Source organism: Manis pentadactyla, chromosome 8 (genome assembly GCF_030020395.1).
Source record: "Manis pentadactyla isolate mManPen7 chromosome 8, mManPen7.hap1, whole genome shotgun sequence".
Taxonomy (NCBI): domain Eukaryota; kingdom Metazoa; phylum Chordata; class Mammalia; order Pholidota; family Manidae; genus Manis; species Manis pentadactyla.
The window spans coordinates 47,632,478-47,888,160 of NC_080026.1; the positions used below are offsets into that span (position 1 = coordinate 47,632,478).

At 42.3% G+C, this 255,683-nt stretch overlaps 3 protein-coding genes and 1 pseudogene across 11 annotated transcripts; 2 read left to right on the top strand and 2 right to left on the bottom strand.

Annotated features, from left to right (window-relative positions):
* Positions 1-79,277: 79,277 nt before the first annotated feature.
* LOC118924542 (ribonucleoside-diphosphate reductase subunit M2-like) lies at positions 79,278-80,434 on the bottom strand (annotated as a pseudogene).
* An 11,487-nt stretch (positions 80,435-91,921) lies between these two features.
* Positions 91,922-149,254, top strand: TRIM67 (tripartite motif containing 67). 2 transcript variants are annotated; one of them, XM_036909416.2, is made up of 10 exons: positions 91,922-92,985; positions 136,427-136,522; positions 137,823-137,945; positions 138,496-138,606; positions 139,746-139,905; positions 141,892-142,037; positions 144,232-144,370; positions 145,680-145,983; positions 147,746-147,908; positions 149,046-149,254. In XM_036909416.2, exons 1-10 carry the CDS (start codon positions 91,936-91,938, stop codon positions 149,109-149,111), a joined length of 2,358 nt encoding a protein of 785 aa, XP_036765311.1. In that variant the 5' UTR covers positions 91,922-91,935; the 3' UTR covers positions 149,112-149,254. The 2 variants fall into 2 exon arrangements, with proteins under 2 accessions (XP_036765311.1, XP_036765312.1); XM_036909417.2 differs by having other exon boundaries at positions 139,746-139,899.
* Positions 149,255-149,378: 124 nt separating this feature from the next.
* On the bottom strand, positions 149,379-186,193 carry C8H1orf131 (chromosome 8 C1orf131 homolog). Of its 4 annotated transcripts, XR_008998847.1 has the most exons (8): positions 185,777-186,192; positions 183,597-183,943; positions 167,500-167,556; positions 160,110-160,205; positions 159,895-159,981; positions 159,262-159,314; positions 156,343-156,515; positions 149,379-149,634 (listed from the first exon to the last, which is right to left on the bottom strand). XR_008998847.1 is itself a non-coding variant. In XM_057505724.1 (7 exons), the coding sequence occupies exons 1-7, from the start codon at positions 186,060-186,062 to the stop codon at positions 156,413-156,415; spliced, it is 1,029 nt and encodes a 342-aa protein (XP_057361707.1). In that variant the 5' UTR covers positions 186,063-186,192; the 3' UTR covers positions 155,536-156,412. The 4 variants fall into 4 exon arrangements, 3 of the variants coding, with proteins under 3 accessions (XP_057361707.1, XP_057361706.1, XP_057361708.1); XM_057505724.1 differs by lacking the exon at positions 149,379-149,634 and having other exon boundaries at positions 155,536-156,515; XM_057505723.1 differs by lacking the exon at positions 149,379-149,634 and having other exon boundaries at positions 155,536-158,178; positions 185,777-186,190.
* Positions 185,967-238,035, top strand: GNPAT (glyceronephosphate O-acyltransferase). Of its 5 annotated transcripts, none has more exons than XM_036909420.2 (17): positions 186,053-186,197; positions 189,577-189,714; positions 193,799-193,981; positions 207,943-208,119; positions 210,146-210,275; positions 226,152-226,279; positions 226,578-226,653; positions 226,888-227,039; positions 227,158-227,288; positions 228,653-228,876; positions 231,559-231,801; positions 233,182-233,261; positions 234,113-234,253; positions 235,324-235,420; positions 235,504-235,597; positions 236,237-236,298; positions 237,743-238,035. In XM_036909420.2, exons 3-17 carry the CDS (start codon positions 193,874-193,876, stop codon positions 237,784-237,786), a joined length of 1,887 nt encoding a protein of 628 aa, XP_036765315.2. In that variant the 5' UTR covers positions 186,053-186,197; positions 189,577-189,714; positions 193,799-193,873; the 3' UTR covers positions 237,787-238,035. The 5 variants fall into 5 exon arrangements, with proteins under 5 accessions (XP_036765313.2, XP_036765314.2, XP_036765315.2 ...); XM_036909421.2 differs by lacking the exon at positions 189,577-189,714 and adding an exon at positions 191,098-191,189 and having other exon boundaries at positions 186,054-186,197; XM_036909418.2 differs by lacking the exon at positions 189,577-189,714 and having other exon boundaries at positions 185,967-186,197.
* Positions 238,036-255,683: the final 17,648 nt, after the last annotated feature.

Here is a 255,683-nt window from a genome sequence, read left to right on the forward strand (position 1 = left end):
CTTGGGAAGGAAACTGGAAGGGTAGGTCAGTAATTATACATGTGACCTTGAAGATGTTCATCCAGGTGATGGATCTGAGTTACAATGACAAGGATCTCTTGAGCTTCTGGGAGCAAAAGAGCACTTTACAAAGCACATCAGGTGCTCACAGATGCTGCGGGATGAACAGAGCATCAGCCAGAGGCTTGGCACCAGGCACAGCCCTTAAAGAGTCTACAGGCTCTTCTAGCAGTGCCCCTCTGCTGCACTTGTGAGCCTACAATCACAGGAAATGCAAAAATAAAAAAGGAATGTGTGATGAAGAGAAAAAACACATTGCAAACAGTGTCTAGAAAGAGTAATTTTCAACAGACCTCTGAGAATATCCTGCCAAGTGTTTCTATGCAATTTGAGACAGATTTTGCTTGAAATGTGGTTTGGACCACTTTGAACTGTGAAGTAAGGCAGTAAACCCAGGCAGGAAAACAAATCACTGCAAATGGTGTGTCTCCTACACATCAGGCCAAGGTATAGGGCCTTTACATCATTTCATCTCAACATGATTAATTTGACCTTACCACTTTCATACATGAGTAAAAAATTACTTCAGAATCACTCTACTAAACAGAAAGGTAAAGATGTTGCTATTCCTAGAATTCCTGCTACCATCACCCAACTCTTTTTGATCAGCACCTTTTTCATATGAATAGAAAAAACAGCTCTAAAAGCTACTATGTTATTTCAAATAGACCTACTCATATCCAAATACCAAAATGCACTGGAACTTCACCTCCACCTTGACAGCAGAGAGGGGAGCAGTTTCCCAGCAAGCCCAAAGACCACTGGCTCACTCCAGCCCTAGAGGTCCCCAAAAGGTGACTCCCTTGCCTGTGACTGCACATGATCTCTGGAGATCCAGCTGTTCCACCAAGGTGGCATGAGTGCATAGGTACAAAGACAAACTAGGCCTGCACCTGCATTGACTCTGGCAGACAAGCCTGGGCGCTCTCTGTGTGGGGCCTCGGATTGCCTGCATCACAGGCAGCTGCGCTAGGAGAGCAGCCCCAGGGCAGAGCACCCATGGTGCCCCAGCCTGCACCTGTTGGAGCTCCAGTCCACCATCCAAACCCACCCAGCACATGTGGTCTACCCAGGAGATATTCCCTCCCAAGACCACTCCTTCAAGACTAGGAGAAGCACCTAATTCACAGGAACAAACATAAGAAATCAAGAAAGAGGAGGAGACAGAGGAATATGCTCCTAATGACAAAACAAGACAAAATATCAGAAAAAGCCTAGATGAAATGGAGTTAAGCCATCTATCTGATACAGAGTCCAAGGTGGTGGTGACAAAGATACTCAAGAAACTTGAAGGAAGAGTGGATGAGCTTGGTGAGAACTTCAACAAAGAGAGAGAAACCAGGAGAAAGAACCAATCAAAACTGAAGAGCAAAGTAACTGAAAGGGAAACTACATCGGAGCGAATCAATGGCAGACTCGAGGGGACAGAGTGGTGCAGCAATCCGGGGGACATGGGTGGGGAGCATGCACACTAGCAGAAGACAGGGAAAGTTTTAAAGCATGAGGATAGTCTACATGACTTCTACCAGAACATCAAGCCCACCAACATTCACACGACAGGAGTTCCAGAAGGAGAAGAGACAGAATGTACTGGAAAACCATTTGAAGAAGAAATAGCTGAAAACTTCCTGACCTGGGAAAGGAAATGGACATGTAGGCCCAGGAACCACACAGAAGCCCAAACAAGAGGAACCCAAGGAGGCCACACCAAGACCCTGATAATGAAAATGTGTGAAAGTTTCAAGATAAAGAGAGAATCATAAAGGCAGCAAGAGAAAGGACGCTGGTGACACACAAGGGAAACCCCTTCATGCTATCAGATGGCTGTTCAGCAGCAAGATTGATGCACCAGAAAGGAGCAGCAGGATGTATTCAGTGTTGGGAGCAAAGAAGTTCCAATCAAGAACCCGCTACCCAGAAAGGTCATCCAGACTTGAAGAAGAGATCAAGAGTCTCCCAGAAAAACAAAAATTAAAGAAATTCTCCACCACTGAAATGAAACTTTAAATAAAGTTAAATGGACTTGTTTAAACACAAAAGGAAAAGCAGTGTTGTAGAAGATTATCAAAGGAAAATAATTTCACTCTCCAGGGCAATCAAAGTGCAAAGGTAGTAAAACAATATCTTGAAAGCCAGAATTAACATAAAAAGACAAAACCAGTAATATCCAATTTATCTAAACAATTTGTAAAGGGAGTCATCATGAATACGTGCAATCATATGCATGAAACATGGAGAAGGGAGTAAAAATTTAATAACATTAGAATGCATCTGAAATTAAGTGCCCATTAGTTTCATAGGCTGCTGTACACTTAGTATATTATAGGTGAACCTCATGGTATCCACAAGCTAAAAACCTAGAGTTGATACAGAAAAAATAAAGAGAAAAAAATCCAAGCACAGTACTAAAAATACTACACTCATAACCAAGAGAGTGACGAACAAAGAAAGACTACAAAAAAAGAAAATTCACAAAGTGAAAATAAGGATGGAACATCAATAATCACTGTAAATGTAAGAGTCTAAATGCTCCATTCGAAAGCACAGGGTGACTGGATGAAAAAGCAAGACCATCTGTATGCTTCCTTCAAGAGACTCACTTCATTGAAGGACACATATGGACTAAAAGTGAAGGGATGGGAAAAGATACCCTATGCAAGTGAAACTGAAAAAAATAAAATGATGGGAAGCAATGCTACTATGAGACATGGAAAGGCTTTAAGACAAAGAACATACAACAAACAGAGAAGACATTACATAATGATAAAGGCATCAGTGTAGCAAGAAGACATAGAAACTATAAATATCTATGCATCCAACAGAGGAATGCCTAAACCTATAAAACAAATATGAACAAACATAAAGGTAGAAAAACACAGTAATGCAATAATAACAAGGAATTTCTAACACCCTATGGATGGACATAAATGGGTTGACCATCTACACAGAAAACAGAAAAGGAAACAGGAGCTTTGATGGACTTAACCAATGTATACACAAGAACCCATCCCAAAACAAATAGAATATATATTTTTAAATGTGCACTTTCCAAGAGATAACACACAACAGGCATGAAACAAATCTCAGTAAACTTAAGAGTCAAATCCTATGAAGTATCTTTTCCAATCACAATGGAAGGGGAACTAGTAATCAGTTACAGGGAAAAACTGGAAAAAAAACACAAATACATCAAGGCTAAACAATAGGATACTAAACAACCAATGGGGCAACAGGTACATCAAAGAGGAAAACCAAAAATACTTGAAAACTGAATAAAGTTAGAAAAAAAAGAATAGATGAAAATCTTTAGGACACTGCAAAAGCATTTCTGAGAGATAAATTTCTAGCAATATAGGACTACCTCCTGAAACAAGAACAATTTCAAATACACATTCTAAAATTACCCCTAGAGGCATTAGAAAAAGAACAAAGCCCCAAGTGAGAAAGAAGAAAATAATAAAGCAGGGCCAGAATTAAATGCTGCATAGTATTACAAAAATATTAAAAAGTTGCTTCTCCAGAGAGACAAAAATGATAAACTTCTGGTGAGACTCATTAGAAAAAGATAAGTACAAAGGTTTAAAAGACATTACTAGGAAAAATTATATGCCAATAAATTGGACAACCTAAGGAAATGGATAGGTTCCTAGAAACCAACACTCTCCCAAGACTGAAGTAGGATGAAATAGAAAATATGAACAGATTGATTATTCATAACAAAAATTAATTGGTAATAAAAAAAATCTCCAAAGAAAAAAGTCCACCACCAAATGACTTCACAGCTCAATTCTATGAAACATGTATCAAAAAGGACTGATATGTATACTCAAAATATTCAAAATTAAAAGAGGAATAAAACACTTCCAAATTCATTCTAAAAGGCTAGCATTATACTGATATCAAAACCAAGAAAAAAAACACAAGAAAAATAGAAAAATTATAGCCCAATAGCCCTGCTCAACATAGATGCAACAATACTCAACAAAACATGAGCAGACTGAGTTCAAAAATGCATTGAAAGGATCACTGACCATGACCAAGTGGGATGTTTTCCAAGGAAACAATGATGGCTCAGCATTAACAAATCTTTCAATGAGATACACCACATTACAAAAGGATGAAAACAATGATCATCTTGAAACATGAACAAAAAGCATTTGGCAAAATTCAATGTCAATTCATGATAAATATCTCTAAAAACAAAGTGATTTGAGAGGGAACATGACTCAATATTTTAAGTAAATATAGGACTAACCCACAACCAAAATCATATTCAATGGTGAAAAGCAGAAAATGTTTCCTATAGGATCAAGAAAAAGACAAGGGTGTCCACTCTCAGCACTTCTTCAACACAGTACTACAAGTCCTAGCCACAGAAATCAAGAAAGAAAAATAGATCAGACAAGAAAAAGAAAAAAAGACCCCCAAACTGGTAAGGAGGAAATAAAATTGTAATTTGCAGATGGCATAACACTCTATCTAGAAAACACTATTGATTCCAATGAAAATGATTAAAACTAAGCAATGAATTCAGTAGAACTGCAGGATACAAGATGAATATAGAGAAATATATTTAAAAAACAGGTTTGCAGAAAGAGAATGTAAGAAAACAATCCCACTTGCAATTGTAGCAAAAGCAGTAAGATATCTGAAGGATGTTTCACCAAGTAGGTGAAAGACCTATACTCTGAAAATGCTAAGATATTGAGGAAAGAAACTGAAAATGACACAAGTTAATGGAAACTATCTCATGCTCATGGAATGGAAGAATTAAAATGGTTGATATTAACATAAAAATAAAAATAAGTAGTATTGTTAAAACTACCTGTAGTTCTGGGAGGAGGGGGCTCTGCACCCAGGACAAGTTCTTTCTCAATTAAGTCAGACTGAATAAGGCAAGGACAAGAATTTGGGGATTGAGGGGTTACCATATTTATTCCCATGGTGGTTACAAACAACTCAGTACACATGGCTGGCTCAAATGCAGCCTCCAGCCACAGGTCTGTGTCCCAGCACAGGCTTAATCCTCAGGGGGTGCCAGGATTCCACAGTGCTCTCTCTGCTGTCCCCTGACAGTGACTCTCCCTCTCCTTCACCACTGCTCTTAATGTGAGGAACTCTTTGGTGGGTCTCTGGTGACAAGAAGACACCTGACCAATTATGTACCAGAAACTGAGGGGAGGAGAGAATGGGTGTTTCCTCTCCACCCCTCCACAGTGCCAGCACTCCCATGACTGACAAGCTGTGCTGTCACTGGTGAGCATCCCTTAGATGTGCAAAACTAAACATACAAATGCTCTTCATAAACTAAACAGGCTCTTGTAGGTATATACAATGGGCACTGTTACGGCCAGGTGGAAATCCTGGCCAGAAAGTTCCGTTTTCCCCACACTACCCTAAGCAATCTACATGTTCAATCTCACCCCTATTAAAATACCCATGGAGCTTTCCACAGAACTAGAACAAATAATCCAAATATTTGTATGGAACCATGGAACCACAGATGGCCCAGAATGGGCAAAGCAATCTTGAACAAGAACAACAAAGTTGGACTCATCACACTCTTAGCTTTCAAATTATACCACAAGGCTACAGAAATCAAAACAGTATGGTCTCAGCACAAAAACAGAAAGACCACAGAAAAAAATCAGGCGGCCCAGAAACAAAACCACGTTTAAACAGTCCATTAGTCTATGACAAAGGAGGGAAGAATATATGATGGGGAGTAGACAATCCTTCAATTACTGTTGTTGGGTAAACTGGACAGCTATATGCAAAAAAAAAAGGAAACCGGACCACTCATACAATATAAAAAATAAATTCACAGTGGATTAAAGACCTAAATATAAGACCTAAAAATGGAAAACACCAAGAAGAATTCTTATCCATGGGGAATAAACTCATGGACTCAGTGAAGGAGACCATCAACAAAACAAAGAGTCAACCTACTGAATGGGACAGTATGTTTGCAAATGATATATCCAATGAGGGGTTAATTTCCAAACAATAGAAAGAGCTTATCAGCTCACCAACAACAACAAAACACATAAACCAATAACATGAGCAAGTGGCCTGAACAGATAATGTTTCAAGGAAGACACCCCGATGGCCAATGGACACGTGAAAATATGCTCAACATTGCTCATTATCAGGGAAACGCACATCAAAACCACAGTGAGATGTCACCTCATATAAGTCAAATGGCTTTTGTTCAAAACACAAGAAATACCAAGTGTTGACAAGGATGTGGAGAAAAGGGAAAATATGTGGTGCACTGCAAATGGGAATGGAAAATGGTCCAGCCAATTGTGGAAAACAGCACTGAAGTTCCTCACAGTGTTAGAAACAGAAAACCACATAACCCAGGAGATACAGAACAAATCTAACTGTCCATCAGCAGAGGAATGGATAAAGAATATGTGATATACATGCATATATATAAGTGTGTGTATGTGTGTATATTTGTGGGTAAAACTGTAACATTTCCAGAAGATCTTGCCTGGCTTTGGGACATCTGCAGATCAACAGGTGTTCAGCGGTGGAAAGAAGTATGGCTTTAGTACATTCGCATCTTTCCTCAGGGGTGGAGAGAAGTTCATCTCCATATCAGTGGGTAATTACCTGGGCAACAGAGGGCTTATCTGTATGTGAGAAGTGAGGGGGAAGGCTGGTTTGGCTTCTGCTAGAGCAGGAGAGAGAGAAGGGCCTGGACTGCAGTTTGTGAGCAATAAACAGATTTTAAACTTTATTTCCTCCTTTGACTGATTCATGTTTTTAGAGGTATTTTGCCCGGGGATTTCCTCTCCTCTTCCTGGACTAACAATATTATACACACACACACACAGAAACACACACACACACAAGTACATATGATAGGATATTACCCAGCCTTAAAATGAATGAAATCTTGCCATTTGTGACAACATGGACAGACCTAGAGTGTATGGTATTATACTATTTGAAATAAGTCAGTAAGACAAATTCCATATGATTTTTCTTTTTTTATTTGAAGCAGAGTAAAAGTTTTATTCAAAGTTGCTTAAAGAGAGAAAAAGTGCAGCAGGCAACACCTCAGCAAGGAGAGGCGCCCTGAAAGGTTGGAAAGAGAAAGTTTAAGATTAAAAGGTTACACACTTAGAAAGTGTGGGCAACCTCAGAGGGAAGGGTGCCCTGAAAGGTTGGGAGTTCCCCCTTTTAAGGATTCTTCAGGAAAGTATCTAAGGCTTGAGGGTGCAGACCTGTTAAGTGGTATTTGAAAACCTAGAATTAACTTAACACAAGGAACTTCCTGCTCTGATTTCTCTGGAGTCACTTCGTCTGGGAGCATATCAAACAAGGCTGCCTGCCCAGCCCCCAAGGTGGGCTAAGTTATTGTCTGTTTGCTAAAGAGTAAGTTAAGAATTTTACATTTTTAACTTCCTGGGTATTAAAATACAATCTTTAAGGTGGAATCCTTCCTGCCTTTTACTATGTTGTTTATGGCTGGGCCTGCATGTTAAATTAGTTGCCTAGGTTACAAACTACTTAATTAGGGCCAGAAGGAGAAAAAAAAGCCAGCATATAGGTAAAGGTAAAAAAAATTAGCTGGGCCTCTATGGTTAACATAATAAAGACATGGGCTATGTTGAGGTACTTTTCTGGGGAGTATTCAAACATTCCAGGCCATGTTGCTCGTGTCTTTTTGAGCTTTAATGAACTCTGGGCCTTTTTAGTGCACTTTCCTGGCCTTTCTCTTTCCACCCAACTCATATCTATTTTCCTGCCTAACATTCCTCCTCAAGCAGTTAGGACCCAATTCATTGGGGTAAAGGGCAATGACTGCTCTGGCTGCTTCCTGCTTGTGAGGGATGGTGTGGTAATTTGGGTCCCCCTGCTTGCTAACTGTTAGGGTGGTGAAGATTAGGATAGGAAGGGCACCCGGTTATGGGTTTTAGTTGCTTACTGTCTGTGCAGGCAAGGAGGACTCAGATTGGCTGTAGGGATGTCCATCAAGTAAGTGGTCCCATCCCATGAAGACGGAATTGTGGTCACTGATTTTCTTTTTATAAGAGGCATCTTGAAACATAAAACAAATGAACAAGTAAACAAAACAGAAGTAGATGTTGGATTTTTCCCAGAGGAGAGCGCCACCCTAAATCACTCACAGAAGGCGTCTCTTGATGCAATAAGCAAGAGGAATTTATTCAGGAACCAGCTAGCTGGGGTCCAAGTGTCAGCCCGACGCAGCGGGTCTCAACAAGGACCTCGAGCACTCAAAACCAAGGGTTTATATAGCATTTTCAAAACACTTAACTCTTAGTAATTTTCCACAGCTGCACATTATCTTTGCAAGACATACATCCTGGGGTTAAGCGAGAGCAAGGTAAGACCACTCCTCAATTGTTAGGGAGGTTCTGCACGATAAGCTTGGTATGTAGGATTAACTGACCAAGGTTAGCTGACCGAAGGCCACAGCTGCCCCCATCCCGGTGTTCATGATTAACTTGTTTTCCAAGGCCTTACCCAGTTCCAGTTTTTTTTTCTTTTAAGTCACAACTTCAGAAAACTGCTTCTAGGCCCTTAAGATGACTACTCTCGTGCTAACTTATTCTCATTCTTACATAGACTCATAAATAAAGAGTAGAAACTGGTGTTTGCCATTGGGGATGGGTTGGGGGATAGGTGAAATAGGTGAAAGGGATAAAGACGTGCACACCTAGAACTAGAAGATAAATGCCATGTAGATGAATGTACAGCAATAGGGAACAGAGTAAAAAATATTGTATCACATTGTAGGATGACAAATAGCCTATGCTTGCTGTGGGGAGCATTTTGTCATGTGTATAATTGCAAATCACTATGTTGAACTCTTACAGAAAATACTGAAAAAAAGCCTGGACTGGATCACCGATGGAAAAAACCAAGCAACACTCGGAGGTCTTGGAGTGTTGAGGCTTTATTTCACACCGGCGGGCTCAGAGGGGAGTAATCTCCCAAAAAGTCTGAGCCTGGAACAAAGGAAAAGGGAGCAATTTATACCCTTCTGCTTCCCTATCTGTAAAGTTCCTACATACACAGCAAGTGAGCAGGCAAGGGGGAGGGAGTTTAGGGAGCGAACCTTGGGACCCGGTGCTTGGCAGCACCGGGAAACCAAGGGAGTGTTTTTTTTTTTGTTTGGGTTGAGGAGTGGGGTGAGGGGGAGGGGAGCTACCTCTTAAATTACTGTCCTTGTAGTGCTGTTTATGTTGAGGACGGAGGGGTGCGAGATGGAGAGAAGCCACCTTCTAGGCTGCTGTCCTTGTAAATTTTCCCTATCATTCCCCCCTCTGATGCCCCTTCAAACACTTCATTTAGGGGGCATCATCTCCTTGGCTTATGACAGGGTCATAGTGGCTCTGCATATACATGAGCTGTATGGAGGAAATGCATTCCTCCATAAAGTTAATGAGCCAGTTAAATATACAGGGTTCCACTAATAGTTTAAGGAACAGCAGAATCGCTGGCCCAGGAAGGCCAGTTAGAAGAGTTGTTAGCCATGGATTCTATTCAAACCATCCCTGGAACTAAGACCTTTTATTTTCTAACATTTTATTCCTATGCTGGATGTTTTCTTTTGCTTTGGCTAGATAACTCTTAACTATGCCAGACTTATTTGCATAAAAACAACAATCTTCTTTAAGGGCTATACATAAGCTTCCCTGTGACATGAACAGGAGGTCCAGTCTTCTACAATTTTGCAGCACCACTTTAGCCAGGGAATCCATCTGATCTTGCAGCTGAATCATGGTGGTTTCAAGCTGCTTTAAATCTTGATCAGCTTCCTCTGTTAAGGCATCGAGCCCTAAGTCTCTTTATTAGAGCTGCTGTGTCTACTGTAGCTGATCCAGCTCTACTGAGCCCAACTAGAGCAGGGATTAGTAAAGGGGCAGCTTGTTCTGTCTAGGAAATCTCACAGGGAGAAAGGAGGTAGCTCCCTTTAGCCCACTATGCACTTTATAACTTTTGTACAATTAAACATTACAGAGAGGTACTTTGGAAATGCAGGCTGAGACTTGGGTCCAGCTAGGAGAGACAGGTAAGCACAGTAAAACAACTTAACAATTAACCAATAGACAATAGAAAGGGCAACTTTTTTGAGGAACAGTCCAGTCCAGGGGTGCAACAGCACAGAGTCCAATGCCCAGAATAAAAGACACTACTTTGACAAGAGGCAGGATCTATGGCGCGCAGGTGTCTACTAGTCAGAGGGCAATTGTCGGATGGGAGGTGAAGAGGATCTGGAGGTCTGGCTGGGCCTCCTGCTGATGTGCTTCCTTGTCAGGATGACAGGCTCTTTATACTCAGGAATGACGACTCTTGGAGTGATGCTTGCAACCTTGAGGGCAGTAGGAGTAGTTAGAACAATAATGTGGGGGCCAGTCTACTGAGGTTTGAGGGGGTCTTTTTTCCAATCTTTAACTCAGACTGAGTCCCTAGCCTGGAAGGAATGTACTGGGGCTCTTTTGAGGGTGCGGTTCATTTGCTCTACTTTCCCTGAACTCTGTGGCCTGTATGCAGTGTGAAGTTTCTAGGTAATATTGAGGAATTTAGTTAACATTTGCACTACATTTGCTACAAAGGCAGACTCATTGTCACTGTGGATTGTGGATGGTAGGCCAAACCAGGGCACAATTTCTCTCAGGAGGACTTTGATTACCTCCCGGCTCCATTCTATTCTGGTTGGGAAGGCTACGACCCAGTCAGAGTATGTACACACTATTACTAGCAGGTGTCTGAGTCCCTTGCTTGGCTGGACATCTGTGAAGTCTATCTCAAAGTCTTCAAAGGGGGCAACTCCCATTCTTTGGACACCAGGTGGGAGTCATGGTGCAGACTGAGTATTATTTCTGGCACAAGTTACACACTGTCTACTCACTGCTTGGCATAGCGCTGGCAACCGGCTGATGTAGTATTGCTTTTTGAGGAGGGCCTCTAGTGCAGTTTTTCCCAGGTGGGTGAGCTGGTGGTATTTGCTGACTAGTTGCTTCCCGGTTGGAGTCGGGACAAAGATACTTCTGTCTGGCAACATCCACCATCTGTTGTCAATTAAAGTGGCTCCAGTCTTTCTCCTTTTCAGTGTACCTGGGTGGAGGGGACTCTACCAGAGTGTTAGGGCCATAGTGAGGGAAGGAGCTCTCCCTGCATCCTTACTGGCTGCTGCTTTGGCAGCTTCATCTGCCATCCCATTTCCCTGTGCTGTAGGGTTGTTTTCTTTTTGATGTTCTTTGCAATGCAGAATTGCTACCTTTATTATGTAGCGAAGAGATTGAAGGGCCTTTTCATATCTGGCAGGCCTAGGGATGGTGCCTGTTCTGAAGAAGTTATTTCCAGGAAGGTGGCTCTTGCCTCTTTTTTCCAGACAGGGGCTTTCAGTCTGGCCCCCCAGGAGATTGCAGAGGGGCCTTGCCATTGCTGAGAATCCGGGAATCCAGATTTTTGCAGAAACTGGTGGCCCCTAGGATCTTTCACATGCCCCCTCTTGTCTTGGGCTGGGGCAAGGAGTTAATGACCTTTATCTTCTCTGGCCTTGGTGCCCTTTTTCCCTGGGTGAGGAGGAATCCTGAGTACAGGACTTGCTGGTGCAGGTTTGTGCCCTTTTTTTTATGAGGCTTGGTATCCTGAGTCTGACAGGAGTTGCAGGAGGGCCTTTGTGCCTTTTGCACAATTTTCCTGGGTGTCACTGGCAAGGAGGAGGTCATCTACCTACCGCAGGAGGGCTCAGCATGTGGGATCTCTTGGAAAGCTGGCAAGGTCTGTGGTCAATGCCTCTCTAAAGAGGGTGGGTGAGTTCTTGAACTCTTGTGGAAGCCGCATCTATGTTAACTGCATCTGCCACCCTGTATCCAGTTCAGTCCATTCAAAGGCAAATAAGAGCTGGCTTTGGGGGGCCAGCCAGAGATGGAGAAAGGCATCTTTATGTCTGTGCGAGTGAACTATTTGGCAGACTCTGGGATCTGGCTGAGGATGGTGTGCGGGTTTGGGACCACTGGATATAAAGAAATGGTCACTCTATTAATGGCTCACAGGTCTTGAACAGGCTGGTGCTCTCCTCCTGGCCTTTTGACTGGCAGAAGCAGGATGTTCCAGGGTGACTGACACTCAATTAGAATGCTGCCTCTCTGAGTCTGATCAGGCGTTCCTGGATGCCTGCTCTCGCCTCTTGTGAGAGGGGAGACTGCCTCTGTCTTTGTGGCTCCAAGTGTAAGAATATAGTAATTTATCCTCCATTTACTCCATGGTCTCAAGCACATAACCCGGTGAGTATCATGCCTGGGCCTGCCCCACCTTATCTCTAAACATCCCAACCCTCCTCAAGGCAACAGGCCCGGGGGATCTACCACAATAAAAGGCACAACTCTCTGCACCATGCTGCTGCTTGCTCTCTCTCTCCCTCTCTCTGTCCCTCTGTCCCACTGCCCTCTCTCTCTGTGTCCCACTGCTCTCTCTGCTCTCTCTCTCTGCCCTGCTTTTCTCTGTCTCCAGTCCCACTGCTGTCTCTGTCTCACTGCTCTCTGTTCCGCTGCTCTCTCTCTGTCCCTCTGTCCCACTGCTCTCTGTCTCTGTCCCTCTGTCCCATTGCTCTCTCTGTCCCTCTGTCCCTCTGTCCCACTGCTCTCTCTGTGTCCCTCTGTCCCACTGCTCGCTCGCTCTCTCTGTCTGCTCTCTCTGCTCTGTCTCTCTGTCCTGCTGCTTTCTCTGTCTCTGGTCCCACTGCTCTCAGCTCTCTCTGTCTCTGTCCTACTGCTCTCTCAGCTCTCTCTCTCTCTCTATTCTGTCTCTCTCTCTCTCTCTCTGGGTCAGCCACTTTCTCTTTCAGATAAAAAAATCTCTTGTGTGGGACCGTGTCTCCTGAGTCATCCTGGGTAAGGAGGGTTGCAGCGAGATACTCTTTCACCAAGAATAGTTGCAGTCTTTTTCACTGAAGAGGGCTGCAGGGAAGGTGACCACAGAGTGTTATTCCCCTGTGTTAACTATAAAAATCATGTTTTGGCCTTTCACTTTCATTCTGACCATGGGCTCACAGGGGCCGAGTGTAAGAGAGCCCAGTCCTTGTCAGTCTGAATCTGTTCCTGCCAGGCTAATGAGCCTTTCCTCACAGGGCTCTTCCCAGCAGCAACTGGGCTTTGGGGCTTTGCCTCGTTTGGGGCATTCATCTTTCTAATGCCTCCCGCACCCCCCCCTTTTTTTTTACAGTAAGCACACTGGTCTCTGGCTAGGCGGCTGGGCTTCCCCCCTCTAGGTGGCTGGCTTCTCTCTGCCTTCTGCCCATCCGTCTCTTTCAGGGCAGCTGCCAGGAGACTTGCCCTTTTATTTTTCTTTCAGCCTCGCTGTCGGCCTGAACTTCTCTCTTTAGATATTTTTTCTTGGCAATTTCAGTCATCTCAGTGAAGCACTCAAGCTTTTGGAGCTTTCATCTGATGTCTGGGGCAGCTTGGGCTACGAATGTGGTGTTTACTATCTGCTGGCTCCTTGGTGAATCAGAGTTGAAAGGGGTGTAGATGCAATAAGTTTCACACAGTCTCTCATAATAGCCTCTAGGAGACTCTTCTGGTTGTTGAGTGACTGAAAAAACTTTAGTCATGTTCATAGACTTTTTGGACCCAGCTTTTTTCTCCTGGAGGAGAGCGTCCTGATATCAGTGGATCTGGTGCTGTCCCTCAGGGGTGGTGAAGTCCCTCTTGGGGTGCTCCTCGGGGACAGCAATTTCAGCCTATGCACCCTGACCAAGGACCCCAGCTGCCTCTTCTATTGTGAACAGTATACTGAGATGCTGTTGACAGTTTTTTTAAGTTGGCTGATTGATTTGGAAGAGGGATTACATAAGATCAACCAGGGCTTATAGCTTTTCTAACAGGGTTTCAGTTGTGGAAGGGTTGATCGTAAAACATGGACTGGCTGACTGGCTGGGCTGTATGGTCTCATACTTATGTCTTTCAGGCCTTGCATCTCTTGCGCTGGCATCTTAAGGGCATCTGCTCCTAGCTGAGGGTGCAGTCAGGCTGCTGGTCCAGGGGGAAGTCTGTTCACTGGTTCTGGAGTTGGCAGGAAGGCTGACGGTGGCGGGGTAGCAGGGACCAGGGGCTGGGTACTGATGGCCTTGGAGGCACATAAGGTGGGGGCAATATTAGCTCTTCCTCTGGGTCACCAGTAAAAATGTGCGGAGGCTCAGGATTCTGTTGTTTCTTTACAGGCTTCTTTGTTGAGGCAACCAAGACCCTACTCTGTCTTTTCCTGTTGCAAGCGAATTGAACCCAAGGGGGAAGAGTCTGGGCAGTTTCTAACTGGGAGTTAAAGTATGGGAATTGATTAGGATGACCTGGATCTCTATAGAGATGACCCGCCAGGCTCAGCAGATTGTTAGGACATCTAGGGTTCCCACTGGAGGCCACCCTACACTAAAGGTTGGCAATGCAGATTCACACAGGGTTTTCAACTTGACAGGAGTTAATTTAACTGTTGTTTTTTGAAAACTTCTTTCTGAAATTCTTGATCATAGTGTCAGGGACTGTGGGTTTACTATGCCCTGACCCCATGATGTATCCGTGGATGGTGCTGCAACAACAGACAAGGGAGGGGTGCCTCCTCTAGAGAGGAGACCAGTCAGATGCCCGTCTGTTCACGCTCCTCGCAGTGACTTTGGCAAGCCTTGGCTAAAGTGCACCTGTATAAGTCCCAGGCCAGGTCAGCCAAAGCTGAATCACTGATATGCCCTGACGGCTGACCGCAAAAGCAGATGAGGGCCCATGCAGATTCTGTAGTGCAGGCCATGGAGTCACAGATTCAGTGCAGACTGAATGACTTCAGCTGCCCTGCACACTCACTCACACACACGCACGCACACCCAGGCAGACCAGAGTTTAAACACTCCCCCCCTGGGAATGTCTACCTGTGAGACTTCTAATAAACCTCCCGGGAGGTGATCAGGTTCCCCTTCCACCTGTGAGAAGCACACTCACTGATCCAAATTCAATAAGTGGACATGGAGACAAAGAGAAGAGCAGAGCGAGGCTTTAATGACACTCTTGCAAGATCAGGTGTCTGGTGGGCAGGCACACCCGGGGAGTTTGGTGCCAATAATTTATCTCCTAGTATGCGAGTCCCTCCCCTGGTTCCTCATTGGCTGAGTACTACAGGGTTCACATTCTTTCCCGGATGTCGTCTAAGCCGGTTATATCTTTCCTTTACATTTGTCTTAATATTATCGGTAGGTTTAAAAAACTCAAAACAGGTATTGCCAGGCCCTTATCAATTCCCCCACCCCCACCCTCAGCCCCAGCAGCTTCCACCACGTGGCCCTTTGTTAATACCTTACTGATAAAATGTTTAAACATCCTAGTGGGAATAAATCACATTTAGGTTTTATACTCTTTCCTAACAGTTTCCCCCTCTTTTTATTTAAGATTTTCTGATTTTATCCCCAGTAATGTATTTTAATTTATGCTTGGTCCTTTCTCAAATTTCTCTAATCTTGTTTATGGCTGCCCCTATAAGCTTTTGAGTCAAGCCTCTCACAGAAGGGATGATACAGCATCTACAGCAGTTAAAAAACCCTTGTAACTATAACAAGGAATGTTAAAACAGAAGCAACCATACCTTTCTACTTTTTTTAAACTATCTTTCCAACCAGTCTGTAAAAGGGTCATTGATGCCAGAGTTTTCAGCTAATTTATTAGCTAAAGTGGTGAGTCCCTGTAGGGCTTTAGTAATAGTACCATCAGGGGCGGTATTATTTGGGATAAAAGTACAATATTTTCCTCCTAACATAACACAGACTCCTTTTTCTGCTAACATATGCTATTCTGTTTCCTCAGGCCATCCTACTGGTAGCAACTAGTTGACTAGCTACTCCTTGTAGAACATCCCTGGTATAATTCATGATCTAATCTATGTTTTTGTTGATGGTGGACCACCAAAATAGTGCTGACTCAAATCTTGCAGCTATTTGATTTATACCTTTAAATTCATCATGGACTCCTATCGAGTCAATGTATACATTTGACTTCTATGAACATTTTTTTCATTGGGTGTGTAGAGAAATGCCAGGGTAAATGGAATGGCCAATTGGACTAAAGCACAAGTCCCAGTCCAGGTGGGTGGCAACAAGTAGCACAGGTTCCCCTTTCTACAGTATCACCAAACATCCACTTGGGGGATGTGTAATTTCGAGAAGTTGCCCTTTTTGAGACATTTAGGACATGGGTACAAGTTAGTAAGTTCTCTACAGGAGTTCTGAAACCTTCCCCTTGCCTAGAGAGGCATGAGGAGTGATTCATCTTCCCTACAGAAAAAGAGGGGATTGCCCTTGAGTCTGACTTCTTTAGTGCACGAAAGAGTAAAGACAAGCCCTTGCAAGTCTCATTTCCTCAAGCGTCCTTGTCCTGGTACAGGGCTAACATGCAGTTCGTCCCACTGGGGTCTGTGTCCTGTAAGAATGAGAATAAGTTAGCATAAGAGTAGCCATCTTAAGGGCCTAGAAGCAGTTTTCTGAAGTTGTGACTTAAAAGAAAAAAAAACTGGAACTGGGTAAGGCCTTGGAAAACAAGTTAATCATGAACACCGGGATGGGGGCAGCTGTGGCCTTCGGTCAGCTAACCCTGGTCAGTTAATCTTACATACCAAGCTTATCGTGCAGAACCTCCCTAACAATTGAGGAGTGGTCTTATCTTGCTCTCACTTAACCCCAGGATGTATGTCTTGCAAAGATAATGTGCAGCTGTGGAAAATTAGTAAGAGTTAAGTGTTTTGAAAATGCTCTATAAACCCTTGGTTTTGAGTGCTCGGGGTCCTTGTTGAAACCCGCTGTGTCGGGCAGACACTTAGACCCCAGCTAGCTGGAATAACAGTAAACCTCTTGCTTGTTGCATCGATCTGCCGTGGCCTTCGTCTCCTCACTGGAGGGGAAGCGCAGACCAGAATAAGGCCATTGGGTCTTACATTTGAGGGCTCGTCCAGGATCGCGTGCCCCACCCCCCGGGAGGAACGACAAGCCAAGGATCGGAGGCTTGCCCTGGCCAAGTATTACTGTGTTTGTGTCCGTGGTCTCTTGTCAAACCTGTAAGAATGTTCTGTGTTTAATCAGAAAGTGCCTTGCCGGCTGGTGAGCACACCCAGTGTTTTTGTTTGCGAACAAGCCTGAAACCTGTATAAAACCTGTGGGAGCTCCAATCTGTGTCTGGGTCAGCATAGACTTAGGCGGACGCGCTGGCGGGTCGCCGACCAGGGGTCTTGGGAGATGTCCCTTGCCCCGTCTGGAGGACGAAGTCCTCATCTGTGCAGGTTTGTCTCCGCGGCCGCGGCAGATTCTTCTCTGTAGGCGCCTGGTTGTTGTTTGTCATGTTTGTTTGTCTTAGTCTTTTTGACAGAAGAAATGGGACAGACGCAGATGACCCCCTTGTCTCTCATGACAGACTGTTTTTCTCAGACGTTAGGGAGAGAGCTCACAATTTGAGCACGGACATCAAGAAGAGAAAATTTCGTGTTTTCTGCACCTCAAATGGCCATCCTTTAACGTTGGCTGGCTGCCGGAGGGAACCTTATCATTATGTCTCAGTCTGTATGTTTGTGTGTCTAAGTGTGTAAATGAAAATATCTTTCTACCTCCGGATGGTATTCATGAAATTGATTTAAAGACAAGCACTTGTGAAAATTGGGCATTCTAAAACTTCCAGAAAATCTAATAAAAAATGTTAAGCATTAATGCTAATTTAGGTTTGCCTCAGGCGGGCATGTCCTTGTGGTTATCAGCTGCCAAAGTTTACTTAAAGTCATTTAAGTTGATGTTACCTGTTAAACATTTCAAGAAGATGCCTTGAAGAAAAGCTTGACTTTGTCTAATGTTTAGTAAAAGTTTTCTAAGTAATCTGGCATGGTTGCTAAAAATAAGTAAACAAGTGTAGCAAATAAACATCTTAATAATAATACTGTATTAATGTATAACAGTGTGTATGTATGCAAACAGCTTGAGAATTTTTGTGGTAACCAAAATTTTTTAAGTTTGCTAAATTATATAGACATATTTTGTGCCTAATGAGAAATTGTGTTGTAAAGCACATTTCCAAAAATGATAATATATGCTCATAGATGAAGAATGCTAGTGTAACAGTTTATGGTGGCCTGTTTTTCAGTGTTCACTGAAAGTTAAAATATCAAATGATTCTAAGTTCTAATGAAAACTACTTAAATAAGGAAAACATTTCTCTATGCTAAAAGATGTATGTTTTAATAAGAGAAGGTATAAAGAATGGAAACACGTCTGCCTGCTAAAGAATGTTTTTTAATAAAAGAAAATGGCTTTGTTCTAAAGTGCAGTTGTTTGTTAGAGAGGGACAGAGAGACAGAGACAAAGAGAGAGAGCAGTGTAGTGCAGCAGTGTGGTGCCTTTTGTTGTAGTGGATCCGCTCAGCCTGTTGCTTTGGGGGAGGGTCAGGATGTTTAGAGATAAGGCGAGATAAACCCAGTCAAGCCCCAGGAAAGCCCAGGCATAATTCTCACCGGCTTATGTGCTTGAGACCATGGGTCAAATGAAAAATAAATTACTATATTCTTACAGATATAGTCGTGCTATGTGAAATTAAAGCAAGTGAGTCTTGATATCAAGTGCACAGCAAAATTAGAATTTTGTTTCCAGTTAAAGAAAACTTTTTTTTGTTTTTTTTTTTAACTGTTAGTCTGCTCTTAATGTTGAAAGATTGCAAAAAGTTCTCTAATTGTTTTATCAAAGCAGTTTCTCATGCTTAAAGTCTCAGTGAGTTGCCAGAATATTTTTTTAAAATGAAATCTTAATATTAAAAAGACTAAAAGCTAAAGTTTGTTAACAACTGTGCAACCTTTATTTGCCTTTGAAATATTTTGTTATTGAAAACGATTGCATGGCATGAGAAATTGAATTATTTATTCCTTATATTTTTATAAGTAGAAAAATCTAACCAACAAATAATTAAAGTTGTTACTGATTATTTGTTTTCTTAATTTATCCTCCTAAGCAGAATAGTAACAAAGCTTTTTTTTTTTAGCTGATTAAATGCACTTAGTTAACAAACCAAAATTTATTCTTAAAAACTAAACTGTAGAATCTGGACAAGATTATGTTTCTCCCAGAAAAACAGGTTTCACTGTAAAAGTTTAGATAGACAAACGTGTGACCACTTTTGAAAGAAGTTGTAATAGATTTTTTTGAGAACCATCAGGTCTTCTTGTTTAATTTATATGCTGTAGATATGTTTGTATGTTTTAAAAAAACATAGAGGACTCTATATATTTTTTTTAATGCAAATGATCTTATAAACTGCTATGCAAATTCTATTAAAAGCTCTATCTACTATTAAAGAGTAAAACATTCTTGAAGCTTTCAGGGAAGACCTGTAGACTTAAGCACTTTCTCTGCTTTTTTGTATCTAGTCTTGGACACTTATGCTGAGTTATGTTCTTATTATTTTCACTGTTTGTAAGCTATTGATTGTATATAATCTTTAAACCATCCAAATATACAGCATACATTTCCATGTCACCACAACCCACTATTGATGCCATGAATGAAATGGCTGCTTAGAAAACCAAAGGTCATCATTTCTCAATCCCTAAATGAAGAAGTAAAATGCCTGATCTCTTTCATCTCAAAGCATATTTCTGGTCAAATCTGAATATCTGTGTGAAAAAAAGAGACATTTAAATTTGAGATTCTGCTTAAACTTTTAAGTTGAATTTGACTATAGCCATATTCATTCTTTGTATGTATCTCTAACAGGCCTTTTGTATGCCTAGTGATATTATACTCTGCCTTGAGTTTAGACAGTTCTTTCAGCTAAATGTGAATTCTTATTGTAGCTTTTTATCCCCTCCTGAAGATGAAAGCAGAAGAATCTACCATCTGCTGCCATTCTCTCAAGAATGCTTGGTAACCTAGATTATTTTGACTTTCTATATATTGTCTTTAAAAACTGACAGCAGCAGTCTCCCCTGCTGCCCCACCTTTTTAAGATATCTCGTTTACTGTGCTGGGTATATAGACAATAAATGTGTAAAGATAGACAGTTCTAAAAAAATTAAATGCAAAAAAGTGCTTTTACCTCTAGTTAATTCTGATACTTTCCAGAGGGCCCCTAGAACATGTCAGAAGAATTTTTTCTCATTAGAGAAAGTATTTGACTAATTTGGCTTATATATACTTACCTGCTTAATTACCTGGAAAGCACTGTCAAAGAGAATGATGCTAAACTTTGTTACTGAATGTTTTGTATTACAGAAATACCAGAATTTCCTTATGTCAACTGTCTTACAGTGGGCTCTCGTCGGATCTTTGACCATTGTCATTTGTAAGTTTTTTGTCATTTATAGTCACTGTTTTGTTGTTCCTAGACTGGTAAAGAACTGGATTTCAGCAGAACAGGTATTAGTTACATAAGATTACATAAACTAAAGAAAATAGTTTTGTGTCTTTTTGTTTTGAATGTTGCTGATAAAGTGTTTTAAGCTTTTCCTCTTAAGCTGACAACAGTTTAGTAGATGGCTGTCTTTATAAGCAGAATTGAGACATCCTTCTGTCTACCTGATCCCTACAGAGTTTTAAAACTTTCAGTGACTATTTTTGTATTCCATGGCAGTATGTTTATTTGCACGAGTTCAATAAAAATCTGCTTTCCTTGTGAAAAGACTAATTAAGAACACTGGTTATACTGCCAGAGCTTTGACTAGAATGTCATACCTGAGAGACATGTGCATGGACTCAGATGTGAACAACTTTAAGAAACTAAGATTGACTTTATAGGGCCAACAAAGCCCCTTGGAAAAACTAGCCTGGTACCTTGCTTGCAGAGTTCCCAGCAGCCTTACCAGGTGAGTAAAGAAAGTCACTTCCTGGCAGGTGCAGAGACCTCAAGAAGAGAAGAATTCATCCAAATCTACAGGTACTGCAGGCAAAGCCTGATGGCAGGTCTAGCTTGGCTGTCTGGCCTCAAGAGGCCTTTAAAAGTTCAATCTGAGGTTCCTTGCAAAAAGTTCCAGCAAAGCATATTTAAAAGAGCCTGTGTAATCAATTGCTCTTCTTGCTGCACTTGTGCAAATAATCAAGCCAGCTGTTAATTATTTTCTTAACCTCGTTACTTCTAATAAAAATGAAAGTGATTTTAAAGTATTGTTTGAATAACGCAGCCTCCTTCCAGAATAGAAAATCCAACTCCAGATGTTGCTACATAACCTAATAACACAATTTGTTTTATCTTGCCTAGAAGCCACAAAACTGCAAATAGTAATAGAAACGAAACCCAGAATAGAAGCGCCAGCCTTCTGAGGCCCTCTCAACTGACCAGTGAAAGAAACCTAGCTGCACCCTTTGCTGCGCCCCCTTCTCAGCATGAAGCAGCCAGAGCAGTCATCGCCCCTTTTCCCTAGTAGCAGCTAGAGTCTCTACCTGTAGAAGATAGAATGAGACAAGGACCATAGGCTTAGACAGAATAAAGTAAGAGCCTCTGGAAGAGGCGGGACGAGATATTTGCAATCAGAGCAATGTAACTACATGCTGGAACTCCCCCCTACTGGAACTATGTTGAACATGGAACTCTAGAATCATTCTTCAGTGAGATCAGTTAATGTTCCCCAGATAGAGAAAAATAGCACATGTTTTGTTATGCTAGTCATTTGTAATCGTGTATGAGATTCGCTTTAGCATACTGGAAAGCCTGGGCCTGTGTGCTGTCTTTCCTCCTTCAGATCTGACTAAGTAATTTTGCAAGCTGAGCAATTGACTTAGCATGCAGACCCAGCTGTAGACGGCATAGTAAAAAGCAAGATTCTTTAGCAAATAGACAATATCTCAGCCCACCTTAGAGGCTGGGCATGCAATCTTTTGATGTGCACCCGAACCAAAGCGCCAGTGTCCCAGAGAGAAATCAAAGAAAGAAATTATCTTTCTTTATTCCAATATTCAAAGACCCCTTCCCCGTTACCCAGACTGACAACTGCGATTTATATAATAAGTTAAAAGCTCTCCAGGCAGTCCAAAGAGAAGTGTAGACCCAACTAAAAGCAGTCTACGAGCCCGGCACTTCAGAAGCAGCCCGCCCATTCCAAGTTAAAGACTTTGTGTTTGTAAGGCGACACTGAGCGCAGACCCTTAAGCCACGGTAGAAAAGACCCTACTTAGTGTTACTGACCACCCCAACAACAGTCAAAGTTGACAGGATTGCCGCCTGGATCCACGCATCTCATGTGAAACCCGTTGTCTCAGCTGAGACAGCTGACGACCATCTCGCTTAGAGAGCCCAACCTACTGAGAATCCTCTCCAGCTTAAAAATCACCAGAAGACCCCTAAAGTGACCAAGTGTGCGTCCAGAGACACCAACACCGTTTAGCTGACCCACGCACCGTTCTCAAAAACTCTATTCAAAGATAACCACGTCAGCTGGACAAAGACAATCCTCAAAAGCTAAGACTTTGCAGTTCATATTGTGCCTTTCCCCTATTGCACTACCAAACAGATGACCTCTAATTTCATGATTGAAATAGTTACAAGAAGAAGAGGGGAATGTAAGAATGAGAATAAGTTAGCATAAGAGTAGCCATCTTAAGGGCCTAGAAGCAGTTTTCTGAAGTTGTGACTTAAAAGAAACAAAACTGGAACTGGGTAAGGCCTTGGAAAACAAGTTAATCATGAACACCGGGATGGGGGCAGCTGTGGCCTTCGGTCAGCTAACCCTGGTCAGTTAATCTTACCATCCTGGCAATTGTCAGGAGGAATTCCTTTAGCTAAGTGGAGCTTTCTTTTTAAAGATTTTTCTGCTGCATGAGGGGCCGTCCACCCTTGAAACTGGGTAGTCCACTAAACACTGCTCCACCTTGGACATGGGGCCTACTTGCCTTTTTTTATTCTATTAAGATTTGTCCATTCAGGACAGAGATACTTATTATCTCCAGAAAGCTATCTTTGGTCATTTAGGTCACCACAAGAGAGAACCTGACAAGCATCAAACCTAATGGTTTGGGGCTTGATGTTTTAGTAATATTGATTACCAGTTTGACAGGATAACCAGGAGTTCCTTCCCATTCCAGGGCTTCCTGCAACTTGCCTGTGAAATACAGAGTTAGAAGGATAAAAGTTAACATTTTTAGGGTTTTTTTTAGTTTCAGCCTTAAGGGTTGGTTAGCCACCTGGGACACCTGCCAATTCTGTTTTGTCCCCAGATCCCCCAGTCAGTTTCTTTACTCTGGTGTAATGAGTCCAACCCTTTTCAGCTGTCCTCACTGCAGTCTCCTTGATCAGGAGCACTTGGTAGGGGCCTTCCCAGCTGGGCTGCAGTCGATCTTCTTTCCAGGATTTTACTAACACCAGCTCTCTAGGCTGGAAGCAGTGATCAAGAACTCAAGCCGGGGAGTCTGGGTGAGGAGTCCTTTCAGCTTAAGAGAAAATAAGTTAGAAGACATGGCCAGCACATATTCCATCTTTTTCAAGTAAACTTGCTTCATATTTTAAAATTTGAGAATCTATTAGCCAGTGTCCAGCCCACTGATTAAGTAAGCATGACCTGAACCTGGTGAGTACTGACCATGAGGGTTCCTCAGAGTTAATTTCCAGCTCTCTTCTACCAGTAAGGCCATGGCTGCAATGGCCTGAACGCATTCAGTCCATCCTCGAGAGACAGGGTCCAATAGTTTAGACATAAATGCCACTGGTTGTTTCTTTCCTCCCCAGGCTTGGGTCAAAGCCCTACAGAGAACCTTGTTCAACAGTAACAAACTAGTGAAACGGCTTCTCTAATGATGGGAGTGCAAGGACTGGGGTGGTGACTAAGGATTGCTTTCAATCTCTCTAGAATTTGCAGTTCCTCTGGGGTCCATTGGAGAGGGCCTGGCTCTCCCTCTAACAATTTGAAATACAAGCTTCTAGCCTCTCTTCTAACAAACACTTTTGAGCTAAATTCTGTAATTTCTTAGCAATATCTGGCCAACTTCTGGTTACAAAATTGACTTTTAAAAGACCTTGTCCTACCTGAGCTTCTGGGTCAAGTCCTGAATAATTTCTCATCTGGTCCCTAAGTCTCTATGAAAATGCAGTTGGGGTTTCTTTCTTTTCCCATTGGACTTCAAACCTTAGAAACATTTTGAGATCTTGAGAATGATTCCCTAATTCCCTTTATAATTAGCCCTCGAAGATCTCGCATTTTAATTCTATCCCCTAGATTATTATCCCATCTAGGATCTACATTTGGGGACTTTTGTTCCACTGACTGGACACCATGGCCCGGTGGGTGTTTTTGTTCCCAAATGGACACAGCAGCTCTCCTGATCACCCCCCTCTCACCACCAGGGAATGGGATATTCATAATGGACATCAGTTCAACCTAAGTATATATATTAGGTCCCAGGAATTGATCTAGTTGGTCCACTAGGCTAAGGGGATCTTCTAGCAATGCTTAAAATTTCTCACCTCAGTACCCATGAGGGGCGAGCATTAACAAATTTCCCCTTTTCCTAGTGGGACCTCTCTCAATGGAAACACCTTAGGATTCCTGGTGGACTCTCCATGTTAGGGTCCAGTAATCCGGGGGCTTCCCAAAAGAACAAAACACATGGGCACGGAGATGTAAGTCCAAGCAAAGTCTTTATTCAGCCAGCTAGCTGGGGCCCACAGCACCTCCCCTGATACACAGGCCGGGTCAGAGCAGTCGACCCCCAGGCAACTTTAGGTAGGGATTATATAGGGTTTTCACAGCCATTGCACCGAAGCCCACGCATTTTTACAGCCAATAATTTTAAAACACATTCTATACTTTAACCAATGGATTTGAAACAATTTAACTTTTTATGGGCGTCACCATCTGGGTGGAAGGCGCCAGTTGCCTGACCGCCTCCTGTTATCTCTTGCTTACACAAGCATGTCTACGTGACTTATCACAGGTCACGTCCTGGGGCTGTTGCCCACTTCTTGTTATCTAACTTAGGGCAGGCACATTTCTTAACTTAGCCTCGGGTAGTTTTTACGAAAATTGGGTGGCTCTTGCTCTAGGGTCAAGTTAAGTTTTATTTCTTTCTCCTAACTCTTGATGCTCTCTGCACTCCTTTACATCTACATGGCAAGGGGAAACTCTAAGTCCTTCTTACATTGTTAAGTCTGGGGAGAGGAAATTCAGGGGTAAAATACCTCTAAAAACTGAAATCAAAGGAAGAAATAAAGTTTAAAATCTATTTACTACTCATAACTGCAGTCTGGGGCCATTTCTCTTTCAGGCTCTAGCATCAGCCAAAAACCAGCCTGCCCCCTCACCTCTCAGGTACAGATCAGCCCTGTTGCCCAGGAAATTACCTATTGATATGGAGAAGAATTTCTCTCCACCCCTGAGGAAAGATGCAAATGAACTAAAGCCATACTTCTTTCCACCTCTGAACGCCTGTTGATATGAGATATGAGTGGAGTGGAAAGAGAAAAAGGCCAGGAAAGTCTACTAAAAAGACCCAGAATTCGTTAATTAAAGCTCAAAAAGACAGGAGCAACTTGGCTTGGAATGTTTGAATATTCCTCAGATAAAGGAGAGGGTACCTCAGCATAGCCAGTCTTTATTATGTTAATCATACAGGCCCAGCCTCTTCTTTTTTTTTTAACTTTACCTATATGCTATTTTTTTTTCTTTCTGACCCCAAGTAGTCTGCAACCCAAGAAATCAATTTAGCATGCAGGCGCTGCCATAAACAACATAGCAAAAGGCAGGAAGGATTTCATTCCAAAAATTGCATTTTAATACCCAGGTGGTCAAGAAGCAAGATTCTCAATTTACTCATTAGCAAACAGACAATAACTCTGACCCCCTTGGAAGATGGACAGCCAGTCTTGATATGCTCCCAAACCAGGAAGCTGCCATCCTGGGAGGGGACTAAAAGCAGTAAATTTCTTGTGTTAAGCTAATTTTGCAGAATTACCCAGAGGATTGATAAGAGATATAATGTCTCATCAAAGATACTTGAGACCACCTAACAAGTCTACACCTCCAGGTGCTGGCCACACTCCTAAAGAATCCTTAAAGAGGGAACCCCTAACCCCTGGGGCGCTCCTCTCTCCAAGGCCGCCAGCACCCTCAAAGTGCACAACCTTTTAACTTAAAACTTTCTCTCTCCAACCTCCCAGGGTGCCCCTCCCTCCTGAGGCGGCCTCACTTTATCTCTCCTCAAGTAACTCCACACAAAACTTTCACCCTGCCTCACCGACGTATCCCTGCCTCTCAACTCTCGGCTGCGGTGGGGAAAGGGACCGAGGAAAACACAACACTCTCCCAACACCAGGACTTGTCCTGGGCAGTCTCTTGTAGTTCCTCCCTAGCTTTCCCTTCTCTGGTGTTAGGGGAAATAGGGGAAGCGCCCTTGGTAACCAACAGATTCCTCAGGTGAACTGGAGGCTTTATTACCATCAAAAAATAACTCAAACCTGGCAAAGCCAGTTTTCATCTGACCTAACTTTAATCCAGACAAAACAGCAAAATTTGATCATCTTCTGTTTGTCCTTATGGTACAGGAGGCGTCCCTCCAGTACTGTAACCTTCACCCCAGCAGGCTATCTGGGGGGAATTCCAAGGGAGCTCATCTGGTTCCCTTTCTCTGCTTCCCTAGGCCTAGAATTTATATTTCCCATCTTTCAAGAGGTCCCTGTGTCTGAGATCCCTGTGTACTCAACCCCTGATAATGGAAGTTTCTTGCACACACCCTAGATTACACATCTCAACCACACACACTCGACCTCTGAAAAATGCCCAACCACCAAGGCAGTACTAATAGCCCAATTTTCCCACCTTGGCTCATGCACGAGGTTGCCTGGTTGATACAGTGCCTGTGTTTTCTCCCCTAAGTCGGTCACGCTGTCTCCACACAAGTCTCGGGTCTCCCCTCAGCTTCCATGTGAAGGTGAGATGCCCAGACTGAGCGGGCCGCCCAAAGCCGGGCGGGACGTGTCTTTCTACCCCGCTTGGGACTCCACCTCGCACAGGCAAGAGGATCCCAGACAAGCCCCCAAATTGTGAGAAACACACTCACTGGTCCAAATTCAATAAGTGGACACAGAGACAAAGAGAACAGCAGAGCAAGGCTTTAATGACGGTCTTGCAAGATCGGGTGTCTGGTGGGCAGGCACACCTGGGGAGTTTGATGCCAATAATTCATCTCCTAGCACGTGAGTCCCTCCCCTGGTTCCTCATTGGCTGAGTACTATAGTGTTCACAGTCTTACCCGGAGGTCGCCTAAGCCTGTTATCTTTCCATTTGTCTTATTTTTATTGGTAGGTTTAAAAAACTCAAACAGGTATAGCCAGGCCCTTATCAATTCCCCCACCCCCACCCTCAGCCCCAGCAGCTTCCATCACGTGGCCCTTTGTTAATACCTTACTGTTAAAATGTTTAAACATCCTAGTGGGAATAAATCACATTTAGGTTTTATACTCTTTCCTAACAGTATGTAAGATTATATAGTGTTTAAGATACGTGTCTAAAATATGTGTCTAAGGCTATATTAAGTTTAAGCAGGTTACATAAATGCAAACTATATTAAGTGTAACTATATTATTAATTAAATCCTATCCTACACATGCGGGTCGAGGCTTACATCTAAAATCTAGGAATGGTACTCCTATCACCCATTCCTCAACATTCCTACAAATACAATAAAAACACCTTATTCTTTCATAATATTCATTCCACAATTTCAGATCTTTACATCTTTCCTCCTGCATCTACAGGCACTAGGGCCTTGCAGTCCTCTTTATCCTTTATACAATAACACTAAATCTGCTCTTACTACCTTACCATTAATATAGTAATATCTTATCAAAAATTTATTATAAACTTCTATATATGGGATAATTATAAATGTAAATCTTCCTATTTCCTCATAACTTCTTTCTTTAAGGGGGATACTCTTCTAATATTATAAGCAACATAAAGGGGGCTGTGGGCAGTGGGGACTATTAATCTCCTTTACTTTGCTGTTTCATATAAGTTTCTTTGGAGAATGGGTTTTTCTATGGCCCAGATTCCCATAATTCCTTCTCTGCCAATATTCTAAAGAAACCCTGGTTAGTCATGTTTGAATTGTTACAAAAGGGAGGACAAACTGCATCTAGTTTTAAGAAAGGCCTGGGTTGTTCTGCCTCACTTATTTATGGCAATATGCCTGGAACAGTTGGTCCCATAACACTGCTTTCATTTCTGGAATTGCTGCTTTGATCAATATTTTGGGTTATGTTATTTACTAAAGATTAATACATCTTAAATACATAAGAATTCCCATACATGAGCCCAATCACCAACATCAACATCATAACTGCAAAAATAAGTGCGGGAATTAGCAGGGGCCAGCTATGAGGTTTCCTGTTTTCAGGATTCCTCCTCGTGCCTGGACCTTGTCAAACAGCATGAACAGCATGGCCCATGCCAGTTGCCAAAACCTACTCTGATATATGGAATTCAGTATGGCAAGATGTGAAGAAAAGGACAGGTTTCCAATAATCCCCTTTCCTGCTATAGTCAGATGGATGCACAGTACTGTCAACTGAGAAAAGTGGGAGAACCAAAATAAAACACACACATATATTTAGAGCCTCAGATACACTTCGGGGAGCTCCTGACACTTGGTTCTGTGAAAGGCGCTATGAACAATGGAGTCACTGATGTCAAGGGTTTGTAAATGGAGCGGGAAGTCCTTAAGGAGTTAGACCTCATACACATCTTCACTGGGTGTAACCTTGGACTTTTGAAATGGGACAAACCCCACAGGTGCCGAGGACTCTGCCCCAACACCTGCACCCTGCTCCAGGAGGGGCTGAGTCAGGGCCTTAGAATCCAACTGTGTTCAGCCAAGAGAGTTTTCTGCCACCTAAGCAGTCTTTGTGAACCATGTATACCAGCATGGCCTTTCCATCTCTAAGAACCCCTGACATTTCCTCCCTATGTTACAGAAAAAGCCTGAAAAACTTGGACTGGATCACTGATGGAAGAACTAAACAGCACTCAGAGGTCTTGGAGTATTGAGGTTTTATTTTATACCAACGGGCTCAGAGGAGAGTAATCTCCCAAGGTCTGAGCCCTGAACAAAGGCAAGGGGAGCAATATATATCTTTCTGCTTCCATATCTGCAACATTTCTATGTGCACAGCAAACAAGGAAGCAAGGGGGAGTAAGTTTAGGGAGTGAGGTTAGAGAGTGAGTTTAGGGAGTAAGTGCCTGGCAGAGGAGGGAGGGGGAAAATGGGAATGTTGGCTGTCTTTGATAACTAGAGAAGAGAATGGAGCCACCTGGAATAAACTTCTGTCCTTGTAAATATTTCCCTATCACCTAGTGAACACTATTTGGGTTGCTATAGAAATCTATGGGCCATGAGTTGCATTTCTTGGTCCCTAATAAGTACTTTTATTATTTTACCCTCCTGACCATTGTAGGTTGACACTTTTCTCATCAGGAAAATAAGGATGAACAACTCTAGGTTAAGACCATTGTAAGGATTACAGATGATTACAGAATGCACCAACACCAAGCCTGGCTTTATGCAAAAGTGCAATAACTATGGCTAACCTCCTAAATACAGGAATTTACAAATGAACAACAAATGGAGAAGGAAAATCAAATTAGAAATAATTAGGAGCAGACCTGTGAAACTCAGGAAAGCTCTGAGAAGAAGTAGTGGACAGGAAGGAAAGAGTCAAGAAAACAACACACGACAATAAGACAACACAAAGAAATAAAAGGCATCTAGATCAGCAACGAATAACTTAAACTGTCCATTTGCAGATGACATGATACTGTACATAAAACACCCTAAAGAATCCACTCCAAAACCACTAAATCTAATATCTGAATTCAGCAAAGTTGCAGGATATAAAATACACAGAAATCTGTTGCAGTCCTATACACTAAAGATGAACTGGCAGAAAGAGAAATCAGGAAAACAATTCCATTCACAATTGCATCAAAAAGAATAAAATACCTAGCAGTAAACCTAACCAAGGAAGTGAAAGACCTATACTCTGAAAACCACAAGACACTCATGAGAGAAATTTAAGAAGATACCTATAAATGGAAACACATCCTGTGCTCATGGATAGGAAGAATTAATATTGTCTAAATGGACATCCTGCCTAAAGCAAACTACAGATTCAATGCAATCTCTGTCAAAATACCAACAGCATTCTTCAATGAACTAGAGAAAATTGTTCTAAAATTCATATGGAAACACAAAAGACCCCAAATAGCCAAAACAATCCTGAGAAGGAAGAATAAATGGAGGGGATTATGCTCCCCCATTTCAAACTCTACTACAAAGCCACAGCAATCAAGACAATTTGGTACTGACACGAGAACAGACCCATAGATGAATGGAACAGACTACAGAGTCCAGATATAAACCCAAGTATATACGGTCAATTAATATATGATAAAAAGGCCATGGATATACAATGGAGAAATGACAGCCTCTTCAACAGCTGGTGTTGGCAAAACTGGACAGCTACATGTAAGAGAATGAAACTTGATTACTGTCTAACTCCATACACAAAAGTAAAGTTGAAATGGATCAAAGACCTGAATATAAGTCATGAAACAATAAAACTCTTAGAAAAACACATAGACATATTCTCTTAGACATAAACATGAGTGACCTCTTCTTGAACATATCTCCCCGTGCAAGGGAAACAAAAGCAAAAATGAACAAGTGGAACTATATCAAACCAAAAAGCTTCTGTACAGCAAAGAACACCATCAGTAGAGCAAAAAGGTATCCTCCAGTATGTGAGAATATATTCATAAATGACACATCCAATAAAGGGTTGACATTCAAAATATACAAAGAGCTCATGCACCTTAATGAACAGAAAGCAAATAAACCAATTAAAAAATGGGCAGAGGAGCTAAACAGACACTTTTCCAAGGAAGAAATTCAGATGGCCAACAGGCACATTTAAAGATGCTCCACATTGCTAATCATCAGGGAAATGCAAATTAAAACCACAATGAGATATCATTTCACACCAGTTAGGATGGCCAACATCCAAAGACAAACAACAACAAATGTTGGCGAGGATTTGGAGAATGAGGAACCCTCCTAAACTGCTGGTAAGAATATAAACTAGTTCAACCATTGTGGAAAGCAGTATGGACATTCCTCAAAAAACTCAAAATAGAAATACCATTTGACCCAGGAATTCCACTTCTAGGAATTTACCCTAAGAATGCAGCACTCCAGTTTGAAAAAGATAGATGCACACCTATGTTTATTGCAGCACTAATTACAATAGCCAAGAAATGGAAGCAACCTAAGTGTCCATCAGTAGATGAATGGATAAAGAAGATGTGGTATATATACACAATGGAATAGTATTCAGCCATAAGAAGAAAACAAATCCTACCATTTGCAAGAACATGGATGGAGCTAGAGGATATTATGCTCAGTGAAATAAGCTAGGCAGAGAAAGACAAGTATCAAATGATTTCACTCATCTGTGGAGTATAAGAACAAAGCAAAAGCTGAAGGAACAAAATAGCAGCAGACTCACAGAACCCAAGAATGGACTAACAGTTACCAAAGGGAAGGGACTGGGGAGGATGGGTGGGAAGGGAGGGGTAAGGGGGAAAAAGGTGCATTACAATTAGCACACATCATGTAGCATGGGGGGATACAGGAAAGGCAGTATATACAGAGAAGACAAGTAATGATTCATGGCATCTTACTACACTGACGGACAGTGACTGTAATGGGGTATTTGGTGGGGACTTGATAATAGGGGGAGTCTAGTAACCACAATGTTCAAGTAATTGTACATTAATATCAAAATTTAAAAATAAAAATAAATAAATAAACAAACAAATATATTTTTAAAAATCTTTTAGTAAGGAAATTAGGCTTAAAGTCTTCTGGATAGAGGTCACACAAACACTTCTTAGATTTGACACCAAAGCACAATACATAAAATTAAAAATTAATGAAATGAATTTCATCCAAATAAAAACTTTTGTTCTGTGAAAGACCCTGTTAAGAGGATGAAAAGACAACCTACAGACTACAAGAAAGTATCTGCAAACCACATATCTGGAAAAGAAATTAAGAACTCTTAACACTCAGTAATAAAACCCAAAGAATCCCATTTAGAAAGTGAGCAAAAGACATATACTCACCAGAGGAAATACAGATGTGAAATGAGCACATGAAAAGATGATCAACAGCATTAGCCATTAAGGAAACTAAACCGTAATAAGAACACAACATACGTATCGGAATGGCTAAAATAAAAAATAGTAACACCAACAAAGCTGGGGGAAATGCAGAAAAACTGGGTCAGCTATAAATTGCTTATGGGAATGTAAAATGATACAGCCACTTTGGGAAACATTTTGACAGTTTCTTTAAAAATCAAACATACATCTACCATACAATCCAGCAATTTTACTTTTGGGCCTTTATCCTACAAATATGAAAAGCTGTCTATGTACAAAAACCTGTATGTGAATGTTTATAGAATTTTTTTTTAATCAAAGCCCCAAACTGGAAATTATCCAGATGTTCTTCAATGGGCATGTTGTTAAACAAACTGACACATCCATAGTATGGGATACTAGTCAACAATAAAAAGTACGAACTATTGAGACAGGCAACAACCTAAGTGAATCTCCAGAGAATTATGTTGAGTAACAAAAGCCAATCCAAAAAGATTACATACTATGTGATTGATATAACGTTCTTGAAATCATAGAAATGGAATATGCAGTAGTGGCTGCCAGGGGTAAGGAGGTGATGGGTGGGAGGGATAGGGTGTGACTTCCAAAGGGAAACATGAGGGACCCTTGTAGTGATGGAAGTGTTTTGTATCTTGACTGTGCCAATGTCATTATCTTGGTTGTGACCTAAACTTTTCCAAGATGTTATCATTGGGGAAATTGAGTAAAGCATTCATGGGATCTCTGCATTATCTTTTACAACGTTATGTGAATCTACAATTATCTTAAGACAGAAAGTTTAATTAAAAGTAACTTTCCCATGGTTGCTTCTGGTTTCACATGGTATAGTCTAGTGTGTCCTTCAGCTCCTAGCAAAATGGAAACAACCAAAAGGAACAGAGAGGAGGGGAAACAGACATGCCAACATCATCTTTAACAGAACTAGGAACCAATAGAAATGCCAAGTCAAAAGACACTAGGAAGGGTTGTGTATCAATGAAAGAAGTGCAAGAAAATGCAGAGTATGCTCAAACCTTATTATGATGATCATTTCATAATTTATGCAAATGTTATTCACTATGTGATATACCTGAAATTAATACAATATGTATGTCAGCTATACACCAATTTTTTAAAAAGAAGATGCAGATTTTTAAGAAGAGACTTGCAAAGTGCAAAATGAAATAATAAGCAAAAACTACTGGTAAGAACTCCTGTGGGTTCAGTTTGATTCCAAAGCAAAGCACAGGAAATGAAGGCTGACCAAGGAATCATAGAGACAAGACACTTCTATAGAGAGCATTTCATCAGTGTGGCAGCATAGAAGAGAAAGACTGCTTTGGGAACCACCCTCAGCCACCAATCTTGGTTGTTGATGGGGAAAGTAATTAAAGAAATCATTCATATACTCAGTCCTGCTGGATAAGTAAAATTACCCTAGCCCTTCCTGCTAGGAGCTTCCTGCAAGTAACTACTCCAAGAAGGACTTCATTCAAAGATAGGTATTCCAAAGGAAAAGATCACAAAATTAATATTAAGATACTACAGTTAAAAAGAAAAAAGAGGAAAAATTAAAAGCAAATAGCAAATTAAACAACACAAAAACTTCTTAGGTATTTCCAATAATGCCTGTGGCATGAAGTCTCCCAAAAAGCCCTCCATAAATATTTTTATAAAAACTGCAAAATAATTTGTTAACCATCTGGAGGTATTGGAGAGTGACTAAAACAGGTAGAGAATACAGGGGGATTTATTCTTGAAAAATGACTGTAAGAGTAAGAATTGCAAGTTTGTGGCTTATTTTGCTTGTGAGCACATTCTACCCCAACCCAAAATCCTGCTGCAGAACATCACAGCCTTACTGGCTAAAGGTGAAAGAAAACTGAGGTTAGGGTTGGCAGAGCAGAAGGCTATTTGGGGGAGATATCCAAAACTCAAGAAAGTTTAGGAAGGAATGAACCCCAAAATGTGAGTATAAACTTTGCCCAAATCCCTGGCTACCTGCTAATGTATGCAAGCATGGGGAAGTTTTCAGGGAGATCTAGTGAAATGGAAGTTAGAAACAAGAGACTCTTCTACATTTGAAAGACAAAACTGCCCTGGATTCTATTTGCATTTGCTATTCTTTTGACTCCATAATATTCTCCATCTTATGTTTAATTTAAACAGCAAAATGCTGAAGCCTTATTGGCCTAAGGAGTCAGAGGATAAAGCTGAGGATTTCAGAGCACCTGGAAATTTAGAAGGAAATACTGAAACCACAGAATGACAGAGAGGATAGATAGGTTACCAAATATGAGTATAAATTCTACCCCAATCATTGGTTGACTTCTAAACTATTCATACGTAAGAGAGACCACAAGGGGCTCCAAGAAATAGGCAGATGTGAGGGAGGAATGTTTTCTTGAAAGCCAGAACTCCACCAGATGCAACATATTAGTTTGCTGCTCTTTTAACTCCATGTATTTCCAACTCATGCACAGCTCATGTGGCATAAAGCTGAAGCCATAATGGCTTGTGGTGTCAGAGAACAGAGCTGTGACTGGCAGATCAGCTGGAAGCAAGGAAACATCAAAGAGAGCAAGACCCTAAATCTAAGAATAAACTCTTCTCAAACTTTCAACTGGCTTCTTAACTACACAGATGGAGAACACTCCCAGAGGCAAGGCTGTAAAAGCAGCACCTAGAAGCTGGAAAAAAAAACCGGATAGAGATATCAACTGCTACACCATACAAAGAAGACAAATTAAAATTCAGACAAACCAACTGCTTAATAGAACAAAATCCAGCAACTGTCAGAAGAATGTAACAGAATGCACAGTCTCTACAACATATTACCTATATTCACAGTTTTCAACCAAAAATTACCAGATATGTAAAAAAACAGGAAAGGATGGCCCAGATTCAGGATAAAAGATAGCTTATGGACCCATATGGAAATTGGGCCCAGATGTTAGATTTAGCAAAGATTTTAAAGTAGCTGTTATAACCATGGTCAAAGAATTAAAAGATATTAGTTCAGTGAGTGAACACTTTTGCAATCTCAACAGACAAATTGAAATTATAAATGAAAACCAATTAGAAATTCCAGAGCTGAAAATTACAATAAGGGAAACAAAAATCTACTAGATAGGCTAAATGGAAGATGGGAGATGGCAGAATGAATAATTAGTAAAGAAGGAAAACATCAAATCTACCCATCCCAAAGAGCACAAAGAAAAACAAAAATGAAGAAAAAAAGTAGAACTTCAGAGATCTGTAGAACAATACAAAGTGTTCCAACATAACATTTAATTTGAATCACAAAAGGAGGAGAGAAAGAATATGAAGATTAAAATTGAGACAGGGACTGTCGGGTGTAGTCAGAGTAGGGTGAGGGGGTGAGGGCCTCTGGAAAAAGCAAGGCAGGATATTTGCAGCTAGAGCAATGTAACTACATGCAAGGAAACCCCCTACTAAAACTCTGTGCTAAACATTAAGCTCTAGAGTCATTCTTCAGTGAGATCAGTTAATATTCCCCAGATAAAGAAGAGTAGCAAATGTTTTTATTATGCTAATCATTTGTAATCATGTGTAAGATTTACCTTAGCATGCTAAAGGCCCAGGCCTATGTGCTGTCTTTCCGCCTTCAGATCTGATGAAGTGATTTGCAAACTGGGCAACTAATTTAGCATGCACTCCCAGCTGTAAACAACATAGTAAAACGCAGGAAGGATTCCACCTTAAAGACAAGATTGCATTTTAACACCCAAGAAGTTTCAGAAGTAAGACTCTTAACTTACTCTTTAGCAAACAGACAATAACTCAGCTCACCTTGGAGGCTGGGCATGAGGCCTTGTTTGATATGCTCCCTGACCAAGATGCTGGTATCCCAGCGAGAAATCAAAGCAAGAAATTCCTTATGTTAAGTTCATTCTAAATATTCAGGAACCACTTAACAAGTCCACACCCCTAAGTCTTTTTTCACCCTCCTCCAAATCCTCAACTGCCTATAAAATCCCTAGACAATGCACCACCACGGGCTCTCTTGTCCCCTCCTGGCATGAGCCAGGAGCTCTGTCTGTCCTTTCACTGTCTCTCTCAATAAGAGTCTCTTCCTGGCTCTCCTACCTTGGATGTTTGCTAAGTTCATTCTTTGACTCTGCAAACAAGAAAGCTGGCATCAAAATGATATTCCCCATATCTGGTAAAATATAACTAATATATGATAAATCATCTGGTAAAGATAAAACTGCCAAACTGTATAAATACAAAGAAAACCACACTCTGAAGTAGATATTCATAGTGCATAAATCTGAATAATAAAGAGAAAATCATGAAAATGGCAAGAGAAAAATAGGTTATTACATATAAGGTAATTGACTTCCCATTGCAGCTCCAAGATACGAGGAGTTTGGAAGTCAGCACTTCCATCTTTACAATAATAAAAAGCTAAAAAAACTAAAAATTAATGTTTTTATTGGGCCTATCAGAGAATGGAGGTTGCAGAGCAAACTGCCACCCCAAAATCTGGAGACACAGGGAATCCAGAGAGTCACAGTAAGATCTGCTTATCTGGAGCTAAAGCCAATGAAGTCATAAATTACTATGAATACTTAAAGAATAATTTGGACAAATTGTGAGGTTGAGCATGGACTTGCATGAGAATGAAAAATTCCTGGAGGCATCAGTCTTAGGAGGGAGCCCATCCTGTCATGGTTTTGATCTCCAGAAACCCCACCAGGTTCTCATGGTGGAAAGCCAAGAAATATCACTTCATGGCTCTGGCAGAGGTCAAAGCTAATGACAAATGCCAAAATAGAGATCCAGGAATCTCATAAAATACTGAACAAGAATAAATGCTAACCCCCCTCCAAAAGTTTACACCTATGCATATCATATTCAAACAACAGAAAACCAAAGACAATGAGAGTCTTACAAGAAGCTGGAGAAAAGAACACCTGCTTCTACAGAAACAAGAATAAGAATTAGAGTGGACTTCTCATCAGAAACCGTGCCAGTAAGAAAACAAAATTTAATATTTAAAGTATTAAAAGAAATAACCCCACCAACATAGAAATCTATATCCAACAAAATTAACTCTAAAAAGTGAAGAAGAAATAAAAGTTTTCTCAGACAAAAAATTGAGGGAAATTTCACCAGCAGACACATTCTGTAAGAAATGATAAGAACTTCTTCAGGGAGAAGATAAATGGCATAACTCAGAAACTCAAATCTACACAAGTAAAATAAGAATGTTGGAAAAGAGGTAAATGAAAGTAAAACAGAATCTTATATTTTTCTTATTCATAATTTATCTAAAAGATAACTGTTAAAATATTAACAATAACCATATTTGGGGTGATTATAGCACACAGGTAAGTGAAATGAATGATAGGAATGTCACAAAAGCAAGAGGGAAGAATTGGAAATACTCTGTTATCAGGTAACTGCATTATATGTGAAGCAGTATAGTTTTCTTTAAAGGTGGATTTAGGTTTGTTAAAAATGCATATTGCAAACTGTAGGGCAGCCACTAAATTTTTTAAAAAGAAGTATAAATGATTTGCTAATAGAAAAGATATTTTGGAATCAAACAAAATGATCAATTAAAATTAGAGAAGGCAGAATAAGAGGGCAAAGGAAATAAACAAGAACAAGTGCAATGAATAGCCAAGAGTTGGAAACGATCTAAGTGTCCAACAAAAGATGACTGGCTAAAGAAGATGTGGTACATATACACGTGGAATATTATTCAACCATAAAAAATAAGAAATCCTGCCATTTGCAACAACATGGGTGGATCTAGAGGGTATTATGCTCAGTGAAATAAGCCAGGCAGAGAAAGACAAATACCATATAATTTCAATTATTTCTGGAATATAAAAACAAAGCAAAACAGCATTAGACTCATAGACACTGAAAAGTGACTAGTTGTTACCAAGGGGGAGGGGAGTGGGTGGAGGCAAGATGATAGGGAGGGGAACTGTTGGAACACTGTTATATACACTTAGTAAAATAAAGTAAGAAAAAAAATAAATAAGAGAACAAGTGCAATGAATAGAAAACAGTTACAAACATGGTAGATGTTAATTCAATTATGCAAATGATCTAAAATACTAATTAAAATACAGAGATTGTCAGAATGGATTCCAAAAATGATATAACTGTGTTTCCTATAAGAAGCCCATTTGAAATGTAAAGATTCAGATAGGTTAAAATAAAGAAATGGAGAAAGATATATCATACTAACACTAATCAAAAGAAAGCCAGAGTAGTTATAATTTCATTTAAAATAGCCCTCAGAACAAAGAAAATTATCAATGATAAAGAGCAGTATTACACAATAATAAAAGAGTCAATTCTCCAAGCAGACATAACAATCCTAAATGTGTATGCATCTAATAACACACAGCACCACATGTTTGGGACAAAAACTGATATAACTGACAGGAGAAATAGACAAGTCCATTATTATAGTTGGCGATTTCAACACTCCATTCTTTCAGTAGTTGACAGAGCAGGGAGAAACTCTGTGAGGACATGGGAATGAAAATAAGATTAACATCTTACTTCTCATCAGAACAATGGAGATCATAAGACATTACATGTAAAGTGTAATTCAAGACCTGTAAAGTGTTTAAAGGGAAAAAAATCTGTCAACCATAGATTCTATATTCTATTAAGAAATAAATGCAAAATAAAGCATTTTCAGGCAATCAAAAACTGAGAGAATTTATTACTAGTAGACCTGTACTACCAAAAAAAAATGCTAAAGGTTGTTCTTCATGAGGTAGGAAAGTGACAACATATGGTAATTTAGATCAGATCTACAGAAAGGAATAAAGAACACTGGAAATGATAAATACAATTATATATACAACTCTAATTTATCTAAAACATGACTGTTTAAATGAATTTTAACAGTATTTTTTATATTTGGGGGTTTATAACATAAATGTGTACATGCATTTTTATATATTTACATTTTGTGTGTGTAAAATAACAGCACAAAGGATTAGGGAGATAATTAGAACACTACAGTTTCAAGATTCCTGTATTTTACTTGAAGTAATTTCATATTAAATATACTGTTAGATACTCAGTATATGGACACTCCTTAAAGAGAAACTCCTTAAAAAATAATGCAAAGTAATATAGTTAATAAGTCATTGGGAAAATTAAAATTTGGACTTAGAAATATATGAATTAAATAAAAGAAGACACAAGGGAAGAAACTGAGGAGTAAAGCTCAGATGAAACAAATAGAAAACAAAATGCAAAATGGCAGATCAAATCCAACTGTATCAATAATTATATTAAATATAAATGGACTAAGCACTCCAATTAAGATAGAGATTATCAGATTGGATTTTAAAAATAATATACAACAAAACACCAATAAAAATCAAGACCCAAATGTATGCTATGTGTAAGTGACACACTTAAAAAATACAAGGACTCATATACAGTAAAGGTAAAATGATGGAAAAAGAAATTCCATGCAAATTCTAATCAAAAGGAAGCTGGAGTGGCTATATTAATATCAGACAAAAATGCTTTCAAGATACAGGAGTATTATCACAAAGAGAGACATTTCTATCTAGCATGTAGAAAGTAGAGCTTGTGTAAGTTAGATGATTTCTTAGGAGAGGATCAAAAGAAACAACGTAAAGCTGACACATCACATAACAGAAGAATAAATATATGAAATAATGCAAAAGTAAAAATATAAGACAAGTATAATCAAATAAAATTGGCTGATAGAATGGAAAGAGGAAATGAGGGCATATACTACTTTTATATGGGAATAAGAATGTATTGCCTAAGGACCTAGAGAGTTAAATATATTCTATAAAGTTATAATTATAAAAGAAACCACCAGAAAAAAATTTAAGTTTCTAAATTGTCAAAACTTCTACCTAAAAAAAGCAAAGAACAAGTCATTTGGTAGAAGATATTTTAAAGGCAATGAAGATAGAAAGTATGGCATTAATTGAGGTGCCAAGATTAGACCAAATTTACCTGTAATATCAATAAATGTAAATTGACTAAATTCACCTACTAAAGAAGACAATCATAAAGTATCACAAGGCAAAACTTAATATTTTTTGTATCAAAAAGATATACCCTAAACAAAGTGACTCAGTTTATTTTAAAGTGACTTTTAAAATAAGAGGTAAAAGAAAGGAATTAATAATCTAAATATCATAGAAGATTGTATTTAGAGCACAAAGAAAGAAGGATAAAAAAGAAGGCCTGTTTTTAACAAGAAGTGATGCAATCCACAGTCCACAGTAAAAAATGTAGTAATTTAAAATATCTACATAGCAACTAATTTTGTCAACATTCGTAAAGGAAGAACTACAGAAACTACAAAGAAAAATAGAAACACATTAGCAATGGGAGACTTTAATCCATGTTTCCTGACTCTAACAGATCAAGTGAGTTAAAAATAATATACAATAGAAATAAAATATACAAATAAAAATATATAAGCCCATCCTGAAAATAGTCAATTCACCTTCTTTTTCAAATGCCCATAGAGTATTCATACAAATTGACTATATATTAAACCACAAAGAAAATCTCAATAAATTAAAAAAATTAAACTGGTGCGATCTCTAGTCACAATACAAACTAGAAATCAATTATAAAACCAGATGACAAAAATGAGCAAAACACAAAAATGCCCTTCCATGTAGAAATTTTAAAACTCTCCCTCAAACAATAGGTCAAAGAGGAAATTAAAACTGAAATTCAATGAAATAATAATAGTGGAAATATCGCATTTTGGAACCAAAATTCATAGTCCAAAATACATATTTTAATCTTAAAGAATGAAAACTAATAAAGTCTCTGCCTCAGTAAGTTAGAAAAAGAACAATAAAATAAAGTCAAAGAAAGAAGAAAAATGAATGAACAGGAGAGTAGAAATTAAAACAAAAAAATATAAAACTATAAATAAAAAGGTTTATTTTGAAAAAAATCAATAAAATAGATAAACTATTAGTAACCTAATCATGAAAAGAGAAGAAAGCACAAATTCACAAAATAAGACATGAAAAGGGGAAATAATCAGTAACAGAGGAAATTAAAAGAATCATGAGAGACTGCTTTTCTTAATTTTATGCAAATAAACCTGAATTCCCAGGTGGAGTAGACCATTTTACAGGAAAATTAAATTTTACAAAATTGATCTAAGGAGAGAAAGAAAATCTGAACAGATCAATTATAATAGAAGAAAAAGGAGTTTGTCCAAGAACTACTTACTGTCATTGACTCTCTCCCTGTTAAAAAACAAAACTCAACTAAGTAAATTTTACAGATCTTATTGGCTTTATTCAATGATTCATGATCAGGCAGCATCAAATCCAGCAGATAGACAGGAGATCCAAGGAACTGTACAAAATGAAACACTTTTATAGGCAGAAGGAAGCAGGAACAAGGGTTATAGCAGAAGGCCAAAAACTGGTCACAGTAAGGTTATGCTCCTTTAAGGGATGCAGGGGTCTATCAGGAAAATGTCGTAGCCCGTGTTGACCAAGCCATTCCTGATTGGTTTAAGATTCCATTTCTGGGAGAGCTGAAATTTAATTAAGTTAAATCTCAGTTTGGTGACATGGGGCTTTGAAGCAACTCCATTTGGGGCCTGCTGTCTTGTTTTTAACACTCCTAAATCCCAAAAGAACTCAGCTCCAAAGGGTATTTCACAGGGAAATTCCACCAAAACTCGAAGCAGCAGATGACTCCAATGCAGTTTCACATGTTCCAGTGCATAGAAAAAGAAGACAATCTTTTAAATTCTTTATACAAAGCTAACAAACCAAATTTGACCTGACAACAGTAGCACAAAAACTGCAGACAGAATTTACTAAATGAAATAGTAACAAACAGAATCCAGAAACTGTTAAAAGAATAATCTTTTAATTAAGTGGAGTTTATTTCGGAAATGCAAGAATAGTTCAATAAAGTTATTCATTATTAAAGCAATTCCCAAGAAAGTAAAACAGTACGATTACCTCCATAGATGATCCATTCTGTAAACATCCATTCTTGATAAAGATTGTGAATAGATAAATAATTATAAAGTAATTACTTAGTATGATTTAGAAAAATGTATCTCTCTTAAACAAACTACCATAATGTTTATGGAAAAACCCTAAAACTGTCCATTTAAAGTCAGGAACAAGACAGAAATGTCCATTACCTTCACTATTATTTAAAAATAGTTAAAGGTACCAGCCAAGTCCAAGACATTAGCAGATGAAAGAAGAGGCATAAAAATTAGAAAGAAGGAGGTAAAATTATTATTATTGTACACCTAGGATACCTCAAGAAATAATCTAAAAACTAGTTCAAGGAGATAAATGAATAAGGTAGACAGAAAATTACAAAAATGAACCATTAATCAAAAATGATACCATTGTATAGGAAATATACAAGAATTGTAGAAAACTTAAAAATACTACTGAGGTTCCTCCCAAACATGAACATATGGAAAGCTATGTTATATTCTTGAAGAGGAAGTTAACCTCATAAAGATAACAAGTATCTCTAAGTTATTTACATATTTACTGTCATCCCAATAAAAATGCCAATGTGAATTTTTTTAACTAGATAAACTGAATGTAAACATATGGAAAAGTGAAAAGGTACGGAAAGCCATGGAAGGTCTGAACAAGAAAAGTGTAGTTGGGGAACTTGTTCAACAGTTATCAAATGAATTTAAAAGCTCTGTGTGCGGAAGAGTGTGGCAGGAATAAACCCATCATGACGTCCCTGCAAACACCGGTCTCCAGTCCTCCCCCATTTCAGGGCAGCACCTCTATGCACCCAGATGCTCGCTGCAGAAACACAGAAGTCTTATTTGACACCTCCCTATTCTTTACCCCTCACCATACAATTCATGAATATATTGTGTGAATCCTACCTGCAAAATATCTCTAAAAATGGTCCATATGTCTCCAAATCGGCCCAACTATAGTCCAGGTGAGCATGCTCACCACCCCCCAGACCTCTACAGAAGTATCCCTTGCATCACTCCTGTCCACTTCCCAGCCATTCTCCACACAGAGATATTCTAGCGGGTAGATGTCATTGTCCTACTTCAAATCCTTCAGTTGGATTTAAGATAAAATCTGAAACAGCTGGCATCACTATGAAGCCCACTTAAAGTGTCCTGCTTCTTTCATCTGCAGTCTCATCACCCCCTGCACCTCCTTACTCCCCTTTTTCCCCAAGGTCTGGCGACTCTGTCTCTTAATTCCCTTAACTTGTCAAACCCTTTCTCCCTCTAGGACTTAATACATGTAGTTCCTTTGTCTGGAATATTCTTCACATGGCTACTTGTTAAGCACCTTTCTTTTTATTTTATTTATTTTTATTTTGGTATCATTAATCTACAATTACATGAAGAACATTATGATTACTAGGATCCCCCCTTCACCAAGTCCCCCCCACATACCCGTTCACAGTCACTGTCCATCAACATAGTAAGATGCTGTAAAATCACTACTTGTCTTCTCTGTGTTGCACAGCGCCCCCCACACACTATACATGCTAATCGTAATGCCCTATTCCTTTTTCCCCACCTTTGTCCCTCCCTTCCCACCCATCCTCCCCAGTCCCTTGCCCTTTGGTAAGTATTAGTTCATTCTTGGGTCCTGTGATTCTGCTGCTGTTTTGTTCCTTCAGTTTTCCTTTGTTCTATACTCCACAGATGAGTGAAATCATTTGGTACTTGTCTTTCTCCGCCTGGCTTATTTTACTGAGCATCATACCCTCTAGCTCCACCCATGTTGTTGCCAATGGTCGGATTTGTTTTTTTCTTATGGCTAAGTAATATTCCATTGTGTATATGTACCACTTCTTCTTTATCCATTCATCTACTGATGGACATTTAAGTTGCTTCCATATCTTGGCTATTGTAAATAGTGCAGCGATAAAATGGGGGTGCATCTGTCTTTTTCAAACTGGGCTGCTGCATTCTTAGGGTAAATTCCTAGAAGTGGAATTCCTGGGTCAAATGGTATTTCTATTTTGAGTTTTTTGTGGAACCTCCATACTGCTTTCCACAATGGTTGAACTAATTTACATTCCCACCAGCAGTGTAGGAGGGTTCCAGTTTCTCCACAACCTCGACAACATTTGTTGTGGTTTGTCTTTTTGATGATGGTGATCCTTACTGGTGTGAGGTGATATCTCATTGTGGTTTTAATTTGCATTTCTTTGATGACAAGTGATGTGGAACATCTTTTCATGTGTCTGTCGGCCATCTGAATTTCTTCTTTAGAGAACTGTCTGTTCAGCTCCTCTGCCCATTTTTTAATTGAATTATTTGCTTTTTGTTTGTTGAGGTCTGTGAGCTCTTTATATATTTTGGATGTCAACCCTTTATCGGATCTGTCATTTATGAATATATTCTCCCAAAGTGTAGGATACCTTTTTGTTCCATTGACGGTGTCCTTTGCTGTACAGAAGCTTTTTAGCTTGATATAGTCCACTTGTTCATTTTTGCTTTTGTTTCCCTTCCCTGGGGAGATATGTTCATGAAGAAGTCACTCATGTTTATGTCCATGAGATATTTGCCTATGTTTTTTCTAAGAGTTTTATGGTTTCATGACTTACATTCAGGTCTTTGATCTATTTCGAATTTACCTTTGTGTATGGGGTTAGACAGTGATCCAGTTTCATTCTCTTACATGTAGCTGTCCAGTTTTGCCAGCACCATCTGTTGATGAGACTGTTGTTTCCCCATTGTATGTCCATGGCTCCTTTATCGTGTATTAATTCGCTGTGTATGTTTGGGTTAATGTTTGGAGTCTCTATTCTGTTCCACTAGTCTGTGGCTCTGTTCTTGTGCCAGTACCAAATTGTCTTGATTACTGTGGCTTTGTAGTAGAGCTTGAAGTTGGGGAGCAAGATACCCCCACTTTATTCTTCCTTCTCAGGATTGCTTTGGATATTTGGGGTCTTTGGTGGTTCCATATGAATTTTAGAACTATTTGTTCCAGTTCATTGAGGAATGCTGTTGGTAATTTGATAGGGATTGCATCGAATCTGTATATTGCTTTGGGCAGGATGGCCATTTTGACTATATTAATTCTTCCTTACCAAGAGCATGCGATGAGTTTCCATTTGTTAGTGTCCTCTTTAATTTCTCTTAAGAGTGTCTTATAGTTTTCAGGGTATAGGTCTTTCACTTCCTTGGTTACGTTTATTCCTGGGTAGTTTATTCTTTTTGATGCTATTGTGAGTGGAATTGTTTTCCTGATTTCTCTTCCTCTTAGTTCATTGTTAATGTATAGGAAAGCCACAGATTTCCGTGTGTTAATTTTGTATCCTGCAACTTTGCTGAATTCCGATATTAGTTCTAGTAGTTTTGGAGTGGAGTCTTTAGGGTTTTTTATGTACAGTATCATGTCATCTGCAACTAGTGACAGTTTAACTTCTTCTTTACCAATCTGGATTCCTTGTATTTCTTTGTTTTGTCTGATTGCCGTGGCTAGGACGTCCAGTACTATGTTGAATAACAGTGAGGAGAGTGGGCATACCTGTCTTGTTCCTGATCTCAGAGGAAAAGTTTTCAGCCTCTTGCTGTTCAGTATGATGTTAGCTGTGGGTTTATCATATATGGCCTTTATTATGTTGAGGTACTTGCACTCTATGCCTATTTTGTTGAGAGTTTTTCATGAATGGACGTTGAATTTTGTCAAATGCTTTTTCAGCATTTATGGAGATGATCATGTGGTTTTTGTCCTTCTTTTTGTTGATGTGGTGTATGATGTTGATGGATTTTCAAATGTTGTAACATCCTTGCATTTCTGGGATGAATCCCACGTGGTCATGGTGTATGATCCTTTTGATGTATTTTTGAATTTGGTTTGCTAATATCTTGTTGAGTATTTTTGCATCTATGTTCATCAGGGATATTGGTCTGTAGTTTTCTTTTTTGGTGGGATCTTTGCCTGGTTTTGGTATTAGGGTGACGTTGGCTTCATAGAATGTGTTTGGGAGTATTCCCTCCTCTTCTATTTTTTGGAAAACTTTAAGGAGAATGGGTATTATGTCTTCTCTGTATGTCTGATAATATTCCGAGGTAAATCCATCTGGCCCAGGAGTTTTGTTTTTGGGTAGTTTTTTGATTACCGCTTCAATTTCATTGCTGATAATTGGTCTGTTTAGATTTTCTGTTCTTCTTTCTGGGTCAGTCTTGGAACGTTGTATTTTTCTAGGAAGTTGTTCATTTCTCCTAGGTTTTCCAGCTTGTTAGCATATAGGTTTTCATAGTAGCCTCTAATAATTATTTGTATTTCTGTGGGGTCCGCTATGATTTTTCCTTTCTCGTTTCTGATTCTTTTGATGTGTGTTGACTCTCTTTTTCTCTTAATAAGTCTGGCTAGAGGCTTCTCTATTTTGTTTATTTTCTTGAAGAACCAGCTCTTGGTTTCATTGATTTTTGCTATTGTTTTATTCTTCTCAATTTTATTTATTTCTTCTCTGATCTTTATTATGTCCCTCTGTCTGCTAACCTTAGGCCTCATTTGTTCTTCTTTTTCCAGTTTCAATAATTGTGACATTAGAGTATTCATTTGGGATTGTTCTTCCTTCTTTAAATATGACTAGATTGCTATACACTTTCCTCTTAAGACTGCTTTTGCTGCGTCCCATAGTAGTTGGGGCTTTGTGTTGTTGTCATTTGTTTCCATATATTGCTGGATCTCCATTTTAATTTGGTCGTTGATCCATTGATTATTTAGGAGCATGTTGTTAAGCCTCCATGTGTTTGTGAGCCTTTTTGTTTTCTTTGTACAATTTATTCCTGGTTTTATACCTCTGTGGTCTGAAAAGTTGGTTGGTAGAATTTCAATCTTTTGGAATTCACTGAGGCTCTTTTTGTGGCCTAGTATGTGGTCTATTCTTTTGAATATTCCATGTGCACTTGAGAAGAATGTGTATCCTGTTGCTTTTGGATGTACAGTACTATAGATGTCTATTAGGTCCATCTGTTCTAGTGTGTTGTTCAGAGCCTCTGTGTCCTTACTTATTTTCTGTCTGGTGGATCTGTCCTTTGGAGTGAGTGGTGTGTTAAAGTCTCCCAGAATGAATGCATTGCATTCTATTTCCTCCTTTAATTCTGTTAGTATTTGTTTCACATATATTGGTGCTCCTTATTGGGTGCATATATGTTTATAATGGTTATATCCTCTTGTTGGACTGAGCCCTTTATCATTATGTAATGTCCTTCTTTATCTCTTGTTACTCTCTTTGTTTTGAAGTCTATTTGGTCTGATACTAGTATTGCAACACCTGCTTTTTTTCTCCCTGTTGTCTGCATGAAATATCTTTTTCCATCCCTTGACTTTAAATCTGTGCATGTCTTTGCGTTTGTAAAGGTGAGTCTCTTGTAAGCAGCATATAGATTGGTCTTGCTTTTTTATCTATTCTGTTGCTCTGTGTCTTTTAATTGGTGCATTCAGTCCATTTACATTTAGGGCGATTATTGAAAGATATGTACTTATTGCCATTGCAGGCTTTAGATTCGTGGTTACCAAAGGTTCAAGGTTAACTTCTTTACTACCTTACTATCTAATTTAACTCCCTTATTGAGCTATTATAAACACAGTCTGATGGTTATTTATCTCTCTTCTTATTCATCCTCCTCCATTCTTCATATGTTGGGCGTTTTGTTCTGTGCTCTTTTTAGGAGTGCTCCCATCTGGAGCTGTCCCTCTTAAATACCCTGTAGAGGTAGTTTGTGGGAGGCAAATTCCCTCAACTTTTGCTTGTCTGGGAATTGTTTAATCCCTCCTTCATATTTAAATGATAATCGTGCTAGATACAGTATCCTTGGTTCAAGGCCCTTCTGTTTCATTGCATTAAATATATCATGCCATTCTCTTCTGGCCTGTAAGGTTTCTGTTGAGAAGTCTGATTATAGCCTGATTGGTTTTTCTTTGTAGGCGACCTTTTTTCTCTCTCTGGCTGCCTTTAGTACTCTGTTCTTGTCCTTGATCTTTGCCATTTTAATTATTATGTGTCTTGGTGTTGTCCTCTTTGGGTCCCTTCTTTTGGGATTTCTGTGTGCTTCCGTAGTCTGATCAACTATTTCCTCCCCCATTTTGGGGAAGTTTTCAGCAATTATTTCTTCAAAGACACTTTCTATCCCTTTTTCTCTCTCTTCTTCTGGTACCCCTATAATGCCGATATTGTTCCTTTTGGATTGGTCACACAGTTCTCTTAATATTGATTCATTCCTGGAGATCCTTTTATCTCTCTCTGCATCAACTTCTATGTGTTCCTGTTCTCTGGTTTCTATTCCATCAATGGCCTCTTGCATCTTATCCATTCTGCTTATAAATCCTTCCAGAGATTGTTTCACTTCTGTAATCTCCCTCCAGATGTCATCCCTTAGCTCTTGTGTATTTCTCTGCAGCTCTGTCAGCATGTTTATGATTTTTATTTTGAATTCTTTTCCAGAAATACTGGTTAGGTCTATCTCCTTCTCAGAGGTTGTGATTTTGGTCTGTATCAAATTTTTCTGCCTTTTCATGGCGATAGAGATAGTTTGTGGAGCTGGCGCAAGTGATGGCTGGGAGAATGTCCCTTCTTGTTGGTTTGTGGCCTTCCTCTCCTTGGAGAACAGTGATCTCTAGTGGCTTGTGCTGGGCAGCTGTGTGCATATGGGGCTTCTGACTCTTGCCTGGCCGCTATGGAGTTTAGCTCCGCATTTGCTGTGGGCGTGGCCTGCCTCAGGCTGCTGCTCTGATATGGTGGAGCCGTGTCAGATGAGAAATGGCCGGGGAGGCTGTTTATCTCCTTGAGGGGCCTCCAAGCTGCCCTGCTGCCCAGGGGGTTAGAGTGCCCAGAGTTCCCTGGGATTCCCAGCTGCTGAGCTAAGTGTCCTGGGACACTTCCATCCAGCGCTGTGTTCCCTGTCCCTTTAAGACTTTCAAAAAGCACTCGCTTTCCTTTGTCCCAATGGCGCCAGCTGTGGGGACCTGCTCACAGGTCTTACTATTCCGTTTCCCTAGTTTCCAGCACCCCATGCATGCACTGTGTGTCTGTGCTCCGGTGTGGATGACTAGAGCTGGGTGTTTAGCAGTCCTGGGCTCCCTCTCTCTCCCAGCTCTGACTCCTCTCCTCCCGCCAGGAGCTGGGGTGAGGGGTGCTGGGGTCCCGCTGGGCTGCGGCTTGTATCTTACTTACCCCCTTCATGAGGCACTGGGTTCTCACAGGTGTGGATGTAGTCTGGCTGTTGTCCTGTGTCTTCTGTTCTCTTTTAGGAAGAGTTGTATTTGTTGTATTTTCAAAAATATATGTGGTTTTGGGAGGAGATTTCCACTGCTCTACTCACACCACCATCTTGGCTCCGCCTCTCATCACCTTTCTTTTTAAAAACAAACTTTAATTTTTAAGATAATTCTGATTTGCATGGAGTTGTATCAAATAATACAAAGAGCCTGTGTACCCTTTAGCAACCTTCTCCCAATGGGAACATCTTTCATAACTGTATTACAATATCACAAGCAGGAGTTGACATGCACTCAATTCATCAACTTTCAGATTTCACCCATTTGCATGCACTCATGTGTGTGTGTGTGTGTATGTGTGTATGCACATGCTCACTTCTGTCAGATTTGTAGACTCATGTGGCCACCACCACAGCCAAGACACAAGAACAGGGACCTATCACCAGGACTCCTCAGGCTAACCTATTACAGCCACAGTACCCTACATTTTACCCTGCATCCTTCATCTTTTAAGTCTCTACATAAAATGTTATGGAGATCTGAAACATGGATTCTCCAAAGGGAACTGATTGAAAGTACTGGATTGAACAGAGTTTAACAGATTGGAATGCATTAAAAATTTTTCTTCAGGACCCAGCATATGGCTTTGGGGAAGATGAAATGAGTTTTGGAAAATAAGGAAGCTTTTTTTTTCCCTTCCCACTTCTGAGTACATGTGAGTGAACCTGCAACTCTGTCACATATATATTTGTTGATGTGATTATTTGTTTAAAATCTACCACTCACGTTAGACTATAAACTCCACAAGGGGGAGAAGTGTTTGGTTGTTGATGTTTTTACTGTAGTATCCGCAGTGCCAATCAAGCACTTAAACATTATTTATTACAAAATTAATGACTGGCCACAGATTCAGCTCTGTACTTTAATGATTCCCCCATCCTGCTAGGCAAGTCTGTGGCTTAAAATGCATTGAACATATTCCAGACACTTAAGTGCTCTCCAAGATTCAAGGTCTTTTCAATAAAATCTGTGCATCTATTAAAATCAGTACATGTTATTGTGTTAAACAAAATATAAATGACCCAGTGACTCTCTCCCAGAGTGGCTCTCTCTGACACGGACTGACACATTGTATAATCTGAATAAGTAATTCAACCTTTTGGCAGGGAAGTGATGAGGTGGAGTCAAAAACATTTTTTCCCATAGGAAGAAAGAACTATGAGTTCCAGCTTCAGTGGTAAATGAAGAATACCTAACAAATATGATTATAAAACTTGTGTACTATGAAGACATGACCCCCAAAATAAACCCTTGTACTCAAATAACTAGTGCCACTTAAAAACATTCTTTCTGAGGATGTGCTAGGCAATCCTGGGCCTGATCTTTGGCTGAGTACAATAAGTCATGTGTCCCACAGGAGGGGCAGCTCATTGTTTGGAAAGAGGAGCAAGCATCACATTGTACTGTACAACTCCATTAAGAAGTCAGAAATGAAAGCTGGTTTCCTTCTCTGGAGACTCGATATGGACCCAAAACAAGAAACTTCTTCAAGGGCTCGCCTTTGCAATGCGTAGAAAGTCACAAACCACCCTGAAGCCATGAGAACAAAGGTATGGAAAACTGCCATGACCTTAATCACAATGGTTTGGTTGATTTGCGCCGTGACACAGACATTATTTACTACAGGTGCTAAGGTTCCAATCCAGGTTGTTTCTGGTCTAGTCCTCTTAATCCCCTTCACCTATTTTTTGAGTCTCCCCATGCCCTCCCCTACGACAGCCACCTGTCTGTTCTCCGAGTTTACGAGCTGTAGCCAACATCTGACGCTGTCATTGGTCAACGTTCCTTTCTTCTTTCTTGCAATAGGCTCTGGCATTAATGTAAGGAGCAATCTTCTCAGTGAGAATGACTCAAGTAGCACTCCATGGACATGTGAGCCAGAACTGCCCCAGCATGGGGGTCTGGTGACTGATAGAAGAATGGGGAGGGGGCCAAGCCCAGCCAGTCAAGTGCTCCCTGAGAGAGACAGGTGGAGGACTGTACAGTTAGTGAAATGGAAAACTTAGATTCATGCCCTTCCATGATGTCAGAGCCCTGATCATCTCTTTCGTGTCCTCAGTATGCTAGGGTTGCAGTTTCTCCACATCCTCATCAACACTTACAGTTTTTTTCTTTTTTCGGTATAGCCATCGTAGTAGGTATCTCATTGTGGTTTGATTTGTATTTCCCTAATGTCTAATGAGGTTGAGCATCTTTTCATGTGCTCATTAGCCATTTGTATGTTTCTTTGGAGAAATATCTAGTCAAATCCTTTGCCCATTTTTGAATCAGGTTGCTTATTTTTTGTTAAGTTGTAAGATTTCTTTATGCAGTCTGGATATTAATTTCTTATCAGATACATGATTTGCAAATATTGCCTCCCATTCCACTGGTTGCCTTTTCACTCCATTGATTTTGTCCTTTGATGTACAGAAGTTTTAAATTTTGATGTAGTCCAATTTATCTATTTTTGTTTTTCTGCCTGCACTTTTAAAAAAATTTATTTATTTATTTTGTTCTCATTAACCTACAATTACATGAAGAATATTATGTTTACTAGGGTCCCCCCTTCACCAAATCCCCCCCAAAACCCCATTACAGTACTGTCCATCAGTGTAGTAAGATGCTGTAGAATCACTACTTGTCTTGTCTGTGTTGCACAGTCCTCCCCATGCCCCCCCCAACATTATACATGCTAATCGTAATGCCCCCTTTCTTTTTCCCCACTCTTATCCCTCCCTTTCTCCCCAGTCCCTTTCCCTTTGGTAACTGTTAGTCCATTCTTATGTTCTATGATTCTGCTGCTGTTTTGTTCCTTCAGTCTTTCTTTGTTCCTATAGTCTTTGGGTTTGAGGTGAGTCTCTTGTAAGCAGCATATAGATGGGTCTTGCTTTTTTATCCATTCTATTATTCTGTGTCTTTTGATTGGTGCATTCAGTCCATTTACATTTAGGGTGACTATTGAAAGATATGTACTTATTGCCATTGCAGGCTTTAGATTCGTGGTTGTCAAAGGTTCAAAGTTAGCTTCTTTAGTATCTTATTGCATAACTTAACTCACTTACTGAGCTATTTTAAACACTGCTTAGTCATTCTTTATTTTTCTCCCTTCTTATTCCTCCTCCTCCATTCTTTATATGTTGGTTGTTTAATTCTGTGCTCTTTTCTGTTTCCTTTAACTGCTTTTGTGGGTAGTTTATTTTATTTTTTGCCTTCAGTTAGTATTTGGTTGGTCTGCTTTCTTTGCTGTGATTCTATTTTCTCTGGTGACATCTATTTAGTCTTAGGAGTGCTCCCATCTAGAACAGTCCCTCTAAAATACCCTGTAGAGGTGGTTTGTGGGAGGCAAATTCCCTCAACTTTTGCTTGTCTGGGAATTGTTTAATCCCTCCTTCATATTTAAATGATAGTCGTGCTGGATACAGTATTCTTGGTTCAAGGCCCTTCTGTTTCATTGCATTAAATATATCATGCCATTCTCTTCTGGCCTGTATTGTTTCTGTTGAGAAGTCTGATGATAGCCTGATGGGTTTTCCTTTGTAGGTGACCATTTTCCTCTCTCTAGCTGCCTTTAAATCTCTGTCCTTGTCCTTGATCTTTGCCATTTAATTATTATGTGTCTTGGTGTTGTCCTCCTTGGGTCCTTTCTGTTGGGAGTTCTGTACACTTCCATGGTCTGATCGATTATTTCATCCCCCAGTTTGGGGAAGTTTTCAGGAATTATTTCTTCAAAGACACTTTCTGCCCCTTTCTCTCTCTCTTCTTCTTCTTCTGGTACCCCTATAATGCGGATATTGTTCCCTTTGGATTGGTCACACAGTTCTCTTAATATTGTTTCATTCCTGGAGATCCTTTTATCTCTCTCTGCATCAGCTTCTATGTGTTCCTGTTCTCTGGTATCTATTCCATCAATGGCCTCTTGCATCTTATCCATTCTGTTTATAAATCCTTCCAGAGATTGTTTCATTTCTGTAATCTCCTTCCGGACATCATCTCTTAGCTCTTGCATATTTCTCTGCAGCTCCATCATCATGGTTATGAGCTTTATTTTGAATTCTTTTTCAGGAAGACTGGTTAGGTCTATGTCCTTCTCAGGGTTTGCCTCTGTGATCTTGGTCTGTATCAATTTCTTCTGCCTTTTCATGGTGATAGATATATTTGTGGGGAGCTGGCGCATGTGTTGGGTAAGAGAAAGACCCTTCTTGCCAGTTTGTGGCCTTCCTCTCCTGGGAGAACAGCAGCCTCTAGCAGCTTGTGCTGGGCAGCTGCATGCAGATGGGGCTTCTGATCTTGCCCAGCCACTATGGAGTTTAGCGCTGCAGTTGCTGTGGGCGTGGCCTGCCTTAGGCTGCTTCTCCAATATGGCAGAGCCACGTCAGAGGGGGAACAGGCGGGAGGCTGTTTATCATGGTGAGGGGCCTCCATGCTATGCTGCAGGGGTTCAGGTACCCAGAGTTCCCTGTAATTCCCAGTTGCAGGGCTAAGTGTCCTGGGGCACTTACGTCCAGCTGTGGGATCCCTGTCTCTTTAAGACTTTCAAAAAGGACTTGCTTTTCTTTGTCCTGGGTGAGCCGACTGTGGGGACCCGCTCACAGGTCTTACTGTCCTGTTTCCCTAGTTTCCAGCACCCCATGCATGCACTGTGTCTGCGCTCTGGTCCGGATGGCTAGGGCTGGGTGTTTAGCAGTCCTGGGCTCCCTCTCCCTCACAGCTCTGACTCCTCTCCTCCTGCCAGGAGCTGGGGTGAGGGGTGCATGGGTCCCTCCAGGCCACAGCTTGTATCTTACCCCCTTTGTGAGGCTCTGGGTTCTCACGGGTGTGGATGTAGTCTGGCTGTTATCCTGTGTCTTCTGGTCTCTCTTTTAGGATTAGTTGTATTTGTTGTATTTTCAAAAATATATGTGGTTTTGGGAGGAGATTTCCACTGCTCTACTCCCGCCACCATCTTGGTTCTCTTCTGTCTGCATTTTTGATGTCATATCTAAAAAATCATTGCTAAATCTAATGTCATGAATTTTTTCCTCTGTTTCCTGTAAAGAATTTTAGTTTTAGCCATTAAATTTATTTCTTTCACCCATTTTAATAAATTCTTGTATATGGTGTAAGGTAAGGGTTTAATTTTATTCCTCTGCATGTGAATGTCCAGTTTTCCCAGCATCATTTATTGAAAAGGTTGCCCTTTCCTCATTGAATGGTCTTGTTACTCATGTTGAATATCCTATGCAAGAGTTTATTTCTGATCTCTCTACTGTACTCCCTTGTTACTGTGTCTACCTTTATGCTAGTACCACTATGTTTTGACTATTATGGCTTTGTAGTAACTATGAAGCCAGAAAGTGTGAGTCCTCCAGTTTTGTTCTTTTTCAAGATTGCTTTGGCTATTTATGATCCCTGAGATTCTGTATCAGTTTCAGGATGAATTCATTTGCATCTGTAAACACTACTATTGGGATTTTGGTAGGGAAGATGTTGAATCTGAAATTACATTGGGTGTTATTGACCTTTTAACAATACTAGGTCTTCCAATCCAAGAATGTAATGCATTTTGCCATTTGTTGGTGTCATCTTTGATTTCTTTCAGAAAGATTTTGTAGTTTTCAGTGTACAAGTCTTTCACTCCCTTTGTTAATTCCTAGGTATTTTATTCTTTTTGATACTATTAGAAATGGGATTATTTTCTTAGTTTCTTTTTTGTATCATTCACTGTTAGTATATAGAAATGCAATTGATTTTTGTGTGTTGATTTGGTATCCTGCAACTTTGCTGAATTCATTTATAAGTTTAGCAGGTTTTCATGTGTAAATTTTAAGGGTGTTCTACATATAAGATCATGTCATCTGTGAATAAAGATAATTTTACTTCTTCCTTTCCTTTTATTTCTTTTTCTTGCCTAATTTCTCTGGCTAGTCCAGTATGTTAAGTAAAAGTGGTAAAAGAGGGCAACCTTGTCTTATTCTTGATCTTAGAAGAAAAGCTTTCAGTCTTTCACTGTTTGTGTGATGCTAACTGTGGGCTTTTCATATATGAACTTTGTTATGTTGAGGTACTTTCCTTCTATTTCTAATGTGCTGAGTGATTTTCTTTTTTATCATGAAACAGTGTAGAATTTTAGCAAATGTTTTCTCTGCATCAATTGAGGTGATTATTTGTGGATTTTACCCTCTTCATTCTGTTAATGTGGTGTATTACACTGATTAATTTTTGTTTGTTGAACAATACTTGCATTCCAGAAATAAATCCCATTTGGTCATGGTATATAATCCTTTTTAATGTATTGTTGAATTCTGTTTGCTAGTGTTTTGTTAAGAAACTATCCCAGTTTTTACAGTTGAGGAAATTAAAGTGTAAGGATGTGGAGACAATTTCACCATAGCCATTTATCTAGTAGGTGGTTGGAGCTGGTTCAAACCTAAGCCTGGATAAATCCAGAATCTATGCCATTTTCACCAGGCCAGGCTGCCTCTTAGTACTCCACAGTGGGGGTAGGAAGGGGAAGTGTGGGCTACCAAATACTAGCTGTGAACTTAAAAGAAGAAGAAAATTTTGACTATTTCTGAACCTCAGCTTGTGCATCTATAAAATAGGGATGATAATGCCTCCTTTCTAAAATCATCTGTAATGTTTGAATAGGATAAGGAATGTAACACCCCCCCAAACATCTTGAGCTTTTAATTAATGGCAGCATGTATGCCCTCACTTAATTGGGCCACCCATGCAACAGCAACTTTTTCCCCAATCTTAGAGGCTTCATATGCAGCCTTTTGGCCAATTTGCTGTTTTTCCTCTTTGCTATAAATATTCCAGAAGCATTAAAACCTTCAATAAGTTGTCCTGTGACTTTATGATCTGGTCAACATAGAGGTTTTCATTTCCTTATGACTCATGTATTTCTTGTTACAGCTCCCTTCTCAATACCTCCGGCCACTAACATTTCAAATATCCCTGTCTTTTGGCTCCCCTTCAATTCATGTCTTGAATTCTTTCTCTCTCTTTTCTTCTTTTTGGGCAAGTTCAGTGACAGAGCATTGCTTGTGGAGATGCCTAGCTTTTTTAGGAGTGCTTCCCCCATTTGGCACAATAGCTCCATGCAGATCATATCTGAACCCAGCATGCAGATGGGATAACCAGGATTCACAGTGGTGATATTTTTCCAAAACACCCAAACAGGAAAAGGAAGAAGAGAGTGGCAAATCCACAGATTCCATTTTTGGCTTTCTGAGGTATGCACTCTTCCACCAAACAAGAATTTGTCCCTTTCACTGGAAATGAGAAGCAAAAAACATGAATTTTGCGAATGCACCTCACAGAGTGGCTTGGTGAAGGATCTCTGTGCTGACTGCAGGGAGAAAGTTATAACTTCCTCTCCAAGGTCTGCCGTCAGAACTGCTATGAAACTGCACTTTATAAGCAGGAATATCATACAGAAGTGAGCTCTAAGAGCTGAGGTTTATATAGTATTCTTCACCCAAAAGGCCCAAAGTTCTCCTGAAAGCTATAAATGCCAAATCCCTTCCTTTTTGAAATACAGCCAGTCTGCGGCCCTGCTTCCATACCGTGAAGCCACTGCACACAGCACCATGTGTGGTGGAAAAGCCTTCACATGTCCGCTGCTGCTGGAAGCCAGACAGGATGAGTGGGGTATACTGGAATGTCTGGCAAATGGCACATGCAGATTCCGGGACTAAGCTACTTTTGGGCCCTCTGAGCTCTAATCTCTGGCAGACTGGACTGCAGGATGCTTGGTAACCCAACCTCTGTACCAGTCTCCATAGCCAGGCAGAGTGGCAGGGGATGAGGGGACAGACTCCCTTTGCCCAGGTCCTGATTCAGAGAGAACACAGGAGGGCACTGTTCTCCAGTCCCTTGAAGGTTTAGGCGTTCATATTTTGAGATCTTGTCTTGGCACCCCGCAAAGCCTAAGAGACTCCTCCTTCCTCCCAGACACTGTCCAGCCTCTCAGTAAGGGACACACATGTCCTTAGCAAGACCCCAGGGCCAGTTATAAATCCAAATTCATGCAATCATTCCATAGCAGGTATCATTTATGTGCCGCAGGTTGTGCCTGGCTCTGCAGATAGAACAGTGAATGAGACTGACATGGTCTCTGCCCTCCAAACAGCATTATCCAATCAGGAACAAACCACAGAAAAGTAAACAAACAGTACAAGATGATTTCAGACTGTGAAAAGTTCTTCAGCGAGCAAAAACCAAACAGTAGCACTTTGGACGAAAGGCTGTGCTCTTTATATGGGTGGTGTGGGGAAAATGGAACTTTCTGACCTGGATTCCTGTCTGGCCTTAATAGCACTTATTGTGTATATAATAAAAGCATGTTTGCACATTTATGGGATGTTTAACAGACTGAGCCATGAGAATAAACCCTCTCATTCCCAGCCTCTCACCCTTGTCTTCCTTTAGTCTCAGCAAATTCACAAGGAACTTGCCCAGGGTGGGGACCACCTTCCTCCTGAAGCTACAGGTGGTCAGTCAGAGAAGGCTCTCCAGGATCCAGGTGGGTGTGATGAATCTTCCCCAAATCAGGAACCTCAAATTCAAAGGCAGGAGTCAGGAAAGGGCTTGCATTGTCCTGGGAGCTGGAAGGACGTTGATAGGGCTGGAGCCCATAAGCAGAGGTGGGAAAGACCAGAGGTGAAGTCGGACAGTAGGGTGGGCTGTGTGCTCATAGGACACATGGCCCTCCTGGGAGGATGAAATTTATTGGAAGAGCAGGGGAAGGAGTAGAAGGATTTTAAGCAGTGGTAAGATGCTACAATGTGTGCATGTGTGTTGTATCACCAGTTTAAATCACTGGAGACTAGATTAAGGAGGCAAGTGTGAAATAAGAAATCAGTTAGGAGTGTATTGGAATAGTTGGGGGAATTGATGCTGGTAGCCCTGACTAGAGGGGTATGGATGGAAGTGGAGGTGAGTAGGCTGATTAGAGATCAGTTTTACAAGTAGAACCAGACTTGGTGATGAGTTGGGATATGAAAGGTGAGGAACCCAAGGTGAGTGTAGTTTTTTGTTTGTTTGTTATCATTAATATACAATTACATGAGCAACACTGTGGTTACTAGATTCCCCCATTACCAAGTCCCCACCACATAGCCCATTACAGTCACTACATCAGCATAGTAAGATGCTATAGAATCTCTACTTGTCTTCTCTGTGCTATACTGACTTTCTCATGCCCCCAGCCCACTATATTATGTGTGCTAATCGTAATGCCCCTTATTCCCCTTCTCCCGCCCTTCCCACACCCCCAACCCCAGTCCCTTTCCCTTTGGTAACTGTTAGTCCATTCTTGGGTCCTGTAAATCTGCTGCTGTTTTGTTTCTTCAGTTTTTGCTTTGTTCTTATGCTCCACAGATGAGTGAAATCATTTAGTGCTTGTCTTTCTCCACCTGGCTTCTTTCACCAAACCCCTAGATCCATCCATGTTGTTACAAATGGTAGGACTTATTTTCTTCTTATGGCTGAATAATACTCCACTGTGTATATGTACCACATTTTCTTTATCCATTCATCTACTGATGGACACTTAGCTTGCTTCCATTTCTTGTCTATTGTAAATAGTGCTGTGATAAACATAGGGGTGCATATGTCTTTTTGAGACAGAGAAACTGCATTCTTAGGGTAAATTCCCAGGAGTGGAATTCCTGGGTCAAATGGTATTCCTATATTTAGTTTTTTGAGGAACCTCCATACTGCTTTCCACAATGGTTGAACAAGATTACATTCCCACCAGCAGTGAAGGAGGGTTCCCCTTTCTCCACATCCTCACCAGCATTTGTTGTTCTTAGTCTTTTTGATGCTGACCATCCTAACTGGTGTGAAGTGATATCTTATTGTGGTTTTAATTTGCATTTCCCTGATGATTAGTGATGTGGAGCATCTTTTCATCTGCCTGTTGGTCATCTGAATTTCTTCTTTGAAGAATTGTCTTTTCATATCCTCTGCCCATTTTTAATAGCGTTATTTGCTTTTTGGGTGTTGAGGCGTGTGACTTGTTTATATATTTTGGATGCTAACCCTTTGTCAGATACGTCATTTACAAATCTATTCTCCCATACTGTAGGATGCCTTTTCGTTCTGCTGATAGTGTCCTTTGCTGTAAAGAAGCTTTTTAGCATGATGTAGTCCCACTTGTTCATTTTTTATTTTGTTTCCCTTGCTTGAGGAGATGTGTTCAGGAAAATGTTGCTCATGTTTATATTCAAGAGAGTTTTGCCTATGTTTTCTTCTAAGAGTTTTATCATTTCATGACTTACATTCAGGTCTTTGATCCATTTTGAGTTTACTTTTGTGTATGGGGTTAGACAATAATCCAGTTTCATTCCCTTGCATGTAGCTGTCCAGTTTTGCCAACACCAGCTGTTGAAGAGGCTGTCATTTCCCCATTGTATATCCATGGCTCCTTTATCATATATTAACTGACCATATATGCTTGGATTTATATCTGGATCTCTATTCTGTTCCACTGGTCTATGGGTCTGTTCTTGTGCCAGTACCAAATTGTCTTGATTACTGGGACTTTGTAGTAGAGCTTGAAGTCAGGGAGCATAATTCCCCCTGCTTTATTCTTCCTTCTCAGGATTGTTTTGGCTATTTGGGGTCTTTTGTGGTTCCATGTGAATTTGAGAACTATTTGCTGTAGTTTGTTGAAGAATGCTTTTGGTATTTTGATAGGGATTGCATTGAACCTGTGGATTGCTTTAGGCAGGATGGGCATTTTAACAATATTACTTCTTCCTATTCATGAGCATGGGATGTGTTTCCATTTATTGGTATCTTCTTAAATTGCTCTCATGAGTGTCTTGTGGTTTTCAGAGTATAGGTCTTTCACTTCCTTGGTTAGGTTTATTCCTAAGTATTTTATTCTTTTTTATGCAATTGTGAATGGAATTGTTTTCCTGATTTCTCTTTCTGCTAGTTCATTGGTACTTTATAAGAATGCAACAGATATCTGTGTATTAACTTTCTATCCTGCTGAATTGAGATATAATTTTCTATTTCTGTTTCTGAATTCAGATATTAGATCTAGTAGTTTTGGAACGGATTCTTTAGGGTTTTTTATATACAATATAGTGTCATCTACAAACAGGGACAGTTTGACTTCTTCCTTGCCAATCTGGATGTCTTTTATTTCTTTGTTTTGTCTGGTTGCTGTGGCTAGGAACTCCAGAACTATATTGAACAAAAGTAGGGAGAGTGGACTTCCTTGTCTTGTTCCTGATCTTAAAGGAAAAGCTTCCAGCTTCTCACTGTTAAGTATAATGTTGACTGTGGGTTTGTTATACATGGCCTTTATTATGTTGAGGTACTTGCCTGCTATACCCATTTTGTTGAGAGTGTTTTACATCAGTGGATGTTGAATTTTGTTGAATGCTTTTTCAGCACCTATGGAGATGATCATGTGGTTTTTGTCCTTCTTTTTGTTAATTTGGTGGATGATGTTGATGGATTTTCGAATGTTGTACCATCCTTGCATCCCTGGGATGAATCCCACTTGATCATGATGGATGATCTTTTTGATGTATTTTTGAATTTGGTTTGCTAATATTTTGTTAAATACTTTTGCATATATGTTCATCAGTTATATTGGTCTGTAACTTTCTTTTTTTGTGGTGTTTTTGCCTGGTTTTGGTATTAGAGTGATGTTGACCTCATAGAATGAGTTTGGGAGTATTCCCTCCTCTTCTACATTTTGGAAACTTTAAGGAGGATGGGTATTATATCTTCACTAAATGTTTGATAAAATTCAGCAGTGAAACCATCTGTTCCAGGTGTTTTGTTCTTAGGTAGTGTTTTTTATCACCAATTCAATTTCTTTGCTGGTCTATTCAGATTTTCTGTTTCTTCCCAGGTCAGCCTTGGAAGGTTGTATTTTTCTAGAAAGTTGTCCATTTCTTCTAGATTACCTAGTTTGTTACCATATAATTTTTCAGAGTATTCTCTCATAATTCTTTGTATATCTGTGGTGTCCATAGTGATTTTTCCTTTCTCATTTCTGAATCTGTTTATGTGTATAGACTCTCTGTTTTTCTTGATAAGTGTATCTAGGGATTTATCTATTTTGTTTATTTTCTTGAAGAACCAACTCCTGCTTTCATTGATTCTTTCTATTATTTTATTCTTCTCCATTTTATTTATTTATGCTCTAATCTTTATTATGTTCCTCCTTCTACTGGCTTAATTTGTTCTTCTTTTGTAGTTTCATTAATTGTGAGTTTAGACTGTTCATTTGGGATTGTTCTTCTTTCCTGAGGTAGGCCTGTTTTGCAATATACTTCCCTCTTAACACGGCCTTGGCTGCATCCCACAGATTTTGCAGTGTTGAATTATTGTTGTCATTTGTCTCCATATATTGCTTGATCTCTGTTTTTATTTGGTCATTGATCCATTGATTATTTAGGAGCATGTTATTAAGCCTCCATGTGTTTGTGGATTTTTTCTTTTTCTTCACATAATTTATTTCTAGTTTCATACCTTTGTGATCTGAGAAGCTAGTTGGTACAATTTCAGTATTTTTTAGTTTACTGAGGCTCTTTTTGTAGCTTAGTATATGATCTATTCTTGAAAATGTTCTATGTGCACGTGAGAAGAATGTGGGTCCTGTTGCTTTTGGATGGAGTGTTCTATAGATGTCCATAAGGTCCATCTATTCTAATAATTGTTCAGTGCCTCTGTCTCTTTCCTATTTTCTGTCTGTTGATCTGCCTTTTGGAGTGTGTGGTGTGTTGAAGTCTCCTAAAATGAATGCATTGCCTTCTATTTCCCCCTTTAATTCTGTTAGTATTTGTTCCACATATGTAGGTGATCCTGTGTTGGGTGCATAAATTTTTATAATAGTTATATCTTCTTGTTCGACTGAACTTTTTGGAATATGTAATGTCCTTCTTTGTCTCTTGTCTCTTGTTACTTTCTTTCTTTTGAGGTCTACTTTGTCTGATAAAAGTACTGTAACTCCTGCTTTTTTCTCCATGTTAGTTGCATGAAATATCTTTTTCAATTCCTTTACTTTTAGTCTGTGTATGTCTTTGGGTTTGAAGTGAGTCTCTTGTAGGCAGCAAATACACAGGTCTTATTTTTTTATCCATTCAGTGAGTCTATGTCTTTTGATTGCTGTGTTCAGACCATTTATGTTTAGGGTAATTATCGATAGGTATGTACTTATTGCCATTGCAGGCTTTAGATTAGTGATTACCAAAGATTCAAGGATAATTCCCTTACTATCTAACAGTCTAATTTAACTCACTTTGTATGCTATTACAAACACAACCTAAAGGTTCTTTTTTCTTTTCCTCCTTTTTCTTTCTCCTCCATTCTTTATATGTTAGGTATCACTCTTTGTCTATCCCTTGATTGACTTTGGGGGTTGTTTGTTTGATTTTGCATCTTCTTAGTAATTAATTGTTTTACTTTGCTGTGGTTTTATTTCCCCTGGTGACAGCTATTTAGCCTTAGGAATACTTCCATCTATAGCAGTCCCTCCAAAATGCACTGTGGAGGTGGTTTGTGGGAGGTAAATTCTCTCAGCTTTTGCTTAGCTGAAAATTGTTTAATCCCTCCTTCAAATTTAAATGATAACCTTGCTGGGTAGAGTATTCTTCGTTTGAGGCTCTTCTGCTTCATTGCATTAAATATATCATGTCACTCCCTTCTGGCCTGTAAGGTTTCAGTTGAGAAGTCTGATGATACCCTGATGGGTTTTCCTTTGTATGTGATCTTTTTTCTCTCTCTGGCTGCTTTTAAAAGTCTGTATTTATCCTTCATCTTTGCCATTTTAATTACTATATGTCTTGTTGTTGTCTTCCTTGGGTCTCTTGTGTTGAGAGATCTGTGCACCTCCATGGCCTGAGAGACTATCTCCTTCCCCAGATTGGAGAAGTTGTCAGCAATTACCTGCTCAATAAAACTTTCTATCCCTTTTTCCCTCTCTTATTCTTCTGGTACCCCTATAATATAGATATTCTTCCATTTTGATTGGTCACAGAGTCCTCTCAATATTCTTTCATTGTTAGAGATTCTTTTTTCTCTCTACGCCTATGCTTCTTTGTATTCCTCTTCTCTAATTTCTACTCCATTTATGGTCTCTTCTACTACATCTTATCTCCTTCCATTGTATTTTTTCATTTCAGATATGGAATTTCTTAATGATTGAATCTCCATCTTAAATTTGTTCCTGAGTTCTTGAATATTTTTCTGTACCTCCATGAGCATGTTTATGATTTTTATTTTGAACTCTCTTTCAGGTAGATTGGAGAGTTCAGTTTCATTTGGCCCTTTTTCTGGGGTTTGTGAGATTTTAGTCTGAACCAGGTTCATATTTCATATTTCTATGTGGTGCTCTCTAGTGCCCAGAAGCTCTAGTCTGTGCTGAGGTTGGGTGTCACAGGGGAGTGGTGCTGCTACCTGGGGGGAGGAAAGAGCTGTTTCCTGCTTTCCAGCTGCAGTGCTTGTCCCCAGTGGCCCAAGCACACAGGTGTAAACCTCTGTGCTTTGTGTCTCTAGCTCTTGTAGGCAGGGCCTCCCTCTGGCTTGCCTGATGCCAGCACAGTGACTGGCAGTTTGGGAGCAGGTGCTGGCAGGCCAAGAGGCAGGCGCAGTAGGCTGCATGTCTCAGTGAGGGGCCTCAGAGCTGAGTAGGCAGCCAGGGGGATGGAATGCATGAAGCTCTTCAATGTTCCCAACCTGCTGGGCATAGCATGCCCAGACAACCTTGTCCACCTCTCCCTTCTCCCATGTAGCAAGCTCTGTGCAAACCCCGCCCCTTCAGCAGCCCTCTCCCTGCTATGAAGCCTCTCAGACCGCCCGCATTTCCTTTGTCCCAGTGCGGCCAGATGTGGATCCCCATCCTCCACAAATGGCCAGAATCTCAGTCTCTCAAGCACTCCACCTGTCCCAGCTCCCCAACCCCACCAACCTCCAGAACACCACACAATGTAGGTTTGTGTTCCAAAGTAGATCTCCATAGCTGGGTGTTCAGCAGTTCTAGGCTTCCACCCCCTCCCTGCTCCATTTCTCTTCCTCCTGTCAGTGAGCTGGTGTGGGGGAGGGGCTTGGGTCCCACCAGATCAAGGCTTTGTTACATTACCCTGTTTCGTGAGGTCTGCTCTGTTCTCCAGGTGTATGCAGTCTGGTGCAGCCTCCTTTCCTGTTGCTGTTTAGTGTTAGTAGTATTAACTATATTTTCATACTATAAGTGGTTTTGGGAGGAGTTCTCTGTCTCATCTCTCATGTTGCCATCTTGAATCTCAATTCAAGTGTGGGTTTTTTACTTAAGCAAGTGGGCAGTTCAAGGTGTAACTTTCTGATACAGAAAAGCCTGAGGAGGGAATGTATCTTAACAAAGAAGTGACTAGGGACAGAGTACCATTGGGGAGGGAGAATGAGGTACACAGCACCTGTGACCCTCTGGGAGCAGGGGGGCACCTCTGTCCACCCCAACCCTTCCTTGTCCTCCATTGCCTCTGGGCTGAGCTGCTCTGCCTGGAATGTGCTTCCCTCCTGACCAGCCCTGGGAGGCTCTTCCTCCTTCCTCACCATCCACTGCTCCTTTCCAGCATCCTCTCTCTTGGGCAGGGAAGGGACCTGTTGGTACTGACATTGGTGTCACCTTCACTTGCTTCTTGATCCTCAGCTGTCAGCACTCAGATGGACTAAACCAATCTGAGATTTGGCAGTGCAGGATGGAGAAGGAGGGAATGAAGCCAGGGCCAGGGGAGCTACTACTGCACTAAAAAGACCTCCAAAAGAACAGCCAGCAGCAGAGCATAAAGAGTCCTCATGAATATGGAGAAGCCCACCCAGCCTTAGAACTGAAAGTCACAAACCAGCAATGGAGCAAAGCCAAGGTGCAGCATCCTTTTGCTTCCGAGTAATGGTCTTATTGGAAGAACACCAGTGAGCAGCCACAAGGACAAGGGATGGGGTCCAATCCCAAAGGAAGAGAAAAGCGGGCAGGCAAGAGGTGGACAGGGAATAAAGTCCAGATGCACAGACTGAGTCAACCCAGCAGAGGACAGGTATGTGGTCTTCAGTCTCCAAAGGCACCAAAACCCAGGACACAACGCTGCCAGACCTCTCCATTGGGTGCATCCAAACTCCCATTCACTGAGTGCCCATCACCCACCAGGTACCTGGCAGACAAGCTTCTTACCGGCTCACAACAACCCTTTGAGGTAAGCACTCACAGAGGCCCATTCTGTAGATGCAGACTCATGCTCAAGAAGTTGTGCAGTCTGCCTAGGGCTCAGAGCTGTAAATGTGGAGTCAGAAAGGGATCTCAGGCAGGTCTTACTCCAGAACCTTTATCCTTTCCACCACAGCACCTCATTGTGGCTGGCTCAGCTCAGAACAGGGCAAACCCTGTAAGCTGAGGCTTTAGTGTCCACACATGTGGGGGCCTTGGGGTCAATTGGGCCAGACAGCAGCAGCAGGCAGCTCACCATTCAACCTGATCCCCAGCTGGCCACAGTCCCTGTCCCATTCCCTCCTCTGTGGTCTGCAGCAGAGCAGCATATCAATAGCTCTCAGTCCTCCAGCCCCAGAATCCAAGCTCTTCTATTGCTTTATTGCTTAGAAAAGGTGTGCCAGGCACTTCTGTGGGATTGGAGCTTGAGCCTACCCCAGAAGCCTTCCTTGTGGGACATGATTCTGCTGTGCCTAGGTCCTTGGTGTTCTTCCCTACTTCTGCAGTGTCTTAGACCCCAGAATAATGCCTCCAAAATTTTCTTACCTGATAGCACATTTTAAAAATGATGCCTTGATATAACTTGCAGGTAAACTTGCTCTGGCTCCCCCTGGATGCTGATTCCTGTAACCTATTCAAGACACTCCATCTGGGAAACTCTGACCCCCAAGACACCTGGATGAGGGCTTTATCTCTGTCAGCCCTTCATCTGGGTTCCTTTCCTCTCTGCCATGCTGGGGACAGAATCCCTGGATGGCCCAGCTTTGCATTCTGACATGCTGACATCTCTTAGTTTTACACTGGAAATTGCATCTGCCTTCCATCACTCCCCTTTTCCACTCCCATCATTTGCTTTGACTCAGAAGCCCTTTCGTGCTTTATTTACATAAAATGTCTAGCATGTGTCTCGCACATGGTAGGTATTCAAGATATGTTAAATATGTTAACTTAGCCCCCCTGTCTTATCCTAATGTATGTAAGCTGGAAAATAAATGGATCATATGGCAGCAACATATACTACATTTTCTGGGACAGTCCCAAATTTAAATAATTTTATCTTTTCAAAAAACCAATATCTTAAATGTATAATTACATGAAATTTAATTTTTTATCATTAATCTACAATTACATGAATAACATTATGTTTACTAGGCTCTCCCCTTCACCAAGTCCCCCCCAAAAACCCCATTACGGTCACTGTCCATCAGCTTAGTAAGATGTTGTAGAATCACTACTTGTCTTCTCTGTGTTTCACAGCCCTCCCTTTCCCCACCCACCACATTATAAATGCTAACCATAATGCCTCCTTTCTTCTTCCCCTTCCTTATCCCTTCCTACCCTCCCATTCTCCCCAGTCCCTTTCCCTTTGGTAACTGTTAGTCCCTACTTGGGTTCTGTGATTCTTCTGCTGTTTTGTTCCTTCAGATTTTCCTTGTTCTTATACTCCACATATGAGTGAAATAATTTGGTATTTGTCTTTCTCCACTTAGCTTATTTCACTGAGCATAATACCCTCTAGCTCCATCTATGTTGTTGCAAATTGCAGGATTTATTGTCTTCTTATGGCTGAATAATATTCCATTCTGTATATGTACCACATCTTCTTTACCCATTCATCTACTGATGAACACTTAGGTTGCTTCTGTATCTTGGCTACTGTAAATAGTGCAGCGATAAACATAGGGATGCATCTGTCTTTTTCAAACTGGAGTGCTGCATTCTTAGGGTAAATTCCTAGAAGTGGAATTCCTGGGTCAAATGGTAAGCCTATTTTGAGCATTTTGAGGAATCTCCATACTGCTTTCCACAATGGTTGAACTAATTTACATTCCCACCAGCAGTGTAGGAGGGTTCCCTTTTTTCCACAACCTCGCCAACATTTGTTGTTTGTCTTTGGATGGTAGCCATCCTTACTGGTGTGAGGTGATATCTCATTGTGGTTTCAATTTGCATTTCTCTGATAACTAGTGATGTGGAGCATATTTCATGTGTCTGTTGGCCATGTGAATTTCTTCTTTGGAGATCTGTCTGTTCAGCTCCTCTGCCCACTTTTTAATTCTATTATTTGCTTTTTTTTGTAGAGGTGCATGAGCTCTTTATATATTTTGAATGTCAAGCCTTTATCGGATCTGTCATTTTCAAATATATTCTCCCATACTGTAGGGTATCTTTTAGTTATATTGATGGTGTCCTTTGCTGTACAGAAGCTTTTCAGCTTGATGTAGTCCCACTTGTTCATTTTTGCTTTTGTTTTCCTTGCCCGGGGAGATATGCTAATGAAGAAGTCGCTAAAGTTTATGTCCAAGAGATTTTTGCCTAGGTTTTTTTTCTAAGAGTTTTATGCTTTCATGACTTACATTCAAGTCTTTGATCCATTTCGAATTTACTTTTGTGTATGGGATTAGGAAATGATCCAGTTTCATCTTCTTACATGTAGCTGTCCAGTTTTGCCAGCATCATCTGTTGAAGAGACTGTCATTTCCCCATTGTGTGTCCATGGCTCCTTTATTGAATATTAATTGACCATATATGTTTGGGTTAATGTCTGGACTCTCTAATCTGTTCCACTGGTCTGTGGCTCTGTTCTTGTGCTAGTACCAAATTGTCTTGATTACTATGGCTTTGTAGTAGAGCTTGAAGTTGCGGAGTGAGAACCACCCCACTTTATTCTTCTTTCTCAGGATTGCTTTGGCTATTTGGGGTCTTTGGTGTTTCCATATGAATTTTTTAACTATTTGTTCTGGTTCGTTGAAGAATGTTGTTGGTAGTTTGATAGGGATTGCATCAAATCTGTATATTGCTTTGGGCAGGATGGCCATTTTGACAATATTAATTCTTCCTTACCAAGAGCATGGGATGAGTTTCCATTTGTTAGTGTCCTCTTTAATTTCTCTTAAGAGTGTCTTATAATTTTTAGGGTATAGGTCTTTCACTTCTTTGGTTAGGTTTATTCCTAGGTATTTTATTCTTTTTGATGCAATTGTGAATGGAATTGTTACCCTGATTTCTCTTTCTATTGGTTCATTGTCAGTGTATAGGAAAGCCACAGATTTCTGTGTGTTAATTTTGTATACTGTAACTTTGCTGTATTCCAATATCAGTTCTAGTAGTTTTGGAGTGGAGTCTTTATTTTTTTTTATGTACAATATCATGTCATCTGCAAATAGTGACAGTTTAACTTCTTCTTTACCAATCTGGATTCCTTGTATTTCTTTGTTTTGTCTAATTGCCGTGGCTAGGACCTCCAGTACTATGTTAAATAACAGTGGGGAGAGTGGGCATCCCTGTCTTGTTCCCAATCTCAGAGGAAAAGCTTTCAGCTTCTTACTGTTCAGTATGATGTTAGCTGTGGGTTTATCATATATGGCCTTTACTATGTTGAGGTACTTGCCCTCTATACCCAATTTACCGAGAGTTTTTATCATGAATAGATGTTGAATTTTGTCAAATGCTTTTTCAGCATCTATGGAGATGATCATGTGGTTTCTGTCCTTCTTTTTGTTTATGTGGTGGATGGTGTTGATAGATTTTCGAATTTTGTACCATCCTTGCATCCCTGGGATGAATCCCACTTGGTCGTGGTGTATGATCCTTTTGATATATTTTTTAATTCAGTTTGCTAATATTTTATTGAGTATTTTTGCATCTATGTTCATCAGGGATTTTGGTCTGTAATTTTCCTTTTTGGTGTGGTCTTTGCCTGGTTTTGGCACTAGGGTGATGTTTGCTCCATAGAATGACTTTGGGAGTATGTCCTCCTCTTCTATTTTTTGGAAAACTTTAAGGAGAATGGGTAGTATGTCTTCTCTGTATGTTTGATAAAATTCCGAGGTAAATCCATCTGGCCCGGGGGTTTTGTTCTTAGGTCGTTTTTTTGATTACCGATTCAATTTCATTGCTGGTAATTGGTCTGTTTAGATTTTCTGTTTCTTTCTGGGTCAGTCTTGGAAGGTTGTATTTTTCTAGGAAGTTGTCCATTTCTCCTAGGTTTCTCAGTTTGTTAGCATATAGGTTTTCATAGTACTATCTAATAATTCTTTGTATTTCTGTGGGGTCCATCGTGACTTTTCCTTTCTCGTTTCTGATTCTGTTGATGTGTGTTGACTCTCTTTTCCTCTTAATAAGTCTGGCTAGAGGCTTATCTATTTTGTTTATTTTCTCGAAGAACCAGCTATTGGTTTCATTGATATTTTCTATTGCTTTGTTCTTCTCAATTCTATTTATTTCTTCTCTGATCTTTATTATATCTCTCCGTCTGCTAACCTTAGGCCTCATTTGTTCTTCTTTTTCCAATTTCGATAATTGTGACATTATACTATTAATTTGGGATTGTTCTTCCTTCTTTAAATATGACTGGATTGCTATATAGTTTCCTCTTAAGACTGCTTTTGCTGTGTGCCACAGAAGTTGGGGCTTTGTGTTACTGTTGTCATTTATTTCCATGTATTGCTGGATCTCCATTTTAATTTGGTCATTGATCCATTGATTATTTAGGAGCGTGTTGTTAAGCCTCCATGTGTTTGTGAGCCTTTTTGCTTTCTTTGTACAATTTATTTCTAGTTTTATACCTTTGTGTTCTGAAAAGTTGGCTGATAGGATTTCAATGTTTTGGAATTTACTGAGGTTCTTTTTGGGCCTAGTATGTGGTCTATTCTGGAGAATGTTCCATGTGCACTTGGGAAGAATGTATATCCTGTTGCTTTTGGATGTAGAGTTCTATAGATGTCTATTAGGTTGATCTGTTCTACTGTGTTGTTCAGTGCCTCTGTGTCCTTACTTATTTTCTGCCCTGTGGATCTATCTTTTGGGGTGAGTGGTGTGTTGAAGTCTCCTAAAATGAATGCATTGCAGTCTATTTCCCCCTTTAGTTCTGTTAGTATGTGTTTCACATTTGCTGGTGCTCCTGTGTTGGGTGCATATATATTTAGAATGGTTATATCCTCTTGTTGGACTGAGCCCTTTATCATTATGTAGTGTCCTTCTTTATCTCTTGTTACTTTCTTTGTTTTGAAGTCTATTTTGTCTGATATTAGTACTGCAACCCCTGCTTTCTTCTCTCTGTTGTTTGCATGAAATATCTTTTTCCATTCCTTGACTTTTAGTCTGTGCATGTTTTTGGGTTTGGGTTTGAGGTGGGTTTCTTTAAGCAGCATATAGATGGGTCTTGCTATTTTATCCATTCTATTACTCTGTGTCTTTTGATTGGTGCGTTCAGTCCATTTACATTTAGGGTGACTGTTGAAAGATATGTGCTTATTGCCATTGCAGGCTTCAGATTCATGGTTACCAAAGGTTGAAGGTTAGCTTCTTTAGTATCTTACTGTCTAACTTAACTCACTTATTGAGCTGTTATAAACACTGTCCGGTGATTCTTTATTTCTCTCCCTTCTTATTCCTCCTCCTCCGTTCTTTATATGTTGGTTGTTTTATTATGTGCTCTTTTGTGTTTCCTTTAACTGCTTTTGTGGGTTGTTGATTTTATTTTTTGCCTTTAGTTAGTATTTGGTTGGTCTGCTTTCTTTGCTGTGATTCTATTCTCTCTGGTGACATCTATTTAGTCTTAGGAGTGCTCCCATCTAGAACAGTCCCTCTAAAATACCTTGTAGAGGTGGTTTGTGGGAGGTAAATTCCCTCAGCTTTTGCTTGTCTGGGAATTGTTTAATCCCTCCTTCATATTTAAGTGATAGTCTTGCTGGATACAGTATCCTTGGTTCAAGGCCCTTCTGTTTCATTGCATTAAATATATCATGCCATTCTCTTCTGGCCTGTAAGGTTTCTTTTGAGAAGTCTGATGATAGCCTGTTGGGTTTTCCTTTGTAGGTGACCTTTTTCCTCTCTCTAGCTGCCTTTAATACTCTGTCCTTGTCCTTGATCTTTGCCATTCTAATTATTATGTGTCTTGGTGTTGTCCTCTTTGGGTCCCTTCTGTTGGGAGTTCTGTGTACTTCTGTGGTCTGATCGATTATTTCATCCCCCAGTTTGGGGAAGTTTTCAGCAATTATTTCTTCAAAGACACTTTCTATCCCTTTTTCTCTCTCTTCTTCCTCTGGTACCCCTATAATGCAGATATTGTTCCTTTTGGATTGGTCACACAGTTCTCTTAATTTTGTTTCATTCCTGGAGATCCTTTTATCTCTCTCTGCATCAGCTTCTATGCATTCCTGTTCTCTGGTTTCTATTCCGTCAATAGCCTCTTACATCTTATTCTGCTGATAAATCTTTCCAGAGATTGTTTCATTTCTGTAATCTCCCTCCAGATGTCATCCCTTAACTCTTTTATATTTCTCCGCAGCTCCATCAGCATAGTTATGACCTTATTTCAAATTCTTTTTCAGGAAGACTGGTTAGGTCTATCTCCTTCTCAGGGGTTGACTCTGTGATTTTGGTCTGTATCAAATTCTTCTCCCTTTTCATGGTGATAGAGATGGTTTGCAGAGCTGGTGCGTTTGACAGCTGGGAGAACTTCCCTTCTTGCTGGTTTGTGGCCTTCCTCTCCTGAGAGAACAGTGACCTATCATGGCTTGTGCTAGGCAGCTGTGCACAGATGGGACTTCTGATTCATGCCTGGCCACTATGGAGTTAAGCTCCCTGTTTGCTGTGGAATTAAGCTCCATGGTTGCTATTGGTGTGGCCTACCTCAGGCTGCTGCTCTGATATGGCGGAGCTGGGTTGGAGGGGAAATGGCTGGGAGGCTGTTTATCTCCATGAGGGGCCTCTGAGCTGCTCTGCTGCCCAGGGGGTTAGGGCACCCTGAGTTCCCCGGGATTCCCAGCCCTGGGCTAAGTGTCCTGGGACGCTTCCATCCAGCTGTGTTGTCCCTGTCCCTTTAAGACTTTCAAAAAGTACTCGCTTTTCTTTGTCCCAGGGGCGCCAGCTGCAGGGACCTGCTCACAGGTCTTACTGTCCTATTTCCCTAGTTTCCAGCACCCCACGCATGCACTGTGTCTGTGCTGTGGTGCGGATAGCTAGGGCTGGCTATTTAGCAGTCCTGGGATCCCTCTCCCTTCCTGTTCCAACTCCTCTCCTCCTGCCAGGAGCTGGGGTGAGGGGTCCTTGGCTCCCACAGGGCCATGGCTTGTGTCTTACCCCCTTCACAAGGTGCTCAGTTCTCGCAGGTGTGGATGTAGTCTGGCTGTTGTCCTGTGTCTTCTGGTCTCTCTTTTAGGGATAGTTGTATTTGTTGTATTTTCAATTTTGGGAGGAGATTTCCACTGCTCTACTCACACCACCATGTTGGCCTTGAAATTTAGTTTTTGAAGAAAGATTTATTCAAGGACGTTGGATGACAGAATTCTGGGATGGCCCCCAGGAGTCCCTGCAACCCCTGGCTCCATATGTATGTCCTGTATAACCCCCAAGGCTGTGTATATAATGAATTTTTCTCTTATAACCACATTAAATTGTATGGCACAGTTCATCTTAGAAAGGCATGACCCTTTTAAGGTGGGCCTGAGCACTTTGAAGCAGAGAGTTTTCTCTGGTCACTTGTAGAGGAGGAAGTCCAAAGTTTAACATGCCATTGCTAGCTTGAAGAGGGAGAGGACCATGTGGCAAGGAGTGCAGGTGGCCTCCCGGAAATGCGAGCTCACCAAGCTGATAGCCAGCAAGGAAATGGGACTTCACTTTCATAGTAAATTAAATTGTATCAATGACAGAATGAGCTTGGGAGTAGATTTTTCTTCAGAGCATCCAGACAAGAACTCAGCCTGGCTGACCCCTTGGTTTCAGCCTCATGATCCCCTGAACCGAGATCCCAGCTGTAGCCTACTGCACTTCTGGCTTACTGAACTGTGAGGTCAATGGATGTTTTGGGCTGCTAAATTGGTGATGATTTGTTACCACAGTAGAAAACTAACACAGATATAACTTATGTAAAATAAATTCACCACTTTTAAGTGGTCGATGAATTTTGGTAAATGTATTTAGCCATTCAATCACAACCTTAATCATATATAGAAATATAGAACAGTTCCATCACTCCAAAAGTTCTCTCTGCATTTAATTTTATTCTTCAGTCCCCAGTCCCTGAACTGTTTTCTGTTCCTGTAATTTTTTCCTAGAATGTCACATTAATGGGACATAGATTAAATAGCCTTTTGTGTCTGATTTATTTCTCTTAACAAAAATCTTTTAGATTCATCTGTATTGTTGCCTGTATCTGTAATTTATTTTTTTATTCCTGAGTAACATTCCGTTGTATGTATGTACCATAATTTATCTATTCCCCTATTGATGTAGGTTTGGATTGTTTTCAGTTGTTGGCAATTATGAATAAAGCTTCTCTGAATAAAAGTCTTTGGACATACATTTTTATTTTTCTTTATATATACCTAAGTATGGATTGTATCATGCATTTGTGTTTAATGTATGAGAAATTGCCAAACTGTTTTCCAAAGTGGATGTTTCCATTCTGAATTCTCATCATAAATTTGTAAGAATTCCAAGTGTCCCAAATCCTCATCAATATTTCATATTGTCAGACTTTTAAATTTTAACCATTCATGAGAAGATATAGTAGTATCTCATGAGGTTTTAATTTATGTTTCTCTAATGACTAAAGTTGTTGAATATATTTTCATTTGCTTCTTTGCCATCTGTGTGTCTTTCTTGGTCAAGGGACTATGCAAATTGTTTGCCCATTTTTATTAGAATGTTCTAGATACAAGTCATCTATCAGCAATGATTTTGCAAATATTTTCTTCCAGTCTATTTTGCAATATTTTCCTTTGAAATATTGATCTTGAAATATTTTCTTCTCAAGTCTAGGGCTTGTCTTTTCATTTCCTTAACAATATCATTTGAAGAACAGAAATTTTTACTTTTGATAAAGACCAATTTACCAACATTTTTATGGTTTATGCTTTTTTTTTGTCATACCTCAAAATAATCTTTGTCTAACTGAAGGTCACAAAGCTTTTCTTCTTATAGTTTTATCATAGTAGTTCTTATATTTAAACTTATGACCAATTTAAAGTTAATTTACTGTATATGATGCAAGGTAATGGTAAGGGTTTGTTTTTTGCATATGAATATCCAAGTGTTCCAGAACCACTTAGTTAAAGAGTATCCTTTCTCCACTGAATTGCCTTTGTATTTGTAAAAAAAAGTCAATTGACCACATATGTGAGTCTATTTTTTCCCATTTACCTATTATCTATTTTAAGCCATACTCATTGTCTTGATTATATAGTTTATAACAAGTTTTGAAATTATGTGGTATGAGTCTTTCAACTTTGTTTTTTTTTCAAAATCTTTTTGTCTATTCTAGATCCTTTGCATGCCCATATAAATTTTAGGATCAGCTTGTCAGCTTCTTTGAAAAAACCTTCAGGGATTTTGATTGGGATTGCACCAAATTTATATACTAATCTGGGGAGAAATGGTATCTTAACAATAATGAGTTTTCCAATCCATTAACACAGGATGTAGCTCCATTTAGTTTCTCCTTGAATTTCTGTCAGCAGTGTGTAAGTCTTTTAGTGTGTAAGTCTTGCACATATTTTGCTAATATTTTCCCTAAATATTTAATTTGTTAATCCTTATATAATGGTATTTAAATTTATCTTATAGAAATACAGTTAATTTTGTATCTTGACTTTTGCAACATTGTTAAAACCCACTTAGTAGTTCTAGTAGTTTTTTAAAAGATTCCCTGGAATTTCCTATGGCAATGATCATGTCATAAGCAAATAAAGTTTTACTTTTTTCTTTCTAATTTACAGGACTTTAATTTCTTTTTCCTAGCTTATTGCACTGACTGGGACCACACATAAAGTATTGAATAGAAATAGTAAAAGGTATATTCCTTATCTTGCCCTTGAGCATAAGAGGAAATCAACCAGTTTTTTACTGGTACGTATGCTGTTTGTTAGATGTAAGTTTTCCATACTACATATGTGCTTGATCAGGTTAAGGAATTTCCTGTTACTTTAGTTTGCTGAGAGTTTTTAATCATGTATGGATCTTAAATTGTCTTATGCTATTTTTCCTTTTTTAGTATATTGATGGGGTAAATTACATTGATTAATTTGTTAGTGATAAAACAGACTTGCATTTTGGAGAAAAACTCTACTTGGTCATGAAGGACTATCCTTTTTATACATTGATATGAGTTGTGTATATATGGATTTGAGTTGTTAAAATTTTGTTGAGGAGTTTTGCTACTATATGCTCATGAGGGCTATTGGTTTATAGCTTTCTTTTATTGTAAGAGCTTTCCCTAGTTTTGACATCAGGGTAATGTTTGATCTCACAATATGAGTTGGGAAGAATTGCCTTCTCTTATGTTTTTCCAGGAAACTCATGTAAAATTGCTATTATTTCTTAATTTTGTAAAACTTCTTAAACTTGTGGTAGAATTCACCAGTGAAGCCATCTGGGCTAGAGTATTCTTTGTGAGGAGGTTTTTAATTATGAGGTTTTTAATTAGGTTATCTATTTCTTTTTTAGTAGTTTGTGCCTTTTAAGGAATTTATCTATTTCATTTAAGTTATAAAATTTATTGGCATAAAATTGTTCATATAAACTTACTATTTTTTTAATGACTAGGGATCTATAATGATGTCCTCTAATTTCTAATATTGGTAGTATGTTTCTTCTCTCTTTTGTGATAAGTCTAGATAAGAGTTTATCAATTTTATTGATCTTAGAACCAACTTCTGGATGTATTAATTTCCTCTATTATTTTTCTGTTTTCTATTTCACTGATTTCTGCTCTGATCTTTATTACTTCTTTTCTTCTGCTGACTTTGGATATAATTTGCTCTACTATTTCTAGTTTCTTAAGGTGAAAGGGTAGATCATTTACCAAGATAATTTTTCTCTTCATAGTCATTTGGATAAATTTTCCTGTTATCACTGCTTTCTAAGTTGCATCCTGTAGTTTTCATATATTGTATTTTTATTTCTATTCTGTTAAAAATTTTTATTAGCTTCCCTTCTGACTCCTCTGACCTATAGGATTTTTAGAAGTATGCTATTTAGTTCCAAGTATTTGGGAATTTTCCAAATAACTTTCTATTTTTGATTTCTAAATTAATTTCATTGTGGTCAGAGATCATAGTTTTTATGATTAGAATTCTTTTAAATTTACTGATGCTTTTTTGTTGTAGCCCAAATTTGAACTATTTTGGTTAATGTTTTATGTACCCTTGAAAATTGTATTCTGTTGATGTTAGATGGAGTGTTCAATAAAAGTCAATTAGATCAAGTTGGTTAAGAATGTTGATCAAGTCTTCTATATCCTCACTGAGTTTTTGTCTATTTGCTTTATGCTTTGGAGAGGAGTATTGGAGTTTCCAACTATAACCGTAAATTTGACTGCTTCTTTTTCAATTCTTTCCATTTTCTTCTTTATATATTTTGAAGCTCTGTTAATACATTCTGCATACACATTTAGGATTGCTGTTTCTTGAATTTACCCCTTTTTAATTATGTAATATTCCTCTTTATTTCTGCTAATATTTCTCTTTCTGAATGCACTCTGAATATATGTAGTCTCACTAGCTTTCTTTTGATTAGTATTTATATAGCATGTCTGTATACATACTTTTACACTTCACCTATTTGTGTGTCTTTAAATTTTTTTCACCTGATTTTAAAAATTTTTATTGAAATATAGTTGACATACAATATTATATTGGTTTCAAGGGTACAACATAGTGGTATGACATTTATATACATTACAAAGTGCTCACCACAGTAAGTGTAGTTGTCATCTGTCACCACACAAATTAATATTGTATTATTATTATTGACTATATTCTGTAATCTGTGTGTCTTTAAATTTAAAGTAGGTTTCTTTTCTTTTAAAAAAATCCAATCTGGCAAATTTTTATTTTTAATTGAAATGATTAGAACACTGGCATTTACTGTTTGTAAATATGATTGGGGTTAAATCTTTGGCTATTTTTATTTTATTTGTCCCATTTTGCTCTTTGTACTTTGTCCCATTTTGCTATATATACTTTATTTGTCCCATGTACTCTTTGATCCTTTTTTCTTCTTCTATCTTTTGAGTTGAGAGTTTTAAAAATTGTTCCATTTACTTCCACTACTGACTTGTTATTCCACATTATTTCATTTTTAGTAATTACCCTAGACTTTACAATAAACATCTGTAAGTTATCACAGTCTGTCCTGTTCTCTCTCTCTTCCTCCTACAATTCCAATTACATGTATGTTAGCCCATTTTACTTAGTCCTTTAACTCTTAGAACCATATCACCTCCTTCTAGACTCTTTGGGAAGCTGGACCACTTGTTCATATGAAGGTGGAGTGGATAAGGTTGGAAGGAGCAGAGTCAAGCCACAGCAGCACCAGAATTTGACTCCACTGGGCAGGACAGAATTTCAGAGTAGAAGTTCAGCCAGACCAGCAAAGCCCAGGTCCAAAGGCCTCAAGTCTTGAGTCAAACTATTAGCTCAGAGTTGGAGAGAGAGGTGAGTGGGCATTTAAGAAACTCAAGAACAGTATCATGTCCAATTTGACATGGGTAAAGAACAGGAATGGTGTGTCATAGTAGATGGCCACAGGCAGAGATGGCATTGAGAATGTCAGCACCCTATGAGTCCTTAAAAACTGTAAAAAAGACAGACTTTCAAAAGATGTGGAATGACCAATGTGAACCAAAATATCCAGATTTAAAGAGGTAATAATGCTCCAGATGATATCTGTTACACATGGTAAGTTGCTATCTCCTCTACATCTCCCCCTATAAAAATAGGAACCACCTCTGTCTTTTTCACTAAGAGTACTTGACACATAGCAGGTATACAAACATTTTCAAATGAATGATGTAAAATCAGAAACTGTGGGTTAAATCTCAGTCCCATCACTTACTGGCCAAGTCCACTTGAGCAGTTACTTAACATTTTCTATCCCTTACATTCTCATCTATGAAGTGATTGGTCATAATCCCAATTTACAGGATTGTTGTGATGTTAAATTGGGGAATATATGAATCAGGTATGAATCTCATGCCAAAAACTTAGGGAAACAAGAAATACAGCTTTCTCATTGTCTTTATAAGGGAATTCAGTTTATATTTCAGCCACCATTCTGCTGAATGATGGGAATTTATTTTTTTTGACAGTCCAAACTACATTTATTTGTGTATAAAGTGCCAGTTTTATATACAAATCAAGAAGTAAACTTTAATAGCTGCTTTGAAACAACAAAGCTGACATCCTCCACCAGCCTGTGGTAATAACTGACAGTTTATCCTGCTGGAGACTGAATCCCCCCACTTTGACCCCAAGATTGCTGCTGCTAAGAGGCATGGTGAAGTCATGTGCAGCCAGCCTGTTTGCCTAAACAAAGCACAGATAAGATCTTTCTCAGGAATCCCACTAGTTTTTGTCTATGCTTTCATTCTAGATAAGATTGCTAGCATCATTAATAAACAAGATTGGTTTTGAGGTAGCTACACAGCTTAAAGATGCCATTAACGAACATTAGAGACAATGCACGGTGTGGCTGGTTGATACACTTCAAGCAGCTGATTTTTTTCTTTTGCTGAGAAGAAAAAAAAATCAGCAAAGAGCGCATCTTCAGTTCACTTAGAAGTCAGCATCCAAGGTAAAAGAATTCTCTGTTGGGCTTGACACCACTCCTATCCTCCTATACTTGCCTACTCTCTTCTCAAAGAAGTTAGTCTTCACTTCCAGGGAGATAGTCTCCATAAAGTCAAAAGGATTTTCTACTCTAAAAACCTTGCTAAAATCCAGCTCCAGCATAAGTCTGTCTGCCACGAATTCAATATACTACTTCATTAAAGTACAATTCACCCCAGTGAGCTTTACTGGCAAGGCCTCTGTGAGGAACTCCTGTTCTATCCTAACAGAATTGATGATGATTTCTTTCACTCTCGGCTCCAAAGGTTTGTGTAGCAGGTGTTTAAACATCGGGCAGGCAAAGTCACAGTGTAAACCTTTATCTCTGCTAATAAGTTCATTGGAAAATGTGAGACCAGGCACGAGTCCTTGATTCTTGAGCCAGAATATTGATGCAAAAGAACCAGAAAAGAAGATTCCTTCCACCGTAGCAAAGGCTACCACACGTTCTCCACAGGTAGCCTCTTTGTCTCCAATCCAAGGCAAAGCCCAATCTGCCTTCTTCTTTACACAAGGCATCATCTCAATGGCATTGAAGAGAAATTTCCTTTCTTTGGAGTCCTTAATGTAAGTGTCAATGAGGAGACTAAACATTTCAGAACGTATGTTTTCCATGGCAATTTGGAAGCCATAGAAACAGAGGGCTTCTGTAATCTGAACTTCTTGGCTAAAACACTCCACCAAGTTTTCATTTACTATGCCATCACTTGTTGCAAAGAAAGCCAGAACATGAGATATAAAATATCTCTCCTCAAGCTCTAGGGCTTCCCAGTGCTGAATGTCCTTAGAGAGACCACCTCCTCAGCTGCCCAAAAGGAAGCCTCCATTTTCTTATACATCTGCCAAATATCATGGTATTCGATAAGAAAGATGACAAAACGGCAAAGGTTTTTCTTAGTAGTGGTTCATCCTCCATGCTGGGGGGCAAGTATCTTAGTTTTTGGCTCGGGGGAGTCCTGGAAGATCCTCCTGGTGGTCTTGCTGGACAGCACGCGGGGGCATGTTCTCTTTGCCAGGCTCAGTCCCTTCAGGGGCAACAGCTGGACCTGCTGCTGATGCTGTAGGTCCACGACGGTGGTGAGCGGGATGCAGACAGAGAGCATGGCGGCATTGGGCAGATCCGGTAGGTGAAGTGGAGTGCAGGTCAGGCTGATGGTAATTTATTAACTGCCAATTAAGTGTTCTCTCAGTCATTTCCCTCACCCTCCATTCTCTCCTCCCTGGGTTTAACTCAAGTTCTGGAGGGCTTTCCATTGTGAGAGTGTGTGTCTGTGTAGAGGCACTAAGCATCTGCTCTTTAGTAATTGTTACCCTCACACATATTGGCATCTGCTGAGGTCTCTGGTTTCCAGACCACTTTTGGTCATACAGTTCTTTTAGATTCCAACAAAAAGGCTATTTTAAGTTTGCTAGTTTCCCAGTAGGGTAGATCAGAGCCACAAGAAGCCACACACACAAAAAGTTCTGGTGCTTCTGAAGCACTCACAGGGAGTGCAAGTGAGATAGAGCATGGAAGTGGGACAGGGCTCATGTCATCTATATGCTGTTCTTCCTCTTCTTCCAGTCCCTTAATCAATTAAGTAACTTTGTAACCAAGACAAGAGATAGAACTACAGAGTGTAAATAAACCAATGTGGATAAAGAATACTGAGATTTGTATCAACACAGTCATCAAAATAACCCTATTCTTAAGACAGAACTTCAAAGGAATTATGAATCACCTGTATACATCATGCCTTATGCTGACCCCTACCCAAAAGGGTCTATAAAACCCCAAACCCTAAACCCTTATACACACCTCCTCTTTGAGGTTATCCATACTTCTGTCTGAATGTATGCTATCTTTTATCAAATAAACTTTCTTGTTTCATAAGTCCCTTGCACTTGTCTCTGAACTCTTTTTCTTGGTAAAGACAAGAACTCACCAACCTCCACCTCTGGTGGTAAATCTTTGTAACTTTGCAATTTCACTCAGCTTTCCAGTCTCAATGCAATCCTTTTCTCTCTCCCTGTTTTATTTATTTCAGACCAGTAATGAAGCAGAAGTTCTCAGAACACAATCTCACTCCATACAGTGCTCTGCAGCTCCCCCAAATTCTGGGGTGATAGGAATATAATTCCCACACCGTGCAGGTCAAGTGGACAGTGGACACCAGGTGGCCCTGGTTTCAGGAGTTGGCAAGGGATATTGCCTTATGTGAGGTAAGAGTTCAATGAACTTTTCTTTTCTTCCTCCATTCTTCCTTCCTCTCTACTGTCTGCATAGCTGCTGACATTCACTTCTACTCTTGCTTTGATGAACTCCTTCCTTGCTGGTACTTGTTTGACCTGATTGAGAATTCCTTCCTGATCAGAGTCAAGAGCCCTCCCCCGTCTGGGTTGAAGTCTTGCCTAGTATACAGGGAAGGACCTCCTCAGACGCAGCTGCCCAGCAGCACAAGGACCGATCTGAGCTGCCTTTTACCATCTGTCTGGACACAACAATTTCAGGTGTACTGCCTTTCCACCCACCTGGGCCCTCCACAAAGCTTGCAGATTTTTTTCTACTCCCAGAAACTGGCTTTCCTCTACTTTCAGATTCCCTGAGCTGCATGAAGTGTCTGTTAACCATCCCTTCCCATGAAGCCAGTATGGAGACAGGGACTGTGCCACCTTTCTACTGACACACCAGTGTCTCAGGCCTTCAGCTCATCTAACTCTGTATCCTCTTCTCCTAAGGGGGGTTTTGTTTGGTTGGTTTTTATTTTTTCCTGGGGCAGAAAAAACATTCTAACTGATGTTACAGTTTTCTAAAACTTGTATGACAAAAGTTACATGTACTGAGTTGCTTCGAGCTCAAGAGATTTTTATACTCAAATTTTGAAAATTAACTTTTTTCTCTTAAAATATTATGTTTGCCATGAGCTCAAAAAACTTATTTGGGAGACCTATTTAACTCTCTTCTTTCTATTTCTATTATGACCATTACCCCTTTGCAATTGATACAGAATTTCAATAAGAGGATCTTGAGATAAACAGAAATAACTGAAAAAAAATATTGAGAGTATTTGATTAAAATATCAAAGTATTATCCAGTTACATGTATCTAAACGATGTACAAGAGCATTATTTGGTCATAATTACTTAGCATTGTTTCACTAAAAGCTTTAAAATCAATGCTCTTAATCCTTAATCTTCACATAGTGTAAATACTTAAAGGTCTCTCTTTGTTTCCTTTGTTTTTAGAAAAACCCTTGTTCTTCATTATTAGAGAGTTCATTACTTCTGTGTTCCTTGCTCTGTGAGGTCTGTCTTAGGGATTAAGCTTCCCTGGAGCAGACTGTAGTTTTCCTAAATACTACACCCATTTCCTGATGGATTGGTTCTGATAGCTCTTCTATATTCCCTTCTGCCTCAATCAAAATATGTGGCTCACTTTCCACACTGTCTTCAAATATATACATATATACTATACTCCAGGCAACATAGTCTCCTGGTGGGGTATCTATTCACTAATATCTATTGAGAGTCAACCAAATAACATATTGGGAGGCAGAAAAGTAAGAGTAATAATAGCCGATGCTTGTGGAGGATTACATCTGCCCACTTTTCTTCATGCTTTATAGGCATTACCTCACTCAGTTGTCCCAATCCTTTGAGGTAAATACTGCTATTATCTCCATTTTACAGCTGAGGAACCCAAGTTTCTGAGAGGTTAAGCATCTTGCCACATTTTCCCAGGGAGAGCCAAGATTCCAACCCACGTAGTCCAGCTCCACCTCCCACACTAATTTCCATACCACCTCAGAACCCAGGAAGTTTGCCAAATTTCTACAGAAACCGGAGGGACCCTTAGGTAGAAATGAGTCAAACATAATTGATATTAAGAACTATAGTCCACATAAGTGCATAGTGACTTCCCTACCATAAAGTACTGCTTTTGGCTACTGAATTGGATCGTGACATGGTTCTGAGTGGTCTCCAGCACTTTGCCACAGAGAAGATGCCCCACCTGGGAGCCTGTGTGACCATCCTCTTGGTGGTATATCCTTGTAGTGATGCCAGGGTTCTTGTTTGCTGAGTTGAAGAATGAACTTAGCTATCTTGTCAATGGGTTTCAGTCCAGGGCAAGTTCGCTATGCATTCAGTGTGACCAAAGAAAATGACAGCAAAACGTTCTTGGGGTGAAAGGGTTATACCCAGGTTTATTTCCAGGTAGCAGGTCAGTCACTAGAATCCCATTCACTCAGAGCAAGTCTGCAGGCAGCAAGCCAGTCTCTGTCTCTGGGCCCCTCTGTCTGCACAGTCACCCCACACAGCTGTCTTCTGGGCCACTCTGCACAGTCGTCCAGTACAGTTGTCCTCTGGGCCTCTGTCCTCGGTGCTGCCACCACTCCAGCCTCTGCTCTGCTCTCCAGCAGCCTTGAGGCCCTGCCACCGTGTCATGCCCAGAGCACTGGGCAGATCTCTTTTTATAGAGTCAACTTACTCACAGGTGTGCAGTGGGTTAGTCATCCAGGACCAGGTGAGAATCCTAGCCACAGGAACTCTCATTTTATCCACACTCCATGCCTCTAGGATTCTCTCCTCTCAATCTATGTGCGCTTAGTCCTCTGCAATGGTCCCTGTGCAAGGAATCTCGAACATTGTTCTCCAGCCTCTCCAGCAAAAAGTCTTGCAGGCACACAGGCCGGACACGTGGCTCTGTCTCTGACCTCTGCCTCTTCGGTCTTAATGGCTGGAACTGCTGCTCTGGTTTCAGCTGTTGCCATAGCTCCAGTAAGATCATATTTGGCTTCCCATCTAATTTCCTTCCATCTACTCTTGCCCGTATCAAATCAACCCACATCTAGGTCCTTGTAACCCTCACAGGGCCCTGTAAATTCTTCTTGTGAGTAACAGGTCTTATTTCTTTCTGGATTCTCATTGCTTCTGCCTCTCCTAAGTCTGCTACTGTACGTGTCACCTCATTTATGGGCTGCCCTAAGTGAGGGGAAAGAATGGCCACTAGAGACCCAAAGGGACATAGGAGCTGTTTGAAGTACAGTATTTCTCATCCCAGTAGTAAAAATCTCTTCATCTGGGTTATAATTCTCTGGACTATAGGTGGCATTTCTTATGCCTAGCTCTCGGAGCACCTGTTGGAGCTCAGCATGTCTGCCATCTAACAGGAGAGGCAGATCACCCAGATTGAGCCACACAGCACAAAGTGCAGCCATAAGCCAATAGAGGAGGGAGTGACTCCCTGGGGTCTGATGTGCATTTTGCAATTGCTGCCTCAAGGCAGGCTGCACTGTCAGGGAAGACAGCTTTCACATCTCTGATCCTGACAGAACAATTCCATCCACCCCTAAGTCCCACAGATGCAGGAGCCAAGCTGATATAGACTTGGAGGGCTTCTGCCTCAACCCAGAGCCCAAATCCACCATCTCAGCCTGAGTATAGGGGTGGACCATAGAGTGCTGTATGACCTGGGAAGGGGGCTGCTCCTCTCCTTGGGGAACTTTCAGCTGCTGGGTTTTTATTTTTTTTATAACCACTGGGCATCCTTTCAATACAGGAGGCGCCAGTGCCTCCGGCACCACCCCTTCATCCTTCCCCAGCTCCTCCATTTCTGGGACTGATGGCACCTTTCTCTTCCCTCCCCCGAGTGCCTCCTCTGCTACAATCTTTACCTTTTCTACTGTGCCTCACAGCAATGCTACCTTTGTCTTCAGAAGGTCTCTTATCTTCAGTTCAATGCTTCGCAGCTGATGTTCTTGTGCCACCTCCGCCTGTGCTTCAATCAGTTCATCCTTTTCCTTGATGGCCTCTTCCTCCTTCAGAACACCTGGCAGTGCTGCCGTCTCTTCTCCAATGGCACCTTGCTGTTGGCGCTCTTGTGCTGCATCCTCCCACATCAAGGCCATTCCTTCCTCAGGGAATCCACAGAGGTTTGCAGCTTGTGTTCTCATGCGGCCATTCGACTGAGGGAGAGGGAACCAAGCAGGAAATATAAGTTAAACACCAAGACAATCAAGTATGAGTAAAGGATATTAAGAGAAGATGCATGCTCTTTAAAAAGAGAACAAAATTCAACTGGGTAAATTTTACAGATCTTATTTATTGGCTGTATTCAATTATTCATGAATCAGGAAGCATCCCATCTAGCAGGTAGAAAGGAGCTCCAAGGATCTGAACAAAACAAAAGACTTTTTATAGGCAGAAGGGAGTGAAACAAGGAAATTATACTAGAGAAAAAGACAAATTGGTTTTTGCAAGGTTATTTTCTTTTGGGGGATGGCAAGGGCCTGTCGTACAGATGACCTAACTGGTGCAATCAGGTGATTCCTGATTGACTGGTTTAAGATTCCATTTCTGGGAAAGCTGAAACTGTAATTAAGTCTCAGTCTTGTCACATGGGATTTAGCAGAAGGAACTCCATTTGGGGCCCATTGTCTTGTTTTAACAACACACACATGCACACACACTCCAAAGAACCAAAGCAAAATAACCTGTTTGAAACTGAGAATTGAAAGGAGAAAATTTCAAAGTGGATTTGTTGATACATTCTACAGAAAAAAAATTATTTCCCCTGGAACTAAGCTTTTCAGGGAAGGTCACAGGGATGGATATTCCAACAGACAGTTGGTTCACAAAAATGGATAATTTAGTAGGAACCAGGCAATGGTGGAGGAAACAACATGATAGACACAATCCCAGTCCCTGAAGAACTTCTTGTCTAGAGGAGAGAGAAACATAAAAATCACAGGTAGTGATAGGGCTATAGGGGAATAATACAGGGTGCTTCCAGGAACATATTAGAGGTGCACCCAAACTGGGGGTGATGGTGGCCTGAGAGAGAGAGAACTGCATGTCTGCTGGCCCTGTGTGAGGACAGAGGATATGCAATTCTGCATTCTTGTGCTCTCCAGTCTAACCACCAATAACTGAAAGCTGGGAGGGAAGTCCCTACTGGCAGCTGTGGCTTAAAGTAAAATGCTTTGAACTTGAAGTCAGACCAGTTCTAGGTTCACCATTACAAGTTGTAAGACCTTCAGTTTTCTCCTCCCAATTTCCTTGTCTGTAAAATGGAAATGATAAAATATTTCCATGATTTTAAGTGATTGCAAGATGAATGTCTATTTAATAAGAAATTTTCAAGGTAAAGCTAAGGAGAGGAGAAGTCTCTGTCAATGGCACTATACTTCCTGATTTTAGCCACATAAAAATGTGAAAATACATACATCAAAAAATGCATACTTCCTGGGATTATTTGTGAAGATTAAATGAGGTTATATAGGAGAATATAATTTCACACTGTGCTATGTACTGAATGTCTACTCTCTGCCTACACTCGCACAATATACTCAAGTTCATATATTAAAATCCTAACCCCCAATATGATAGTAGCAGGAGGAAGGCTTTTGGGAGGTGATTAGGTCATGAGTGCAATTAGTGTCCTTATAAGAAAAGACATGATAGCTTGCTCTCCCTTCCTCCTCTCCAATGGGGGAAGAAGAGAAGGAGAAGGTGGTGGTCTGCAAAAGAGGAAGGGTGCTTTCACCATATAGGGGGTCTGCTGGTGCCTTGGTCTTAGACTTCCTAGACTCTAGAATGCTGAGAAGTAAATTTGGTTGTTCCAGCCACCCCATCCATGACATTTTTATTATAGAGGCCTAAGCAAACAAAGACAGACTGTCAAGTGCTACAATGCAATTATTACTTGTCTCATTCTCTACATGGCCCAGACTTTAATGATATACTCGAAAAGATGGGTTTGTTTTTTCAATCTTGGGATCAAATTTCTTCATGAGAGCCACTTTAATTGTAGAATAGTTGATATACAATATTATGTTGATTTCAGGTGTACAGCATAGTGATTCAGCAGTTATAACATTATGAAATGCTCACTGTGTTGTGTAGTTACCTATTGTCAACACACAAAGACATTACAATAATATTGACTATATTCCCTATGTTATACTTTTCATCCCAGTAACTGATTTATTTTATAATTGGAAGTTTATACCTTTTTATTCCCTTCATCTATTCTGCCCAACCCTCCCCCACTTCCCCTCATGGTAATCGCCAGTTTGTTCTCTGTGTTTTGAGTCTATTTGTGTTTTGTTTGATTGTTTGTCCTTTGTTTTATTTTTTAGATTCCACATACAAATGAAATAATAATTTGTCTTTCTCCCTCTGATTTATTTCACTCAGCATAGTGCCCTCAAGTTCATCCATGTTGTCAGAATGGAAAGCTCTCCTTCCTCTTTTATGGCTGAGTCATATTCTATTGTATATAGGTAACACCTCTTCTTTATCCATTCATCTGTCAACAGACACCTAGGTTGCTTCCAAATCTTGGTTTCTGCAAATAAGGCTTCAATAAGCATAGGGGTGCATCTATCTTTCCAAATTAGTGATTTTTTTTTCTTTGGGTAAATTCCCAGAGGTGGAATTGCTAGGTTGTATGGTATTTCTATTTTTAATTTTTAAAATAACCTCCATACTGTTTTTCATAGTGGCTGCCACAATTTATATTCCCACCAAGAGTGCACGAGGGTTCCTTTTCTCAGTATCCTTGCCAACACTTAATTCTTGTCTTTTTGATACTAGCCATTCTGACTAGTGTGAGTGGATATCTCATTGTGGTTTTGATTTGCATTTCCCTGCTGATTAGTGATGTTAAGCATATTTTCATGGGTCTGTTGGCCATCTGTATGTCTTCTTTGGAAAAATGTCTATTCGGGTCCTCTGCCCATTTTTTGGATTATTTCTTTGTTTGCTGTTGAGATGTATGAGTCTTTATATATTTTGGATATTAACCCCTTGTTGGCTATATTACTTGCAAATATATTCTCCTTTCAGAGGTCACCTTTTCATTTTGTTGATGGATTCCTTTGCTATGCAGAAACTTTTCAGTTTGATGTAGTCCCAATTGTTGATTTTTGCTTTTGTTTACCTTGCCTGGGAAGGCATATCCAGAAAAAAATTGTTAATGCCAGTGTTTGAGAGTTTACTGCCTACTTTTTTTTTTAGGAGTTTTATGGTTTGGGGTCTTATATTTAATATATTTTGAATTTACTTTTGTGTATGGTGTAAGACAGTGATACAATTTCATTCTTTTGCATGGAGCTATCTAGTTTTCCCAACACCATTTATTGAAGGAACTATCTTTTCCCCATTGCATGCTCTTGCCTTTGTTGTATATTAATTGACCATATAAGCATGGGTTTATATCTGTACTCTCAATTCTGTTCCATTGATCTGTGTGTCTATTTTTGTGCCAGTACCATACTGTTTTGATTACTATAGCTTTGTGCTATAGCTTGAAATCAGACAGTGTGGTACCTATGAGTGTAATTTTTATCAAATGAGGTATATTATTCTTGAAAACTAATACACAGAGACTTTTATAAGCAAAAATAAATTTAAAGTTCAATAAATTCTACCCTTAGATTTTATAATAGAAATAAATAGGATCACAGAATTAAAATGCCTTTTTATATACATGTGGCACATGGTACCATTGGCACAGAAAGAGGACTTTTATAGATTATGCTGACAATTGTTAGTAATTATGGTTATATATAGTGAAGTACTGGGACTGGCTGTGTGACCTAGGCTCAGACAAAGCAGCTGTAGGATGCTAGCTTACAGATGCCTCAGCAAGCAGTAAAGGCCAAGCTGATTTAGGTTGTGGAATTGGGGTGGTGGGAATGGAAGGCATGGGAGAAATGCATAGATGTAGAATTCTGATGTATTAGTGAGTTTCTTGCCCATGGGAAACAAAATCATGCTCAGCCCCAGTGACAATATTGCTGGAATTAGAGGTCCTATGTACAGAGAAAGGTTTACATACCCCTCCAAAAGCCCTTCCCACCTCCCAGCAGTTTGCCTTGGTCTAAAAATGACAATGCAGAGTAGGTCTCAGGCATATGACTGGTAGTCAAGGGGCAGGCCTGTTCATAGTAGAATCAGAAGTAGTCACCTTGCAGCCACCAGGAGGCTTGGCTGGGCTGGGCTAGGGTGACTGATGACACTGTTATAATCAAAAGAAATACGCCTATAGGTAGATTCTATCACATACCTACCTATACTTATGCCCCATCTTTGACAGGACACTGTAGTGACTTTCTCAAAGGCTTATCAAGGCATTGCAGGCAGGGTCCACCTCATTGTGACTTTATCTGCAGAAGACAGATGAGGACAGGGTTGTCACATCTCCCAAGGGGTGGGAGGGTAATACTGATGCATGGTTAAATAATTGTTCTAAGCTCCTGGTAGCTGAGGGGAGGTCAAGTCAGAACTCTCAGCTCTGGGATGCTCTGTGGGGCACTAGGTTGGCCTGCTCTTCAGCCTTAAGACAAATTGGAAGCAAGCTGCTCAGAAGCGAGCAAAGCTGAACTGAAGAGTCATGGACTTTAAAGCAGGAAGTAGGGTATGCAATTTGTACTTAGGATTATTTTGCTTAGTTCTCACAAATACGTATTACTATAATCCTCATTACAGTAATGAGGGTCAAAGAAAGCATAAACAAGCTGCTCAGGGTGAGGCTGATCAGTAAAGGAGCCCAGAGTCCCAGCCGGAGTCTTGACTTACTGACTACTGGACCTTACTGACTACTGTCTGGAGTGCCTCGCTCCGCCCCCAGGGCTCTACCTGAGAGTCGCCGGGTTCCCTGCGCACCAAGCGGCAGCCTGGCTGCAGCTCTCTCACGCCCTGACCTGCCCGCCCTCACCGGTGACTGGCTGACGAATGCCTTGCTTTGTGGCGTCTGTCTTGTCTTTGTTTGGAGTACTGGAAAATCTGAGAACAGGGAAGCCGTGACTTCAATATTCATATCGTTTTTAAACAATTTCCTAGTTGATTAGTCTGCTTCTTACAACGTGGCAGTTTCGTGGGCAGACGCTGCTGCGCTGTAGCCCTTCCCTCTGCCGGCCCCCACCCACAATGCCCTGACACCTCCATCCCCACATTCTTCCCTCTACATAGAGAACAGCCGAGCAGACGAACCAGCCCGGTCGGGGGGAGGCTGTTCCCGCAGCGCTAGGCTGGAGCTGCAGAATGTAGCGATTTTCCCATTCATAAAAGTACCACCCCCAGCCGCAGTCTTCTCGCCCACCCTGCACAGCCCCATAGGTGGCAGGGCAGGACTGGGTTTGGGATGCTGGGTTCCGATGCGGAGGGGCCTAAGTGGCGCGTTTCGCCAGGAAATTCCATTTTATAAATCCCATCTAGTGTCCTCGCTCAGTCTGTGTAGACGACTGACACCCATCGCAAATGAGCACTCTTGGGTCTTGGCTGAAAGGAAGAGACGAAACGGTTTGTGGTTCAATCTGTAAATAAAACCTCACACTTTGATTTCAGGCTGTCCGGCATTTAGTGATGTGCATTTTCTGTTCTATCACAGATTTCAGAAGCGACTGCAAACCACGCCACCCATCCATTTGTAAACAACTGGCTTTTTAAGTCTTTGTTTTTACCGTTTTATGGTGGTGGGTGGGGGCGCGGGAGTAGGCAGGGGAGACGATAGCAGGGGAGGGGCGAGACAGGACGTTGTACTAATTCAAGACGCAATCTCCATCCAAATAATAGGCTGTTATTAACAATGATCCTTTCTGCAAAACCCTTAAAATTGCGCCTTGATTCCCCTAGCAGCAGGAGGAGAGCCCTTATTCGCTGAGCTGACGCCTCCCCCCTACCCCTCCCCCCGTCCTCCTCCCCACTACTCTGCTCTGGAAATTACAACTCCTCAGCGCGCGGCGCCGAGAGGCGGCGGCGGCGGCGGGAGGAGTACGGGGGGATTCCCGAGCCAGCTGGGCCCTCGCCCTCCGCCAGCCGGCTGCAGCGTCTCGCGGCCAAGGTCAGAGGCGCCGCCGGAGCCGCAGCTGCGAACCAAAGAAGCGGATCAATACTGGCAGCGAGGAGAAAGCTCCGGAGCGCGTTCAGCCGGTGGCAGCAGCAGCCACTACGGAGGAGGGCAAGCGGAGGTCTCCGGGCTCCGCCGGGAGAGTCGGGACAGAGCGATCCGGCAGGTGCAGGCCCTGAGTCCACGCGCATCCAGCCGCGGCTCCTCCTTCTGCGCGCGGGAGCTGTCCGCCACCTTGTGGTGCTGAACTCAGCCCCGAGGCCAAGCGGCCTGTTCACCCGTCTTCTCACCTGCCGGTAGCCCCGATTGGGGGCGGCGTAGGGCCAAGGGGGCGCCTGAGCTGCCCACTGGAGCCGAGGGGCTGAAACAGGAAAGCTAGCGAACCACAGCCTGGCCGCTGATCCTGATGTGGAGCGGAGACGTGCGCTGCAACCGGCGGCGGCGCTAGTGCTGATTCATCACCTAAAGCGCCTCGCAGGCCACCGCGAGCGCTGCCTACAGGCTCGGGACTCTGGCCGCAGGTTGAAGCCTCTGGTACAGGAGCCTCGCTGGCAGAAGGTGAGGACCCCTCCCTTCTCTAGCCCGAAATCGTCTCAGGGCGGTGGCCTCGGGACAGAGAGGGGTGTGCCTGCGGGTTGTGAAGTAGTCATGCCTGTGTGATGCCCCCTCCTCCAGTCTCTCCAGTGCTAACTAAGCTTGTTCCCTGCCGCCGGTCTCCGGAGCTTGGGCCATTCCACCCCCTTCCTGAAAAGTCGCTCTGCCTGTGCCGTGATGGAGGAAGAGCTGAAGTGCCCCGTGTGCGGCTCCCTGTTTCGGGAGCCCATCATCTTGCCCTGTTCCCACAACGTTTGTCTGCCTTGTGCTCGTACCATCGCTGTGCAGACCCCGGACAGTGAGCAGCACCTACCCCAGCCGCTCCTGCACTCCCGGGGTTCGGGGCTGCCTGTGGGCACTGCCGCCGTGCTCCCTCTGGACCATGACGCTGCGGCTGGTCCGGCCTGCAGCGGAGGGATCGTGAGCTCAGCTGGCGGCCTGGGCGGGGGTGCGGGAAGCGGCGCGGACCACGCGGACAAGCTGAGCTTGTACAGCGAGACCGACAGCGGTTATGGCTCCTACACCTCGAGCCTCAAATCCCCCAACGGGGTTCGGGTGCTACCCATGGTGCCCGCGCCCCCCGGCTCCTCCACCGCTGCGGCCCGGGGTGCCGCCTGCTCCTCGCTGACTTCGTCCTCCTCAAGCTCCATCACGTGTCCACAGTGCCACCGAAGCGCCTCCCTGGACCACCGCGGCCTCCGCGGCTTCCAGCGCAACCGGCTGCTCGAGGCCATAGTGCAGCGGTACCATCAGGGCCGCGGGGCAATGCAAGGGGCGTCTGCAGCCGCTGCTGTGGCCATCTGCCAGTTGTGCGACCGCACTCCGCCCGAGCCTGCCGCCACGCTCTGCGAGCAGTGCGACGTGCTCTACTGCGCTACCTGCCAGGTCAAGTGCCATCCATCCCGGGGACCCTTTGCTAAGCATCGGCTGGTGCAGCCGCCGCCGCCACCGCCGTCTGCGCCCGCCGAGACAGCCTCTGCTTTTCCAGGCGCGTCCCAGGGCGCCCCCAGCGGAAGCGGCGGCTGCAAGAGCCCGGGGGGCGCCAGGGCAGGAGCAGCCGGGGTCAGCGCGACCCGTAAATTCCCTACATGCCCCGAACACGACATGGAGAACTACAGCACGTACTGCCTCAGTTGCCGAACCCCAGTGTGCTACGTGTGCCTAGAAGAGGGCCGGCACAGCAAGCACGAGGTGAAGCCGCTGGGGGCCATGTGGAAACAGCACAAGGTGAGCGCCCGCTGGGCAGACGCGGGGGCACGGATGCAAAGAAGAGGGTGGGAGGATTTGGGCCCTTGGCCTTTTCCTTGGAGTTGGCGGCTGGCCAGAGGGTCAAGCAGGAATGACCTCATTAATTTATTCATTCATTCATTCCCTCATCGGTGAACTGACTTAAATGAATCCAGATACTCTGATCTGGGTATTGGAGACAGGAAGGACATGGAAAGATGACATACTGGGTCCCCTGCCCCAAGTTTTTAAGATTCTACACAAAGGGCACCTGGAATGCAGAAGCAAAGGCTTTTTTACTCCCAGAGTTGACTATTAAGTTATCTTGATGGCTTCTCCAGATTTGTGGCATCCAGGGCCTCTTTGTTCCCCCTAAAAACATTTTTTTTCTCAGTGCAAGTGCAACCAAATGCACACAGGAAAAATGGCTGATGTCTTCCCCTGCTCAGTTAATCTTCTCTAAAGGCAGGACGGTTTCTGTCCCAGCCTGTGGTGAAGGAATACACTATTTCTTCTAAAGCAGAACTCCAAGCAGCTTCTAGAAATTTTCCTACTCTCTCAACTAGTCACCAGCACATTCTACCCCTAGAATACCTGTCAGCACAGGGGGACGATATAATTCCTCAAGCCTTATTTGGGTGTGTGCCCTTTTAGGAAGAGAGCATTGTTTCCCCCTAGAGACCTCTGCTAGGGATTCTGCTACTTCCAGCAGTGGAACTGTGGTGGAGTCCAAAGTAAGCTCTTAGTAGGGCAACCGGGCACACTTCCATCTGCAAGCTGCCCCAGGCCTTCTTTCCCAAAGGACTTGCCAAATAGGAACAGAACAACCTCCAAAGGCAACTGGCACTGACTTGTGGCTGCCAATGTGTCCTCCTATCTGACAGCGGGAGAAAGAGAGAAGTCTTCAAAATCAGGTCAGGCCCTTATCAGGCCCCAAGGCAAGAATAGGGCCAGTTCTTCTAACATTCACTTTAATTTCCTATCAAAAGCCAAGCTGAACAACTGGACTCATCAGTGCCTGAGGTCAATGAGTCAGGCCCAACAAAGTTAGAGTCCCTTGTTCAAAGATGAAAATCACATCTTCAAATTTGGACACCTACCATTCAGTGTCCTCTTTCCAGTAAATTCTTACCCCCCAAAGAGGCAGGAGGTCTCCAAATCATCCACCAGGGAATATGTGTTCTGACTGAAGAAGAAAGACACAGGAAAATAATGCAATTTGCCATGGTTATCTTGTATCACCAATTGGAAATGGTCAAAAAGAGGAGTATAGCTAAGAGAAGAAGGGACCTGCCATTATTTATAATTTACAATATATAGTTATATATGCTTTCATCTGCTACAATGTGCATATTATTGTTGTAATTTATCATTTTCAAATAAAAAAATTAGAAAAAAATGGGGAACACTTTAGAAATCCATCTTGGAAAGGGAAATATGCATGGTAGGTGAGAAAGGCAATCTAAGTCAAATTCCTAATTCTAGAGCAGTGGTTCTCATTTGGGGACAATTTTGCTCCCCTTCAGGACATCTGGCAATGTCTGAAGACATAATGTCAGGACATTAGGCAATGTCATACCTGGGGGCACTACTGGCATCTAATAGGTAGAGGCCCCAAAGGCTGCTAGCCATCCTATGGTGCTCAGGAAAACCCCCCAAAACAACTATCTGGCCCCAAGTATCAATAGTGCCTCTGCAGAGAAACCCTATTGTACTGTTACATAGACCTGGACTCAAATATCAGGCTATGTAGTTCACTTGCTGTAAGCATTTGGGTGCACCTTTTACCCCACTGAGTAATAATACTAACTCAGACAATTGTTGTAAGGAGTAGATGTAAATACAGTATGTTTAGCCTCTAGCACAGGACCTGACTCATGGTCACCAATACATATTATTTACTATTTTTATAATCCTAATACTTAAGACCACTAGACTTGCAGAAAGATACAGGGCGGCAGCAAAGTGTGCTCATTTTGACATCAGTGAGTTTGTCACCTGGAGAAAACATGAGCTGGTAACTTTTGGTACTGTTTATACTGAATCCTAAAATAGCTTTGCATTCAATGGGAAAGTCTGCCTAGAGTTAGTTTTCATTCATATGCTTTTGCTGAATATGCCTCCCAGCATTTTTAGCCACCTTGCTCATTTCATCTTTCACGTAAGAGACATCCTTTTACAAATAAAATCTTTAGCAAAGAGGCTGTCCCACTGACAAGAAGTAGAGGTTCACATTCAGATTTCATGAGCTGTTAAATTTTCACAGTGCAGAACAAATTCTTTTACAAAAAAATTCCTTTACAGAAAAGCTAGAACAAATTCTGGATGTTGCCACCTAAATCTTTACATTTAGAGAATGGAAACCAAAATGAGTTGAGATGAGAGTCTGCAATCTTAAAAGAGATAAGCTTCTTATGAGGAAAGGTTTGTTGGATAATGAGCTATGGTTTTAAGAGCCAAAGTCATGCATCCTTGACGTGGTGTCAAGAGCAGTTTTATAACATTCCTATCTTCAACCAACAATGCAAAGGTATGAGGAAATATGGAAAGCATATGTAATATTTGCTCAATAGAGTGGGACAGTTATCTGTGGGAAACATGACTATGAAGAATCTAGTGTCTCAATTTTATATTTCATGCCACTGCTTCAAGCAACTAAGATATCCTCCTGAATCCAGAAAGAATGCTATGAGAGACTTTTGTGTAAATCTGTTTTCATGAATGAATAGAAGTTCTGCTGTTCTCTTCCAGCAGATGCTGTTTTACTACAGAAAGAAATTATTGAGTGCTTACCATGAATATCTCAGCTTGGGGCTGGTGATCAAAAGAACAGATAAACCAAGGCTCCTGGTCGAGCATTTGTTTGGTCTTGCTTTGTGAGCAGGCATCTAGGCCGCTGCTGTGAGCTGTGAGGGTGACTGCTTCTGAATGATAAACTAGGACACTAGATTTCACACTCCCGCTGTAGTGGCTTAAGTTCTTTTTTTTTTTTTTTTAAATAATTATTTTTTATTGAAGGGTAGTTGACGCACAGTATTACATTACATTAGTTTCAAGTGTACAACACAGTGATAAAACATTTATATACATAATTCTAGGTTCCAGCTATCACCCTACCAAGCTGTTACAATATCTTTTTTTTTTTTAATAATTATTTTTTATTGAAGGGTAGTTGACGCACAGTATTACATTATATTAGTTTCAAGTGTACAACACAGTGGTAGAACATTTATATACATAATTCTAGGTTCCAGCTATCACCCTACCAAGCTGTTGCAATATCTTGACTATATTCCTTATGCTATACATTACATCCCGGTTACTTATTTATTTTACCATTGGAAGACTGTCCTTTTTTTTTTTTTTTTTTTTTTTTGTGAGGGCATCTCTCATATTTATTGATCAAATGGTTGTTAACGACAATAAAATTCTGTATAGGGGAGTCAATGCTCAATGCACAATCATTAATCCACCCCAAGCCTAATTTTCGTCAGTCTCCAATCTTCTGAGGCATAACAAACAAGTTCTTACATGGAGAACAAATTCTTACATAATGAATAAGTTACATAGTGAACAGTACAAGGGCAGTCATCACAGAAGCATTCGGTTTTGCTCATGCATTATGAACTCTAAACAGTCAGTTCAAATATGAATACTCATTTGGTTTTTATACTTGATTTATATGTGGATACCACATTTCTCTCTTTATTATTATTATTTTTAATAAAATGCTGAAGTGGTAGGTAGATACAAGATAAAGGTAGAAAACATAGTTTAGTGTTGTAAGAGAGCAAATGTAGATGATCAGGTGTGTGCCTGTAGACTATGTGTTAATCCAAGCTAGACCACCAATAAAACATCCACGTATGCAGAAGATTTCTCTCAGAACAGGGGGGGTGAGGTTCTAAGCCTCAACTCTGTTGATCCCCAATTTCTCACCTGATGGCCCCCCTGCGACTGTGCCTGTCTTAGGTTGTTCCTCCCTTGAGGAATCTTACCCGTCTCTGGCTAACCAGTCATCTTCCGGGGCCATACAGGGAAATGTGAAGTTGGTAAGTGAGAGGGAAGCCTTATTGTTTGAAATGGTTAGCTTTTTACTTCTTTGCATATTTATGCCCTGTAGCTTCTATGCCCAGCATTTGTCTTGAGGTATCTTTACCACTTGGAGGAGTTATGATACTCGGTAAATTTGATATGAGGTACGAATTCTATTTAAGGGTTGTAATTAGGAAGGAAGAAGAAAAGCTATAGAAGTAGCAGGTGGAAGAAAACATGGGAAGATTGATTATTTCTTTGACATATCTTCTTGTAGAGTAACTTCAGCATATATAGGTTTTAAGCTACTACTTAAATTGCGCACACACATTAACATAATAGGAGTATAGTTACATAACCAAAGCATATCTGTAATTACCAGCCATCTCCAGTGAAACCAAGATAACCAGTTAGGCACCCTAGGCATTCGTGAAAACTTATCTATGATATGGTGGAAATTGTCCAACTGAACTTGAACAGTCTGAGAGAAATCAGACAAATTAAAACAACCCATTCCTGGGGGCTGTTCACATGCCATATGTTCTTTTAACAGTAAATAGTCTGTATTGTAAGACTTTGGAGCGCTACAATTTGCACTTCTCCAAATTCTTGGTTGAGTTCCAACAGTATAGATCCAGTCAAATTTGTTGTTTTACTGTATGCATAGGCCAGCTTAGATATCTCCTTCCTCATTCCCATGGCAAGTCCAGGAACTGGTGGGATGAGTGCATCTACAGCTGTAGCAGTGCGTAGATCTTTGTTGGGGTTTTTTGATGATCATCTTCTGGCATGAGTCTTCCAGAGAGTGCAGATGTTGGAAGTTCTTTTTCATATCGTATCTTAGTTCATTTTCAGGGTAGCCAAATTAGGCTTTGATCATCTGTATAAACACAAACAGACCCTTTGCCTACACTTTTATATGCCCTTTATACCCTTGTGTAGAACTCGTTGGAGGTTACACACAGGAACTGCCCCTTTTTTTTTCTTTGTTTTTGGTATCACTAATCTACACTTACATGACGAATATTATGTTTACTAGGCTCTCCCCTATACCAGGTCTCTCCTATAAACCCCTTTACAGTCACTGACCATCAGCATAGCAAAATGTTGTAGAATCACTACTTGCCTTCTCTATGTTGTACAGCCCTCCCTTTTCTCCTACCCCCCATGCATGTTAATCTTAATACCCCCCTACATCCCCCCCTTATCCTTCCCTACCCACCCATCCTCCCCAGTCCCTTTCCCTTTGGTACCTGTTAGTCCATTCTTGAGTTCTGTGATTCTGCTGCTGTTTTGTTCCTTCAGTTTTTCCTTTGTTCTTATATTCCACAGATAAGTGAAATCATTTGGTATTTCTCTTTCTCCATTTGGCTTGTTTCACTGAGCATAATACCCTCCAGCTCCATCCATGTTGCTGCAAATGGTTGAATTTGCCCTTTTCTTATGGCTGAGTAGTATTCCATTGTGTATATGTACCACTTCTTCTTTATCCATTCATCTATTGATGGACATTTAGGTTGCTTCCAATTCTTGGCTATTGTAAATAGTGCTGCAATAAACATAGGGGTGCATCTGTCTTTCTCAAACTTGATTGCTGCGTTCTTAGGGTAAATTCCTAGGAGTGCAATTCCTGGGTCAAATGGTAAGTCTGTTTTGAGCATTTTGATGTACCTCCATACTGCTTTCCACAATGGTTGAACTAACTTACATTCCCACCAGCAGTGTAGGAGGGTTCCCCTTTCTCCACAGCCTCGCCAACATTTGTTGTTGTTTGTCTTTTGGATGGCAGCCATCCTTACTGGTGTGAGGTGATACCTCATTGTAGTTTTAATTTGCATTTCTCTGATAATTAGCGATGTGGAGCATCTTTTCATGTGTCTGTTGGCCATCTGTATTTCTTTTTTGGAGAACTGTCAGTTCAGTTCATCTGCCCATTTTTTAATTAGGTTATTTGTTTTTTGTTTGTTGAGGCATGTGAGCTCCTTATATATTCTGGATGTCAAGCCTTTATTGGATGTGTCATTTTCAAATATATTCTCCCATACTGTAGGGATCCTTCTTGTTCTATTGATGGTGTCTTTTGCTGTACAGAAGCTTTTCAACTTAATATAGTCCCACTTACTCATTTTTGCTGTTGTTTTCCTTGCCCGGGGAGATATGTTCAAGAAGAGGTCACTCATGTTTATGTCTAAGAGGTTTTTGACTATGTTTTCTTCCAAGAGTTTAATGGTTTCATGGCTTACATTCAGGTCTTTGATCCATTTTGAGTTTACTTTTGTATATGGGGTTAGACAATGGTCCAGTTTCATTCTCCTACATGTAGCTGTCCAGTTTTGCCAGCACCACCTGTTGAAGAGACTGTCATTTCGCCATTGTATGTCCGAATGGCTCCTTTATCAAATATTAATTGACCATATATGTCTGGGTTAATGTCTGGATTCTCTAGTCTGTTCCATTGGTCTGTGGCTCTGCTCTTGTGCCAGTACCAAATTGTCTTGATTACTATGGCTTTATAGTAGAGCTTGAAGTTGGGGAGTGAGATCCCCCCTACTTTATTCTTCTTTCTCAGGATTGCTTTGGCTATTCGGGGTCTTTGGTGTTTCCATATGAATTTTTGAATTATTTGTTCCAGTTCCTTGAAGAATGTTGCTGGTAGTTTCATTGGGATTGCATCAAATCTGTATATTGCTTTGGGCAGGATGGCCATTTTAACGATATTAATTCTTCCTAGCCACGAGCATGGGATGAGTTTCCATCTGTTAGTGTCCCCTTTAATTTCTCTTAAGAGTGACTTGTAGTTTTCAGAGTATAAGTCTTTCACTTCTTTGGTTAAGTTTATTCCTAGGTATTTTATTTTTTTTGATGCAATTGTGAATGGAGTTGTTTTCCTGATTTCTCTCTCTGTTGGTTCATTGTTAGTATATAGGAAAGCCACAGATTTCTGTGTGTTGATTTTGTATCCTGCAACTTTGCTGTATTCCGATATCAGTTCTAGTAGTTTTGGGGTGGAGTCTTTAGGGTTTTTTATGTACAGTATCATGTCATCTGCAAATAGTGACAGTTTAACTTCTTCTTTACCAATCTGGATTCCTTGTATTTCTTTATTTTGTCTGATTGCCGTGGCTAGGACCTCCAGTACTATGTTAAATAACAGTGGAGAGAGTGGGCATCCCTGTCTATTTCCCGATCTCAGAGGAAATGCTTTCAGCTTCTCGCTGTTCAATATAATGTTGGCTGTGGGTTTATCATAGATGGCCTTTATTATGTTGAGGTACTTGCCCTCTATTCCCATTTTGCTGAGAGTTTTTAACATGAATGGATGTTGAACTTTGTCAAATGCTTTTTCAGCATCTATGGAGATGATCATGTGGTTTTTGTCTTTCTTTTTGTTGATGTGGTGGATGATGTTGATGGACTTTCGAATGTTGTACCATCCTTGCATCCCTGGAATGAATCCCACTTGGTCATGGTGTATGATCCTTTTGATGTATTTTTGAATTCGGTTTTCTAATATTTTGTTGAGTATTTTTGCATCTACGTTCATCAGGGATATTGGTCTGTAGTTTTCTTTTTTGGTGGGGTCTTTGCCTGGTTTTGGTATTAGGGTGATGTTAGCTTCATAGAATGAGTTTGGGAGTATCCCCTCCTCCTCTATTTTTTGGAAAACTTTAAGGAGAATGGGTATTATATCTTCTCTGTATGTCTGATAAAATTCCGAGGTAAATCCATCTGTCCCGGGGGTTTTGTTCTTTGGTAGTTTTTTGATTACCGCTTCAATTTTGTTGCTGGTAATTGGTCTGTTTAGATTTTCTGTTTCTTCCTGGGTCAATCTTGGAAGGTTATATTTTTCTAGGAAGTTGTCCATTTCTCCTAGGTTTCCCAGCTTGTTAGCATATAGGTTTTCATAGTATTCTCCAATAATTCTTTGCATTTCCGTGGGGTCCGTCGTGATTTTTCCTTTCTCGTTTCTGATACTGTTGATTTGTGTTGACTCTCTTTTCTTCTTAATAAGTCTGGCTAGAGGCTTATCTATTTTGTTTATTTTCTCGAAGAACCAGCTCTTGGTTTCATTGATTTTTGCTATTGTTTTATTCTTCTCAATTTTATTTATTTCTTCTCTGATCTTTATTATGTCCCTCCTTCTGCTGACCTTAGGCCTCATCTGTTCTTCTTTTTCCAATTTTGATAATTGTGACATTAGACCATTCATTTGGGATTGCTCTTCCTTTCTTAAATATGCTTGGATTGCTATATACTTTCCTCTTAAGACTGCTTTTGCTGTGTCCCACAGAAGTTGGGGCTTAGTGTTGTTGTTGTCATTTGTTTCCATATATTGCTGGATCTCCATTTTGATTTGGTCATTGATCCATTGATTATTTAGGAGCGTGTTGTTAAGCCTCCCTGTGTTTGTGAGCCTCTTTGCTTTCTTTGTACAGTTTATTTCTAGTTTTATGCCTTTGTGGTCTGAAAAGTTGGTTGGTAGGATTTCAATCTTTTGGAATTTTCTGAGGCTCTTTTTGTGGCCTAGAATGTGGTCTATTCTGGAGAATGTTCCATGTGCACTTGAGAAGAATATATATCCTGTTGCTTTTGGATGTAGAGTTCTATAGATGTCTATTAGGTCCATCTGCTCTACTGTGTTGTTCAGTGCTTCCGTGTCCTTACTTATTTTCTGCCCAGTGGATCTATCCTTTGGGGTGAGTGGTGTGTTGAAGTCTCCTAGAATGAATGCATTGCAGTCTATATCCCCCTTTAGTTCTGTTAGTATTTGTTTCACATATGCTGGTGCTCCTGTGTTGGGTGCATATATATTTAGAATGGTTATATCCTCTTGTTTGACTGAGCCCTTTATCATTATGTAGTGTCCTTCTTTATCTCTTGTTACTTTCTTTGTTTTGAAGTCTATTTTGTCTGATATTAGTACTGCAACCCCTGCTTTCTTCTCACTGTTGTTTGCTTGAAATATGTTTTTCCATCCCTTGACTTTTAGTCTGTACATGTCTTTGGGTTTGAGGTGAGTTTCTTGTAAGCAGCATATAGATGGGTCTTGCTTTTTTATCCAATCTGTTACTCTGTGTCTTTTGATTGGTGCATTCAACCCATTAACATTTAGGGTGACTATTGAAAGATATGTACTTATTGCCATTGCAGGCTTTAAATTCGTGGTTACCAAAGGTTCAAGGTTAGCCTCTTTGGTATCTTACTGCCTAACTTAGCTCACTTATTGAGCTGTTATATACACTGTCTGGAGATTCTTTTCTTCTCTCCCTTTTTGTTCCTCCTCCTCGATTCTTCATATGTTGGGTGTTTTGTGCTGTGCTCTTTCTAGGAGTGCTCCCATCTAGAGCAGTCCCTGTAAGATGTTCTGTAGAGGTGGTTTGTGGAAAGCAAATTCCCTCAGCTTTTGTTTGTCTGGGTATTGTTTAATCCCACCGTCATATTTGAATGATAGTCGTGCTGGATACAGTATCCTTGGTTCAAGGCCCTTCTGTTTCATTGTATTAAATATATCATGCCATTCTCTTCTGGCCTGTAGGGTTTCTGTTGAGAAATCTGATGTTAGCCTGATGGGTTTCCCTTTATAGGTGACCTTTTTCTCTCTAGCTGCCTTTAACACTCTTTCCTTGTCCTTGATCTTTGCCATTTTAATTATTATGTGTCTTGGTGTTGCCCTTCTTGGATCCTTTCTGTTGGGGGTTCTGTGTATTTCCGTGGTCTGTTTGATTACTTCCTCCCCCAGTGTGGGGAAGTTTTCAGCAATTATTTCTTCTAAGATACTTTCCATCTCTTTTCCTCTCTCTTCTTCTTCTGGGACCCCTATAATACGGATATTGTTCCTTTTGGATTGGTCACACAGTTCTCTTAATATTGTTTCATTCCTGGAGATCCTTTTGTCTCTCTCTATGTCAGCTTCTATGCGTTCCTGTTCTCTGATTTCAGTTCCATCAATGGCCTCTTGCATTCTATCCATTCTGCTTATAAACCCTTCCAGAGTTTGTTTCATTTCTGCGATCTCCTTTCTGGCATTTGTGATCTCCTTCCGGACTTCATCCCATTTCTCTTGCATATTTCTCTGCATCTCTGTCAGCGTGTTTATGATTCTTATTTTGAATTCTTTGTCAGGAAGACTGGTTAGGTCTGTCTCCTTCTCTGGTGTTGTCTCTGTGATCTTTGTCTGCCTGTAGCTTTGCCTTTTCATGGTGATAGAAATAGTCTGCAGAACTGGGACAAGTGACAGCTGGAAGGACTTCCTTTCTTGTTGGTTTGTGGCCCTCCTCTCCTGGGAGAACAGCGACCTCTAGTGGCTCGTGCTGCGCAGCTGCGCGCAGACAGGGTTTCTGCTTCCTGCCCGGCTGCTATGGAGTTAATCTCCGCTGTTGCTGTGGGCGTGGCCTGGCTCGGGCAGCTACTCCAAAATGGTGGAGTCGCTTTGGAGCAGGAGCTGCTGGGAGGCTATTTATCTCCATAAGGGGGCCTCCTTGCTCCCTGCAGCCCAGGGGTTAGGGTGCCCAGAGATCCCGGATTCCCTACCTCTGGATTAAGTGACCCGCCCTGCCCCTTTAAGACTTCCAAAAAGCACCCGCCAAAACAAAACAACGCCCACCAAAAAAAAAAAAAAAAAAAAAAAAAAAATATTTTTTAATAAAAAAAAAAAAAAAGTTTTTAATTAAAAAAAAAAAAGGTGGTCGTTCGTTTTTCTTTATTCTCCGGTGCCAGCCTCAGGCTTCTGCTCACCGGTCTTTCTGCCCTGTTTCCCTAGTATTGGGGTCCCTATCCCTTTAAGACTTCCAAGAAGCGCTCACCAAAACAAAACAGCAAAAAAGCAAAAGAAAATGGTCGCGCGCTTTTCTTATGTCGTCTGTCGCCCAGCCTCCAGTGCCTGCTCACTGTTCTTGCTGCCCTGTTTTCCTAGTATTGAGCGCCCTGCACTCTGGCCCGGATGGCTGGGGCTGGGTGTTCGGCAGTCCTGGGCTCCGTCTCCCTCCCGCTCTGCCTATTCTTTCCCGCCAGGAGTTTGGGGGATGGGCGCTCGGCTCCCGCCGGGCCGGGGCTTGTATCTTACCCCCTTCGCGAGGCGCTGGGTTCTCTCAGGTGCAGATGTGGTCTGGATATTGTCCTGTGTCCTCTGGTCTTTATTCTAGGAAGGGTTGTCTTTGTTATATTTTCATAGATATATGTTGTTTTGGGAGGAGATTTCCGCTGCTCTACTCACGCCGCCATCTTCCGCCCCTCCTCCTTAAGTTCTTTTATTATTTTTTATTAAGGTATTATTGATATACACACATATGAATGCTTCACATGAAGAAAGATATGGTTACTACATACACCTATATTATCAAGTCCTTACCCATACCCCACTGCAGTCACTGTACATCAGTGTAGTAAGATGCACAGATTCATTATTTGCCTTCTCTGTGCTACACTGTCTTCTCCGTGACCCCCCACACCATGTGTACTAAATATAATATCCCTCAATCCCCTTCCCCCTCCCTCCCCACCCACCCTCCTACACCTCTCCCCTTTGGTAACCATGAATCCCTTCTTGGAGTCTGTGAGACTGCTGTTTTGTTCCTTCAGTTTTCCCTCGTTGTTATACTTCACAAATGAGGGAAATCATTTGGCACTTGTCTTTCTCTGCCTAGCCCATTTCACTGAGCATAATATCCTCCAACTCTATCCATGTTGCTACAAATGGTAGGATTTGTTTCTTTCTTATGGCTGAATAGTATTCCATTGTGTATATGTACCACCTCTTCTTTATCCATTCATCTACTGATGGACACTTAAGTTGCTTCCATATCTTGGCTATTGTAAATAGTGCTTTGATAAACATAGGGTGCATATGTCTTTTTGAATCTGAGAACTTGTATTCTTTGGGTAAATTCCTAGAAGTGGAATTCTTGAGTCAAATGGTATTTCTATTTTTAGTTTCTTGAGGAACCTCCATCTTGTTTTCCACAACAGTTAAACTAGTTTACATTCCCACCAACAGTGTAGGAGGATTCCCCTTACTCCTCATCCTCACCAGCATTTGTTGTTTTTAGTCTTTTCGATGCTGGCCATCCTTACTGGTGTGGGGTGATATCTCATTGTGGTTTTAATTTGCATTTCCCTGATGATTAGTGATGTGGAGCATCTTTTCATGTGTCTGTTGGCCACCTGAATTTCCTCTTTGGAGAAGTGTCTGTTCATTTTCTCCACCCATGTTTTAATCGGGTTATTTGCTTTTTGGGTGTTGAGGTGTGTGAGTTATTGTATATTTTGGATGTTAATCAGTTGTCAGATATGCCATTTACAAATATATTCTCCCATACTGTAGGATACCTTTTTGTTCTGTTGATGGTGTCCTTTGCCATACAGAAGCTTTTTAGTTTGATGTAGTCCCATGTATTCATTTTTGCTTTTGTTTCCCTTGCCTAGAGAGATGCGTTCAAGAAGAACTTGCTCATGTTTATATTTAGGATATTTTCGCCTATGTTGTCTTCTAAGAGTTTTATGGTTTCATGATTTACATTCAGGTCTTTGATCCATTTCAAGTTTACTTTTTTGTATGGGGTTAAACAATAATCCAGTTTCATTCCCTCACATGTAGCTGTCCAGTTGTGCCAACACCAGCTGTTGAAAAGGCTGTCATTTCCCCACTGTATATCCATAGCTCCTTTATCGTATATTAATTGACTATATAAGCTTGGGTTTATATCTGGGCGCTTTAGTCTGTTCCATTGGTCTATGGGTCTGTTGTTGTGCCAGTACCAAATTGTCTTGATTACTGTGGCTTTGTAGTAGAGCTTGAAGGTGGGGAGCATAATCCCCCAGCTTTATTTTTCCTTCACAGGATTGCTTTGGCTATTCGGGAACTTTCATGGTTCCATATGAATTTTAGAACTATTTGCTTTAGTTCACTGAAGAACACTGTTGGTATTTTGATAGGGGTTGCATTGAATATGTAGATTGCTTTAGGCAGGATGGGCATTTTAACAATATTAATTCTTCCTATCCATGAGCATGGGATATGTTTCCATTTATTGGTATCTTCTTTAATTTGTCTCATGAGTGTCTTGTGGTTTTCAGAGTACAGGTCTTTCACTTCCTTGATTAGGTTTATTTCTAGGTATTTTATTCTTTTTGGTGCAACTGTGAATGGAATTGTTTTGCTGATTTCTCCTTCTTCTAGTCCATTGTTAGTGTATGGGAATGCAACAGATTTCTGGGTGTTAATTTTGTATTCTGAAACTTTGTTGAATTCAGATATTAGATCTAGTAGTTTTGAAGTGGATTCTTTAGGGTTTTTTAAGTGCAATATCATGTCATCTGCAAACAGGGACAGTTTAAATTCTTCCTTGTCAGTCTGGATGCTTTTTACTTCTTTGTGTGGTCTGATTGCTGTGACTAGGACCTCCAGAACTCTGTTGAATATAAATGGGGAGAGTGGGCATCCTTGTCTTGTTCCCCATCTTAAAGGACAAGCTTTCAGCCTCTTGCTGTTAAGTATGATGTTGGTTGTGGTTTAGTCATATATGGCCTTTATTATGTTGAGGTATTTGCCCTCTATACCCACTTTGTTGAGAGTTTTTATCATGAATGGATGTTGAATTTTGTCAAATGATTCTTTGGCATCTATGGTGATGATCATGTGGTTTTTGTCCTTCTTTTTGTTAATTTGGTGGATGATGTTGATGGATTTTTGAATGTTGTATCATCCTTGCATTCCTGGGATGAATCCCACTTGATCATGATGGATGATCATTTTGATGTATTTTTGAATTCAGTTTGCTAATATTTTGTTGAGTATTTTTTCATCTATGTTCATCAGGGATGTTGGTCTGCAATTTTCTTTTTTTGTGGTGACTTTTCCTGGTTTTTGTATTAGAGTGATATTGGCCTCATAGAATAAGTTTGGGAGTATTCCCTCCTCTTCTACTTTTTGGAAAACTTTAAGGAGGATGGGTGTTAGGTCTTCACTAAATGTTTGATAAAATTCAGCTGTGAAACCATCGGTTATGGGTATTTTGTTCTTACGTAGTTTTTTGTTTACCAATTCAGTTTCCTTGCTGGTAATTGGTCTAGTGAGATTTTCTGTTTCTTCCTGGGGCAGCCTTGGAAGGTTGTATTTTTCTAGAAAGTTGTCCATTTCTTCTAGGTTATCCAGTTTGTTACCATATAATTTTTCATAGGATTCTCTCATAATTCTTTGTATTTCTGTGGTGTCCATAGTGATTTTTCCTTTCTCATTTCTGATTTTATTTGTGTGTAGGCCCTCTTTTTTTCTTGATTAGTCTGGCTAGCAGTTTATCTGTTTTGTTTATTTTCTCAAAGAACCAGGTACTGCTTTCATTGATTCTTTCTATTGTTTTATTCTTCTCCATTTTATTTATTTCTGCTTTAATCTTTACTGTGTCCCTCATTCTACTGACTTTGGGCCTTATTTGTTCTTCCTTTTCTAGTTTCATTAATTGTGAGTTTAGACTGTTCATTTGGGATTGTTCTTCTTTCCTGAGGTAAGCCTGTATTGCAATATATTTCCCTCTTAGCATGGCATTCACTGCATCTCATAGATTTTGCAGTGTTGAATTATTGTTGTCATTTGTCTCCATATATTTCTTGCTCTGTTTTTATGTGGTCATAGGTCCATTGATTATTTAAGAGACTCTTATTAAGCCTCCATGTGTTTGTGGGATTTTTCATTTTCTTTCCTTTCCTCTAATTTATTTCATTTTATGCCTTTGTGATCTGAGAATCTGGTTGATACTTCAATCTTTTTAAGTTTACTGATGCTCTTTTTGTGCTGTAATATATGATCTATTCTTAAAAATGTTCCATGTGCACTTGAAAAGAATGTGTATCCTGTTGCTTTTAGGTGGAGTGTTCTATATATGTCTGTTAGGTACAACTGTTCTAATATGTTTTTCAGTGCCTCGGTCTCTTTACTTATTTTCTGTCTGGTTGATCTGTCCTTTGGAGTGAGCAGTGTGTTGAAATCTCCTAAATGAATGCATTGCATTCTAATTTACCCTTTAATTCTGATGGTGTTTGTTTTACATATGTGGGTGATCCTGTGTTGGGTGCATATATATTTATAATAGTTATATCCCCTAGTTGGACTGACCCTTTTTTCATTATGTAATGTTCTTCTTTGTCTCTTGTTACTTTCTTTGTTTTGAAGTCTATTTTGTCTGATACAAGTACTGCAACTCCTGCTTTTTTCTCAGTATTAGTTGCATAAAATATCTTTTTCCATCCCTTTACTTTCAGTCTGTGTATGTCTTGGGTTGGAAGTGAGTCACTTGTAGGCAGCATATAGATGGGTCTTGTTTTTTATCCATTCAGTGTCTCTATGTCTTTTGATTGGTGCATTCAGACCATTTACATTTAGGGTGATTATCAATAGGTCTGTACTTATTGCCATTGTAGGCTTTAGACTTGTGGTTACCAAAGGTTCAAGGGTAATTCTCTTACTATCTAACAGTCTAATTTAACTCACTTAGCATGCTATCACAAACACAACCTGAAGGTTTTTTTTCTTTTCCTGCTTTTTCTTTGTCCTCCATTCTTTGTATGTTATGAATCATATTCTTTACTCTTTGTCTATCCCTTGGGTGACATCTATTTAGCCTTAGGAATGCTTCCATCTATAGGAGTCCCTCCAAAATGCACTGTAGAGGTGGTTGGTGGGAGGCAAATTCTCTCAGCTTTTGCTTATCTGAAAATTGTTTAATCCCTCCTTCAAATTTAAATGATAACCTTGCCAGGTAGAGTATTCTTTGCTCAAGGCCCTTCTGCTTCATTGCATTAAATATATCATCCCTCTCTTTTCTGGTCTGTAAGGTTTCTGTTGAGAAGTCTGATGATAGCCTGATGGGTATTCCTTTGTATGTGATCTTTTGTCTCTCTCTGGCTGCTTTTAAAATGCTGTCTTTATCCTTGATCTTTGCCCTTTTAATTATTATATGTCTTGATGTTGTCTTCTTTGGGTCTCTTGTGTTGAGAGATTTATGTACCTCCATGGCTTGAGAGACTCTCTGCTTCCCCAGATTGGGGAAGTTTTCAGTAATTACCTTCTCAATGACACATTCTATCCCTCTTCACTCTCTTCTTTTGGTACCCCCATAATGCGAATATTGTTCTGTTTGGATTGGTCACACAGTTCTATCAATATTCTTTCATTCTTAGAGATTACTTTTTCTCTGTGTATCTCAGCTTCTTTGTATTCCTATTCTCTAATTTCTACTCCATTTACCATCTCTTCTAGTACAACTAATCTACTTTTAAATCTCTCCATTGTATGTTTCATTTCAGATATTGAATTTCTTAATGATTGAATTTCCCACTTAAATTCGAAGTGGGAAATTCAATCTTTAAGAAATTCTCTTCCCCCATGCAGCAAGTTCCATGCAAACCCCACCCCTTCAGCAGCCCTCTTGCTGCTAGGATGCCTCAGACTCCCTGCCTTTCCTCAGGTCTTGAATATTTTACTGTACCTCCATAAGCATGTTTACAATTTTTATTTTGAACTCTCTTTCAGGAAGATTGGTGAGTTCAGTTTCATTTGGCCCTTTTTCTGGGGTTTATGAGATTTTGGTCTGAACAATGTTGTTTTGACATTTCATATTTCTGTGTGATGACCACTAGTGCCCAGAAGCTCCAGTCTGTGGAGCTGCTCAGCCCCTAGAGTGAGATTGGAGGTCGTAGGGGAGTGGCGCTCATGCCTAGGGGGAGGAAAGATCTGGTTCCTGATTCCCACCTGCGTGCCTGTCTCCAGTGTCAGAGCCAGTGTGCCAAGCACACAGGTGTAAGCCTCTGTGCTTTGTGTCACTAGCTGTTGTGGGCGGGGCCTCCCTCTCACTGGCCTGACGGCAGCACAGGGACTGCTGGTTTGTGAACTGGTGGCAGCAGCTAGAAGGAAGTCGCAGCAGGCTGCATGTCACAGTGGGGGGCCACAGAAATGAGTAGGCAGCCAGGGGGATGGAACACCTGAAGCCCCTCAAAGTTCCCAACCACTGGGCAGAGTGAACCCAGCCTTGTCCAGCTCTCCCCTCCCCCATGCAGCAAGGTCCATGCAAACTCTGCCCTTTCAACAGCCCTTTTGCTGCTAGGATGCCTCTCAGACTCCCAGCCTTTCCTCTGACACAGACTGGTCAGATTTAGATCCCCTCCTCTACAAATGGCTGGAATCTCAGTGTCTCAAGCACTCCACCTGTCTGAGCTCTCCAATGTTCAGAACTCCCCACAATACAGTTTCTGCTCACAAAACAGATCTCCAGGGCTAGGTGTTCAGCAGTCCCAAGCTTCCACCCCCTCCCTGCAATGTTTCTCTTCCTCCCGCTAGTGAGCTGGGGTGTGGGAAGGGTTTAGGTCCTGCTAGATTAAGGCTTTCATACGTTACCATGTTTTGAGAGGTCTGCTGTGTTCGTGAGATCTGTATGCAGTCTGGTTCAGCCTTCTTTCTTGTTGCTGTTTTAGGGTTAGTTGTATTAATTAACTTTATTTTCATACTCTTTGTGGTTTTGGGAGGAGTTCTCTGTCTCACCTCTCATGCCACCATCTGGAATCTCCGGGTCTTGTTTTTTTATCCATTCAGTAACTCTATGTCTTTTGATTGGTGCATTCAGACCATTTACATTTAGAGTGATTATCTATAGGTGTGTACTTATTGCCATTGCAAGCTTTAGATTTGTGGTTACCAAATGTTCAAGGATAACTTCCTTACTATCTAACAGTCTAACTTAACTCACTTAGTATGCTGTTACAAACATAATCTAAAGGTTTTTTTCTCCTCCTTTCCTTCCTCCTCCATTCCTTATATATTAGATATCACATGCTGTATTCTCTGTATATCCCTTGACTGACTTTGGGGGTAGTTGATTTATTTTTCATTTGCTTAGTAATTAATTGTTCTACTTTCTTTACTGTGTTTTTATTACCTCTGGTGACAGCTATTTAGCCTTAGGAACAATTACATCTATAGCAGTCCCTCCAAAATACACTGTAGAGATGGTTTATGGGAGGTAAATTCTCTCAGCTTTTGCTTATGTGGAAATTGTTTTATCCCTCCTTCAAATTTGAATGATAAACCTACCAGGCATGTAGGTATTCTTCTTTTGAGGCCCTTCTGCTTCATTGCATTAACTATAATATGCCACTCCCTTCTGGCCTGTAAGGTTTCTGCTGAGAAATCTGATGATAGCCTTGGGCTTTCCTTTGTAGGTGATCTTTTTTCTCTCTCTGGCTGCTTTTAGTAGTCTGTCCTTATCCTTGATCTTTGCCATTTTAATTATTATATGTCTTGGTGTTGTCTTCCTTGGGTCCCTTGTGTTGGGAGATCTGTGCATCTCCATGGCCTGAGAGACTCTCTCCTTCCCCAGACTGGGGAACTTTTCAGCAATTACCTCCTCAATAACACTTTCTACCCCTTTTTCTCTCTTATTCTTCTTCTGGTAACCCTACAATATGAATATTGCTCCTTTTGTATTGGTCACATGGTTCTCTCAATATTTTTTCATTCCTAGAGATCCTTTTTTCTCTCTGTACCTCAGGTTCTTTGTATTCCTTTTTTCTAATTTCTATTTTGTTTATCATCTCCTCCACTGTATCTAATCTGCTTTTAAATCCCTCCATTGTATTCTATAATGATTGTATCTCCTTCCTGAATTCATTCCTGAGTTCTTGAATATTTTTCTGTACCTCCATGGACATGTTTATGGTTTTTATTTTTAAATCTCTTTCAGGAAGATTGATGAGTTCAGTTTCACTTGATCCTTTTTCTGGTGTTTGTGGGATTTGGGTTTTAACCATGTTCCTTTGACGTTTCATATTTGTATGTGGCTCCCTCTAGTGCCCAGAAGCTCTACTCTCTGGAGCTGCTAGGCCCCTGGAGCGATGTCAAGGGTCACAGGAGAGTGGTGCTCTTGCCTGGAGGGAGGAAAGAGCTGTTTCCTGCTTCCTGACTGCTATGCTTGTCTCCACTGCCAGAACTGGACCTGACACACAGGTGTAAGCCTCTATGCTTTGCATTTATCGCTGCCATAGGCAGGGCTTCCCTCTGGCTGGCCTGATGCTAGGGCAAGGGCTTCTAATTTGCCAGCCAGGTATGGGCTGGTGAGGAGGGAGGCACAGAAGGCTGCGTATTATGGTGGGGGACCTTGGAGCTGCGTAGCCAGCCAGTGGGATGGAGTGCCTAAAGCTCCTGGAAGTTCTCAACCTGCTGCACAGAGTGTGCTCAGACAATTTTGTCTATCTGTCCTTTCTCCTGAGCAGTAAACTCTGTGCAATCCTTGCCCCTTTATCAGCCTTCTTGCTGTTAGGAAGTCTCTCAGACTTCCTGCCTTTCTTTTGTCCCAGGGTAGCTGGATGTGGATCCCTCTTTTCCACAAGTGGCTGGAATCTCAGTCTCTCCCAGTATTCCACCTGTCTTAGCTTTCTAACCCCACTAATCAGCAGAGTACCATGTAATGTAGGTTCATGCTCCCAAAGCAGATCTCCAGGGCTAGGTGCTCAGCAGTTCCAGGCTTCCACTCCGTCCCCACTCAGTTCCTCTTCCTCCCACTGGTGAGCTGGGGTGGCAGAAGGTCTTGGGTCCTGCCAGATCACAGCTTTGGTATGTTATCCTGTTCCGTGAGGTCTGTTCTTTTCTCCAGCTGTATGCAGTCTGGCGCAGCCCTCTTTCCTGTTGCTCTTTCAGGATTAGTTGTATTAATTATATTTTCATGTTATATGTGGTTTTGGAAGGAGGCCTCTGTCTCACCTCTCACACTGCCATCTTTTCATCTGTATTCTTAAAACTCTTATATGAATATGTCTCTGCCCAATTTTAATATGTCTAACCCCAATAGTGACTATGTATACACATGCATTAAAATAGGAAAAATAAGACTCTACATAATATATTAGTGTGCTAGGGCAACCATAACAAATTATCATAAACTGGGTGGCTTAAAGCAACCAAAATTTATTCTTTCATGGTTCATCACCTTAATAGTGGCATATATATAAATACATATATATATGCCACTTATTTATATACGTAAAATTTGTAATGAAGCCTTATATGTGCTTTTGGTATAATGTTTTACTTTCAATCTACCATAGAGACTGTTCTATGTCAATATAGAAATATGTTGCCATTTTAATGGATGAGTATTCAGTTACATAGACAAGACATCACTAATTTAATCACTATTTATGAATTTAGACCATATACAAAATCTTACAAGCTTTAAAAATGCAGTGAGCATTCTTACATATACATCTTTACATGCTTATCCTGTTATTTCCTTTAGGATATAGTCCTACACAAACACTGAAACACTTTAGGGATTTCTTTCTTAACTCTCCCTGAATATATGAAGCCGGGATGTTGTCTTTAAGAAGCAATTCTCGCTGCTACATTACCCCAGTGTGCCTGTCTTCCTCTCCTGCCCACCTCTCTCAAATACTCTCCTGCGCTAAGTCTTACTGGGGCATCATGTCAATTCTGTTGTGCTGAAGTTGACAGCATGGAGGGTGGAGAAAGAAAGCAACAGTAGAAGGAGGGGTTGGATAACCTAGTGGAAGGAAGAAAAAAAGGCACATGCAGCATGTTATTAAATTTTAAATGTCATAACTAAGAAGTAGGTACTATAATTCCCAGTACATATACTCTATGAAAAGTAAGAACTTGCCCAAGATTGAATAGCTAGTAAAGGAAAGCCAAAGTCTGCCTGACTCTAGAGACAATATTACTAAATTTCATTGTTTGTTCAAAATATTTTCTGCTTTCCCTGTAGGACAGTTATATTTCTTGACACATTGGTATAAGTTAGGGTCATGTAACTTGATTGGGCCAATGACATGAGAGTGGAAATGTGTGCCATCTTCCAGGAGGAGCTTTAAGAACCAGTGTATATGTAGCTTCTTCTCCTCTGCTACAAGGGTAAATTCTGTGTCTTCTGTGTTTCAAATGTGGGATACTCATTTAGCCTGGATCCTGAAATGAAAAGGACACAAAATAGAGCTACAGGTGACCTGCAATGGACATTTAATGTGATGCGAGCAAGAAGTAAGTCTTTGTTGTTGAAAGCTTATGAGGTGTGTGAGGATGTTTGTTACTACAGCTTAACTAGCTTATGCTGTCTGATGCAACCACACTCTCCATTTCACTATCTTACCTCTCTCTTCTGAGCCTCACCCTGCTTATTGGTCAAAATATTTCTATCCTCTTTTCCTTTGGTTGCAGAAGAATGAGGAAACACTTTTTAGAAAAATTTATCATGTCTTCTACTAGACCCATATTTAAATTTCTCTTTAGACTTGATTTTTTTTTTTAATTTTGACTTTTTAAATGATCCCCTGACTATAGACGGGAGTTCCCTATCACACATACCACTCCTAGAACAGGGGATACTGTCCAGCAGTGCCTTTTTGAATAGTTGGGGTTTCTTTGAACTTCTTTTCTCTATCCTGAACCTTTTCCTGATAGTTTCCTGAAGTTTGCTTAAAATCCATGAATCTAGCACTTACTAAGCACATTTAAAAGTGATAATTCAAGATATTTAGTAAACCTCACAAACGTGTTCTTTCAGAATATTTCTACATGATAGTGACAAATGAGTGCCATGTAGTCCTTTTTTTTAGTGAGCTACTCCAAAGTGTAAGAAGTAAAATTACTTGACCATTCTAACATACTGAATGTCAGATGCAAAGCTAAAATAGAGCTCTGTCCTTGCATCTGGAGCTTGGTTCATTTTATAAACATCCCTGTTATAGTGTCCAATAAAAAAATTATTAATTCATTTATTCAACAAATACTGTGCACGATTAGCTTATACAAAAATGAGGCATACAGGGTCTCCATCCTTTAAGACCACACAATTTAGCAGAAGGAAAAGTAACTGCATGATAATAGTACAATATAATGAGGTCTGTGGTGGCATGGGAGGGGACCAGAAAAGGAGCATTTGCCCCAGACCAGGTGGTGGGAGTCAAGACAGAGTGGATGAGGGCCACATGAGCTGAGTTTTGAGTGATGATGTGTGTGCTGGCAAAACTGTGTGTGCTGAGGGCCCATCAAACAGGTGAATACAAGTGCAAAGGTGTCAAGGTGTGGAGCAGCCTGACAGGTCATGGTAAGGCAGTTTGTGGCTTGAAGGTGGGACCAGCTTTTGCCCTTGCTTTTTAACTTCAACAGGAACTGATGATCCCAAGTCATGGGGAGGGAATGCATTTTCCAGTTATTCTGGGTCTGATTTCTGCATGTGTGAGCTCCTGTGAGTCATTTGGTACTAACTGACTCCCTTATCAGAATAAGAAGCAACTGAGTATATATACAATGATAGGAAGCATCACCTACTGCCCTGACTCTTCTTATTTTTGACCTTGGCATTAAACTCTAGCTAAGGAAGTACAGTGGGTGTATCTGACATATCAATATTGGCAGCTTGAAGATTTCTGCTGACAAGCCAGACTGCTCCACCTGCATGCTTGGGGTCAGGAGCTCATGGAGAATCCCTAAACTGTCAGCATTTTGGTAGTCTGAGTCTGAAGATGAATAGTGGTTGGGAAGGAAAAGAGGCCTCTTGTCATCACCATCTCCATAGGGACTGAATATATCAAGGTGCAGTATGAATTATGAATAATAACACAGCTATATTTGTGTTTGTTTAGCCTCCTAACCACTAAATCAGTTAGAGTTCTTTGTTGTGAGCAAAAAAACCATCTCTGGTTAACTTGAAGAGAATTTATTGGGAAAATAATACATTTTTCTAAGCACTCATGGCAGCTTGGAGAGCCACATTTGAAATTATAACAGTGCACACATATAGAGCATTCCATGTGTGCTGGGCTCTGTTCTCAGCACTTCAGGTGAGTCAACTTGTTTAATCCCACAATAACACTAGAAGGCACTATCATCCACCTTTTTGTGGTTGAGGAAAATGGGGTCTGGGAGAAATTAAATGATTCACCCAAGGTCACAGAGTATGTGAGCCAGAATTCAAATCCAGCAGTCTGTTTGCAAAGGCTTTCCCAAGTGGTAAGAGTGGGATCTACAGGAATGGCCTAATAGCTGGAGTCTGGCCAGGGAACTAAGGAACAAATGCCTATCTTTCTAGGTCTCTTTGTCCCTTTCCTCAATTTTGAATTCCAAGGAGCTAGCATGCTACTGACCCAGATCAAGATACATGCCTACTTCTTGCCAAGGAGAAGGCAGTGGTGTTGGGGCCCTGATTCCAGGCTCACCAGACTCTACCCAGTGGGGAAAAGGCAATTTCTCAAAGCCAAATGAGAGTACCATTATGAAGGATTCCTGGATGGCCATCAGAGGAAACAGTGGCCTGTGCAATTGCCTGGAGAAGCCCTCTCTGGAGTGTTGTCCTACTCAGAGCCATCTGAGTCAGTAAAGCATAAGCCCTGAATCCATGTCTTTCCACACAGTCTCATTTAAATGCCAAGATGGTACTTTGGGGTGTGTATCATTACCCCCATTTCATAGGTGAGAACACAAAGGCTCTGAGAGGGTAAGAAACTTGGTCACCTTAAATTAGAGTTTTATTCCAAAGTCCAGTTCTAGGGATCACTGGTGAACACTGGGCCAGTTGGAGAGGCTCAGCTTGCTCTGGTCTCAGGGCCCAAGCCAGTGTGTGCCTGAGCCATGAATGGCTTCTGGGGAGCAGAGAGTCCAGTCCAATCTCCCAGGTACCAAAGCCTGAGTTGGCCAGCTCAGTGGAAAATGTCCATCTGAGGAAAATTCCGAGTCAAGCCAGCCAATTTTGTTCACACAGCATCCATTCCTGGCCACCTCCACTGTTGTCAGTATTCACATATCTGAAACTTCTGTGCAAGAAAATAACCCCCATTCCCCTGGATCATCCTCTATCCCTGCTACTTTGGAGGGATCTGAAGAAGAAAAGGAAGGAAAGTTGGAAGAGTGTCTGGCTATATTTTTCTGAGCTGAAGTGGGGGAGAATCACCCAAAGGGCAGAATCACAGGAGCGGAGCCCCCAGGAAGAGCAAGGGAGAAACCCAGGATGAGCCAGCCAGGCAGGCAGGCAGGCAAGGGAGGTGGTGGGTGTGGGGGAAGCCCCTAGAAACAAACTAGATGAGTCTATGGCTGTACCCCTGGAGCCCCACCCAGAGAAGACCCATCACTGCCTTTCTGCTGCCCCAGAGCACACGACTATCAGAGGCACTAGATTCAGCAATTCCCTGTTCACTACTGAGCACTTCACAAACACTACTGAGTGCCTGTTCTCTGTCCTCTTTCTGGGGACACAAAGATGAATTGACTTCTCACTGTAACAGTCCCAGCCCAGTAAGGGACTCACAGACAGTGACAAGGGCCATAATCAGGGGTAAGCAAAAGGCCAAGGGAGAACAGAGGAGAAGGGGCCCCACAAACTCATGGAGTCTGGGAAGACTTCATGGAAAAGGAGAAATGCCAGGTGGACCTGGGCCAGTGGAGTCAGGACTCCAGATGAGTACTGTATGTGGAAGTGACGTCTGGGACAGAGGCTCATAGTAGGGGAGAAGCAAGGAGTTGGAAGGGGTGTCTGTTAGAAGGTAGATTCTTAGGTTACAAATTACCCCAGGAAGGAAAACTGTGTGAATCCTCCCCAGCAGATCAAACATTTTCCTCATATTGTAAAGAAGTGCAAAGAGCAGTAAAAGTCAAGAAAAAGAACTAATAAAACTTAGCTAAACTTTAGAGCAAGAGCCACCCAGTTTTCATAGAAACTGCCTGAAGCTAACACGCCTGCTTTACATTAGATAACTAGAGGTGGGCAGTAGCCTCGGGATATAACTTATGTAAGTCACGTAGACATGCTTGTGTGAGCTAGAGATTACGGGAAGCGGTTAGGTAACTGGGGAGTTCTCGTTTCAACTCTATTGGTTAAAATATAGAATATATAGAATGTGTTTTAAAATTATTAGTTGTAGAAATGCGCGGACTTCGGTGCAACGGCTGTGAAAACCCTATATAACCCATACCTAAAGTTGCCTAGGGGTCGACAGCTCGGACTCGACCTGCGTGTCAGGAGAGGTGCTGTCCGCCCCAGCTAGCTGGCTGAATAAAGACTTTGCTTAGATTTGCATCTCCGTGCCTATGTGGTTTGTTCTCTAGAGAAGCCCCGGAGTCCTAGACCCTAACATTTTGGGGGCTCGTCCGGGATTCGAGCGGCTTCCCTGGGAACAAAGGACGGCTGGAGGCAAGGTCTAATTGTCCGGACGGGGCAGTGTAATTCGAGGGTCACCCCCTTGTGTCTGCATAAACCCATTATAAAGCGAGAGTCGCCATCCCGTGTATGGTCTCGGGTTAGTGACCCTGAGTGAGGAAGTCCGGGTTGGTAGTCCCAGCCCCCAGGTTAGCGACCCTGGGTGAAGTCCAGGTAACCAATCCTGGCCCTGGGGTCCGAGTGACTCGGCCTTGGGAAGGCAAGTCCGATCGGCAGGAACCTGGCACCCAAGGAAGAAAAGATTGAGCTCGTCACCCTGCGGCAGTCCGAGTGGACGCCTTTCGGGAGAATCACGAGAGTTTTTGAGGATCCTGAAAGTGGTGAGTGTGGTGCGCACCAGAGTGAGAGAAGGACTGGTCCGAGCAAGTGCGATCAAATGTGGTGTGTGTGTTTAGTGTTATTGTTGCTTGTTTTATTGTGTTTTAGTTTATATTTCTTTCTGCACTTATCATTTTAAGTTTCCCCTATTCTGAGGTTCTCCTGTTCTTTCCGTTCCTCCTTTCTGCCACTAAATCATTCCCCGCGGGCACGGGTCGGGCAATTAAGAGCCATTAGGGTGCCCGCCGCTAGAAGACTCCTGTGACAGGATAAGGGGGTCACAGCCGCAAATCCCAGATAAATTCGCATCCCCCACAGAAGAAAAAAACTGTGCAACGACAGGCACCCGTTCACAAGCACACACACCAGTCATCTTGTTTTAAGTGGCATCTCTATCCTTCACCTTTGTCTTCCTCACTATGGGCCAAACTCAGGCTACTTCTAAAGGTCTGATCCTTTCCCATTTTCTGAAGGTCAAGGAACAGGCCTTAAATATGGGTCTTAGCATCAAGAAAGGTAAGCTCGACACCCTTTGCTCGGCCGAGTGGCCTTCCTTTGAAGTAGGCTGGCCGATGCAGGGGTCTCTTTCCTTGGACCTTATTGGCAAAGTAAAGCCATTATCTCCCAGCCAGACCCTGAGAACCACCCCGACCTACTTCCCTACATTCTTGTCTTGGAAAATTTAGCCGAGAATCCCCCTTCCTGGCTGAGGCCCTTTTTAGTGGGGAAACCTCACACCGACCCACTAAAGACTTCCGTCCTAGTTGCCCGGGAAGATTTAAAGCCCTCTGATCACAGGGCCAGAACCCCGAGTGTACCACCCATTCTCCCAGACAGTTCTCCCCTATAACCCCCTCTGCCAATTGAACGGCCACCCCCGTATGCAGCTCCGAGGGAGGAATGGAGTGAAGCCACTGGGGAGGTAGAAAACGAGGTTGGGGAGCCCAGCAGGGACCAGGCGGCCACAGCTTCTCCAGATTCTTCAGCAAGAGAAACAGGAGGCCAGGGAAAGCGGGAAGAATGGCTGCAGCTTTTCCAGGCTCTCCAGCAAGAGAGGGCAGGAGGCCAGAGATAGCGGGAAGAATGCAGTTAAGGCCTCGGGGGGCCAGGGAACAAGAAGGGGAGGCTCCCTCCTCCACCTCAGAAGGAGCAGTGCCGGTCCTGCCTGTGCGTGCCATCAGTGCAGGCAGTCCGGACAGAGCTCAACAATATCAGTACTGACCCTTTTCATCTAGTGACCTCTATAATTGGAGGACTCAGAACCCTCCCTTCTCAGAGGACCCCAAGTGTCTTATAGGTCTGGTGGAGTCCATTATGTTTACCCATTGTCCCACATGGGCGACTGCCAGCAATTGCTCCGCACCCTCTTCACAACGGAAGAGCGAAAGCATATCCTCAATGAGGCCAGGAAAAATGTCCTCAGAGAAAATGGAAGACCCACTACCCTCCAGCCCATCATCGATGAGGCGTTCCCACTTACGCGCCCGAATTGGGACTTCGGGACTGCAGAAAGTAGAGAGCGTCTCCGGGTCTACCACCAGACTCTGATGACTGGTTTCCAGGCGGCCGCCAGGCGGCCCACTAGCCTGGCTAAAGTAAAAACTATTGTTCAGGAGGAAACGGAAAGCCCGGCCGCGTATCTGGAAAGGCTGTTTGATGCTTACAGGCAATATACCCCCATAAACCCAGAAGCAGAGGAACATAGATCAGCTGTAGTCCTTTCATTCATCAACCAGGCAGCCCCTGATATCCGGAGGAAACTCCACAAGCGGGATGACCTGGGGGAAATATCTATTAGAGAAATGCTGCAGCAAGCAGAGAAGGTCTTCAATGCTAGGGAAACTCCAGAAGACAGAGAAGAAAGGCTGAAGAAAGAGAAATGGGTAATGCAGGAGAAAAATAGGAAAGAAGACAGGGAATTTCAGAGGAGGGAGAATAAGAAGCAGAGGGAGGAGATGGCCAGGATATTCCTGGCCGGGGTGAAGGAGAGCCCTAGATCACCTCGAAGAACAGGGCCCTGCCAATCCCGACTAGGACAAGATCAATGCGCCCTGTGTAAGAGATATGGGCATTGGAAGAGGGAGTGCCCCAAAAGGAGGGAACAAAGCGGAGGGAACCCAGTTAAGACCCTACACGTAAGAGAAAAGAATTGATGGGGACGGGGCTTGGCACCCCTCCCCGAGTCCTGGGTAACCCTGTGCATGGAGGGGACTCCCATTAGGTTCATGGTAGATACTGGGGCGCAGTATGCAGTTCTCAACCAAGCCCACGGTCCCCTAAACCCAGGACGCACAAGTATAGTCCAAAGAGCGACAGGGTCCAAGAGATGTGCCTGGACTACTAACAGAAAAGTGGACCTAAGAAAGCATCAGGTCGCTCACTCATTTCTGGTTGTACCCGAGAGCCCCGCACCATTGCTGGGCAGAGACTTACTAACCAAAGTCGAGGCGCCCATCCATTTTGAACCCGAGAGGATAAAGATCATGGACAAAGAAGGGCAGCCCTTACAACCGGTACATGTGTTGACTCTATCCCTGGCCGATGAACATCGCCTGTTTCAGGCGGATCAAGAAGAGGGGACCAGAGAGAACAGAGAGAAATTGACTTTTGGTTGCAGAGGTTCCCTTCCGCATGGGCCGAAACCGGAGGAATCAGTCTCGCCAAACATCTGCCCCCGGTTGTTGTTCAACTCAAAGCCACAGCCCTACCCGTCCAGGTCCGGCAGTATCCAATACCAGAAGAGGCTATCCACAGACTGTCGGAGACAGGAATCCTTAAACCCTGCCGATCTGCATGGAATATGCCTCTGCTTCCAGTAAGGAAGCCTGGCAGTGGAGATTACAGACCGGTGCAGGACTTGCAAAAGGTCAATGAGAGAATAGAAGACATCCACCCTACAGTGCCCAACCCTTACACCCTACTCAGCCACCTGCCACCCTCACATGTTTAGTATACTACTCTGGACCTGAAAGATGCCTTCTTCAGTATCCCACTCTCTGAAGTTAGTCAGCCTTTGTTTGCCTTTGAGTGGCAGGAGCCAGGGGGAGGAAGAAATGGGCAACTTACCTGGACTATACTGCCACAGGGCTTCAAGAACTCTCCCACCTTATTCAATGAAGCCCTAAGCCAGGACCTAGAGCCCTTTTGCAGGAGCCACCCCCACGTGACACTGCTGCAGTATGTAGATGACCTGTTGCTGGCCACAGAAACCCATGAGGAGTGCAAAGAAGCCACGGGGAACTTGCTGGCTGAACTAGGCACACTGGGATATCGAGCCATCGCCAAGAAAGCCCACATCTGTCAGAGGTCAGTGTTCTACCTGGGGTATAAAATATCTAATAGAGCCAGGTGGCTAATGCAGGCCATGAAACAAACTATCCTGACTATTCCCATCCCTTCCTCACCCCGGGGAGTGAGGGAATTTCTTAGCTCAGCCGGGTTCTGCAGGCTCTGGATTCCAAGATATGCAGAAATAGCCCAACTGCTATATGAGGTGACCAAAGAAGGGCCGGGCTGGCAATGGAATCAAGAACAACAAGAGGCTTTTGACAGACTGAAAGAAACTCTCCTCCAGGCCCCCGCCCTATCTCTGCCAGACCCAGAAAAACCCTTCATCCTGTTTGTAGATGAAAAGAAGGGAGTGGCTAAAAGAGTCCTGGCTCAGCAGCTGGGCCCATGGAAGAGACCTGTAGCCTATTTGTCCAAGCAGCTCTACCCAGTGGCCTCTGGGTGGCCACCTTGTCTGCGTATCCTAGCAGCCATCGCTCTACTAGTAAAAGAGGCAGACAAGCTGACTTTTGGCCAGAACCTGAGAGTAACAGCCCCACATACTGTAGAGGGGATCCTCAGGCATCCTCCAAGAAAATAGATGACGAATACAAGACTCACCCACTACCAAGGGCTCCTACTAGATTCTCCACGAATTATCTTCTCTGACTCGGTGACCCTAAATCCTGCCACCCTTCTGCCAGACCCAGATCTGTTGACCCCCATTCATGACTGTAGAGACATCCTTTCCGAAATTATACAGGTGCGAGCAGTCCTGAAAGACACACCGTTACCAAACTGTGAGCTAAATTGGTACACAGATGAGAGCAGCTTTGTGCAGGAAGGGGTCAGGAGAGCAGGGGCAGCAGTAGTGACCCACGAAGGGGAAGTTGTCTGGAGCGCAGCTCTGCCCCCTGGCACCTCAGCACAGAAGGCGGAACTTATTGCTCTCGCTGAGGCCTTGGAAAGAGCCGAAGGCAAGCAGGCCAACATCTACACAGATAGCAGGTATGCTTTTGGCACTGTCCATGTCCACGGTGCCATCTACCGAAAAAGAGGATTCCGTTCTGTGGAAGGAAAAGAACTGAAGAATCTACAAGAAGTCCAAAGACTACTAGCCGCTATCGAAAAACCAAAGGCGGTAGCAGTTATACATGTACCGGGCCACCAACCAAAGAAGACACCTGAGGCCATCGGCAGCAACCATGCTGATGTAGAAGCTAAGAGGGCGGCCCTCTCGGACTCCCTTGTACTTGTAGCCCTCGAGATACCCATACCTGAACTGCCGGCCCTGCCACCCAAACCTGAGTATTCCCCTCAGGACCTCGAATAGATTAAGAAACAAGTCTCGAGGAAAGTGTTTGGAGAAAGAAATTAGGGTAGGGACCAAGAAGGTAGATTGATTCTGCCAGAAGCATTAAGACAGTATATGCTTGCTAATCTGCATAAGTCCATCCATCTAGGCTGGAAAAAGCTGCTCAGCCTTTTCCAGTCTGCACAGTTAGTGTTTCCCCACCAGAATGAGGCAGCTCGTCAGATCACGAAAGAATGTAGTAGCTGTGCAATGCTAAGACCAGCCCCAAGAGAGCTGCACCCGGCAGGTACTCGAGAAAGGGAGAGGGCTCCAGGGAGGAATTGGAAAATAGACTTCACCGAAGTAAAACCAGAGAAGTATAGATATAAGTATTTGCTGGTTATGGTGGATACCTTCTTGGGGTGAGTGGAGGCTTTCCCAACCAAGCATGAGACCAGCCAGGTAGTAGCAAAAAAAATAATTGAAGAGATCGTCCCCAGAAATAGGGTCCCTGAAGCCATAGGTTCCAATAACGACCTGGCTTTCATTAGCAAAGTCCTGCAGAGACTAGCCCTGGCTTTGGAGGTAGATTAGAAGTTACATTGTGCTTACAACCCACAAAGCTCTAGGCAAGTAGAGAGAATGAATCGGACCTTGAAGGAGACCCTTTCTAAATTGGTATTAGAGACTGGCGGGGACTGGGTGACCCTCCTTCCCTTAGCCATCTTCCATGCTTGGAACTCCCCCTATGTACATGGTTTAACTCCATTTGAAGTAATGTATGGGGCCCCTCCACCCATAACTCAGAGAGTGCAGCTTCCCGGTGCAGAAGACCCGGCCCCTGACTATCTGAATGTGCTGCAAGCTCTTGCTAAAGTGCAGCAGGAAATCTGGCCCCTGATCAGAGCATATTACGAGGGCGGGAAAATTCCGAGCGCGGAACATGGCATAATCCCAGGAGATATGGTATGAGTCAAGAGACACCAAGTGAAGACTCTCGAGCCCAGGTGGAAAGGACCTTATGTTGTATTGTTTACCACCCCCACTGCTCTCAAGGTTGATGGTATCGCTCCCTGGGTGCATCACACCCACGTTCAGAAGATCCTGCTTCATAAAGATCCAGGGGCCCGCAAAGAAGAGTAGAAGGTGCAGCAGCATCCTGCGAATCCCCTAAAACTACACCTAAGCCGAAGATGAAGAAGATCCTGCTGATAAGCACCTTAATATGGACCTTCAAGGGAACCACGCTCAAAAGCACCAACCCCCCTCAGCCATGGGACCTGACCTGGATGCTAGTTAATGGCGAAACTGGGGAGGTCATCAGTACCACAGAACACACTGCACCACTCAGAACCTGGTAGCCTGACCTGTTTTTCTGCCTTCGACGGATCAACCAAGGTTACCGAACCCTTTGGGGACAGCCCAATGTCCCTCAAAACTTGGCTCGCTCCCATAGATTTTATGCTTGCCCAGAAGCAAGTAAAAGAGAGTCATGTGAGTGGGGGCCCTTCTGGTGTGCCAACATAGGGGACTGTGTGACCTTGAACGATGAAGATCAGAGATAGCCAGTTACAAAAAAGAATGCTGTCAAATTTTCTTATGTCAACCAGGGCATCCCTCGTCACGTGCCTATGGACAAGGCTTGTGACCGAAGGGACCAAGATTGAGTACAAATTCAATTCACCGAGACAGGCAAAAAGACTGAAGTATCGCGTTAGATAAAAAGACTAAAATGAGAGATAAAGTACTATAAATATAGGGGACATGGGGAACATGAAGGCTCAATCCTCACCATCAAATTAGCCGTGTCAACTCCCAGCACCGCTGTAAGTCCCAACCCGGTTGTACATCCCCAGACACCTTCGATCCAGGACAAGAGCCTAGGCCAAAGGGATGAGAAAATGTCGACCGGACGTACGCCTGAGCCTCACGCCCGGCTCAGCTCCCCGAAGGGCGCCCTGGCGGCACTGACAGCTACATCCACTGGCCAACCGCCGGAACACATGCCCCGGACCAACCTGTAGTAGTAGCTGGGGCCGTAGCCGTAATAGCCATGGGGCAAGTCATCGGAGCCGCCATAGCCTGGCCCATAGCCCTGCTAGTAGCCGTAGCCCTGGTTCCAGTAGGTGCTGTAGCCCTGATTCCAGAGCCCACAAGAAGACCAGGTCTGGGTCCCTCCGGGTCAGATAACTCCATGTGAGAAATGGTGCAGGCAGTAGCAGAGACTCTTAACCACACCACTCCCTCCCTCACCTATCCCTGTTAGCTATGCTACCCAGGTTCACCCCCCTTCTATGAAGCAATCGAGATAAATAGCTCCTACACTATCAGCAACTCCCATCCCACTTACTGGGACAGAAATCCGTGGGGACTTACGATCGCTCAGGTTTCAGTCGCTGGTACGTGTGTAGGCACAGTCTCGACGGCCCAGAGCCAGTTATGCTCTTCCTACGCTTACACCACGTAAGAACAAGAAAAGTAGATTATACCCTCCTAGGGCTGGTGGCTCTGCTCTAAGACAGGCCTCACTCCGGCCCTATCCACCTCTGTGTTCAATGCTAACAGTGAGTTTTGTGTGCTAGTGGCCATTCTACCTCGCCTAATGTATCATTCTCATGAATCTCTCCTTTCTTATTGAGAAGAAAAGCCGAGCCCCCACCGGAGCAAGAGAGAAGTTGTTACCGCCCTGACCATTGAGACCCTCTTCTCCCTAGAGATAGCAGGGGCAGGCACTAGAGTCGCAGCCCTTGTAACTCGGGAAAAAGGGCTCACAGCCCTGAGGCTGGCAGTTGACAAAGACCTAGAACAACTCCAACAGTCAATATCAGACCTGGAGCAATCCCTCACCTCCTTGTCAGAGGTAGTCCTACAAAACCGAAGAGGCCTGGACCTCTTGTTTTTAAAAGAAGGTGGACTGTGTGCAGCCCTAAAGGAAAAGTGCTGTTTCTATGCAGATAAGACAGGTGCAGTCAGAGATTCCTTAGCCAAACTAAAAACAGATCTAGAGAAGAGGCGTAAAGAATATGAAAGTAACGAAAGCTGGTTTGAGTCTTAGTTCAAATACAAGCCTTAGTTCGCTACCCTCCTCTCGGCCATTGCGGGGCCATTAGTCATCCTGTTGTTGTAGCTTACAATCGGTCCGTGCATAATAAACAGGCTGCTTAAGTTTGTACGGGAGAAGATTAACACCATCCAACTTCTAGTCCTTTGTCAAAAGTATCAGGCCCTAAGTGCCGCTGTAGAAGATTCCTCAGTCTGATCAAGAAAAGGAAAGAATGTAAAGAAGTGCAAAGAGCAGCAAAAGTCAAGAAAAAGAACTAATAAAACCTAGCTAAACCCTAGAGCAAGAGCCACCCAGTTTTCGTAGAAACTGCCTGAAGCTAACACGCCTGCCCTAAGTTAGATAACCAGAGGTGGGCAGTAGCCTCGGGACATAACCCGTGATAAGTCACGTAGACACGCTTGTGTGAGCTAGAGATTACGGGAAGCGGTTAGGTAACCGGGGCGTTCTCGTTTCAACTCCATTGGTTAAAATAAAGAATATATAGAATGTGTTTTAAAAGTATTAGTTGTAGAAATGCGCGGACTTCGGTGCAACGGCTGTGAAAACCCTATATAATCCATACCTAAAGTTGCCTAGGGGTCGACAGCTCGGACTCGACCTGCGTGTCAGGAGAAGTGCTGTCGGCCCCAGCTAGCTGGCTGAATAAAGACTTTGCTTAGATTTGCATCTCCGTGCCTGTGTAGTTTGTTCTCTAGAGAAGCCCCAGAGTCCTAGACCCTAACAATATGTGGCCAGTAGATGTTTATTGAATAAATAAACCAGTGAATGGATGAAGGTCTTGACAGCCAGGCTGAGGGGTTCTGACTTTATTCTGCATGAGCCACAGGAGAGGAGACCTTGAGTAGAGGGGCAGAGGAAACACATTCTGCAGAGACAGAATTCCTTACTAGAGGAGGAGTGCATTTCCAGGCAGAACAGAACCAATCAGTATCTACCCTGGATGTATGGTTTAAACAGGACATCAGTGAACGTCCTACTGTAAAAACCCTTTTATATTAGTTTGCTAGGGCTGCTGTAACAGATTACCACAAACTGAGTGGCTTGCAACACCAGAAATGTATTCTTTCACAAATCTGGTGACCAGAAGTCTTCAGTAACAAGGTGTCACAAGGCCAGCTCCCTCTGAAGGCACTAGGGAAGGATATGCCTCAGGCTGCTTAGCTACAACTTTCACAAAGTCTCTTCCCTCTGTGTGTCTGTCTCTGTGTCCACATTTCCCCTTTGTATAAGGACAACAGTCATATAGGATTAGGGTTCACCCTAATGGCCTTGCTTTTAACTTGAGTACTGTCAAGACCCAATCTGCAAATAAAGTCACACTCTGAGGTACTGAGATTGGGGCTCCAACACAGCTTTCTGGGCTCACACAGTCCATAACAGCCTTGGAGCTGATCCAGGGGCAGGCTTGAGTTGAGAAGCCAAGCTCATCCCTACTTTCTTGTTGCCCCCGAGCACACGGCCCCAGATTCAGGGAATGTGAAAGCGGAAATGCCAAGCAGCCTGCCCAGTCTCAGTGCCCAGAGACCTGCGGTGAGAGCTCTGGTGGCAGGAGAGTGCTGCTCTGGGAGGCTTCCACCCTCTTGCCAGAAGCCAGTTTTACCAACATGTCCCCATGATATCCATGCTTAACAGACATATGAATCCTGCACAGAAGCTAAATCTGAGAATAGAAGCTTAGAAGCCGCCCAGGCGAGTGACTAGGCCAGGAGGTTGCCCTGTTGTTGGGCCCTCTCATATGTGGCAGGAGGGAGCATTGTAGAAGATGCAGGGCAAAGACTTGCCTCCACGGGCTCAGACTCTGCATGGGGAGTAGGACTTGACCAGGGGAGGGTGTCTTGTGTGCCCATGCATCTCTCAGAAGGGTCTCTATTTATCTGGGAGTCCCTGCCTTGTAATTTTCTTAAATGAGTCCTCCACATTTCTCTTTAATTACTGCTGTGCTGTCAAAGGATTAGGGCCTTTTTAACTCTTTTGGCAGATAATCATAAGCCATGGATTTTACAAACCAGCACCTTAACATTCAGTGTAGGGTGAGAAGGTGGGAGAAATAGCCTGTGGCTCCTGCTGCCTCCTCACAGCCTCCTCTTCTATGCCTAGTGAGTATGTCAACTGCTCTGTGACTATCTGACCCCCTTGTAACTCGAACCTCCCTTCTCCTGCAGGGGTGTCAACTGCAAGAGGTGGTGTAAGTGAAGCATAGGAGCAGGGCTGCAAGCCCCCTCTGAGCAGCACTGTGCACAGAGGGCTCCCAGTGGCCTTTTCCAATGGAGACCCTGTGGAGGTGGGCACTTGGCTAGGCTGAGGGACAGGAGTAAATCGTTGGGAGTGCCTATCACAGATAAAAGCAAGTCTTCTTTATTTGTCCTGACCCTGGAGTGTAGCTGCCTGAATGTCCCTCACCCACTGTCCTCCCAGGGCAATACATGATTTCATGATCTATAATAAAATAGGCATTTGGTCTTTGTCCCAGTTCCTGGCACAGAGCTCCTAAATCCCTAGCAGTCTCCTAAGTGATAAAGGTTTCATTTATGTTAATGAGGTGACTTTTGGAAAGCCCCTGGGCACCCTAAGGATGGGGGTGGTTGCCAGAAGAATTAAGCACATGACTTGAGGGGTTAGGACTTTCAGTCCACACTCTGACCTCTGGGGAATCCTGGAGCTTGAATCAATCGTCAGTACCAGTGATTTAATCAATCATGCCTGTGTATGAAAGCTTCTATAGAAACCCGAAAGGATGGGGTTTGGAGAGTTTCTGGGACGTGCTGGGAGCATGGCCGGCTTGGAGAGAGCATGGGATCTCCATGCCCCTTCCTCACACCTTGCCCTGCACAACTCTTACATCTGGCTATTCCTGAATTATAGTGTAGGTCTACTACTAAATAAAATGTTTCTCTGAGCTCTGTGAGCTGTTCGAGCAAACTAATCAAACCCAAGGAGGGGGTTGTGAGAGCCTCCAGTCTACAGTGGATGAGTCCGAAGCACAGATAACAACCTGGACTGTAAAGGGTGGCTGAAGAGGGTTGTGGGGGAGACAGTTTTGTAAGACTGAGCCCGTAACCTGTGGGAGGGCAGATTTGTCTCAGAGTAGTCTCTAATTCTGCATCAGCCCTGGGGAGGGGGTGGTGGTAAGGGAGTAGGTCCTTTGTAGATAATAGTTCAGTAGTGCGGACAGTCAGGGCAGCAGCCGCCATCTAGAGGCTGTGGGTTTGGAGGCAGCTCCATGCACAGGACAGAGGCCTGGATTAGCACCTGGATAGCCCCATCCCAATCCCAACCCTCTCCTTACTGACTCAGAGACTAGAAACACAGGGAGCCAGTGGGAGGGAGGCATTTGGCCTCAGGGGATCCCCCAAATCTGAGTCACATCCACTGGAGCGAGAGTTTGCCTTGGTCACCCCTAGATCCTTGGTCCTTCTTCCAAAGCCCCTTTCTGCTCCTAGGGGTTTCCCTCTCAGACTGTGACTCACAGGCTGACATGGAAGAGGCTACCCCCCAGCACTGCTGCCCTCTCAGCAAACATGGGCCTGCTCTTTCCCTAGGGAGACTTGGACTGGAGGGCCCTGTCCACTCTGTCCCTGAGCAACACCCTTCACCCCTGGGGAGCACCTATAACCTGGCCCCATGAGGCTGGGTGCTAGATTCTGGGAGCTGACTGGGAAGGGGATCCTATGAAGTGAGGTTCAGGGAGGTCTGGCTGCCACTACCTCATGCGTGGTGTCTGTCCTCATCCCCCTCTCACACCTTGTGTGGGTCCTGCCCTCTCCCACTCTGTGTCCCCACCTCACCTTCTCCTACCCCCAGGCGTGGACTACTACTCTGCCATCCAGTCTCCAGCCCTGACACTACACCTGCTTTTACACTAAGGACAATCAAGGTCCTACACTAGTCTCAGCTCAGGCTGCCCACTAGGGCAGTTGCAGTTATTTTGGCTTCTGGGTTCTTGCAGCCTGTGGCTAGCAATTTGGGGAAGAATAGAAAACAAAGCCACTCTCTGCTGGCTGGAGCAGGGCCTGCTTGGTGCAGGTTGCTCAGCTAAGGGGTTGAGCAGAACTGAATGGGGGAGCCCTTGGTCTTCAGGCTGGGGCCGGGTATGGGAGGACTTCAGCAGCTCTGGGTAGGGTGATTAAACCAGGGCTGGATCAGAGGTGGAAGTTAACTGGAAATAGTTAACACTCAGAAATCAGAAAAATCACCTTTGATCTGCAGGGTAGGGTCAGAGGGCCAGCACCCAGTACCATGTGGGTCTGTGGGCCCTCAAAACAATGGGTTCAGAGAGGCCATGTGGCCATTTAAATTATGGCCAATGGGTAAGAGGACTGAGACTTGAATAGCTTGGGTAAGCTAGTCAGGCAAAATCTAGAACAAAATCTGTTCACTGATACAGATCTTAATGGAGCACAGTCCAGATGTAAGGCTATGCTGCCCACACAGGGATGCAGACATGGGCTTGCAGGGCCCCGAAGGGTCAGGATCTGCCAACAGGACAGGAAAGCTGATGCCCTCACCTGGGCCACCTGTGTCAAAGACAGAGATATGCCCTAGAAGACAGCCCTGTTCCAGGAGGTCAAAGGGCAAACTCCATTTGGGAGGGTAGCAAAAGCTTCAGGAAGAGGTGGCCTGTGGGAAGGGTCTGTACAAGTTGTGGGGTTGTTAACAGGCAACAGCAGGCATTCAAGCAGAGGGGACAGAAGGGCTAAGGCAGGGAGGGGAAAGCCTAAGGGTGGCTGACCCCAGCCTAACTGAAAGGTGGAAACAATGTGCGCAGCTGGGAGGAAAGCCCAGAGAGGGTGGCAGCCTGGAGAGCCTCAAGGCTGAGCTGAGGGAGGAGCACAGCACACTGGTGAGTGAGTGCTCTCAGAGCTGGGTCTGAGACAGAATGGTCAGGAGGTTATTTGGATATGTGGGTTTGGGTTGTCTGCTAAATGGGGATATTCACCGAGCAGTTGGACATTGCCTCCATCAACACATGAGGGCAGCATTGAACTCAAAGCCACACCCTACAGCCCAGTGGGCAGGAGCTTATAGCTCTGCTGGGAGCCTTGCCTTTTCTCATTTAGCGGAAGGCTCTACAGTGCCAAAGGGAAGGATTCACTAGCTGCTGTGAACAATGTTCTCCAGACATCAGGGCATGGTGTCAGCTGCATTCAAATAGTCAGACATTGTAATATCAGTGGGTCATATTCCTCTACCCTCTTCAAGCTAGGGAACAATAGTTCTCTTTAGAGGGCCACCTAGTTTCTAGGCCTTTTACATTTAAATAAGAATGACCTCTAATAAGCTATATGATCCTGGGAAAATTCACAAAAAAACATTTATTGAGCATCTACTGCGTATCAGTCACTACCTGTACTTTTTTTGTGTGCATTATGCTATTTAATGGTGACACGCTGATATATTTGTATACTCCTTTACAGTTAAATGTTACTAGAAGCTCAGTTTCTGCATGTATAGAAGACAGAAGTTGGACTAGACTACATCTAGATCCTTGGTGTCTAACTTTATGCACTCCTATCAGATAATCCGGATGTTAGATAACAGGGACCAGGTTTAAAAGGAGACAACTTAGGAGCTTCTCCACAGAGACTGTGGCAAACACATGAGACTGTTTGAACTGAAGAATATGATAGGTTCTAGTTATAATAGGTAATCTAGATAAATTCATGTCTTATGCTGCTGTAACAAAATACCATAGACTAAGTGGCTTCAACACCAGATTTATTTCTCATAGTCTGGAAGCTGGAAGTCCAAGATCAAGGTGCCAGTTGAGTCAGTTCCTGAGGAGCACTCTTCCTGCCTCATAGATGGCCACCTTCTCCTGGGTCTTTACATGGCCCTTCTTCAGTGTGTGAGCATGTTCCTTCCATAAAGGCACTCTTCTAGGGTTCCCAGACCCAGTTTCAAGGTGTGAGTTCCCCCACACACAATAGCAAGCAGTTCTCAAACACTAGCAGGATGTCCTACAATTCACTTCAATCCTGACACCATCGGATTCCCCAGGTTAAGGGCTCAGTTCCACAAGACCACCCTCTACCTCCACCCCACCTCCAGATGCCAGTCACAAGCCAAGGCTGTTACCTGTACTTCTGACCTACTGGCTACTAAACTGGAGGTTCCAACGACCTGCTTTACACTGGATTAATTTGCTAGAGAGGCTCAAAGAACTCAGGAAACACATTTACCAGTTTAATAAAGGATGCAAGTCAACAGCTAAATGAAGGGATCAAAAGGGCAAGATCCTGAATATAGAAGCTTCTCTTCATGGAGTCTGGGGCCTGGATCAGTGGCACCTGGAAGCATTCTGGTTCCCCAAGCGTGGAAGCACTCCATGAAGGGAAACAGGATTTTAAAAGGGCCAAAATGCTGTTCTCACAAGTTTTTATGAAGGCTTCATTGCACAGTCAAATTTAAAGACTAGAAATTTGATTTGACCTCCAGCCCCTCTCCCCTCCTCAGAGGTTGGGGTAGAGGGGCTGAAAGTTGCAGCCCTTTAATCACATGATTAGTGCTTCTGGCACCCAGCCCCTGCCCTTGGGTTGGGTACCAAAATCACCTTCATCACAAGACACCCATTTCATCTTAATGGCTCTGAAGTGTTTTCAGGAACTGTGGATGAAGACCAAATATACCTGAGATATATACTTTGGTCATCTGAATGACCAAACACACATTTCCTATAAATTGTTATATTACAGGCACTAATGCCATCCTGGAAACTCCACCCTGATGACCTAATTACCTCCCAAAGGCCTCATCTCCAAATATACCACAGTGGGTTTAGGGCTTCAGCATATGGATTTTGGGAGAACACAAACAGTCCATAAAAATTCACTTATGATACACCCAGATTGAATAATTAAGGAGGATTTGGGGAATGCTTAAGTTACATATTAAGCATAATACTAAGACCTCTTTGGGATAGGGGTTATTACCATCCCCACCTTACAGAGGAGGACACTATAGAACAAAGAGATGAAGTATCTTCCCAAGATACACAGCTAACCAGGGACAGAACCAGGATGTGAACTGCAGTGGTCCAGAGTCCTCCTGTTTGATGCAATATAATGCATGGTAACACCATCCAGAATAGGGGGGAAAGGCAGAAACCTGCCCTGTGTACCTAGAAGCTGCTCCTCTGGGCTGCAGGTGAAGACGTGATGCTAAACCAGGCAGGAAGTGGTTTGACCCAGATTGGAAATGCTTATATTTTTACACTGTCTATCTAAACTCAGAGACTCTATAGAATGTATTTCTAATCTTAAAGGAATAGGAAGACATAAAATGCATCTTTCTGATTCGGGTTAAAATCCATGCAGTCATTTAAAAAAATTCATTTTCTGTCCAGTTATTTCCTTTCTTTTCAAGAATTTGGTATAATCAACATCCATAGACAAAATGAACCACTCTCATTTCTCAAACTGCAGGCTCTTTTCTCAGACCAGAAAGGGACAATGTTCAGTGTCTTCTGCCAACACTCCAAATAGTTTCCATGGAAAAAAAAGTGCATGTCTTAAAGCACTGAAGTAATATGCTATAACCCCTGATAGACTGCCAATAAATAAACCACTTGTCCCTTGAGAATTCCACTAGAATAACCAGGTCCAGTTTCCACAATGCTGTCCCCTGGGCAAGAAGAGGTGACTTGTGGCCACTTCACACATGAATCAGCTGTACAGTACCACGAAGTACAGTGTGAGCTTGTGGGAGCATCCCTTACTGCCACCCAGCCCTCAGTTGGCTATGGGGGTTCTTCCATAGAGACCAGAGCACAGGCACCTCATGCAGTGTGCACATTGCTGGGCCTGAGATGGTTCACACTAGGGTGGCCTCTCCAGGTGGGTGTTTAGAAGGAGGAGCAGAAAAGATCAGGGGGCAAGCCTGGCAGGGCTGGTGGAGGTGTCCACTCAGCTGTGAGATGATTACTCTTTCAGCCTAAGGTCATTGGTGTCCTTCAAAATCACTCTTTCTTGGACTCCTTGCCAAGCTACTTGGTGTACTTCCAAGCAGGAAGCAGGTCAACAGGCCCCAGATTGGGCTGGGTCCCTGGGAGACCAGGATCAGTAGGCACAGAGCCAGGAGGAAATGCGCTGCTCTGGGGGTGGAGGACCCTTAGGGCTCCTTGCTAGCAAAGGCTGCCACGGTGGCAGCAGACCTACTGGGATCTGTCTGCCCTTCGCAAGTGCCTCTAGTGAAGCAATCATTCTGCTTGACAAACACAAAAGACAAAGTCCCCCTCCATCTAGGATTATGTAGGTTAATGGGAGGTGAGCCCCTGTGTGGGGAGGAAGGGTGCCACCTCTGGGGGCCCCATGCTCTGGGGAAGTGTGCTGGAGAGGGAGGGGCTTCTCTATCTGGACACCAATAAACTTCAATTTGAAAATCCCTGTTGTCACACATACCCTCTGGGACCCATGAACAAGGCTGATATCCCAGACTCCTTCCCAGTGCAGTTATCTGGAGATGGGCTAAGTTGTTGTAGGACCTGTACACCCCTAAGGGTGAGTGTGAAGACCTGTGCTGTCCATAACAGTAGCCACAGCCACATGTTTTGGTTCAAATGGGAACTGCATAAAATTAAAGCCCTGGCTCCTCAGAAGCCACATGATGGGTGGCTGCCGAGTTGGACAGAGCAGACACAGAACCCTTTTGCCCTTACCATCATTCTGTTGGCCATCCTTCCTTCTTAGATAAGTGCAATAGAGAATGGCCTACCTAGGTGAGCTCTGGAGGGGAGAGTGAATATGCAGGGATGGTGGAGCTAGTGGACAAAAGAAAGGCTTCTCCAAGGAGCTGCATCTCAGCTGAGCCATGGTCTGAGGCTCCCAACTCTCTCAGAGCAGGAGATAGCCCACCCTCACATTGCCCTCACCTTGAATGTTGGTGCTCCCAGGGTCTGAGGCCCCTCCTTCTCCTTCTGCAAACCCCCTGTGTCTCCTTATCTGTTCCATGCCTTCATCTTCTTCAGAGATTTTCAACTGAGGCTCTTTGTGCTGTCCAGTGGATCTCAAGCTGCATCAGAACCCCTTGCAGGGCTAGTTAAAAGACAGATTCCTGGGCATCCCTCCCAGTATCTGATCAGTAGGCCTGGGGTGGGGCCAGAGAATTTGCATTTCTAACAACCCCCCAGGTGACACATTGCTGCTGCTGGTCCGGGGGTCACAGTGTGAGAATCATTGGTCTCATGAACCACGCTCATTGACTCATTCACGCAGCAGATACTCATGTAACACTGCCGTGTGTCAGATGCTTTTCCTGAATGTGAGTAAACCAGGCCCTCTGCTCTGGTTGCGGACACTCTAGGGAAGGGGTCAGACAGTAAGCAAGCCTATGCCTGGTGGTGACAAATGGCAGAAAGCAGAACAAAGCAGGACAAGGGGAGAGGGTTATTCTATAGGGTCCTCAGGAAAGGCCTCACTGACACAGTGACAGATGAGCAAAGACTCAAAAAAGTTGGGAGTAGGGGTTTGGTCAGAGGGTATGACCCAGGTCTTCTGTCCCCACTTTACTCCATTCTCAGCTTTTTAATTTGAAAACAGAGTCCTGTTAAAAATCGAGGTCATCAGTCTACTAGCCAGATTTGAAGACAGACTGGATATTGTGTGTGTGTGTTTCATTAGAAAGAAGCATGAGGCTAAATGCTATAGACGTGATCCCTGCTGGCAGTCCTACCTTTTGGGTACTGGCAACTGAGGATCCCCTGGGCCTCCTCTGCAGGTGCGGAGTACCTGGTGCCTAGGTGATTGTCACCAGGAACCTGGATCCCCTTGTACATGATGCCTTAGGCTTCCCCATCCACATGGCCTCAGCCCTTTTCCAGTGCCTGCAGGCCTCTTCCTGCCCATCCCCCCAAGGGCTTGGCCTGGGACCTGGGATGTCCATACATGAGCATCTGAGGGTCCTATTGATGAGGTACAGAACTGCCATGGGAGGGGCCAGACTGGATCAACGGCTCTGTTTGCCTTCTTGTCCTGAGTTCTGCAAACATCAGGAGGAGGCCTGTCAGCCTGAGCCAGTTAGCTGAATGCTCCTTACCTCTATCCAGCTTTGGGGTCCAGACAAAGAGTCAACATCAATCAATCAAATTATCGCCCTTTGTTGGAAAATGTAGGGACCATTAGTCAACAGCAGTCTCTTCACAGATAAGGCAACTCGTGTGGGATCAGTTCTATGCCCCCTTATAAACACAAGCCTTCATGATAAAGTGCAAACTATGTGCCTTTAACACCTGATTTTTCTTTTCAACCTGTGATATCTTTTTAGGCCCAGCTGTCTCAGGCCTTAAATGGAGTTTCTGATAAGGCAAAAGAAGCCAAGGAGTTTCTGGTGCAGCTGAAGAACATTCTGCAGCAGATCCAGGTACGCGTGCTCCAGCAGAGGGCCAGTAGGCAGGCAGGAAGTGTACGAGGAGTGTCAGGAAGAAAGGAACAGTCCTGGGGCAAGCACTCTGTCCAGGACCAACATGAGAGGGTTCAGTCTCCCTGCTGCATAACCTCAGATATTCCAGACGCCACACGCTCAATCCATTGACACCCATGTCACCCCTGGATACGGAAAGGGGATTTTCCATGACCTCAGTTACAGAGAATCATGGAAGAGAGCTGCAAAGATGTAATGCAGCACTCCACATGGACATGTAGTCCTAATCCATATGCGGATATGGTGCTTTCATGGCCATGTAATCAATGCATCAAAATATAAACACACCATTTACTAAATAAATGTATTTACTGATCACCCATGCTGAGTCATGTACTGAGCCGAACTCAGATCAATAAGGTACATCTCTGGCCTCAAGAGCTCTGTCTGCAGGGAAGAGAGTGCACACGCGTGTGCTCTATGAATGCCAAGCATGAAGATGGTGAACCCGGAAAGCACTCCAGTGTCTGGATGGAGAAAAGGGATGGAGGGGCTGCCATTCTTAATCTTGGATCAGAGCCACCCTGATGACCTCATTTTAATGTAACCACCTCCTTACAGCCCTTGTCCAACTTCAGCCCCATTCTGAGGGACTGGGGTTAGGACTGCAGCATAGGCATTTGGGGAGAGGGACACAATTCAGTCCAGCACATGAGGCTTGAATCCACACTGATCTTAGAGACACTTAGATCTTAGAGACATCTCCTTCCTTAGAAGGAATCTGTGTTAGAACAAAGACAGACACTAAAGCAAAAGCACCAGGTTTTTGGTTGTTTTACTGTTTTCTGATTACAAAAAGCAAAAGTATGTGCTACAGAAATTTTAGAAAGTAGAGAAAAATGGACATAACTAAGAAAAAGTTCACCAGTATCTCACCATCTTAGGTGACCACCTCACCATTTTGCCTTGTCTCATTACTTTAGACACACACATGCACAACATGTGTGTGGGACTATGCTGTACACAGCTGGTAGCCTGCTGTTTCTTCTTAACAGTCTCTTGTGAGCATTTTCTGTGACATTAAAAACTCTCTATGAGCAAGGCTTGAATGACGGGAATATTCTACTGTACTGATATGCGAAGATTCATGGTACCCCTCCATAATTCATATTAACAGCATTTCCAATGTAATAGTGCTATATAGGTAACTCTGGGAAGAGCTACTCTGACATACTTCTTTGTCCCTAGCACTGGCTGGATTTCAGCATGCCTTCTCCCTAAAGCTCTCTTCTTTCCCCAGGAAAATGGACTGGACTATGAAGCCTGCCTGGTTGCTCAGTGTGATGCACTGGTTGATGCTTTAACTCGGCAGAAAGCCAAGCTGCTCACCAAGGTTACTAAGGAGAGGGAGCACAAGTTGAAGGTAGGTACCAGGTGACCAATGCACTCTATCCCCCTCCCAGCCTCCACATCCCAGGGTGGGATGGAGCACACCATATGCACTGGGTGAGTATTAGTTGGTATCTCTGATATCTCATGCACTCACTAATCAGCAATAATACAACCAATATCCACCCCAGGAAGGAGAGGTTTTCCCTGACCTGATGCTAGGCTCCTGTCCAGGCAGGCGCCCAGAACGCTCTGCATTCACAAAGGACTGCTTTGTTGTCTGGAGGGCTCAATCTATTTTATAGGCATTTCCCAACTGAATTGGGAAATATTGCTTTCAAGGAAAGAAGGAATGAGCATTGGGCAGGGCCCATGGTTTTCAAGTACAGCAAAGTGGGTGCTTTTATTCCACAGTGCAGAGGGCACTTGGTGCTCAGGAGAGATTGGTGGGAGGAAAGGGTGCACAGTGGTCAAGGTCTGTGCCCCTCCTCCAGGGCCCTCTCTGTGTGATCTCTCTGACTCTCACTGCAGCCCAGCTACCCTTCCTCAGACAAGGTGGTTACTAGGGATTCTTTCCATTGTAGATGGTCTGGGATCAGATTAGTCACTGCACGCTGAAGCTGCGCCAGTCGACGGGGCTGATGGAGTACTGCCTGGAGGTGATCAAGGAGAATGATCCCTCTGGGTTTCTACAGGTGAGCTGGCTCCCAGAGGGCTCTGGGTGGGCTTGGCTTCCTTTCCCCAACTCCCCCACCACCCCCTCAAACTAGCTGAAGTTTCAGGAAGGTCCCTTCCCATGGCTTAGAATTGAGTAGATTCTCCTTTGCTCAGTCATTTCTGAAGGCCTAGGTTCTCACCTTGGCTCTGCCCTCACCAGTTGTGACCCTGGTTCCATGTCTTCATTAAAAGAGGAGACCAAACGTCATTATCTCTAGGGCTGAAATGACATGCTTTAATGCTCTGACTTCCAGGGATCCCAAGTCAACATTTTCCCCACAGATAGGAAAGGACGGTCATTGCCAAACAAGCTGCAAAGATCGGAGTGGAGGAAGTGAGTTGACAGAATCCACTTGGCTCATTACCTCTAAGTGCAAAGTCCTGTAGGCCTGGGCAGATGTCTGCTACCTGCAGAGCCAGAATAGCTTAGCAACCTTGCTGGGGTATCCCTCTAACCAGGCTGACTCAGGGCCATGAGCATGTCTCAGGAACATGGCAGTGACTCAGAAGAGAGCTCAGTCCTCCATCTGTGGGGAAAATGATGAATCCCCTTGATTGGTTCCTAAGAAGGGTGCACCAGATCATGGCTCTACAGGGACATGTGCAAGTGTCCGAATGAGTAGAACTTCCCAGCAAAGGAGAGCAGAGCTGTGGGTGTGATGCCCTGAGAGCTCGGAGCAGAAGCTGCAGAGCAACTTGAAAACAACACACCAGGAGTTGAGCTTCAAAATTGTGGGGATATAAGGAATGATCTCTTCAGACCCTGTGACACACTGATAGTATGTTTCACTTTGCAATGCATTAAATCTAGCAAATGAAGTACAATGAAGAATGTTTTTGTGTATTGTTAAAAATATCATTTGCTTCACAAAAGGGTCTGACCTAATTTTAAGTAGCAAGTGCTTCTTACATGTAACCTGATTGCACTTTTGAAATATGATTTAAATAATACAGCACAGGAATGACTGCATCACCACCAGGGCTTGAGAGCATGTGGTCAGCACAGACTCTTCCCATTGTGAGCCCACAGAGCCCATGACCCTGCTCCTTCCTCACCATATGCTGCATGATTTTTCCTTTTCAAATTAAAACCCTAAACTCTGTGCTCCCCTTTAAGATCTCAGATGCTCTGATCAAGCGTGTCCAAGTATCTCAAGAGCAGTGGGTCAAAGGTGCCCTGGAGCCGAAAGTGTCTGCAGAGTTCGACCTGACTTTGGACAGTGAGCCACTGCTGCAGACCATCCACCAGCTGGACTTCATTCAGATGAAATGTAGGGGTGAGCTGCGATTGGCCCAGTTCACTCAGTGCTTCTTGCAGAAGAGGCATCTCCTCTGCAGGAGCAGCTCAGTGCTGTTGGAAGGCTTCAGAAACAGAGTTAGGCAGAATGGGAGGGAGGGGCATTCTGTGCTCCCTGCCTCCATCACAGCCCTGTGTTCAAGGCCCAATTTAGCCACCCACTAACTGGGTGACTGAGGGCAGGGAACACCCCAGTCTGAGGCTGAGTATTCCTACTTATAAAAGAGGATCATTCAGACTCTTTTTGAGTGTCCACCAGGTACAAGGCACTATTCTCGGTGCCCAGGACACGACTCAAACAAGTCTACAAGCTCTTTCACAAAACTGAGCTGATACTCTAGAGAAGGAAGTAGACAATACACAATATATAATGCAATATAACCTAATGGTGCCAGCTGCTATAAGAAGGTGCTTTTCAGAAAAGGAGCAGCAGTAGACATGTGAGGGTATTTCAAGGTAAGGAGCATGAAAGAGATGCAATAGAGGGGAAGAACATTCCAGGTGGCAGAGGGATGGCACATGCAAAGCCCTGGGGCAGAATAAGTTTTCTGGGTTCGAAGAAGAGCAGGAAGATCCAAGAAGAATGGAAGGTGAGAGCAGAATGAACAAGGTGGAGAATGGCAGGAGATGAGTACCAGAGCCAGGGGGACACAGTCTCAGGGCGAAGTAAAGTTTGCAAAACCTGCTCCGGGTTACAGTCAGCAAGTGTTGGCTAGAACCAGAGTCCTGATCTAAAGGCTGTCTCTCTAGAGTCATCAAGGGTAACTTCAGGAGAGGGAGTAAATCTGTTTGGTTTTTTTAAATCAAAATATCAAAAGACTGAGTACCAATCCTGCGATATCTGTGAACTCAGGAAATCCTAACCTGCAAAATACATAGCCATTTTTAAACTAAAGAAAGAACAAGTCCCTTGCACAATCCACTTTCACTCCCATACTTAGTTTGCACCTGAGGTGAGGTTTGGAAATGCCACCTGCCCTGGGTGTAAATGAGAGAGGTGCTGAGGAGCAGAGGGAGCCTGATGGGCTGGGGGATGCATGGCAGAGGGAGGAGTGGCTCTGGAAAGTTGGGGTGCTAAAGGAGGAGGCTTGGACCTGCTCAGAGGGGAGTTGGGAGTAATGGAATTCCCAGAGGAGGCAGGAGAGTGGGCAGCAGCCTAGGGATGGAGAGGGAGCTCCTACAGGCAGAAGCCAAGCCCTGGCAAATCAGGCTGCACTCAGCCAGCTCTGGGTCCAAGTCAGTAATCAAGACAGGGGCTGCACCCAACTAAACCATCAGTTGAAATCTGGAAGACAGTGCCCTAATGATGTTACAATTTTCCCTTTAAAAAGTGTCAGTGTGGACTATATTTAGTCCTAAAATCTCTTGAGCCTTAACACAGTGAGAAAATAAAAGCATCCCAATCTTACCTTAATATAATTTATGATACTTTTAATTCAAATCCCTAATTCCATCGATTGACTGTCCAATCTTCTAGGAATGCCTTTCCTTCCTGGATGTAGTTCCCTGGGCCTTTAAAATGCTTCCAGCCAAAGGTTTAAATGTGTCTTTGCATGTTGCACCTCCTAACACCCCCTCCCAGCAGGATGCAGCCCTGCAGAGAGGTAGGCTCTGGGGCAAACCACTCTTGGCTGAGAGTCACAACCTGTTATTTTCAAAGTGGGGAGGATGCTCTAACTTCAAGCCACCCACCAGGGGTAGAGGCATCCTCTGCCATGCCTCCCCACTGCCAGATGCCAGGATACTCTCCAGGGCTAAGGGTGCATGGACATCTATGCTTGCCTTCTCTCAGCCCACCTTGGGGCTGAGAGTCCCGGGACCGAGGTGTATGTGTGACAGGCTGGGTGTGATCACAGGTGGCTTGTAAGAGAACTCAGCTACCTTTCCTCTGGTCCAGGCCCTGGCTGGGGAGGGGAGCCTGGGTGGAGCCACGGTACTGTGCACTGAATCCCCGATCCCCATGCAGTGCCACCTGTCCCACTGCTGCAGCTGGAGAAATGCTGCACCCACAACAACAGTGTCACGCTGGCCTGGAGGATGCCTCCCTTCACTCACAGCCCTGTAGACGGCTACATCCTGGAGCTGGACGACGGCGATGGGGGGCAGTTCCGGGTGAGGCCCTGTGCTCTCTGGGGGGTCCTGACCTGGGGGCCTGAGAGGCCTGGCTGCTGGACTAGCCCACAGGGCTGCCCTTATTGCGATGCCGCCCAGAGAGGGCAGGGGCTGCTGGGTCGGAGCTCAGGGGCCTGGGGCTTCTCTCCCAGGGCTCAGTCAGGGCAGGCCTGCAGGCAGAGGGCAGCCACAGAGAAGATTCGAGATGATTCCCTGAGGACACTGGCCAGGGTGGTGCTCAGAAAAGGTGTCACCTGCACATACCTACCTCCTGGCTTAGCCCTCCCTCGTCCTGTTATAACTATCTTCAACATCCCCACAGATGCCTCACACAGGTATCCATCCCCCAGGGTTCTGCCACACTGTGCCTTCTCAGGGTCACTAACTGCTTACCTGGCAAGTGCTGTGCATGTGGAAGACCCTTGATAAATGTTTGTTGGTTGGGATGGCCTTCTACATGCATGTCCCCAGAGATGAAATACTGCAGGGACAATAAAAACAACCAGAAATGCATCATCTACTCTCCCATCAGGTAGAAACCCTGGGGCAGCACCCTATTCTACCTCACCCCAGACCTCCTAGTGGAACTCTACCTTGAGATTTCCCACAATGAAGTATAGATTGCACTCATGTTGCTTTGCAGACATGCACAAAAGAGAGCTGAAAACTCATTCTAACCAACCACTGCCACCATAATAGTTGTTTAGTTTCTTCTCCTGGGGAGTCACACCCATTTAACAATTCTAGCTGTAGGTCAATATTCTCTTTGTTTCTCTCAAATGGATTTATGCATATGTCATTTTATTTTTTTACTTGAAAGATACCCTATGAGAATGTAAGAGTTGGGGAAATAATGCAGCACCCCCTTGGGAATGGCTGTGTCCTGTGTGAATAAAGTGCAAAGCTGAGGCAGCTTTAGAGGGTAATGGAGGGTCATTCACTACGTTATGAACCTTGGGCATCTGGGTCATGCAAAGAAGCTGAAAGCTGAAAGGGCTCCTCAGCTGGAAACCAGGAGAGCTCATGCTTTTGAAATGGGAAGAAAGGGATGACTATTTTGAAATGTCCAAAGAAGCAGACACAGAGCTCAAATAAAGATGGCCTTTCCCCTGTAAGGTGTGGTCACTGACAAAAGCTAGATCCCAGGGCTAGTATTTGTGAGGAACAGTGTGTTATAATGGGGAAAATGGCTCTGAAGCAGACAGAGCTGGATTTGAAACCTGGCTTCCAAACAAGTTAACTGTGAAGGTGGGCAAGTCCCCTACCTTTCCTGGGTCTTCTTGTGTGTAAAAACAAAAAATAGTACAGTGTCCAAGGGATATGGGAGGATTCAAATACATGTCAACTGTGTACAACACCTGAACCTCAGCTATTATTATTAACAGCCTGGAATCACAAATGAAGAGTAAACTCCTAAACAACCAGACAGGAAAGATGTTTTAGACAAACTAAGCAAAACAAAGTGACGTAAGAAAGGTGTGAGGCTAAGCACTTGGGGGAGTTAATAGGAACAAGGGTAAGTTTGAAGTGAGTGGAGAACAAAGTAAATCCCTAGAAAAAGATCTTTGAGGTCCCACCAGAAATGGGAGGCTGGAAACAAAGCAGCTCCAGCGGGGCTGAGGAGTGGAAGATGCCAGCCTCTGGGTTGGGAGAAAACAGGGAAGAGGGGAGCACCCCCTCACTCCAGAAGTGGTTCCAAATCAAGTAGAACCTGCCTGTGCTTGGTCAACTTTTTCTCTACATTGTGTGATGACCCTTCTTTTTAAAATATTGTTTATTTTGTTTATTTAGATGTTTAGCTTGTGTTTTCTAGCTTAAATGCCCATTGGATCCCAGTAATTCTCCATTGCTCCAACCAAGAAGGAAGCGGAGTTTTCTTCCCCTCTGTTCCCCAGAAGAGCTGGTGTCCCCAGGCTCCGAGTCCTGGCTGACAGGGCTGACCTCAGGCAACATCCTAGCTGGCTGCAGACTTTCCCCTTAGGGCCCTGTCATCACCACACCCTCCCAGGCAGAGGGGCCAGGCAGCCATTAGTAAGGTTGGTGCCCAACTTACAGTCTGTGACCCTGCTGCCACACATCCAAATTTTCCTTATTCAATAACTGTTGGGGTGACAGCACTTTCTACGTCAATGTGATGCTAAGAGCAATGTCCCAAGTAACAGGTACCTGGTAAGCAGACTTGGCTGTCTTTTAGGAAGTGTACGTTGGCAAGGAGACCCTGTGCAGCATCGATGGCCTTCATTTCAACAGCACCTACAATGCCAGAGTCAAGGCGTTCAACTCCTCCGGCATCGGGCCTTACAGTAAAACTGTTGTCCTGCAGACATCTGACGGTGAGCCACAGGCCTCAGGGGAGAAATATCCTGGTGCTGTGGATGAGCTTAGAAGGAGAACAGGGTCCAGGCCAGCCCATATTTCATGCAGCTTCTGCTGGAGGAGTGAGGGAGTGCTGAGAAGAAGAGTGCCCATGGCCAGCCCCGTCCCTGCTCCTCTAACTGTGGCTCCTGGCCTGCAGGCCTCTCCCTGCAGGCCACAGGGACAGAGGCATTCCTTCCCTCCATCTACCAGACCTGGGAAAGGAGCCAAGGTGTTGAGAGGCTCTGGGTGACTCGGGGGCTGAGAGTGGGCGGGACAGTCCCAGAGAAGAGTCTCAGGGTGGCACACACCAGCCTCTGGTTCCAGCCCTCCTCCAGTAGGAACCTATCCCTGGAATACTGAGCACCAGAGCTCAGATCTGATGGTTTTAACACCCAGCTGGGTCCTTTCAGGTTTCAGGCAACAAGAGCACATCTATTTTCTGTTGCCTTTTGATCATCTGAGTCTAAAGCAGGGAGCAATGATGTAAATAAGGAACACGTTCCAAACCAGCCATGCCCCAGCCTGGGCTGCAGGGCTCCAGGATGGCTCCTACCCTGTGCTGTTGTCATTATGTACCCAGTGCAACCTCTGATTGTCCTGAAGAAAACAAAATTTGCCTGGCTTGTCTCCCAGGGATGAGGGGGACAGAAGACAGGGCACAGATGGGTATGGTTCTCTGAAAATGGTGTGACCTGCAGAGTTATTTAATAAAAAGTGAAGCATTCATGAGCTTTCTGCCCCAGGAGCCCCCTGGCCTGGAGATGGGCAGTTCTCGCTCTGTGCATTTTGGGTTTCAGTCATTTCAGAGTAAGGGCCTCACCTTCCACACACCTTGGGTGTCTGGTAGAGCCAAAGGTGACACCATCCTATGGACTGGGAAATGGCAAAATGGAGCTTTGCAGTGTTGGCAACATCACTTCACCTCCCTGTGTCTCAGATCTCCTGGGTATCTACTTCCTCTTTGACTCACTGTGTGTAGGAAGCACGTGGAAGGGTGTCAGAAATCAAGACTCCATGAAATGCGCTTAGATTTGGGGTTTTGAGGCCTGCCTGAATGTCTGTGTTTCTTGGCAGTGTTGGGCTCTTGTGTTTGGGAACTTGGATGAACACAGATCAGGGAGTTGTGTATGTGCACGCATGTGTGAATCACACAGGGAAGAGCATTTGGTGCTGGGTGCCAGCCTTCTGATGGATGTGCGTGAGCCTGTGTCTCTGCATTCAGGTTACAGTATGCTAGCGAATGCCATCCCCTGACCCTAGTCCTCTTGCCTCCTTCCCATCCAGTGGCTTGGTTCACATTTGACCCCAACTCTGGGCACCGGGACATCATTTTATCCAACAACAACCAGACAGCCACGTGCAGCAGCTATGATGACAGGGTGGTGCTGGGCACAGCTGCCTTCTCCAAGGGCGTGCACTACTGGGAGCTGCACGTGGACCGGTATGACAACCACCCAGACCCCGCCTTTGGGGTGGCCAGAGCCAGCGTGGTCAAGGACATGATGCTGGGCAAGGACGACAAGGCCTGGGCCATGTATGTGGACAACAACCGCAGCTGGTTCATGCACTGCAACTCCCACACCAGCAGGTGCGCTGCAACCCTGCCCTCCTCGACTGGGGGTGGGAATGAGGGTCCTGTGGGACCAGTGTCCCTTCTATTCCCAAGTTTAGGTGTTTTCAGCCACTTTCCAAGTAGATTTGGTTAAGGAGCCTCAAGGAGCCAACCTTAGTGATCTTTAGCTCCAGGCAGAGTCAGCTCTGGAGGCTCTTGGAGCATCAGGTCCTGGCGGGAGCAGAGACTTGCCTGAGGCTTCCCAGGGGAGCTAGCAGCAGACAGGGCCTCTTCCAAGCTGCCATTTCAGTAGAAGGGACCCCTGTCTCCAGAGGCCTAGGGAAGGGGTAAGCAATTCTGTCCCTCTGCACCCTCTTCCTGGGCCCTGCAGGCTGCCCAGGTGCTACAGGCTGACCAGATGCTGGGCCTACCAGCCCCTGTTCACAAGCCACAAAGAAGCTGAGTCCAGGCCCAACAGCTGCACCTCTGCTTGCTTGAGGCAACCAGCACCCAGATATACTTTGTACTCAAGGCTGCAGGAAGCACCTGACTTGTATGATATCATTTAGTCCTCACCAAAGTACTATTGTTATCACCATTTTACAGATAATGAGATGGTCTTAGAAAGGTTGAACAGTGGCCTGTCCCAGGGCTAATAAGTGGTGCTTAACTCAGGACCCCAGCTCAGTTCTGCATGTGCAGTTGGGGCACAGGGGAGCCCGAGCAGTGCTGTCCTTGCACATAACTGCGCCTTAGGCTCGTCATGGCCACCACCCAAGTGGTCAGCATCCGAATAGCACCATGGGCCCGGTCCAGTTGCCTTCTCTGACCAGGGATTTGCCCTGGGGCTTCACTCACTGTCTGGGAAATCTGCCCCCTTGGAGAAACACCCTTTGTGTCAGCCCACTGAAATTTTTCCTGTGCTCTCTGCCCCGAGGGCGTCCAACTGATCAGCTCATTCCCAATCAGGAAGGGACAAAAATGGTTTTATCACAGAAGATGTAACAGCAGAGGTCAGTGTGAAGACCTCAGCCCCAGCTGTGGAAGAGGAGAGTCTGAGGGACATTGCCCCGCCCAGCCCCCATCTCCCCCAGACCCTTGGGAGGCAGGCCAACCCATTACCTCTGGAGAGTGCTGCTCACTGAGACAGTCTTCCCTGTCCAGTGGATATGAATTCCCACCACCCGAAACACAGTGTAACTTCTCAAGAGCTTTTCGATGTACATTCTCACCACTGCACCACTGCACCCATGGGATGGTGCCTCAGACGCTTTGATTCCAAATTCAGCATCTGTCCCCTGCTATGTTCTGCCTTTCATAGTGGGGAAGGGCCTTTCATAATCTCTCAAAGGCCAGGATATCAGCTTCTGTTTGTCTCACCTGACTAAAACTGCAGAGAGTGCCAAGCTAGTTCTTTTCCTTGGCAGGTAAAGGAGTCTTCTCTACCTATGTTCCATGTTCCATGTGTTAAAGTGGGACCCACTCATCAAAACCCTAATTCCCTGGGTGTCTAGGCCTCGATACTGTCAGGAAAGAAGGGATGGATAACCTGGTTCCTCTAAGCTAAGGGACCTTTCATGAAGGGTGGGGTCTTTCTGTGTGGGCCTCTTAATAGCAGATGCACTCCCAGAACACCTATGCCCAGAGGAATAGCTCCCTGTACCCCATCCCTACCCCCGTGGTGGCTGTGATTTTTGGGTAAGGCTATTCCCAATATCCTTTAAGTGATTCTCCTGGGCCATCACCTCCATTCCAGGCTAGGTGTGGTGATGGGGCTTTCTGGGGCTTCTTTTCACAGGACGGAGGGTGGTGTGTGTAAGGGGGCCACTGTTGGTGTGCTGCTGGACCTGGACAAGCACACTCTGACCTTCTTCATCAATGGGCAGCAGCAGGGTCCTACGGCCTTCAGCCATGTGGATGGGGTCTTCATGCCAGCCCTCAGCCTCAACCGCAATGTACAGGTACTGTGAACCCCTTGGGGCCAGGGCACATATGGCTGCTCATCCCTCACCAGGGCCTCTGAAACACCATGGGGCTAAGTGGGCTATAAAGAAGCCAACTGCAGCACCCACCCAGACAGCAAACTTACCACCCGCCTGCCTGGGGCCTTTGCTGGACATGGCCCTCTCTGGTGTGATGAGTTTCTACCCGATCACTTGAAATAAGCTGGGGTTCTAAGGCAGCAGCGTGTGGAGACACAGGAAAAGGGAAGAGAGTAGAGGATGGAGCAGGGAAGCAAGGTGTGATTCCTCTTTTGGGAAAGACTGCAATGGAGCCTGATGGCCATGTGTGTGTGTGCTGGGCCTTCCAGGGCAGGGAATGCAAAGCTGGCTTGGAGAGAAGAAATAGCCAAGGAGAGTTGGGAGAGACCAGTTCTGGGTGCTGTGAGCCCCCTCCAGCTTCTCCCACCCTTTCTGCCCCTCTCTGGTTCCCACGTGAGCAGGCAGGAAACTCCCTTCAGAGCCCAGGGCTGGGCCCGAGTCCTAGGCGAGTGTAGATGGCTCAGGAGGCCCAACCCAAAGCCAGAAGAGACAAACGGGAGCCCAGTGAAGGAGTGGGGGAAATGTGGAGGCAGCATCCTTTGTTTCTAGCAGAGTCCTCCTGCCCCTCGGTGGAGGGATCCCTGCTTGGTGGTGCCCACGGGCTCTGAATATTGATGGGTGCACAGCAGTTACCAGTGGATTGATTTGTATCTCCACTTGTTTGCAAAAAGGGCTTTGAGGCAGCCTGATATGACAGCTGTTACTCCACAGGGACAACAGAACAGATGTAGGAAAAGAACAGGGGCCACAGAAAGAAAGCTGAACCAATATACAACCACAAGAACCAGTACTTCTGGGCCCCTTCAGTGAGGGCAGAGGGGAACCCAGGCTGCTCTGGTTCCTGAGGAAAGAGATTCAGACCAACTCCTTGGACAAATGCTGGGTTCTTACATTAGTTGTGCTGAGTGACATACAAGCAGCACACCCACAATACAGAGAAGCCCTCAGGTTCCTGCCAGTGGCCACCCCTGAACTCACAGAGCCCACAGTGCTGTTTGAGCGCTCGGTCTGAGTGATGGCCTCTCCCACCCTCATGTGGCCTATCTCTGTTTCCAGGTCACCCTGCACACAGGACTGGAAGTGCCAGCAAACCTGGGGCGGCCAAAGCTGTCAGGCAACTAGCCCTCCAGCTTCAGCTCTCCACCAGCATCTGGGAAAAGCCTGACCATCCCTCACTAACCCTCGAAGGCAGGGCGGCCATGTAATGGGTGCAACTCAGCTGGCACGGAGTATCTTAGAGACATGCTTTCTTTGGGGAATGAAGAAGGGGTCCATGCTGTTTGAGGCCACTGTTGGTGGTGAACTCTGGTGTGTTTCCCCTTCATTCCACCTGACATAACAAATGCTCACAAGGAAGGATGTTTCTCAAGAGAGTGAGAAAGCATTCAGGGCTTTTGGCTATGTTTCCTGCCATCTGTTTTCAGAGCTTGTCTTTTTGGGGAACAAGAGGAGGGCAGTCTTTGTCATGGGCATCCAGAGAGCAGCAGGCAGAGACACTCTGGAATCTCAGGCTCTGAGTGCCAGCTCCTGCCCGGGATGCCACTCCTTCAGAGCCCCAGCTTGCAGGTTCTCGTCTTTACCTGGAAAAGGCTATCCTTTAGCCTTTGGGGACTGGATTCTTCAGTATATTATACCACTTGCAGACCTAATCCAGGATCAGTAGAAAGGGGCATGAATCATCAATCATTGAACTGTTGAAACCTGTATAGTTACCTCAGGTCCTTCATTAATCAGCCAATCTGTCTCTCTCTCATACACACACATGCACAACACACGCATACACACATGGGCACACACAACAGTCTGCTAAAATTCATTCCTTGGTTCTTAGTTCTTAAACACAGACAAAAACACTGGAATTTGAACGGCTATGTGATAAGCTTTCACCTGGTGGGGGGGACTCTTTTCTGGAACTGGCTTCCCAAAAGGTTAAGTTCAAACCCATCTGAATTGCTCTTCTGATCGCTGCCACTCCCAGACTCATAAGCATGTAAAAGGGGAGGCCCTCCTGGGAAAGCCTGGCAGAATTGGTCCACCTTCACTTTGAAACCCATCTTACTGTCTTCATGAAAGCATTATGAAAGGAAGAAGTGGTCCTGATGGCGGGGGTGGTTCTGCTGTGGCAGGGCAGGCAGGACCTCTGAAGAAGGCAGGAAATAGCAATATTATGCTCCTTGTCTCTCAGCTTCCCAGCATGAGCCTGGGTGTGTGGAGGCCACGTGGCCAGGGCAGGGCTCTGGGAGCCCTCTCCTTGCTGGGAACACTAACTTTCTCCCTTGAAACCCATGTGGAGTCATTTCCGTCCCTCAGAGCTCTCTCTAGAATCTGAGCCTGGAGCCTGCCATGCTCCTGTCCCCAGAGCACCTGACCCTTCCTTTTTCCATCTCTTCTTCCCTGTCACCTGCCACCTCCATTTCCATCTGGTAGTAAACCTCTCTCTCTCCTTTTTTAAAGAATATGTTTTCTTTTTGCGGTTGAGGAGTACTTTGTCTATTCGCTGGATTGGACTTCTGTAAAACCTAGCCTGTAAACCGGCACCAACTGTGTTGACTCAGTCCTATCTGCTTGCTTAGACACTGCACTGTTTCCCAAGTAACCCCGGCGATGCTGCACAGAGCTTGCCCTCTGTCCAGTAGACCCAACGCTCCTACCTCAAAGCCCATGCTCTTGGACCACAGGGCTGCCTTGTCCCTGCTCTGTCCATGGTGTAGCCAGCTTGGCCACTGCCCACTACCTTCAGGAGCTGCTTGGTGCTGCATTTCTGCCACCACCACCAAGTTCCTGGCACCCATCTGCTCAGGGGAGTTGAGGTCTTGCCCCTTCAATCTCGTTAGCTGAGTGGTTTCTGGTACACGGAGGTGCTCCTCTCTTGTCCCAGAGCCCATCAGGTGATGGCACGGCCTGGATGTCCTTACCTATGCAGCTGCCCCTCTTTCCTGCCCCCACTTCTTCTGTCTCACTCTGCAGCCATAGCTCTGGTGGACTCGGCTGGCAGGGTGGGCCACATTCCTAAAGACAAGGGAGCCACGCATTCCTGGGGCCAAGGAAGCTGTGGCTGACAGGTCTATCCATACACATCAGCACTGAGAAACATCTAGTCTTGTGGAAAAGCACTGGGAGTACGGGTGTGCTCAGGAGGGTGAGCTGGGCAGGGTCTCCTAGCAGAAGTGGCTTCTACAGTTGCATCCGGATGAAAGGCCGGGGAGCTCCCAGGACCATTGAGACTGGGCACTCAGGTGGCCCTGCCTCTGCCTCTTCAGAGAGGAGCTGCTCAAGGTCAGTGTGGACTTGAGGACACCCTCAGGAAAGCCAGCATCCAGGCCAGGAGGTGTGGAAACAGAAAAGGGGAATTCCCACAATTTCAGTGGCCACTTTTGGGAAGAAAACGTCATGAAGTTCAGAGGGAAGCTGCCAGGACTTGCACCCTGTGTGCAGCCATCTGCAGTCCTAGGGGCCTGTGGGTGCTGGGCATGGCACCATTCTACCTGAACCGACTCCTGCAGGAGCCCAGAAGCAATACGGATGACACCAGGGACCATGTCACACTGCCCTGCAGCAATGTCTCCTGTCCACAGCACAGAATACCTTTCAGGGACAAGAATGGGCCCAAGAGAGAAGGCAGGTCTGTGCCACACACTTGTTGTTTGGAGGGATCAGCAAAATGAAGAAGGAATCACCAACTCGTGGCCTTCCGTCACCCTCCCAGAAAGCCCCTGGGATTTGGAGTAGAAGAGATGGGTCATGGGCTTCTCCTCTGCATTGAATTCCCTGCTCCTTTACAATGCAGTGGCATTTTTGTACATAGAAATAAAATCAAGATGATGCTTTTGCTGGGATGGCTGAAGAATAACTCAGTGTTTGTCTATCAAGCAGTTTCAGTGAGAAAGGAGTTAAAGTAATTTAACATGTCAAGTCCCATTGCATTGTAAATCATGCCTCCATAACTTAGTTCTGTAGATTGTCCTTTGCTAGTGAGCAAGCTTGGCCACACTGTATGCCTTTCTTTTTAGAATCAATCTCTTTAAATAATATCTAATAGCATCCCACTACGTGACATCATCACTCCGAATTCAAAGCTAGGTAAGTGATACCCACAACACTTATCCCTCTGTCCTGTTTGGGAAAATTATTCCAGTTAAAGCAGACATCAGTAATCCTGACCTACACACTATAAACCTGTATATAGTTCTGGGCTGAATCTCTGGCCCTATGTGTACTCCACAGCTCCAACAGTGCCCTCAGGTGCCCCGTGGCCCACCAAGACTGGGGAGGGCCATGCCATCCAGAGAGCCTGGGCAGCACTGGAGTTCACCAAGAGCGATATGGAGAGGCCCATCCTCCTTGCTCTGGGGGACCTTCTGCCTACCGCAGCACTCTCAGGAAGGGATCAGAATGTGGGATCTACATGTACTTCTTCCAGGGATATTTGCACTTAAGTCTTAATTCTAATTGCAAGGGAAAGGCTTGGTCCCCTGTGAAGGCATGTTTCAGCACAGAAGAGCAGGTGGCTCGTTAACGAAGCTGCTGCAGGTCCCATGGCCACTTGCTGGCTATGAGATAGTGAGGGCGGGTAATCCTTGGGGGAACCCAACATGGGAATGCCGAAAAACAGTTACGAAGCCCACAGACGATGGGTTCCTCACTCTCAGCACTACTGGCATTTTGGGGTGGGTGATTCTGTTGTGGGGAGCTGTGCTGTGCACAATAGGATGGCCAGCAGCATTCCTGGCTCCACCCACTAGGTGCCAGCAGCACTGCTTGAGTTAATTGTGACAACTGAAAGGGTCTACAGACATTGCCAAATGTCCCCTGGTGGGTGCCTCTGGTTGAGAACCACTAGGTTTGCCAGTGGTTTGCAATGGTTGCAAATATGTGGGGCATCCACTCCAGTGTTACACAGAAAGCCTGTATCACATGGCTGCACGCCTTCATCTTAATACCCAAGACCAGGATTTTCCTTGGGTCTGCAGTGCTGTGCTAGCTGGGGCAGGAGGGGGATCAGGGAGCCAAGAACAGAAGCCGCCCTAGGTCTCACTTTGCATTCACTGATGATGCCCCTAACCCCCACCCTTTACTGAGAAAGCAAAACTCATTCCCTTTATTTTCCTTGGCCTCCTCTGACTGGAAGCAACAGGAATTTCTTAATGGGTTTGTGGCCGTTAACTGGTTAATCAGATCTCATTAGAAGATATTCAAGGTCTATGCTGATCCTAGGAAATCTCGATTTTTGTTTCCTGAGTAGCCAGTAGCTGCTTTCATTGATCACCCTTCCATGGCAGTTTCTCCTAGACCAGAAAAGGATCCTGGCAGCTTCAACTTTAAATAGACTGTAAAGTAGGTAAGAATAGGTTTGGGGCAAGATGTATTGATCAGAACCAAATTCAGTCCTCAGGCACTCATCTCTTTTAACCTGGCTTTGGTATTGGTTCATGTTATGGTGGGGGCAAAGCTTTTAAATCTTTCTGTGCCTCAGTATTCCCACCTGAAAATGGGAATAATCACACTAACCTACCTCCTCTGACGTCTTGTGAGGATTATAGGATAACACTGTTAAAGAAACAAGGGTAGTCTTTCATCTATTGAGTCTGGGCTAATGGTTCATGTGCCATGAATCAAGCCTGCATGTTGACTTTCCAGAGTATTCTCTAACCAGTGTCTTCCATCCAAGCCTCTTATGACCAGGAGCATGTATTTATTACACAGCTGCCTGGTCTTGAGGGGGTAAAATTGACATTTAAAACAGGCTTCATATGACCATAGAAAGCAACACCCCAAATGTCCCCATTCCCAGTAAGGCTCATTTTAATGGTGCTGTGAAACAGGCTACTTATCAATGTTCTCACTGTTAGTCCCAAAGGCATCTGCCTGCAGAAGCCCCCTTCAAACATATAAAGAGATTAACCTGCCTTTTTGCCTCCTTGGTTCCCTTAAGTGCTGGTTTCTAAGGGTTCTCCCAACCCATAGTATGTCTTTATTTCTAAGGATCTCAACAGACAGAACTGAGATAGTTGGAAACAATGTCTATGAGTAAGACGAGATGGCACAAGCTAGTCTCAAAGGTGACGGGGGTAGGGGAATGCTGGTGGGTGTCACATGGCTGGAATATACCATCTGTGAGGGGGGACTCTTAGCCTTTGCCATGACTAACACCAACCTCAGTCAAAAGGAGATGGGAGTTGAGTCCTTAGAGTGAAGACTGGTCCCAAGGAGCTGCTGTTCTGTCAAATATGTGGCTCATGCCTAATGGGGCCTGGGGAGGACCCCAGCAAGTGAGTGAGCCTCCGGTCAGGCCTCAAAAGGCTGTGGGGTGAGACCAAACACAGCTTCACACTTGCAGAATTGACTGCCTGTGGCTGAGAGGGCAGGTACATGGCGAGTCCTGGAGGAGACTCCAGTGAGGTAAGGCCTGTCCAGTGCCCCCATGCCTGGGACCCACACCCGCAACCCAGGTATCTTTAGCACCATGAGGAAGTGCAGTGTGAGCAGAGTGTTAAATGCATGATGTAGAATTGCTGCTTTCACACTAAACTGTTGTACTAAGCATGAGAGATGTTTAACGTTGGCAAAGGAATTTAAAAAGTAACAAAAAACTGTGTCAATATTTTGGCCGTTGACAGAACCTCCATTTTCCTGCCTTTCTTTGCCCCTCTTTTCTCCCTTCTCTCCCACCCTCCTCATCACATCCACTTCCTGTCACTGGTTGTTGGTATTTGGTGGCACCCTTGGTCCCGCTGGTGTTCATCTCCCACTGGAAATGCAGAGGAGGTAAGGGGGAGGGAAGCAATGTTTTTCTAATTTTTGTATTGGTATCCACATGCATTTGTATTTTTTGAATTGCAAACACTGTTTTCTGGTTTTGGGGGTTGGTTAAACTTTATGTATTGCCTTTTGGAGAACCTGTTTTACCATGGTCTTAAGCAGATTTGAAATAAATTCTTTGACACTGCCAACAACTGAAAAACAAGGCATGGTCTGTAATTACTGCACAGTGGCCAGGGTCTGCCTTTTTCCATGCTGACCCTGACTACCCAGAGATGGGGCAGAGGCTGCAGGGAGGAAAAGCTGCCCTGTCTTCCACCTGGAGGGCATGGGCATTGGTGGGCACCAGGGTTAACGTGCTTCTGCTGCATGTGCCCAGAAAATCTTGAGGTGACAATGTGACTGAACTGTAAGGACCATCTGTCTCAGTGGGGATTTTGTGGAATTCATTTTTGCAAGAGGTAATAAGGCTGCAAACTGTAACAGTTAACATGTGGTTTAAGATAAATTCACGAATAACAAATTGATAGTGGGTGATAAGTGGACACTGAGATTTGGGGAAAACATCCTAATAACCTATGGACATCAGGGAGACTAACCAGCCCAACCTGACAGTCCAGGGGTATCTGTCAGGAACTCTTGTCACCTGCGGCTTTCCTCAAATTTGGACCATCAGGAGCAGCCATCCTACATGCTCCCAACAGCCCCTGAGACCTGGCCTCACCCTCTGGTTGCCTGCTGGGTTACTGAAGGGTTTCACTGGGTAGAGGGCTGTTGTAGACTCAGATTACAGAGCAGGACATTTATTAGCAGGTGCTTTTGGGATCCACACCCTTGGAATGAAAGGAAAGGAAGCAGGATTGGGCCGAGGGAGACATCAAGCTGAGATGCAGACCGGCAAAGGCCTCAGCCAACTCAACTCCACAGCAGTCCCGAGTTGGGATAAGAGGCCTAGACCTTAAGATGCTCCTGTCAATCCTTCACTGGCTGTGGATTCACCCCAGGAATCAACAAGGCCATCCCTGGGGAGGGTTAATAGCAGGAGGAGGTGCTCTCTCTAGTCTTGGTAGCTGAGAAAGTCCTTATTTCTAGAAGGGGGTCTGAGAGGAAATCGCCGTGTCCACCAGGCCAGCCCCTGTGCCACAGATCTGTGCCTCACTGAAGTATGGGGAGAAACTCTTCAAGAATTCCAGGGAGGAAAGCTTAGACGAGGAAGGTTGGGGAAAAAAATACATCCCCTGTCACTCTAGCTGGTCTTGGAGCGGCAACACTCATCGCTTCTGCTTTTTGTTCTTGGCTCCCCTGGCCCTCACATAGCACTTCTGCTAACCTGACCGGGACCCTTCCCCTGGGGAGTCTGGGCCTCTGGTCACCAGTTCCTTCTGTCCCAGGTCACTGCACTTGTCCATTCACCATCAACATCAGGCAAAGGGCATATCAAGAGAATGCCCCAGTGGACTGCTTGGCTGCAGATTCCTTCCTGCTCCCCTGGGTGACAGCAGCTCTACCTGCTCTTTATAGTCATGGTCAACCACCCCTGCAGGGTGGGAGCTCTTCATGCCAGGCAACAACCTTGGTTCAGTAGGACACTAACTGTTTTCTGCTTCTCCCGTTGGGAAACAGAGTCTCTGGGTCCATAGAACCAAGAGTTGCAGGGACAGGAATCACAACTTCCCTTGGTGGATCACTGGGAGGAACAATAGGCAGGAAGCTTGTGCGGAGTAAGAACTGATCCTCACAGAGGTGTGCACAACTGGGAAGAAGCTCCTGCAAAGGGGAGATGGCAGATTAAGACAGTGAGGAAACACTTATCCACCACCCTGAAGCCCAGTTTCTTTCCTTTGCAGCTTTTGCCAGGATCTTGGTCAAAGCCGTCTTCCCTTGGATGACTGTTTTTCACTGTGGCTTCTCTCTGTGGCTAATCTTGCTGGAGAAAGCTTTATCAATGGGGAAATAAAAAGCAAGGTCTAAACATGATACTCAGTCCTTAAAGTACAAGCTGCTTTCTTTTAGTCCCTAAATCTGTTTCTAGAATGCCCAGTGGTCACAAAACTGCTCTTTAAATATTTATTCAGCAAATTAAAAGGTGAAACCAAAAAGCAATTTATACTTGGAACTGGCATGCTTTTCCAAAACTGACTAGCCTGGGACAGTGCTCCATGTCTGGGCCATGCAGCTGTGGGAGGCAGGAGTAAGGTGGGGCCAGCACTATCTCCAGGCTCTCTGTTGAAAAAGGAAGGGAGTTATACTGATCCAGGACCACTCTCATAGGTCATTTCTAACTCGAGGTTCTTCCTAGCATTGTCACGTTTGGGATCTTCTACACCTTCTTAAATCATTACTTTTAAAAACTGCCCATCTGTCCATCTCATCCATCTATCTCCTAATGAATACTGCCTTTCAAAATAATCCTGGAAAGTAAAATACTAATTCCAACTTTGTGTCAATTCAAAACATTTTTTTAGCTCATTTGGCAATGTCTTTGGAGTCAACTTACAAGTCAGATAAAGAAGTCAGCCACTTACTCTGTTTTCACCAAAATTTGGTTATTTACTAGGTCTGGATCTGAATTGTTGGCAAAAAAAAGGGGGGTTGCCAAAATTGATTACCACCATGAATTTTTAAAATGTGCCACAGGCTTTGAGAAGTTTCAGACACTTTCAGCAAGGGTGGTATCTTTATAAAACAAATGTTTAGCTGCCCAAGGTGATTACTTTGAAGATTATATTTGATTAAAAGTAGCTACTAGGATATTCCTCTGTTGTGTTATTTAATAATCATGGCTATATATACCACAAAAGTTGTACTTTAGTTACATAACTTATCAGGTAGATTTTATATACCTGGTAGGCTGAAAACTAAAACTGTTTTAGATTTTTTTTAAAATTAAAACATCTGTCAAGTTATCACATTCTTTCATGATACAGTAACATCATTTTTTGAAAAATTGAGGCACTTTAAGATTATTAGCATTTACAAAATCAGTAAATTTATGAAAAAATATTACCTTACGCAAATGCACAAAACACCAAAATGAAACTAGAGTGAGCTTTGCTGGAGATTAAACATCATTTTCAATAGGTTTACTTTATGTTCACACTATAGATGGCCCAACATGGTTATCACTCCAAAACAGACACCTTAGCAACTTGAAATTTTATTATTTATAATTTATTTTTTCCCTAAAATTTAAAGTCTATGTATTGAAAATAAATAATAATCTAGAAGTCTCGCAGGAGTCCAGTTTCAGTATAATGGCACTTTCCCAGTCCTCTCTTTATGTTACAAAGTACTTCATTTAGCCACTCGGGAAGAATTAATTTTCTTGATATCAACTTGGCTCAGAATCAATGTCCCATTTTTGAATTTTCCAACCTGTCCACTCTGTCCACTTGACAAAATGGGAGCTGATTTCTTCTTTTTGAGTTTCCTGTATTTAAATGAGAAAGGTATTATGGTTAAGCTTATAGAGGACTGCTCCACCACCAACCAGGTGAGCATGGTCTGCCTGCAAATACCAGGTTCCTTCCGCGCTGTGTGCCACACCCAGCCCAACAGGACTGCCTTCTTATGGTGCCTGAAATGTGACATCCACACTCCTGCCTCAGGGCCTGGGCACTGCTTTCTTCTACGTGGAATGTTCTGCTACCAGATCTTTCCAGACCACCTCCTCCTCTTCACTCAGTTCTCAGCTCAGATGTCACTTCCTCAGAATGACATCCCAGCCCATCTCCCAGTGATTTTCTTTTACAACCCTGTATTTCATCCTCTTCACAGAACCTGCCAGCCACTGACATCCCCTTTCTTACCTGCTGTGTGTTCCTTTGCTCCCCTCACACTCTCAGCCTCCGAGGGCAGGGATGCCTGTTGTGTGATCATGGCTGCATCCCACATGCCTTGGCCACCTGTGTGCCTGGCACACAGTGGGCCCTCAATAGACAGACATATATGGCCAGAACAAATGACTGCCTGATAGCATATGCATGCTTACTAGGAGTCCAAGAAAAGGATTGAGGCAAAAGGAGTCCAATTTGAAAGAGAAATCCAAGGAGAGAGAAAGACACTTGAACAAAAGCTAAGAAACAGGCATAAAGCAACAAAATCAAGGTTCTGTAACTCAAATCATGGTCCTCTATCTCATGTGGTAGGCCAAAGAGCAGGCAAGACAGACAGACAGAGATGGGACATGCCGTGGTATCACAGTCTCCCTTAGCAGGGCACAGAAGTCCTTGGCCAGAAACATCAGGCTTAGCATTTCCACGACTCATGCGAAGTGTCTGGTCTTTGAAAATGGGAAATGGGAGAAGGTTCTAATTCAGCTCTGAGGTAGCTGTTTGAACTTGAACAATCTGCTAAATCCGATCTTCTCCTCAAAGGGCTTGATTAGGATATATGACAGATAGTGTAGCACTCTAAGGGACTAGAACACCCCAACATTTAAGGTATTACTTTCAGAACTTATCAAGAGGTTTATCCAGATCATACCACTCTAGTATCTGATGGTGCCACTCACCTGTCTTCCTGCCCTTTCCTCTTCTTTTTCTTGAAAATATCTGTGTCCTGGGCCTGATTTCAGAATTTAAGATAATATGTGTCAGTAATGGATAATGGAAATTCAAACAAAAGCAAGAGATTTGTGAGGAAATCATTGTGAGGTATCATTTGTTTTTAGTACTTCTTCAAGTAGACATAATAAACATAACAAACTTTCATCCTAAAACCCTTTGAAGAATGTGAAAGGCCATTGCAGAGAAGACAGACAGTAGAAATATCAAATCTCTCATTATAGGTCATATGATAGGTCATATTATAGGGGTCATATCCCATCTATTCCCCTTGTTATCATAAACCCTTGTGTTCTACAATGTAAAAGCCCCTGGGCCAAAAAAAGACTCTAGGGTTAAAAAAACCAAATTAGCTTACATTATGTGAATAGCAGATTGCTATTTAAAAGCAATCCTTTCATGTAAATATGCCAGATCACTTGGGTGGTATTATAAAATGTAGCTGACTTGAAGAAGTGGAGAGAATGATCTTGTTGTCTAAAGACCACTTTAGGCAGCAGGTCCAACATTCCACTGGGGCACACCACACCACATCTTTCTGGGGTGCATTACTAAAGCAAAGCAAAAGCTGTCACACCCACCATTCTCTGTTCTTCCTCCTTTGCTGCCCTTTTTCCTTTGATTTGCTCCTGGAAAACCTTGTAATTCACATAACTGTTTTTAGGAGGCTGAAATTAAAGAAAAAGGACACATAGCAACATTTTTCATTTTGCAGAAATTTTCCAGTTAACCCTGCCAACTTGCCCTGGGCTCTGCCATTCTGTGTCCTGTCTGGTGATGGAAGGCAGCCCCTCACCTTAGCACCCAGCATAATGGCGCGTTCCTGTTCCAGGGCTCTTTCCTTTCCTTTTCCATAACCTGTGATCCCAAACCGGTGCACTTCCAAACGTGCCTGTAGACAAAGCAGAATAAGACGTGCATGAACTCCAAAAACCCCACAGAAGAGAGAAATCCCTAGGATGATGTATGTCAACTACCATGTGCTATGCGTCAAATACTTTCATGCATCCTTATGACCTGCAGTATCTACAAGTAGCAAGAATTCTGGGATGGTGTGGTTTAAGGAACTTTACAGAGATCTTACAGTGTTCCCTTAATCTCACAGTATGACTCTCCCACACTGAACTGGAACAGCTGAAGCAAAGACTCATCCCCACACCAATTAGCAACAGAACTAGCATTAAATGCCAAACTTTCCAATGCCTTAGAATGCTCTCTAAAACAAACAATCACTTATAAAGGCAATAATTTCTATTCAGAAGTACCTCTCCAAACATACGCACTCACACTTAGAAACCATCTGTCATGGCAGCCTTGAACACAGGTCTGTGATTTTTCTTTAAAAAGACATTGTAAGAGGCAAGATGGCAGCGTGAGTAGAGCAGCAGAAATCTCCTCACAAAACCACATACATTTGTGAAAATACAACAAATACAACTCTTCCTAAAAGAGAGACCAGAAGACACAGGACAACAGCCAGACTACATCCACACCTGCGAGAACCTAGAGCCTCACAAAGGGGGTAAGATACAAGCCGCGGCCCAGCGGGACCCAAGTGCCCCTCACCCCAGCTCCCGGCGGGAGGAGAGGAGTAGAAGCGGGAAGGGAGTGGGAGCCCAGGACTGCTAAAAAGCCAGCCCTAGACATCCGCACCAGAGCGCAGACACAGTGTGTGTGTGGGGTGCTGGAAACTAGGGAAACAGGACAGTAAGACCTGTGAGTGGGTCACCGCAGCCAGCCCCCAGGGACAAAGAAAAGCGAGTGCTTTTTGAAAGTCTTAAAGGGACAGGGACCCCACTGCCGGACAGAAGTGTCCTGGGAAATGTAGCCCAGAAGCTGGGAATCCCAGAGAACTCTGGGCACCCTAACCACATGAGCAGCAGCGCACCTTGGAGGCCCCTCACGGAGATAAACAGCCCCCTCCGACATGGCTCCGCCATATTGAAGCAGCGGCCTGAGGCACACCACACCCAGAGCAAATGCAGAGCTAAACTCCATAGCGGCTGGGCAAGAATCAGAAGCCGTGTCTGCACGCAGCTGCCCAGCACAAGCCACTAGAGGTCGCTGTTCTCCCAGGAGAGGAAGGCCACAAACCAACAAGAAGGGATGTTCTCCCAGCCATCACTTGCACCAGCTCTGCAAACTATCTCTATCGCAATGAAAAGGCACAATTTGAGACAGACCAAAATCACAGAGTCAACCCCTGAGAAGGAGATAGACCTAACCAGTCTTCCTGAAAAAGAATTCAAAATAAAGATCATAACCATGCTGACGGAGCTACAGAGAAATATACAACAGCTAAGGGATGATGTCCAGAGGGAGATTACAGAAATGAAACAATCTCTGGAAGGATTTATAAGCAGAATGGATAAGATGCAAGAGACCATTGATGGAATAGAAACCAGAGAACAGGAACGCATAGAAGCTGACGCAGAGAGAGATAAAAGGATCTCCAGGAATGAAACAATATTAAGAGAACTGTGTGACCAATCCAAAAGGAACAATATCGGCATTATAGGGAACCAGAAGTAGAAGAGAGAGAAAAAGACATAGAAAGTGTCTTTGAAGAAATAATTGCTGAAAACTTCCCCAAACTGGGGGAGGAAATAATCGATCAGACCACGGAAGTACACAGAACTCCCAACAGAAGGGACCCAAGGAGGACAACACCAAGACACATAATAATTAGAATGGCAAAGATCAAGGACAAGGACAGAGTTTTAAAGGCAGCTAGAGAGAGGTAAAAGGTCACCTACAAAGAAAAACCCATCAGGCTATCATCAGACTTCTCAACAGAAACCTTACAGGCCAGAAGAGAATGGCATGATATATTTAATGCAATGAAACAGAAGGGCCTTGAACCAAGAGTACTGTATCCAGCACAATTATCATTTAAATATGAAGGAGGGATTAAACAATTCCCAGAAAAGCAAAAGGTGACGGAATTTGCCTCCCACAAACCACCCATACAGGGTATTTCAGAGGGACTGTTCTTGATGGGAGCACTCCTAAGACTAAATAGATGTCACCAGTGAAAATAAAATCACAGCAAAGAAAGCAGACCAACCAAATACTAACTAAACACAAAAAATAAAATCAACAACCCACAAAAGCAGTTAAAGGAAACACAAAAAAGCACAGAATAAAACAACCAACATATAAAGAATGGAGGAGGAGGAATAAGAAGGGAGAGAAATAAAGAATCACCAGACAGTGTTTAGTGAGTTAACTCAATAAGCGAGTTAAGTTAGACAGTAAGATACTAAAGAAACTAACCTTGAACCTTTGGTAACCACGATCTAAAGCCTGCAATGGCAATAAGTACATATTTTTCAATAGTCACCCTAAATGTAAATGGACTGAATGCACCAATCAAAAGACACAGAGTAATAGAATGGATAAAAAAGCAAGACCCATCTATATGCTGCTTACAAGAAACTCACCTCAAACCCAAACACATGCACACACTAAAAGTCAAGGGATGGAAAAAGATATTTCATGCAAACAACAGGGAGAAAAAAGCAGGTGTTGCAGTAATAGTATCAGACAAAATACACTTCAAAACAAAGTAAGTCACAAGAGATAAAGAAGGACATTACATAATGATAAAGGGCACAGTCCAACAAGAGGATATAACCATTATAAATATATATGTACCCAATACAGGAGCACCAACATATGTGAAACAAATACTAACAGAATTAAAGGAGGAAATAGAATACAGGGCATTAACTTTAGGAGACTTCAACATGCCATTCACCCCAAAGGATATAGAACCACCGGACAGGAAATAAGTAAGGACATGGAGGCACTGAACAACACACTAGAACAGATGGACCTAACACACATCTATAGAACTCTACATCCAAAAGCAACATGATACAAATTCTTCTCAAGTGCACACGGAACATTCTCCAGAATAGACCACATACTAGGCCACAAAAAGAGCCTCAGTAAATTCCAAAAGATTGAAATTCTACCAACCAACTTTTCAGACCACAGAGGTATAAAACTAGAAATAAATTGTACAAAGAAAACAAAAAGGCTCACAAACACATGGAGGCTTAACAACATGCTCCTACATAATCAATGGATCAACGAACAAATTAAAATAGAGATCAAGGAATATATGGAAACAAATGACAACAACAACACAAAGACCCAACTTCTGTGGGACTCAGTGAAAGCAGTCTTAAGAGGAAAGTATATAGCAATCCAGGCATACTTAAAGAAGAAAGAACAATCCCAAATGAACAGTCTAACATCACAACTATTGAAACTGGAAAAAGAAGAACAAATGAGGCCTAAAGTCAGCAGAAGGAGGGACATTATTTAATAAAGATCAGAGAAGAAATAAACAAAATTGAGAAGAAAAAAACAATAGAAAAAATCAATGAAACCAAGAGCTGGTTCTTTGAGAAAATAAACAAAATAGATAAGCCTCTAGCCAGACTTATTAAGAGAAAAACAGAATCAACACACATCAACAGAATCAGAAACGAGAATGGAAAAATCACAACAGACTCCACAGAAATACAAAGAATTATTAGAGACTACTATGAAAACCTATATGCTAACAAACTGGAAAACCGAGAAGAAATGGACAACTTCCTAGAAAAATACAACCTTCCAAGACTGCCCAAGGAAGAAACACAAAAGTTAAACAAACCAATTACGAGCAAAGAAACTGAAGCGGTAATTAAAAACGACCTAAGAACAAAACCCCCAGGCCAGATGGATTTACCTCGGAATTTTATCAGACATACAGAGAAGACATAATACCCATTCTCCTTAAAGTTTTCCAAAAAATAGAAGAGGAGGGAATACTCCCAAAGTCATTCTATGGAGCAAAGATCACCCTAATACCAAAACAAGGCAAAGGCCACACCAAAAAGAAAAATTACAGACCAATATCCCTGATGAACATAGATGCAAAAATACTCAATAAAATATTAGCAAACCGAATTTAAAAATATATCAAAAGGATCATACACCATGACCAAGTGGGATTCATCCCAGGGATGCAAAGATGGTACAACATTCGAAAATCCATCAACACCATCCACCACATAAACAAAAAGAAGGACAGAAACCACATGATCATCTCCATAGATGCTGAAAAAGTATTCGACAAAATTCAACATCCATTCATGATAAAAACTCTCGGTAAAATGGGTATAGAGGGCAAGTACCTCAACATAATAAAGGCCATATATGATAAACCCACAGCTAACATCATACTGAACAGCGACAAGCTGAAAGCTTTTCCTCTGAGATTGGGAACAAGACAGGGATGCCTACTCTAACCACTGTTATTTAACATAGTACTGGAGGTCCTAGCCACGGCAATTAGACAAAACAAAGAAATACAAGGAATCCAGATTGGTAAAGAAGAAGTCAAACTGTCACTATTTGCAGATGACATGATATTGTACATAAAAAAAACTAAAGACTCCACTCCAAAACTACTAGAACTGATATCGGAATACAGCAAAGTTGCAGGATACAAAATTAACACACAGAAATCTGTGGCTTTCCTATACACTGACAATGAACCAATAGAAAGAGAAATCAGGGAAACAATTCCATTCACAATTTCATCAAAAAGAATAAAATACATAGGAATAAACCTAACCAAAGAAGTGAAAGACCTATACCCTGAAAACTATAAGATACTCTTAAGAGAAATTAAAGAAGACACTAACAAACGGAAACTCATCCCATGCTCTTGGCTAGGAAGAATTAATATAGTCAAAATGGCCATCCTGCCCAAAGCAATATACAGATTTGATGCAATCCCTATCAAATTACTAACAACATTCTTCAACGAACTGGAACAAATAGTTCAAAAATTCATATGGAAACACCAAAGACTCCGAATAGCCAAAGCAAACCTGAGAAAGAAGAATAAAGTCGGGGGGATCTCACTCCCCAACTTCAAGCTCTACTACAAAGCCATAGTAATCAAGACAATTTGGTACTAGCACAAGAACAGAGCCACAGACCAGTGGAATAGATTAGAGAGTCCAGACATTAACCCAAACATATATGGTCAATTAATATATGATAAAGCAGCCATGGACATATAATGGCGAAATGACAGTCTCTTCAACAGATGGTGCTGGCAAAACTGGACAGCTACATGTAAGAGAATGAAACTGGATCAGTGTCTAACCCCATACACAAAAGTAAATTCGAAATGGATCAAAGACCTGAATGTAAGCCATGAAACCATAAAACTCTTAGAAAAAAACACAGGCAAAAAAAATCTCTTGGCCATAAACATTAGCGACTTCTCCCCAGGCAAGGAAAACAAAAGCAAAAATGAACAAGTGGGACTACATCAAGCTGAAAAGCTTCTGTACAGCAAAGGACACCACCAATAGAACAAAAAGGTACCCTACAGTATGGGAGAATATATTCATAAATGACGGATCTGATAAAGGCTTGACATTCAAAATATATAAAGAGCTCACGCACCTCAACAAAGAAGCAAATAATCCAATTAAAAAATTGGCAGAGGAGCTGAACAGTTTTCCAAAGAAGAAATTCAGATGGCCAACAGACACATGAAAAGATGCTCCACAACGCCAGTTATCAGAGAAAATCAAATTGAAACCACAATGAGATATCACATCACACCAGTAAGGATTGTCACCATCCAAAAGACAAACAACGGCAAATGTTGGCGAGGTTGTGGAGAAAGGAGAACCCTCCTACACTTCTGGTGGGAATGTAAATTAGTTCAACCATTGTGGAAAGCAGTATGGAGGTTCCTCAAAATGCTCAAAATAGAAATACCATTTGACCCAGGAATTCCACTTCTAGGAATCTACCCTAAGAATACAGCACTCTAGCTTGAAAAAGACAGATGCACCCTTATGTTTATCGCAGCACTATTTACAATAGCCAAGAAATGGAAGCAACATTAGTGTCCATCAGTAGATGAATGGATAAAAAAGATGTGGTACATATACACAATGGAATATTATTCAGCCATAAGAAGAAAACAAATCCTACCATTTGCAACAACATGGATGGAGCTAGAGGGTATTATGCTCAGTGAAATAAGCCAAGCGGATAAAGAGAAATACCAAATGATTTTACTCATCTGTGGAGTATAAGAACAAAGGAAAACTGAAGGAACAAAACAGCAGGAGAATCACAGAACCCAAGAATGGACTAACAGTCACCAAAGGGATAGGGATTGGGGAGGATGGGTGGGAAGGGAGGGATAAGTGTGGGGAAGAAGAAAGGGGGTATTACGATTAGCATGTATAGTATGTGTGTGAGGGCACGGGGAGGGCTGTGCAACACAGAGAGAACAAGTAGTGATTCTACAGCATCTTACTACGCTGTTGGACAGTGACTGTAATGGGGTTTGTTGGGGGGACTTGGTGAAGCGGGGAGCCTAGCAAACATAATGTTCTTCAAGTAATTGTAGATTACCGATACCAAAAAAAAAGAAGACATTGTAGGTGAAGAGAAAAGGCCACCAGTACCTACCTTTAGCAGCTGAATTATTTCTTCCTGGTTTTTTTTTCCATGCAGTTTTAAAACCTAGTTACAATCACAGATACACACATCCCCGCTTGTCCTACTTATTGTTGTATCACTGGCATTGTAGTCACAAAATCATGCTTTACAACTGTATAACATTTAATAAAGTAAATGTGGTGTGATTTGTTTAACCATCTGTGGATAAAGTGGAAGTTCCTGTGGCCAGGATTCTCACCTGGCCCTGGTTGGCTAGCTCACTGCATGTGTGTGGGCAATGCATTGCTATTGACTCTATACAAAGAGCTCCGTCCAGTGCTCTGCGCGACACAGTGGCACAGCTCCAAGGCTGCAGAAGAGCAGAGTAGAGGCTGGAGTGGTGGCAGCACCAAGGACAGCTGTGCAGGCAGAGAGGCCCAGAGGCAGAGACCGGCTTGCTGTATGCAGACTCGCTGAGTGAGCAGGATTTTAGTGATTGACCTGCCACCATGGAAATAAAGTTGGATATAACCCTTTCACCCCAAGAATGTTTTACTGTCATTTTGTTTGGTCACACTGAATCCATAGTGAATTTGCTAGGGGTGAAACTCATTGGCAAGACACCATTTCCCCAACCACTGGGCATGTAAACATACTCATTTTTTTTTGTACTATAAAGCTGAAAAAATTAACAATTTCAGAACACATACCTTTTCTAAGTTAAATTCTTGTATACTCATGTCTTTCTCATGGATGTTAGTTTTGGTCTGAAAAGAAAAAAAATTCTTAAGATCACCTGTTACTGTATCATTATAGTATCTCACCAACAGAGTAGTTATGTTTTAAAAAGCCTTGAAACTGGACCAGATACCTAAATACCAAACAACAATATAAGCATGCTGCACAAAAGCCTAATTAATACCTAGTGGAAGAAAAAAGTAGGAAAAAAATGTTAAAGTCTCAAAGTTTAGAAAGGATTTATAATAAACCAAGAAAAAAAAGATGGTGAGCAAGAGACCCCAACGTCTCTGTCTCACACACTACATGTAGGAAATTTTGTTTGGTAGGAGTCTAGAAAAGGTGTTTGGATGGGGATTTTAGAGGGTGAAAAATGTTTAAATAATTCTTTCATCTTCCCATCCAGCCGTTAGAATAATGGCTAACAAAACTCTCTTGAGTTGACTATTTCTTACAGGAACATTGGCTTTGTAGAAATGATGGAATTTGGCCAGTAATTCCCAAGAGAAAATGAGACTACAAATGACTGTGCATTTGCAAATTATGTGACTCTTTACATCAATATATCCAGATTGTGGTTCCCAACCCATAGAACTGACCAGAGGCTTGAGATTTTAAGAAAACTGTTGTCAAATCTGGCCAACAATAGCGGTCACTGTTCAACTGTGGCCCCTAAATCCAGACACAGGAAGTAGGCCGTAAAAGTTGAGCACTATCTCCCTCATGCGGCTGCTGCCTGCCAGTGGGGGCGTCCTGCAGCTCCTCAGTAGGGGCATGAGGGAGGAGACAGAGCTCCGTGCCTTCCTGCAGCTCTCTGAGAGGGGCTCCGCACTGCCCTCTACAGGTCTCCAGTTTCTCCTTCAAGGCGAAGTTGTCTTTGGCTTCTGTTTTCTCCCACCCTGTATTTTGGGTATGTGGGTAAGTCAGTCCCTGAGTGTTCCCACAAAAGTGTTCTGTCAATGTGAGGAGCCCTAAACTGAGCTCCTGGGGTCAGGAGGGAACAGAATGGGTAGGCAGCAGGGAGGTGTGGCAGGGCCCGGTGGGTAGGAAAGCTCCAGTAAGGCTTGTGTTACTAACTGTGCCCCTGACTGTGAATCCTCAGCCACTGGCAATCTCTACAGCACTGTGTATCTACTGTCACATAAACACTGACTCCTGACCAGCCTGCACATCGAGTATGACAAAAGAGGTTATACCAAGGAGGGTGACTGTCATGCTCTAGGCATATGGCCTGGCTCTGTGCTGAGTCAGTGCATCATCCACATTTCTTGACTGAGATTCCTGGCTTTATCATTGTAGGGAAAATGTAAATTCCACAGCTAAGATCTTCACCTGATCCTAACCTACTAGCCCACTGCATACATGCAATGATGTAATACATAGCCTTTGCAGAGGCGCACATGCTTGCACACCAGTTGGTGATAAGCCATTATTGCCTGTGTTGCCATAAAAAGAGCTCCTTCCACCTGGTGCTAGGATGATAGCAGAGGCTGGAGGCAAGAATGAGCTGGGAGAGGAGGCCGAGCCTGGGGCAGAGGCAGAGGCTGAGATGGACTTGCTATTGTAGACTGCCCTGGAAGCGAACAGGTTTAGCACTTGACCTGCCACAGTGAGAAGAAAGCTTTGTATACATCCCTTTTTAACCCCAACGTTCCATTATTTCTTGGTTCCACCAAATCCAGAGTGTTGGAGCTGAAATCCTCTTCAGCCCAGAGCTACAATCATACCTTAATTAAGATCATGGACAGCATGGCCGATGCTGTGGGAGTGCGCTTTCACTTATGCATCCCAGAAAGTCTTACATCCTGTTCCATGAGTGGAAAAAATGCCATTTACTTTGAAGTTAGGATATCTTTTTATCGGCATGCACATCTGTGTGTAAAACTGTATGTAATATTTCCAGAAAATCTCACCTGGCTTTAGTACATCTGCATATCAATAGGTGTTCAGAGGTCAAAAGAAGTATGGCTTTAGTGCATTTGCATCATTCCTCAGGGGTAGAGAGAAGTTCATCTCTATATCACTGGGTACCTGGGCAATGGAGAGCTTATCTGTACCTGAGAGGTGAGAGGGAGTGCTGGGTTTTGCTTCTGCTGGAGCAGGAAAGAGAGAAGCCTCAGACTGCAGTTTGTAAGCAATAAACAGATTTTAAACTTTATTTCTCCCTTTGACTGATTTCCTCTTCCCGGACTTACAACATCTAATTTATTTACTATGATAAACAGTAATACTACTTTTAAAAAACAAATGCATTAAATCTTAAGGATTTCAGGATGTTGCTCTGAGAGGATGCAGGGGTTCCCCACTCTGGGCAAGTTCACTATAAAGTCGATGAGACTGAATAACAATGGAATGTTACCGGTTCAAAGGGGCTCAAACCAAGCTTTATTCTCATGGCAGTCACCTGGCTATGTACAAGCGGCAAGCTCATTTCCATCTCCTGTCAGGCTAGAGCCTTTGCTCTCTCCTGTTCCCCAGCATGAGGCTCTCTTCTCCTTTCCTAGCACTGAGGCTCTGCGGCTTCCCTCTTCTGCTTCTCACTCCCCTCTAGGCTCCCTAAGCTATCTGCTTCTCCTTCCTGCAGAACTTTGAGGGCCCATCTCTATGATGACTGGCAGCCTCCATGCCCAATTACAGTCCAGGAGCTTGTCTGTTTCTTTTCCAACCCTCCTGTGGGCCTACACACCCGTGACTGACAGCTCACTCCAGGTGGCTCTTCCACCCGTAAACAGTTTTCTGCCAAGGAGTATGTAAGCAGTCTTGTATGTATACAATGGGAAGTATTAGACTCAGAGGAGGTGAGAATACTGGCCATAAAATTTCCATTTTCTCTACACACAATCATATCCAAATCCTCAAAAATAAATCTTATGTATTAAAAAAAAAACTGTACCTTTTACAGATCTCCAAAATTCTATGGAACATTTACTTCCTTTTCTAAAAATTTAAATAGTTCTTCCTCTTTTTCCTTCCCCCAAAATTTCTTTTAGGAACATCGGATTCCTAACAACACTAGAGGTATCACAGATGCCCTTAGGCTGACCTGTTACCCAGAAGACCAGCATGAGAACGGAGCAACTGGCTTCATAGACTACCCAGTGCTTCCATGCAGGCCTCTGTTCATCCTGTCTGTGAGGAACCTGGGCTGGGGCGCTGTGTAGACCAAGGGCAAACCCTGGTGACAGGTCCGGCCAGACATCGCTATCTTGGCATGACCCCACTATTATCTAACCTTAATTTTTATTCTTAGCTTTAAAACCAGTACATTATTCACAATGCATTCCTGATTTAGAAACAATCAGTGGCTTCCTGTTTTCCCCCTTGTACTCACTGTGGTAGGAGGCACTACTACCTACAGACTAGCAGGTCCTCCTCCACTTTCAGAACTGGGCTTCAACTGCCTCCTGAAGTCAGGCAGGGCTACATAACTTTCTTTGGCCCAAGAAATGTGAGCAGAGAAGAAGTATAACCATTCTACATGGAACCTGTAAGAGAGATTCACCAACTCCCCTTCTTCACCAGAGAACTAAAAACCTTCCAGGTGGTGCAGCCTTTGTTATCCTGGGTCTCTAGATGAGGACAGTGAGGAGCAGAGTCCTCTGCCCCTGCCAATGCCAGGAGACATGTTACATGCAGAAAATTAATTTTTGCCCTTAAACTACTGAGATGTAGGGACTATTTATTATCAAACCATGGTCTAACCCATTCTAATAAAGCCTTACTGTCCCACACACAGGAGAGAGAAATGTTTGGAGATTTTCAGAACTTGTATGTTAGGCAATGAAGAAAGAAGTAAGCTATAAAGCAGAAGGAACACTTTGGGAGAAATGTGTGGGTGAGGGATGAAGACAGGTAGTCCACCAGGCTTGATGAACTTGTCTATGGACTGATCTGCTAACAAAAACAATTTTCTCCTGTACCAGTTAGATTCTTGTACTCTATTAATTCCACTGTCCCACGTTTGTCTAATAGGGAGTACACACTCTCTTTTTAAAATGCAAGCAGTTCTAGGAATATTAAGAAATTTATCCAGATCCTATTGAGTGCAAATACTTCAACTAGATTACTTTCTTCCTAATGCTTATCTCATCCTGGACATACAAAGAACAGGGAGAGTGGTACAAAGCAATAAAGTGAATTGAGATACTTAGAAAACTCAGAAGATTTTACGTTTTAGAAAGTTAATACAGTGAATGTACTGTATATTAGATACCATTTCCAGTGTGGTCCAAGATAGCAACTCATAATTAAGCACATTCATATTTCTGTTAGGCAGAAAGACAGAAATGAGTGGGATGAAAAGGAGAGAGGGTCCGCAAAGATGACTCAGGGAGTTGATCAAATAGAGCCAGAAAGCCAAAAATGACTTAGAGAGTTGATCAGATCAAGCCAGAGTCCAAGAGTGACTCAGGAAATGTCCAGAGTGCCCCAGATAAGAAACATCAGAGGCACAGGCACAGCACAGACCCTGTCCCCATTTCACCAATCAGAACAAGTCTAGAGAGCTGACAGCTGTCAATCAAGGACCTCTCTGCCCTGCCAAAAACCATATAAAAGCCTCAGAATGAGCATCTATGCCTGCCTGTCTCACCTTAGGCAGGCCCGCTCTGTGACTCTGTGCAGAGTGTATTAAAACTTACTTTGTTTTCTTGACTTTGGCCTCTCATCTCACTGTATCTGACTTCCTTGCAACACTGAGCCGAGTCCTTTCTTTCCTAACATATTTTGGTGCCATGCCTTGGAGAAAGCAGTGGTAAGTCACTCTTACTTTCATTTTTTGTTGGGCAGCCATTCTGGCCAAAAGACACATGGGTTGGCCACACTAAAATGCCATTAGGGCACGCTGCCACTAGAAGACTCCCATGACAGGATAAGGTGATCGCAGATCGGGGACAGAAGCATTAGGCTCCCAGCCACCCGCAAGACATGTGTGCAACCAGGCACACAGTAAATCACACCCATGTCCAACCCCTGGCCGTCTCCCAAATAGGTTTTTTTGCTGCTTGACACTATCTCCTTTCCAGTTTCCATTTGGTTGAGCCACCTTCTGGCTCCCACAAAGACCTGCCAGCTTTGATTTCCACTGTCTCCAGCTCTTGAGATCACCTCAGATCATGGTAAGCTCCCTTTAGCCCTTCACTAGGAAGCCACAAGACTAGTCCTCCATATCCCACTTGGAGATGTCTGAGGCAGGATGCATTAAAGTCCTGGGCAGCCAGCTGTGCCAGCATCTCTGGGATAGACCCTGGGATGCTGGGCTCTCTAACCAATTCTGCAGGACTATAGTCTTTCAGTCCTCCATCCTGTTGCTGGAGAAGTCCGAAACAGGAATAGATTTCCAGATCTCGAGGCGCCAAGACCTCTGCAATAGACCCTGGGACACTAGGCTCTCTAACCCATTCGTTTCTTCCTAGACAGGCAACCAGGAATCCATTCTGGCTACTACGCCACTGGGCTGTATCCTTTCTCATTGGTCACAGATAGATGGAAAGACACTTAAAAAGAAAAGACTAATATTCTTTTGCAACACAGCCTGGCCCCAATATCAACTAGGAGACCAGGAGCAGTGGCCACTTAATCAAACTCTTAACCTAACACCCTCATGCAGCTTGACCTTTTCTGCAAAAAGCTGGGTAAATGGGCAGAGATCCTATATGTTCAGGCTTTCCTCTATCTTAAAAGCCAAGAGGATCTCTGCTGGGCTTATGAGTTAAAAAGTCCTCCCAGCCTTCTCTCTGCTCCACTGCCTGCTTTACTTCCACCCCAGGACCCAGGACCACCCAAGGGCAAAGTATCACAGCCAGCCCCACAGGGCCATCAAGAACAGGGTCCTGGGTACTCAAATCTGCTCCCAAAGGCACCTGCTAAGGTTCTTCTATTAGTAGAAATGGCAGGTGGAGAATTTGGCACAGTGCTAGTTCACAAATCTTTTTCACTAAGTGAATTAAAACAACTTAAAGCTGATCTTGGCAGCTATACTACCAATCCAGATAACTATATTGATCAATTCCAACAAATCAGTCTAGCTTATGACCTCACCTGGAAAGATATCCTGATAATCCTGGGGCAGGCAGTCTCTGACCCTGAACAAGAGAGAGTTATTAAAGAAGCCCATAAATGTGCCAGTAGCCTCCACTTATCAGACACGAAATTTCCCAGTGGGGAAACAGCTGTCCCCTCTACAGATCCTAATTGGGATTATAATGATAAAGACAATATGTGGGGAAGAAACCACTTCCTCTTTTGCATAAAGACAGGGATAAGGAACACCAGGCAAAAAGTTATTAATTATTCAAAAGTTGCTGCCATTAGTCAGGAGCCAGAGAAAAATCCTGTCACTTTCTTAGAAAGACTGAGAGACACCTTCACTATATATACTAATCTGTATTTAGACACATGAGGGACAAGTAATTCTGAGATAAATTCCTCTCACAGTCATTATCTGACATCAGGAAAAAAATTACAAAAACAGATCCAGACAAACCCTAATAGCAGCATAGATGAACTCCTGACCATGGCCAATACTGTGCTCTGTGGCCATGATGAGGAAGAAGAGGCTAAGGCTCAGGAAAAAGAAAAGAGGAAGGAGACCCAACATACTCAGCTATTAGCCGCCCTTGCGGCTCAGCCCATGTCCAGAGGCTCACCAGGTCCTCACCAGAATTCTAAGAAAAGTAGTAAGTGTAACGTCTGTCATAAGACTGGACATTGGGCTAAGAGCTGTCCTAACAGAGATAAGCCTCCACAGTCTCCCTGCTACAAATGTAAGGAAATGGGTCACTGGGCTGCCCTCTGCCCTGTGGGCCGCAGGGCCCTCAGGCCATCAGAGCTGCCCATGGTCCTTGAGCTCCTTTCACAGGAATGAAGAGGCCCTAGCTGGTTGGCCCCAGTCCATGACATCAACACCACTGGAATAGAGCCTAGAGTAAACATGGACATGGCAGGTAGGACAATTTTCTTTTTAACTGACACCGGGGCCTCCTACTCTGTCCTTAATTTCTATTCCAGACCCCTATCATCTCAAACTTGTGAACTTGTATAGTACTCGGACTACTACTCGGCCCTTCACTCCACCCTTAGGATGTATCCTCCATAGCCATTATTTTTCACATCCATTTTTAGTTGTAAAAGAATGCCCTATTTCCCTCCTGGGGTGAGACATACTAGAAAAATTACACACTAGGATGATTTTTAGCTTTTCTCCAACCAGTCAGACTCCTCTCCAACTCTGGTTGTTCCCAAAACCCCTTCATCAGCTTTTCAGAACTGGGAACAGCCTATTAATCCTGAGATTTAAGGGAATCCCAGGAAGGGCTAAGTATGCCACCCCAGTAGTCATCTAGCTCAAAGATCCAACTAAGTTTCCTAGCCAAAAACAATATCCTTTAAGCCTGAGGCTTGTAAAGGCCTCCAGCCTCTAATTTCCAAATACCTTAAACATGGGCTGCTAGCTCCAACTAATTCACTTTACAATTCTCCAATCCTGGCCATCAAAAAGAAAGAACAGACTTATCGTCTAGTCCAGGATCTAAGAATTATCAATGAGGCAGTTGGGCTTCCCCACCCAGTGGTTCCTAACCCATATTCTGTATTAGGAGCTATTCTGCCTGACACCTCATGGTTTACAACTCTAGATCTCAAAGATGCTTTCCTCTGCATCCCCTTAGAAAAACAGTCACAGTCACTATTTGCTTTTGAATGAACCACTTCAGAAAACACCTCTGACCAACTAACCTGGACTGTCCTCCCCCAGGGGTTTAGAGACAGTCCTCATCCATTTGGACAAGCATTGTCCCAAGACTTAGCCCATCTGCACCTGAACAGTGGGGGCACACTCATACAATATGTGATGACCTTTTAATCTGTTTCCCCACAAAACAAGACTCCATCAATCATACCATTCAAACCTTTAATTTCTTAGGTGAGCAGCAATATAAAGTTTCAAGGGCCAAAGCTCAGTTAGTACAACAAAAGGTCACTTACCTGGGAATAATCCTTACTCCAGGAAAGAGAGGCCTTTCTCCACACCAAGTTCAGGCCATTATTTCCCTTCCCCAACCTAATACCAGCAAACAACTCAGGGCTTTCCTAAGACTAACAGGATATTGCAGGTTATGGATCCCAAATTATGGACTCATTGCACAGCCTCTCTATGAAGTCCTAAAAGGAAAGGATGATCTAAACCTTTAGACTGGGGACCATCACAGCAAAGAGCTGTAGATCTGCTTAAGGACCTGTTAACACAGACCCTGCCTTAGGACTCCCAAACCCAGCCAGGCCATTCCAACTGTACTCCCATGAAAGACAAGGAGTGGCCCTCGGAGTTCTAACTCAAAAATTAAGCCAAACTCACCCACTTATTTTCCATTGAAACCAAATTTCTGCCTCAAAAACCAAGGAGTCATTTTCTTATGCAGATTAAATACCTATTTGTGCCTCCCAGCTAACTGGACCGGGACCTGTACCCTAGTCCATCTGGCTCGAAACACTGACATAGTCCCCAATAACCAATCACTGACCATTCCTTTGTCCTCTCACTAAGAGCTAAATGAGTTATACAGTTCATTCCTCTTTTAATAGGCTTAGGAATCACCAGAGGACTAAGCTCTGGCATAGCTGGACTATCTTGCTATTACCAAAGCCTGTCCAAAGATTTTTCTGACAGCCTAAAAAAAATTGCCCAAAGTATTTAACTGTTCAAAATCAGAGAGACTCCTTAGCAGCAGTCACTCTTCAAAACAGTAGAGGATTGGACCTCTTGACTGCTAAAAAGGGAGGCCTATGCCTCTTTCTAAATGAGGAATGTTGTTTTTATGCTAACCAGTCTGGCCTAGTTAGAGACACTGTCCAAAAGCTTTCTGAACGTGCCTCCAGAATCCAACAACAACTATCAAAATCCTGGGGCAACTGGTCCCAGATTTGGAGTTGGGCATCCTAGCTGCTTCCCTGAAGAGGACCCCTACTGATGCTTCACCCAGTCCTACTATTTGGGCCATGCTTACTAAATCTCTTAATTAAATTTGTTTCTTCCAGACTAAAGTCCATCGAGCCCAAAGTCCTGTTGTCATGAGGATTCAAGCCCTTGCCAACTGATGAATCAGCTTTCTTCCTGGGACCCCTAGATGGACACCCTTACTGTCCTAATCTCACCATCCCGACAGTCAGCAAGCAGAGGGATCCAAATGACCAAATTGTCCCTCACTAGCAGGAAGCAGCCAGAGCAGTTGTCACCCCTCATCCAATGATTTGGGTCTCAACTGCTTGAGGGGGGAATGTTAGGCAGGAAGACAGAAATGGGTGGGCTGAAAAGGAGAAAGGGCCACCCAAAGATGATCAACTGAGGGAGTTGATCAAATAGAGCCAGAAAGCCAGAAATGACTTAGAGAGTTGATCAGATCAAGCCACAGGGTCCAAGAGTGACTCAGGAAATGTCCAGGGTCCCCCAGATAAGAAACATCAGAGGCACAGGCACAGCACAGACCCTGTCCCCATTTTACCAATCAGAACAAGCCTAGAGAGCTGACAGCTGTCAATGAAGGACCTCTCTGCCCTGCCAAAAACCACATAAAAGCCTCAGAATGAGCATGTATGCCTGCCTGTCTCACTTTAGGCAGGCCTGCTCTGTGACTCTGGGCAGAGTACATTAAAACTTACTTTGCTTTCTTGACTTTGGCCTCTTGTCTCACTATATCTGACTTTCCTGCAACACCAAGCAACACCGAGTCCTTTCCTTCCTAACATTTCTGTGGCCACATCTATGAACATTAATGCCAAATGGAACAAAAATAATTCTTAAGTCTCACTTCAGTTCAGGTCAAGTTTTGCTGCCAAATTACAAGAAACTTAAAAAATAACAACAAAAAAAACTTGTGATTTAAAAAGCTCTGGGGTTTGGGAACTGCAGACCTGGGGCAGTGGAGCTACTGCTTAAATACAGGCAAATACTTGAACCTCTAGGTATCAATCTCTTCTGTAAAATGAGGACAGATCACATGAATTTTATGGATTCAGTGAGACAGTGAATTAGCCACTGAGTATAAATAGTCACTTGTACACAGTAAGCACCCAGTAAATATTAGCTATTATTAGCAACCTGTTACATGCTCAAAAGCAGTCTACATGGACCTCAGACCAGGCCACAGGATCCAAGAGCCCCTTCGATGATCTACAGCACACTCTTCTATTATTTCTATTATGTCTTCCTATCCCTTTTCTATGTGGACCACAGGGGAGGCTAAGGTTCATAACATGGACCAAGGCTAAGGGTGGAGAAACACCATCAAGACATATCCCTAAGGGCCAAGCAATGGGTCAGTTTTAAGCTATACATGACACTTTTGTTTCTTCAAAGCACAGGAATTTTCTCCCTCACAGGCAGTCTTGCACTCATTCCTCCAATCACAAGTCCAGATCACTCCATTTTGAACCTGGACTACTGTGATAAACTCCCCACTCAATCCCCTCACTACTGCTGACCTATAACCTGCTTACCATATAGGAGCCAGAAGGATCTTTGTAAAATATAAATCACATCACCTCATGACCTTGCTGAAATTTCTTTAGTGGCTTCCCATGTAATTTAAACTAAATCCAAAGGCCTCCCCATTGCCAACAGGACCAGCCATGTGGGGGCAGCTGTCTGCCATGTTCCCTGGATACTGCCCCACTAGGCCCAGCAAGCCTCTCTACGCCACAGGGCATTTCCAGAGCTGCTTCCTCACTGCCTGTAGCCCTCTCCTCGGCTCCCGTCACCAAGACCTTTACCAGCCTGCCTGATGTCATCCCCTCAGAGTCCTTCTGGCCACTCCATTGAAGGGCATTTCTGCCTATTACTCTCAGGACCCTATTTCTTTCCTTCTGAGTGTTTATAACACTTTTTAATTATATTATTAATGTACCTGCAGTCTGCCTGACTCCACCAGTGGACAGTATATTCCACAAGGGCAGACGATTCCACCTCATTCACTGCGGGACCTCCTGAGTCTAGCAAACAGTAAGCACCCAGGTATTTGTGGAATGAAAAAGTGATCTCTTACTACTTCCTGACAAACTACTTCTATAATCAGTGTTTTTGTGGGACAGGATCAGGAACTTTATTTGTAGGCTAGACATTTGGAATGTGTAAAATGTTATATAAGTGGTGGCCAAGTTCAAAGATAAGCCCCTTAAAAGGGGTTCTGATCACCAATCCAATGCAAGGAAGGTTCACCCACACCCAACAAGCAATGCTCCTGTACCACCTGGGTGCTCTGCAATTCAACTCAGCTTTGACACTATCATCAGACCCCACCGGTAAGGGGATCAGTTCCACAAGACTGCCCTGCACTTAGGATACCAATTGCAAACCCAGATTGTTACCTGTACTTCTGACCAACTGCCTACACACTGGAGGTTCCCAGAACCCCCTCCTCGGGTTCAACTAATTTGCTAGAGTGGCTCACAGAATGGAGGAAACCCGTTTACGTACTAGATCACCAGCTGATTACATATGGCTGTAATCAGGAACAGCCAGGGCCCCAGGAAGGGGCACGGGGCTCCCCCTACCTCCCGCTTCAAAGCACACCACTCTCCCAGCACCTTCAGGTGTTCACCAACCCAGGAAGTTCTCCAAACCCTGTCCTTTTGGGGTTTTATGATACTTTGTTATATATGCATGACTGATTACATCACTGGCTGCTGACAGCTGTTTCAACCTGTAGCTGCCCTCCCCTCCCCAAGAGGTCAAGGTGTGGGACTCAAAGTTCCAACCCTCTCATCAGAAGACTGGTTTTCCCAGCAACAAGCCCCACTGAGCTCTTCCACTCACTTTATTAGCATAACAGAAGACACCTTTACCATTCCCAGCACTTAGGAAATTCCAAGCTCCTAAATTTCCAAATTTTAGGAGCTTTTTTGCCATAAACAGTGACAAAGGCCAAATATCTACTTTTTTCTTATAAAGCATAATACTGCACCCACGAAAAGCTGTTTTAATACATAATGTAATTTAATCACAGTATTGATGGCACAACTCTAAGCTCTGGGAAAAGGTCACTTTCTGGGTTCAGGAAAAGCCAGATGAATGGCTGTCCAACCCCTTAGAACCTCTTCCAGACTCAAGTACTCTTCAAAGACAACCAGCAGACTCTATGCAGGCTCATTATTGTATTATGTATTTTTGCTATTCCATGTCTGTCCGAACTGTCTTGTGATGACTTGCAAACTTTCAGAGAGCAGGAGCCACAACTATAGTTTATCATGTTAATCAAACTCTTAGCACGGCATTAAGTACGGTAATTACTCCCAACCGCCTGGCAATTCTTTACCTGGCATTCCCTATATTCCTGTGTGGCATTCCAGGATATGCCATAACTAGATATATTCATTTGTGTTTATTTACATGTTGCAATGTCAACATTCTAAAGTCTTTTTATGGGCATATACGTTTTTATTGTGTTCATATCTGTCTCCTTAGCCACACACATTTACATTTTCAAAGGATAGGTTTTAAAAACGAGGAAGGGCAGAAACCAGAGACAAGTAGATAATGTAACTAAGGTTGGGAAGTCCAAACCGTATTCTACAAAATAAACTGAGGTTCTAGAGAACAGCCAACTACAGTCACAAAGGGATCGTTTGGAGCCAGAGGAAAAAAATTCAATAGCTTGCTGCAGATACTCTATTACTAAGAGATAGAGAAGTGCAGACTCATTTAAGGCCAACCTTTTTTGTCCCTTCTATTAGAAAGAAAATCTTCCATTCCAGAAAGAAACACAGAGCATGTAAGAGGAAGCTGAATCCCAAGACATCTGAGGAAGCAAGGGAGGGTACCTAGATGCTTCATGATGACAGTTCAGTTCTCCAAATGCAGAATTATATCGCAAAGCAGTACTTCCCAACTTTTTCACATCACAGCAAACACAGAAAATACCAGTATTTGTACTGTACCCTGGGGTAATACCAATGGTTGTAAGCTTCCCCAGCAGGCCAGCCTGGGGGCTCAGGCTGCCCCAGGAGAAGGAAATCCATTCCTCGGCCTGCCTATAACAGTTGCCAGTGGCCTAGTAGTTGGTGCTGAGTTGGAAAGCTGACACAGAATCCTAAAATAAAGGTAGATATGATTACAGAATGCACTAATAATCTTTGAGGAAGAGATGCTGGTGAGCTTGACATGCGGTGCTACCGGAACTGCAGAAAAGACTGCGTAGATGATTTCTTAGGCCATACGGAAGAGGCGGCAAACACTGGATCCTAGCATGTGTCTCACTCACATCACAAAGAACAGTGCAAGACTAACTACATTGGTAGAGGGTTGAATTGTAGTCTCCAAAAAGGTGTGCCCATGCCTAATCCCTGCAATCCGAGAATGCAACCTTAGCTGGGAAAAGAGTCTTTGTAGTGTAATTAAGTTAAGGACCTCATGATGAGATTCAACCTCGATTTAAGGTGGGCCATAAATCCAGTGACAGGTATCCTTCTAAAACAAAGGCAGAGGGAGATCTGAAACTCAGACACACAGGGGAGAAGAGAGGCAGAGTTTATAGTTATGCAGCTGCAAGCTAAGGAACCCCAGAGCCACCAGAAGCTGGGAGAAGCAAGGAAGGAACCCCCCCTTTCAGAGAGGAGTGCAGCTAAGCCAACACCATGACTTAGGGCTTCTGGCCTCCGGGGCTGCAACAAAAATAATTTCTGTACAGCATCTCTAGGACATTAATACAATCCTCTTTTCCTTTATAACAGATAAAAGTTTATAAGACATGGGAACACATAGAATAACTAGATTTTTGTGAGAATTTGACAAACCAACATGGTATCTTTATGAAAAAGTCTGGATAAGCAACACCTTCTCATGGACTGAATTTTGAGTCAGACTTACAAATTTAGTCTGAAAGAGACTGTTGCTCAGTGGAGTCAAACTGCTTTTCCATCAGAATATAAGTTCCTTAACTGGATTATTGTCTAACCCCATACACAAAAGTAAACTCAAAATGGATCAAAGACCTGAAGGTAAGTCATGAAACTATAAAACTCTTAGAAAAAATGTAGGCGAAAAACTCTTGGACAAAAACATGAGCAACTTCTTCATGAACATATCTCCCCAGTCAAGGGAAACAAAAGCAAAAATGAACAAGTTGGACTATATCAAACTAAAAACCTGTACAGCAAAGGACACCATCAGTACAACAAAAGGACATCCTACAGTATGGGAGAATATATTCATAAATGACATATCTGATAAGGGGTTGACATCCAAATTATATAAAGAGCTCACGCACCTCAACAAACAAAAAGCAAATAAGCCAATTAAAAAATGGGCAGAGGAGCTGAACAGTTTCCCAAAGAAGAAATTCAGATGGCCAGCAGGCACATGTAAGATGCTCCATATCCCTAATCATCAGAGAAACGCCAATTAAAACCACAATGAGATGTCACCTCATATCAGTTAGGATGGCTACCATCCAAAATACAAACAACAACAAATGTTGGCAAGGATGTGGAGAAAGGAGAACCCTCCTACACTGCTGGTGGGAATGTGAACTAGTTCAACCATTGTGGAAAGCAGTATGGAGGTTCCTCAAAAAACTCAAAATAGAAATACCATTTGATCCAAGAATTCCACTCCTAGGAATTTACCCTAAGAATGCAGGAGCCCAGTTTGAAAAAGACAGATGCACCCCTATGTTTATCACAGCCCTATTTACAAGAGCAAAGAAATGGGAACAACCTAAGTGTCCATCAGTAGATGAATGGATAAAGAAGATGTGGTACATATACACAATGGAATATTATTCAGCCATCAGAAGAAAACAAATCCTACCATTTGCAACAACATGGATGGAGCTAGAGGGTATTATGCTCAGTGAAATAAGCCAGGTGGACAAAGACAAGTATCAATGATTTCACTCATATGTGGAGTACAAGAACAAAGAAAAAACTGAAGGAACAAAACAGCAGCAGACTTCCAAACCCAAGAATGGACTAACAGTTACCAAAGGGAAAGGGATTGGGGAGGATGGGTGGGAAGGGAGGTATAAGGGGGGGAAAGGGGGCATTCCGATTAGCACACATAATGTAGTGGGGGGGAGGCATAGGGAGGACATGGGAAAGGCAGTATATACAGAGAAGACAAGTAATGATTCTATAGCATCTTACTATGCTGATGGACAGTGACTATAATGGGGTGTGTGGGGGGAACTTGATAATAGGGGGAGTTTAGTAACCATAACATTCAAGTAATTGTACATTAATGATATCAAAAGAAAGCAAATAAATAGGCAAAAATCTCTTAGACATAAAAAAAAAAAAGAATAAAAGTTCCTTGAGAGAAAGTAGTCTTGTCTATTATGGTATATCCCAAGGTCTAGAACACTGGCCAGAAATAGTTTTGTTGAATGACTGTCTTTCCTCTGAGCACTATCAACAGGAAGGCTTATGAGCATAAATGGGTTAACCTAGCAGGCTTGAGTTTATAAAACCCTGCACAGTCCCAAGAAAGCCTTATTTTTGTGCTGGACCCTCGGCTGGCTCTTGGGAATGGAACATTAGAATATTCTGCCTAGTAAGAGTGTTTTTGCACACCTGAGGCCTTGAGCCATGCTGTACTAGGTCTGCCCAGATAGCTTATACTAACAATGTGATTTATGGTGAAAACCCGATTTTTCTCTGGGGCTGTAGAACTTGAATAACTAAAGTCAGTCAATAGGCCTATCTAACTGAACCCCCAACAAACCCCTGGTCACTCAGGCTGGGGAGCTTCCCTGGTTGGTAACACCTCCCACATTCTATCACATATCTTCACTGGGGAAACAGGCATATCACATGCAGCTCCACTGGGAGGGGACTCCTGGACACTTGCCCCTGGTCTACTCCAAACTTGGCCCATGTACTTTTGACTTTGCTGATTTTACTCTGTAGCCTTTTGCTAGAATAAATTGTAATTGTGACTACGACTATATGCTGAGTCTTGGGTCCTGTGAATGCTTTCAGCAAATGCTTTGAGCCTGGGGTAGTCTTGGAGTTCCTGACACAGTCTATAAAATCTAATATTCAATATCAGAGTTTTCACCATATAAATTAACAAATTCATTACCTTTGTGCTACCATCTGGATCTAGCTTCTGTCGTCTTTTTTTATTTCCGCTGTGAAATTCTATCACTTCTACTTGCCCCCTGTTGTTCTTCAAGGACGTGGGAGATACTGTAGCACTAGAGACTTCTGGTCCTGAGGGATAGCCCAGGGGGGTCACAGCAGAAGCACACTGCAGCTCTTCTCTGAGCTCCCTGAAGAAGCAGGTAGCACTTTTCCTTGGGCCTCTTACATGAGAACCAGGTAGGGGAGTGAGTTCTGCTGTCAAGGCCACTGGAGTCCCTGTATCTCTCTTCTTGCTTTCACTTTTCTTTCTGACCCTTTTCTTACCTGCTTCATCTTCTGTCTCTCCTGTTTGTTCAAGCACAAAATGGAAAAACAAATATTTTTATCAAATCATTAAATCATGTAAACGCACTTGTATATATGCCACAGCTATAAACACCTAGAAATACACACAAAGAAAAAACTTTTTCTTCAAATAAGATAGTATTTGCCCAATTTATAGAATCCAAAATGCAGTCATATTTTCCTGGGTGATTATGTCTTTAACTCTTACTCATACAATTATGTGAACTGTCAACTTGGTCCTTACTAAAAGTGTCATCATGGCAACAGTCCCAGGGACTTGTAATCGCAGCTAGCTGACAATTTGTACTAAAAACGTCTGCCACTTCAGCTAGTGTTTCTTTTTAACACTTTCTAGGGTTACAGGTCAGTTTCAGTTTTCTTTTTATGCATTAAGATTGACTTAAGACAACAAGCTTAACTTGGAACAACTTTATTTTCTATTAAATTCCCATAGCTCCTCTTTGTTTCACCTGTTCTAACTCTGAGCAGTCATCTAAAGGTTCTGACAAGAATTTGAGCTCTCAGAGCCATCTGAGTATCGGCTGATCACTTAAGTTTGCTTCTATTTTCTTAGTCTTTCATTCAAAAAAACTTAAGAGTCAACTAAATTTTGGCATTAGGGATACAGAAAGGAGTAGTTAACAGCCCATGCCTTCAGAGCTCCCAGCATAATTTCCAACCTGTGATGACATAAACTATATTTAGGATTTTGCAGAAATCATTTTCTCCAGATTTTAAACTTCCTAAGGTCAGAGACTAAGTCTTCTCCATCTTCCAATATTCCCAACAGCACAGAGGTACTCTGTCCACAGCGTAAGTCAATACAAGTGCGGGGTCTGGAGCTAGACACTCTGGGGCCTGGAACCCAGGCTCTGCAGACCACTAGCTAAGTGAACATCAGTTCCTTTTTTAACCTCTAGTGCTTGTTTCTGCATTTGTAATAATGGGATTAATGACTATTTCATAGGGTTGTTCTGAAAACTAAAAGTCAATACGTGAAAAGCAAGTAATACATGGTAAATTATAATTTTTAGTTGTGATTTTTGCTGTTTAAGTGAACTTAAAATTGAACAATGACTCCAAAATAAAATAATAGCTTTTACAACATGACACTACTAATTCAAGACATTTGTTCCGTCCTGAAGGTCACTAATGCCTAACAGTTATCTTTGGCGCCTAAACAAAGGATGTCACCTTCCCTGGGGAAAGTTTTTTGGAATGTGCGGAACTGTTTTCCTGCTGAAGTGCCAGGTGGTAGCCAATCTTTGACCTTTTTTATTTTCCTTTTTCCCCATCAAAATTAAGGACAGCACAGGTCGGCCAACTTAGAGGAAGAAAAGGTCGTGGAAAACATCATGTGAAAACGCTCTAAGTCCTTGGCAAGCGACACAACGAAGGATGTGGCCCCAAGGTGACAAGGTCAGGAGGGCCTGGAGGTGGTGTCGGGGAAGGGAGCTACCCAGAGGTCCGGGAAAAAAGTGAGAAGATGGGTTATTTTGAGAGCCCAAGGTACAGTGTGAATCATCCCGTTTGCGTCTGAAAGCCTCGATACTTCGAACAATCAACTAGGTTGGCCCTCACACTGAGGAAAAGTTGGGAGGTTTGATTCCCCAAGAGTAACCCAACAGGGTCTGATCGTGGAGGCTAGAAAGGTGAGCTCGATGGAGGTGCTGTGTGCGGGACCCATTCTCGGAACCCGGCGACAAGCGGAGAGGTGCTCGCCGTGCAAGAACCTTTAGCCTGAAAGCAGAGGCCGGTCCAGTTCCGGGCGCACAGTGGACCCTCGGCTCCTCAAGTCCGCTGTCCACGTGGGCTCTGTGGCCCTGCACTCACCAAAGTCGTAGAGGTTTCTAAGCAGAGCGTCCAGATGTGTCTGCGAGCCGGGAAACACGGACGTCCCAAGCTCAAGGTCCTGCGCCATGCGGAGTCCACCGCGAGACGGCCCACTTCCGGAGTCCGCAGGCTGCGCGCGCGCTCCAGGTCCCCGCGCGGCTTCCGTCCTGGCTAAGATGGCGGCGCCCGAGGTCCCCGGGAGCGGCTGCAGAGGGTGCCACCGCCCTAGGCGAGGTGGGGCCTCCCAGCGTAGAAGAACCGCCCCCGCCAGCGCTACCACCACCATCGCGTAGCAAAGAATCCAGACTCCGACCGGGACCGGGACCGGGACGGCAGCTGCCCCATGGATTCTTCCAGTTCATCCAACTCCTGCTTCTCCGTCAACTCCACCAGTCCCGGCGCTGTTGTGCTCCTCTACTCGGTAGGCTCACGGGGGAACGAGGCCTGGGGCGGGGCCGCCAGAGAGGACCCCTTTCCCCTGGTGTCGGCTTCCTACCGGCCACGACCCTTGGCCCGAAAGAGTGGATCCCGAGACTCCGGCAGAGGGGTTAGGTTGTTGACTTGGTTTCCGAGGTAACGGTATATGGCCGAGAGTGTACCTGTGTGATATGCTTTTAGAAGTTTCTGCTGGGGATGGTCCGCCTGGTTCCTTTCCCCTCGTTCCTTCTTGTTTCCTCCACCAGGCGCCGGGCCTTCAGTAAGCTCCTGACGAGGAGTGAGGGGTGAGAATTGGATCCGGCTCTCTCCAGCGAGTGCATGTGGGCTGTCTTGAGCAAATCCCGTCCTTTTTGCTGCTGTGATTTTAATTGGAGAAAAAATATTTGGCTTGTCTGTGGGCATAGAGTTTTTAAGACTTTTTAAGTTTTTATTCTAGGACGATTTGGAACTTCTGGAATTTTGTATTGCATTTTTTACTTTCATCTGCCGTTGTACTTTTTCCACAAATCGTTTTGGAAGACAACTAATGCCAGCCAGCCTTTCTCCAGTTTCCCTTCCACCCCCAACTCTCCCTCTCTCTCTATTTTACCCACTTTGCCAACAGAACGTTTTTGTGAAGAAATTATGAGGTAGAAGCTTTGTAGCTTTCAGAATTGCACAATCCTGGGGCTACTGATTTTTTTTTTGCCACTAAATTAATTTTTATCTACTTTAGGAGGAAATAAAAGAATGCATTTTAAAAGAATGTTACCTGTCTTGGCAGTTAGTGCCAGTTTCTGACTTAAATATATTTATTTGTGTAGGAATGTCATAACAGAGAGAACACAAAGAGCACGACAAACAAAAGACCCTGCTTGGAAAGAGAATACATATTAGGATACCAGTGTTCTTTGGAACTTGGGGAAACTTCTGTTCCATCACTGTCCGGAGCTCTGGGCTTATAATTGCTGTTAACTGGCTGCTTCTCTTAGACTTGTCACTTTAATCCCTCTCCTCCGTGACCTTCTCACGCCACAGTTCTGTGGTGGAAATATTACAGCCTCATTTTCTGGCATAGCATGTAGGGAAGAGGGTTGCTATTTAGATCTGACTCACCTTTTCAGCCCTAAACTAGCTGGAGAATTAATTGATTTCAATTTTCTACTCGTGCATTAAAGAAAGGAATGAATTTTTTTGTTTCCCTGTTCACCAGTAGTTCTTTAATAATAAGACTTTTGGCAATTTTTTCACATGAAAAACTAAGGCAATTGCATGTGAACTTTTTCTACATCTGCACTTGGACAGCTTGCTTCTCTTGTGACAGCAGTCTACTTTCCTGATAACCGAAACTTTTTCTTCCTATTTCTTTTTCTGATTGTCTTTATTTCTTCAGCCACACTGTTACTGTGCAATACTCTATCTAATCTGAGAGTAGTGTTTTAGAATATTTAAGATACTGCTGGTGTAGCAAACATTGCAACAATGGTTACCTACAGTGTCGCAGTCATTAGTCTCAATAATAATAGGGAAGTTAAAGATCCAGCCCTTAACCTTTAAAGACTTCAAAGGAAGTCATGAAAGTAAACAAATGATTACAAATAAGCAACTGAAGAATGCACAGTATGTTGTGGGAGTAAAGAGTAGGGGTACGTGAGCTTTTGGTACTCAGAGAAGGCTTCTAAGAGAAGGGGACACCTGAGATGTGAATGCGAGGTGAGGGAGAGGAAGACTGCCCTAGGCATCAATGTAAGAAAACCACTCCCTTCCATGTTTGAGGGAACCAAGTAGTTAGGTAAAGGTTCAATAAAGGGGGCATGAGAAACAAAACTAAGGAAGTAGGCAGAGGTATTTCCTCAAGGAATTTTAGGTATCATGTGTACAACATTCTTAAGGATAAAATCTTCACTTTGTAGGGGACCATTTAAGGATGATCAGATTTGTATTTTGCACGTCCGAGAAGATGACTAGGTTTCCGGCCTTGTTATTTGTGTGGATTATCTCTCACACTTAAATTGAGACTGCAGAAAGAAATCTGGTTGGGAAAGAATGTGATGTCATCAGCACGGAGCTGTTAGGACACTACTGCAGTAACCCAGAGAAGTGATGAAAGCCTGAAGTAAGGCAGGGCCAGTGAGCCTGGGGAGAAGGGAGAGAGGTGAGCTTGTATGATATTTAGGACAGTTGAATGTGGTGGCAAGGAACAGGAGGCTGTCTGAAGTTGACTCCTGGTTTCTGTTGATTTGGCCACTGGGCAGATGATGATGCCTTTTTGCTGATAGGAAATATGGGGAGGAGCAGGTTTAGTCAGATGGTATAATAGTAATTCCAGTTCAGGATGTGTTCAGCTTGGGATGCCAAGGCAAAATTAATGATTTTTTAACTTGTGGTTTATCATATTAATGGACCAGACACATCACGAGCTGTTTGGAATTAACCAAATAGAATTAGAAATATGGTGCCAGAGCAAAAGAGGAAGGTCTGGTCTAAATATATGTAAATTTGGCAGCATCATCAAGTGGTTTGTATCTGAAGGCATAGGTCTGCCTGAAATCTTTCAGTGAAACACAGAATGAAGACTGGGGAGGGATAATCACTGGTGTACCCACAACCCAAGCTTTTGCTTTCTGTTAGAATCTGAGTGAAAAGTCTGGACTCCTTACAGTGTCCTTCAAGACCGTAGAATCAGGCAGCTGCTGCCTCACTGATTTTATTAATCTTGCTCACTGGGCTTCAGCCACACTGGCCTTCTGTTCTTCTCAGGCAATGAGCTTGCTCTCCTCAGAGTGCTCACAGCCCCCTCTGTGTGGCATGCTCTGTTACTTTGCCTTCCTGCCTTTTTAAAATGAGGACCTAGCTCAGACATCACCACCTCAGAGAGGCCTTACCATTTAATTTAAAGTAGTTCTCAAGTCACTCTTTCTCATTAGTATTTTCTTTATATTCTCTTTCTGGTGTTATGCCACAGTAGTCTCATACTAGCTCTCAAAGCTGATTGCTAATTTTCATGATGTGTGCAAGCCTACTGTTAAAGCACAGCCATTAGTAAAAATTAAAGATGAAGTTTTATAAATTTACAATTAAATACTGTTAAAAACAAAAGTAATAAAAACCCAGCACTTCCTACTTATTATACTAAATTTTTCTTTTATCTATGCTCTTGCGGTGATTATATCTATCACACTGTAAAGTGAAAATCCTGTGTAACAGTGGCTACTGTGCATATTCAGTGAGCAGCTTGAAATCTGCTGTGGTGGAAGTATATATACCATAGAAATAGGCAAATTCTATAAATCAGAGCTCTCCAGTAGTTAATTTACCAGCATGCTACTGGTGGAGTACCTAAGCGAGTTTAAGTTGTTTATTGTTGTCTGTCTTTCCTTAAGGGATGGTAAGCTCCCTCCGTGCATGTGCCTTAGCTGCCTTGTTCATGCTGATTCTCAACCTGTGGAACAGTGCCTGGGACATTGTGGGCTCTCAGCAGTTATCTGTTGAATGAATGAATCCTCCAGAGCAGTTGAAAAGGAGGTACAAGGAAAGGATGTTTAGCTATCAATCAGGAGATTGAGAAAGATTAAGATGGGGAAACAAACTGGGAGGGAAAGTACTTCACCTGAATCTTCCTACTTGGGCTCCTCTTTGTATTGTGGTCCTGGGTACCTGTTAAGAATATCTAATGATAGCAAACGATTCTCCAGTGTGGTATAGAGACAGCCAATTAATGAGGAGTAACATTGGACCCTGGCTGCAGTTGGAGATCATTTAGAGTACTTTTATCAAAAATTCTGATGCTTGGGTATGACTCACAAACCAAATTCATCAAGAATCTCTAGGAGGCCTAGGCATCAGCATATTTTTCATATTCCCCACTCGCCCCAGCCCACCCCACCCTACACTGTGATTTTAATGTACAGCCTGTATTAAAAACCACTGGATTAGGCCTTAGGTTGAGGCCAGACTGGGAGAAGTTTGAGCTTCAGCCTGCGAACACTGGGGAACCATCATCAACAGGGTTCAAGACGTAGCTTCATGCAGTAAGTCGTTTTTCACTCTCCAAACAATGATTGAGCTCCTACTAGGAGTTGAGAATACAAAAATACATAACAACACATTACTTACCAGACAGGAATTTCATGGTCTTGAAGGGGAGATACCAAATCCAGGTTTAATGAAGTATTTTCAGTGCTGTCATGAAAATGTGTTGAGGGTTCAGCAAAGACTCAAAGGAGATGACTGGTTTAGTGTAAATTAAGGGGAAAGTCAGGAAATGGGACACAGAGGAGGTGGCCAGCAGCTGTGGTTGATGGCTTCTGTGTTTTCCATGAGTGAACAGTGGGGGAGGGCCCTCCCCCATATGTATTTATTTATATATATATATAATTTTAAAATATATTTCCATGTGGCATATATAAACATACACTTAGAAATATATTATAAATATTTATATATATATTTTTTTCTCCTTGGCAGATTCTGATCCTTTTCTCTTCCCACCCCCAGGACCACCGAAAGGGAAGACTCTGAGATCCCTTTTATCCCTAAAATTATATAATTTATGTAATGATGGTTTGTTGCATTGTATGAAGTCTGAGTATGTAGAACTGTATATTACTTAATGAGAAATGTGAAATTTGAGAAGGTTCTGCAGCCTTATAAGCAAGAGTATGTGATATGTTACAATGACTGCTGACCAGCAGTGTGGCAGTTAGAAATATTTTTCCCTCATAAATTCTCTTATGTTTCATATACATGAGCATAGAAATGTTCATATTTGCATATTTCATGTTTTATATGCTACCCTTTTATATTTAAACTCAAGCGCCCTTTGCTTCTATTTATATTCTCATTATGCCTAGTTGTGGTCTCAGTTTAACATTCTGTATTTTTTCTGTTACCTCAACATTTAGTTATTCAGTTATTGTCCAATTATGGTGTATTCCAAACACAGCTAGATGTTGGAAATACAAAGAGGACACGAGCTGTCCTGCCTGCAAAATAAGTACGTTTTAGTAGGGAGGCAGACATGCAAACAATTACAATGTTACGGGATACATAACCTAGTAGATGTATGTAGTAAATTAGGCAAAGAAGTCCTAATGAGGAAGGTGGAGTAAGTCCATCTGAGGAACTCAGGGAAAGTTCTCACAGAAGAGTGATGCCTAAGCAAGGGTGACAGAGGGACAAATGAGCATTCCAGGCAGAGAGCTGAGCCTGGGGAAAGGACCACAGGCGTACCAGTGAATAACTTGTGTTGGGGAAATGCAAGTTACTCACTGAAGAGTAGGCCAACAGTGGGTGAGTCCAGAAGGGAAGGGAAGGCCTGGAGATAGAGGTTCTCTAATGACACCAGAAGTGGAATAGGCCTTATTCCGAAGGAAGTGAGGAGTCACTGAGGTGTTTTAAGCAGTGAACCATTTGGTCAAAATCATGTTTTGAAAAGAACACATGACGGCGTGGAAGACTGATTCAAAGGCGACAAAGCAGGCAAGGAGAGCAGTGAGGAGGCTGTTGTGATGGGAACACATGCCGGTTGTGTGCCTGAGGAGACATGATACACTGTGAAAGGCCACGTTAAGAGGAGTGGGTGAATGGGAAGTAAAGTGTGAGGGAGCTGGGGTCTGGAACAATGCAGAGGGTTGTAGATGGCACAGCGGGTGTTGGTGGAGATTTCAGGAAAATAGGTTGTAGGAGCGTACAGAGGATAAACAGGTTCAGTTTGGAAATGGCCAAAGTGAAGTGTTTGCAACTAAATGTGTACATCAGGAGCTCAGAGATGGGAGAACTGAACAGGGCAAAAGGTTCAGCAGTACGTGTAGTTAGTATTTTAAACCAGTTGGGTAGGTGAGGGTCCTTAGCATAGCATATGGAGTCAAGAAAAGCGGGTTGAGATACTAACATATTAAGGGAAGTGGGGGAAAGTAAACATATGTGTAGTTTTGAGGGAGAATTACCCCTCCCAGGTGAGAACCACTGGATTAGAGGAATGAGGTGAATTTTCTGCTATGACAAAGAGTCATGAATTAAAAACCAGAGTAGAAAAATTTCAGGGTGGTTGGAGGTAGGAAAGGAGGGAGCGTTTGAAAATGGCATCATGCTGTGGAGAGGTCTAAGAGGATCACAACTAGAAAGAGGCCAGGTTTTAACAATTAAATTAGAAAGAAATAATGTTTGTTACACTTTTTTTAATTATAGCAATGAATGAAAAATAGTGCAAATGTCCGACATTAAAAATAATGTGAAAGAGATTCAAATGACTTGGAGGAGTGTTTTCGACATTAAATGAAAAGAATCAGGTGGCCAATTAAAATGTGTGTGTGGCAGGGGAGGGGAATGTGTCTACATGCATAGAAAAAAGCATTCCCTAATATGATATCTGGATCATTGGATGACAGGCAATTTTAGTTTTCTTCTTTCTGCTTTACTGTATCTTCCAAATTCTTATAATGTACATCTTGTATAAATTCTTATATATCACTTTGGTAATAAAAAAATTATTTTAAGAAGTTAGGTGATTATGCAGGCACTAAAATGTTTTAAAACATTTTAATATAGAGAAATACTCATAATTCAAAAGGCACGATAAACCATTTGGTATGGTCCATGTTTTGAATAAAAAGAGTATTTCTTAGCTGTGAATGAAAAAACATAGGAAGTTTTAAGAGTAGTTATTCCTCAGATTTAAAATTATGGGCAAATATATTTGTTTATATATCTACAAGTTTCCAAATTTTCCATAATTAACCGCAGGTTTGTGGTTAGGAACAACATCTGTGAAGCCATAGGTTCAAGTTTGAGTCCTTTCTCTGCCCTTTGCAAGCTGTGGGACCCTGGGTGATTTATTTCACTTGGTTTCTCCGTGAGAAATGGGGTGATGCTAACAACTGCTTCACGGGTTTGTTGTGAGGCTTGTTCTTTAATAGGTAAATGTCTTAGACTAGTGCCTGACGCTCAGTAAGCAACTACATGTTAGCTCTAATTATTATTACTACTACTATTTTATAATCAGAAAAACAAACTTTTTAAGAATAACTCATTGGAGTCATTGGTAGTCTGATAAATGGTTTCAGGGGCTGGCTGGATAGAAGTTAAACTGCAGTGGGTTCAAAGGAGGTAAGCAAGCAGTCAAAGCAAATACAGACTTTTCATTAGTAATGTATTGGACACTCGAGTGAATTTTCCTTTTGTTTGCTTCCAGGTGGTTTGATTTGACATAATTTTGAGTTTCTAATTTATGCTTTAATTTTTAAAGCTAAGTAGAAGAGACAGACAAAATAAATTTATCAGTGTAATTGATGAAACCTTGTAAAATTGATCAGATTACTTTAGATCTTTATTATCTTTGTTAACCTTCCCAAAAGGGTACTGGCTTTCCACAGATAAAAGTAAAAGCATAATAATAAAATACTATGATAATTCAATATCAGTTTATTGATGTTAATTTTCATTACTTTTTTTTCTTGGATGAAAATCTAACATCAGAATACTGTCTTGTTCATATGTCAGAATAAAAATTGTAGCAAAGTTGAAACCTCACCAATGTAGTCCTTAATCTGTCCTGATTTATTTTACAGTATGTGCATTACTTTTTTTCATTTGCCTTATCCACAGAAGGAGCAGAAAAAGTGGGATGAGTTTGAAGATATTTTAGAGGAGAGGAGGCATGTCAGTGACTTGAAATTTGCAATGAAATGTTACACACCTCTTGTCTATAAGGGAATTACTCCTTGTAAGCCAAGTGATATTAAATGTAGTGTTCTCAATTCTGAAGAGGTTCACTATGTCATTAAACAGGTAAGTGAGTCCTTCTTCAGCCATAGCCAGATTTGTTCACTGTCAACAAGTTCTTTATCTTCCTGACTGTGAATTTATTTTGCTATTTTTAATGTGTCTTTTGAGATTTCACTGTATTCAGCACATCATCAAGTATTTATCATACCCATAATGTGTATTAGCCTCTTGCCTAGACATTGGGGGTCTAACAGTAACAAAGTTGAACAGAGTTCTTGACCTCTTAAGTCTGATAGGGAATGATGACAGTTATAAAATCATTTACAATGAAATATGATACAAGACAGGCTAGTGGGAGTCCAATATACAGGGGCACTAATTATAGGGGCAGCTCATTTTGTGTCAGGAGTTAGAGGATTGTTTTTTTAAATTGGGCCTGAAAGATAATTAAATGTTTTCCAGGTGAAGTGGGTAAAGAAGAATATTCCTAGCAGAGCAGGTAGCTCTTTCCCTATGGTTTTCAAACATCACTGCACATTAAAATTACTCCATGAGTAATTTTTAAAAATCCCTGTGTGTGGATCTCAACCCTGTACCAATTAAAACAGAATCTTGGGAGGAGGGAGCCAGACATCAGCAGTTTTTAAAGAAACCCAATTGATTCTAAACTGTAGCAATGTCTGGGAACAATCAGTTTATTTTAAGGACTAGAAAACATGCATATTCACAGAACTGAAAATAGGTCAGTATGAAAGCAAAGAAGGGGTAATGGTAAAAATTAAGACTGCAGAGGCAGGCAGGGGCCACATTATGAAGGACTTTGTAAACCACATAGAGGAATTAGGTTTTTTCTACATACACTGCAAAACCATTGAAAGGTTTCAAGTTGGAATGTGGTATGCTCAATTTAAGACCACCATTCTGCCAAAAATGGAAACAAAGTCTGTTTATGATGCTCTTGCAATAATCCCTTTGTGGGAATCATAGTTGCTGGACTGGTAAGTGGTTGTAGAAACAAAGAGATGGACAGATGTAAGTAATTTGAGAGAGGTAGAGTAGACCTTATTTAATGACTAGTTAGGTAAATGAAGTGAAGAAAAGGAAGAATCAAGAATGCTAGAGCCCTTCTCTGGGAAAGGGCACTTGGAAGAGGGAAGATGTCAAGATAGAGGTACTCAGTAGGCACAATTAGAGTATCCTCCGTGTCATGTTGTCCAAGTGCTGCCATGTCTTTGAGATTTACTTGTGGCAATCTTGCTTCTTTGACTTTTTTTTTTTTTTTTTTGAGAGGGCATCTCTCATATTTATTGATCAAATGGTTGTTAACAACAATAGAATTCTATATAGGGGAGTCAATGCTCAATGCACAATCATTAATCCACCCCCAGCCTAAATCTTGTCAGTCTCCAATCTTCTGAAGCATAACAAACAAGTTCTTACATGGTGAACAAATTCTTACATAGTGAATAAGTTCTTACATGGTGAACAGTACAAGGGCAGTCATCACAGAAACTTTCAGTTTTGATCATACATTATGAACTACAGACAACCAGGTCAAATATGAATATTCGTTTGATTTTTATACTTGATTTATATGTGGATCCCACATTTCTCCCTTTATTATTATTATTATTATTATTTTTAATAAAATGCTGAAGTGGTAGGTAGATGTAAGATAAAGGTAGAAAACTTAGTTTAGTGTTGTAAGAGAGCAAATATAGATGATCAGGTGTGTGCCTGTAGACTAAGTGTTATTCCAAGCTAGACAAGGGCAATAAAACATCCACGGATGCAGAAGATTTCTCTCAAAACAGGGGGGATGAATTTCTAAGCCTTACCTCTGTTGATCCCCTATTTCTCACCTGATGGCCCCCCCTGCGACTGTGCCTGTCTTAGGTTGTTCCTCCCTTGAGGAATCTTACCCATCTCTGGCTAACCAGTCATCTTCCGGGGCCATACAGAGAAATGTAAAGTTGGTAAGTGAGAGAGAAGCAATATTGTTTGAAAAGGTTAGCTTTTTACTTCTTTGTAGATTTATGCCCTGTGGCTTCTATGCCCAGCATTTGTCTTGAGGTATCTTTACCGCTTGGAGGAATTATGATACTCGGTAAATTCGATATGAGGCACGAATTCTATTTAAGGGTTGTAATTAGGAAGGAAGAAGAAAAGCTATAGAGGTAGCAGACGGAAGAAAACATGGGAAGATTTATTATTTCTTTGACATATCTTCTTGTAGAGTAACTTCAGCATGTATAGGTTTTAAACTACTAATTAAATTGCGCACACACATTAACATAATAGGAATACAGTTACATAACCAAAGCAGATCTATAATTACCAGCCATCTCCAGTGAAGCCAAGAAAACCAGTTAGGCACCCTAGGCATTTGTGAAAATTTGTCTATGATATGATGGATATTGTCCAACTGTACCTGAACAGTCTGAGAGAAATCAGACAAATAAAACAGCCCATTCCTGGAAACTGTTCACATCCCATATGTTCTTTTAACAGTAGATAGTCTGTAGTTGTAAGATTTTGGAGCGCTACAACTTGCACTTCTCCTAATTCTTGGTTGGGTTCCAACAGTGTAGATCCAGTCAAATTTGTTGTTTTACTGTATGCACAGGCAAGCTTAGATATCTCCTTCTTCATTCCAATGGCAAGTCCAGGAACCGGTGGGATGACTGCAGCTACAACTGCAGCATCGCCTGGATCTTTGTTGAGGTTTTTTGATGATCATCTTCTGGTATGACTCTTCCAGACAGTGCTGATGTTGGAAGTTCTTCATACCGTATCTTAGTTCATTTTCTGGGTAGCCAAATTAGGCTTTGATCCTCTGTATAAACACAAACAGACCCTTTGCCCACACTTTGATCTGCCCTTTATACCATTGTTTAGAACTCATTGGAGGTCAGCATGCATTAATCGTTGATTTACAGTTAGTTTTATCCTATCATGGAGTAATCCCCCTTTTCTTTCTTTCTTTCTTTTTTTTTTTTGTGTTATCTTTAATCTACACTTACATGAAGAATATTATGTTTACTAGGCTCTCCCCTATACCAGGTCCCCGCTATAAACCCCCTTACAGTCACTGTCCATCAGCATAGCTAAATGTTGTAGAGTCACTACTTGTCTTCTCTGTGTTGTACAGCCCTCCCCTTTCTCACACCCCCCCATGCATGCTGATCTTAATACCCCCCTTCTTCCTCCCCCCACCTTATCCCTCTCTACCCACCCATCCTCCCCAGTCCCTTTCCCTTTGGTACCTGTTAGTCCATTCTTGGGTTCTGTGATTCCACTGCTGTTTTGTTCCTTCAGTTTTTCCTTTGTTCTTATACTCCACAGATGAGTGAAATCATTTGGTATTTCTCTTTCTCCGCTTGGCTTATTTCACTGAGCATAATACCCTCCAGCTCCATCCATGTTGCTGCAAATGGTAGGATTTACCCTCTTCTTATGGCTGAGTAGTATTCCATTGTGTATATGTACCACATCTTCTTTATCCATTCATCTACCGATGGACATTTAGGTTGTTTGCAATTCTTGGCTATTGTAAATAGTGCTGCGATAAACATAGGGGTGCATCTGTCTTTCTCAAACTTGATTGCTGCATTCTTAGGGTAAATTCCTAGGAGTGGAATTCCTGGGTCAAATGGTAAGTCTGTTTTGAGTATTTTGATGAACCTCCATACTGCTTTCCACAATGGTTGAACTAGTTTACATTCCCACCAGCAGTGTAGGAGGGTTCCCCTTTCTCCACAGCCTCGCCAACATTTGTTGTTGTTTGTCTTTTGGATGGCAGCCATGCTTACTGGTGTGAGGTGATACATCATTGTAGTTTTAATTTGCATTTCTCTGATAATTAGTGATGTGGAGCATCTTTTCATGTGTCTGTTGGCCATCTGTATTTCTTTTTTGGAGAACTGTCTGTTCAGTTCCTCTGCCCATTTTTTAATTGGATTATTTGATTTTTGATTGTTGAGGCGTGTGAGCTCTTTATATATTTTAGATGTCAAGCCTTTATTGGATCTGTCATTTACAAATATATTCTCTCATACTGTAGGGTTCCTTTTTGTTCTATTGATAGTGTCTTTTGCTGTACAGAAGCTTTTCAGCTTAATATAGTCCCACTTGTTCATTTTTGCTCTTGTTTTCCTTGCCCGGGGAGATATGTTCAAGAAGAGGTCACTCATGTTTATGTCTAAGAGGTTTTTGCCTATGTTTTTTTCCACTAGTTTAATGGTTTCATGGCTTACATTCAGGTCTTTGATCCATTTTGAATTAATTTACTTTTGTATATGGGGTTAGACAATGGCCCAGTTTCATTCTCCTACACGTAGCTGTCCAGTTTTGCCAGCACCATCTATTGAAGAGACTGTCATTTTGCCATTGTATGTCCATGGCTCCTTTATCAAATATTAATTGACCATATATGTTTGGGTTAATGTCTGGAATCTCTAGTCTGTTCCACTGGTCTGTGGCTCTGTTCTTGTGCCAGTACCAAATTGTCTTGATTACTATGGCTTTATAGTAGAGCTTGAAATTGGGGAGTGAGATCCCCCACACACACTTTATTCTTCTTTCTCATGATTGCTTTGGCTATTCGGGGTCTTTGGTGTCTCCATATGAATTTTTGAATTATTTGTTCCAGTTCATTGAAGAATGTTGCTGGTAATTTGATAGGGATTGCATCAAATCTATATATTGCTTTGGGCAGGATGGCCATTTTGATGATATTAATTCTTCCTAGCCACAAACATGGGATGAGTTTCAATTTGTTAGTGTCCCCTTTAATTTCTCTTAAGAGTGACTTGTAGTTTTCAGAGTATAGGTCATTCACTTCTTTGGTTAGATTTATTCCTAGGTATCTTATTCTTTTTGATGCAATTGTGAATGGAATTATTTTCCTGATTTCTCTTTCTATTGGTTCATTTTTAGTGTATAGGAAAGCTACAGATTTCTGTGTGTTAATTTTGTATCCTGTAACTTTGCTGTATTCCGATATCAGTTCTAGTAGTTTTGGGGTGGAGTCTTTAGGGTTTTTTTATGTACAATATCATGTCATCTGCAAATAGTGACAGTTTAACTTCTTCTTTACCAATCTAGATTCCGTGTATTTCTTTGTTTTGTCTGATTGCCGTGGCTAGAACCTCCAGTACTATGTTAAATAGCAGTGCGTAGAGTGGGCATCCGTGTCTAGTTCCCGATCTCAGAGGAAAAGCTTTCAGCTTCTCGCTGTTCAGTATAATGTTGGCTGTGGGTTTATGATATATGGCCTTTATTATGTTGAGGTACTTGCCCTCTATTCCCATTTTGCTGAGAGTTTTTATCATGAATGGATGTTGAATTTTGTCAAATGCTTTTTCAGCATCTCTGGAGATGATCATGTGGTTTTTGTCTTTCTTTTTGTTGATGTGGTGGATGGTGTTGATGGATTTTCGAATGTTGTACCATCCTTGCATCCCTGGGATGAATCCCACTTGGTCATGGTGTATGATCCTTTTGATATACTTTTATATTCGGTTTGCTAATATTTTATTAAGTATTTTTGCATCTATGTTCATCAGGGATATTGGTCTGTAATTTTCTTTTTTGGTGGGGTCTTTTCGTGGTTTTGGTATTAGGGTGATGTTGGCTTCATAGAATGAATTTGGGAGTATTCCCTCCTCTTCTATTTTTTGGAAAACTTTAAGGAGAATGGGTGTTACGTCTTCTCTGTATGTCTGATAAAATTCCTTGGTAAATCCATCTGGCCCGGGGTTTTTGTTCTTGTGTAGGTTTTTTGATTACCGATTCAATTTCATTGCTGGTAATTGGTCTGTTTAGATTTTCTGTTTCTTTCTGGGTCAGTCTTGGAAAGTTGTATTTTTCTAGGAAGTTGTCCATTTGTCCTAGATTTTCCAGCTTGTTAGCATATAGGTTTTCATAGTATTATCTAATAATTCTTTGTATTTCTGTGGGGTCCATCGTGATTTTTCCTTTCTCATTTCTGATTCTGTTCATGTGTGTTGACTCTCTTTTTCTCTTAATAAGTCTGGCTAGAGGCTTATCTATTTTGTTTATATTTTCTCGAAGAACCAGCTCTTGGTTTCATTGATATTTTTTCTATTTGTTTTATTCTCAATTTTATTTATTTCTTCTCTGATCTTTATTATGTCCCGCCATCTGCTGACCTTAGGCCTCCTTTGTTCTTCTTTTTCCAATTTCGATAATTGTGACATTATACTATTCATTTGGGATTGTTCTTCCTTCTTTAAATATGCCTGGATTGCTATATACTTTACTCTTAAGACTGCTTTTGCTGCGTCCCACTGAAGTTGGGGCTTTGTGTTGTTGTTGTGATTTGTTTCCATATATTGCTGGATCTCCATTTTAATTTGGTCATTGATCCATTAATTATTTAGGAGCATTTTGTTAAGCCTCCATGTGTTTGTGATCCATTTTGCTTTCCTTGTACAATTTATTTCTAGTTTTATACCTTTGTGGTCTGAGAAGTTGGTTGGTAGGATTTCAGTCTTTTTGAATTTACTGAGGTTCTTTTTGTGGCCTAGTATGTGGTCTAATCTGGAGAGTGTTCCATGTGCACTTGAGAAGATTGTGTATCCTGTTGCTTTTGGATGTAGAGTTCTATAGATGTCTATTAGGTGCATCTGCTCTACTGTGTTGTTCAGTGCTTCCATGTCCTTACTTATTTTCTGCCCGGTGGATCTATCCTTTGGGGTGAGTGGTGTGTTGAAGTCTCCTGGAATGAATGCATTGCAGTCTATTTCCCGCTTTAGTTCTGTTAGTATTTGTTTCACATATGCTGGTGCTCCTGTGTTGGGTGCATATATAAAATGGTTATATCCTCTTGTTTGACTGAGCCCTTTATCATTATGTAGTGTCCTTCTTTATCTCTTGTTACTTTCTTTGTTTTGAAGTCTATTTTGTCTGATATTAGTACTGCAACCCCTCCTTTCTTCTCGCTGTTGTTTGCCTGAAATATGTTTCTCCATCTCTTGACTTTTAGTCTGTACATGTCTTTGGGTTTGAGGTGAGTTTCTTGTAAGCAGCATATAGATGGTCTTGCTTTTTTATCCATTCTATTACTCTGTGTCTTTTGATTGGTGCATTCAGTCCATTTACATTTAGGGTGACTATTGAGAGATATGTACTTATTGCCATTGCAGGTTTAAATTCATGGTTACCAAAGGTTCAAGGTTAGCCTCTGTAGTATCTTACTGCCTAACTTAGCTCGCTTATTGAGCTGTTATATACACTGTCTGGAGATTATTTTCTTCTCTCCCTTCTTATTCCTCCTCCTCCATTCTTCATATGTTGGGTGTTTTGTTCTGTGCTCTTTCTAGGAGTGCTCCCATCTAGAGCAGTCCCTGTAAGATGTCCTGTAGAGGTGGTTTGTGGGAAGCAAATTCCCTCAGCTTTTGCTTGGCTGGAAATTGTTTAATCCCGCCATCATATTTGAATGATAGTCGTGCTGGATACAGTATCCTTGGTTCAAGGCCCTTCTGTTTCATTGCATTAAATATATCATGCCTTTCTCTTCTGGCCTGTAGGGTTTCTGTCGAGAAGTCTGATGTTAGCCTGATGGGTATTCCTTTATAGATGACCTTTTTCTCTCTAGCTGCCTTTAAAACTCTTTCCTTGTCCTTGATCTTTGCCATTTTAATTATTATGTGTCTTGGTGTTGTCCTCCTTGGATCCTTTCTGTTGGGGGTTCTGTGTATTTTTGTGGTCTGTTTGATTATTTCCTTCCCCAGTTTGGGGAAGTTTTCAGCAATTATTTCTTCCAAGATACTTTCCATCTCTTTTCCTCTCTCTTCTTCTTCTGGTACCCCTATAATACAGATATTGTTCCTTTTGGATTGGTCACACAGTTCTCTTAACATTGTTTCATTCCTGGAGATCCTTTTATCTCTCTCTTTGTCAGCTTCTATGCGTTCCTGTTCTCTGGTTTCAATTCCATCAATGGCCTCTTGCATCTTATCCATTCTGCTTATAAATCCTTCCAGAGTTTGTTTCATTTCTGTAATCTCCTTTCTGGCATCTGTGATCTCCCTCTGGACTTCATCCCATTTCTCTTGCATATTTCTCTGCATCTCTGTCAGCATGTTTATGATTTTTATTTTGAATTCTTTGTCAGGAAGAGTGGTTAGGTCTGTCTCCTTCTCTGGAGTCTCTGTGAGCTTGGTTTGCCTGTAATGTTGTCTTTTCATGGTGATAGGAATAGTTTGCAGAGCTGGGACGAGTGACGGCTGGAAGAACTTCCCTTCTTGTTGGTTTGTGGCCCTCCTCTCCTGGGAGAACAGCAACCTCTAGTGGCTTGTGCTGGGTAGCTGTGCGCAGACAGGGCTTCTGCTTCCTGCCCGGCTGCTATGGAGTTTATCTCCGCTGTTGCTGTTGGGCGTGGCCTGGCTTGGGCTACTCCTCCAAAGTGGTGGAGTCGCGTTGGAGGGGTTGTGGCCAGGAGGCTATTTATCTCCATAAGGGGCCTCCCTGCTTCCTGCAGCCCAGGGGATTAGAGTGCCCAGAGATCCCCGGTTCCCTACCTCTGGATTAAGTGTCTCACCCTGCCCCTTTAAGACTTCCAAAAAGCACCCGCCAAAACAAAACAACGACCACAAAAAAAAAAAAAATTTAAAAAATTAAAAAATAAAAATAAATAAAAAATGGCCACTCGTTTTTCTTTATTCTCTGGCCCCAGCCTCAGGCACCTGCTCACCGGTCTTGCTGCCCTGTTTCCCTAGTATTGGGGTCCCTATCCCTTTAAGATTTCCAAAAAGCGCTCGCCAAAACAAAACAACAACAACAACAACAAGAAAAATGGCCACATGCTTTTCTTTTGTTCTCCGGTGCTGGCCTCCGATACCCGCTCGCCAGTCTTGCTACCCTGTTTCCCTAGTATTGGGGTCCCTGTCCCTTTAAGACTTCTAAAAAGCACTCACCTCAACAAACAACAACAACAACAACAACAACAAAAAAAAAGTGGCCACTCGCTTTTCTTTTGTTCTCCGGCGCCAGGCCTCCGGTACCTGCTCACCATTCTTGCTGCCCTGTTTCCCTAGTATCCAGGGCCACGCGCATGCACTGTGTCTGTGCTCTGGTCCAGATGGCTGGGGCTGGGTGTTCAGCAGTCCTGGGCCCCCTCCCCCTCCCGCTCTGCCTCCTCTTCTCCCTCCGGGAGCTGGGGGGAGGGACGCTCGGGTCCCGCTGGGCCGGAGCTTGTATCTTACCCCCTTCGCTAGGCGCTGGGTTCTCACCGGTATGGATGTGGTCTGGATGTTGTCCTGTGTCCTCAGGTCTTTATTCTAGGAAGAGTTGTCTTTGTTATATTTTCATAGATATATGTGGTTTTGGGAGGAGATTTCCGCTGCTCTACTCACGCTGCCATCTTGGTTCCGCCTTCTTTGACTTTTAATTAGAGTTTCATCGGCTTATAACCTCAGGAGATTTCTTTATCCCTGCTGTCTGAGTTCTTCTGATTTGGACATAAGACCTGTGCTCCTAATCCTTTGCTCTGCTCTGTCATGGAGAGCTATTAGTCTTCTCTGACTGGGCCTACTTCAAAAGTGAAGTCAACGTTCCTCATCAGTTAGAAGCTAAAGACACTGGTTCTCAATACTGGCCCTTTTTGTCAGAATCACTGGGAGAAGAACCTTTGCAAAAAGTTAACGATTATTATCTGTTAGTATATAAACTCCATGAAAGCAAGAAATTTTTATCTCTTTTACTCATTGCGGTATTCCCAGTACCTTGCACATAGTACACGTTTAATAAATGTTTCTTGAATTAATAAATGTAAAAAAATGCCTTGCCCCTGTCCACAGAGATTCTGATATAATTGGTTTGGAGTAGGATCCAGGCATTTCTCTTTTTTTTTCTTCTTTTTTAAGTTTCCCAAGTAATTCTAATGCACAGCCAGGTTAGGTGTGACTAACTTAAGGCAGTGTTTCTGAACTGCTGATGAAAAAAATCACATGATCTAGGTAGATTATAATTGTTATAAATTCATGATTAATACAGTTGGGCCATCTGTAACTATTTATTTACCCAGTAACTATTTCCCCAGTGAACTCTCTCCCTTTCTCCAGAATGGCAGTTTCAGTTGTCCCCTTCTCCTTGAACCTCCATCTTATCCTATTTCTCTTCCCAGCTGACATTTCTTCCTACTTCATGAAGAAAATGTAAACCATTATATGAAAAGTCTCTCAGCTTCCTGTGGTGAAGCCTCTAATACCCACCATTCTCTTCTTTCCTCCTATTAAACAAGGAAGAGGGATCCCCTTCTCCTGTTCAAATTTAAACCCAGCCCTACTCCTTTGCTCTGAATCTACTTCCCCCCTCCTTTTTAGGGACTTTGCTCTGTTATCTGTCCCCTCAAATGTCTTCAGCTTCTTCCTCTTGATTAGCTCTTTACCATCAGCATTTAACATGCTTCATTCTCTTCCAGCTCAAGTAGACACCCTTTGACCACATTCCTTCTGTACTTATTACCCCCTCCCTTCGTTTCCCACATCTTCTGACTTTGTTGAAGAAGTCAGCTGTGTTGTCCATTCTTGGTGCCCTACCTCCTCGGCCTCCACTTACTGCTCAGCTCACTGGGATCTGATCTCCAACCCACTGTAAGAGCACTCTGGGAGACTGTGAGTGACCCCTTTCCTTCTGGCTAAGATCAGCCTCATTCAAATTCTTGATAGCCTTCGGCACACACTCTCTCCTTTGTTTCCATGACACCACACTCTTCCCCCTTATTGACCCAAATCTTTCTGTTCCTTCCTCAGTTATCTTTGTGGGCTTCTTTTCCTTTGCCTGTCTCTGTCAATGCTGCTGTTCCTCAGGATTCTGTACCAGCCCCTTCTCATTCTGCCCACTCACTAGATAGTTTTATTTGTTGCCAGAATTTTAAGTACCTTCCTTATGCTGATTTCTATTATAATAATAATAACAATACATAATGTTACAAATAATAATAGGTAATAATATGCTAAATAGCATAGATAATACTAATCTGTTGCTTCAGCCCAGATCTCTTTTGTGTTTCATGAATACATTTTTCTATGTTTATTGGACTATCCACTGGGAAATTCCCAAAACACCTCAAATTCAAGATGTCTAAATCACTCTTGACCTTGTCACCCCAGGCCCTGTACATGTACATTCCCCTCCCCACCCAGTTTTTTCTGTGTCCAGGAATGGCCGCTCCCTGTGCTCAACCCAAAAGTCAGGATGCCACCTTCAACTTCTTGCTTTCCGTTCATGTGCTGTCAGTTGAGAGCTGCTAATTTGCTCTCCTAAATAGCTTTTCTTGGCCATTTTTTTCCATCTCTGCTGCCTCTGTCTCACTGAATGCAGTAGCCAGCATCAAAGGGATTTTAGCCAAGGAAGGATGTGATAACTTTGGCATTTAAGAGACTGCTCAGGTTTGTAATGTGGAGACTACACAGAAGAGTGACAAGACTGGGGACAAGGAGTTATAAGACTATTGCTTAACTTTAAGCCTTTTCTTAGGTTTTCAGGAAGAGGGATCTAGAGGGACAGATATACTATTGGGCAAATTAGAAGCCCACTTGCACAGAAGAGGTCAGGTCATCCTCTACCTCTCTGCTCCCCTGCAGTCTTGGGCAAGGCATTCCTTCTGAACAAACCAACCTGTTCATCTGTATTGTTCATTTGGCCAATTCCTTCAGATCCCCAGGGTCTTATGTTTCCTTCTCTTCAGCCTCTTCACTGGCTCAAGCCAGCATAAGCATTTTCCATCTGGAGGAAGGTCCTTTCTAGCTATGCATTCATTCTTTTTATTGCCCTGTTTCTCTTTCCCTTCTCATCCCAAGTCAATTAAAGTGCAGGCAGGCTGTCCTCCTCCCCATTCACATCGCAGTTTCAGCAGACGCTGAAAATCACCTAAGGAAGATTACTGTGTATCTCTGAGTGATGCAAGTCAGGGTACCCTGTTAGTCTTCAGTATATCTTTTTGCTGTGTCTGTTATTGTTGGCACTGACTATAAGGTTTGTTTGGACCTCTTCTCTCTCTGGCCTGAATTATTTTGATCATTTCCAAATATGCTCCTTTAGATTTATTCCCTGAAAACCATCCTTTTCTGAAGCCCTGACTCCTTTGTTTCCCCTTCATCCAGTTCTTCCCTTCTGCCCTTTCTTCCTGTCTGGCCTTTGTTAGGATTACCTGATTAGCTATTTCACCAACTTGCATAATTCTCTTGAGCTTCCAGCTTGTTCAGAATCTGTGCCAGCACGACTTCTCTGCTCATAACCAGGGACCTGGCTGTTCCTGGGAGGATGGGAGGATGGGCAGGGTTGTGCAGATCAGTTCTCAGCAAACTCAGTGCCTTTCCTAGTGCTGCTTCCCTTTCCCTTCCTTCGGGTCTGCCAAACCTTTGTGCTGCCCCAAGCTCTGAGGGGACCCTATCCCTCTTGCCACTAGCAAGCAATTATATAGTTTCCTTTGGGATTAGAAAAAATATTAAGAGTGATCTTCTTCAAATTCCAGGTTCTTATCTTCAAATATATCTATACTACACCCATTCCCTGTGTGCTTTTTAGTCTAGGCTCAGACACAAGGCCTCCGCTGACCACATGCTGGTGTCTTGATGCAAACCATCCCTTTGAGCCTCTTAAGACCTTCTGGTAGGCAGTCTCTCCCTTTTCTCTATTTTAGCCTTTCTTTCCCAGTTGACTTCTTCCCTTTAGTCTTTAAGCAAGTTCAAAGCCATTGAACTGTACACTAAAAATAATTAAAAGGGTAAATTTTATGTATATTTTATCAAATTTTAAAAATGAGATGATAGAGAAACAAAAAACAGGTCTTTTTGCTTTAACTGTTAACCTCCCTCTCCTCCTTCACACTTGTTAGTTGTTCATCTGATGGCCACTATCTTTGCTTCCTCACTTCCTGTTCCTTTAGTCTTCAGTCAATTTATGTTCAGTATGGGTCCTCTTCTGACCATGTTATAGAACCTTCCTTGCTGCATCACTGTTTCAGATAACTTCTGAGTAAAGTAAAGGAATACAGATTAAGAGGAACCGTTTATCCTAGTGCCACACTCTTGGCCTGTTGAAGTGAGCCCTCAAAAGGTAAGATAAGAAACTGGGTGGGGAGTGATTATAAAACATCTGTGAAGGTAGTAAATGCTACTGAATAGTTTACTTTAAAATGGCTAATATTATGTTAATTTCACCTCCATTTTTACAAAAAGAAGGTACCTCTTCACCGCATATAATTGGGGAAGTCCAGACTCCAACATCACCCTCTGATCTGTCCCTCAGCCTTTGGGAAGGATAAATACTATTTATCATACAGACTTCACTGTTTTTCAAAGTGCTTGTTTAAGAGAGAGTTAAAAGGATCAGATTAGGCTTCCTTGAGGAACAGAACTGTGACTTGTTCATCCCAAGCCCTCAGCAGTCCTAGCATACAGCCAACACTTTGTTCTCTTTACAAAAAAGATGTGGTGCACCATATGAATAGAGTTCCATTGTGAGATCACTGGTTTCACTAAAAGTATCCTTTGATACTTTGGAGATTTTTGTACCAATATCCTATATATATGATATAGTTTGAGTGGTTACATTAGTGTACTCTTGTATTTTCACCTTGTATATTACCTGGTAATAGCACTGAGCAAGTTTTTCCAACATTGCCACAGTTTACTGAAAGAAAACACTACATATTCTCGGACACTAGATCATAGGCAACAACTTAGTTTAGAGCATTTGAATGTAAGCTTATTAACAAAGCAAATGGAAAGGTGTGATGTTTTCTTTAGTTTAAAATGCTATCCTAGAAAGCCAATTCTCTTTGAATTTCTAGTCTTCAAATTTCCTAAATAGGATCATTTATCTACTTCTGTCGTGTTGGGAAATAAGTTATGTCAATTTAAATTAAGAAAACTTACAATTTTTGAATTATTTAATATTGGGCCATTTGGAACTAATCCTACTGGTTTGAGTAAAAAGCATTTGGCTTCTTTTTTTTTTCAGACATATATCCCCACTTTCCTCTTTTTTTTTAGCTTTCAAAGGAATCCTTTAAATCTGTTGATGTCCTCCGAGAGGAAGCTTGTGAGATTTTGGATGAAATGAGCCACAAACTGCGTCTGGGAGCCATCCGGTTTTTTGCCTTTGCCCTGAGCAAAATATTTAAACAAATTTTCTCAAAAGTGTGTGTAAATGAAGAAGGTATTCAGAAAGTGAGTACTGCTTGTTAAAAGGGTAAATTTTATGTATATTATCAAATACACTGCTCACAATTGAGCCGACTCAGAGACATCTCACTGCACAAAATAAGCAGGCCCCAGACATCAGGCATCCGGGCTGGGCAGAAGGTGCTCTGCCTCTCCAGCAGGTGGTGTTTTCCCTTTTCCCTTCAGACCTACAGACTTAGACTAACTTGCTTAGTCAGGGCAGACTTACAGACTAACGTAATGTCAAGCGCTCACAAAGTTACAGAAGTAATACAAGGAAGTTCCTTCTGTGCTTCATTCCAATCCCCCTATTGCATTTTCTTTATTCTTTCCTTGATCCTCTGGTGTGTTTTTCCTATAAACAAGGACATTTCTCTTATGCTGCAATTATCAAAATAAGCAAATTGACATTGATATAATAGTGATATAGACCTTTTTCGTTATTTCATCAGTTGTCCCAGTTATATCTCAGATGGCAAAAGAAAATCCCAATCATGTGTTACATTCAGCTTCCATATCTCTTTTAATCTAGTCTTAGTCTTTGTTTGTGTTACATGAAATCATTTTTGAAGAGAGCAGCCCAGTTATTTTATAGTGTCCCTTGATTTAGGTTGAGTAATATATTCTCAGTGTTAGAACTCAGGTCATGTACTTATGGCAGGAATACCACAGAAGCGACATTGTGTCCTCAGTACATCAGACCAGGAGTGTGCGGTCTGTCTGCCTCACTGTTGGTGATGTGCATATTCATCAGCTGGTTGCCATGGTGCCCACCAAGTTTTCTCCACTGTAAGATTACTATTTTTCCCTTTGTAATTGACACATACCTTCTGGAGATAGCCTGTCAGAATGGCTCAGTGTCCTATTTTTCACCAAACTTTCCTTCACAAGTTTTTACAACCACTGGGTGATTTTTGCCTGAATCGGTCATTACTCTGATGATTGCCAAATGGTGATTTTTTAGATTCCAACACTCCTATTATTTAAAAGTTTGCTTTTTTTCTGAAAGGCAGAGCTTTCCCTATGAAGATTATTTTATTCATTTATGTTTTTAATACCTTTTTCTCTTCCTAGGAAGCTCTCACCTTCATTGGCCTTCCTCCTTATGCCTTTTAATGTTTTGCTTGTATTCAGTTGTTTATTTTCAAGAATTTTTTCTTTTCCTCCTATAACTGTCTTCTGGACTGCTGACTGACTCTCTGAATCTCTGTCAAAGAATGTTTGGTACAGTGTTTGGAGCCAGGGAATGTTGGCTGGCTGATCTTTACTGATCATATATTGCCTTGCCTCAGTTAGCTATAGTTACATTTCAGAAAAACAGGTAATTTATTGATGCCAGTGAATATTTTTCAGGTTGATAGCCTTTGTAGTCTGTACCTGGAAGGTCAGGTGCATTCCTCCATCTACATGGCACCCATTCTCCCTGGCAGTGAGCCTGCTGTACAAGTAGAGAAATACCATACCTCTTATTGCCCTAATAATTCATAGATTTTTGTTGTTGTTGTTCTTCCTCAGGCAAGTTTTACCACAAACTCTCTTACTACAAATAGCCACTCTAAAGTAGCAGTTAACAGTTGACTTTTTAATTCAAACTAACTTCAGTTTCCACTCCTAACCCCGCCATTTATTAGGTGTATGACCATGTCACAACCGAGGGAGCTAAGGCTTAGACCTTCTTTACAAATACGTGGTATTAAACAATGCATGTAAAATTCTTGGTATATAAAATGCTTAATATGGTGCCCAAATTATATATGTTAATGATTATTACCATTATTATTATAATCTAAAATTTACATTTTAATATTCTTGCATTATATGAGATTATATGAGATTATTAAACTAGAACACTTGAAATCAAAAGTTTTGTGTATATGGTAGGTATAAATATTTATTGAATATAAATATTTATTGAAATAAATAAACATTATTTGCCTCTACATGTTCACACATTCTTCCATTTTCTTATTTGAGAGAGTATTTTAATAATATGAAAACTGAAATTATTCAAAATGTAACATTTGTTTTAAAGCTACAACGAGCCATCCAGGAGCATCCAGTTGTTCTGCTGCCTAGTCATCGAAGTTACATTGACTTTCTGATGTTGTCTTTTCTTTTATACAACTATGATTTACCTGTACCAGTCATAGCAGCAGGAATGGGTATGTATTGTGTTTCTGCTTTTTTTAGTTATAAAAGTCACAGTGTTTACTGGAATGATTTTAACAATACCAAGGTATTTGAAGATGATGAAAATAGGCTCTCCTTTCTTCCATCCAGTCCTAGTGGTCAGTAGTTTGGGTTGTGTCCTTCTCTAACTCTGCTTTATTATGCCCAAACAGACATAAGCATGATGCACGTAGGGTTTTTGGTTTAGATTTGAAAAATGAGATTATACTACCTATATGTACTGCCTTTATTGGAAATACAACTGTGGCTGACTCTATAGGTCAGAAGTAGATCTTTTTTTAACATATTTTTTAATTGTGGTAAATCATACAAAACTTAAAATGTACCATATTAACCATTTCTAAGCGTCTAGCTCCAGGGCATTAAGGGCAGTTGTACTGTGTGGTACTTTTACTACCATCTGTCCACAGAAAGCTTTTCATTTTGCAGAACTGCCATTCAGTCCCCATTCTGCTCTACCCCCAAACCCCTGGCAGCTTTCTGTCTGTACGAATTTTACTTCTCTAGCAACCTCATAGAAGTGAAATCATACAGTATTTGTCCTTTTGTGGCTAGTTTATTTCAATCCGCATAATTTCCTGATAGTTCATCCATATTACACCATGCGTCAGAATTTTCTTCCTAAAAAAACAAAACGCTGAGTAACATTTTGTTTATCCATTCATCTGTGGACACTTTGGGTGGCTTCCACCTTTGGGCTGTCAGGAAAAGTGCTGATATGGATGTACAAATATCTCTTCAAGTCTCTGCTACAAGTCCTTCCAGATACATACCCAGAAGTAGAATTTTTGGGTTATATGGTAATTTTATTAATATTTTGAGAAACCACCATACTATTTGCCATAGTTGTGGTACCATTTCACATTCCCACCAGTAGTGTATAGTATGGGTCCAATTTCTTCACATCTTCACCAACATGTTTTCTAGTTTGCTTTTTCTTTTTTGATATTAACATTCTAATGGGTGTGAAGTGGTGGAAGTGGTATCTCATGGTGATGTTGATTTGCAGTTCCCTAATGATTAGAGATGTTCAGCATCTTTTCACAAACTTTGGCCATTTCTGTGTCTTCTTTAGAGAAATATCTATTCAAGTCCTTTGATCATTTTTGAATTCTGTTGTTTGGTGTTTTATTTATTTATTTATTATCTATTTATTTATTATTTGTCTATTCGTTATTTGTTTCTTTGTTTATTATTATTTATTTTGCTATCGTTAATGTAAAATTACATGAACAACATATGGTTACTAAACTCCCCTTATTATCACGTCCCCACCACATACCCCATTACAGTCACTGTCCATCAGCATAGTGAGATGCTATAGAATCACTACTTGTCTTCTCTGTGTTCTACTGTCTTCACCGTGTCCCCACCCACATTATACATACTAATCATGATGCCCCTTCTTCCCCCTTATCCCCTTCCCACCCATCCTACCCAATCCCTTTCCCTTTGGTAACTGTTAGTCCATTCTTGGGTTCTGTGAGTCTACTGCTGTTTTGTTCCTTCGGTTTTTGCTTTGTTCGTACATTCCACAGGTGAGTGAAATCATTTGATACTTGTCTTTCTCTGCCTGGCTTATTTCACTGAGCATAATACCCTCTAGCTCCATCCATGTTGTTGCAAATGGTAGGATTTGTTTTCTTCTGATGGCTGAATAATATTCCATTGTGTATATGTACCACATCTTCTTTATCCATTCATCTACTGATGGACATTTAGGTTGTTTCCATTTTTTAGCTATGGTAAATAGTACTGCGATAAACATAGGGGTGCATATGTCTTTTTCAAACTGGGCTCCTTCATTCTTAGGGTAAATACCTAGGAGTGAAATTCCTGGGTCAAATGGTATTTCTATTTTGAGTTTTTTGAGGAACCTCCATACTGCTTTCCACAGTGTTTGAACTAATTTACATTCCCTCCAACAATGTAGGACGGTTCCCCTTTCTCCACATCCTTGCCAACATTTGTTGTTTGTCTTCTGGATGGTGGCCATCCTAACTGGTGTGAAGTGTTATCTCACTTGGTTTTAATTTGCATTTCTCTGATGATTAGGGATATGGAGCATCATTACATGTGTCTGTTGGCCATCTGAACCTCTTCTTTGCAGAAGTGTCTGTTCAGGTCCTCTGCCCATTTTTTTTTTTTGTATCATTAATCTACAATTACATGAAAAACATTATGTTTACTAGGCTACCCCCTTCACCAAGTGCCCCCCACATACTCCTTCACAGTCACTGTCCATCCGTGTAGTAAGATGCTGTAAAATCACTACTTGTCTTCTCTGTATTGTAGAGCCCACCCCGTACCCCCCCAACGTTATACATACTAATTGTAATGCCCCCTTTCTTTTTCCCCGCCCTTATTCCTCCCTTCCCACCCATCCTCCCCAGTCCCCTTCCCCTTGGTAACTGTTAGTCCATTCTTGGGTTCTGTGATTCTGCTGCTGTTTTGTTCCTTCAGTTTTTCTTTGCTCTTACACTCCACATATGAGTGAAGTCATTTGGTACTTGTCTTTCTCCACTTGGCTCATTTCACTGAGCATAATACCCTCTAGCTCCATCCATGTTGCAAATGGTAGGATTTGTTTTCTTCTTATGGCTGAATAATATTCCGTTGTGTGTATGTACCACATCTTCTTTATCCATTCATCTACTGATGGACATTTAGGTTGCTTCCATTTCGTGGCTATTGTATATAGTGCTGCGATATACATAGGAGTGCATCTGTCTTTTTCAAACTGCTCTGCCCCTTTTTAAATTAGCTTATTTGCTTTTTGTTTGTTCAGGTGTGTGAGCTCTTTATATAATTTGGATATCAACCCCTTATCGGATATGTCATTTATGAATATATTCGCCCATACTGTAGGATGTCATTTTCTTCTACTGATGGTGTCCTTTGCAGTACAGAAGCTTTTTATTTTGATAGTCCCACTTGTTCATTTTTGGTTTTGTTTCCCTTGCCTGGGGAGATATGTTTATAAAGAAGTTGATCATGTTGATGTCAAAGAGAGGTTTACCTACATTTTGTTCTAAGAGTATTATGATTTCATAACTTACATTCAGGTCTTTGATCCATTTTGAGTTTACTTTTGTGTATGGGGTTAGACAGTAATCCAGTTTCATTCTCTTACATGTAGCTGTCCAGTTTTGCCAACACCAGCTGTTGAAGAGGCTGTCATTTCCCCATTGTGTATCCATGGCTCCTTTATTGTATATTAATTGACCATATATGCTTGGTTTATATCTGGGTTCTCTAGTCTGTTCCATTGGTCTATGGGTCTGTTCTTGTGCCACTACCAAATTCTTGATTTACTGTGGCTTTGTAGTAGAGCTTGAAGTCGGGGAGCCTAAGTCCCCCCACTTTATTCTTCCTTCTCAGGATTGTTTTGGCTATTTGGGGTCTTTTGTGGTTCCATATGAATTTTAGAACTCCTTGCTCTAGTTCACTGAAAAATACTGTTGGTATTTTGAATAGGAATTGCTTTGAATCTGTCGATTGCTTTAGGCAGGATCGCCATTTTGACAGTAATGATTCTGCCTATCCATGAGCATGAGATATGTTTCCCGTTTATTGGTATCTTTAATTTCTCTCATTTGAGTGCCTTGTAGTTTTCAGAGTATAGGTCTTTTACTTCCTTGGTTAGGTTCATTCCTAGGTATTTTATTCTTTTTGATGCAACTGTAAATGGAATTGTTTTCCTGCTTTCACTTTCTCCTACTATATCGGTAGTGTATAGGAATGCAACAGATTTCTGTGTATTAATTTTGTATCCTGAAACTTTGTGGAATTCAGTTATTAGATCTAGTAGTTTTGGAGTGAATTCTTTATGATTTTTTTATGTACAATATCATGTCATCTGCAAACAGGGACAGTTTGACTTCTTCCTTACCAATCTGAATTCCTTTTATTTCTTTGTGTTCTCTGATTGCTATTGCTAGGACCTCCAAACCTATGTTGAATAAGAGTGGGCATCCTTGTGTTGTTCCTGATCTTAAAGGAAAAGCTTTTTGCTTCTCGCTGTTAAGTATAATGTCGGCTGTGGGTTTGTCATATAGGGTCTTTATTATGTCCAGGTACTTGCCCTCTCTACCCATTTTGTTGAGAGTTTTTATGATGAATGGATGTTGAATTTTGTCGAATGCCTTTTCAGCATCTATGGAGATAATCATGTGGTTTTTGTCCTTTTTGTTGATGTAGTGGATGATGTTGATGGATTTTTGAATGTGGTACCATCCTTCCATCACTGTGGTAAATCCCACTGGATCATAATGGATGATCTTTTTGATGTATTTTTGAATTTGGTTTGTTAATATTTTGTTGAGTATTTTTTCATGTATGTTCATCAGGCATATTGGTCTGTAATTTTCTTTTTTTGTGGTTTCTTTGCCTGGTTTTGGTATTAGAGTGATGTTGGCCTCGTAGAATGAGTTTGGGAGTATTCCCTCCTCTTCTACTTTTTGGAAAACTTTAAGAAGGATCGGTATTACATCCTCACTAAATGTTTGATAAAATTCAGCGGTGAAACCATCTGTTCCAGGTGTGTTATTCTTAGGTAGTTTTTTGATTACCAGTTTAATTTCCTTGCTGGTAATTGGTCTGTTCAGATTTTCTGTTTCTTCCTGGGTCAGCCTTGGAAGCTTGTATTTTTCTAGAAAGTTGTCCATTTCTTCTAGGTTATCTAGTTTGTTACCATATAATTTTTAATAGTGTTCTCTCATAATTCTTTGTATTTCGGTGGTGTCTGTGGTGATTTTTCCTCTCTCATTTCTGATTCTGTTTATGTGTGTAGACTCTTTTTTTTCTTGATAAGTCTGGATAGGGATTTATCTATTTTGTTTATTTCCTCAAAGAAACAGCTCCTGCTTTCATTGATTCTTTCTATTGTTTTATATTTCTCGATTTTATTTATTTATGCTCCTATCTTTATTATGTCCCTCCTTCTGACTTTGGGCCTCATTTGTTCTTCCTTTTCTAGTTTCATTAATTGTGAGTTTAAACTGTTCATATGGGATTGTTCTTGTTTCCTGAGGTAGGCCTGTATTGCAGTATACTTCCCCCTTAGCACGGCCTTGGCTGCATCCTACAGATTTTGTGGTGTTGAATTATTGTTGTCATTTGTCTCCATATATTGCTTGATCTCTGTTTTTATTTGGTCATTGAGCCATTGATTATTTAGGAGCATGTTATTAAGACTCCATGTGTTTGTGGGCTTTTTCATTTTCTTTGAGTAATTTATTTCTAGTTTCATACCTTTGTGATCTGAGAAGTTGGTTGGTACAATTTCAATCTTTTTGAATTACTGAGGTTCTTTTTGTGGCCTAGTATATGATCTATTCTTGAAAATGTTCCATGTGCACTTAAGAAGAATGTGTATCCTGTTGCTTTTGGATGAAGTGTTCTGTAGATGTCCGTTAGGTCCGTCTGTTCTAATATGTTGGTCAGTGCCTCTGTCTCTTTACTTATTTTCTGTCTGTTGATCTGTCTTTTGGAGTGAGTAGTGTGTTGAAGTCTCCTAAAATGAATGCATTGCATTCTATTTGCCTCTTTAATTCTGTTAGTATTTGTTTCACATATGTAGGTGATCCTGTGTTGGGTGCATAGATATTTATAATAGTTATATCCTCTTGTCCTGACTCCTGCATCATTATGTAATGTCCTTCTTTGTTTCTTGTGACTTTCTTTGTTCTGAAGTCTAATTTGTCTGATACAAGTACCTGCAACTCCTGCTTTTTTCTCAGTATTAGTTGCATGTCATATCTTTTCCCATCCCTTTACTTTCAGTCTGTGTATGTCTTTGGGTTTGAAGTGAGTCTCTTGTAGGCAGCATATAAATAGGTCTTTTTTTTTTATCCATGCAGTGTGTCTATGTCTTTTAATTGGTGCATTCAGACCATTTACATTTAGGCTGGTTATAGATATGTATGTACTTACAGCTTTTGCAGACTTTAGATTTGTGGTTATGAAAGTTTCAGGGATAATACCCTTACTATCTAAGAGGCTAATTTAACTCACTTTGTATGCTATTACAAACACAACCTAAAGCTTCCTTTTTTTTTCCCTCCTTTTTCTTCTTCCTCCATACTTTATATGTTAGGTATCATATTCTGTATTCTTTGTCTATCCCTTGATTGACTTTGGGGGCTGCTGATTTGATTTTGCATCTGCTTAGTAATTAATTGTTCTACTTTGCTGTGGTTTTATTCCCCCTGGTGACATCTATTTAGTCTTGGGAATACTTCCATCTATAGGAGTCCCTCCAAAATGCACTGTGGATTTGGTTTGTAGGAGGTAAGTTCTCTCAGCTTTTCCTTAGCTGAAAATTGTTTAATCCCTCCTTCAAATTTAAATGATGGGGGGAGGAGCCAAGATGGCAGCATGAGTAGGGCAGCAGAAATCTCCTCCCAAAACCATATATATTTTTGAAAATATAACAAATACAGCTGTTCCTAAAAGAGAGACCAGGAGATACAGGACAACAGCCAGGCTACATGTACACCTACGAGAACCCAGCACCTCATGAAGGGGGTAAGATAAAAGCTGCAGACCAGCAGGATGCTAGTGCGCCCCCCACCCCAGCTCCCCGGCGCGAGGAGAGGAGTTGGAGTGGGGAGGGACCAGGAGCCCAGGACTGCTAAATACCCAGCACTAATAATCCGTACCAGGAGCGCAGACACACAGTTAGTGGTGTGCTGGATACAAGGGAAATGGAACAGTAAAACCTGCGAGGGGGTTCCCACAGCCAGTGCCCCTGGGACAAAAGAAAAGCGAGTGCGTTTTGAAAGTCATAAAGGGACAGGAGCCTCAAGGCTGGACGGAAGCATCCCAGCACACTCAGCCCAGCAGCTGGGAACCCCGGGGAACTCTGGGTGCCCTAACCCCCTGGGAGACAGTGCAGGTCTGAGGCCCCTCACAGCAATAAACAGCCTCCCACCCGTTCCCCCTCCGGCGGGCCCCCGCATAGCAGAGCAGCAGCCTGAGACCAGCCACGCCCACAGCAACCACGCACAGCCTCCTCCACAGCCACCCGGGCCAGACTCAGAGGCTCTTCTCGGTGCGCAGCTGCCCACCACAAGTCACTAGGGGTCACCATTCTCGCAGGAAGGGAAGGGGACAGGCAAGCAAGAAGGGACTTTATTCTCCCAGCTGACATGCACGCCAACTGCCTACGACTACCTCTATGGCCATGAAAAGGCAGAAGAATTTGATTCAAGAATAACCTGGACATACCCTGAGAGGGAACCTGGGGAGATAGATTTGACCAATCTTCCTGAAAAAGAATTCAAAATAAAGGTTATAACCATGCTGATGGAGCTGCAGAGAAAAATGTAAGAGCTAGTTGATACAGGTGGGAGGGAGAATACAGAAATGAAACAATCTCTGGAAGGACTTAAAAGTAGAATGGATGAGGTGCAAGAGGCTGTTAATTGAATAGAAATCAGAGAACTGGGAACACAGTGAAGGTGATGCAGAGAGAGAGAAAAGGATATCCAGGAATGAAAGAATATTAAGAGAACTGTGTGACCAATCCAAAAGGAACAATATCCGCATTATAGGGGTACCAGAAGAAGAAGAGAGAGAAAAAGGGATAGAAAGTGTATTTGAAGAAATAATTGCTGAAAACTTCCCCAAACCAGGGGAGGAAATAGTTGCTCAGACCACGGAAGCACGCAGAACTCCCAACAGAAGGGACCCAAGGATGACAACACCAAGACACATAATGTTTAAAATGGCAAAGATCAAGGACAAGTACAGAGTATTAAAGGCAGCCAAACAGACAAAAAAGGTTACCTACAAAGGAAAACCCATCATGCTATCATCAGACTTCTCAACAGAAACGTTACAGGCCAAAAGAGAATGGCATGATATATTTAATGCAATGAAACAGAGGGGCCTTGAACCAAGAATACTGTATCCAGCACGATTATCATTTAAATATGAAGGAGGGATTAAACAATTCCCAGACAAGCAAAAGCTGAGGGAATTTGCCTCCCACAAACCACCTTTACAGGGTATTCTAGAGGAACTGCTCTAGATGGCAGCACTCCTAAGCCTAAATAGATGTCACAAGAGAAAATAAAATCACAGCAAAGAAAGGAGACCAACCAAATACTAATGAAAGGCAAAAAGTAAAATCAACTACCCAGAAAAGGAGTCAAAGGAAACACAAAAGAGCACAGAACAAAACACCCAACATATAGAGAATGGAGGAGGAGGAATAAGAAGAGAGAGAAATAAAGAATCACCAGAAAGGGTTTATAACAGCTCAATAAGCGAGCTAAGTTAGACAGTAAGATACTAAAGAAGCTAACCTTGAACCTTTGGTAACCACGAATCTAAAGCCTGCAATGGCAATAAGTACGTATCTTTCAGTAGTCACCCTAAATGTAAATGGACTGAATGCACCAATCAAAAGACACAGAGTAATAGAATGGATAAAAAAGCGAGACCCATCTATATGCTGCATACAAGAGACTCTCCTCAAACCCAAAGACATGCACAGATTAAAAGTCAAGGGATGGAAAACGATATTTCATGCAAACAACAGGGAGGAAAAAGCAGGTGTTGCAGTATTAGTATCAGACAAAATAGACTTCAAAACAAAGAAAGTCACAAGAGATAAAGAAGGACATTACATAATGATAAAGGGCTCAGTCCAACAAGAGGATATAACCATTATAAATATGTATGCCCCCAACACAGCGGCACCAACATATGTGAAACAAATACTAACAGAACTAAAGGAGGAAATAGAATGCAATGCATTCATTTTAGGAGACTTCAACACGCCACTCACCACAAAGGATAGATCCACCGGACAGAAAATAAGTAAGGACATGGAGGCACTGAACAAGACACTAGAGCAGATGTACCTAGTAGACATCTATAGACCTCTACACCCAAAAGCAACAGGATACACATTCTTCTCATGTGCACATGGAACATTCTCCAGAATAGACCACATACTAGGCCACAAAAAGAGCCTCAGCAAATTCAAGGAGATTGAAATTCAACCAACCAACTTCTCAGACTACAAAGGTATAAAACTAGAAATAAATTGTACAAAGTCAGCATAAAGGCTCACAAACACATGGAGGCTTAACAACATGCTCCTAAATAATAAGTGGATCAATGACCAAATTAAAATAGAGATCAAGCAATATATGGAAACAAATTACAACAAGAACACAAAGCCCCAACTTCTGTTGGATGCAGTGAAAGCAGTTTTAAGAGGAAAATATATAACAATCCAGGCATATTTAAAGAAGGGAGAACAATCCCAAATGAATAGTCTAAAGTCACAATTATTGAAATTGGAAAAAGAAGAACAAATGAGGCCTAAAGTCAGCAGAAGGAGGGACATAATAAAGATCAGAGAGGAAAAGTAAAATTGGGAAGAATAAAACAATAGAAAAAAATCAATGAAACCAAGAGCTGGTTCTTTGAGGAAATAAAATAGAGAAGCTTCTAGCTAGACTTATTAAGCACACATCCACAGAATCAGAAACAAGAATGGAAAAATCATGACAGACTCCACAGTAATACAAAGAAATATTGGAGAATACTATGAAAACCTATATGCTAACGAGCAGGAAAACCTACAAGAAATGGACAACTTCCTAGAAAAATACAAACTGCCAAGACTGACCAAGGAAGAAACAGTAAATCTAAACAGACCGGTTACCAGCAATGAAATTGAAGTGGTAATTGAAAAACTACCCAAGAGCAGAACCCCCCGGCCAGATGGTTTACCACAGAATTTTATCAGACATACACAGAAGACATAATACCCATTCTCCTCAAAGTTTTCCAAAAAATAGAAGAGGAGAGAATACTCCCAAACTCATTCTGTGAAGCCAGCATCACCCTAATACCAATCCAGGCAAAGACCCCACCAAAAAAGAAAATTGCAGATCAATATCCCTGATGAACATAGAGGCAAAAATACTCAATAAAATATTAGCAAACCGAATTCAAAAATACATCAAGAGGATCATACAACATGACCAAGTGGGATTCATCCCAGGGATGCAAGGATGGTACAACATTCGAAAATCCATCAACATCATCCACCACATAAACAAAAAGAAGGGTAAAAATCACATGATGATTTTCATAGACACTGAAAAAGCATTCGACAAAATTCAACATCCATTCATGATAAAAACTCTCAACAAAATAGGTATAGAGGGCAAGTACCTCAACATAATAAAGGCCATATATGATAAACCCACAGCTAACATCATACTTAACAGCACTGAAAGCTTTCACCTAAGATTGGGAACAAGACAAGGATGCCCACTCTCCCCAGTTTTATTCAGCATAGTACTGGAGATCCTAGCCATGGCAATCAGACAACACAAAGAAATAAAAGGCACCCAAATTGGTAAGGAAGAAGTCAAACTGTCACTATTTGCAGATGACATGATATTGTACATAAAAAACCCTAAAGACTCCACTCCAAAACTACTAGAACTAATATCAGAATTCAGCAAAGTTGCAGGATATGAAATTAATACACAGAAATCTGTGGTTTCCTATACACTAACAATGAACTAACAGAAAGAGAAATTAGGAAAACAATTCCATTCACAATTGCTTCAAAAAGAATAAAATACCTAGGAATAAACTTAACCAAGGAAGTGAAAAACCTTTACCCTGAAAACTACAAGACACTCTTAAGAGAAATTAAAGAGGTCACTAATAAATGGAAACTCATCCCATGCTCTTGGCTAGGAAGAATTAATATTGTCAAAATGGCCATCCTACCCAAAGCAATCTACAGATTCAATGCAATCTCTATCAAATTACGAACAGCATTCTTGAACCAACAGGAACAAATAGTTCAATAATTCATATGGAACCACAAAAGACCCCGAATAGCCAAAGCAATCCTGAGAAGGAAGAATAAAGTGTGTGTGTGGGATCTCACTCCCCAACTTCAAGCCCGGCTGCAAAGTCACAGTAATCAACACAATTTGGTACTGGCACAAGAACAGACCCATAGTCCAGTGAAACAGAATAGAGACTCCAGACATTAACCCAAACATATATGGTCAATTAATATACGATAAAAGAGCCATGGACATACAATGGGGAAATGACAACCTCTTCAACAGTTGGTGTTGGCAAAACTGGACAGCTACATGCAAGAGAATGAAACTGGATCAGTGTCTAACCCCATACACAAAAGTAAATTCGAAATGAATCAAAGACCTGAATGTAAGTCATGAAACCATAAAACTCTTAGTAAAAAACATGGGCAAAAATCTCTTGGCCATCAAGACAAATGCTGGGCATAGAAACCACAGGGCATAAATCTGCAAAAAGTAAAAAGCTAACCTTTTCAAACAATATTGCTTCTCTCTCACTTACCAACTTTACATTTCCCTGTATGGCCCTGGAAGATGACTGGTTAGCCAGAGATGGGTAAGATTCCTCAAGGGAGGAACAACCTAAGACAGGCACAGTTGCAGGGGGGCCATCAGGTGAGAAATTGGGGATCAACAGAGGTGAGGCTTAGAACCTCACCCCCCCTGTTTTGAGAGAAATCTTCTGCGTCCGTGGATGTTTTGTTGCCCTTGTGTAGCTTGGATTAATACTTAGTCTATAGGCACAGACCTGATCATCTACATTTGCCCTCTTACAGCACTAAACTATGTTTTCTACCTTTATCTTGCATCTACCTGCCACTTCAGCATTTTATTAAAAATAATAATAATAATTAAGAAAAAATTTCTTGGACATAAAGATGAGTGACTTCTTCATGAACATATCTCCCCAGGCAAGGGAAACAAAAGCAAAAATGAACAAGTGGGACTATATCAAGCTGAAAAGCTTCTGTACAGCAAAGTACACTATCAATAGAACATAAAGGTGTCCTACAGTATCTGAGAATATATTCATAAATGACAGATCCGATAAAGGGTTGACATCCAAAATATATAAAGAGCTCATGCATCAACAAACAAAAAGCAAATCATCCAATTAAAAAATGTGCAGAGGAGTTGAACATTCAGTTCCCCAAAGAAGAAATTCACATGGCCAACAGACACATGTTAAGGGGCTCCACATCACTAGTCATAAGAGAAGTGCAAATTAAAAACAACAGTAAGATATCACATCACACCAGTAAGGATCACCACCATCCAAAAGACAAAACAACAACAAATGTTGGCGATGTTGTGGAGAAAGGGGAACCCTCCTACACTGCTGATGGGAATGTAAATTAGTTCAACCATTGTGGAAAGCAATATGGAGGTTCCTCAAAAAGCTCAAAATAGACTTACCATTTGACCCAGGAATTCCACTTCTAGGAATTTACCCTAAGAATGCAGCAGCCCAGTTTGAAAAAGACAGATGTACCCCTATGTTTATCGCAGCACTGTTTACAATAGCCAAGAAATGGAAGCAACCTAAGTGTCCATGAATAGATGAATGGATAAAGAAGATTTGGTTCATATACAGAATGGAATATTACTCAGCCATAAGAAGAAAACAAATCCTACCATTTGCAAGAGCATGGATGGAGCTAGAGGGTGTTATGCTCAGTGAAATAAGCCAGGCAGAGAAAGACAAATACCAAATGATTTCACTCATCTGTGGAGTATAAGAAAAAAGGAAAAACTGAAGGAACAAAACAGCAGTAGACTCACAGAACCCAAGAATGGACTAACAGTTACCAAAAGGAAAGGAACTGTTGAGGATGGGTGGGAAGGGAGGGATAAGGTGTGGGGGGAAGGAAATGGGGCATTACGATTAGCATGTATAATGTGGGTGGAGGCACAGGAACAGCTGTGCAACACAGAGAAGACAAGTAGTGATTCTACAGCATCTTACTACGCTGATGGACAGGGACTCTAATGGGGTTTGTGGGGGGGACTTGTTGAAGAGGGAGTCTAGTAAACATAATGTTCCTCATGTTACTGTATATTAATGATACCAAAAAAAAAATTAAAATGATAACCTTGCCAGGTAGAGTATTCATGATTCAAAGCCCATCTTTTTCATTGCATTAAGTAGATCATTCCACTCTGTTCTGGCCTGTAGGGTTTCTATTGGGAAGTCTGATGATAGCCTGATGGGTTTTCCTTTGTATGTGATCTTTTTTCTCTCTTTAGCTGCTTTTAAAAGTGTGTCTTTATCCTTGATCTTTGCCATTTTAATTATTATATGTCTTGATGTTGTCTTCCTTGGGTCCCTTGTGTTGGGAGATGTGTGCACCTCCATGGCTTGGGAGACTATCTCCTTCCCCAGATTGGGGAAGTTTTCAGCAATTACCTCCTTAATGACACTTTCTTTCCCTTTTTCTCTCTCTTCTTCTTCTGGTACCCCTTTTATGCGAATATTGTTCCTTTTGGATTGGTCACACGGTTCTCTCAATATTCTTTCATTCTTAGAGATTCTTTTTTCTCTCTGTGCCTCAGCTTCTTTGTATTCCTCTTCTCTAATTTCTATTCCATTTACCGTCTCTTCTACTACATCTAATCTGCTTTTAAATTCCTCCATTGTATGTTTCATTTCAGATACGGAATTTCTTAATGATTGAATCTACATCTTAAATCGTTCCTGAGCTCTTCAATATTTTTCTGTACCTCCATGAGCATGTTTATGATTTTTTATTTTTAACTGTCTCTCAGGACGATTGGTGGTGTAGTTTCATTTGGCCCTTTGTTTGGTTTTTATGAGATTTTGGTCTGAACCAGGTTTCTTTGACTTTTTGTAATTCTATGTTGTGCCCTCTAGTGCCTAGAAGCTCTAATCTCTGGAGCTGCTCAGCCCCTAGAGTGAGGTTGGAGGTTGTAGGGGAGTGGTGTTGGTGCCTGGGGAGAGGAAAGAGCTGTTTCCTGATTCCTGCCTGCCATGCCTGTCTCCAGTGGGCCGAGCACACAGGTGTAAGCCTCTGTGGTTGGTATGTCTAGCTGTTGTAGGTGGGGCCTCCCTCCGGCTGTCCTGAGCAGTGACTGCTGGCTTGCGAGCAGGTGCTGCAAGCCAGGAGGAAGGAACAGTAGGCCACGTGTCACAGGGGGGGCATCGGAGTTTAGTAGGCAGCCAGGGGGATGGAGCACCTGAATCTCCTCAGAGTTCCCAACCTGCTGGACAGAGTGCGCCAAGACAACCTTGTCCACCTATCCCTTCTCCCCTGTAGCAAGCTCCATCCAAATCCTGCCCCTTCAGTTGCCCTCTCGCTTCTGGGAAGCCTCTCAGACCACCTGCCTTTCCTTTGTTCTAAAGTGGCCAGATGTGGATCCCTGTCCTCACAAATGACCGGAATCTCGGTCTCTCAAGTACTCTGCTTGTCTCAGCTCCCAAACCCCAGCAATCTCCAGAGCACCACACACTGTAGGTCTGTGGTCCAAAGCAGACCTTCAGGGCTCGGTGTTCAGCAGTTCTAGGCTTCCACCCCCTCCCCACTCTGTTTCTCTTCCTCCCACCAGTGAGCTGGTTTGGGAGAAGGGCTCGGGTCCTGCCAGATCAAGGCTTTCATACGTTACCCTGTTTTGTGAGGTCTGCTCTGTTCATGATGTCTGTATGCAGTCTTGTGCTGCCTTCTTTCCTGTTGCTATTTTAGGGCTAGTTGTATTAACTATATTTTCACACTATATGTGGTTTTGAGAGGAATTCTCTGTCTCACGCCTCACGCTGCCATTTTTGTTTGGTATTTTTGTTGTTTGTTGTCTTTATAATTCTGGATAATAAGCCTTACCAGATACATGATTTGGAAATGTTTTCCCCCATTCTCCTGTCCAGTTTCTCCCATAGTTGACTTTTCATTCTGTTGATGTATCCTTTGATGTACCATTGTTTTTAATTTTTATATAGCCCAGTTTAATCTGTTTGTTGATTTTGTTTTCTGTGCTTTTAGTGTCATATCCAGGAAATCATTGCCAAGTCCAATGTCATGAAGCTTTTCTCCTATGCTTCCTTTTAAGTTTTATGGTTTCAGGTCTTACATTTAAGGTCTTTAATCCATTTTGAGTTAACTTTTCTATATGGTATAAGGTGAGTGTCCGACTTCATGCCCAACTTTTTAAATAGCTATATAATATTCAGCAGAGTGGGTCTATCATAACTTAGTGTTTTTGCTGTTACAAACAGTTATACAATATATTTTTATATCAGTGCTTTTATTTCTGTACGATTGACTCCCAAAAGTAGGATTGGTAAGGCAAAATATGTTGTTTTATCATCTCCCTTTCAAGGTAGCTGAGATTCAAACATACAGCTTTGTTAATAAATGCAGTAAACCAGGAAGGTAAAAACTGCCAGGGAATTAGGCACTTTAATGCATTTTCATCTGTAAGGACATTTTGAGGAAGTTATTTGAAAACTAGGGAAAATGAAAATAAGGACTGCTTTAAAACTGGTAGTAGAACTCTTCCTCTCATTCTAGACTTGCTTTATTTAATTTGTGCTCAAACTAAATGAAGATTGATATTTTTACCTAAGGTAAGGAAGAGAGATGAAAACTACTTTGGCCTGACTGTTCAGAGCATGGAGCATGTGCATCTGTCATCAAGGTCAGCAGCAGTGCTGACTGAAGAAAGTGGTGTGATGACCCTGTTGGTTGTCACCTTGCCTGCTCTTACCCGGTCTCTGGCCAGTCTGGTTGTAAATGCAGAGGTGTATAGGCACAGGGTAACCTCCCAGCAAGTACCTGCCTGCAGAGTCCCTTCTTTTCCATAATTCTGTTAGATGTCTCATGGATTTTAATCTCAGAAAGTGTAATCATTAATATTGTAGGGTGTGTACATACATGAAATCTTTTTAAATAGAGTTCGAGTTTAGATACTTTTAGAAGGCTTCAAGATCTCCAAATAAATATTAACCCCTTCTTTATTTTTCAGACTTCCTGGGAATGAAGATGGTTGGTGAGCTGCTACGGATGTCAGGTGCCTTTTTCATGCGACGCACCTTCGGTGGCAATAAACTCTACTGGGCTGTATTCTCTGAATATGTAAAAACTATGTTACGGGTAAATGCAAATAATTACCAAGTACTTTCAGGCTGTATTTTCTTGTCATTGAAGTTTGCTTAAAATCTTACTTAAATTCAAAACTTCTGAATGGGCTGCTTGGCTATTTTCTCCCCCTGCAGGAATGTGGAGAACCTCAGCAGCCCATGTGCACTGTGACTCTCTTGTTTAAGTCCCACAGTGACTGGGCAGAGGGCTGGGATGGGAGCAGGGGAGAGGAATCACCAGAGGCAGTACCACTCTGAGAGTAGGCAATGGGTTTTGTGTTTGTTTTGTTTTGTTTGTTTTCTCTTTAAAGAATGGTTATGCTCCTGTTGAATTTTTCCTCGAAGGGACAAGAAGCCGCTCTGCTAAGACACTGACTCCTAAATTTGGTAGGTCCCTTATAGATTGAAGGAAAAATGCAAACCCAGAGGCTTCTGATACTATCATAGCTGCTGAATATAACTTGACACTTTGCAAGATGTCCTTTGCTTTATAAGTGTAACTGTTTGAATTTATATGTATGAGCTTAGTATGTAATATACACCTTTAGTGTCTTTCTGTTTGTGTGCTATTGTTTCTCTGCTTTTCAGTATGTATAAAGCCATTCCTCCTTATGTTTACAGGTCTTCTAAATATTGTGATGGAACCATTTTTCAAAAGAGAAGTTTTTGATACCTACCTTGTTCCAATTAGCATCAGTTATGATAAGATATTGGAAGAAACTCTTTATGCGTATGAGCTTCTAGGGATTCCTAAGCCAAAAGAATCTACAACTGTATGTAAAGGATAGCTATACTTGATTCTAGAATTAAAAGAAAATGCTATTTATGCATTAGCTAACTTCTGAACTTACTCCCGTCTGTTCTCTTTTTTCCCTGTTGTGATACTATCAGGGACTGTTGAAAGCCAGGCGGATTCTCTCTGAAAATTTTGGAAACATCCATGTATACTTTGGAGACCCTGTGTCACTTCGAACTCTGGCTGCTGGCAGGATGAATCGGAGCCCATATAACCTGGTTCCAAGGTGCAAGGCCTGTGTTTTCATAACTGATAAGGAAACAAGGATGAAAATCTGAGTGTGAATTGTGACTCTTGAGTTGACCACTTCTGGGACTGAAACTTGGTTATCTAAGAGCACATATTAGGGAAGCCGAAAGCTTCTTAAGACAAATTATATACTTGCCAGAAAACCATTTAGCTGTGGAATATAATATATGTCAAATATACAGTGTCAGGAAGTGCTCATTTTTCTCAGGGGAACTAGTACCCTGTTAGTTTTAAAATGAAAAGAAATAACACCATTATTAATGAGTGCATGCATGGGAATTGTTAAGCATTATTGGTAGGCCAGCCAAAGGAGGTACTAAGTTTTATTTTTGATCCTTGAAAGAGTACATAATAATAATGAATGGGTGTGAGTTCCTGTTGTGAAGATTATGGTTTTATGGCCAGGAAATATATTAGGCTCTTTCAGCCTGTAGATAGAGATATATTTTTGGGTTTTCTTAATTTAGAGAAACACACCTGGGTAAGGAAGGAAGGCAGAAACCATCTGTCTTCCCAGCTAGGCCTTACATGACTGCAGCATCATTCATAATTACCTATAGTGCCAACAGTCCCATGGCAACTAATGTCCCTATCTAGCAGCTTTATTAGTGATCAGAAGCAGAGGTTAGCATTTTGCAGGCACAGGCTTTCATTGTATAGATCTCCAGTAGGATGGTCCAGTTGTTACTCAGTACAGAGCACCCTCCTTGGCTACAGCTCTCACAGTAAGCCATCTTTCTGTGTAGCTGCTTTTAGGTCATATGCATATCTCTGCTCCAACCAGCTCTGTGTAGGCTCCTGTTAATCCAGTTCAAAGTTTGGTGAGCCATGCCTAAAGAATCTGTCAGGCAAGGATCGTAGCAGTATTTGTCAGATGCCCTGAAGCCTCTCAGGAGGACAGTGTAGCAGCCAGGCAAACTGTGTAGCCAGGCCAGTGCAGACATGAGCAGATAGCATGTAACCTGGCAAATGCATTCTGTGAGAGAGAGGTTCAGAGTATTATGGATTCTAAGAAGTGAGAGTAGTCCCCCTGTTTAGGTTCCTCAGGGAGGCATCAGTTTTCCCAGAAGGGATATATCTTATTAGGCAAAGTCGGTTTTCAACTGGAACCAGGAGTAATAGGACCCTGTTTCCTTGAATATATTTTGTCACCTCTCAAGAGCATACCCTAGAGCTGAAGGGACAGGTTACCCTACAGTAAAGTAAAGGTGCATTCTGGCAGTGTGACCTGAGAGAGTTCAGTTGGCAGACAGTATGAGTAGTTTTCTCCCATTCTCCTCTCCATTCCCATTTGTGTAGGCAGCAAAACTGTAATTTGTTCTTCTGTATTCTTCCTTTTAGGTATATTCCTCAGAAACAGTCAGAGGACATGCATGCCTTTGTCACTGAAGTTGCTTTTAAAATACAGCTGCAGCAAATTCAAAACCTGGTTCTGAGCCCATGGTCCCTGACAGTTGCTGTTCTGCTTCAGAACCGGCCATCCATGGACTTTGACGTGCTGGTGGAAAAGACTTTATGGCTGAAAGGTTTAGCCCAGGCCTTCGGGGGGTTCCTCAGTTGGCCCGGTATGTCTGTGGAACGTATGTGATGAGCATGGTTGTCTCTTTTATTTCTTGATTTTGAAAAGTTGTAGCCTAGACAGGAAAAACCTGTAAAGGACATTGAGCAAAGCTTTGCTCAGGCAGAGAAAGAAAACCTAATCTGTTTTTGTTACTAGAGGACATTGAACACAGCATGTTGATTATTGGAAAATAATTGTTAATATGTCATTTCTCCCTACAAGACTCTGAATATGTTGAGGACTAGAATGCCATCTCCTTGGCACCCAGCAGAGGGGGGAAGAAATAATGAATCTTTTTGTATTCCGCATATTCTTCCCTCTACACCCACCTCTTTCTAAACCACATATTTACAACTCATTTGCCTCACTTGCTTGTAAAGATTAAAGGGCCAGTCTCATAGAACTTCATACAACTCTGATAATAACAACTTTTTAAAACCCCGTTGGATATGATGTTGGGAGTTTGGAATGTATATGACAATAGTTACAGAAATTGTTTTCCATCTCTGATTAAGAACTGTAGAGACTACAGTTAGACATGCAGTCCTTCTAAGAACAGATAACTATTTGTGGGCAAGATACCTACTGTTCACTCATTAACCCTACAGTTAATACCTAGTTGGTGCTGGGTATGACCAGGGACACAGATGAACAAGATGAACTGGTTCTGGAGGTTCTGGTGTGTGGAGGTTGGGGGTGGGCGGTTAACATGTAAATTAGTAAAGAGGGTTCAGTGAAATAAAGACAAAGAGCTACAGAAAACTGCAGAGGGTTACTGAGAATGCTGTGGAGAACAGGGCCTACACTCAGGGAAGATTTTATAGAAGAAGTGGCTTTGAAACCAATCTCGATGGAAAAGTAGAAGCTCTTCAGGAAGACAAGTGGGAAAGCAGCTCAACTAATGAAGGGAACAGGAATGTGCTGTGGATGACAGTACCTGCCCTGTAGGTGGGTTGGTAACTTCCAAATGTTGGTCATGGGGAGGGAGCACCGGAAGGAAGAGTGTGGCAGCCGCTGGATGGCCCAGAGCTGCCTGCCTGCCTGGAGACCTGGACTGGCATCTGCAGGCTAGGGGCTGCAGTCATAGATTGCAATAAGCAGGGGTTGTGACCAATTGGCCTTTAGAAAACAACTCTGGTATTACCTTTAAAGGTGGACCACAGCCGAAGACTAGAGACAGGGAGATACACTGGAAGGCCGCTCTGCCCAGATGAGAAATAAGGAAACCTGAACCTAGGCAGGGACAGAGCTGGTCGAAGCTGAGGCATTCAGGAGGAATTAATTACTAATAGCATGCAATCAGTTGAGTGCTGTTCACCAAAAGGGAAATAAAGGTGAATCAGACATCTGTTTCCAGTATTTTAATTATCTATTAGGAGATGTTGATTGTAGTACAAAGTAGAAACTCATGAGGAAAATAAGTGAAGTGCTAAACTCCTAACCATTTGGCCCAGGAGCATATGAGAACAGTGGCACCTACCTTTCTAAGTTGTCTTTTGCTTTTTCAAGGTAGTATAAGTATGTAGCACTCTATAGCTAAGAGTATCGGCCACTAAAATAACTCCAGTTATTTTAAAGTGAGAGTTGGTTGAGATCTAAGTAACAGTAATAGTGTAGAGTGATTAAATATAATCCCTAATTTAGAATGTGTTACATATATTCACTTCATTTTTCTTTCTTCTTCAGATTCTCCCATATTCCTAAACATTCTCATATCTAAAGCTTTTTATGATGTGGGTGTGTGCAAAATAGTGCTGTATGCTATGTCATTACCTTGAGCAAGTTGAGAAAAGGCAGATTCATCCAGAACAAACATCAAATCCAGAAGGAAAATCACACCTCTCACTTGCCCCTTGCATGCAATATTAGGAGAACTCATTGCCCAGCCAGAGCAGTGTGCCTGCCTGCATGCCTGCCATCCAGCCCTTTTGCTCAGGGTAGCAGTAAAATGATTTCTCTGGTTAAATATCACCATTTCCTTATGCTTCTAGAATTCTAACTCCTTGGCTATCCCCAGGCCAAGGTGGTATCAGGTGATGACTTACCAGGAACTGTTACGAGCCCCCTTTAGTTATCTTTGATATGAAAAAAACAGAAAAAAACACCTCCTCAGCATTCCTCTGCACTCCAGGAGGCCCGATGCTAGGAGAGTGCCAATTTGGTTGCCCTTTAATTCATCTGCTAAGTTGCAAAGTAGTATTTTTGCCATCTTGGAATTGGTCTAAGCTAGGTGTGTGTGTGTGTATGTGTGTGTTAAGCATGTTTTAATATACTCATACACTATTCATGGGTCTTCTGTCTTAGTGTTGTTAAATTCATATATATGTGATTTTCTCGCCATGTAACTTTTTGTTATCAAACTTTGGATATCATTGGTTCCTGAGGAAGTGTTGGTTTTCAGAGGGGAAACTAATGTGCATTTCAGAATAGCAGACAGATTTGGTTAAATAAGAAACTACGTTTTAAGTCCTTAACAGAGATTTGATTTATGAAATAATACTTTTAAAATATCCTTCACATATGGTATAATTACCTCATTTGGCAGAGCCTAAAACCTGTATCTGGAACTGGGAAGATTATGTGTCAGTTCCCTGACACCGATGCATACTAGGCCTAAGACTCCAGCAGTCACCCAGCCCATCTCTTTGCCATTTGACTGAATGAATTGTCTCTGCCTTGTGTGTAGGTAATGAACCTGCTGAAGAAGTTATCCAGTCCAGCATTCTTCTACATTCCAACATGGCCAATCTTGTCAAAGATCAAGTGATTCTGAAAGTAGACTCTGGAGACTCAGAAGTAGTCAATGGACTTATTTTCCAGCATATCACTCTCCTTATGTGCTCGGCTTACAGGAACCAGTTGCTCAACATTTTCGTCCGACCTTCGTTAGTAGCTGTAGCAATGCAGATGACACCTGGGTTCAGGAAAGGTAACTTCCAGGAATGCGGTCTTGATTTTTGAAAGAGACCTGGCCATTCAGTTCCATATGCTCAGCTACTTGTGTGCAGCCCATACACCAGCAAGGACTGGGACCCATACACTAAGAAAAAGTTTAAAATTTTCCCTAAATACATGGTCATCTGCTTAGACTTGGGGGAATTAGTAGGAACCTAAGAAAATATCTAATCTAAACCTCTCTGTTTTAAAATAAGGAAAATTAGGCCTAGAAAGATGCATGATTAGTTAAGGGAAGATCTGGGACCAGAGCACATTTCTCCATTTCCTACTCTGATGCTCTTTTTCTTCTGTAACAGTTCTCATTGGTGGGCAGACAATCCAGCAGGTATGCGAGTGCTAACTAGACTCACAGTAGACTTACGGCATTCTAGTTGCAGTGGGGAGTGTAAAAATAAGTAAAATACAAATTTTTGTTGACAGGACCTATAGTCAACACCAAAGGTTTTCTACCAGGTTGTACATTTAACTAGAGGGTGAGCCACACCCCCAAAGGTTCCGATTCACTTGATCTGGAGTGGGGCCCAGATATTGGTGTCTTTGTTTTTCCAAGCACCATAGACATCTCTATCGGGTGAGAGGCACTGGGCTCAGCCACAGACTTTTAGCCTCGGAAGGAACCTCAGAGCCCCTGTGGCCATGCCTAAGGAAGCTGGAGCCCAGAGAGGTCAGATGATTTAATTCAGGACACAGAAAATTCAAATCTTGATCATAGTTCCATGTGAGGTTTCTTACATTGGAATTCATGCACAATTAAGGGGCACATACCTGGTCTGCTAGAGTATTGTGAAAACCCTGTGATTGGAGGCAACATTTTGATCCATATGTATGTATATATTTTTCTCATGAGAAAGTTCATAGCATATGTCAGAAAGATGAAGAAGCCTCCCCTATAGTTGATGGGCAAGGTAGACCTCTATGTCTAAAAAGTGACAGTATTTTCTGTTTCTATATGCTGGTGTATTCTAGTGCTGAAGATACCCTAAGACATCAGAAAATACGAATATAGAAGGGAATGAAGAAACCTGTTCCTTTCTTCACTAGGGAACCATGGGCAGGGGAAAGTGAAGTGCCCTGGCTTCAGAGGACTCTGGCACCTTTTTCATTACCAAACTGACTGGCTACAGGCCTGGTTGTAATTTAGATTCCACCATTAAAACTATGCCAGACTATAATTTGCTCTGTAAGTAAAGTTTGGATTGGTTATAGCTTCTTTTGGGGGCCTTAATTCTTCTCTCTGGTATATGAATAACATGCCTTTAAAATACTTCATTTTGAGTATCACGGACTTCTTGACGCTCCTTGAAAATTTGAAAAGCAATGTTGTAATTTTATGTAATGAATTTATTTCCAGAGGATGTCTACACTTGTTTTCACTTCCTACACAATGTTTTTTTGGATGAATTTATCTTCCTTCCAGGAAACACATTAAAGGTAAATCCTTATAGCCAAAGAAGAAGCATGTTTGTAATGTGAGTTCTGGCAATGTTAGACTTAGATTCACAGTTGTGTCTTCCTTTCTTCAAGGCTACATATGGTGGAATTAAAGAGAAATTTGGACACTTACAGTTGAGCAAACCATTTTGGTTCTGGTCAGGTTTAATCCGTAATTTAGGGATCATTTAGTGAGAGAAGAGTTATTCTTTGAACCATCAGTGCAGCTACTGTAAATAAACCAACTCTATTTTGTTAGACATTCACCAACTGGCACACATTTCCCTGATAACAGCATGTTGGAATGAGCCATGCCTTGGTCTTCCTTGGTGGCGGAGGTGCCTCCTGAGGGGTCGGGCTCCCAGAGCGGGGCTGCTGGCTTGCTGGGTGGCGGGCAGTGCCAGAACAGACAGGAAGTGGGTTAGGTTTCTGCGCACTGCTAAGGAGCACAGGCTTTATTCAATAGAGAAGGAAGGTAGTGGTTTTGAAGCACAAGTGTACTTCTAAGTATTTTTAAGGCTTGCTATATGCACTTCCCACTAAAATTTAAGGAGTGTGGCTATACAAAGTGAAAAAAATCCATCCCGGTTTTGTTTTCTAAGGTTCATAATTTGTGTGTTCACTGCATTTGAGGTTCAGTTTGTTGTGTGTTTGCTGCCTTTGAGGGTTCAACATTTTGAGTGTTAGAACACATGCTTCTCCAACTACTAACTTATACCAGAGCTCTCGGGGAAGGGTTGTGGAATTAGCTGGTGTCTAGCTCTTGGTATGTGGCTGTGAGTACTGAGTCCAGCAGTGTCCCATTGACCTCAGTTAGTGGATGCATCCAGTCTTCTCCCCTCCCGTTACAGGACTTTGAAGAAGGCTGTTACCTGCTTTGTAAAATTGAGACTGTACAAGTAACAACAAGGGACATCCTAGTTACAGAGAAAGGAAATACTGTGTTAGAATTTTTAACAGGACTCTTTAACCCTTTTGTGGAAGGTTACATGGTATGTACATCTTTTGCAAGCTCTCCTCCCCCACCCACCCATATCAAGTACAACTAGGACCCCCCACCCTGCACTTCCCACCTTGGTCTGCAGGGCAGTCTTCTCCAGGGAGGTGGTAGATGACAGAGACTGATTCCACCTCTCAGGTAAGACCTTGCCCCTGACATATAGGTCCATTACAGAGCCAGGAGGGTGACAGCTTGATGATGCCATGAGCACAGTTGTAACCACATTACACCCAAGCATTGTCATGCCATATCTTACATCTTGTGTTCATAACATTAGCAAGAGGTTTGATATATATGAGGTATTCCATAATGCAAAATTTGAATGTTACATAAAGCCAGTGCTTTATATGACTAAATGCTAATGTTGGAGGGAAAGGAAAGCTCAGGCATCAGTATCTGAGGAGTGGCTAGAGAGGGGATAGCACATATGGCCAGCAGGAATTGTGCCAGGACTCAGAGGGAGACAGGGAGTTTGCAATGGAAACCTTCAGAGGCCTATGCATATTTTCGAGAAGAGGACTGTGTAGTGCTCAGCTCTGTGCTCTGGTTGCTGGCACCCAGGACTGACCTCCTGCAGAGTAGTGCTCTAGCCAGTGAAAGAACCCTTGTCAGCCTCCATGCACAAGGTCTAGCACATAGCAGGTATTTGATAAGTGCTACTTCTTCCTTTAAACACCTTCCTACAATAGAAATCACCAAGTATTTGGTGGCCTGGCACATTAGGATTTTTTACAGAAGAAACAAAGTTCCAGAAAGTCTGGCCCCTTTTCCTGAGCAGCATAAGAGTTGATAGTAATTTAACTTGGAACCCATTAGTTTTATAAGTAATTGTATTTTAATAAATGTCAGTAGTATTTTAAACTTCTTTTTCTAATTGTAAACAATGAAATAAGCTTATAAGAGACCTCCTAATTATTCTGCAGTTTTTCTGTGTCCAACCTGGGAGGGCCTTCACTCTAATATAGTGTGTTGTTCTGTTAAGAGGGCAGTGTAAAAGTACTTCTTGTTCTTTGGCTGCCCTTTTTCCCTTTCCATACCTCTCATCTTCCCTCTTAAAATCAGATAATTTGCAAATACCTCTTGAAAGAAGATGATGATTTCACCGAGAAACAGTATTTGGCTGGAGTCAGAAAATTCACAAGTCAGCTTCTCGATCAAGGTGAGTCATTTGTCTGTGGGTGGTGATTTCCTTCAGTTGAAAGCAATAGTTATCCATTAACCCTTCCTGCCCCTCTGTTTTAGGTGCCTCGCAGTGTTATGATGTATTATCTTCCGACATACAGAAGAACACCTTAGCAGCTTTTGTGCGGTTAGGTGTGGTAGAGAAGAAGAAGCTGTAAGTACTGTACAAGACTCCCAGAAGTGCTAGAGGGGTAGTTGGAGATATGTAGAAGTGTATGATCCATTAAACGTTATGTCGAGTTTCACTTGCCCATCTCCTGATCATGTCAGGATGAGTAACCATGCAAATGTGATGTGGCTAGGAATAAAAATAATACTGAAGCAAAAAAAGTGCTTTAGGCCTACATTTTGGCCTAAATGTTGACATTTATTTATACTGAAACTTATTATAACTGACCTAATACTGAAATGTATAGACTAATTATAAATAGAAAGATATTGGGGAACTGCAGTATAGTGTGAGGGTATATGCTTATATATACACACGTACATTTATAATGCAAAAATATACACATATGTATGTGTATGTGTGGGTAGTTAGAAATTTACTCTTCCAAGTGAATGAATTTAAGAGTGATAAAGCTTAATGGGTAAACTCCCACAGTGTCTCTTACATGGCCAAAAGAATGAAGCACAAAGCCAGAAAATAGGACAGGAGCCAGGGGCTTTACAACTGCCTAACACCAGCTGGCCTTGAGGAAGACTGTTTAAAACTGGTCTTAACACAAAATAACAAAAGTTGTCATTTCCCCCTAGTTTATGCAATAAAAAAGCTTGTTGCTTTTTCTTCTAGAAATAATGACTATATATTTAATGTGAATGAATCTGCCACAACAAAATTAGAAGAAATGCTTGGTAAGTACAGTTTGATAAAATATGATAGATTTTTATGTTGTGTTTACCAACATGTAGTAAAACAAGACCCTATACTATGGCATCAAATACTTTATCAAAATGAACAAGAGTAGAGTTTTAATATAAACAAAACTATATCATCTAGATTTTTCTCAAAACTAGGAGAAAGTGCAAAGAAAATTAACAAAAAAAACACAACAAGCTTTAACTAGGTGGTCTTATATAACACAAAAATTATCAGCTTCTAACCGCAAATCAGGGCCCAAGATGTAGACCCTTCACATCCAGTCTTAATGGACATTGAGAAAACACCTCTGATTTTGGTCCTTGGGTTCATTCTCTCTCCACTCTTGGATCCCTTCTTTTCCAGGTAAGAGGTTGACAGCAGTGTTCCCATCACAGACTTTCTGGATTCGGAACTGGGGCTGATAGCATATCTCTGGGAGAATAATCCAACCCTTACTCTTCAGATCCTATCAGTTTATAAAGAAATAGTCCAGCCAAGAAGGCAGGGCCACTGATAAATATGTATATAGTAAGGTATTACCATATTACATATGGTGAATAGTAAGAATTGAGAGTGTTGGTATAAACAAAGAGATTTAATAAAAGGTCAGAGGAAGTAGAGAACACTGTCATAGGAATGATGGGGTAATTTTAGAAGATGAGGGTGTTAGCATTAAAAAAATAATTATCTGCTGATTACATTGAATAAGCACTAGAACATTAGTGGATTTTCTTACAAATAGCATTGTACTTAATCCTAATTCAGTAAATTTGTTAAACCTGCAAAGAGGAGCTTTACACAGATGTCTTTTGGGATTAGGGGGAGACCAGGACAGGATAGGGCATATGGGTAAAGGAGAAAAAAGTAGAAGAAAAAGGGTGGAAGGGCAAATGAATAGTTGGCATAAATAGGGAAAGTGAAAACACTAGTTTCTTTTGAAGACAGTATGAAGGTCGAGATCCCAATCTTCTATTTTTGTTACATCCTGTTTATAATATGTAACAATATATATTATATTATGTCTAAAATCTCAGGATGTGAAACCTGGAAGTAGGGTTTTGAATTTGGTAAGAAGGGCCTGTAGCTGAAACAGACCCAAATGCCTCGTTCTGTGAGGAGGGTGGCACTGATTTCTGGGTCACAGAGGGCAAATGTGACAAGAGTGTGAACATACCAGAACAAAGTAGCCTTGAAGTTCAGAACACATGACTGTGTTCAAATCCTGGCTCTGCGTCTGGCTGGGGTGCATGGGCCTGCCCATCACCCCTTTAAGAGCTGCTGCTTCTCCTGCAAAAGGGGCTTGTCCATTTGTCCTTTGTCAGTCTGTAAAACTGCACATGTGCCACGTGTTTCTCTTTTGCTGGTGGCTTAAATGATTGTACAAGGAAGGGCAGACTCAGTGTCAGTTCATGAGCTTTCTCTGTCTTTCTTTCTTAGGTGGAAAGATACCAGTAGGAAAATCAGTGATTGCAAAACTTTAATAATTGCCAAACACTTATGGAAAATTGTGTTATATAATTACTGTCATCTAAGAACTCTTAGTACTGCAAACGGAAGAAGAGGAAAAGCCTATGTTTGCATAATCCGACTTTGAGAATGGTGGGCTCAGTGGAGAAAAGAAGAGGTGACCAATGGAAGCAGTCAGTGTAATCTTCACCACAGTGGGTAGAAAGGCATTTGTATCCAAGTCTGTGTGAGTTTTAAAATAAAACAGTCTTTTGGAAACATGTTCAGAAAAACAAAGCCCATCTCCTCTATTTCACTAACACTTTTCAACTTATTACATGCATTAAACATTTGCATTTTGTTGACTTCTGAATTAAAGTGCAATGTCAACACTAAAGGCTATGGCTCTCAAAAGAAAACTACTGGGAAGGGCATACCTTACATTTCTCCTGGTTTTCTTTAACCATTATAGCCTCAAGTTCAAATTTGACAGAGATATATGTATTATATAATAAGTTAGCTAGCTTACATTAAATTTTGCCATCCAAGAGCCTTAATAAAACTGAATTAGGTAAAGTATATGCAATAGAGAAATTTTGTGCCATAAATAGGCTTAAGAGTTTGAGGAAAGGAAAGTTGGAAATAAGATGGGTGAACACCAGAAAACTTGACATGCAACCTGAGAATTAGGGTAAGCAGGAGCCAGCCCTCCACATGTCAGGTTGGGGCATACAGAGGAAGTTGTGATCAGAATGTCCTGGGGTTGGCTTTGGAGGACCTGAAAGACCAATGAGGCTGGAACAAGTTGTGGAGAGTGAAATAGCAAGGCAGGTGTCTTAGTTGGCCAGGGGTGCCATAGAAAAATACCACGGATTGGGTGGCTTCAACAGCAGGGAGCTGTTGTCTCTGTTCTGAAGACACCAACTCCAAGGTCAAAGTGCCAACATGGAAGGTTTCATTCTGAGGCCTCTGAGCTCTTGGGAGTCTACCATTTCACTGTGTGCTCACAGTTTCTCTGTGAACATGGGAAGAAGGCAAACTCTTTGGTGTCTCTTATAAGGGCACAAATCCTGTCAGGCTAGGGCCCCACCTCATTACTCCATCCAGCCCTAATTACTTCCCAAAGGCACCTTTCCCAGATACAGTCACATTGGGGGTTAGGACTTTGGAATTTGGGGGCCACAGTTCAGTCCACAGAAGCAGGAGTCAACATAAAACGTGATTTAAACACTGAAAACATTTGAATTGGAATAAAAGTGACTTGGGAAATGTTGAGAAGTTTCTGAGCATGTGGCTCTAGGACTATTTGTATCAAAATTCCTGGGATGTGCATTTATTCCCCAGAGGCCAAGCTGTTTCTACTGCACATTTGGATTGGAGAGCCATTGCTGGTCCAGGATTGGTGGCTGAGGGGCCCTGTGGGTAAAATTGTAACATTTCCAGAATATCTCGCCTGGCTTTAATGTATTTGCATGTGGGGTGGAGAGCAACTGAGGGCGTGTCTGAACCTGAGATGTTAAAGGGAGGGGCTGGCTTGTTTGCTTGCTTCCTTCTGGAGCAGGGGAGAGAGATGGTGCTGGACTGCCGTTTGTAAGCAATAAACAGGTTTTTAACTTTATTTCTCCCTTTGACTGATTTTGGTTTTTAGAGGTATTTCCTCTCCCCTTTATTTCTCCCTTTGACTGATTTTGGTTTTAGAGGGATTTCCACTCCCCTTACCTAAAGGCACTCTGTGTGTCTGTGGCTGTTAGAGGTGGCAGAGAAGAATCATGTGTGCCAAGATTGACTGAGTTGAGGAGTCAGTTAAATAATGTTCCTGGCAGGGGATTTTATGGCATAGCAGCTGAACAGAGACACTAAGCTACTGCCCTCCAGAGAGGGTGGGAGTTCAGAGAAATTGGGGGACTGGAACCCTGGCCAATTCTTGCTGAGTAGATGAGCCTAGGAGTACACCAAATTTGATGATCTTTTTCTCCATGACACTCATGGTATACATAGAAATGTTGAAGACTAAGATGATTTTATTTACTTTGAGACTTGTCTGTAAGACATTTCAGATGTTGAGACCTTGGAGATTTGGGTGCAAGTGGCTATCAACTTGTCTCCTGGCCAGGCAAGTAAGCAGGTCATAGAGGGGCAGGAAAATCAGATGCAACCAAAAGTAAAGGAAGCTTTGTGGTGGAGACAGCTGTAAGAGATGGCAATAAGGAGGGCCTTATCACCTCTGTTATTTCAAACCTGCCCAAGTCACCCAAATAAACCTAAGTCTTAGTCAAAGAATAACATGGTTCCTGTGCTGATATAACTTCAAAGCATGTACCCTACACCCTGCCTGTCACATGCTTCTGCATACACACACTGTTTTAAACCACACTGCTGTCCCCTAGCCTTTCCACTCTCTCCTATTCATAAATTCTGGAGCTGCCACTGCTTTGAAGTAAGTTTAAAAAAAGGTGTCTGGTTTTCCAAGACAGTCCCCCAAATACAGCATAGTGTAGCAGCCAAGAATGCAGAGATGACCTCAACTGGATCTGCAATCCAACTCTACCATATTCTAACCCTGTTCCTGTGTAGTTTACTTAAACTCTCAAAGCCTTAGGTTTCTTATCCATAAATTGGGTAATACTCTGGGATTGTAAGAAATATAAATGTCAGTAAAATGTTTGAAACAGTGCTTGATAAGTGTAACATGTTATTCTACTACTAATTGGGACAAAGCATACTTGTCTTCTCAGAGAAAATGAGATGGGACACTAAGACAGGTTCAGTATGGCTGCAGGTGCCTGCACCCCTGTCCTGCGTCAGCCCAGATGTTCAGCTCTGCTCACTGCTGTGGGGCCTCTTTATCTCACTCAGGTGTGTGTTGCTCCCAAGTCCACAGAGTAAAATCACAACTTCTCTGTATCCCTCCCACCAATAATATGGAATCATTCAACATGAGGTAGGAATTAGGCTTTGATGCCTTCTTTGACTTTGTATCTTGTTTTTTCAAATTAAAATGGTCAATTGTTGGAAGAGTAAATTTCCTGTCAGTAGGTTCAAACACACCATTTTCTAGAGCTCAGTCTGGGCTAGTTGCTTTCTAGGCCTGGAGTTTCCCATTATCCCAACAATTCCCTTTTCTGTGTTGGATTACCCTCTTCCTGGGATCCCATGTCTTCCTTTTTGTTTTTTGTGGGTTTTTTGTTGGTGGTCGTTAATTTTAGTGAAGCCCATCTTCACTAAAGGTGTATGAGGAGTTAATATTTCAGACCTCACCTGTTTAAAATATCTTTTCCCTGCTCTCCTAGTTGTCTGAAGGTTTTAGCTGGGTATAGAATTCTAAGTTAGAAATTATTTCCCCTCAGAATTTTAAAACACATTTCTCCATTTTCTTCCAGGTTTCTAAAGTTGTTCTTTTGAAAGCAGAAGAACAGTCCAATTTCTGAACACAAACTATTTGCTTTTTGAGAAATATTTTAGAATCTGTCTTACATAGTTTCTGAAATTTCAGGTGATTTGCTTTATCATTATGTATTTGTTTTTATTGCAAGGGGCTTAAATTTATTATCTTACAGTTTAGGAGGTCGGAAGTCCAAAAGGAGTCTCCATGGGCTAAAAGCAAGGTGTCAGCAGGGCTGTGATCCTGGAGGCTCCAGTGAGAATAATCTGTTTTGCCTTCTCCAGCTGCTAGAGGCCACCCTACTCCTTGGCTCAGAGCATCCTTCAAAGCCAGCAATGTTGGGCTGAGTCCTTCTCATGCTGCATCTTCCTGGTTCTCCTGTCTCCCTCTTCCACTTTTTAAAAGAAATGAGGTATAACTGACATAACATTATACTACTTTCAGATATACAATATAATGATTCTATATTTGTATATATTGCAAAATGACCACCACATAAGTCCAGTTAACATCTGTCACCATAGTTACAAAAATTTTTTTTCTTATGATGAGAAATTTTAAGATCCAATCTCCTAGCTACTTCCAAAATATGACATCCCCAAGAGTTACATTTTATAACTGAAAAATTGTGTCTTTTGACTCCCTTCATCCATTTTGCCCACCTCTAACACCCCACCTCAGGCAACCACCAGTTTCCTTCTAACAATATCCATTAGCTTGGGGTTTTTGTTTTGTTTTTAATTCCACATGTAAGTCAAATTATATGGTATTTATCTTTTTCTGTTTGACTTATTTTACTTAGTATCATGCCCTCAAGGTCCATCCATGTTGTCACAAGTGGCAAGATTTCCTTTTTATGACTGCATAATATTCCATTGTATGTATATGTCACAACTTCTTTATCCATTCACCCATTGATGGACACTTAGTTTGCTTCCATTCTTCACAGATACCTTTTGAGTTTGTGTTTTCATTTCCTTCAGATAAATACCCAGAAGTGGAATTGCAGGATCACATGGATGTTCTATTTATAATTTCTTGAGGAACCTCCATACTGCTTTCCACAGTGGCTATACCAATTTACATTCCCACCACAGTGCACAAATGTTCCCTTTTCTCCACATCCTTGCCAGCATTTGTTATTTTTTGTCTTTTTGATGATAGCCATTCTAACAGATATGAGGTGATACCTCATTGTGGTTTTGATCTGCATTTCCCTGATGATGAGTGATGTTGAGGGTCTTTTTATGGACTTGTTGGCCATCTGTATGTCTTCTTTGGAAAAATATCTATTCATTTTTTAATGAATATTTTTAATGAATAATTAATATCTGCTCATTTTTTAAATGGCTTGGTTGTGTTTTGCTATTGAGTTGTATGATTTCTTTATATATTTCATATATAAACCCTTATCAGTTATATGATTTACAAGTATTTTCTCCCAGTCAGTAGGTTGCCTTTTCATTTTATTGATGTGTTGTCAGTGTTTTTAAATCCTTTATTCTGGGCCCTCAGTGGACCTTTTTAATAGACACATGTTCTTCAGTGCTAGGAAATATTCATGTGTTGTTTCTTTTATAATTTGGCTTCTTTCGGTTTTCTTCACTCTGTTGCTAAAATTCATATTATTTTATTTTAAGACCTCCTGGCTTCTTATTTTCTAACACCCTGCTTTTGTTTCTTAGATGCAATATCTTCTTATTTCTCTGATAATATTTATGGTTTTGTAGAAGTTTGTCTCTGACAATTCTATTTTCTTCGCGTTTTAGTTGTTGTTTTTTTATTTTCATTTCATGCTTCAGAATTCCTCTGTATATCTAGTGAACTCTGGTTTCTGTTCACACTTGGGAGACAGTCCAGAGCAGAGTGGCAGCTGTCCTGTGCATGGGCTCCCTACAGAGTGGCCTGCACAGCTAGGGCTGTAGGTCAGAGGCCTGCAGAGTTTGTTGGAAGATCCCAAACTTCAATACATTTTGGTCTTTTCTTCTTTGGCCAGTTTCTCCAGAGAGGAGTCTTTCAGGCTCCTTCAGGTGGCTACCAGCATTTTGGGGCCTACAGAGGCTCTCATATACTCTGTAGACTTTCACAACACCCTGGACCTAATTGTGCTCAGTGACTCTGACTAGAGTTATTTGGTTTGACCTTTTTACAGAGTAAGTCTCTTAATCTTCTGGAGGTGAAGTAAATGTCTGGTGGGGTGAGGTGGGCAGGTTCTCTGAGGCTCTAACTTCTTACACACCTTTCCACAAACACCTCCTCTGCCCCTGACTTTTGAGACCGCCCAATTCCTGAGCCTTACTAGGGTTCTATGGCACAAATTGTTCATATTCATCTCCTACAGATTAAGGTTCGGATCTGCTAAGTCGGTTACCCCATGTCAATCAGCTTTCAACTTAGAAGTATGTAACCTACATGTTTTAGGCAGATTTTTTTTCTATTGCCTACTTTGAAAAACATGTCTGGAAATTTAAAAGCATGCAAATTACCTTTTTGTGAATGAATGGCCCTTCTGAATTGTTTATTCACTTTTATTGGGACTGTTAATAGGTAACCTTCTGTGAAACCAGTTTGCCCTGTTGGGGGAAAGGTTTCGTGTGAATGTACTATCGCAGACTGCACCCATGGTTGGAACCAGTCAAGAAGGCCACTGGTCCCCCTGAGTACCTGTTTATATTGATCTGTAGAGACCATATCCCTGAGACCAAACCTTGCTTCCAGGAGAGGTTCAGGACGCTTGAATTGCATCTTCTGCATTGTTTGGAACAAAACCAGATGGAGAATGGGAATCCGGAGATGAGAAACCTATCAGCCATTATTGAGCATGAAATAAGAGGGAACTGAGAGGGAAGATCACAATAGGAAATGCTTCCACAAATAGCTAACACATAGAAATTAACTTCTCTTAAAAGGGGTGAGTGATCTTGCCTACCTGTGTTAATTAGAGATGAAAAATGAGTTTTCTGATTGCTTCCATTTGAGAAGGCAAAGATATGAAGCAATTTGTGCAGCTTTCTATTCCCATGGGACACACTTATAGGCAGAATGTGTTACCAGTTTCTTAAGGCAAGCTTGGAGGTCAAACCTGACCACATCTTTATAGTTGAAATTAGCTGCATTTCATGCTTGTGTTAGTGATTTTCAAACATAACCTCAGAATCACCTGGAGAACTGGTTTAACATGCAGATTCCCAGGTTGTCCCACCAGGACAGGATTTGAGGTCTAGGCACAACACCTATATCTGACAGCCCTTAGTAGGCACCCATCTCAGGGACACTGGTGGAAAGCAGGGCAGGTACCCACCGGCAGCCTGGTTCTCCTCTTGTGGTGAGCATCCCTGCGCAAGGGACTGAGTCTGGGGGCTGGCGGAAAGAGACTCATGCATGCCTTAGCCAAACTAGGGAGTTGGCACCCCTGCCAGCCTGCAATTGGTGGCAATAACAGACATGGATTTCTTATTAATGAAAATGATCCTGAAACACTTATAACTTCACTTTTACCAGCCAAAGCAGAATCAATGTCTTTACATTTTTTCAGTGACCTTGTTTTTCTTCCTTATCTGTTTTTCCTTTGTGACTTTTCTTTGTGGGTCAGGATAGATGCCTTCAGAAGTGCACAGCAGAGTATAAAAAATGAGAACTCAGCCCCCTGCCAGGTCAGTAGTGCTGGTGCCTGTAGTTTGCAGTTGCAAGTTCTCAGCTGACTGCATCAGTGGGGCTTCTGAGAACACTGGTGTGTGCTCCCTGACAGCCTGGGTTTGGGGCTGCGCCCTTTGTGGGAACAGGACCAGCTTACATCAGACCCATCGATGCCTGGGCCTCCTCCGTTTCTCGGGTAGATGAGTGCTCTGGGACCCCATGCAGGCTGCCTCGGCCTGCCCCTCTGCTGAAGACAAGCAGGGGCCATAGCAGCTAACATTCATAAGCACTTATTGTGGGCTGCCCTAAGTCCTTTGCCTGTACAATCGCATTCAACCCTCTAGACAAGCCTGTAGACAGGGTACACCAGCATTCCATGTGGGGCCGACCACAGAGGTGAAATTACCTGCGTGCAGTGGAAATTCAAGGAGCTAGGTGTCCAGCTGAGGCATTTCCCATGGAGCTGACAGAGAGTTGGCTGTAGGTAGGGCAGTGATGAGCCAAGGGGCAGGGGAGAAAGGCTCCGCCTCTAAGGAAAACCTCAGAAAGGAGCTACTCCCTGGAGGGAGTTCCCTGGAGGTACCTGTTCCCTGTAGCCTCCAGGCCTCCACAAAGGGAGAAGATGAGTGAGGGGAGGGCCACAGTTCTGACTCCTGTCCCCTGCTTCCTGGAATCTGAGAGGCTGTGGGGACGGAGCTTGTGCTCCAGAGTTGAGCTGCTGGGCTGCAACCTGACTTGGCTCTTTCCCACCTGGGAAGGTGCTGAGCTCCGTAAGCTCCATCCCTACTTTGTAAGGGGATGGGGGTGGGGGGAGTGGAGAAGTCCACTGGGGCTCTGGTGTAGAAGACCCAGGCCCGAATCAGCCACATAGGAGCTGTGTGACATGGAACAAGTTCCTACCTGCCAATGCTTCAGTTTCCTCCACTGCTAAATGAGGAAAATGAGCACCCATTTCATCAGATATGGTGAAGCTGAAATGCATTAGGTAAAGACCAGATACACAAGCAAATCATGACATGAACTTCATTGCTGGCCACTGTCTGTTCTCACACATCTGGGCACCTGCAAAGGCCTGAGGAGAGATGGGACTCCCTGTGTGACATTAGTTTGACCTGAAAACCAGGCCCTTCTCAGCTCATGGTGCTTTTCACAGGAAAGCAGTTACAAAGTCTTTTCATATTTTTCAGAAATGGAATCTCTCTGTTGACTCATGCCATCTTTAGCTTCCCCAAAGACAATTACAGTCTTTAAGTGTAACATCTGTGAACTAAAATGGATGGTACTGATTTTGCAGCTAACTTCACCTGTTGCCCATTCATACTGGGCAGTGCCTCTCTGAGCTGAAGAGCTTAGAGTTGGGGCTTGGGCTGGGTGGTAGCCTCACTGGGCTGGCTGTGTCCTCACCAAGGTGAAACTAATGAGTTACTCGTTGTACTTGACTAACACAGGCCGCTTACTATGTGCTGGCAGTTTTATAAGTGCTTTACAAATATTGGCTCACTTAATCCTCAGGACGACTGTGAGCAGATAGCTTTAGGACCAGCCTCCTTGCATGAACAAGGAAGTGAACTGTGCAGACATTCAGGGACATGATGAAGTGAACTGTTTTTCATTTCACAGATGCTTTCTGTGAAAGAACCAAGGGCTAACAAAACTGTGAAGTCCAATTCTTGTTTCTTTGCAAAAACAAAAAACCTCAGGCCTGCTAGCTAATGGCTGAAGTGGCAGGAGCCCATTGCACAGGCCCAGAACTGCTCAGGGGAGGACATGGGATGCAAAACTGCTGATCAGCTGGCAGGGCCCTGGGACCCTTCCAGGGACAGAGCCCTGCCTGGAGACTGCAGTTCCCACTGTGCAGCCCTTGGGGCTTCCAGCTGTGACCACAGCTCTATTATCAGATCCCAGACCCATCACCTCCTTCTTTCTTCTCTCCCTCCTCTTTCCCTCTCTCCCCTCCCCCCTTTTTGCTCTCTCTTCCTCTCTGTCCCTATCTTCCTTTATATAAAATCCTCTTGGGGAGGCCTAGCATATATACCTATCACATATGTGGATGAATCCCATTTCTTGATGTTTTAATTATTGTTCTCCTTATATTTTTCCTTTCCCTACTAATCTCTGGTTTCCTTGTCTGGGGGAAGGTAGCAGCAGGGTGGACAGCAAAAACTTGCCAGTAAATGTTTCCCTCTTTGGCTGTTGTTTCCAGTGATTTAAACCCATGCTGAAGATAGATAGCATTTGCAGGAGGCAGCAGTGCCATGAAAGGGAGGGACAGAGACCCCCTTAATGCCCCCCAGAAAGGTCTTCAGGACTGGAATGGGACAGAGCCGTGTGGCAGGGTGGGGGTGGGAGGGGTCTGTTCTGCAAGCCATCCAGCAGGCCACACTCAAGGAGATGGCGAGACTGAGGAGCCATCTCAAAAGGCCCCTGACTCACAGATGTGACTCAGAAGCCACAGGGTTGCTGAGTTTGAAAGAGCCACGGGGACAGGTGGGCAGGAGGGACATCACCACAGCAGCACACATGGACCTGTGACCAGTGACCAGCCTGCTGGGTACATCTGGGGGGCAGCATCCCCACAGTGGCTGAGGGTAAAACTGGAGATTATGGTGATAATAAACCAGGCCCTGCTCCTTTTCATCTGGAGCTAATTGAGAAAGAAACACAAGGGTCACACAAAGGGAGATGGAAATAGTTTTATCCCTGCTGGGATTCCAGGCTATGCCTTGCCACAGGCAGGTGTGTGTCTTGTCCCCATGCCAATCCTAGACCTTCAGCAAGAGCAGAGAAAAGCCCTTATACTTTCCTGCAGGAAGCCAGACTGGAATAGAATTTTAATTTTTTAGCATAGGGATTTGGGATGTTTATATATTGTAATATCTTGGACATACTAAAACTTAATTCACTGGTGATTCAAAATCCAAATTTAACTGTGTCCTGTGTTTTATCTGGTAAGCCTGTCTGTCACAGCCAGAAGCCTGCACTTCCATGAGGGGTGGAAGCAGAGAAGTCAGGACAGGCCTTGGAGAGCAAGTAGGGATCCAGAAGTGAACAGCCCAGGAGCTGCTGAGTGTGAGGGCGGTCGGGCAGCCAGGACCAGGACCAGAGCGAGGCCCACACCCCATGCAAGCAAATCAGAGGGCAGGTGGCACAGTGTCCCCTCAGTGACTTTCAGCGTGGGCCTCCCTGCCCAGCTCTGCAGGCACCTGGCACCTGTACTGAGCAGAGAAGCCCCTTCTTTCTCCTCGGTCCAGGCCCACTCTTTCACCCTCCGCAAATCTGTTTCCTTCTCTGGAAGCTTCCCCCTACTCGTCAGTTATCAGCTAACTTCTGGGCTTCAGTGTTCTTTTAAATATCTATGGCATGTCATCAAAACCATTTATTCACATTTATGTGCCCTCTCCCCACTCAACCATGAGTCCTTTGTGGAGAGCTGGATAAAAGCTGTTCACAAAGCAATTAGACCCCATATCCTTTTCTACTCCTCAGAGCCAGGACTGCCTGGGCCCCACCTCAGGGACAGCTGGAGATGTTCTCCTCTGATGAGGTAGAAATTCTAATGAAATCATTAGAAACAGGCAGCCTATCAAAAAAATTTTATCTTACAACCAAATAGGATTTATTCATAGAGTGTAAGTGTGGTTCAGTATTAGGAAATCCATTTTTAAAACTTACGAAATTAATATGATAAAGGAGAAAAATCATGATTAGCTCAATAGATGCTGAGATTCATTTGATAAATAACATGTGTTCCTGACCTAAAAAAGTAAAAACCACAACTCTTAGTTAACTGGAATAGATAATCGCCTCCTTAACATAGTGACCAAGAGCCAACATCAGGCTTCCAGGGAAAAACAGGAAAAACATTTCTAGTAGATACACATCTAGTATAATTCCTAATTCCTTGACATCAAGCAAAAAATATGATTTAACATAGTTTTGGATGTTCAACTTAATATAGAATACCAAGAGGATTATATAAGATGTATAAAAGTTGGATAGGGCAAAATGATCTTTATTTGCAGGTGATGTGATTATATACTTGAAAACTCCAGAACAAAAGCCAGAGAACTTAAAAATTCATAATTTAAAACAAAATGAACAAAACAGCAGTAGACTCATAGACACTGAGAAGTGACTGGTGGTTACCATTGGGGAGGGGATGGAGTGGATGATGGGGATAAAGAGGCACAAAATCTAATCATAATATAAGTTGGTCATGGGGATGGAAGTTAAGGATGGAGAATACAGCCAATAATTCTGTGACATCTTTCTATGTGGACTGATAGTGACCACAAGGGTTGGGGTGAGAATTTAATAATGTGGGTAACTGTTGAATCACTGTCGTATACTTGAACCAATATAATACAGTATATGAACTATACTTCAATTAAAAAATACACTTTAAAAATTCATAAAATAATAAGGCACTGGTTACAGTATCTATAATCACCAATCAGTGTGTTCTCTATCTATAAACAATCAGAAAACAATCAAAAAATCTTTATAATGGAGATAAAGATTTCATTCACAATTGCAGTTAACATATAAAGCACTGAGGAAAAAACTCACTGAGAAATGTGCACAACCTACCTGAGGATAATTTGAAAATGCTACTGAAATACAGAAGGATGCTACGTTAATGGCAAGTTTCAAAATGACAAAGATGCCAATTCTCCCTAAATTAATCCATAGTCTCCATTTGATTTCAATCAAAATGCCAACTCTTTTGGAGGTTGGTAGAGAATGTCATAAAATCATTCAAAATGCAATTTGGGAGATTGGATTAAAGATGGTGGCATGAGAGGTGAGACAGAGACCTCCTCCTAAAATCACAAATAATACAAAAATATAATTAAAATAACTAATCCTGAAAGTGCAACAGGAAAGAAGGCTGCATGAGACTGCATACACCTGGAGAAAAGAGCAGACTTCACAGAACAGGGCACCAGCACCACCCCCCTGCAACCCCTGACATTCCTCCAGGGGCTGAGAAGCTCCAGAGAGTAGAACTGGGCACTAGAGGGTGCTACATACAAGTATGAAACGTCAAAGGAACCTGGTTCAGAGCAAAATCTCAACGTCAGAGAAAAGACTGAGACTGAGTTAATCTTCCTGAAAGAGATTTCAAAATGAAAATCATAATCATGCTCATGGAGGTAGAGAAAAATATTCAAGAACTCAGGAACAAATTTAGGATGGAGATCCAGTTGTTGAAGAGCAAATAGAGAGTATTAAAAGCAGATTAGATATGGTGGAGGAGACGATAAATGAAATAGAAATTAGGGAAGAGGAATACAAAGAAGCTGAGATATGGAGAGAAAAAAGGATCTATAGGAACGAAAGAATACTGAGAGAACTGTGTGACGTATCCAAATGGAACAATATTCATATTATAGGGGTACAAGAAGAAGAAGAGAGACAAAAAAGAGGTATAAAGTGTCTTTGAGGAAATAATTGCTGAAAACTTCCCCAGTGTGGGGAAGGAGATAGTCTCTCAGGCCATGTACATGCACAGATCTCCCAACACAAGGGACCCAAGGAAGACAACACCAAGACATATAGCAATTAAAATGGCAAAGATCAAGAATAAGAACAGACTATTAAAAGAAGCCAGAGAGAGAAATAAGATCACATACAAAAGAAAACCCATCAGGCTATCATCAGACTTCTCAGTAGAAACCTTACAGGCCAGCAAGGAGTAGCATGATATATTTAATGCAATGAAGCAGAAGGGCCTCGATCCAAGAATACTTTATCTGGCAAGATTATCATTTAAATTTGAAGGCAGGAAAAAAAAAATTAAAAATTAAAAAAATTTGAAGGAGGGATTACACAATATCCAAATAAGCAAAGGCTGAGAGAATTTACCTTCCACAAACCACCTCTACAGTGTATTTTGGAGGGACAGCTATAGATGGAAATGTTCCTAAGGTTAAATAGCTGTTACCAGAGGTAATAAAAAGGGATAGACAGAGTACAGAATATGATACCTAATACATAGAGAATGGAGGAGGAAGAAGAAGAGGGGGAAAAAGGACAAAGAACCTTTAGATTGTGTTTATAATAGCATACTAAGTGAGTTAAGTGAGACTCTTAGATAACAAGAAAGTTACACTTGAACCTTTGGTAACCATGAATTTAAAGCCTGCAATGGCAACAAGTACATACCTATCGATAATCACCCTAAATGCAAATGGTCTGAAAGCACCAATCAAAAGACAGAGAGTCACTGATGGATAAAAAACAAGATCCAACTATATGCTGCCACAAGAGGCTCACTTCAAACCCAAAGGCATACACAGACTAAAAGTGAAGGGATAGAAAAAGATATTTCATGCAACTAACAGGAAGAAAAATGCAGGTGGTACAGTACTTGTATAAGACAAAATAGACTTTAAAACAAAGAAAGTCACAAGAGACAAAGAAGGACACTACATAATGATAAAGGGGTCAATCCAACAAGAGGATATAACCATTATAAATATGTACACACCCAACACAGGAGCACCTACATATGTGAAACAAATACTAACAGAATTAAAGGGGGAAATAGAATGAAATGTATTCATTTTAGGAGACTTCAACACACCACTCACTCCAAAGGACAGATCAACTAGACAAAAAATAAATAAGGACACAGAGGCACTGAACAACACATTAGAACAGATGGACCTAACAGACACCTGCAGAACTCTACATGCAAAAGCAGCAGGATAAACATTCTTCTCAAGTGCACATGGAACATTTTCCAGAATAGACCACATACTAGATCACAACAAGAGCCTCAGTAAATCAAAAAGATTGAAATTCTACCAACCAACTTCTCAGATCACAAAGGTATAAAACTAGAAATAAATTATACAAAGAAAACAAAAAGTCTCACAAACAATTAGATGCTTAACAACATGCTCCAAAATAATCAATGGATAAATGACCAAACAAAAAAAGAGATCACACATTATATGGAGACGAATGAAAACAACAGTACAATGCCCCAACTTTTGTGGGATGCAGGGAAGGCAGTTGTAAGAGGAAAGTATATAGCAATCCAGGCCTATTTAAAGAAGGAAGAACAAACCCAAATGAATAGTCTAAAGTCACAATTATTGAAACTGGAAAAAAACAAAAAACAAATGAAGCCCAAAGTTGGCAGAAGGAGGGACATAATAAAGAACAGAGAAGAAATAAATAAAATTGAGAAGAGTAAAGCAACAGAAAAAAATTAATGAAACCAAGAGCTGGTTCATTGAGAAAATAAACAAAATAGATAAACCCCTAACCAGATTTATTAAGAGAAAAAAGGGAATCTACACACATAAACCGAATCAGAAATGAGAAAGGAAAAATTACTATGGACACCACAGAAATACAAAGAATTATTAGAGAATACTATGAAAATCTATATACTAACAAACTGGATAACCTAGAAGAAATGGACAACTTTCTAGAAAAATACAACCTTCCAAGACTGACCCAGGAAGAAACAGAAAATCCAAACAGACCAATTACCAACAATGAAATTGAACTGCTAATCAAGAAACTACCCACAAACAAACCCCTGCACCAGATGGATTCACTACTGAATTTCATCAGACATTTAGAGGAGAAATAATACCCATTCTCCTTAAAGTTTCACAAAAAACAGAAGAGGAGGGAACACTTCCGAATGCATTCTATGAAGCCAGCATCACTCTAATACCAAAACCAAGCAAAGACACAACAAAAAAAGAAAACTACAGACCAATATCCCTGATGAACATAGATGCAACAATACTCAACAAAGTATTAGCAAACCAAATTCAAAAATACATCAACAGGATCATACACCATGATCCAATGGGATTCATCCCAGGGATGCAAGGATGGTACAACATTTGAAAATCCATCAACATATTCCACCACATCAACAAAAAGAAGGACAAAAACCACATGATCATTTCCATAGATGCTGAAAAAGCATTTGACAAAATTCAACATCCATTCATGATTAAAACTCTCAACAAAATGGGTAGAGAGGGGAAGTACCTCAACATAATAAAGCCCATATATGACAAACCCACAGCCAACATTATACTTAACAGCAAGAAGCTGAAAGCTTTTCACCTAAGATCAGGAACAAGGCAGGGATGCCCACTCTCCCCTCTTATTCAACATAGTTCTGGAGGTCCTACCCATGGCAATCAGACAACACAAAGAAATAAAAGGCATCCATCCAGATTGGTAAGGAAGAAGTCAAACGGTCATTGTTTGCAGATGACATGATATTGTAGATTAAAAACCCTAAAGAATCCACTCCAAAACTACTAGATCTAATATCTGAATTCAACAAAGTTGCAAGTTACAAAATTAATACACAGAGATCTGTTGCATTCCTATATGCTAATGATAAACTAGAAGAAAGAGAAATCAGGAAAACAATTCCATGCACAATTGCATCAAAAAGAATAAAATACCTAGGAATAAACCTAACCAAGGAAGTGAGAGACCTTTACCCTGGAAACTACAAGACACTCTTAAGAGAAATTAAAGAGGACACTAATAAATGGAAATCCATCCCATGCTTTTGGGTAGGAAGAACTAATACTGTCAAAATGGCCATCCTGCCTAAAGCAAACTAAAGATTCAATGCAATCCCTATGAAAATACTGACAGCATTCTTCAATGAACTGGAAAATAGTTCTAAAATTCATATGGAACCACAAAAGATCCAGAATAGCCAAAGCAATCCTGAGAAGGAAGAATAAAGCAGGGGGGATCTCGCTTCCCAACTTCAAGCTCTACTACAAAGCCACAGTAATGAAGACAATTTGGTACTGGCACAAGAACAGACCTATAGACCAGTGGAACAGGCTAGAGAGTCCAGATATTAACCCAAGCATATATGGTCAATTAATATATGATAAAGGAGCCATGGATATACAATGGGGAAATGACAACCTCTTCAACAGCTGGTGTTGGCAAAACTGGACAGCTATGTGTAAGAGAACTTGATTACTAACTCCATACACAAAAGTAAAGTTGAAATGGATCAACGACCTGAATATGTCATGAAACCATAAAACTCTTTGAAGAAAATATAGGCAAAACTCTTGAATATATAAACATGAGCAACTTCTTCATGAACATATCTCCCTGGGCAAGGGAAACAAAAGCAAAAATGAACAAATGGGACTATATCAAACCAAAAAGCTTCTGTACAGCAAAGCACACAATCAGTAGAACAAAAAGGCATCCTACAGTATGGGAGAATATATTCATCAATGACATATCCGGTAAAGGGTTGACATCCAAAATATACAAAGAGCTCATGCACCTCAACAAACAAAAAGCAAATAAGACAATTAAAAAATGGGCAGAGGAGCTGAACAGACACTTTTCCAAAGAAGAAATTCAGATGGCCAACAGGCACATTTAAAGATGCTCCACATTGCTAATCATCAGGGAAATACAAATTAAAACCACAATGAGATATCACCTCACACCAGTTGGGATGGCCAACATCCAAAGACAAACAACAACAAATGTTGGCGAGGATTTGGAGAAAGAGGAACCCTCCTAAACTGCTGGTGAGAATATAAACTAGTTCAACCATTGTGGAAAGCAGTATGGATGTTCCTCAAAAAACTCAAAATAGAAAAACAATTTACCCAGGATTTCCACTCCCAGGAATTTACCCTAAGAATGCAGGAGCCCAGTTTGAAAAAGACATATGCACCCATAATGTTTATTGCAGCACTATTTACAATAGCGAAGAAATGGAAACAACCGAAGTGTTCAACAGTCGATGAATGGATAAAGAAGATATGGTACATATCCACAATGGAATATTATTCAGCCTTAAGAAGAACACAAATTCTACCATTTGCAACAACATGAATGGTGGTAGAGGGTATTATACTCAGTGAAATAAGCCAGGCGGAGAAAGACAAGTATCAAATGATTTCACTCATCTGTGGAGTATAAGAACAAAGCAAAACTGAAGGAACAAAAGAGCAGCAGACTCACAAACCCAAGAACAGACTAACAGTTACCAAAGGGAAAGGGACTGGGGAGGTTGGGTGGGAAGTGAGGGATAAGGGGAAAGGGGGGCATTACGATTAGCATACATAATGTAGGGGTTGGGCACGGGGAAGGCAGTATAGCATAGAGAAGACAAGTAGTATCTTACTACGCTGATGGACATTGACTGTAATGGGGTATGTGGTGGGGACTTGATAATGGGGGGAATCTAGTAACCACAATGTTGCTCATGTAAGTGTATATTAATGATAACAAAATTTTAAAAATGCAACTTGGTAATACATGTGTGAGAATACTTAGCAAAAAACCTGAAACTGCAGAAGAACGAGTACCAGTCCTACGCGCCATTACATCATAAATCCACAAGTATTTTAACAGCTTGAAAATGGCACAGAATATCAGTGAAATAGAGTATTATAGCCTAAAAATGTACCCAGATGCACACAGTACAAAGTTAATATATAACTAAAATGGCATTTCAAGTCAGTATGGAAAAAGAAGGATGATTCCAAGTTGTTGCAACAACTTGCTATATGTGGGAAAATGGAGTTCTGTCTTTCTTTAAAATGAGTTATAGATGGAGCAACAATTCTAATATTAAAATATCATAAATTGCTAGAAGGAAGATGTGAAATTTTTAGAATCTCAGAGTGGGCAAGACATTGTTAAGCCTGAAGGAAGAATAGAAGTCACAAAGAAGAAAACCTAGGTAAACCTAGCTTTAAAACAGATAAAAATGTACATTACTGCACAAATAAATGAATGAAAAACTACAAAAATCTACAACACTTAGTACACATGAAGAATTAATTTCCTAAGTATAAACTCTTACAAAATCGTAATGCAAAGATAATCCAAGAAAAGAATGGCCTACAACAGAAACAGGTAGCTTCA

What these genes read in the sequence shown, in the direction of transcription:
- C8H1orf131 (XM_057505723.1), bottom strand. Translation starts at nt 186,062, where the DNA reads ATGGTGGTGGTAGCGCTGGCGGGGGCGGTTCTTCTACGCTGGGAGGCC. An exon ending in TAGAAACCTCTACGACTTTG is followed by an intron (nt 183,944 to 185,776) that starts GTGAGTGCAGGG and finishes TTGAACAAACAG; the next exon opens with GAGAGACAGAAGATGAAGCA. An exon ending in AAGAATTTAACTTAGAAAAG is followed by an intron (nt 160,206 to 167,499) that starts GTATGTGTTCTG and finishes CTTTGTCTACAG; the next exon opens with GCACGTTTGGAAGTGCACCG.
- GNPAT (XM_036909418.2), top strand. Translation starts at nt 186,120, where the DNA reads ATGGATTCTTCCAGTTCATCCAACTCCTGCTTCTCCGTCAACTCCACC. An exon ending in CTGTTGTGCTCCTCTACTCG is followed by an intron (nt 186,198 to 193,798) that starts GTAGGCTCACGG and finishes CCTTATCCACAG; the next exon opens with AAGGAGCAGAAAAAGTGGGA. An exon ending in CTTTTGTGGAAGGTTACATG is followed by an intron (nt 234,254 to 235,323) that starts GTATGTACATCT and finishes TCTTAAAATCAG; the next exon opens with ATAATTTGCAAATACCTCTT.
- TRIM67 (XM_036909416.2), top strand. Translation starts at nt 91,936, where the DNA reads ATGGAGGAAGAGCTGAAGTGCCCCGTGTGCGGCTCCCTGTTTCGGGAG. An exon ending in ATCCCTCTGGGTTTCTACAG is followed by an intron (nt 138,607 to 139,745) that starts GTGAGCTGGCTC and finishes CTCCCCTTTAAG; the next exon opens with ATCTCAGATGCTCTGATCAA. An exon ending in GCGATGGGGGGCAGTTCCGG is followed by an intron (nt 142,038 to 144,231) that starts GTGAGGCCCTGT and finishes GCTGTCTTTTAG; the next exon opens with GAAGTGTACGTTGGCAAGGA.